This window comes from Phacochoerus africanus, chromosome 8 (genome assembly GCF_016906955.1).
Source record: "Phacochoerus africanus isolate WHEZ1 chromosome 8, ROS_Pafr_v1, whole genome shotgun sequence".
Lineage (NCBI taxonomy): Eukaryota > Metazoa > Chordata > Mammalia > Artiodactyla > Suidae > Phacochoerus > Phacochoerus africanus.
Window position 1 is genome coordinate 58,271,770 of NC_062551.1, and position 273,725 is coordinate 58,545,494.

The 273,725-nt window shown below is 52.3% G+C and overlaps 16 protein-coding genes and 1 long non-coding RNA gene across 42 annotated transcripts; 6 read left to right on the plus strand and 11 right to left on the minus strand.

Moving 5' to 3' along the window:
- Positions 1-20,318: 20,318 nt before the first annotated feature.
- Positions 20,319-39,729, minus strand: VSTM1 (V-set and transmembrane domain containing 1). Of its 5 annotated transcripts, none has more exons than XM_047792904.1 (9): positions 39,548-39,729; positions 33,729-33,764; positions 33,311-33,595; positions 29,141-29,179; positions 23,909-24,001; positions 23,779-23,806; positions 23,580-23,617; positions 23,443-23,474; positions 20,319-21,284 (listed from the first exon to the last, which is right to left on the minus strand). In XM_047792904.1, exons 1-9 carry the CDS (start codon positions 39,579-39,581, stop codon positions 21,165-21,167), a joined length of 705 nt encoding a protein of 234 aa, XP_047648860.1. In that variant the 5' UTR covers positions 39,582-39,729; the 3' UTR covers positions 20,319-21,164. The 5 variants fall into 5 exon arrangements, with proteins under 5 accessions (XP_047648860.1, XP_047648857.1, XP_047648862.1 ...); XM_047792906.1 differs by having other exon boundaries at positions 21,147-21,284; positions 23,909-24,041; XM_047792901.1 differs by having other exon boundaries at positions 23,580-23,806; positions 23,909-24,041.
- A 24,247-nt stretch (positions 39,730-63,976) lies between these two features.
- TARM1 (T cell-interacting, activating receptor on myeloid cells 1) lies at positions 63,977-69,849 on the minus strand. Its single transcript, XM_047791378.1, has 6 exons — positions 69,702-69,849; positions 69,273-69,569; positions 68,633-68,929; positions 65,660-65,801; positions 64,354-64,392; positions 63,977-64,209 (listed from the first exon to the last, which is right to left on the minus strand). The coding sequence occupies exons 1-6, from the start codon at positions 69,847-69,849 to the stop codon at positions 64,182-64,184; spliced, it is 951 nt and encodes a 316-aa protein (XP_047647334.1). The 3' UTR covers positions 63,977-64,181.
- A 16,391-nt stretch (positions 69,850-86,240) lies between these two features.
- OSCAR (osteoclast associated Ig-like receptor) lies at positions 86,241-93,273 on the minus strand. The gene is made up of 5 exons (XM_047793030.1): positions 93,120-93,273; positions 92,111-92,143; positions 88,901-89,200; positions 87,114-87,395; positions 86,241-86,817 (listed from the first exon to the last, which is right to left on the minus strand). Exons 1-5 carry the CDS (start codon positions 93,154-93,156, stop codon positions 86,687-86,689), a joined length of 783 nt encoding a protein of 260 aa, XP_047648986.1. The 5' UTR covers positions 93,157-93,273; the 3' UTR covers positions 86,241-86,686.
- A 951-nt stretch (positions 93,274-94,224) lies between these two features.
- On the plus strand, positions 94,225-97,265 carry NDUFA3 (NADH:ubiquinone oxidoreductase subunit A3). The gene is made up of 4 exons (XM_047790402.1): positions 94,225-94,315; positions 94,534-94,608; positions 96,592-96,669; positions 97,110-97,265. The coding sequence occupies exons 1-4, from the start codon at positions 94,306-94,308 to the stop codon at positions 97,199-97,201; spliced, it is 255 nt and encodes an 84-aa protein (XP_047646358.1). The 5' UTR covers positions 94,225-94,305; the 3' UTR covers positions 97,202-97,265.
- Positions 97,266-97,335: 70 nt separating this feature from the next.
- TFPT (TCF3 fusion partner) lies at positions 97,336-104,518 on the minus strand. 2 transcript variants are annotated; one of them, XM_047790400.1, is made up of 6 exons: positions 104,088-104,518; positions 103,283-103,541; positions 100,897-100,967; positions 98,082-98,151; positions 97,783-98,001; positions 97,336-97,488 (listed from the first exon to the last, which is right to left on the minus strand). In XM_047790400.1, the coding sequence occupies exons 1-6, from the start codon at positions 104,108-104,110 to the stop codon at positions 97,369-97,371; spliced, it is 762 nt and encodes a 253-aa protein (XP_047646356.1). In that variant the 5' UTR covers positions 104,111-104,518; the 3' UTR covers positions 97,336-97,368. The 2 variants fall into 2 exon arrangements, with proteins under 2 accessions (XP_047646356.1, XP_047646357.1); XM_047790401.1 differs by lacking the exon at positions 104,088-104,518 and adding an exon at positions 103,794-103,945.
- Positions 104,519-104,583: 65 nt separating this feature from the next.
- PRPF31 (pre-mRNA processing factor 31) lies at positions 104,584-120,681 on the plus strand. 2 transcript variants are annotated; one of them, XM_047790398.1, is made up of 14 exons: positions 104,584-104,665; positions 107,803-107,994; positions 108,085-108,145; positions 110,345-110,428; positions 110,971-111,068; positions 111,647-111,753; positions 113,063-113,232; positions 115,112-115,269; positions 116,498-116,587; positions 118,138-118,265; positions 118,343-118,415; positions 119,046-119,174; positions 119,266-119,364; positions 120,304-120,681. In XM_047790398.1, exons 2-14 carry the CDS (start codon positions 107,818-107,820, stop codon positions 120,427-120,429), a joined length of 1,500 nt encoding a protein of 499 aa, XP_047646354.1. In that variant the 5' UTR covers positions 104,584-104,665; positions 107,803-107,817; the 3' UTR covers positions 120,430-120,681. The 2 variants fall into 2 exon arrangements, with proteins under 2 accessions (XP_047646354.1, XP_047646355.1); XM_047790399.1 differs by lacking the exon at positions 104,584-104,665 and adding an exon at positions 104,697-104,853.
- Positions 120,682-124,442: 3,761 nt separating this feature from the next.
- Positions 124,443-140,150, plus strand: CNOT3 (CCR4-NOT transcription complex subunit 3). 4 transcript variants are annotated; one of them, XR_007136316.1, is made up of 18 exons: positions 124,443-124,698; positions 129,075-129,149; positions 129,262-129,329; positions 129,591-129,665; positions 129,798-129,887; positions 130,107-130,235; positions 130,334-130,429; positions 131,544-131,766; positions 131,851-131,984; positions 132,430-132,486; positions 133,671-134,061; positions 134,163-134,286; positions 135,032-135,230; positions 136,836-136,935; positions 137,029-137,227; positions 137,506-137,721; positions 138,316-138,441; positions 139,776-140,150. XR_007136316.1 is itself a non-coding variant. In XM_047790403.1 (18 exons), the coding sequence occupies exons 2-18, from the start codon at positions 129,125-129,127 to the stop codon at positions 139,872-139,874; spliced, it is 2,268 nt and encodes a 755-aa protein (XP_047646359.1). In that variant the 5' UTR covers positions 124,444-124,698; positions 129,075-129,124; the 3' UTR covers positions 139,875-140,150. The 4 variants fall into 4 exon arrangements, 2 of the variants coding, with proteins under 2 accessions (XP_047646359.1, XP_047646360.1); XR_007136317.1 differs by having other exon boundaries at positions 124,444-124,698; positions 131,547-131,766; XM_047790403.1 differs by having other exon boundaries at positions 124,444-124,698; positions 137,506-137,638.
- On the minus strand, positions 139,034-145,537 carry LENG1 (leukocyte receptor cluster member 1). Its single transcript, XM_047790407.1, has 4 exons — positions 145,081-145,537; positions 143,797-143,976; positions 141,239-141,501; positions 139,034-140,403 (listed from the first exon to the last, which is right to left on the minus strand). Exons 1-4 carry the CDS (start codon positions 145,210-145,212, stop codon positions 140,187-140,189), a joined length of 792 nt encoding a protein of 263 aa, XP_047646363.1. The 5' UTR covers positions 145,213-145,537; the 3' UTR covers positions 139,034-140,186.
- An 80-nt stretch (positions 145,538-145,617) lies between these two features.
- TMC4 (transmembrane channel like 4) lies at positions 145,618-160,291 on the minus strand. Of its 2 annotated transcripts, XM_047790405.1 has the most exons (15): positions 160,144-160,291; positions 159,360-159,573; positions 155,285-155,430; positions 154,849-155,081; positions 154,586-154,707; positions 149,929-150,076; positions 148,927-149,094; positions 148,531-148,694; positions 147,908-148,022; positions 147,542-147,639; positions 147,019-147,202; positions 146,530-146,660; positions 146,271-146,426; positions 145,963-146,041; positions 145,618-145,878 (listed from the first exon to the last, which is right to left on the minus strand). In XM_047790405.1, the coding sequence occupies exons 1-15, from the start codon at positions 160,220-160,222 to the stop codon at positions 145,810-145,812; spliced, it is 2,106 nt and encodes a 701-aa protein (XP_047646361.1). In that variant the 5' UTR covers positions 160,223-160,291; the 3' UTR covers positions 145,618-145,809. The 2 variants fall into 2 exon arrangements, with proteins under 2 accessions (XP_047646361.1, XP_047646362.1); XM_047790406.1 differs by lacking the exon at positions 160,144-160,291 and having other exon boundaries at positions 159,331-159,462.
- Positions 160,292-160,503: 212 nt separating this feature from the next.
- On the minus strand, positions 160,504-176,211 carry MBOAT7 (membrane bound O-acyltransferase domain containing 7). Of its 4 annotated transcripts, XM_047790711.1 has the most exons (8): positions 175,919-176,205; positions 175,189-175,267; positions 174,955-175,084; positions 174,221-174,347; positions 172,026-172,185; positions 168,905-169,265; positions 166,910-167,086; positions 160,504-161,479 (listed from the first exon to the last, which is right to left on the minus strand). In XM_047790711.1, exons 2-8 carry the CDS (start codon positions 175,262-175,264, stop codon positions 161,092-161,094), a joined length of 1,419 nt encoding a protein of 472 aa, XP_047646667.1. In that variant the 5' UTR covers positions 175,265-175,267; positions 175,919-176,205; the 3' UTR covers positions 160,504-161,091. The 4 variants fall into 4 exon arrangements, with proteins under 4 accessions (XP_047646667.1, XP_047646669.1, XP_047646668.1 ...); XM_047790713.1 differs by lacking the exon at positions 174,221-174,347 and having other exon boundaries at positions 175,919-176,211; XM_047790712.1 differs by lacking the exon at positions 175,919-176,205 and having other exon boundaries at positions 175,189-175,272.
- A 512-nt stretch (positions 176,212-176,723) lies between these two features.
- TSEN34 (tRNA splicing endonuclease subunit 34) lies at positions 176,724-185,208 on the plus strand. 6 transcript variants are annotated; one of them, XM_047791966.1, is made up of 5 exons: positions 176,724-176,902; positions 177,732-177,978; positions 178,226-178,475; positions 178,608-178,865; positions 184,727-185,208. In XM_047791966.1, the coding sequence occupies exons 2-5, from the start codon at positions 177,736-177,738 to the stop codon at positions 184,912-184,914; spliced, it is 939 nt and encodes a 312-aa protein (XP_047647922.1). In that variant the 5' UTR covers positions 176,724-176,902; positions 177,732-177,735; the 3' UTR covers positions 184,915-185,208. The 6 variants fall into 6 exon arrangements, with proteins under 6 accessions (XP_047647922.1, XP_047647927.1, XP_047647928.1 ...); XM_047791971.1 differs by having other exon boundaries at positions 176,769-176,902; positions 178,660-178,865; XM_047791972.1 differs by having other exon boundaries at positions 176,769-176,902; positions 178,226-178,469; positions 178,660-178,865.
- Positions 185,209-188,646: 3,438 nt separating this feature from the next.
- RPS9 (ribosomal protein S9) lies at positions 188,647-194,649 on the plus strand. 4 transcript variants are annotated; one of them, XM_047790413.1, is made up of 5 exons: positions 188,647-188,735; positions 188,986-189,107; positions 189,307-189,429; positions 192,994-193,180; positions 194,407-194,649. In XM_047790413.1, the coding sequence occupies exons 2-5, from the start codon at positions 189,011-189,013 to the stop codon at positions 194,582-194,584; spliced, it is 585 nt and encodes a 194-aa protein (XP_047646369.1). In that variant the 5' UTR covers positions 188,647-188,735; positions 188,986-189,010; the 3' UTR covers positions 194,585-194,649. The 4 variants fall into 4 exon arrangements, with proteins under 4 accessions (XP_047646369.1, XP_047646370.1, XP_047646368.1 ...); XM_047790414.1 differs by having other exon boundaries at positions 188,664-188,730; XM_047790412.1 differs by having other exon boundaries at positions 188,666-188,761.
- Positions 194,100-201,310, minus strand: LOC125132750 (leukocyte immunoglobulin-like receptor subfamily B member 3). Of its 3 annotated transcripts, none has more exons than XM_047790410.1 (12): positions 200,898-201,310; positions 200,654-200,689; positions 200,196-200,480; positions 199,766-200,071; positions 199,263-199,544; positions 198,696-198,995; positions 198,112-198,153; positions 197,047-197,175; positions 196,646-196,685; positions 196,523-196,560; positions 196,243-196,295; positions 194,100-195,611 (listed from the first exon to the last, which is right to left on the minus strand). In XM_047790410.1, the coding sequence occupies exons 1-12, from the start codon at positions 200,944-200,946 to the stop codon at positions 195,435-195,437; spliced, it is 1,737 nt and encodes a 578-aa protein (XP_047646366.1). In that variant the 5' UTR covers positions 200,947-201,310; the 3' UTR covers positions 194,100-195,434. The 3 variants fall into 3 exon arrangements, with proteins under 3 accessions (XP_047646366.1, XP_047646365.1, XP_047646367.1); XM_047790409.1 differs by having other exon boundaries at positions 196,646-196,688; positions 200,898-201,309; XM_047790411.1 differs by lacking the exon at positions 199,766-200,071 and having other exon boundaries at positions 196,646-196,688; positions 200,898-201,304.
- Positions 201,311-210,262: 8,952 nt separating this feature from the next.
- Positions 210,263-216,879, minus strand: LOC125132755 (leukocyte immunoglobulin-like receptor subfamily B member 3). Its single transcript, XM_047790418.1, is given in 14 exon segments — positions 210,263-211,104; positions 211,179-211,331; positions 212,092-212,144; positions 212,345-212,382; positions 212,460-212,502; positions 212,844-212,963; positions 213,932-213,982; positions 214,534-214,641; positions 214,644-214,838; positions 215,089-215,385; positions 215,600-215,902; positions 216,047-216,331; positions 216,508-216,543; positions 216,701-216,879. Coding segments are annotated over 14 exon segments (1,863 nt in total). The 5' UTR covers positions 216,735-216,879; the 3' UTR covers positions 210,263-210,957.
- Positions 211,225-220,630, plus strand: LOC125132758 (uncharacterized). Its single transcript, XR_007136318.1, has 3 exons — positions 211,225-212,949; positions 218,709-219,018; positions 219,637-220,630. It is a non-coding gene; the product is annotated as an uncharacterized LOC125132758 (long non-coding RNA).
- Positions 220,631-232,565: 11,935 nt separating this feature from the next.
- LOC125132756 (leukocyte immunoglobulin-like receptor subfamily A member 6) lies at positions 232,566-236,682 on the minus strand. 3 transcript variants are annotated; one of them, XM_047790420.1, is made up of 8 exons: positions 236,388-236,682; positions 236,195-236,230; positions 235,733-236,017; positions 235,286-235,588; positions 234,797-235,093; positions 234,244-234,546; positions 233,324-233,374; positions 232,569-233,189 (listed from the first exon to the last, which is right to left on the minus strand). In XM_047790420.1, the coding sequence occupies exons 1-8, from the start codon at positions 236,419-236,421 to the stop codon at positions 233,053-233,055; spliced, it is 1,446 nt and encodes a 481-aa protein (XP_047646376.1). In that variant the 5' UTR covers positions 236,422-236,682; the 3' UTR covers positions 232,569-233,052. The 3 variants fall into 3 exon arrangements, with proteins under 3 accessions (XP_047646377.1, XP_047646375.1, XP_047646376.1); XM_047790419.1 differs by lacking the exon at positions 234,244-234,546 and having other exon boundaries at positions 232,567-233,189; positions 236,388-236,482; XM_047790421.1 differs by lacking the exons at positions 233,324-233,374; positions 234,244-234,546 and having other exon boundaries at positions 232,566-233,189; positions 236,388-236,482.
- Positions 236,683-265,791: 29,109 nt separating this feature from the next.
- Positions 265,792-270,346, minus strand: LOC125132757 (leukocyte immunoglobulin-like receptor subfamily A member 6). The gene is made up of 8 exons (XM_047790423.1): positions 270,196-270,346; positions 269,902-270,034; positions 269,709-269,744; positions 269,240-269,524; positions 268,793-269,095; positions 268,282-268,578; positions 267,729-268,031; positions 265,792-266,671 (listed from the first exon to the last, which is right to left on the minus strand). The coding sequence occupies exons 2-8, from the start codon at positions 269,933-269,935 to the stop codon at positions 266,535-266,537; spliced, it is 1,395 nt and encodes a 464-aa protein (XP_047646379.1). The 5' UTR covers positions 269,936-270,034; positions 270,196-270,346; the 3' UTR covers positions 265,792-266,534.
- Positions 270,347-273,725: the final 3,379 nt, after the last annotated feature.

Below are 273,725 nucleotides of genomic sequence, written 5' to 3' on the forward strand. Positions count from 1 at the left end.
AAAAATTCAAATGTCTTCTCATGGCTTGCAAAGTTCTGCCTGGCCTGGCCTCTCCTCCAGTGCTGAGTTCTGACCAGCCTGCTCTGCTCCAGCCACCCTGGCTGAGTGTCCCTTTTTTCGGTTTTGTTTTGTTTTGTTTCGTTTTGTTTTTTAGTCTTTTTAGAGCCACACCCAAGGCATACAGAGATTCCCAGGCTAGGAGTCAAATTGAAGCGACAGCTGCCTGCCTACACCACCGCCACAGCAACACAGAATCTGAGCCGCATCTGTGACCTACACCACAGCTCACGGCAACGCCAGATCCTTAACCCACTGAGCGAGGCCAGGGATCGAACCTGCGTCCTCATGGATACTGGTCTGGTTCTGAGCCCACTGAGCCACGACGGGAACACCTGAGTGTCCCTTTTTAGAACTGGGACACGCCACGCTCCCTCCAGTCCCAGGGCCTTTGCACTGGCTGTAATGTCTGCCCGAAATGTCATCTCCGTCGCATTTCCCCTGTCTGGACCCTTCACAGCCTTGAATTCTCAGCTTGAACGCACTGCCTTCCAAGCCCTTCTTGATCCACTTCCTAAAGCTAAGGCCGCCCCCTGCCCCCCACAATTACATTGACTTGTATTACCCTGTTTATATCTAGCATAACGCTCATCACAATCCATACATATTATTTACTTGCTGGAGTTCCTGCTGTGGTGCAACGGGATCGGCAGCCTCTTGGGAGTGCTGGGACGCAGGTTCGATCCCCAGCCCGGCGGCTTTGACTTAGGTCACAATGGCGGCTGAGATCTGATCCCTGGCCCCAGAACTATGTGCCTTGGAGTGGCCAAAAACGCCAAAAGTGTATATTATTTGCTTGTTTTTGCCCACTTTTCCAAGTAGACTATAACTTCACGAAGATAGGGATCTTGCCTTCTTCCCCCAAAATGCCTGGCACAGGATAGATGCTCAATAAATATTTGTAAAATAACGGATGAATGAACTAGTTCCAGTGATGGGCAGGACTTGCTTGAGATATAGAAAGTCTGGGAGTCCTTCTGTGGCACAGCTGATTATGGATCTGGTATGGTCGCTCTAGTGGCTTAGGTCGCTGCTGTGGCATAGGTTCCATCCCTGGCCTGGGAACATCCACATGCCGTGGGCACAGCCAAAAGGAAAAAAAAAAGATAGGGAGTCTGCACCAGGATTCTGTATTCTGATGCCCACCCAGGGTCCATCCGCTACAGATTCAATCCTCATGAAGGGCAATGAAAGCCCCAAAGCTGGGGGTTACCCAGGGCGGTTGTTCAAGGGGCCTTGGCCGACCACCTCATTTGGTTAGAAGTTTTGCTCTCCTGCAGATTCACTTTGCAATTTTCAATAGTCACATCACCAGGGTGCCCATAATTTCGCTACTTTAAAAAAAAAAAAATCAGACCAAAAAAGAAAGAAACCATTGACAGGGGAACTCCTGTTGTGGCGCAGTGGAAACGAATCTGACTAGCATCCATGAGGATGCAGGTCCGATCCCTGGCCTCGCTCAGTGGGTTAGGGATCCGGCATTGCCATGAGCTGTGGTGTAGGTCACAGGCACGGCTTGGATCTGATGTTGCTGTGGCTGTGGTGTAGGCTGGCAGCGACAGCTCCAATTCAACCCCTAACATGGGAACCTCCATATGCTGCAGGTCTTTGGCCCTACAAAGACAAAAAAAAAAAAAAAAAAATTCTTTTCTTTTCTTTTGGCCATGCATGTAGTGTCTTGATTTGGGATCTCAGTTCCCAGACCAAGGATTGAACCCGGCCGCCGTAGTGAAAGCACTGACTCCTAACCACTAGACCACCAGGGAACTCCCCACTTCTCCATCTTATTCCATTGGCTGTGGTGCCTGGGAATTTGTGGTTAATCAGTAAGAGTTATATATTTTTTTAAACCATGTGAATCATTTTAAGGGTTCATTTCAGTGACCTGAAGTTCACTCATGTTGATGTCCATCTCTAGAAATGTTTTTACCTTCCCAAACTGAAACTCTGTATCAACTAAACAATAACCCCCCACACCCCCTCTCCCTCTGGCCCCTGGCAACTATTTTCTGTACAAATTTCACTACTCTGGGTACTTCATATAAGTGGAATCAGGCATTACCTGTCTGTCTGGGACTGGCCTATGTCACTGAGCCTGACGTCGTCAGGGTTCACCTGTGTTGCAGCCTGTGCCAGGATTGCCTTCTTTTTTCAGGCTGACAATGACAGTTCCCTGTGCAGCTTATGGACTGAGCGGTATCTCCCCAAACTCACATGTTGGAGCCCTAACCTCCGATGTGACTCTATTTGGAGATAATGCCTTTAAGGAGGAAATTAAGATGTAATGAGGTCATAAGGACAGACCCTAATCCCGTAGGAATGGTGTCCTTAAAAGATGAGAAGCCAGAGAGCCGTATCTCCCTCCCTCTCTCTCCCTTCCTCGCCCCCACCGCCCCCTCTGCTCACACACAGAAAAGGCCACATGAGGACACGGTTCGAAAGCAGCCAATGGGAGTTCCCGATGTGGAGCAGTGGGTTATGAATCCAACGGCAGCGGCTGGGATTGCTGCAGAGGTGCAGGTTCAATCCCCGGCCCGGCACGGTGGATTCAAGGATCGAGGGGGTTAAAGTGAAGGACATAAGCCTGGGCCCTGTTCACATTCCCCAGGGCCAGTGTAAGGAAATCAGCCCGGTACTGAAGTCTCCGGCCACAGCCCCTTTTCTTAGAACAAAGTTAGCTGATAAGGGGGACGGCACATGATACGAGGTTACCCATCTAATTTCCTCTCTCATGCTGACATAAGCTGCTCGCTTGAAGTTAGAAGATATGAGCCGGAGTTCCCGTCGTGGCGCAGTGGTTAACGAATCCGACTAGGAACCATGAGGTTGCGGGTTCAGTCCCTGCCCTTGCTCAGTGCGTTAAGGATCCGGCGTTGCTGTGAGCTGTGGTATAGGTTGCAGACGCAGCTCGGATCCCGCGCTGCTGTGGCTCTGGCATAGGCCGGTGGCTACAGCTCCGATTCGACCCCTAGCCTGGGAACCTCCATATGCCGCAGGAGCGGCCCAAGAAATAGCAACAACAACAACAACAACAAAAGACAAAAAAGACAAAAGACAAAAAAAAAAAAAGAAGATATGAACCTTACTGTAAATCATTATTGCAAACCTAAACACGCTTCCTAGTTAAGATGTAAAGTATTTTCACCGCCACTTTGTTTTTTCACCCCTTCTTGTGCATGCACACCCCCTCCCAACCTGGACGTAAGTTTGCCTTTACAAACACGGTCCGTTTCTTTGTTCGGGGCTTCACACTCAAGCTGCTTTTAGGCAGTGTGTGGCCCTGGCCAGTTTCTTCTCGGTTGGAGTGGTCTCAGTTCTTTCACAGCACAACAAAAGGATCCAGTGTTGCTGCAGCTTCCATGTAGGTTGCTCAGATTCAGTCCCTGGCCCAGGAACTTCCATACACCATGGGAGTGGTCATCACATTTAAAAGAGAGAAAAAAAAAAGCAACCATATGTAAACCAGGAAGATTGCTCTGATCAGAAACCAACCCTACCTTGGAGTTCCTGTCGTGGCTCAGTGGTTGACGAATCCAACTAGGAACCATGAGGTTGCAGGTTTGATCCCTGGCCTTGCTCAGTGGGTTGAGGATCCGGCATTGCCGTGAGCTGTGGTGTAGGTTGCAGATGCGGCTCGGATCCCGTGTTGCTGTGGCTCTGGCGTAGGCCGGTGGCTACAGCTCCAATTCGACCCCTAGCCTGGGAACCTCCATATGCCACGTGAGCGGCCCAAGAAATGGCAAAAAAAGAAAAGAAAGAAACCAACCCTACCAGCACCTTGATCTTGAACTTCTAGCCTCCAGAACTATAGGAAAATCTATTTCTGTTGTTTAAGCTACAGCTGCCCAGCCTGTGATAGTCTAACAGGAGTCTGGGCTGACTAATATGTGCATATGTGCCACCTTCTGCTTATCCATTCCTCTCTCTCTCTCTCTCTCTTTTTTTTTTTTTTTTTTTTTGCTTTTTAGAGCTGCACTTGTGGCATATGGAGATTCCCAGGCTAGGGGTGGAATCAGAACTGTAGCTGCCAGCCTACACCACAGCCACAGCAATGCCGATCCAGAGCTGTGCCTGCAACCTACACCACAACTCATGGCAACGCCGGATCGTTAACCCACAGAGCAAGGCTAGGGATCAAACCCGCAACCTCATGTTTCCTAGTCAGATTCATTTCCACTGCACCACAACAGGAACTCCTCCATTCCTCTCTTGACGGAGACTTGGGTTTCATCTACCTGTTGGTTATTGTGAATGATGCTGCTACGAACACAGGTCGGCAGATACCTGATGCAAATATACACGTCCAATCCCTGCTTCTGATTCTTTTGGGTAGAGATCCAAAAGTGGAGTCGCTGGATCGTATAGTAATTCTATTTTATGACTTTCCATCTGATGGTCAGAACTTTTGTTATGTCACAGCAAGAGACCTGCCTGGAAAGTGGTCAGAAAAACAGACTCTTGGATCCTACGTGGACCTACTGAATCAGAAACCGAGGCTGAGGTCCAGCGGTCTATGCTGTAACCAGCCCTCCAGATGATTCTGACACACAGGAAAGTTTGAACGCTCTTCTTAGTGCCTCGCGGTAATTCCACACCCGCTGCTGGTGGTTAAGGGAGGAATGAGCTGGTTGTGACTGTGCTTTTTGAGATGCGAACGGAGATCGTGTGATGACGTCTGCACGTTGGAAAGGGTTGCAGTGGAGCGAGGTGCTCCTCTTCAGCTTCTTCATTTCATCCTTTAAAAAAATTTTTTTTAATTTAACAGAGTTCCCTGGAGACTCAGCAGGTTAAGGATCAGGCGTTGTCACTGCAGTGGCTGGAGTTGCTGCTATGGTGTGAGTTCGATCCATGGCCCAGGAAATTCTACCTGCCACTGGTACAGCCAAAAAAAAAAAAAAACCTTTAAACTTTAGAATAATTGTAGATTTATGGAAGATTGCAAAGATAGAAAGAGAATCCTATGTACTTTTATTATCTTCTATGACCAATGTCCCCAATTAACAGCTCGTGTTAGTATGATACATTTCCAGGATACATTACATATTTTTAAAAAGTTTTTAATGATTTTTGGAGTTCCCATCGTGGCTCAGTGGTTAATGAATTCGACTAGGAACCATGAGTTTGCAGGTTCGATCCTGGCCTTGCTCAGTGGGTTAAGGATCTGGCATTGCCATGAGCTGTGCTGTAGGTTACAGACGCGGCTTGGATCTTGTGCTGCTGTGGCTCTGCTGTAGGCTGGTGGCTACAGCTCTGATTCCACCCCTAGCCTGGGAACCTCCACATGCCACGGGAGCGGCCCTAGAAATGGCAAAAAGACAAAAAAAAAATTTTTTTTTCTTAAAGATTTTTATTTTTTCCATTATGGTTGGTTTACAGTGTTCTGTCACTTTCTTCTGTACATTATACATTCTTTTTCTCACACTCTCCTCCATCATGTTCCATCGTAAGTGACTAGACAGAGTTGCCTGTGCTGTACAGCAGGATCTCATTGCTTATCCCTTCCAAAGGCAATAGTCTGCATCTATTAACTCCAGACTCCCCGTCCATCCCACTCCCTCCCCCTACCCCTCGGCAACCACAAGTCTGCTCCCCAAGTCCAGGACTTTCTTTTCTGTGGCACAATTCCTTTGTGCCATAGGATATATTACTTTTATACAGCGTGTCTCCCTCTCTTTTTTGTGTGTGTGTCATCTCTCAGCCAAGATGGAGTCCAGCGCAAAGGATCCTGGGAGGTTGGTCCTCTCCTCCCTCCTGCGGGCCCCTCTTAAATCCTCCTGCTTAGGCTTCAGGGCAGCACCTGTTCCTTATCAGGGCTTCCTGTTGTGAGTCAGCTGGTGCAGGCGGCTATTATTGTGCTTGGCCAGGGTGGGCGGTTTCAGTCAGTGGTCCCCTAACAACTGCCCCCTGAAAGCAGGTACTCCTTGGGCATCAGGGCGGAGGTCTCTCTCTTCCGTAACTGCTTCCTGGTGGGAGTGGTTGCTGCCCTGCCTACCCGAGTAGACGTCTCTTTCCACCTGATCTAAATGCAACCCACACCCGAAACCAGCTTCTACCCTGGGAACAACCGTTCAGCCTGTAACTGTTGGGAGATAAACCTTGTAAGCTGTTTGGAACCGACAGGGGCCCAACAGGAGGCTTTCCAGGATGGGGGCCCGCAGGACCCGGACAAAGAAGGCAAAATGTGGGGAGAGGGCTGGGGGGTGTGTGTGTGTGACTTTCTTCTGATTGGCTGGTGATGCGCTAACTGGGCGGGGCTCCAGGAACCTCGTGCTCAGCCAGACGCCGCTACCTTCCAGCGGGTGCTGGGGGTCCCAGTTCCCCTCTGACCGCTACTCAACCTCTGTCCCCTGGTGCCAAATAGAGATACAGAGACAGAGTTTGGGGTGACGTGGAAAGGAGTAGCATTTATTGCTTTGCCAGGCAGAGGAGGCCACAGCAGGCTATGTCCTCAAGACGCTGCCCCCCTAGGGGAGAGAATAGGAGGGGGGTTTATGGTTTGGGAGTGGAAAACGGCTGCAGATAAGGATCCGGGTAGATGCAAGCTTGCAGTCTTCTTCGAGCTGCCTTCTGCGCTTCCCGGACTGGTTCTGGAGGTCGGTCGTTGAGTTATCATACTGCCATCTTCTTTCTGGAAGGAAGCCGCTTCCATCAGGTAGTGAACGACTTCCATTTGTTGGTGAGTTTAGCTCTGCAGAAGAGCTCAAAGCTATCGTTATGTACTTTCCTTGAGGAGGAACCAGGACCCTGGTTATACTATGGTTTCTTCACGACTCCTCCTGTTCTCTGCATCCCCTTCCTTCCCTGATTATCTAGTGTTTGAACCTGGCCTTTGGAACTCAGGGAAGGGCATGAAGGCTGAAGCTAATTCCCCTAAAAACAGGAAGTGGGGGACACAGAAAGGCTTGTGTGCCCAGGAGCCTCATAGGGCCCTGCTTGGTTTCTTTTTTTTTTCTTTTTTGTCTATTGTCTTTTTAGGGTCACACCCACGTCATATGGAGGTTCCAGGCTAGGGGTCGAATCGGAGCTGTAGCCGCCGCCTAGGCCACAGCCACAGCAACGCCAGAGCCAAGCCTCATCTGTGACCTACACCACAGCTCACAGCAATACAGGCTCCTTAACCCACTGAGGAAGGCCAGGGATCGAACCCGCAACCTTATGGTTCCTAGTCGGATTGGTTTCCACTGCACCATGACGGGAACTCCTTGGTTTCATTTGGAATGACCTGGATGATTCTGAGGATCACTGGTCAGGTCCCTCAATGGGGCACTCACTTGGGCATGCAGTTTTTGAAAAAATGTCATCCTTCTTGGAGTTCCTTGGTGGTCTAGTGGTTAAAGGATCTGGAGCTGTCACTGCTTTGGTGCGGGTCCCTTCCACGGAGGTATAGGGAAGCCCTCCGGCATCTCCTCTTGGTCGTGGTTGGGAGAGACTGGCTCTGCCGCACGCCAGGCTCCCTCCCAAACCCCACAGCCCTAGCCTCCAAGTTTCAATTCCTTTTCTAAAGGAAGCTTAACTGAGGTTCAAGCAATAAAATGGATACAGAAAAGATTCAGCTGTTGCCATGCCTGGTCCCGAGGCCATGAATCAATATAAAAAGAACCAAGGCAAAGGAAACCTTTAAGGCATGAACTGTATGCAGGTCAGATACACACATCACCACCAACTCTTAATTGCAGCGAATTTTATTATATAGTTACTATTTTCATGTAAGTAACAGCATACCCCCCCAAAAAGAAAGAAATAGCACACCCACATACTTAAAAGAATTACACAAGTTTCTAACCCTTGTTAACGTTTTGGTGGATATTCTGACATTTTTGTGTGCGTGTGTTCATGAACTCTTGGCAGGGGTTGTTTTGTTTGGCCATGCCCGCAGCATGTGGAAGTTTCCAGGCCAGGGATGGAACCCTCACCACAGCAGCACCGAACTGAACTCTTAATCACTAGGCGACCAGGGACCTCCCTAGTGGGGTTTTGTTTGTTTGCTTTTGCTTTTTTTGGTGAAAATGGACTCCTACCAGCCATTGGTCTTCAAAACTGGCTCTCGAGTGACTTTTTTTGCAAGATGTTTTCACACGTGTATAACAGAACATTCAAGAAGAATCATTGCAATCTGTTTCTGCTCAAGCCCCAAAGCTATAGGTGCCAGTGAAGGCAGAATCCGAAGTGGGACCATCCGTGCATGACTTAGAGAAGCCAGAAACCCAACCTTCCCTTCCGTGGTCCATTCTCCCCCCCCCCCACCCCCGTTGCTGAAATCAGAAGTGTTTTGTTTTCATGGGTGTATTTGCAAGAGCTCTTGGCTTGAGGCGGGTCCATCTGCTCTTCACCGCAGGAGTGGAGAGGGTGATGGTTTCTCACTTCGAGCCTCAAGGGGAAAAGCTCCAACTGGACCCCTCACAGCTCTTAACATGGGGAGAAGGGCAGGACCCAGAGAGGGATGGGATCTCACTCATGTGTGAAATGTCTCAAGGGCTCAGGATTGGGCTAACAGCTCCGAGATGTTCTGGGACAGCCTGGAGGGGGGAGAGGAGGGAAAGAATGAAGAAGGGGAGGGAAGGGGGAGGGAGAGTGGAAGAGAGTCTGAATCAGGTGTCTTATAGCCTTTCCACGAGCGCCACCTGGAGGTGGGAGGTGAACCCTGCGGCGAGGAGCTGGACAGGATGGACGCACCCCGCAAAGACAGAGCATTTCCTTCCCAGACCTCCTGGAGGAGATGCCAACTTCAGGTGAGAAAAGAGCAGCCTGGGGGCTGGGCGGGGATGAGGAGCAGTAGCTCTGGGTGGGGATGTGAATAAAAAGCTGACAGTGCCCAGTGCAGCTGCAGGCGACTTGCCAAAAGCATTGCAATTACTGAATTGAATTTTTCCCCCTTGCAAGTGATTAAAAAAAAAAAATAGTACTGAGTCTTAATTAAAATGACTATAAACGTCATGAGAGGCGGTCCGGCTGTGGTGCAGCTGGTTATGGACGGCATTGTCTCTGTGGGAGCCTGGGTTTGATTCCCAGCACAGTGGGTTAAGGGTCTGGCATTGCCATGGTGGTGGCTTAGGTTGCACCTAGTTCCAAGATTCATTTCTTGGCCTGGGAATGTCCTCATATGCCAGGGGGTACAGCCAAGAAAAAGAAAAAGTCATGAGATTTGCCTTAGAGGTCCCCCAAGGGCACAGGTCAAAAATGAGACCTGTTAAGGTGGATATGGGAGTGGCTCGGGGGGGTGAGAAAAAAAACTTGTTTTCTAAATCAGTGTAATTATCACCCCTTTACAATGCACATGCTTAAACTCTAGTTTGGGGGACTGGTTTGGGGACTTTCTCAGTTTTAGCCCTGAAATATTCCTGTCCTGGGAAATTCCTCATTCCCATATCCTGAGAACCTCCCCTCATCCCCCCATCCCAGGAAAACAGGGATGGTTCGGGATGGTTTGTACCGCCTACAACAACCTCTGAAACATCTGTCTCTCCATGATGTGGACACAGCCCTGGAAGTTTTTTTTGGGTTTTTTTTTTTCATTCTTACTCAGCTTTTTTTTTTTTTTTAAGTGAAGTATAGTTGATTTACAATATCGTGTTAGTTTCAGGTGTACAGCAAAGTGATTCAGTTATTTTTTTCAGACTATATTCCGCTATGACTTATTATAAGATACTAAATATAATTCCCTGTGCTCTATAGGAAATCCTTGTTGCTTATCTCGTTTATGTATAGTAGTTTTAATCTATTCATTGCATTCTCCTAACTATTCCCTCTCTCCTTCTCCCCTTTGATAACCATGAGTTTGTTTTCCATGTCTGTGAGTCTGTTACTGTTTTATAGATAGATTCATTTGTATTCTTTCTAGATTCTACATATAAGTCATATCATATGATACTGGTCTTCCTCTGACTTCACTTAGTATGACAATCTCTAGGTCCATGCATGTTGCTTCAATGGCAATATTTCAATCTTTTTTAGGACAGTAATATTCCTATACATATAGGAATATATAGGAAAATTGCTATATATAGATATAGATATTAAGCCAGTCATCTGTTGATGGGCAGTTGGGTTGCTTCCTTGTCTTGGCTATTATAAATAGTGCTGCTGTGAGCATTGGGGTGCATATATCTTTTTTTTTTTTTAGGGCCACACCTGCATCATATGGAAGTTCCCAGGCTAGGGGTCCAGTCAGAGCTACATCTGCCAGCCTACACCACAGCCACAGCAATGCCAGATCCGAGCCATATCTGCGACCTACGCCGCAGCTCATGGCAACGCCAGATCCTTAACCCACTGAGCAAGGCCAGGAATTGAACTCACAACCTCATGGTTCCTAGTTGGATTCATTTCCGCTGCCCCACGACAGGAACTCCTGCGTGTGTCTTTTTGAATGAGCGTTTTCATTTCTTTCAGATACATGCCCAGAATGGGATTGCTGAATCATGGTAGCTCTGTTTTTAGTTTTTTCAGGAAACTCCATACTGTTTTCCATAGTGGCTGTGCACGATTTAAATTTCCAAGAGTATCCAAAGGTTCCCTTTTCTCCACACCCTTTCCAGCACTTATTATTTGTAGACTTTTTTGATGGTGGCCATTCTGACGTGTGAAGTGGTACCTCACTGTGGTTTTGATTTGTGTTTCTCTAGTGATGAGCCACGTTGAGCATCCTTTCCTGTGTCTTCTCTAGAAAAATGTCTGTTTAGGTCTTCCGCCCATTTTTTGATTGGATTGTTTGTTTTTCAATATTTTTTTCTTTTTGTAGCCCCACCTGCAGCATATGGAAATTCCCAGGCTAGGGGTCAAGTCAGAGCTGCACTGCTGGCCTGCGCCACAGCCACAGCAATGCAGAATCCGAGCCGAGTGCCTGTCACCTGCACCACAGCTCATGGCAATGCCAGATCCCTAACCCACCAAGGGAGGCCAGGAATTGAACCCTCATCCTCATGGATGCTAGTCAGGTGCGTGACTCACAGAGCCACAATGGGAACTCCCATTTTTTCAATATTAAGTTGTATGAGCTATTTGTCTATTTTGGAGATTAACCTCCTGTTGGTCTCATTGTTTGCAAATATTCTCCCTTATCTGTAGGTTGTCTTTTAATTTTGTTGATGTGCAAAAGCTTTGAAGTTTCTCTAGGTCCCATTTGTTTATTTTTGCTTTGGTGTCTTTCGCCTTGGGAGACAAATCTAAGAAAATATTGCTACAATTTGTGTTTTGCCTATGTTCTCTTCTAGAAGGTTCAGGGTGTCATGTCTTATGTTTGGGGCTATAAACCAAATTGAATTTATTTTTGGGAATGGTGTAAGGTTTTTTTTATTTTTTATTTATTATTATTATTATTATTATTATTATTTTGTCTTTTTGCCATTTTCTTGGGCCGCTCCCGCGGCATATGGAGGTTCCCAGGGTAGGGGTCAAATCAGAGCCGTAGCCACTGGCCTACACCAGAGCCACAGCAACGCGGGATCCGAGCCACGTCTGTGACCTACACCACAGCTCATGGCAACTCCGGATCCTTAACCCACTGAGCAAGGCCAGGGATCGAACCCGCAACCTCATGGTTCCTAGTCGGATTCGTTAACCCCTGCGCCACGACGGGAACTCCAGGGGTTGTTCTAACTTCACTGATTGACATGCAGCTCTCCATCTTTCCCAAAACCACTTCTTGAAGAGAGTATCTTTTCTATATTGTATATTCTTGCCTCCTTTGTCAAAGATTAATTGACCATAGGTGTGTGGGCCTGTTTCTGGGCTCTCTGTCTGTTCCGCTGATCTGTTATGTCTGTTCTTGTGCCAGCACCATGCTGTTTTGTTTTGCTTTGTTTTGTTTCTGAAGAAAAAGTAGTTTATTTTTTTTAATTGTTATTTCCACAATACAATTTTTTTCCCACTGTACAGCATGGTAACCCAGTTACACATACATGTACACATTCTTTTTTCTCGCATTATCATGCTCTGTCATAAGTGATGAGACATAGTTCCCAGTGCTACAGAGCAGGACATGCTGTTTTGATAACTGTAGCTTTGTAGTATATTCTCATGTCTGGGAGGGTTATGCCTCTGGCTTTGTTCTTTTTCCTCAGGACTGCGTGGGTGCCCTCCATATCCTCCTACTTTGCAGTCTTCATCCCTCCCCTCATCCCAAGTCCTGAAGATTTTTAACAAAACTTTTGTAGCTCCCGTAACCCCAAACTTATATCCGACCCTGTCTGAAAACAAAGGACTGTCCTTACCCTGCCGTTCTGGGGCTCTCCCCTGGCATGTGCCATGTGGAAGACACAAGTTAAGAAAGCAACGTGACCAGAGTTCCCATTGTGGCAAAGTGGAAATGAATCTGACTAGGAACCGTGAGGTTGTGGGTTCGATCCCTGGCCTCGCTTAGTGGGTTAAGGATCCAGTGTTGCCATGAGCTGTGGTGTAGGTCACAGACATATCCTGGATATGGGGTGGCTGGGGCTGTGGCATGTGCCGGCAGCTACAGCTCCAGTTCAACCCCTAGCCTGGGAACCTCCATATGCTACGGGTGCAACCCTAAAAAGCAAAAAGAAAGAAAGAAAGAAAGAAAACAATTTGATGGACTACACTTGCTACCACATTCGTGATTTTAGAAGATAAAGTCAGGAAATCATTAAAATTGGTGACTTAACTATAGTACTTTAAGGAGGATAAATGCTGAGAAATTGTCCATAAATGATATCTTAAATTAGGGTCATTGATTTTAATACTATTCATCAAGACTCTTGGATCAGAACAAAATGCCTTCTCAGACTAGCTTAGAGGCAAAGGACTTTGCTGGGTTGTTTGGGGCTTTGGGGTTTTTTTTTGCTTTGGCTCAGAAGATCCCCAGCAGGGCTGAATAAGAGATCTGCAAGAAGGGAAGGGATGCTGTGTTTTGGAAGCAATTAGGAGCCAAAAACACAAGCTGGAGGCACACTCCGTCTCCTTTTCCCGATGCTCTGAGTCATCTTCGTGTTTTTCACTGAAGACGGGCTTCCTCCACATGGTGAGGCAGATGGGCCCCAAGCTCAAAGGAGAGTGGCTTCTGAGGCAAGAGGAGCAGAGGGGCACGGATGTGCCCGCTGTGACTTCAGTGCTTTGTCCACCAGGGGCAGGGCAGCTCAGGAAGGGAAGCAAAGTGAGTTCCCCTGCAGAGGCCCCAGTCCAAGGGGCTTCTGCTTGCAGCTGGGATGCAAGCAGGGCCAGCTTTGTGGGCATGCAGCTTGGGCACAGCGGACCTCACGGTTCTTGGGGTCCGTGCTCTGCAGTCACCATCTCGAAGTTCCTAATGGGGACTCTGTGTTTTGTTGGTAAATTCTGATGGGAGAGCGGAGCGGATGCTGAGGGCTTGGAGGCGAGGCTCCTGCACCTCCTGGCCTCCTGCTGCCTCCCTAGGTCCCTGTATTAATCTGTTCAGGCTGCTTTAACCAAACCCCACAGACTGGGCGGCTGACACAGCAGAAAGCTGTGCTGTCCCAGTTCTGGAGGACAGATGGCCAAAGTCGACATTTGTTATGGGGGGGGGGGGTGTTGGTTCCTTGCGTTTCACACCTCTCTCCTGACTTCTGGTCGTTCTCTGGGAAGCTTTGGCAGTTCTCAGCTTGTAACCACAGCACCCCAACTTCTGCCTTCATCTTTTTTTTTTTTTTGTCTTTTTGCCATTTCTAGGGCCACTCCCACAGCACATGGAAGTTCCCAGCCTAGGGGTCTAATCGGAGCTATAGTCACCGGCCTACACTAGAGCCTCAGCAACAGGGGATCCGAGCCGCATCTGCGACCTACACCACAGCTCACGGCAACGCTGGATCCTCAACCCACTGAGCAAGGCCAGGGATCGAACCCGCAACCTCATGGTTCCCAGTTGGATTCGTTAACCACTGCGCCACGACGGGAACTCCTGCCTTCATCTTCAGACGATGCAGCGCCCTCCCTGTATGTGTCTCTGTGTCCACATTCCCCCGTTTCCCAAGGACCCAGCCATATGGGATGCAAGCTTGTCTTGCTCCACAATGACCTCATCCTTTTAATGAATGTGCAGTGACCCCTCTGCATCTAAGGCCACGTTCTGGGATACTAGGGGGTTTGGGACTTAAAGGTATGGATTTGGGCGGGGGGGGGGGGACAAAACACAGCCCATGGGAATGTGTGTTGTGTGTGATTGCATGTGTGTAGAGGCTCTGGGTAGTTCTTTTGGTGGATGTCTTACAGGATCACGTGTGTGTGTGTGTGTGTGATGGACAGAATGTTGGTGTCCTCCTGAAATTCATGGTGTTGAAGCTCTAACCTCCAGCGCGGTCGTATGTGGAGGCGGGACCTCCAAGGAAGTTGGTAGCGCTAAGTGAGGTCGTAAGGGTGGGGTCTTGATCCACAGGATGAGTGTCCTGTGGACGAAAGGTCACGTGAGGACACAGGGATCAGGGGGCCATCTGCAAGCCAGGGGGACGGCTCTCAACCAGAGACTGAACTGGCCACCGCCTTGCTCTTGGGCTTCTAGCCTCCAGAGCTGAGAAAACACCCATCTGTGGTTTAAAGCATCCAGTCCTTGGAGTTCCCGTCGTGGCACAGTGGTTAACGAATCCGACTAGGAACCATGAGGTTGCAGGTTCGATCCCTGGCCTCACTCAGTGGGTTGAGGATCCTGTGTTACCATGAGCCGTGGTGTAGGTCGAAGGCAGCTCGGATCCCAAGTTGCTGTGGCTGTGGTGTAGACCAGCGGCTACAGCTCCCATTAGACCCCTAGCCTGGGAACCTCCACATGCACCAGAAGCAGCCCTAGAAAAGACAAAAAATAAATAAATAAATAAAGCATCCAGTCCTTGGTATTGTATTGCAGCAGGTGAAGGAGACTAATACACTGTGTGTGTGTGTGTGTGTGTGTGTGTGTGTGTGTGTGTGACTTCAGAGAGCCGAGCCCCCACTCCAATTTATCATGTTTGCCGTCCGTGTAAATCCAGCACCCGGCTCCTCTTTCCCTTCCTCCAAGCATCCCGACCACTCACTGTCCTTTCCTTTCCGTCTTCCCCTTGAGTCCCCCAGCCCAACACACACGCGTGTGCACGCACACACAAACACAGTTATATTTGTAGATGCAAACGCACACACAGACTGAGGGCAGAGAGACAGACACACCTGAGGGAGAAAGAGAGGACGTGGGAGAATCAGGGATGGGCCAGGGCCCCGAGGGTCAGGAAGCCTCTCGACTTTTGCCCCCCCGCCACCGGCTCCATTCACTGTCCTTCACTGTATTTAATATTGATGCGACTCAGTCAGCAAAGGCAAAGCCATAAGCTGCAGAGCTTGCTAGGAAACAGGCCCCCTCCAACATGCAGAACTCTTTCCAAAGAGATGCTGGCTGGGCCCCTCCCTTGGGCAAACCCATGCCAGCTGGAGGATGTATGGCTTAGCAGGTCAAAGATGGAGAGGACCCCATTAACCATCCCATCTTTCTTGTTTCCCACTTTTCCAGATCCGAAAGCTGTGAAAGTGGTTTTAAAAAAAGTCCCGGAGTTCCCTTTGTGGCTCAGTGGAAACAAATCTGACTAGCATCCATGAGGACACAGGTTCAATGCCTGGCCTTGCTCAGTGGGTTAAGGATCCGGCGTTGCCATGAGCCGCAGTATAGGTCACAGACGTGGCTCGGATCCCGAGTTGCTGTGGCTGTGGTGTAGGCTGGCAGCTACAGCTCCGACCCCTAGCCTGGACCCTCCATATGCCACAGATGTGGCTCTAAAAACATAACAACAACAAAGTCCCCTCTTGCACTCTAGAACATGATGTATTTCCTGGTGTAATTCAATTCTTATTCAGGTGATTCATTCAGATTTCAAAAAATATGAGTCTAGGACAGGGGTTGGCAAACTATGGCCCACGGCTTCTGTTTGTAAATAAAGTTTTATTAGAACACAGCTGCACCTGTTTGTGGATTAGCCATAGCTGCCCTCAGGTTGCAAAAGCAGAGACGCATAGTCTTGACAGAGATCCTACGGCTCACAAAGGCTGAAAATATTGCCCTCTGGTCCTTTTGAGAAAGTTTGCTGACCTCTGGCCTGGATTTTAGATCAGATCCACTGCTGTTATCTGTTCTTCTTTGAAAAAAAAAATCCCTTTGATTCTATCTGATATCCTTCTGCTTTGTCTCTGGATGTTCTGTTTATCATGTAGATATGGTTTTTGGATGGAAAAGGTGCTAAACCATATCCTCTGTTTTTATTCCTGATAGCGCGGGCATGCATTAATCAAAGATAAGACTTGGAGGTTTTCTTCTTTATGTATTAGTTGTGATTGTTGTATGAGTAGAAACTTGGCTTCTCCAACTATTTGGTTGTCCTGAGGTACAGGTTATATGTGAAACGCAGTCCCACTCTTGGGCAGATATCGGGACCAAACTTTCCTTGAAAAATGTACATGCACCTATCATTCACTGCAGCACTATTCACAATAGCCAAGACATGGAAACAACCTAAATGTCCATTGACAGATGAATGGATTAAGAAGATGTGGTATATATAATGGAATACTACTCAGCCATGAAAAAGAGCAAAATAATGCCATTTGCAGCAACATGGATGGAACTAGAGACCCTCTAACTGAGTGAAGTAAGTCAGAAAGAGAAAGACAAATATCATATGATATCACTTATATCTAGACTCTGATATATGGTACAAATGACCCTTCCACAGAAAAGAAACTCATGGACTTGGAGAACAGACTTGTGGTTGCCGAGGGGGAGGGAAGGGAGTGGGATGGACTGGGATTGTGGGGTTAATAGATGTAAACTCTTACATTTGGACTGGATAAGCAATGAGATCCTGCTGTATAGCACAGGGAACTATGTCTAGTCACTTGTGATGGAGCCTGATGGAGGATAGTGTGTGAAAAAGAATGTACATATGTGTGTGACTGGGTCACTTTGTTGTACAGTAGAAATTGACAGAACACTGTAAACCAAATATAATGGAAAAAATTAAAATCTTTTTTTTTTTTGTCTTTTTGCTATTTCTTTGGGCCGCTCCCGCGGCATATGGAGGCTCCCAGGCTAGGGGTTGAATCGGAGCTGTAGCCACCGGCCTACACCAGAGCCACAGCAACACGGGATCCGAGCCGCATCTGCGACCTACACCACAGCTCACGGCAACGCCAGATCGTTAACCCACTGAGCAAGGCCAGGGATCGAACCCTAAACCTCATGGTTCCTAGTCGGATTCGTTAACCACTGCACCACGATGGGAACTCCAAAATCATTTTTAAAATTAAAAAAAAAAAAAAAAGAAGTGAAAGGCAGGAGAAATGCTTGCATTATTTCCTCTGCATTTAAAATGTGAGCTTCTGCATTGCTGTGGCTGTGGTGTAGGCTGGCAGCTGTAGCTCCTATTGGACCCCTAGCCTGGGCACCTCCATATGCTGCAGGTGTAGCCCTAAGTAGCAAAAAAAAAGGAGAATAAGAAAAATTAAAGGAGCTACCATCCTAACGGCACAATGGAAAAGAATCCGACTAGGAACCATGAGGTTGCAGGTTTGATCCCTGGCCTTGCTCAGTGGGTTAAGGATCTGGTGTTGCTGTGGCTGTAGTATAGGTTGGCAGCTGTAGCTCCGATTGAACCCCTAGCCTGGGAACCTCCATATGCCGTGGGTACGGCCCTAAAGAGCCAAAAAAAAAAAAAAGCAAGAATAAAATGTGAGCTGTATTTCTAGCATCTTCCAAAAGTGGTCAATAATATCTTTTTCTAAATTGATCCAGTAAAGAGAACCCTCCCCCCCCTTACCTCTTTGGCAGATAGTCTGCGACGCTGTGAGCCTAGACTTGTCACTATCAGCCCCAGACTCAAAGATACAGCTGGTCTGAATAATAATGATAGCACGGAAATAGAAATAGACAAAAGATGCAAAGAAAAAATGGCATTTGAGTATGTGGATATAGTTGAGGACGTCTCTAGCTGGTTTTTTTTTTTTTCCTTAGTTTGGCTACGTGATTCCGTTTCATCCTCCCTCCCTCCCCTCCCCCCTTCTTCCCTCCCCCCTTCTCTTCTTCTGGTTTTTAAGACTTTTCAGGATAGGTTTTTCCTTTTGTCATTTCCATCCAAGTGTCTGAACACGCCAGCAATGGGAGGTGGTGCAGGTGAAACAGACATTATCATATTTCATCCAATTGAAGGCACAACTCAAGTGAGGAAAGAACAAGCCTTTCCGGAACCAGAACCGGAACTGGGACGATTGATGATCCAGATGGAAAAATGAGATCTTTACCCTCCTCCTTGAGAGAAATTAACTTCAGATGGATCAAATATGAAAAGCAAAACTTTTTAAACTTATAATTTAGAAGAACATATGCAGGGCACATTTCTCGTATGAAGCTTCGAGACACAAAGACATTTCTCAAAATAGAAACAAAAAGATGAATTACTTAGAGTAGCTAATATTAAAAGATGCAAAGAAGAATTAATATGAGTCATAGATTTTTTTGTTGGTTGTGGTCTTTTCGTCTCTTTAGAGGCAGCACCCGTAGCATATGGAGGTTCCCCAGCTAGGGGTCAAGCCAGAGCTATAGCCACCAGTCTACACCATAGCCACAGCAATGCAGGATCTGAGTCACATCTGCAACCGACACCACAGTTCACGGCAATGCCGGATCCTTAATCCACTGGATTGAGGCCAGGGATTGAACCCTTGTCCTCATGGCTGCTAGTCAGGGTCATTAACTGCTGAGCCACAGCGGGAACTCCCTGAGTCACAGATTTATAGGAGATATTTGCCATATATGGCTTACAAAGGAAAAGTGTGCCTACTATTTAATTAGGCCCTTTAAATCAGTAAGGAAGCAATTCAGAAAAAAAGCAAACAATGGCTAGATACCATCAGTCCACAGATATGAAACCACCAGTGCTCTTTGAGGAAGCCCCGGACTGACCACTCCTGTTCCTGACTCACGGCTGTTTGCTTTCTTCAAGGAGGAACAAGTCGGTCGGGAAGCCACGCTGTAGCCAAGGCTTTTAAAAATACCAAAAGACTGGCGGAGCCAGAGGGCACGACTCACCAGATGAGAAACAGCCTCACCAGCCGCAAGGTGAAGTCTTTGGAGAAGGTATATGTTGACCTGATCAGAGGCTCAAAGGGAAAGAATCTCAGAGTGAAAAGATTCAGATGCCCGCCAAGACGATGAGAACAACTCAAAGAAAAACTCCCTGTGGTGAAGGTACTAAGACAGGATCGTTTCCAGGTGAGGCTCCACAAGCAACGCAGTGACCTGTGCAGCCCTTGCGAGGCTGTTTCGGCACATCACGTCCATCGGTACGGAACCAGGGGTCGAGGCTGAAGTCACCACTGCAGATGCTCAAGTCCAACTTTTTAGTAAATTGATACCAGTTGTGACAGAAAGAGAAGGCAGGCAGGCAGAGAGAGAGAGAGAGAGAGAGAAACCCGCCATGGCCAATAATCCTCATTCATAATCAGGAAAACACAAATTAAAGACAATGTGATATCTTGATTTCATCAGCACAAATTTCGAAGTTGAACACATCTGCGAATTGGCAAGGACACAGGGCACTTGGCAAGGCAGGGAACTGGAAACTCACACGTCCCTGGTGGAAGTAGAAACAGATGAAACCACCTTGGTTAGCAATTTGCCCCTTTAGTGGGATGAAAGTCGCGGATAGTCTAGAAGACGGATTTGACTGCTAAATATAAAGCCTCGAGAGATCACATAATGTGAGCAAGAAGGCAGGTTCAAAGGTGTTTATTGCAGCGTTTTGCTGACAGCGCAGCGCTGGAAACTAGCCAAACCTCCAGCAGTGCAGGAAGAACTAAGAGAAGCTGTGGGGTGTGCATACAGCCAAGTTCTTGTTTTGCTTTGTTTTTTATTGAACTAAAATTCACACACCGTAAACACGCTTTTAAAGTGTACAATTCAGTGGCCTTTAGTCTGTTCACAAGACTGCACCTCACCACCACCTGCTTCCACCACATGGTCATCACCCCCAAAAGAAACCCAAACCTGGAGTTCCCTTCGTGGCTCAGTGGTTAACGACCCCAACCAATATCTATGAAGACGCAGGTTCGATCCCTGGTGTCCCTCAGTGGGTTAAGGATCTGCTGTTGCTGTGAGCTGTGGTGTAGGTGGAAGACACAGCTCAGGTCCTCTGTGGCTGTGGCTGCAGTGTAGACCAGCAGCTGCAGTTCTGATTCGACCACGAACCTGGGAACCTCCATATGCTGCAGGTGCCACCCTAAAAAGACAAAAGATCAAAAAAAAACCAAAAAACAAAAACCGAAACCCAATACATATTAGCAGTCACTCTTCACCCCTCCCTCCCTACTCCCCCCAGAAACTCTGCTTTCTGTCTCTAAGCCTTTGTCCATTCTAGATATTTCATATAAATGGAATCCTACAATATGCAGGTTTTTGTGTCCGGCTCCTTTCCCATAGTATAGCATTTCCTAGGTTCATCCAGGTTATTGGCATGTAACAGTGGGGGTTTTTTTGTGTGTGTGGCTGAATAATATTCCGTGGTATGCTTGAAAGCGCAGCTTGAAGGAGTCATGAACCGAATTTTGGCTGCACTTGCAGGGTGTGGAAGGTCCTGGGCCAGGCATCGAACCCACCTCCCCAGCAGCTACCCAATCCGTTGCAATGACAATGTGGGATCCTTAACCCGCTTCGCCGCAGGAGAACTCCACGAACCCAATACTTTGAGCTGCTTGCCTTGGTGCATGCCACTTAGGGATGCTTTTTGTTAATTCACATTGAGTCTCTCTCGTGGCTTGTATTTTCTGTTCCTTTCTGAAATCCCTGTGTCTATGGGGTGACTCACCAGACAGCGATCACGCAGGCTTCTCGGAGGAACCGGTTTCTGTTTACATGGCGCCGTGCTGAACTCCCTAAGCGGATATGATGCATCCCGCCAGCCCACATACACACGATGTGTTCTTAGTCTATGTGTTGAGACAAGCCATGCTAAGATCACACTCCAAAAGTCATGGAAATCCACACAGGAACTTTCGAGAGGAAGGGAAGCGAGAAGGGAAAAACCTCGATTTCCTGAGACTGGACTATGAGCTGAGGACACAGAGTCACCTGGATTTTCATATGTCCAGTCACCCCAGTCATCTTAATCCACATTCTCCTTCCCAGGGTTCCAGTTCTACACCTTCAGTGTTGCATAGTCATGAGCTTCCGGGGGGTCCTCGGCGGGCACCGAAGCTGCCTCCGACAGTGCGTTGGTGTTTAGCTGGGCATAGGTCACTCCCAGGGGGTCTTCATTCTTTAGGGAAAAGAGATGGGCATGCAGAGCCGAGCTGACCAATATGGCAGCCACGAGCCACATGTGGCTGTTGACATTCGAGTGAATTTAAATGAAAATTTGAGGTCCTCCAAGGACTGACATAAGTAACTGGGCAAAGCCAATGGGAGAAACACCACATCTTTCTGGACCCCATGTTGGTACCCCCATCTTTAAGGGATAAAACCCTCTAAGGACAATAGAGAGAAGGGGTTCTTCTCCCCCCTCCCAACTGTCCTGGAAGCTGTTTGCTTTCCTATAATAAAGACTTGGGTTGCAAAAAAAAAAAAAAAAGAAAAAGAAATTTGAGGTTCTCAGTCTCATCAGATGGCATTTCAAATGTGCAGGAGCCACATGTGGCTGGTGGCTGTGTTATTAGACAGTACAGCTGTGCAGTATTTCCCTCCCTGCAGAAGTTGTGTGGGACAGGGCCCTTCTAGAGTGGCTATGCTTCAGGAAAGATGGGGCTTTTGACTCTCACAGTAGTAACACGAGACCATCCATCCGTGGTAACTGGAGCTTACAAAAATCAGGGCAAGTGTATGGTTCTGAGAATAAGAACCACCCTCCTGTATGCATCCCGACTGGTGAAATTATATTTTTTAAATGATTTTATTGAGATGGAATGTGTATATTATAAGCACACGATTCTGTGACTTTTTGTGACTTTGCTAAATGAGGAAGTCATCCCTACAATACAGTTTTAGAATATCCATTACTCCCCCACATTTCCCTTGCGCCGGTTTGCAGTTAAGTCTTGCTCTTTATCTGCTCTGTCTTCCCCCCTGCACTCTCCCCAGCCATAGGCAACTATAACTTGCCTTTTTCTGGAGATTTTATATAAATGGAATAGTTCTCTATACAGTTTTTTTGTATCTGGCTTTTTTTGCTTAGCAAACCATTTCGAAGTGCAGTCATTGATCACATGTATTAGTACCTTCTTCCTTTTTATTGCTGCATAGTATTCCATTGTATGGAGATAGCACATCATAATAGTACATTATTGTAATATTGTTATCAACCATTTGCTAATAATCAAGGCCATTAAGCCGACATTTAAAATAGCCCAGATTTGTTCACTGGTGCTTAATTTGTAACAAACTATGCATATATATGTGTGTGTGTGTGTGTGTATTTATGAACACAATGTGCTTAAATATTTTTTATAAACACAGCACCAAACCACTCAAGTCTCTTTCTAATGCTTCTCTTTACTTCCTTTGGCATGAAGACTAAACCAGTGACCCTCCGTATCCTATGGAGAAACATGTCAATCTTATCTGCTATTATTCTTAGAGGTAAAGCTTCTTAGTATTATATCACAAATAAGCAGGTTTTTTTAAGTAGGAACAAATGGATGGGTGTAAATTGTTCACATTCGCTAACTGGTGCTCTCATGCCATTCATCTGACATTTAAATTTTGTCGGAAACTTCAGGAAACCCCTTTATGATGTCCCTGGATTCTCACAAGCCTTTCTGTTGGGGATTTTGATTCCCATTAGATCTGGGAGACGAGAGGTCCACATCATGGGGACTTCCTGGTTTGTCTCAGACCACACAGGCGACAAATAGCAGACGTTTGGGAGCTGGACCCCAGCGACTCTGGAATTCAGAGCATATGCGGGGTTTTTTGTTTCTTTGAGATGTAATTGACATGCAACATTGTGCAGGTTTAAGGTGTACACGTGTTGATTGGATACATTGACATATTGCAATAGGGCTACCATCTTGCCGACCCCTCTCTCCGGTCACTGATTATCATTCCTTTTTTCCCTGGTGAGAACAATTACAGTCTAGTCTCCTGGCAACTGTGAAGTGTATGATACGGCATCATTGCCTCTGAGCCCCCTGCCGTGCTGTAGATCTCTAGGATTTATTCCTCTACAGGTTGTAAGCTTGTTCCCTTAAATGCCACATCCCCAATGCCCCCACCCCTCAGAATGGCCGCTGCCATTCTACTCTCTGTTTTTATGGGTTCCATCAAAGCACGTGTTTTTAAACTCCATGTGAAAAACATGTTAAACTCTATTGGCCTCATGTCCGTAACCATCCTATGAGCGAATCCAGGAGGTGGCGGGGGAGGGAACCAGCCTCTGGGGCTAAGGGAGCTCTGGGGTTATTCCAAAGGGAAGAACTCACCGATTCTGATATCCTTTCCGGCTTGCATAAACCTGCATGTGAGTTAAAGGGCAGGAAAAATCAGTTCTCAGGTGGCAAGAGTCAGATTTTAGCCTTGCTATGCGGAGATGCCTCGTGCTGTCTTCCCCACCACTTACCTGCAGCCTCCTGCTTGGGAAGTTTGGGATGGATGGTTCTGAGAGAGAGAAACATGTTCACGTGTGGGATCTGAAGACTTGGGGGTGAGCACAGGGCTGAGAGAGGTGGGGTTGGGCGGGGGAGGTACCGTTTTGAGACCAGGCTCTGAAGGATGGAGTGGGAGTTACACAGGGCAGGAGATCTGTTGAGTATACCTACCTCTGGGGGGATTCTTCTTGTGCTGAACCTACAAAAAAAAAAAAATGCAGGAAGGAATTTATCGCCTGAGAGACACCTTCGCTTTTCTCCCCTTCCTGGGAGTTTGGAACCTGTGCTTCCCTGAACTCACCATCCTGAGAGCATCTGTAGATGAAAAAGATGGCAAAGAAGAGGAGAAGGAGGGACAGGCAGCTGAAGGTGGCGACGAAGATGGCCTTGGTGTCTGGGGGGAGAAGAGCAGGACCACAGAGTCAAATCGGCTCCTGGAACACACCGAGAGCATGGACAACCCTTAACAAGGAGCTGGACACCTGGCTTCGAAACTTGGAGCTGCCTTTTCAGAGCTGGAACATCCAGCTGCTTTAGGGAATTTGCTTTCGTCTCCCATGCCTTTGTTCTCCCCTCCAAAGTGGGGGGAGCATTCGTGGCTTATCTCCTCTCCTGGATGGTGGGGAGATGGGTGGGTCAAGCAGGGACAGAGAGCCCTCACCTGATGCCCTGCAGATAGGAAATAGCCAGCAAAGCCTTCATCCCCAGCAATCGTATTCATCATTCCCTCCCCACTCCCTTGGGTTCTTTCTGGTCTGCTGCCCCCACTGTATTCATATGTAAACCAAGTACCAGGAAGTAAATGGAGTCCCCTCAATTCACACGGACAGGATGGGCTTTGGGACGCTGGTATGTCTAACTATGGAGGCTAGTCTGCCACCAGGTCAGGGTAGCTCCGTGCTGACCACGGGTATGGACATTCAAGAGAAGGGATGTTGGGAAACTCAAAATCTGTTAAGAAACAGTTACCCAAACCGGCTATGACGCCACAGAGGTGATAACAAGTCCAACAAACAGAGGAATCAAAGTCCAAGAATCATCTGCTCAAGATATGGAAGCAGGATTTCCCGCTGTGGTGCAGCGGAAATGAATCCGACTAGGAACCATGAGGTTGCGGGTTCGATCCCTGGCCTCGCTCTGTGGGTGAAGGATCCGGCATTGACATGAGTTGTGGTGTAGGTCGCAGACGCGGCTCAGATCTGGCGTTGCTGTGGCTCTGGCGTAGGCTGGTGGCTACAGCTCCAATTCGACCCCTAGCCTGGGAACCTTCATATGCCATAGGTACTGCCCTCAAAAGACCAAAAAAATAAAAATCAAAAATAAAAAGATAGGGAAGCAGCCTAAGTGTTCCATCGATAGATGATGAATAAAGAAGATGTAAAATATATATTACATATATGTGTGTATATGTATGTATGTGTATATATACATACACACAAGGAAAAAAAAAGAAGGAAAAATTGCCTTTTGCAGAAACATGAATGGACCTGGAGGGTATTATCCATAGTGGAGTAAGTCAGACAAAGACAGATACTATATGATTTCACTTACATGTGGAATCTGAAAGACAAAACAAATGAACCAATAGAACAAAAGGAAGACCATCGCAGATACAGAGAGCAAACTAAACTGGTGGTTGCCGCAGGGCAGGGGTTGTGGTCATGGATGAAATAGGTGAAAAGGTTTAAGAGGGGAGTTCCTGTCGTGGCGAAGCGGAAATGGATCTGACTAGGAACCATGAGGTTGTGGGTTCGATCCCTGGCCTCGCGCAGTGGGTGAAGGATCCAGCGTTGCTGTGAGCCGTGGTGTAGGTTGCAGACTCGGCTGGGACCCCACATTGCTGTGGCTGTGGTGTAGGCTGGTGGCTACAGCTCCGATTCAACCCCTAGCCTGGGAATCTCCATATGCCATGGGCATGGCCATAAAAAACAAATGAAAAAAAGATTTAAGAGGTACAAAGTTCCAATCGTGGAATAAATGTGTGGGGGGAATGTAATATACACGTAGGGGATATCATCACCAGTAATGTAGTAACTTTGAATGTGACAGATGGTTACGAAACTTATTGTGGCGATCATTTTATGATGTATATAAAATAATGAATCACTGTTTTATACACCTGAAACTAATACAATATTATATAGCAACTCTACTTCAATTTTAAAAATACCACAAAATGATGAATAAATCTTAGGGCATTCTAAAAAAAAGAATTTATATATATTATATATAAATATAACATATATTATAAATATATAATAAATATGTGTAAATTCTTATATAAGTAAATGTATAATATAAATATACATGTATAATAAATATATAGATATTTGATAAATATACATATATAATAAATATATTTCTAATATATATTTATATTATACATTCTATACATATAATAAACATACACCTGTATAATAAATATGTGTGTATTATATATAAATATATATTATACATGTATATAATAAATATATACATAAATTCTTTTTTTAGCATGCCCTAAGATTTATTCATAATTTTGGGGGTTTTTTTTTAATTTATTTTTATTTCTATTTTTTTGCTTTTTAGGGCCATACCCACAGTATATGGAGGTTCCCTGGCTAGGGGTCCAATCAGAGCTACAGCTGCTGGCCTACACCACAGCCACAGCAAAGCCAGATCCAAACTGCGTCTGTGACCTACACCACAGATCATGGCAATGCTGGATCCTTAACCCACTGAGCGAGGCCAGGGATCGAACCTGCAACCTCATGGTTCCTAGTCAGATTTGTTTCCGCTGCGCCACAATGGGAACTCCTGGTATTTTTAAAAATTGAAGTAGAGTTGATATACAATGTTATATTAGTTTTAGGTGTATAACACAGCGATCCAATATTTATATACATAAAACATTTATATATAACATGTATATGATGTGTGTGTGTGTGTGTTATACAAGTGTCAAATGATCACATTGGATACCCTCTGAATATCTTACCAGTTGTCAGTTACACCCCAAAGAAGCTGGGGTGGAAAGGAGGTGGGGGGCGAGGGAGTTAAGAAGACCTAACTTGGAGAGAGAGGTGAGGATGAAAAACACTGGCTCCTGGAGTTCCCATCGTGGTGCAGTGGTTAACGAATCCGACTAGGAACCATGAGGTTGCAGGTTCGATCCCTGGCCTTGCTCAGTGGGTCAACGATCCGGCATTGTCCTGAGCTGTGGTGTAGGTTGCAGACGTGGCTAGGATCCCAGCGTTGCTGTGGCTCTGGCGTAGGCCGGTGGCTACAGCTCCGATTCAACCCCTAGCCTGGGAACCTCCATATGCCGAGGGAGCAGCCCTAGAAAAGGCAAAAAGACAAAAAAAAAAAAATACTGACTCCTAAGCCCTCCACCTAGGAGTTCCCCCTGTGGTGCAGTGGAAACAAATCCAACTAGGAACCATGAGGTTGTGGGTTCCATCTCTGGCCTCAGTGGGTTGAGGATCCAGCGTGGCTGTGGTGTAGGTCACACATGCGGCTCGGATCCTGCTTGCTAGGGCTGTGGTGTAGGCTGGCTGCTGCAGCACCCATATTCAACCCTGAGCTCAATTCAACCTCCGATTCAACTTCCATATGCTGCAGGTGTCCTCAGAAGCAAAAAAAAAAAAAAGCACCCTGTCTAGACTCTGACTCACTGTGTAGGATAATGACAGGGCAGTGATCATGATTATTTTTCAGCCCCAATATGCCACCCACACCCATCTCCCTCTGTAGCAGTTGCTATCAGTGTTCCTCCACCCATGTGCCCCCGCAGTGGGGGCATTTGCCGTTTTTCAGCATGCTTGGTCGTGGCCTCTTCCCCTTTCCAACATGAGCGCCTTGATGTATTTGTCAGTGGGAGGGTTCACAATGCCTTGGGGGAGTTCCCGTCGTGGCACAGTGGTTAACGAATCCGACTAGGAACCATGAGGTCGAGGGTTCTATCCCTGGCCTCGCTCAGTGAGTTAGGGATCTGGCGTTGCCATGAGCTGTGGTGTAGGTGGCAGATGCGGCTCGGATCCCGAGTTGCTGTGGCTCTGGCGTAGGCGGGTGGCTACAGCTCCGGTTAGACCCCTAGCCTGGGAACCTCCATATGCTGCAGGAGCAGCCATAGAAAAGGCAAAAAGACAAAAAAAAAAAAAAAGCCTTGGGATCCATGTGGCCCTTTACCAACAACTGCATTTGTACGCACAGTGCCCCTCCACTGGAGTGTGAAAAGGGGGCAGGAACAGCCATTCTGGATGGAAGTAGCAAAATAAGCCGCCTCACCTCATGCTTTCAGTTCTCCCTTTGCCTACCCTCCAGTTTCCCTCACCTGCCAATTCAGTAGAAAGGAGAAGTAAATTATTGCAAAACTGCCCACCACCCACTGAACTGGGCTGCCCTTGAGATGGCCACATATCCTGGTCAATTTCACATCACTGTTTGCAAAATGCCAAAATGAATTTTAAAAGCTCTACGCAATTGGCGAAAGGCATCTGACTGTGCCGTGGGATGCAGCTTGACACAGGGCATCGGTGACGTCACAGACACCAGAAGGAAAGCCTGACCTTGGGGCAAAGTTAGGTGATGAAATTCATCATTGGTCTCTGCACAGAACTGGAGAAGAGGGTCCCTTTCTGTTCAGCTCTACTAGCACAGACTCTAACGACAACCTTGAACCATTTTGGCCCTTTGCAACAGACAGAGGCAGGTTATAAGCTGCTGAAAGAAAAAAAGGATGAAGCATCTAGAATGCTGATCTGCTTGGTATGTTTATCCATTCGAGTCTGGATGAGCCTATTTCAGTCTAAGCCGAGAAAAGCCCCAATTTGTATGAGAATCCCTGAGGGCAGACTCTTCATCAAGTCTTCCCAGGAAAGCACCATCAGAGACAAACAATTTATTTATTATTTTTTCTTGTCTTATTGCCTTTTCTAGGGCTGCTCCCGTGGCATATGGAGGTTCCCAGGCTAGGGGTCTAATTGGAGCTGTAGCCACCACAGGCCTACACCAGAGCCACAACAACTTGAGATCCGAGCCATGTCTGCAACCTACACCACAGATCATGGCAACGCCGTATCTTAACCCACTGATCGAGGCCAGGAATCGAACCCGCAGCCTCATGGTTCCTGGTCAGATTCATTTCTGCTGTGCCACGATGGGAACTCCAGGAGACAAACAATTTAATAGTCACCTCTTTCCCAGGACTTCAACGGTTTAGCAAGCCCTTGATCATACATATTCCCGAAGTCCCTGGACTCCACAGATCCTGGTCTTAGTCCCCAAACCAATCTCACAAGCTCACCCTTCACAGAACCCCCACCAAAGTTTTTCATGGTGTAACATGCCAGATAATGCACCTTGTGCTGTTTTAGTTACCAGTGTTGGCAGAACCCAGGAGTTAGAGGGCATCTCCCTCCACAATAAAGCAGGCGTTCACTCAATACGATGGAGAAAATGGGCATTAAGTTTCTCCTTGTGCCTTTTCATCAAAGAGGGTCGCCTGCCTCATGAAGTGGGCATAATTGGGGAAAAATGTGTCTAATCATATTACCTGTTTTTGCTGGGGGTGGTCCACGTCCGCCATGGTCATCTAGGAAACAGGATGCAAGAAAAGGAATCACAATACTTAGAGGGGGACCTTGGGGACATAAATCCTCGTGTTCTATGTATGATGCTATGCCCTCTTTGGGAAGCAGAGGAGAGAATGCCTTTTCCGTTCTGCAGGTGTTCACTGGGTTCCCACGCCAAAGCCAGAGCATTGGGTTATGCTTCTTAATATTGCTGCAGTTTGGTATTATTTTAATGACAAAAATACTTAGGAATGACAGCATCTTTCTTATCCCAGGAAGGAGCACTGACATTGTGCAAATATTTTCTCCCATTTGGTAGGTTGCCTTTTCATTTCGTTGTTCTTTCTTTTGCTGTGCAGAAGCTTTTTTAGTTGGATGTAGTCCTACTTATTTATGTTCTGCTTTTACTTCCTGTGCTTTTGGTGTCATAGCCAAAAACCTGTTGCCAAGACCAGTGTTCAGGAGCTTCTTCCCTATGTTTTCTTCTAGGAGTTTTATTGGGTTTTTGGTTTGTTTGTTTTTGTCTTTTGTCTCTTGAGGGCTGCACTCACAGCATATGGAGGTTCCTGGGCTAGGGGTGGAGTAGGAGCTGCACCTGTCGGTGTACACCACAGCCACAGCAACGCCCGATCTGAGCCGCGTCTGCAACCTATATCACAGCTCACAGCAATGCCAGATCCTTAACCCACTGAGTGAGGCCAGGGATGGAACCTGCAACCTCATGGTTCCTAGTCAGATTCGTTTCCATTGCACCGTGACGGGAACTCTGGAGTTTTATTGGTTGTGGTCTTCTGTTTAAAGCTTTTCTCCATTTCAAGTTAAATGTTTGTACGTGGTTTGAGATAGGGGTCCAATTTCATTCTTTCACCTGTGGTTATCTAGTTTTTCCCACACCACTGGTTGAAGGGACTACCTTTTCTCCATTGAGTATTCTTGGCTTTCCTTGTCACATTTAGGTGGTTGTATTTCTGGGCTCTGAGTTCTGTTCCTTCCGTATGTATGTCTATTTTTTATGCCAGTACCATACCGTTTTGATTACTATAGCCTTGTAGTATAGTTGGAAAATCAAGAAATGTGATGCCTCTGGCTTTGTTCTTCTTTCTTAGGATGGCTTTGGCTATTTGGGGTCTTTTGTGGTTCCCTACAAATTGCAGGATTATTTGTTCTGTTTCTGTGAAAAATGTCATTGGAACTTGGATAGATATTGGAAGCAAATCCGTGTAAAGCTTTGGGTAATATGGACATTTTAACAATATTCTTCTGGTCCATGAACATGGGCTAGCTTTCCATTTTCATTGTCTTCTCCAATTTCTTTTCATCAGAGTCCTGTAGTTTTCAGTGTACAGATCTTTCACCTGCTTTGTTGTATTTATTCTTAAGTATTTTATTGTTTTTAATGCTATTATGAGTGAGATTTTTTCTTTATTTTTCAGATATCTTGTTAGTAGAAAGAAACAACTGATATGTATATGTCAATTTTTATAATCTACAACTTTACTGAATTTGTTGATTAGTTCTACTGGTTTGGGGATTGAGAGGTTAGGGTTTTCTACATATAAGACCATATCATCTGCAAATGAAAACAGTTTTACCTCTTCTATCCATTTGGGTGCCTTATAGTTTTCTGTCTTCCCTGATTGCTCTAGGTAGGTCTTCCAATATTATGTTGAATTGAAGTGGTGAGAGTGGGCATCCTTATCTTGTTGCTGATATTAGAGGAAAAGCTTTCAACGTTTCACCATTGAACTAAGATGTGCCTTGTTGTACGGACCTTTCTAGTGCTGCAATATGTTCCTTCTACACTCAATTTATTGAGAGTTTTACTCAAAAGGATGTCGTATTTTGTCAGCTTTTTTCCTGCTTCTATTGAGATGATAATATGGTTTTTTATCCTACATTATATTAATGTCTATCACACTTATTAGTTTGTACATGATGAAACATCCTTGCATCTGAGGGATAAATCTCACTTGATCATAGTGTATGATCCTTTTAATGTACTATTAAAATTGGTTTACTAACGTCACATCTATATTCATCAGGGATATTGGTCTGTAGTTTTCTTTTAGTGTCCTTACCTGGTTTTGAGATCAGGGTTGTACTGGATTTATAAAATGATAGTGGGAGGAGTTACCTGGTTGCTCAGTGGGTTAAGATCCAGTGTTGCCCCTGCTGTGGCATGGGTTCAGTTCCTGGCCCAGGAACTTTTGCATGCTGTGGGTGCAGCAAAAAAAAAAAAAAAAAAAGCACTAAAGTGATTGTGGAAATGATTGTAGAAATGTTATTTCCTCTTCAATTTTTGGAAGAGTTTGAGGGGAAAAAAATGGCATTATTTCTTCTTTAAGCATTTGGTAGAATTTGCCATAGAAACCATCTCATCCTGGGCTTTGCTTTGTTGGGAGGTTTTTTTGATTACTGATTAACTCTCTTTAGTGATTATTGCTCTGTCAGTTTTCTATTTCTTCATAATTCAGTCTTGGTTCACAAACTTCCACAAAGGTTCTCTTGTCTTCTCTTCACCCTCACTGCCTTGTCCTCTTCAGGATCGGTCCTAAAACCTTACCTCTCAGGCAACAGAGACCCTGAGATGACTCCAGGTCACAGTATGACACTCCAGGGTCTGATTCCTCACAACAGAACCGAATGTGTCATTATTGCTCTGCTGAAAATGGGGATCCCAGAACCATTACAAGTTGAGGAAGTAGGAAGAGACCAAACTGAGCATGAGGGTGGCATAAGATGTCTCTTGTTTTTTTCCTCCCATTTCAACAACTAAAACTTGGCATCCATCCATGAACAAAACCACCTTCATCATGGAAGTTGGATTCAGCACCATACACCAGTGGCCTCAGGTGTACATTGGGTACCAGGCAGACAGACCTCACTACCAGCTGTGGAACCTGCAGGAGAACTGTGACCTGGTTCCAATCCCTCTTGGCCATGGGTCTCTGTTGCCTGAGAGGTAAGGTTTTAGGACTGATCCTGAAGAGGGCAAGGCAGTGAGGGTGACGAGAAGAAAGAGGGTTTCCCATTTTCCACTGCCCCCAGGGACATTCTCACCCATCTCTCTGTTTTAGTCATGTCTTTTATTTTCTGCATTCAATGCTTTGACATCTTGGGAGCTTGCTGAACCCTTTAGGGATCCTCCCCTTAGAGTTATCCAATTCCTAGAGATAGGGGGGAACCTTCCCTCCAGCACACCTCTCAAATGCAAAGCAACCCATCCAGAGCCCACACTCCCAACCACCTTCTTTATGCCCTTCCTCTGCCCTAATCACCCCAGGGCCAAGTCACAGACAACCAGGGACAGCCTCTGTGCCCCCGAGACAAGCCTCAACCTGGTCCTCCCCACAGAAACTGCAGGAAAGGCTCTTTCCCACACCCCTCCCCTTGTCCCTGCATCCTGACTCACCCTGGTGCTTCCCCATGTGGCCCTACATGGCATGGCATAACCCCTCTTCTTGGGAACTGGAACAAACTATCTTTTCATGGAACCACTTAGACCCTTTCTGTCCCCTGTAGGTAGGTTATCTAAGCTTGAAATGGTCTTTTTTGTTTAGGACTTGCTTGCTTGTCTAAAAACCTCTCCTTTCCATGGTCCTTTGGCAGTCCTGTCTACTTGCTAGAAAGGATGCTTCCGGATTCACGAATCATTAGATCAAACCAATTAGATCTTTAAAACGTACTTTGTTGAATTTTGTATTTTACCAACCTCTATTCCTTTTTTTTTTTTTCTTTTTAATTGTCTTTTTAAGGCATACCTACAGCATATGGAAGTCCCTAGGCCAGGGGTCAGATCAGAGCTGCAGTTGCCAGCCTACTCAACAGCCACAGCAATGCCAGATCCAAGCCATATCTGGGACCTACACCACAGCTCATGGCAATACCACATTCTTAACCCATGGATCGAGGCCAGGAATACTAATCGGGTCCATTTCCACTGAGCCACGATGGAGACTCCCAACCTCTATTCTAAAATGCTCACCCACATCTGTATCCTTGAGACCCGCTCAGAATCCCTGATAAGAGCCTCATTCCCACATGAAGTTCCCTGTCTTATTGTTTCCTGGATTCCTGCTTCCCCAGCCAGGTGCCATCACAGAAAAAGGAGCACATACCTCAAAGGGCAAACCCAAGGCTTCCCTTCTCACCTGTGACCGTCAGTTGCAGGTGATCACTCTCTTCTGACCACTCCTGGGAAACAGTTGTCCTGTAGGCACAAAAGTACTGTCCAGCATCTTCAGAGTCCAGGTTGACAAGGGAGAATTCAGCATCCTGTCCTCCTGTGTTCTGCTCTCGCCTGTACCCAGAGTCCTGCAGCTTCCCCAGCATGAAAGTCACGTTCTGGACCTCAGACTGGCACCGGAAGGTCACATTGCTGTGACGTTTGATCTCTGAGCTGGGCAAGGCATGGAGCTGGGGTTTGGGAAGTTTCTCTGGAAAGAACTCGGAGTTAGTCTGACTCTTCCTGCTGGTGACCACCGCAACCCTCCTCACAGTCAAAGGATTCAAGGAAAAAGGTCATGAAAACGTGGGTCACAGAACAGAGTTAAGGGGGAGACCACTCACCGTGCTTTTTCTCATCTTCGTAGCCCAGACAAAGCCCTGGAAGAGAAACCCTCATGAGAGATGCATCATAGGCTTGTCTTTGAGTAAAAATCAGGCAGAGACCATGTGACTCATTTTTTTAAAGCTCTGTCCTTTTCCTTCCAGGCACTTCCCTGGATTTATTTTTTTATATCTTTTCCTTTTGACCCATTGTTTGTCATTCGGAACTTATGTTTATGGAGGCTGTCATTTTGTAATGTATAAAAATATCAAGGAGTTCCCTGGTGGCTCAGGGGGTTAAGGATCCAGCATGGCTCCTGCTGTGGCATGGGTTCGATCCCTGGCCCAGGAACTTCTGTATGCCATGGGTGTAGCATATATATGTATATATATATATATATATATATAACCACTATGTTGTACACCTAAAACTACTACAATATTGTAAGTCAATTATATTTCAATTAAATTCAATCCAGATCCTCCCCGTTTGAATGTAAATGTACTATTACATTTTTTTTTCTTTTGTTGTTGTTATTGTTGTTGTTGCTGCTATTTCTTGGGCCGTTCCAGCGGCATATGGAGGTTCCCAGGCTAGGGGTTGAATCGGAGCTGTAGCCACCGGCCTACGCCAGAGCCACAGCAACGCGGGATCCGAGCTGCGTCTGCGACCTACACCACAGCTCACGGCAACGCCGGATCGTTAACCCTCTGAGCAAGGCCAGGGACCGAACCCACAACCTCATGGTTCCTAGTCGGATTCGTTAACCACTGCACCACGATGGGAACTCCCGCTATTACATTTTTAAATCAAAAGCATAAAAACAGTCACAGAAAAATGAGATGGGAATACAGGTATATGTCCCGTGATTTTATCAATTTTTTCTTTTTCTTTTTTTGTCTTTTTTTTTTGTCTTTTTGCCATTTCTTGGGCCACTCCCGCAGCATATGGAGGTTCCCAGGCTAGGGGTCGAATTGGAGCTGTAGCCACCAGCCTACACCAGAGCCACAGCAACTCGGGATCCGAACCGTGTCTGCAACCTACACCACAGCTCACGGCAACGCCGGATCCTTAACCCACTAGAGCGAGGCCAGGGATCAAACTTGCAACCTCGTGGTTCCTAGTCAGATTCGTTAACCACTGAGCCGCAAAGGGAACTCCCACAAGTGTCCTATCTTAATAAATCTATTTCTTGCCTATCACTTTGTCTCTCACTGAATTTCTTCTGTGCAGAGGCAGGAAGACCCTGAACCTCGGTGAGTCCAGACATTGGATGAGTGGAGTTCCCGTCGTGGCGCAGCAGAAACGAATCCGACTGGGAACCATGAGGTTGTGGGTTTGATCCCTGGCCTTGTTCAGTGGGTTAAGGATCTGGCATTGCCTTGAGCTGTGGTGTAGGCCGCAGACGTGGCTCGGATCCTGTGTTGCTATGACTCTGGTGTAGGCCGGCAGCTAAAGCTCCGATTAGACCCCTAGCCTGGGAACCTCCATATGCCGAGGGAGCGGACTTAAAAAGATTAAAAAAAAAAAAAAAAAAAAAAAGACACGGGGTGAGTGATTCTAATTTAAAACCATGGGTTTACATCCCAATCTGGGTTTAGGCCGGGTTCGAGTCCCAGCGCGTGGGTACCAGTCCCACTCTGTGTTCTGAATGGGTTCAGGCCGTTGATACTGTCAGTTTCACCTTCATGATTTAGCGTTTCCTGTGCAGACAGCACTGTGCACACAGCCCGCTCTCTGCCTGTCTCCCCCACACGTCACACATGTAACATTTAGCGTGGCCTTTCTATACATCAGATGGAGGGCTGAACAATTTCCCTGCTAGAGAGGGAGGAGGGGGTGGCACTCGAAACCACAGATCCCTAGGAAAGATGACATTGTGACCTTTAATAAAAAATATGGGAGTTCTCGTCGTGACTCAGCAGAAACAGATCTGACAAGTATCCATGAGGATGCAGGTTCCATCCCTGGCCTCGCTCAGTGGGTTAAGGATCCGGTGTTGCCATGAGCTGTGGTGTAAGTTGCAGACAAGGCTCAGATCCCCAGTTGCTGGGGCTGTGGTGTAGGCTGGCGGCTACAGCTGCGATTCGACCCCTAGCCTGGGAACTTCCATATGCCGTGGGTGAGGCCCTAAAAAGACCAAAAAATATATATATGTATTGGGGCTTTGTCCCTGGTCCTGGCAGAGCTCCTAAAACACTGGAATTTCCTAGCTGTTGGAGAGACAGAAAAGGAGTCTTTTGTCATGTGAATGATAACTTTTGGAAAGCCTCCCAGGAACCTTTGCTTGGGGGCTGGTTGCCAGGGAAACCAACCGCCTGATTGGAAGAGTCAGTCCCACCCTCCCTCACTTGGACCTCCGAGGAGGGAAGTGGGGTGGAGATGCCATTCAATCACCAACTGCCAAGGATGTAGTCATTCGTGCCTTTGTGATGAAGCCTCCATAAAAAGCCCAGAGAACAAGGTTCAGGGAGTTTCCATGTTGGACACGTGCCCTCAGGAGCCCTTTCGCCACACCATGCCCTGTGCCTATCTACCATTGGGCTGTTCCAGAGTTAAACTCTTTTCTTATGCATCCCTAGTCCAAGAGTTCCCACTGTGACTCTGCAGTAACAAACCCCATTCGTATCCTTGAGGACACGGGTTCAATCCCTGGCCTTGCTCAGTGGGTTAAGGATCCCGTGTTGCTGTGGCTGTGGTGGTGCAAGCCAGCAGCTGTAGCTCTGATTCAACCCCTAGCCTGGGAACTTCCATATGCCACAAGTGCAGCCCTAAAAAGACAAAAAAAAAAAAATCAGTAGTCTATTGAGTAAAATGCTTCTCTGAGTTCTGTGAGCCTTTCCACCAAATTGATGGAATGCAAGGATGAATTGGGGTTGTTGAAACCTTCAGTCCCTACATAGTTGGTCAGCCCGAAGCACAGGTGACCCCCAGGGCTTGTGACTGGGATCTGGAGTGGGAGGGAGGCTGTCCTGTAGGACTGACCCCTCGATCTGTGGGCTCTGATGCTATCTCCAGGTAGAGAGTGTCACAACGGAGTTGGACTGATCCAGCTGGTGTCAGAGAGGTGCTTCATGGTATGGGAAATCCCCCCACCCCCAAAAAATGTATACATCAGACTTGGATGCAGAATCCTAATTGGTGTCAGAATCAGAGCTACCAATGACTGGTAGAGGGGAGCCAAAACTGCCACCCCACCAAATGGGTCCGGCACGATTTATTTCAGCTGATTCTTTTTACAAAACAGTAGACACTGGAGTTCCCATTGTGGCTCAGTGGAAACGAATCTGACTAGCATCCGCAAGGACACAGGTTCGATCCCTGACCTTGCTCAGAGGGTTAAGGATCTGGCCTTGCCATGAACTGTGGTGTAGGTCACAGGCATAGCTCGGATCCTGTGTGGCTGTGGCTGTGGCTGTGGCGTAGGCCGGCTCTATCTCTGATTCGACCTCTAGCCTGGGAATCTCCATATGCTGCTGTGCAGCCCTAAAAAGTCAAAAATAAATAAAAATAAAAAAGAATCGGAAGACACTGACAGTGGAGTGGTAATAGTATGAGCTGGCTCCTTACATGAGTTGAGGGTAGGGGTAGGTCCAGGGGTCCGGTCGCAGGGGTGGCTTAGCTGGGGTTGTGTGCAGGGGGCATGCGTAGTATCCCGCTGTGGCTCTTGGCCCTTCAGAAGTGGCAGTGGGTTTATTTAGGGTTTTTTTTGGTATCTTCTTGTCCATAATTTGCGCCAACTGCACAGGGCTCACCGTTATTTTTAGTCCCTTGGAGTTTCTTTCTATTTGGTTGCTTCAGGGAATGTTTGTCCAGGTGCCAGCACTGTGGCCACTGCAGCCAAGAGTCCCAGGTCCCAGGTCCCAACCTATCTCAGCTGGAGGTTTGGGGTGCAGTGGCTTTAGCTCAGATGTGTGCATGGGGAGAGCATGACCCCAAGGGAGAGGGCTGTCCCCAGGAGAAGGAGGAAGCAACTGGAGCAAATGCAGAGTCCTGAGGTCCGTCACACTGTCCGTCCGTGCCTCCCCCCTCCCCCCCCCCGCCCTCGCCACCAATCCCACCCCATCACGAACGAGGATCTGGAGCTGCTGTTTCCAAAGCCTGGAGCTCCCATGAGACCAAGATGCTAACCCAGCTCTTCTTTCCCACAGACTAGGGTCTGTTTGATTACTTTACGTTCAAACTGAGGATGCTTAAAATCAGGCTAAGGATAGGGCTCGTCATGATTTTTCCGTCCTATCCATTATTCCCAGCCATAGTGTTATATTCGACCTGTTTCTCTTACTTTAACGTTTGTATTCTTTTTTTTTTTTTTTGTCTTTTTAGGGCCACACCCGCAGCATATGGAGGTTCCCAGGCTTGGGGTCCAATCAGAGCTATAGCCTCCAGCCACAGCCATAGCAACACGGGATCCAAGACGCATCTACGACCTATACCATAGCTCATGGCAACACTGGATCCTTAACCCACTGAGTGAGGCCAGGGATCAAACCTGCGTCCTCCTGGATCCTGGTCGGGTCCATTAACCACCGAGCCATGACGGGAACTACCTGTATTCTTTTTTTTCTGCACTTGCAGCATGCAGAAGTTCCCAAGCCAGGGGTTGAACCCACACCACAGCAGTAACCAGAGCCGCAGCAGTGATGATGCCAGATCCCCTACCTGCTCAGCCACCAGGGAGCTCCTTCACTTTTGAATTCTGTTGCTTTTGCTACAAGTTATTTGCTAAAGGGGTGTTGCCTGTAGCTAAAAGGATACATAATGGCCCCTCTCCAGGAACCCTGCCTCCCCTGCCTGAGCCCTGAACAAAAACACCTTTTTTAGCTCCAAGGACGCATCCTGACCAGGCTCATGTGAACGGCTGCAGGAAACAAGAAATGAACTATTCCCTTCAGGATTCTCGGTGGAAACAGGAAATATGTGCAACAACTTACTTTGCTTTTTTTTTATGTTTTTCTGGTCTTTGTTTTTTATTTTATAACTTTTTTTTTTTTGTCTTTTTGCCATTTCTTGGGCCGCTCCCACGGCATATGGAGGTTCCCAGGCTAGGGGTCTAATCTGAGCTGTAGCCACCAGCCTACACCAGAGCCACAGCAATGCAGGATCTGAGCCGCGTCTGCAACCTACACCATAGCTCACAGCAACACCGGATCCTTAACCCACAGAGCAAGGCCAGGCATTGATCCCGCAACCTCATGGTTCCTAGTCGGATTCGTTAACCACTGCGCCACGACGGGAACTCCTACTTTGCTTTTTACTTTGCTTTTTAAAACTCGACCTCCTCCCGTCCCCCTCTTTGTTCTGTAAAAGAAACTAGCAGCCAGACCCCAATGAGAGGGTTCTTTGGGACACTTGTCCCCGATCTTGGTCTGCTGGCTTTCTAAATAAAGTCACTATTTCCTGCCCCAACCACTTATCTCAGGGCAGTGAGCAGTGTGAGCTTGGAATCATCGGTAACAATCGGGTCTTTTCTGTGTTTCTGGTTTGTAAGTCGCAGCCCTTCACACCGTGTAGACCCCGCCCTTCTCTGCCTGTTTAACAGATGGGATCCAGGTAGGACGACTTGGCTGTCCCATCTGCTGTGCATTTCTCATCCTGGTAAACTAAGGACACTCCCCATGTCTCTGCACCTCTGCTTCCTCTTTCCTTAAGCACAAGCACCAAAGCCAGGCCATGTGGATTCCACAGCCCACCAAGCTCTAAGGGGACTCGGTTGGTGTCCCCGGTCCACTGATGCCACCATTTTTGTCCATGCCACCACGTTCCGCGCGTTAACCGCCCCCTCCACCGTGCGCATTCCCACTGCACAGACCCAGCTGTCCCAGACCTGGAGACTCACCGAGGCAAAGCAGGGGAAAGATTTTTGAGACCATAGCGTCCCTCTGCCAGAACCAAGATCCTGTTTCAAAGGAAGAAGTGGGGCTGGCCGATGGCAGCTCCCTCCTGCCCACCTTGTCCAGAGGATGCGTGGCAAGAGGTTTGCCCTGATGCTTGGCTTCTGCACCACCTGGCTGGCGCAGTTTCCTTCTTACAACTGACTCAGGAAACCAGAAGCTGCCCGGACAACATCTTCCTCTTAAAATCTGGTGTGTGTGGCTCCACCCACCCGAGACCTCTCCAGTCTTATCTGAAGCCCTGCCCAAGACAATTTCCTTGAAAATTGTCTTGTCCTTCTTTCTTTCTTTCTTTCTTCCTTCCTTCCGTCCTTTCTTTCTTTCTTTTTTTTTTTTTTGCTTTCCAGAGCCACACCCTCGGCATATGGAGGTTCCCAGGCTAGGGTTGGAATCGGAGCTATGGCTGCCAGCCTACGCCACAGTCACTGCAGCTCGGGATCTGAGCCACACCTGTGACCTACACCACAGTTCAGGGCAATGCTGGATCCTGAACCCACTGAGGGAGGCCCGGGATCGCACCTGCATCCTCACGGATACTAGTCGGGTTCGTTACCAGTAAGCCACAATGGGAACTCCGAAAATTGTCTTCTAAACAGTCTTATTTGGCAGAGTGGCAGGTGGAAGTTCCCAGGCTAGGGATCAAACCTGTGCCACAGCAGTAACCTGGGCTCCTGCAGTGACAATGCTGGATCCTTAACCCACTGCACCACCAGGGAACTTAAAAAGTCTTATGTTTATTTTTAAATTGAAGTATAATTGACTTATAATATTGTACTATAATAGTTTCAGGTGTACAGCATAGCGATTCAATTTTTTTTTTTTTTTTTTGCCACACCAGCAGCACTAGGAAGTTTCCTGGCCAGGGACTGAACCTACATCACAGCAGTGACAGCGTTGGATCCTTGAACTGCTAAGCTACCAGGTAATTCTGTGATTCAATATTCTTTTAGGTTACACTCCATTAAAAGTTATTGCAAGATAGTGGCTATAACTCCCTGTGCTATACGGTATATCTTTGTTGAGTACCTGTTTTATACATAGCAGTCTGTGTCTCTTCATACCGTACCCCTATAATTTCCCTCCCCCACTTCCCTCGCTCCACGGGAAACCACTCGTTTGTTTTCTATGTCTGTGAATCTGTTTCTGGTTTGCTATATACATTCATTTATATGATTTTTCAGATGTCACATGTAAGTGATACCATGGAGTATCTGTCTGTCTTAAAGCGTTTTATTTATTTATCTTTCTTTTATTTATTTATTTTGTCTTTTCGCCTTTTCTGGGGCTGCTCCCGTGGCATATGGAGGTTCCCAGGCTAGGGGTCGAATCGGAGCTGTAGCCGCCAGCCTATGCCAGATTGTATTTCCCCAATACAATCTTTTGTTTCTACTGTACAGCATGGTGACCCAGTCACACATACATGTATACATTTTTTTCTCACATGATCATGCTCCATCATAAGTGACCAGACATAGTTTCCAGTGCTACATAGCAGGATCTCATTGCTAATCCATTCCAAAGGCAATAGTCTGCATCTATTAATCCCAAGCTCCCAATCCACCCCACTCCCTCCCCCTTGGCGACCACAAGTCTGTTCTCCCATGATTTTCTTTTCTGTGGAAAGGTTCCTTTGTGCCATATATTAGATTCCAGATAGAGGTGATATCATACGATATTTGTCGTTCCCCTTCTGACTTACTTCACTTAGAATGAGAGTCTCTAGTTGCATCCATGTTGCTGCAAATGGCTTTATTTTGTTCTTTTTTATGGCTGAGTAATATTCCATTGTGTATGCATACCACATGTCTTTATCCATTCTTCTATCAGTGGACATTTAGGTTGCTTTCATGTCTTGGCTAGTCTGAATAGTGCTGCAATGAACATTGCGGTGCATGTATCTTTTTGAATGAGAGTTTTTTCCATATAGATGCCCCCAGGGAACTCCAAAGGGTCTTCACTTTAAAAGGCTCACCTTCTTTAGAAATATTTGGGGATTGGAGTTTCCAGTGTGGTACAGTGGATTAAGAATCCACTGCAGGAGTTCCTGCCATGGCTCAGTGGTTAACAAATCTAACTAGCATCCATGAAGATGCAGGTTTGATCCCTGGCCTCGCTCAGTGGGTTAAGGATCCGGCGTTGCCGTGAGCTGTGGTGTGGGTCACAGACAAGGCTCACATCCTGCGTTGCTGTGGCTGTGGTGTAGGCCGGCAGCTATAGCTCCAATTGGACCCCTAGCCTGGGAACCTCCATATGCCATGGGTGGGGCCCTAAAAAGAAAAAAAGAAAAAAAAAAAGAATCCAGCTGCAGCGGCTCAGGGCACTGTGGAGGTGTGGGTTTGATCTTTGTTCCCGAGCAGTGGGTTAAAGGATCCAGCATTGCCACAGCCGTGGCATAGGTTGCAGCTGCGTCTTGGATTCAATCCCTGGCCTAAGGGAACTTCCATCTGCTGTGGGTGCAGCCCTAAATTTAAAAAAATTTTAAAAAGAGAAAAAGAACTATTTGGGAGTGATAAGAAAACAATTCCTGAGATATATATCTATATTTATCTATGTCTATACCCTATACTGTTATCTTACTTTATCCCAAACCTATAAAATTTAAAATGTGTTTCATGCCAATGAGAACTTTCGCACAACGTGCTTATAAATTGCTCCTGCAACATGATTTTTTTAAAAGTTTAATTGGAGTATAGTTGATTTACAATGTTGTATTAGTTTCAGGTATACGGCACAATGATTCAGTCACGTATATACAAATAGCCTTTTTTAAAATTCAGATTCTTTTCCATATAGGTCATTACAGAATATTGAGTAGCGTACCTTATGCTGTACAGTAAGTCCTTGTTGGTTACATGATTTATTTTATATTTTGGCTCTTTTATGAGTTCATATATTATCATGTCTTCTTGCAACACTGAAATTTCATTTTTATGCTTTTTAAAAAAAACATATGAAACTTCCCAGGCCAGGGATTGAATCTGAGCCACAGGTGCAACCTCTGCCTATGCTGCAGCTGTGGCAATGCCACATCCCTCATCCTACTGCTTCGGGTCAGGTATAGAAACCACACCTCCTCAGTGACTTGAGCCACTGTAGTCAGATTCTTTTTTTTTTTTAAGTGCCACACCCATGACATACGGAAATTTCCAGGCTAGGGGTAGAATCAGAGCTGCAGTTGCCAGCCTGTGCCACAGCCACAGCAATGCTAGATCCAAGCAGAGTCTGCGACCTACACCACATCTCAGGGCAACACCGGATCTTTTAACCCACTGAATGAGGCCAGGGATCCCTCTGGCATCCTCATGGATACTCGTCCTATTCTTACCTGCTGAGCCCCAGTGGGAACTCCTCACAGCATGATTTAAATTGTTGTGATGTCCTCTACTCTGCAGAAGTAAACAACTTGTAACTGACCAACCTCCTGCTCCTGCACGTTAACAGTACTTCCCATTCATTAGCTACTATCATCAAAATTAAAATGAACAACTTGCAGATCTTTTGGACAACCTTAATTATTCCCTAGGGTAAACGCCTTGAACTTGAACTATAAATTTATAGGCAGTGGAAGGCTATAATTTTTGTTTGTTTTTTTGCCATTTCTAGGGCCGCTCCTGTGGCATATGGAGGTTCCCAGGCTAGGGGTCTAATTGGAGCTGTAGCCACCGGCCTCCGCCACAGCCATAGCAATGCAGGATCTGAGCCGCGTCTGCAACCTACACCACAGCTCGCGGCAACGCCGGACCCTTAACCCACTGAGCAAGGGCAGGGACCGAACCCACAACCTCATGGTTCCTAGTTGGATTCGTTAACCACTGAGACACGATGGGAACTCCAAGCTATAAATGTTGAGGGGAGGGGTGAGCTTCATAACCTAGCTGCCATTCATAACCATATTGATGTATCATTCTAAAAAGTGATGATGTGTCATTTTTCCAAATTCTATTTAACGTTAGATTTAGCATGGAAAACTTGTCAAGCCAATAGGGTAAAATGACATTTTATTTACGTTTTCTGGGTTTGATTTCTTGGAATAGCAAATGTCTTCTTTTTTTTTTTTAACTTTTTTCATGTGGAATGCAGTTACTGAGAGAGGTGTGTTAAAAAGCAACATATAATGATAAGTTTAGGTCCTTTAAATTGTCCACAGTTCTTTTGTAACTTCTGTATCTATATGATTAGCTGTATACAAAGTTGGGGTTATTATATGTTTGTCTTGAATTGGCTTTTTTATCATTACGAAATTTTTCATATCTAAAATTATTCTTGCCTTAAAATCTACTTTACGTGATTTTTTTTTTCTTTTTGCCTTTTTCTTCAGCTGCTCCCGTGGCATATGGAGGTTCCCAGGCTAGGGGTCTAATCGGGGTCTAATCTAGCTGCCAGCCTACACCAGAGCCACAGCAACACGGGATACGAGGCGCGTCTGCAACCTACACCACAGCTCGCGGCAACGCCGGATCCTTAACCCACTGAGCAAGGCCAGGGATCGAACCTGCAACCTCGTGATTCCTGGTCGGATTCATTAACCACTGAGCCATGATGGAAACTCCTGTGATTTTTTTTTTCCTTTGGTCTTTTTAGGGTCACACCAGAGGCATATGGAAGTTCCCAGGCTAGGGGTCCAATCAGAGCTACAGCTGCGGCCTATGCCACAGCCACAGCAATGCAGGATCCAAGCCACGTCTGCAACTTACACTGCAGCTCACAGCAATGCCGATCCTTAACCTGCTGAGCGAGGCCAGGAATTGAACCTGAATCCTCATGAATACTAGTTGGGTTCAGAACCGCTGAGCCACAGTGGGAACTCCTTGTAAATTTTTTTTTTTTTTTTTTGCTTTCAACTCATCTATGCATATACTTAAAGCGTTTTTCTCTTGGGGAAAAAAAACTATTTATTTATTTAGGTCTTTTTAAAGCATTAATTAGATCTTTTAATTTGGGGGCCCATTGATGTTCCATGTAATTATTTATAGAATGTAAGTTTATCACCTTGCTAATCTTTCTATTTGCCCATCTCTCTCTCTCTCTCTTTTTTTTTTTTTTTTGCCATTTTCTTGGGCCACTCCCGCGGCATATGGAGGTTCCTAGGCTAGGGGTCTAATCAGAGCTATAGCCACCAGCCTATGCCAGAGCCACAGAAACGCGAGATCCAAGCCACGTCTGTGACCTACACCACAGCTCATGGCAACGCCGGATCCTTAACCCACTGAGCGAGGCCAGGGATCAATCCCACAACCTCATGGTTCCTAGTCGGATTTGCCAACCACTGCGCCACAATCGGAAACTCCAGCCCATGTCTTTTATGTGTCTTCATTTCCAATTGCTTTGTTTTAAAAATTATTTAGAAGTTCCCTGGTGGCTCAGTAGATTAAGGATCTGGCATTGTCACTGCAGTGGCCTGGCTCGGGTTTGATCCCTGGCCTAGGAACTTCTAGTGTAAGCCCAGACTGAATTTGTTTTTAAATGCATCAACCATGATCTTACTCCCTCTCTGCACATAGACCTTAGAGAAACACCTCACATTCCATTAAAAAATATTCCCTAATAGGAAATCCTTTGGGTTAAGGATCTGGCATTGTCATTGCAGTGGCTTGGGGCACTGCTGTGGTGCAGGTTTGATCCCTGGCCTAGGAACTTATGTATGCTGCAGGTGCAAAGCCAAACCAACAACCAACAACAACAAAAACCTACTAACACTGACTCCTTCACTCACTTCTAAGGTCCAGTTGTTTTCCTCCTGGCCAAGAAATTCTCACCTTCTCTGTATCAACTTTTTCCATTTCCCCCACAGAATCCGGGCTTTCAGCATTTCTGGCTCATCTAGGTGTGTTAGAATTTGAGGCCTGAATTTGACCGTGTGCAGATAAAGATTCTGCACCAAGAGTGGTTCAGGGAGAAGGAGAAACTAGGAGGATTCATGGGATTTTGTGGAACCGAGAAAGGGCCTGACGGCTGGGAGCTGACCACAGCACAGGAGAGCCTCCGGGAGAAGGGATGCAGGAGCTGAGAGCAGAGCAGGAGCCTGAGTCCGGCGTGGGGAAGCGAGAACTTCCAAGTGCAGGAGCCCTGGATGCCCCTCAGGGACCAGGAGGGCGACCACGCGGGCTCCCACTGGCGCCTGGGTCTCAGGGACCATTCTTTGCAGGGCTGTGTCTTGGCCAGAGGGACACAGGGAGAGATGGTGAGTGTTTCTTCCTAAACTCCCCCACCCCGACCCTTCACTCCCCAGGCCCCACTTCCCTCTCCCTGCTACCTGGGTGTCCTGAGGGCAGGTGAGCCGGCACCTCCAGTCCTGAGCTCTGCCTCCTTCCAGGGCCCCTCCCCAAGCCCTCCCTCCGTGCCTGGCCCAGCTCCGCGGTCCCTGCCCTGAGCAACGTGAGCCTGCAGTGCTGGGCCCCGACCAAGGACGTCAACTTTGCTCTCAGAAAGGGGGGCGGTGTCTTGGGGCTCTTGCAGCCACCTGACTCCACGGAGGGCGAGGCCCGGGCTGAGTTTCTCCTGACTGCTGTGAGGAGCAGGGATGCTGGCGAGTATACCTGCGAATACCACAGGAAGGGCCACCCCCACCTGGCTTCACAGCCCAGCGAGGCCTTGCTTCTCCTGGTGACGGGTGAGGAGGGGGGGTGCCTCAGAATGACACAGGGTCTTCCTAGGGGTGGGGGACGAGGGAGGAAGCAGAAGAGGGGAGGGGCCGGGGGGCGGGGGCGGGGGGGATCTCACCTCGAGTGTAGTTGGGGAGGGGGCGCGGAGAAAGGCAGGAACAGCACAATCACGGTGGTTCTATCCAGGGCTTTTTTGGGGTGGGGGGGCAGCCTCCTTCCTGGAGTTGAGCAGAGAGGGTGAGAGCAGGTGTCTGTCACCCCACCCCCCACGAGAAGCCCCTGCCAGGAGATCAGGGCGAGAGGGGGACCCAAGGCTTCTCCTGCTGGCATCCTCTTTCTGTTACAGGAGATTGACCTAAACATGAGCCATGAGGTCCAGACACTGGACACAAGCAAATCCTGTGATGTTGCCTTTTGCTCAAAACTGAAGGTGAATCTCTGTGCCTGTACTTAGAAGTCTCGATTGGAGAGAAACGCAAAATGCAGGTCCTTTCCGAAAGCGTCCGCTTCCCCCTAAACCCTGCTCCCCTCTCTCCCACAGAAACCTTGGAGACGGCCCCATCAAACTCTCCTCTTTATTCCCTGCCATCTACCTCCTCTGGTTTTTGCACTTTTCACGTAATCTCCATCATTACAATTTAAAGCCTGCTTGAAGTCCCACGTCTTCCAAGAAGCTCTGACTCTGGCCCTTCTGTGACCTCCAACAGCACTATAATTGGTAATTTTTGTTTAGAAATTAATCTTTCTGCTTAACCTAGAGTGAGGAAGAAGCCTGGGGCATGAACTCATCCACCCTCCACCGATCCTAGCAAGGTGTTGGGCACACAGTAGGCACTCAGTGAATACTAGGCGTCTGCACTTGATGCATACCAAGCAGGGCTCTCAAAAGCGGTAAAATTCAGTGGTTCTTAATCCCATTCATTCCCAAAGGGGATGCGTAAGGGGTCGGCCAGGCCCAGGGCACTACAATTCCCAGCGGCCAGTGCGGGTCCAGCTCTGGTTACCCAGCGTTGCCGGGGTGGGACGGAGCGGGCTTTTCCTATCCAGCAGAGCTCCCACCAGGCTTTAATGGGCAATACGATTCATCTGGATGGACGGCGCTTTTGCTGTGTCTGGGCAGCGAAGGCAGGACGCACGATCTGCCGCGGAGCAGGAGGGATCACCGCTCCGGACGCGCGCCATTTGGCGCGGACTCCCTGGGTCTTGCGGGCAGGACGGTCCGGGAGCGCGCGCGAGGCGCCCCTCCGCCGCCGGGCGGGAGCGAGCGCTCAGGTGCGCTTTGGATAACCCGTGGGCTCAGCCGCTGCGGAGGTGGTGCCCCTGGCTGCAGCTGATCCGCGGTTTGTTCTCCAGGACGCCTGCGCCTGGGGTTCCTGGGAGGTAGGAGCCCCACATCCTTCGCGTCACGGTGAAGAAGCGCTGTATCCCCAGCGGGTAAGTCTTGGCCGCGAGTTCCCCGGCGACAACTAGAGTCGCCAGATGAGGGCACGTTCCGGGGGAGGGGGGGGCCTGGGGGGGGGGGCTCCCGAGTCCCGCGGTGGGAAGAGGCCGTCCGCGCTGTCTGGCTGCATCCCGTTGCCTCCAGCGGGCCTGGGCGCGGAGGGGCGAGCGGGCAGGGTGGGTGCCCGCGGGGCTGGCGGCGCGGGTGGCAGCGCTGCGGGGCAGGGTGGGGCCGGGAGACCTGCCTTCGTCCTGCCGGGAGGAGAGGGGGTTCCTTGCTTTCAGGCGCTTTGGCTGTGGCATCGCCGAGAAAGCCCTAAATATGCAAGGGGTTCTTTTTTCGCTCCAGAGCTTGCTGTTGGTGTAACCAGTTTAGTGCATTTTAAAGTCATAAAATAGGACCTGTTAGGCATGCTCGCTCCGTCCTGTAATTTTTAAAATTCAATTTCATGTGGAACATTGTGTCAATGTAAGGCATATGGCTGTGAGTTGATACGTTTACATACGGTAATATGCTTTGTGGCGGTATTTATCACTTTACATAATTATACTACAGTATTACTGTCTGTATTCATTATACCGTGCATTAGATCTCTGTGGCTTATTTACTGCTTCTTACAAATCTGTACCTTTAAACACCATCAGCCTTAACCCCTGGTAACCACAGTTTTCTTCCCGCTTTTCCACAAGTTTGAGTTTTTTAGATTCCGCACATAAGGGACACCGTAGAGTATTTGCTTTCTCTGTCTGATGTATCTCACTTTGCATCATGTGTTCAGGGTCCACCCATGTTGTCGCAAATGGCAGGATGTCCTCCTTTGTCATGGCTGAATAATATTCCATTCTGTATACGCACATCTCTTTTATCCTTCCACCTGTTGTCAATCAATTTGGGTTGTTTCCATATCCTGGCTACTCTAAGTAATGCTGTGATAAACACAGGAGTGCATATAGCTCCTCAGATTCCTGTTTTCATTTCCTTGGGTATATACCCAGGGGTAGAATTGCTGGCTCATATGGTAGAGCTATTTTTAATTTGGTGGAAACCTCCATATTGTTCTCCATAGTGATTGGACCAATTTAGATTCCCACCAACAATGCAAAGGGTTCCGTTTTCACCACAAGCTCACTAGCACCTGTTGTCTCTGAAAGGATAGCCCTTCCGACAGGTGTGCCTTTGAACGAGGTGGTTGTGGTTTGCACTTGATGTTTCCCTAGTAATGAGTGGTGTTGAGCGTCTTTTCATGTGCCTGTTGGCCATGTGGATGTCCTCTGGGGAAAAATGTCTGCCCAGTTCTTCTGCCCATTTTCAAATTAAATGTTTTGCTTTTTTGTCATTAAGTTCTATGTGTTCTTTGTATTTTTTGAATGTTAACCCCTTATATGATAGATGGCTTGCAAAAATGTGCTCCCATTTGGTAGGTTCTTTTCATTTTGTTAATTGTTTCTTTGGCTGAACTTGTAAGTTTGATGTAGTCCCCATTTGTTGACTTTTGGTTTTGTGGTTTGTGTTTTTGGTGTCGGGTCCAAAAAGTCATCACCGAAACCAGTATCAATGACTTCATATCAATGTATCAAATCAGTATCAATGACATTTTCTACTCTAGGAATCTTGTGGTATCAAGTCTTACATTTAAGTCTTTGATCGATTTTGAGGTAATTGTCATGAGTTGAGATAGGACTGTTATTGTTCTACATGTGTTTCTCCAGTTTTTCCAGCACCCTTTTCCCCATTGGGTGTTCTTGGCTCCCTTGTTGAATTTAGTTGACCACACTGCTGGAATTTAACTCTGAGCCCTCGGTTCTGTGTCATTGATCTATGTGTCTATTTTTGTGCCACGACCATACTGTTTTTGTTACTATGGCTTTGTAGAATAGTTTGTTTGGGTATTTTTGGTCTTTTTGCCTTTTCTAGGGCTGCTCCCACAGCATATGGAGGTTCCCAGGCTAGGGGTTGAATCGGAGCTGTAGCTGCCGGCCTACGCCACAGCCACAGCACCACAGTATCCTAGCCGAGCCTGCGACCTACACCACAGTTCACAGCAATGCCGGATCCTTAACCCACTGAGTGAGGCCAGGGATCGAACCCTCAACCTCTTGGTTCCTAGTCAGATTCATTAACCACTGAGCCATGATGGGAACTCCCTTTAGAATAGTTAGAAATCAGGACACAGGATACCTCTGGCTTAGTTCTTTTTTCCTCAGGATGACTTTGGATACTCAGATTCTTTGATGGTTTCACACAAAATTTAGGATTGTTTCTTCTGTTTCTGTGAAAAATGCCTTTGGTAGTTTTATGAATCTATAGATAGCTTTGGGTACTTTGGCCATTTTAACAGTGTTAATTCTTCTGGTGCATGAACTCGGGTGGACTTCCACCTGTTTGTGTCTTCTTTGAATTCCTTTAGCAAAGTCTTGCAGTTTTCCTTGTACAGATTTTTCACTTCCTTGGTTAAATTTATTCCTTGGTATTTTATTTTATTGTGATTATTTTTTTGTCTTTTCTAGGGCTGCACCCACGGCATATATAGATTCCCAGGCTAGGGATCCAATCAGAGCTGTGGCCACCGGCCTATGCCACAGCCATAGCAATGCCAGATCCTTAACCCACTGATGGAGGCCAGGGATCAAACCCACAACTTCATGGTTCGTAGTCAGATTCGTTAACCACTGAGCCACGACAGGAACTCCTATTTTATTATTTTTGATGCTATCATGAATGAATTGTTTATTTCTTTTTTAGATGCTTCATCATTAAAGGAATTCAGCTGATTTTTGTATGTTGATTTTGTATTCTGCCACATTACTGAAATTGTTATTTCCAGGGGTTTTCCAATTTACTTCTTCGGGTTTTTTTTTCTTTTCTTTTCTTTTTCTTTCTTTCTTTTTTTTTTTTTTGCTTGTGGCTTGTGGAAGTTCCTGGGCCAGGGACTGAACTGATTCCACAGCAGTGACCCAAGCCATGGCAATGATAACACCAGATCCTCAACCCACTGTGCCGCAAGAGAACACCTAGATTTTCTACATGTAAAATCATATCATCAGCAAATGGTGACAATTGTACTTCATCTTTTCTGATTTGGACCCTTTTTATTTTTGTCTTGCCTGATTGATTGCTCTAGCTAAACTTCCAGGACTGTACTGAATGGAAGAGTGGGAGTGGGCATCCTTATCTTATTCCCAATCTTAGAGGAAACAGTTTTTCCCCACTGAGGATAATGTTAGTTACGAGTTTGTTTGTTGTATGTCCTTTATTATGTTGAGCTCTGTTCCTTCTACACCCAATCTGTGAAGGGTTTTTATCATGAAAGGATGTACTTATCAAATGCTTTTCCCACATCTGTTGAGATGATCATGTGATTTTTTTCATTTTATTGATGTGATGTATTACATTTATAGATTTGTGTGTGTTGAACCATCCTTGCATTCCAAGGACAAACCCTACTTGGTCATGTGTATGTTCTTTTAATGTGTTCTTTTTTTTTTGTCTTTTCGCCTTTTTCTAGGGCCGCTTCCTGTGGCATATGGAGGTTCCCAGGCTAGGGGTCGAATCAGAGCTATAGCCACTAGCGTACTCCAGAACCACAGCAACGCAGGATCTGAGCTGCGTCTGCGACCCACACCACAGCTCCCAGCAACGCCGGGTCCTTAACCCACTGAGCGAGGCCAGGGATCGAACCTGCAACCTCATGGTTCCTAGTTGGATTCGTTAACCACTGCACCACGATGGGAACTCCTAATGTGTTCTTGAATTCACTTTGCTACTGTTTTGTTGAGAATGTCTGCATCTGTAGTCATCAGGGATGTTGGTTATTTTTCTTTTCTTTTAGTCCTTAATCTGGTTTTGATATCAGAGTAAAATTGTTGCCCTTGTAAGGTGAGTTAGAAAGGGTTCCCTCCTCTTTAATTTTTTGGAAGCGTTTGAGAAGAATAGGCGTTAAATCTTCTTTGAATATTTGGTAGCATTTGCCTGTGAAGCAGTCTGTTCCTGAACCTTTGTTCTTTGGGAACTTTTGAATTTACTACTTCAATCTCTGTCTTAGTGATTGGTCTATTCCTATTTTCTTTTTTTCCCTGATTTAGTCTTGGAAGGTTGTATGATTCTAAGAATTTATTCATTTCTTCCAGGTTGTCCAATTTGTTGGTGTAGCTTTTTGTAATAGTTTCTTATAATCCTTTGCATTTCTGTGATATCCATTGTAATTTCTCCTCTTTCACATTTGATTTTTTTTTGTCTTTTTGCCTTTTCTAGGGCTGCTCCCATGGCATATGGAGTTTCCCAGGCTAGGGGTCTAATCAGAACTGTAGCCACTGGCCTACACAACAGCCACAGCAATGCAGGATCCAAGCCGTGTCTGCAAACTACACCACAGCTCACGGCAACGCTGGATCCTTAACCCACTGAGCAAGACCAGGGATTAAACCTTCAACCTCATGGTTCCTAGTCGGATTCGTTAACCACTGAGCCACAACTGGAACTCCTCACATTTGATTTTATTTGTCTGAGCCTCCTTTCTTTTTTTCTTAGAGTTCAGCTAAAGAGTTGCCAATTTTTTTTTTTTTTATTTTATGGCCGCACCCATGGCATGTGGAAGTTCCCAGGCTAGGTGTTGAATCAGAGCTGCAGCTGCCAACCTACACCCCAGCCACAGCAACACTGAATCTGAGTGGCATCTGTGACCCACCCTGCACCTTGAGGCAATGCCGGATCCTTAACTCACTGAGCAAGGCCAGGCATTGAAACCCTATCCTCACAGAGACTACATTGGGTTCCTAACCCACTGAGCCACAGCGGGAACTCCTCTTTTCAAAGAACCAGCTCTTAGTTTCATTGATCTTTTCTGTTGTCTTTTTCATTTCTGTTTCATGTATTCCCCCTCTGATCTTTATTATTTCCTTCCTTCTACTGATTATGAACTTCATTCTTATTCTTCTAATTACTTTAGATATAAAATTAGACTCTTTTGAGATTTTTCTTGTTTCTTGAGGTAATCCTGCATTGCTATAAACTTCAGTTTTAGAAGTCTAGCTTTTGCTGTGTCCCATAGATTTCTATATGTCATGTTTTCATTTTCATTTGTCTTCACGTATTTTAAAATTTCTCCTTTGATTTCTTCACTGACCCAGTAGTTGCTCAGTGGCACGTTATTCAGTCTCCATATATTTGTGATTTTTCTAGCTTTCTTCTTGCTTTTGATTCCTAGTTTCATACTACTGTGGTCAACAAAGATGTATGATATGATTTCAGTCTTCTGAGATTTATCGAGTCTTCCTCGTGCCCAATATATGGACTGTCTTGAGAAAGTTCCATGTGCCTTTAAGAAGAATGTATATTCAGCTGCATTTGGATGAAATACTCTGTACAAATCTCTCAAATCCATCTGTTCTAATGTTTTATTTAAGGCCGTGGTTTCCTTGTTGACTTTCTGTCTGGATGATCCATGCATTGGTGTAGGTGGGGTGTTAGAGTTCCTGGCTATTTTGTTTGTTTGTTTTTTGGCCTCACCCATGGCATGTGGAAGTTCCCAGGCCAGGGATCGAACCTGCATCACAGCAGCAACCCAAGCCGCTACAGTGACAATACCGGATCCTTAACCTGCTGAGCCACCAGGGAACTCCTGTTATATCTTCTTGATGAATTGTCCCCTTTGTCATTATATAATGTCTATTATTATCTTTAAAAAAATTTATATAAGTATAGTTGATTTACAGTGTTGTGCCAATCATTATTATCTTTGGTTACCGCTTTTGGCCTGAAGTCTGTTTTGTCTGACGTGAGGGTGGCTGCACCCACTTTCTCTGGCTGACACTCGCTTGGAGTATCATCATTCCTTCCTTCGAACCACTGTTTTTCTTTAAAACCCAGAGATGAGGGAGTTCCCCTCGTGGCGCAGTGCAAATGAATGTGAGGTTGCAGGTTCAATCCCTGGCCTCGCTCAGTGAGTTAAGGATCTGAAATTGCCCGTGAGCTGCAGTGAAGGTCGCAGACGCAGCTCGGATCCTGTGTGGTTGTGGCTGTGGTGTAGGCTGGTGGCTGTAGCTCCTGTGGGACCCCTAGCCTGGGAACCTCCATATGCCACAGGTGTGGTGCTAAAAAGCAAAAAAATAAATAAGTTTAAAAAAACCAGAGATGAGTCTCCAGAGGCATATAGTTGGGTCTTGTTTATTTGTCCATCCATCTCGCCACTCTGTGTCTTTTGATGGGTGAATGTAATTCATTTATATCTAGTAACGACTGATAGAGGAGGGCTTAACCCTGCGACTGTATCTTTTGTTGCTTTCTGTCTCCATTGTTTCTTCTTATGTGGCTTCTGTCTGCCATCTCAATTTACTGCTTGTCTATGATATTTTTCGTAGTTTCCTTTTTTTTTTATGTTCCATGTCTCTGCTCTAAATTTATGTGTTGTGGTGACCATGAGATTTGTATAAAATGTCCCGTAGATACAATCATCCTTTTTCTGCTAATAGCATCTTATCTTCATTTGTGTATATCAGCGCTTCTTCCTCTTTCTCGTTTCTCTTTCCATTGTCTTAAATTATCCCTTTTTGTGTGGTGAGCTTGTTGCCAAATTGAAGCAGCTGTAGTTGTTTGTACTGCTTTTTCCTTTTTTAGCTTTTATGCTGTGTTTATTTGACAACTTGTCCTGGTATAGAGTTGCAGTTTTCTGATGTGTCTGTTTACCACCTTGCTCCAAGTTTTGTGTTCTTTTGCCTCTTCATTTCAGTTAGAAGGGCTCTTTTCTGGAGTTCCTGTCGTGGCGCAGTGGTTAATGAATCTGACTAGGAACCATGAGGTTGTGGGTTCAATCCCTGACCTCGCTCAGGGGGTTAAGGATCCAGCGTTGCCGTGAGCTGTGGTGTAGGTCTCAGACGCAGCTGGGATGCAGTACTACTGTGACTGTGGTGTAGGCTGGCAGCAACAGCTCCGATTAGACCCCTAGCCTGGGAGACTTGTTTATGTCACAGATGCAGCCCTAAAAATACCAAAAAGAAAAAGCTCTTTTCTGTTTGTTTGTTTTTTGTCCTTCAAGCTTTTATTGAAGGGTTACAGTCCACAATCTTTTTCAGTATTTCTTATAAGGCAGTTCTAGCATTGAATTCTGTCAGCTTTTTTCTGTCTGGGAAAGCTTTTATATCTAACTCATGTCACAAAGATAAATTTGCTGGATTCTTTGGTAAATACCCTTTTTTAATCTTTCATTATTTCTTTTTCTTTTTTGTCCGCCCAGAGGCCTATGGAGTTCCTGGGCCAGGGATCACATCTGAGCCACAGTTGCAACCTAGGCTGCAGCTACAGCAATGACGGATCCTTAACCCACTGTGCCTGGCTGGGATCGAACCTGCGTCCCAGCCCTCCAGGGATGCTGCTGATCCCATTGCACCACAGCTTGTGAATTCTCTCTTCCACGTGGGGGACCCAATTTCCAGTGTTTTCTGATGCATTCTTCATCCCATTTGTTGCATTATCCAGCTCCAGCATTTCTGTCTCCTTTTTTTAGAGTTTCAATCTCTATGATGAAGTAGTTCTTCTGTGCATCATTTTTTAGTTCTGAGCTCTTATCAGTTAGACCGTAATATTCCGTGACTCTAAGTTTTTTTCTGGAGAATTGTTATTTTCTTTTTCTCATACAGTGTTGCTGCGGTTTGGGGGGCTTGATAAATTGGCCCTCTACTGGTGCATTCGAAAGAGTCAACTCGGAGTTCTCTTTGTGGCTCAGCGGTTAATGAACCCGACTAGGATCTATGAGGATGTGAGTTCGATCCCAGGCCTCCCTCAGTGGGTTAAGGATCTGGCAGTGCCATGAGCTGTGGTGTAGGTCACAGATGCCGCATGGATCTGGTGTTGCTGTGGCTGTGGTGTAGGCCAGCAGCTGCAGCTCAAATTCTACCCCTAGCCTGGGAACCTCCATATGCCACGAGTGTGGCCCTAAAGAGCCAAAAAAAAAAAAAAAAAAGAAGAAGAAGAAAGAAAGAAAAGATAGTAAATGCCTTTCTTCTTAAGGTAAAGCTTTTTTTAAAATTTGGTTCTAGGGAGCTCCTTTCATGGCTCAGTGGTTAACGAATCTGACTAGGAACCATGAGGTTATGGGTTCGATCCCTGGCCTTGCTTAGTGGGTTAAGGATCTGGTGTTGCCATGAGCTGTGGTGTAGGTCACGGATGCAGCTCGGATCCCAAGTTGCTGTGGCTCTGGCTACAGCTACAATTAGACCCCTAGCCTAGGAACCTCCATATGCTGTGGGTGTGGCCCTAAAGAGCGAAAGAAAGAAAGAAAAGAAAGAAAGAAAGAAAGAAAGAAAGGAAGGAAGGAAGGAAGGAAGGAAGGAAGGAAGGAAGGAAGGAAGGAAACACCTTTCTTCTTAAGGGAAAGCTTTTTTTAAAATTTGATTCTAGCAGTTCAACAGGTTAGTGATTAGAGGTTTTTCTTTTCTTTTCTAGTAGGTGGTGCTATAGCTCATATTTGGGGTTTGTCTTACCTGAGCTGCCTGTGGCTGTATATGAGAATAGGTATTTTTCACCCACCTCAGCCTCTGCCAGAAGTGTCACCCAGGGCCCTTCTTGTCACTTGTGCCTGTGGGGTCACTGGTGCCTTCTACTGCTGATGTCCCTGCAGTCACTGGCATTACCACCTGAGGGTTGGGATGGCAGGTACCTCTGCTGTGTCCTGGGTCATGGGCACCACCTCCGTGTCCTCCTGGTTTCATCTCTGCGTGTTCCAGTCCATCACCTTTAGATGTGCAGATGGGCGGAACTCTCCAGCCTTCTGGTGTGTTACGCAGAGGATTCTTTGTCGAGTTAAGGATGTTTTACTGGTAGAGATTGAAGGGGAGAGACAGAGAGAGCACCCCAAACCACCATGATGCTGACAGCCCCTCCAAGGCTCTGTTACTTTGCAATAGTTCAGTACATTGGTAATTGGGACCCTTTCCTTTGTTTTCCAAGAGGTGGCGCTCTGGCACAAGTTTTCAGTTCTCTTAGCAGAGCAGACTTGCTGCTGAGGTTGGGTGCCTGTGCATGGAACAAGTTGGCAGAGGAGAAAAAGGGCGCCGAGGGAGGTATGTGCTTAGCACTTGGAGCTTAAATGTGTCCCAGCCCAGTAAGGAGGATTTTTGAGCTGAGGTGGTCCCAGACGTCCATGAGCAGATCTCTTGTCAGAATGCTGAGGCGGACAGCAGGAAATGCTTTCTTTTTTAAGAAAAAAAATTTTTTAATTAAAACATGGTTGATTTACAATGTACCTTCAATTTCTTTTGTACAGCACAGTGACTCAGGTATACATATACATACATTTTTTTCCTACTCTCTTCCATCCTGTTCTAACCCAAGAGACTGGACATAGTTCCCTGTGCTGTACAGTAGAACCCCATTGCTTATCCATTCCAGATGTCACAGTTTGCAGGAGTTCCTGTTGTGGCTCAGCGGTTAATGAACATGGACTGGTATCCATGAGGTTGCAGGTTCGATCCCTGGCCTCGCTCAATGGGTTAAGTATCTGGCATTGCCATGAGCTGTGGTGTAGGTCCCAGATGCAGCTCGGATCCTGCGTTTCTGTGGCCGTGGCATAGGCTGGCCGCTGCTACACTGATTTGTCCCTAGTCTGGGAACGTCCATCTGCCACATGTGTGGCCCTAAAAAAAGAAAAGAAAAAAGAAAAAAAACTAATTGTAATAGTTTGCATCCCAAACTCCCCATCCATCCCACTCCCTCCCCCCTCCCCCTTGGCAACCCCAAGTCTGTGATCTGTTTCTGTTTTGTGGATAGGATCACTTGTGCTATGTTTTAGATTCCACAATAAGTGATATCATATGGTAGTTGTCCTTCTCTTTCTGACTTCACTTGGTAAAACAATCTCTTGTTGCATCCAGGTTGCTGCAAATGGCATTCTTTCATTCTTTTTTATGGCTGAGTAGTATTCCATTGTGCATATGGACCACATTTTCTGTATGCAGTCCTCTGCTGCTGGACATTCAGTTGTTTCCATGTCTTGGCTGTTGTGAATAGTGCTGCAGTGAACATAGGGGTGCATGTGTCTTTTTGAGTGAGTGCTTTGTCTGGATAGATGCCCAGGAGTGGGACAGCTTGGATCCTATGGTAGTTCTATATATTTCGTTTGCTGAGGAACTCTCCATACTGTTTTGCACAGTGGCTGTACCAATTTACACTAGGAATTACTTTCCTTCCACTTTCTTTTTCTGCTTTCTTCTTCCTCCCCCACCTCCTGGTCACAGAAATGTCTCCTCAGAAATCGGAGGTGTTCCTGAAGAGCAGTGGGCGCCTCCAGCTGCACCTGCACAGCCAGGATGACTTTCCTTCCCTCCTTTCGCTTTCCACCTGCTCTATTAGAAAGGATGTCACCGCCTCCAGTGCTGCCACCACTCCCCTGGCTCCACATCGCCCTCCAAGGTCCTGTGCACCCACCTTCAGATGCACAGCCGGCTGGATCTCTCCGTGGTCCTGATGTGCTGGGCTGAGGTGCTTTCATGCAGTGATGGGTGTCCCGTTCATTGGAAATTAAAGGGGAGAAAGAAATGAATGACTCAGACCGTGACGCTGCTGTCACTCCGGTTGTACAATCTTAAGAGTCTCTAGAGGTGCATGTGCTTCTAGTCGGGTGACACAGCATGTCACAAGCCTGGAAGGCAAGGTCTCTGTACCATTCACTTCAGTGTCCTGGGACCACATGGGTCCTGGCCCATCATAGGATCTCAACACATGCATGTAGACTGATGAAATGCTCCAGGTGAAACACGACTTGCAAAGATCTTACCAAGGGTGTGAAAGGAGGTAGCTCACAATAACGTCCCATCTTCCGTCCCTCAAGTGACTCACTCCCAGTGCCACACTGTAGTCACCGCGTCCATTGGACAGGATCAAGTTTGGCTCAGAGATGGAGGCAACGCTGTCACTGGAAGGAACTGCCTGCGACCACCTTAGCTTTGGTCTTGAAAGGTTCCTGAACCAGTCTTTGCCTCACCGCTCCATTCCTTGATCCTCGAAACAGGACAAAGGCTCACTGCTTTGTCCCCAGAATCCAGTGAAAAGGAGAAAATACACCCCCCCCATCACAGTTAATAGCTGCATTTGTGTGTCTTTGTCAGCTCGGGGTTGTTCTAAAAAAATAGCCTAGGCTGCGCGGCTTAACCAACAGATAAGTGTCGCTCACAGGTCAGGGGTTGGAAGTCCAAGACCAGAGCCTGCGGGCATTCTGCGGGCGTTCCTTGCCCTTGCTCGACAGCTGCCTTTTCACTCTCTTTACACGGCAAAGGGAGAGGCCATCCCTCCTGTGGCTCTTCCCATGGCACTCATGGCATCTGTGGTTACCTAAGCATCTCCCAAGGGCCCCCCCACCCCGCACTGTCACATGGGGCATGAGACTTGCGTGTTGTTGGCTTCTTTTCCATTATGATTTATCGCACGATAGCAAACATCCTTCCCTATGCACTGCAGGAAGACCCTGTGGTTTTATCCATTCTCTGCAGAATAATTTGCATCTTCTCTACTCCACCTCCCGATGGGTCCCTCCCCAACCTCCCTCCTCCCTCTTGGCAACCACAAGTCTATTCTCATGTCTGTGAGTCTGTTTCTGTTGCATAGACAAGTTCATTTCTGTCTTTTTTTTTTTTTGTCTTTTTGCCATTTCTTGGGCTGCTCCCATGGCATGTGGAGGTTCCCAGGCTAGGGGTCCAATTGGAGCTGTAGCCGCCGGCCTACGCCAGAGCCACAGCAATGCAGGATCCGAGCCACATCTGCAACCTACACCACAGCTCACGGCAATGCTGGATCCTTAACCCACTGAGCAAGGGCAGGGATCGAACCCGCAACCTCATGGTTCCTAGTCGGATTCGTTAACCACTGAGCCACGACGGGAACTCCCATTTCTGTCATATTTTAGACTCCACATGTAAGTGACATCATTTGATATGTGTCTTTCTCTTTCTGACTGACTTCGCTGAGTATGATCCTTTCTAGGTCTCTCCATGGAACTGCAAATGGCATTATTTTTCTTTTTGTGGCTGAGGTGGGGGTAGGGCTTTCCCACATAAATTTCCAGGGAACACACGTATACTCGGTCCATCGCAGTGAGATACTCCAACTTCTTTGCTCTTCTTCTTGACTACTCATTTGGCTCCCCTGAAGTTTAAAAAAAAATTTTGTTTAGGAATTCCTGTGTGCTGCAGTGGCTTAAGGAGCCAGTGTTGTCCCTGTAGCTGTGGCAGGGGTTCTATCCCTGGCCCAGGATTTCCACATGCCATGGGCTTGGCAAAAAAAAAAAAAAAAAAGTTTAAAAATTCCAATGCAGAGAATTGACAAATCCAGCCCCAAAGACTTCTTTTGCAGGGTCTTTTATATTATGAATTGAATTTTTTTTAATTAGCTGTAGAACTAGTCAAATGATTTCATATTAGGTGAGTTTTGCTTGTATGTTTCCAAGAATTAGTCCATTTCATCTAACTTGAATGTTTGTGTGTAGAGTTGTTTGTAGTTTTCTCTTGGTTTTTCTTTTTCTGTTTTTGCTTTTTTTTTTTTCTTTTTGGGCCGTACTGGCAGCATATGGAGGTTCCCAGGCTAAGAATCGAATCAGAGCTGTAGCCGCCGGCCTACACCACGGCAACGCAGGATCTGAGCCGGGTTTGTGACCTGCACCAGAGCTCGCGGCAATGCCAGATCCTTAACCCACCAAGCAGGGCCAGGGATCCAACCCGTGTCCTCATGGATGCTAGTTGGGTTCATTAACCACTGAGCCACGATGGGAACTCCAAGTTCTCTCTTGTTATCTGTTGAATGGCTGTAGGATCTGTAGTGCTGTCCTTTGTTTTATGCCTGATTAATATTGGTAATCGGTGGTTTTCTTTCTATTTACTCTTCTCAGTCTTGCTAAAGGTTTATCAATGTTATTGGTCTTTTCAAAGTATCAGCTTTGTGTATAATTGATTTCTTCCATTGTTTTTGTTTCAATTTTATTGATTTTTTTTTTCTGTTGGGTTTACTGTTTTCTTCTTCTTTTTAATGGCTGCACCTGGGGCATATGAAGGTTCCCAGGCCAGGGATTGAATCTGAGCTGTCATTACAAGCTCTGCTCCAGCTGTGCCGATGCTGGATCCTTTAACCCACTGAGCCGGGCTGGGGATCAAACCCACGCCTCCACAGTGACTCGAGCTGCTATGGTCTGATCCTTAACTCACTGGACCATAGCAGGAACTCCTCTCAGGTTTGTTTTTATTTTAGTTTTTTCTTTCTTAAGATGTGAACTTAGGAGTTCCTGTCATAAGCAGAAATGAATCTGACCAGGAACCATGGAGGTTATGGATTTGATCCCTGGCCTTACTCAGTTAGGGATCCAGCATTGTCGTGAGCTGTGGTGTAGGCCACAGACGTGGCTTGAATCCAGCATTGCTATGGCTCCAGTGTAGGCCGGCAGCTGTAGCTCTGATTAGACCCCTAGCCTGGGAACCTTCATATGCTGCAGGAGCGGCCCTAGAAAAAGCAGAAAGACAAAAACAAACAAAAAAAAAACAGAAAAAAAAGAGATGAGAACTTAGAATTTCCCTTCTTTCCAACATAAACCATAGATGTTCAGCCCTGACGTATCTGTCTCCTATAAATTTTTATGTTGCATTTTCATTTTTACTCTGCTCAGCGCATTTTAAAGATTTTTATTGAGACTTCCTCTTTTGACTCAGGGATGATACAGTGGTATATTGTTTAATTTACAAGTGTTTAGAGATTTTCTGTTATTGAGGTTTCATTTGATTCATTATGGTCAGAGAACACAGTATTGGTGCAGTTGGTTTAAGTTTGTTGAGGTTGGCCTTATGACCCAGGATGTGGTCTGCCTTGGCGAAGATTTCATGGGAGCTTGAAAAGAATGGGTTCTCTGTTGGTTGCAGTTGTTTGGCACATGTCAGAGAGCCTGTTGAGTGGTCGTGTTATTCCGTTCTCTTTGCTGATTGTCTGCCTGGTAGTTCTAACCCTTCCTGAGAGAAGAGTGTCGAAGTTACTAAATGTGGATTTGTCTATTTCATTTTTTAAGTTCTTTTTTTTTCATTTCACATATTTTGAAACTTCCTCATGGTGTATTGAAATCAGAGATTGCTGTGTCTTCTGGGTGAATGGAACCTTTTATCGTTATGTCATGTCCCTGGTTATTTTCTTTGCTCTGAAGTCTAGTTTGTATGGTATCAGTATAGCCACACTTCCTTTTGCAATATCCCCTTCAGAAATGAAGGCAGGAGCTCCCTGGTGGCTCAGTGGCTTAAGGATCCAGTGTTGTCACTGCAGTGGCTCAGGTTGCTGCTGTGGTGCAGATTGGATCCCTGGCCCAGGGACTTCCGCAGGTCACAGGTGCAGCCAAAAAATAAAAGAGTGTTTATGAAAAAGAATTATTATTTTTCATAAATATCATTAACAAGAAACAACAACAACTCTTGTAAAGGAAAATATAACAGATGACATCTTACATCTGCGTTAGAAATACTGGTACAGCTCAAGAGTAGTTTGATGCCATGGAATAGAGTAGAATTCTCTCCAAATTGAGTAAAATATGGGGAATAAATGAAACAAAACTTAAAATACATGTGTGATAAATACAGAAATTTTTTTTTTATTTTTATGTCTGCACCCATGGCATATGGTAGTTCCCGGGCCAGAGATTGAATCTGAGCTGCAGCTGTGGCAATGCAGTGCTGAATCCCTTAACCTACTGTGCTGGGCTGGGGATCGAACCTGCACCTTCACAGGGACCCTAGCCACTCAGTTGGATTTTTTTTTTATCTTTTTAGGGCTATAACTGCAGCACATGGAAGTTCCCAGGGTAGGGTTCGAATCGGAGCTCCAGCTGCCGGCCTACACCACAGCCACAGGAACATGGGATCTGAGCCGTGTCTGCGACCTACACCACAGCTCAAGGCAATGCCAGATCCTTAACACTGAGTGAGGCTAGGGATCGATCCTGCATCCTCAGGGATGCTAGTCAGATTTGTTTCTGCTGAGCCACGATGGGAACTCCCTCAGTTGGGTTCTTAATCCACTGTGCCACAGCGGGAAGTCCGACACAGAAACTTTAATATTCAAGCATTGCTCGTGCAGAGGTATAACATACAGGGACTAGAGGGTAAGCAGGAATATCTGTTATACCATAAGCAATGTTTTTCTTACTTTTATTTTATTTTATTTTTTTGGTCTTTTCTCTTTTTAGGGCTGCACCCACAATATATGGAGGTTCCCAGGCTAGGGGTCTAATCGGAGCTGTAGCTGCCGGCCTACACCACAGCCACAGCAATGCCAGATCCGAGCCGCATCTGTGACCTACACCACAGCTCATGGCAATGCTGGATCCTTAACCCACTGAGCAAGGCCAGGTATCAAACTTGCAACCTCATGGTTCCTAGTCAGATTCGTTTCTGCTGTGCCACAATGGGAACTCCCTGGTTTTTTTTACTTTTCCATGGAAGAATAGTTCCTTATAGATGGAAATGCGTGGGCCACTGGTGTGATGCTGAAGTTTTAAGTGGTTTTTAAATTCATTCAGGTGTATCAGGTGAGTCCTTTTTTTTTGTATTTTTTAAAATTATTTTCACTGGAATATAGTCGACTTACAGTGTTGCATTAGTTTGAAGCAGACAGCAAAGTGAATCAGTCATACAGATACATATACCCATTCTTTTTTATTGTATTTTTTATTTTTTAAATTTATTTTTTTATTGTTATTTCCCCCAACACCCTTTTTTCCCCCCACTGTACAAGAACATATATCCATATAGGTGATTCTTTTTTTCCATATAGGTGATTACAAACTTTTGAGTAGATTTTCCTGTTCAGTACAGTCTTAAAAAAGAATGAAGTCATGCCATTTGCAGCAACATGGGTGGACCTAGAGGTGATCATACTGAGTGAAGTAAGTCAGAGAAGGACAAATATCATAGGATATCACTCAGATGTGGAATCTACTAAAAACAATAAAAAGCTTATTTAGGAGTTTCCATCGTGGCTCGGTGGTTAACGAATCCAACTGGGAACCATGAGGTTGTGGGTTCAATCCCTGGCCTCGCTCAGTGGGTTGAGGATCCGGCATTGCCGTGAGCTGTGGTGTGGGTCGCAGACGCACCTCGGATTCCTCTTTGCTGTGGCCCTGGCATAGGCTGGCAGCTGCATCTCTGATTGGACTCCTAGCCTGGGAACCTCCAAATGCCACCGGAGCAGCCCAAGAAATGGCAAAAAGGCAAAAAAAGAAAAAGAAAAGAACTTATTTATAAAACAAATTCACAGATTTCAAAACCAATCATACAGTTACCATAGGGGAAACTGGGGAGGGAGGAGGAAGAATTGGGAGGGTGGGGATATATATAGAGAGATAGAGATAGATAGATAGATATGGAAGTGTATCTCAGGTGAGTCTTCATGCTCATTCCTGTCCTCTTCCCTGGCAAAGAGGACAGGAAGAGAAAACCATCATCTTGTCCTGGAGGAGCTCTCAGTAGAGCTGAGAATACTGGTTCCCCAGAACAGTCAAGAAGCAGCAGGTCTGGCTTGATCAAGCAGTCATTGTTTTTGTGGGGACATGCAGGACCTGTGGGTAGAGAAAAATGGGGGGAGGGAGGAAGAGAAGGAACATTATTGTTCACAGGTCCAGACACAGGTTCTCAACCCACAGGAACAACACCCCATCTCCCCATCCTCTGTGTCTGGGGCTGTTTGAAAAGTATGATGGTACCTGCTTTTTTCTTCTTCCACAATGACTGGGGCTACAGTGCTGTTTAATGGGAAAGGAAAAAAAAGATGGCTCATTCTTCCTGCCATGGACAGAGTAGTCACACATGCTGAAGAAATACCTCCCCCAAGATGCCATCTGTGCTCATCGTAGAGTCTGGTCTTTAAAGAATCCTTTGTTGATGGCCAACAGGCACGTGAAAAGATGCTCAACGTTGCCAATTATCAGAGAAATGCACATCAAAACTCCCATGAGGTATCACCTCACACCAGGGAGAATGGCCATCAGCAAAAGGTCTATAAACAATAAATGCTGGCGAGGGTATGGAGAAAAGGGAACCCTCCTACACTGTTGGTGGGAATGTAAATTGGTACAACCACTATGGAGAACAGAATGGAAGTTCCTTAAAAAACTAAATATAGAACTACCATGTGATCCAGTATTCCCATGCCTGGGCATATGTCTGGACAAAACTTACATTGAAAAAGATACATGCATCCCAGGAGTTCCCATCGTGGCTCAGTAATTAACGAATCCAACTAGGAACCATGAAGTTGCAGGTTCGATCCCTGGCCTTGCTCAGTAGGTTAAGGATCCAGCGTTGACATGAGCTGTGGTGTAGGTGGTAGACGCAGCTTGGATCTTGCATTGCTGTGGCTCTGGCGTAGGCCAGTGGCTACAGCTCCGACTCGATGCCTAGCCTGGGAACCTCCATATGCCATGGGAGTGGCCCCAGAAATGGCAAAAAGCCAAAAAAAAAAAGATACATGCACCCCTACGTTCACTGAAGCACTATTTACTATAGTCAGGCATGGAAGCAACCTAAATGTCCATCGATGGAGAAATGGATAAAGAAGTTGTGGTACATCTACAAAATGGAACATTAGTCAGCCATAAAAAAGAATGAAATGACATCATTTGCAGCAACAGGGATAGACCTAGAGATGATCACACTAAGTGAAATAAGTCAGAGGAAAACAAATATATGCTATCACTCATGTGGGACCTAAAATATGATACGAATGAACTTACTTACAAAACAGAAACGGACTCACAGACACAGAAAACAAACTTAGGGTTACCAAGGGGAAAGGAGGTGGGGAAGGATAAATTAGGAGTGAGGTATTAACAGATACACACGACTGTATATCCAGCAGATAAACAACAAAGACCTCCTGTAGAGCACAGAGAACTATACTCAGCATCTTTTAATAAACCATAGGGGAAAAGAAAAAAAAAAAAACTGTATCGCTACGCCAGCCCATGAAAAGAAGTGCTTAGGTTTTTTTGTTTGTTTGTTTGTTTTTACCTGACTCCTTGTAGAGACTTCTTTTGGCTACACCAGGCTTCGAGCAGCAAAGCCCCAACAGTAACCATAATTATGGCAGCTAGACCCAGGCGGATGAGGTTGCCCATGGTGTAATCCGGGGTTGTGGTATGGGGGGAGGAAGCTAAGAGAGAGACGGGATCAGAAATGACCATACCAGCTTATCCCTCGTTCCCAGAGGATCCACCAAGTGTGAATGTCATATGCCCACTTGGTTTTCCTGGCCAGTAGTCAACTGTACCTACCTTAAAGGTGTTTTGTTTTGTTTTGTTTGTCTTTGTCTTTTTTTTAAGGGCCATATCCACAGTGTATGGAAGTTCCCAGGGTAGGGGTCGAATCAGAGCTATAGCTGCCTGCCTACACCACAGCCACAGCATCATGAGATCTGAGCCGCATCTGTGACCTACACCACAGCTCACGTCAACGCTGGATCCTTAACCCACTGAGCAAGGATCGAACCCGCAACCTCATGGTTCCTAGCCAGAACCATTTATTTCCTTTTTATCGCATTTCCACCCTCCCACATTTTCCTTTTTCCTTTCTTCTGCATATTAAGAATTCATCTTAGGGGAGTTCTCGTCATGGTGCAGCGGGAAAGAATCCGACTGGGAACCATGAGGTTGCAGGTTCAATCCCTGGCCTGGCTCAGTGGGTTAAGGATCCAGCATTGCCGTGAGCTCTGGTGTAGGTCACAGACGTGGCTCGTATCTGGCGTTGCTGTGTCTGTGGTGTAGGCTGGCAGCTATAGCTCCGAGTAGACCCCTAGCCTGGGAACCTCCATATGCCTCGAGTGCGGCCTTAAAAAACAAAAAAGAAAAAAAAAAAGGAATTCATCTTAGGAACAACACTAAAACCCAAAGTTGCTCCACGAAGTGCTGAAATAATTCAGTAGCTTCATCCACAGCCCCCCCCACCCCGCCCCATTGCACAAGACTTTATGCAGGCAGCGAGCGTAAGGAAATTTGAGAGAGTTCCCATTGTGGTGCAATGAAAACGAATCTGACTAGGATCCATGAGGATATGGGTTCAATCCCTAGTCTTTTTCAGTGGGTCGGGGATCTGGCATTGCCGTGAACTGTGGTGTAGCTCAGATCCCGTGTTGCTGTGGCTCTGGTGCAGGCCAACAGCTACAGCTCTGATTTGACCCCTGGCCTGGGAACCTCCATATGCCGCAGGTGCAGCCCTAAGCAGCAAAAAATAAATGAATAAAAATTTTTGAAAAGAACAAAGAAAATTTGAGGTCAGTAGCTAAGCATCTGGACCATCGTGGATCTCAGCTTCAGCCAAGAGGGGCTCAAGCTTGCTGTTGGTCCTGCCTCCTGAAGAGAAGGCTGCATTTGCGTCATCCCCGCTCGCCCACCCCCTGCTGTCGCAAGGTTCATCTCTAACCCATCAACAGCCCGTTCCCCAAAGGCACTGGGAGAGGTTGGTAATGACACTGCCTTGCCCAGGAAGTCCTCTCTGCCTCTGAGCGCTGATCACACCCTGATTTCTCCTCATAAAACATTCACTATCACTTCTATGTGGACTCTAAAATAGGGCACAAGTGAACCTATCTACAACAGAAACAGACTCACAGACAGAGAGAACAGACTTGTGGTTGCCAGGGGGAGAGGGGAGGGAGTGGGATGGACGGGGAGTTTGGGCGAGTGATGCAAACGATGACATTTCGAATGGATAAGCAATGAGGTCCTACTGTCCAGCACAGGGAACTGCATCCAATCTCTTGGGATAGACCATGATGGCAGATAGTATAGAGATAGTATAGAAAAAAGTGTGTATACGTATATGTATGTATTTATATATTCTCCATAATTATATATATACGACTGAATCACTTTGTTGTACAGCAGAAATATCACAACCTTGTAAATCAGCTATACATCAATAAAACGTAAAAAATAATATTGTAAATTTAAAAAAAAATTCACTGACTGCATGGGAAGACTCAATAGCATAAGAGAGAATTTAGGAGTTCCCGTCATGGCTCAGTGGTTAATGAATCCGACTAGGAACCATGAGGTTGCGGGTTTGATCCCTGGCCTCATTCAGTGGGTTGAATATCTGACATTGCTGTAAGCTGTGGTGTAGGTCGCAGACGCAGCTCGGATCTCCAGTTGCTGTGGCTGTGGCATAGGCGGGCAGGTGCAGCTCCGAATGGACCCCTAGCCTGGGAACCTCCATATGCCATGGGTGCTGGCCCTAGAAAAGACAAAAAAAAAGACCAAAAAACAAACAAACAAACAAAAGAATTTACAAAGAAGAGTGCGGGAGTTCCCTGGTGACACAACCGGTTAAGGATCCAGCGTCACTGCAGCAGCTTGGGTTGCTACTGTGGTGCCAGTTCCATCCCTGGCCCTGGAACTTCCACATGCCACAACCCTGGGCAAAAAAAGAAAAACGAAAAGAAAAAGAAGCACATGTAGTATCCAGTAGAGCAAACTTCTGCCAGGAAACATCATCTCAGAATTCAGTCAGTGCCACGAGATGTGAGAAGACCCTGAATCCGCTACAGTACAGGAGAGGTGGTGGGAATACCACTTGCTGAGAACAAAAATTGTTATTGTTGATAAAATCATTATCATCAGGATAAACCAAAACCTTAAGGCACGCAGAGAATGGGAGAAAGGAATCCAATGATGGTGGGATTGATAATTTTGAAGAAAAGCCTGAGAAACTGACCACCAGTGCATAAGCACAAAACGAGCAGAGGATGGAGCTCCCTGGTGGCTCAGTGGGTTAAGGGTCCAGCATTGTCACTGCTATGGCTTGGGTCACATCCCTGGCCCTGGAATTCCCACATGCCACAGGAGGAAGAAAAAAAAAAAGAGTAGAAAGCAGAAAAGGAAAAAATATTAAAAAGAGGTTATACAAATGATTAGAAATGAGAATCCAAGGTTGATAAGTCTGTCACTGTTTTTTTTTTTAAAGTCTTCAACTTATGCAAAACCTTACCCGTCACCCAGATCTCCAGGCTATTACTGGGTTGTGAGGCCAGGAAAGGGGCCCTCCTCTGGTAGTAGACGCAGCTGTAGTTGCCCGTGTCTCTGACCTTGACATTCTGAAGGGAAAAGTCTGTCTCCCTCCCTGCTGGAATTCGGAGCTGGACGGGCGCCGAGGTGCCCGCCTTCAGCAGAGCAAACATCATAATCCCGGTCCCAGAGTCTGGCCTCTGGCACTGCAGGGTCACCTGTTCTCCTTCAGTGGCCACACCCCCTTGGTGGGCTTGGAGGGAGGGTTTAGGTAAATACCCTGAAAGAGAAGGAGGCTCAGGGGTCTCGGGGAGAAGCCTTGGGTCCCCCTCTCGCCCTGATCTCCTGGCAGGGGCTTCTCGTGGGGGGTGGGGTGACAGACACCTGCTCTCACCCTCTCTGCTCAACTCCAGGAAGGAGGCTGCCCCCCCACCCCAAAAAAGCCCTGGATAGAACCACCGTGATTGTGCTGTTCCTGCCTTTCTCCGCGCCCCCTCCCCAACTACACTCGAGGTGAGATCCCCCCCGCCCCCGCCCCCCGGCCCCTCCCCTCTTCTGCTTCCTCCCTCGTCCCCCACCCCTAGGAAGACCCTGTGTCATTCTGAGGCACCCCCCCTCCTCACCCGTCACCAGGAGAAGCAAGGCCTCGCTGGGCTGTGAAGCCAGGTGGGGGTGGCCCTTCCTGTGGTATTCGCAGGTATACTCGCCAGCATCCCTGCTCCTCACAGCAGTCAGGAGAAACTCAGCCCGGGCCTCGCCCTCCGTGGAGTCAGGTGGCTGCAAGAGCCCCAAGACACCGCCCCCCTTTCTGAGAGCAAAGTTGACGTCCTTGGTCGGGGCCCAGCACTGCAGGCTCACGTTGCTCAGGGCAGGGACCACGGAGCTGGGCCAGGCACGGAGGGAGGGCTTGGGGAGGGGCCCTGGAAGGAGGCAGAGCTCAGGACTGGAGGTGCCGGCTCACCTGCCCTCAGGACACCCAGGTAGCAGGGAGAGGGAAGTGGGGCCTGGGGAGTGAAGGGTCGGGGTGGGGGAGTTTAGGAAGAAACACTCACCATCTCTCCCTGTGTCCCTCTGGCCAAGACACAGCCCTGCAAAGAATGGTCCCTGAGACCCAGGCGCCAGTGGGAGCCCGCGTGGTCGCCCTCCTGGTCCCTGAGGGGCATCCAGGGCTCCTGCACTTGGAAGTTCTCGCTTCCCCATGCCGGACTCAGGCTCCTGCTCTGCTCTCAGCTCCTGCATCCCTTCTCCCGGAGGCTCTCCTGTGCTGTGGTCAGCTCCCAGCCGTCAGGCCCTTTCTCGGTTCCACAAAATCCCATGAATCCTCCTAGTTTCTCCTTCTCCCTGAACCACTCTTAGTCCTGCATTTTTCTTTTTCTTTCTTTCTGTCTTTCTGTCTTTTTGCCATTTCTTGGGCCGCTCCAACAGCATATGGAGATTCCCAGGCTAGGGGTCCAATCGGAGCTGTAGCCACCAGCCTACTCCAGAGCCACAGCAACATGGTATCCGAGCTGCGTCTGCAACCTACACCACAGCTCACGGCAATGCCGGATCGATCGTTAACCCACTGAGCGAGGCCAGGGATCGAATCCGCAACCTCATGGTTCCTAGTCGGATTCGTTAACCACTGAGCCACAATGGGGACTCCCAGTCCTGCATGTTCTAGTTTCTAGCTTCCCCTACCTGGCTTTGGAGGCAGGAACCGTGAGAGAGATGGGGGAAGGGTGGGTCATGGGAGTGACCTTGACCCACCTGTGATGTTATCTGAGGCTCTAGGCTGACCTTGCATCTGTGGACTGTCTGATCTGTGAGAGCAGGTCCACCGCCTAAAGCTTATTTGGTGCCTTGCATGATGTGAAGTAAGATAGAACCCGCTGGTTGTGATTGCTTTTTTTCTTTTTACTTTTTTTGGGGGGCCGCACCCACGGCATATGGAGATTTCCAGGCTAGGGGGTCTAATCAGAGCTACAGCTCCCAGCCTACACCACAGCCACAGCAACAAGGGATCTGAGCTGCATCTTCGACCTACACCCCATGGATATCAACAGCTCACGCCAACGTCAGATCCTTAACCCACTGAGCGAGGCCGGGGATCGAACCCGCAACTTCATGGTTGCTAGTTGGATTCGTTTCCACTGCACCATGACGAGAACGCTGCCTGGCTGTAATTTCTTAAGAGCATTTATAGAAGCTTCTCTCCCTTACACCATGGGAGACGCAAGGTGTCACCACCTGTGACACCTGGAGGGCGGGGCTCTGTGCAGTCCCCCTCAGCATCCCCTGTCTACACCATAGACCTCATCAAGGGCTCGTTGACTGTCTCATCCGTGCCCCAGTGTAAACATGACTCAGGGAGATTTTTACAAGGCTGTGAAAAGACACAACTTTGCCAAAACTCTCTCCACCTTTCTCCCACCCAGAAAAGCCCAGATCCAAGCCTCACCATAGTCACCACCACCCATTTGGTTGATACAGGTTGGCTCAAAGGTGGAGCAAACCCGTCAGTAGAAAGGGACTGTTAAGGCAGCCGTAGCCATTCATCTGAAAAGTTTCTGACCCTGTCTTGGCCATGATCTCTTTCATCTAGTGAAAGACAGGACAGGCTCGGAGCCCTGAAACAGTTCTCAAAAATTCCAGATGGCTCTTCCAGGAACGAGAAGACATCCATCCCAACCCTGTCCCACATATGGCTGCGTATGCCAGACACTCCAGCTCAGTTTTGCACTTAACTCTGCACGTCCCGCACCCTTGGGACCTGTTGGAAAGTCCAGTGTACAGACCCCACCACAAAAGCATTGAATCGCAATCACTCGGAATAGGGCTCCAACACCAGACGTTCAAAATCTCCCAGGTTACACACGTATGGAGCCAGGGTGGAGAACGCCTGCTTTCACTGAACCTGGAGAAACCTTTCTCAAGACTGTCACACAGGTGTTTAAAATCGCTTGGCTTAGGATCTCCCATCGTGGCGCAGTAGTTAACAAATCTGACTAGGAACCATGAGGTTGGGGGTTCGATCCCTGGCCTCGCTCAGTGGGTTAAGGATCTGGTGTTGCCGTGAGCTGTGGTGTAGGTGGCAGATGCGGCTCGGATCCCGCATTGCTGTGACTCTGGCGTAGGCCAGTGGCTACAGCTCCGATTGGACCCCTAGCCTGGGAACCTCCATATGCCGCGGGAAGCAGCCATAGAAAAGGCAAAAAGCCAAAAAATAAATAAAATAAAATCACTTGGCTTACCAAGATGTGGAAGCACCTAAGTGTCCATTGAAAGACGGGTGAATAAAGATGTGGGGTGTGTATACACACACACACACACACACCGGAATATTGTGCAGCCATAGAAAAGAATGAAATAATGCCATTTGCACCAATATGGTTGGACCTAAAGATGATCATACTAATTGAAGTCAGAAAAAGACAAATATGATATCCCTCACATGTGGCATCTAAAAAGATGATACAGACAAACTTATTTACAAAACAGAAACAGACATAGAAAACATGGTTTCCAGAGGACAGAGGGGAGGGAGGGATGAATTAGGAGTTTGGGATTAACAGATGCACACAACTATATATAAAATAGATAACCAACAAGGACCTCCTGAATAGCACAGGGAACTATATTCAATATCTTGCAATAACTTAGAATGGAAAATAATCTGAAAAAGAATATATATATATATACACACGCACACACACATATATACATATATACATACATATGTGTGTGTATATGTAGCAACTTAAAATTAAAAATATATTAAACATTAAATACATTAAAATAATATATATTAAATATATTTAAATATAAATTAAATATAAATGTTTCAGGTTATATAAATAATCTGAAAAAGATCACGTATACATATATATGCGCGTGTGTGTGTGTGTGTATATATAAACTGAATCGCTTGCTGTGCATCTGAAACTCACCCAGTGTTGTACAGCAATACTTAAGAAATCAATTGACTTAGAAACTTCCAAGTGAGAGTGATTACGTACATTTCTGAGTGCTGACATCTCTTTCAAATTAGTAGCAAGCCTGTTCACTAACATCATTGTAAGAAAGAATCTTTTTTTTGTCCACGGCATATGGAGGTTTCCAGGCTAGGGGTCCGATCGGAGCTGCACCTGCCAGCCTACACCACAGCCACAGCAATGTGGGATCTGAGCTGTGTCTGTGACTTACACCAGAGCTCACGGCGATGCGAGATCCTTAACCCACTGAGTGAAGCCGGGGATCAAACCTGCATCGTCATGGATACTAGTTGGGTTCATTACCTCTGAGCCACAATGGGGACTCCGTTTGAAAGAGATGGATTCACCTCAGCAGATATTGGTCAGGTCTGTGGTTTCTAAGAGGTTTCCTCTTTTTCCCCTTCATGGACTGAACCGTTTTGTGTCTTAGTAATGAAAGGAGGAAGTGACCAGGCCTTTGTGCTAAAATTGTGTGGGCCCATCAAAAATACCATATTTCATGGTTTGAAAGAGCAAAGAAATAAATAACCAAAAGGTGAAAATCCCAAGTGTCCATCAAAGGATTAATGGATAAACAAAATGTATACACATAATGGAATACTCTTTAGCCATAAAAAAGGAAGGAAGTTCTGATATATGTGACAGTGCGGATGGACCTTGAAAACATTAGGTGAATGTTGGGGGGTTCCCATCGTGGCTCAGTGGAAAAGAATCTGATAGCATTCATGGGGATGCAGGTTTCATCCTTGGCCCCACTCAGTGGGTTAAGGATCCGGCATTGCCACAGGCTGTCGTGTAGATTGCAGATGCGGCTCAGATCTGATGTGGCTGTGGCTATGCTGTAGGTCAGCGGCTACAGCTCCGATTGGACCCCTAGTCTTGGAACCTCCATACTGCCGGGGGGGGAGGCCCTAAAAAGCCAAAAAAAAAAAAAAAAAATATATATATATATATATATATATATATATATGTAGTGAGTTCCTGCTGTGGCACGGTGGGTTAAGGATCCAGCATTGCTGCAGTGTGTTGTAGGTTGCAGCTGTGGCTCAGATTTGATCCCAGCCTGGAACTTCCATATGCCGCAGGTATGGCCAAAAAAGAAAAACAAACCCAGGAATTCCCGTCGTGGCGCAGTGGTTAACGAATCCGACTAGGAACCATGAGGTTGCGGGTTCGGTCCCTGCCCTTGCTCAGTGGGTTAAGGATCCGGCGTTGCCGTGAGCTGTGGTGTAGGTTGCAGACGCGGCTCGGATCCTGCGTTGCTGTGGCTCTGGAGTAGGCTGATGGCTACAGCGCCGACTGGACCCCTAGCCTGGGAATCTCCATATGCCGCAGGAGCGGCCCAAGAAATAGCAAAAAGGAAAAAAAAAAAAAAAACCGAACAAATACTGTATGGTTCCACTTACATCGGGTACCTAGAACAGGCAAATTCATGGAGACAGAAAGTGGAGTAGAGGTCACCAGGGGCTGGGGAGAAAGAGGAAACGGGTTATTGGTTAACAAGTATGGGTTGTGTTGGGGATGCTGAAAAGGTTTCCGGTGATGGTTGCACAACGTTGCGAATGCCGCTGAAACACATACTTAAAGGTGGTTAAAAGGAGAAAGTTTTAAAAGGTGAGGAGTTCCCGTTATGGCTCATCGGTTAATGAACCCGACTAGGAACCATGAGGATTCAGGTTCCATCCCTGGCCTCACTCTGGGGGTTAAGGATCCGGCATTGCCATGAGCTGTGGTGTAGACCACAGACATGGCTCAGATCTGGCGTTGCTGTGGCTGTGGTGTAGGTCGGCAGCTGCAGCTCCCATTCGACCCCTAGCCTGGGAACCTCCATATGCTGCAGGAGCGGCCCTAAAAAGCAAAAAATCTAAAAATTAAATAAAAGTTAAAAGGTGAAAATTCTCTGGAAAGGGAGTTCCCATTTGGCCCAGCAGGTTGATAAGCCAACCAGGATCCATGAGGACGCAGGTGCGATCCCTGGCCTCGCTCCGTGGGTTGAGGATCTGGTGTTGATGCAAGCGGTGCTGTGGGATGAGGATGTGACTCGGATCTGGTGTTGCTGTGGCTGGGGTGTAGGCTGGCAGCTGCAGCTCTGAGTACAGCCGTGAGTACGGCCCTAAAAAGACCAAAAAAAAAAAAATGTTCTCTGGAAGGAATTGTTCATGGAACAAGCCTAACCAAGTCAGAGTGAGAAATGATAAAAGGAATAAGAAACATTTTTTAAAAAGCATTTATTGAGCATGGACTGTGTATATATATATGCCTCACGCTGTGCATACCTGAACTTAATAGAGACGCTAACCCTGAAAGCAGAGGAAACTTAAATATTTCCAAGGTCCCATAAATAGTGTGTGCAGGAGAAAAGTCTTTTTTTTTTTTTTTTTTGCTTTTTTTAGGGCAACACCCACAGCATATGGAGATTCCCTGGCTAGGGGTCCGATTGGAGTTGTAGCTGCCAGCCTGTGCCACAGCCACAGCAACACCAGATCCAAGCTGCGACCTACACCACAGCTCACAGCAATGCCAGATCCTTAACCCACTGAGCGAGGCCAGGGATCAAACCCACAACTTTGTGGTTCCTAGTCGGATTCATTTCCACTGCACCAGGATGGGAGCTCCAGGAGCTGAGTCTTTATAACGTGCTGTCTCCCAGCAGTTGCTTCTGAAAACATGACTGGATGGGACTTTCTAAAACAAGCCTCTGTGTTATCACCGATGTGGCTCGGGTTGCTGCTGTGACGCAGGTTGAGTCTCTGGCAAACAAACAGGGACTGTTTGGCCGCAGGCATGGCCAACAAACAAATAATCCAAAAAAAAAAAAAAACAGCCTCTAAAATCACTCAGTTGGTCAATCAAGCCTCTGAGTAAGAAACGCTCTGTGGAGCAGTTGGGTTTTGAGATCAGAGAATTCCGGGGACAGGAGAAAGCCAAGGGCAGAGGACCACACCGAGGCAAGCTCTCCTCTCCAGATGTCTTATGAACATCTAGCTTTCTTGGTTTCTGGAAACACTCATTTGGTGATGCATCCTCGCTCTATAGCCGGGAACCTTCTGAACCACTTCTCTTTGACCTCCTTGGGCTTTTTCCAACCCCAGGTCCCTTCAAACACACCCAGGATGCTTCCATACCCAAGACCCCACGCATGTGTCCCTCTTAATTTAGCATCATGGCTGAGCGGAAACCGCATTTTTGGAGCTAGACGGTTCCAGGTGGAACTGAGCTTCCCCGCCTATCACCTGTGTGGTCTGAAGTCATTTTGCAAGCTCAGATTTGGTTGCTAAGCTGCAAAAGTAGGCCTGATCGTCTCTTTTGTAGAGTTGTTGGTTGGTTGGCTGGTTGGTTTTGGGAGGATTGGGATGGTGTTTCCCAAACGTGGAGTATATCTCACTGGTGTTCCTGGTGATGGTTTTAGGTAGAAGGAAGGATGACTAAAGCAGTGCATGATGGGAGTTCCTCCTGTGGTGCATCAGGATGGGTGGCTCAGTAGTGCCAGGAGGCAGGTTCGATCCCCACCCCGGCACCATAGGTTAAAGGATCCAGCGTTGCCACAACGAGGCAAGGGTCACAACTGCAGCTTGGATCTGACCCCCAGCCCAGGAACTCCTTGTGTTCAGGGGCAGCCAAAAAAGGAAAAAAGGGGGGAAAAAAAAAGCATTTCATGACAGCGTGCACTAAGCACCCACACAGTATCTTTGATTATATCAGCAAGAAAACCTATTTGACATTCACTTTTTTTTTTCTTTTTTGTCTTTTTGCTTTTTCTAGGGCCACTTCCCATGGCATATGGAGGTTCCCAGGCTAGGGGTCGAATTGGAGCTGTAGCCAGGATCTGAGACACGTCTGCGACCTTACACCACAGCTCACGGCAACGACAGATCCTTAACCCACGGAGCGAGGCCAGGGATTGAACCTGCAACCTCGTGGTTCCTAGTCGGATTCATTCACCGCTGTGCCACGACGGGAACTCCCTTGGCACTCATTTCTGATATAGCTTGATCATGGCTTTACAGCAAAGAAAGAATAAGTTCTAGCGTAAATATTCTTCTTTAAGCCAGAAGTCTGAGTCGGATGATGAAAAGCATGAACCCAGTAAAGCCTTCGGCACAAATCACCCATTTGAACCCAGAGGAATTTGCAGTCAGCAAGATTTCTGAGATATAATGTGCACGCAGCAACCCAAACTGCTGTCCTTATCTCTCTTCCCAGTCCCAGTCCAAATGTCTCACCAACTGTGTTATTTTCCACAGTCTCAATGCACCACCCTGCCCTGCGACACTTACTGAAACAGAACAGGGACAGCAGTTCAGGAATCATCGTGGCATGTCAGTCCGTCCAGGGTCTTTCTGCAGTTTTGCAGCCACCGAAGGGAGACAAGCGGGTGTGATCACAGCCTCGCCCCTCTTGCACCGCAGTGTGGGCAGGAACACTTTCCCCTGGATGTTTCAGGTTCCTCTTCTGACCTTCCTTCTGGAAACACGTTGATTGCAACATGTTTCTCCCACAAGAAGCAGGCGGCTTGTGGAAAACCCTCATTTGTCTCAGATTTCAGGCATCAAGTAGGGAACCCTCCAATTGCCTAAGGCTTGAAAGCCTGGTGGATTCCTACCGAGATGAATGCACTTTGTGTGTTGAGGATATTGGAAATCCTGGGCAAACATCCAGGTTGGTAGATGGGCTAAGAATGAGGCACTCTTGCCCAATGGATCTTCCACTAAGTGAAGCAGAGAGAGTTCAGTTGTCAGAGTAGACTCATAGTACCCAGAGGGCAAGGTGTGTTGCAAGAAAATGATACAATGTAACAGCGATAGACTGTCATCTGTCAGTAAGGGGGGGGCGGTCGGAGTTGGGGGCTGGTTCCCAACCCCTGCGTGCCTACCAAAGTCCAAAGATGCTTAATTTCCATAGTTGCCCCCCTGCATCAGCGGGTTCTACATCCGCAGATTCAACCAACCACGGATCGTGTATTAAGTTTGTCATGCATGGTTGAATCTGCCAATAGGGACCCCTTAGGTAAGGCAAGCTGGAGTTCCCTGGTGGCTCAGCAGCTTAAGGATCTGGCATTGCCACTTCTGTGGCTCTGGTGTGATCCCTGGCCCTGGGAACTTCTGCATGCTGCAGGTGCAGCTGAAGGAGGGAAAAGAAAAAAGGGGGGGGGCTGATTGTATATTTTATTGAAAAAATATCCGTATACAAGTGGACCGCACAATTCAAACCTGTGCTGTTCAAGGGTCAACTGTATATAGTGTTAAAATGAGCATTAAATGCATCCCAGGCAGGAGTTCCCATTATGGTGCAGCGGAAATGAATCCGACTAAGAACCATGAGGTTGCGGGTTCGATCCCAGGCCTCGCTCAAGGGGTTAAGGATCCGGCGTTGCCATGAGCTGTGGTGTAGAGTATAGACTGCAGACAAATCTCGGAACTGGCGTTGCTGTGGCTGCGGTGCAGGCCAGCAGCTGCAGCTCCAATTCGACCCCTAGCCTGGGAACCTCCATATGCTGCAGGAACGGCCCTAAAAAGCAAAAAAAAAAAAAAAAAAAAAAAAAAAAATCCCAGGCATATGCCCCAATATTCGCCCCTTTGTAAGGGCTGCGTGGCTGGGCTTTTCTTTCTTGGGTCAGAAACCACAATCGTGTTCATGAAACACCTCAGAACCAGGAAACCCAAAATGAATGCTTGGCTGGGCTTTTTTTTTGCCCTGATGGTCATGTTTGTATATTCTTGCTACAGTGCCAGCCCTCTGGGGTCTCACAGGACCAAGTGTCAATCACTGCTTTTATGTTTACCAGTAAACAGTCATGGTGCAGTGGTTAATGAATCTGACTAGGAACCATGAGGTTGCAGGTTCGATCCCTGGCCTTGCTCAGTGGGTTAAGGATCCGGCATTGCTGTGAGCTGTAGTGTAGGTCGCAGACGCAGCTCAGATCCTGTGTTGCTGTGGCTCTGGCGTAGGCTGGTGGCTACAGCTCCGATTGGACCCCTAGCCTGGGAACCTCCACATGCCACGGGAGCGGCCCAAGAAATGTCAAAAAGACAAAAAATAAATAAATAAAAAATAACAGTGCTGATGAGTTGTTACAAACCTCTCCCAGTGCTCCTTGGACCAAGGGTAACAAACAATGCTGTTGATCTGTGTGTTTGATTCCATGACCGGGGGAGGTGCCATGGGGTACGTCTTATGTCAGCGAAATACCTTAGACCAGTTCCTGCTGGAATCAACCCTCCTAGCACACCCCTCAAATAATTATACACAGATAGCTCACAGGGTCTTTGGGATTTGCAGTGATTTTGTGAAGCCATGGTCTCTGCATTTAAAGCTATTTTTTCTCCTGGAAGTGTCCTAACAGGCTCTTACTTAGCCAGGGTGTCCTGAGAAAATGAAATTGTCAGCAGGTCCAAAACTGTAGCTTCTGTTTCCTTTTCCTCTATCTCGGTTTACTGAGTTGCCCTCGTGGATTCTTTTTTTTTTTTTTTTTGGTCTTTTGTCTTTTTAGGGCCACACCCAAAACAGATGGAGGTGGAGGTTCCCAGGCCAGGGATCCTTAACCCACTGAGTGAGGCCAGGGATTGAACCTGTGTCCTCATGGATCCTAGTCAGGTTTGTTAACCACTGAGCCACGATGGGAACTCCCACCCCTCACTGATTTTTGTCTCCAGGAAGGAAACTCTGACTTTGCGGTTAAAAGTATGTAAATCCCATGGCGTTCCCATTGCGACTCAGCAGTAATGAACCTGACTAGTATCCAAGAGGACACAGGTTCGATCCCTAGCCCCACTCAGTTAAGGATCCAGCGTTGCCGTGAGCTGCAGTGTAGGTCGCAAACGCAGCATGGATCCTGCATTGTTGTGGCTGTAGCGTAGTCGGCAGCTACAGCTCCAATTTGACCCCTAGCCTGGGAACGTCCATGTGCCATGGGCGTGGCCCTTAAAAAATGTAAATCTCTCTCTTTTTTTTTTTTTTTGGTCTTTTTGCCATTTCTTGGGCTGCTCCCGAGGGAACTCCAAAAATGTAAATCTCAATTTACCTACATTTCGACTGATGTGCCAGCTTCGCCATACAGGTGAGAACCCATGTGCTTGCTGCCAGATTGTATTTGACGAAATTTCTTTGGGCCGAATTAATAAGATATGGAAATTAAGGTGTAGGGAGGTAGGTTCCTTTGCTAAAAGACAAAGAAGTAGGAGAAGCAGGTACAAGAATTAGAACCCAGCTCTATCTGTCTCAAAAGCTTCATCTGTTTCCTTTCCAGAAAATCATTCGAAGCCCCCCCACCCCCCATCTCACCGCATGTGAAGATGTTTCTTTGGGCAGACAGAAGAGTCTGAATGATCCTTTTGCTGTGTGACGGTACCTATTGCTCTGTTACAATATCCGCACAAACTCAGTGGTTAAGCAACGTATATTTATTGCTGTGTAGTTTCTGTGGGCCGAGAATGTGGGCACAACCCAGCAGGGTTCTGTAGGAGCTGAAATCAAGGTATGATTATAGGATTCTCGTACAGAGAGATGGGACACCCAGGCTTTGTGCCAGGAAGCAGTGTTTATTTGTGTCGGCACTGGCTCAGCAGATTCATATCCAAAGGCTGAGCCCCAAATGCAGCAGGATGCTGTCTTATATACCCTGTTTTTCCTGTTGCACTTTGGTTCCTTTGTCCCCCTTATAAGAGAACATGCATTCTGTAAATTCTGGTTGCATGGGCTCCGTTACAAAGTTGCACACAGATGCTGGTTATGCCACGTTGCCTTCCCTTTGTTCTGGGAGGGCCCTTCCCACCGCATCAGCCAGGACTGTGGGCTAGTCTGAAAGCTCAGGAGGCGAGGGATCCACGTCTGAATTACAGTGTGAGTCTGACACTCACGACCCAGAATTGGCACAGGGTAAGGGCCCAGTTCCCATCATACTGCCCTCATTTAATTTTTAATTTTTATTTTCTTTTTTGTGTTTTTAGGGCCACACTAGCAGCATGTGGAGGTTCCCAGGCTCGGGGTCACATTGGAGCTGTAGCTGTTGGCCTACACCACAGCCATAGCAAACGCCAGATCTGAGCCGCATCTGCGACCTACACTACAGCTCACCGCAACGCCAGATCCTTAACCCACTGAGCGAGGCCAGGGATCAAACCCGCAACCTCCTGGTTCCTAGTTGGATTCGTTTCCTCTGTGCCATGACGGGAAGTCCAAAGATTTTTTTATTTTAAAATTAAGGTATAGGAGTTCCTGTTGTGGCGCAGTGGTTAACGAATCTGACTAGGAACCATGAGGTTGCGGGTTCGATCCCTGGCCTTGCTCAGTGGGTTAAGGATCCGGCATTGCTGTGAGCTGTGGGGTAGGTCGCAGACACGGCTCGGATCTGGTGTTGCTGTGGCTGTGGCGTAGGCCGGTTACTACAGCTCCAATTAGACCCCTAGCCTGGGAACTCCATATGCTGCGGGAGTGGCCCTATAAAAGGCAAAAAGACAAAAAAATTAAATTAAATTAAGGTATAGTTGAGGCGTTCCCATTGTGGCTCAGCAGCAACGAGCCCGACTAGTATCCATGAGACCACGGGTTCGATCCCTGGCCTCACTCAGTGGATTAAGGATTCTGGCATTGGCCTGGGCTGTGGTGTAGGTCTCAGATGTGATTGGGATCTGGCATGGCTGTGGCTGTGGTGTAGGCTAGCAACTGCAGCTCTGATTCGACCCCTAGCCCGGGAACCTCCATATGCCGCAGGTGTGGCCCTGAAAAACAAGTAAATAAATAAATATAGTTGATTAATGGCATTCTCGTTGTGGCTCAGCAGGTTACGAACCCGACTAGTATCCATGAGGATGCAGGTTTGATCCCTGGCCTCGATCAGTGGGTTAAGGATCTGGTGTTGCTATGAGCGGCGGTGTAGGTTGCACTCAGATAAGGCTCAGATCCTACATTGCTGTGGCTGCGGTGTAGGCTGGCAGCTGCAGCCTCAATTCGACCCCTAGCCTGGGAACTTCTACATGCTGCAGGTGCAGCCCTAAAAAGCAAAAAAAAAAAAAAAAAATTGTGTGTGTGTATACACAGTTGATTTACAATGTTGTCCCAATTTCTGCTGTACAGCAAAGTGACTCAGTTATACATATATACACACATTCTTTTTTTTTTTTTTGTCTTTTTGCCATTTTCTTGGGCTGATCTTGAGGCATATGGAGTTTCCCAGGCTAGGGGTTGAATCGAAGCTGTAGCCACCAGTCTACGCCAGAGCCACAGCAACGCTGGATCCGAGCCGCGTCTGCAACCTACACCACAGCTCACGGCAACGCCGGATCCTTAACCCACTGAGCAAGGGCAAGGATCGAACCCGCAACCTCATGGTTCCTAGTCGGGTTCGTTAACCACTGTGCCACGATGGGAACTCCCCTATACACACATTCTTTTTACATTCTTTTCCATCATAGTCCATCTTGGGAGATGGGATACAGTTCCCTGTGCTGTACAGCAGGACCTCATTGCTTATCCATTCTAAGTGTAACAGTTTGCATCTACCAACCCCAAACTCCCCATCTTTCCCACGCCACCTCCCCTCCCCCGTGGCAACCACAAGTCTGTTCTTTATGTCTGTGTGTCTGTTTCTGTTTCACGAATAGGTTCATTTGTGCCATAGTTTATTTTTTTAGAGAGGTGTGTGTGTGTGCGCATATATATATATATAGTTACTATAGTTGATTACAATGCTATGCCAGTTTCTGCTACACAGCAAAGTGACCCAGTCTTACATATATATACATTCCCTTTCTTATATTATCTTCCATCATGTTCTATCCCAAGAGACTGGATATAGTTCCCTGTGCTGTGCAGTAGGACCCCTTACCACCTCACACGGGTCAGAATGGCCATCATCAAAAAGCCTATAAATCCTGTGAAATTGGATTGTGATGATCATTATACAACTACAGATGTGCTAAATTCATTGAGTAATAAAAAAAAAAAGCCTATAAATAGCAAATACTGGAGAGGGTGTGGAGAAAAGGGAACCCTCCTCCACTAGTGGTAGGAATGTAGATTGGTGCAACCACTACGGAGACCACTATGGAGACTCCTTGAAATACTAAAAATAGAGCTACCATATCATCCTAAAAATCCCACTCCTGGGCATATACCCAGACAAACGCTAGTTTCAAAAGATGCATGCATCCCAGTGTTCCTGCAGCAAACTGTTTTCACAATAGCCGAGACATGGAAATGACCTAAATGTCCATGGACAGATGGATGGATGAAGAGGGTGTGGTACATATACGCAATAGAATACTAGTCATGAAAAAGAACAAAATAATGCCATTTGCAGCCACATGGCTGCAACTAGAGATTCTCATACTAAGTGAAGTCAGCCAGAAAGAGAAAAACAAATGCTACATGGCATCACTTTATGTGGAATCTAAACTATGGCACAAATGAACCTATCTACAGAACAGAAACAGACTCACAGACTTAGAAAACAATGGTTACCAAAGGAGAAATGGTGAGGGGAGGGATATATTAGAAGTTTGAGATTTAGCAGATACACACTACTATATATAAAATACTTAACCAACAAGGACCTGCCGTATAGCACAGGAACTATATTCAATGTCGTATGATAAGCCATTAATGCAAAATAATTTTTAAAAGAGTATATTTATAACTGAATCACGTTGCTGTATAGCAGAAATTAACACAACATTGTAGGTCAACTATACTGCAATTAAAAAACAAATAGCACCTCCCAGCAGCCCTGGGAGCTATTTGCTAAAGACTGCTTGCTTGCAAAAAAATAAAATAAAATAAATAGTACACATGAACATATTTATAAAACAGAAACAACTCAGACTTAAAAAGGAATTTATGGTTACCAAAGCAGAGGAATAATTTTTATTTTTAAAGACCCGGTAGTTTTAAGGTCTGGGATTTTGGTGCTGAAGGGAGAAAAGATATGACCACAAGGTGGCAGTAGCACACAAGGCATTTTCTCTGGAGGCTGTTTTGACAGGTTTGCATGTGGGAAAGACCCTTGCAGCTTGAACCCTGCCAAAGGCAAAGGGTTGGGGGGCTGCTACGCAGAAGGGGAGGGGGACCAGGGAACCAGGTGGGGGTGCTGTTGGAGAGGAGGCTTCTGGGTCCAACCCACACTTTGGGAGAACAGGGTTTATCTATGGCTAACAGAGATGGGGTGCAATTTTGCGGGGTATGCAAAGCAGGCAGACTCTAGTTAAAAACCCGCTTGCTGGGGTTGTGTTTTAAATAACTGAGTGTGTAAAAATTTGGCATCAGTGGGCTTTTGAGCTAACAGGTCTCAGCCTGCTGTGAAGTACCCAAGAACGGGGCAATCAATGTCCAGAGACTGTCTTTGGGTCATTTATATGCTAGTGCCTCACATGGGAGACATTTGGAGATCCTGGGTGTTAGATCACAGCTGCAACTCAGGTTCGATCCCTGGCCCAGAAACTTCCATATGAGGCAAATGCAGCCAAAAAAAGAAAAAAAAAAAAGAATATGTCAGTGCATCCTTGTAACAAGTAAATATTGCTGCATGGAACTTGAATTTTCACTTACAGGTGTAAAAAGTGATGTGTTTACAGGGCCAAGAGAGAAACTTTGCTTCATAATTTGTGTTCTCTCCCAAAAGGGGGTGGGGATGGGGGAGTTAAAACACCTGATCTAAAGTTTTTCCATCTTTCTCCATGTTTTGAAGACAAGTTTGTCGCTTTAATTCTCTGACATGGTAGGGTTTTTTGGTTTGGGTTTTTTGTTTGTTTGTTTTTTGTTTTTGCCATGCCTGCCCCATATGGAGGTTCCTGGGCCACGGATTGAACGTGCACCCCAGCAGCAACCTGCAGCGACAAAGCTGGATCTTTACACCTGCTGCACCACGAAGGAACCCCAGGATGGTAGATACTTTTAGTTTCTCTTTGATGGGAAAATGCAGAAGGATGTGTAGGTTGCTCAAGGCTACCTGCCTAATGAGTGGGGGGCTCGAAGTGCCCCAAAAAGTGGAAGTCATCTTCTTCTCTGTAAAGTGGGAAGAGGGGAGTGAGAAGTTGGGATTTTTGTGTGTGTCTTTTTGCCTTTTCTAGGGCCGCTCCCACGGCATATGGAGGTTCCCAGGCTGGGGTCTAATTGGAGCTGTAGCCGCCAGCCTACACCACAGCCACAGAAATGTGGGATCCTAGCTGCATCTGCGACCTACACCACAGCTCACAGCAACACCGGATCCTTAACCCACAGAGCAAGGCCAGGGATCGAACCCGCAACCTCATGGTTCCTAGTCGGATTTGTTAACCACTGAGCCACAATGGCAACTCCATGTTGGGAATTTTAATAACAGCAGAAGAGGATGTGTGTTCCACCAACATTAGGCATAAAATCAAGAACACACGAGTGAGTGGTGAGAATTGCTTAGAGAAGGAAACTGTGTTTATAGGCATGAGATTAGCCAGATAAAAAGAGACGTTAAATTAATACATTCAAGAGAGGAGTTCCGATCCTATAAAATTGGATTGTGATGATCATTGTACAACTATAAATGTAATAAATTCATTGAGAAATTTTAAAAAATAATAAAAAGAGAGGAGTTCCACCTGTGGCACAGTGGGTTACGAATCAGACTGCAGCGGCCCCCATGGCTCCCGAGGCATGGGTTTGATCCAGCCCTGTGCAGTGGGTTAAGGGATCCGGTGTTGCTGAAGCTGTGAGAACTTCTATATGCTGTGGGTGCAGCCAGAAAAATAAAAAATAAGTAAATTCAGGAGCAACTGTGAAAGTAGCCAGGTCTTCAGGAAGGAAGATTTCAGGGTCCAGGTCAGAGCCCTACTGTGCACCGTTCATTGGCTGTTGCCTTGGCAACAGATGAGGATACTGCTCAAGGAAAACAGACGTGGGTAAACAAAGCTGTAATTGGAGCAGAAATTGTTTGGTGTGATCTTGGGGAGGGTAGGAGGATTTTGTTTGTTTGTTTTTTCTCTTTTGGCTGCACCCACGGCTTAGGAAGTTTCTGGGCCAGGGATAGAATCTGAGCCACAGTTGCAACCTATGGAACAGCTGTGGCAACTTCAGATCCTGAACTCACTGCACTGGCCTGAGGATCAACCTCGTGCCACAGGGGCCACTGCAGTCTGATTCTGTTTTTTGTTTTTTGTCTTTTTGCCATTTCTTGGGCCACTCCTACGGCATATGGAGGTTCCCAGGCTAGGGGTCCAATTGGAGCTATAGCCACCGGCCTATGCCAGAGCCACAGCAACTCGGGATCCGAGCTGCATCTGCAACCTACACCACAGCTCCCGGCAACGCCGGATCCTTAACCCACAGAGCAAGGCCAGGGATCGAACCCGCAACCTCATGGTTCCTAGTCAGATCCGTTAACCACTGAGCCACGACGGGAACTCCTGCAGTCTGATTCTTAACCCACTGCAGCATCAAACCTAAGCCACCACAGAAACACCACCAGATCTTTACTCTCCTGCACCACAGCAGGAACTCCTGAGGAGGACTTTGAAAGAGGTTTGCCTGGTGACCGAGAGCGCTGTCATGAAGGGAATGACAGTGAGTTGTTTAAAGTATGAGCTGGAACATGAACAATGGGGAAAAACCTAGAACTTCATGTGGGTCCCGTGAGTCTGGTGGAAATAGCTGTTAGATGGTAGGTAACATTTATTGCGCATTAACTACGAGCCAGTTACTGACTGAAACCCTTCATGTGCACTGTCCACTTAATCCTACAACGATCCTAGGAAGTGGGCAATCCCAGTGGCCCCATTTTACAGCCAGAGCAACCGAGGCTGGGGAAGGGCCGCTTTCCTAATATCCCCCAGTGAGGGAGCAGCAGCACTGGGATTCGAACTCAGGTGTCGCTTAGCTAGGAAGGCTTAGCCACTGATCGCGCCTTCCACCCATCAATCAGAGTCCTGGGAAGTGACCCATAGGAAAATGGAGGGCGTGGTGCCAAGGTTGTCATTACCGGGGAAGCTGGGTTCAGCCGGTAGGGCTGTGGGGCTCCTGGAAGGGTCCGCCCAACCCAAGGCATCCGGGCTTCTTCTCCACCCCCTCCGGGAAGTCTTCTCTGTCCCCTGAACTCAGGCCTACATGCTGCCAGGGGCGCGACTCCGGCTGCGCCAGTCGAAAACGACCAGTGTGCCCAGGAAGGCGAGAACCAGACCGGCCAGCCCCAGGCGGACGACGTTGCCCTGGGTGTAGTCCGAGGAGCCTGAGCCTGCGGGGCGGCAAGGGAGAGGCGGTCAGCGGACAAACCTGCAGTCTCTGCCCACCCTCTGGGTCTCTAACCTCCAGGATGGGGTCGCGACACAAGTCACAGTCTTAGACTTAATTTGGGTCCGTGGGAGCAGGAGTATGGGACTTCAGGGGCTGAGGGAGGAGGGCCTGGGGGCCGGACCCCTGGGTCCGAGGGGGGAGGGGCTGGGGGCTGGACCCCTGGGTCCGGGGAAGGAGGGCCTGGGGGCTGGATCTCCGGTTCCGAGGGAGGAGGGGCTGGGGGACGGGTCCCCTCACCGTCCGCGCTGATGACCAGCGGCTCGCTGCGCTGGGACAGCACGTAGGGGGCGGAGGGCGTGTGGTAGTAGCAGCTGTAGGTGCCAGGCGCGCGGGCGCCGGGCAGCGGGAAGTCGGCCCAGGGCTGCGCCGAGCGGCGGTACTGCAGCGGGGCCGCCACGCCGACGCGGTACAGCGCGAAGCTCATGCCCCCCACGCGGCCGGCGCAGCGCAGGCTCACGTTGGCCCAGGGCGCCACCACCGGCCCGGGCAGCGCCACCAGCGACGGGCGCGGCAGCTCGTCTGCAAGGAAGGAGGTCGGGGGCCGCGGGTGGGGTGCTGCCCACCTTCTCTCTCTCCCTCTTCCTCCCAGTCGTCCTCGCCCCTTCTTCCCGCCTCCTTCCTCTTTTCCGCCCTCCCCCTCCCCCCTCCCTCTTCCCCTCTGCCCCCTCCCTCTCCCCCCTCCCTCTCCCCCTCCCTCTCCCCCCTCCCTCTCCCCTCTTCTTCCCTCCCTTTCCCCCCTCTCCCTCCTCCCTCTCCCCACTCCCCCCTCCCTCTCCTTCTTCCCTCTCCCCTTCCCCCTCCCTCTCCCCTCCCCTCACCTACCCCCTCCCCCTCCCTCTTCCCTCTCCCCCCTTCCTTTTCCCCTCCTCCCTCCCTTCCCTCCCTCTTCCCCTCTCCCCCCTCTCTTCCCTCATCCCCCCTCCCTTTCCCCCCTCCCCCCTCCCTTTTCCCCCTCCTCCCTCCCTCTCCCCCTCCTCCCTCTCCTCTCCCCTCCTCCCTCCCTCTCCCCTCTCTTTCCATCCCCTCTCTCCCCACTCCCCCCTCCCTCTCCCTCTTCCTCTCCCCCCTCCTCCCCCGTCATGCTCTCAACCCCATCACGCTCTGCCTTTCTCCCTCCTCCCGTCCAGACCAGAGTCCGGCCGCTGTCTCCGCTTTCTGTGTGTCCGTGTCCCGCTCTGTGCCCTGGAGCCCCATTGTCCCTGTCTCTCCCGGCACCTGCGTCCCCAAGGCGGCCTATCTCTGCGTGTCTGTCTCCCCATCGCTACCCGCCCGTTTGTCGCTTTTCCCCACGGTGCTCATGCTTCACTAAAATTCCGTGTTTTTACCCTCGTGTTTCACACCCGCTGGGTCTCAGGCTTCGTCTCTTCCAAGGTTTCCCAGTTTCAGTGCTAGTGACATTTTGGGTGAATCTGAATAATTCAGGGCGGGCTGGGGCGCGCGCGGGGGCGGGGGGGGGGGAGGCTGGAGTGGCCTGTGTGTTGCAGGACCTTTTGTAGCATTTCTGGCCTTTGCCCATGATATGCCAGGAACCCACCCTTCCCAGGTCGTGACAACCCAACATGTCTCCGGCTATTGACAGATTTGGGGGCTGCGGGTCACAATTGCCCTCGGTTGGGAATCCCCCCTGTTTCTTTGGTGTTTTCTCTCTCCCTCTCTCCTTATAGCTTTTTTTTCTTCTTTTAGGGCCACACCTGTGGCATATGGAGGTTCCCAGGCTAGGGGTCAAATCGGAGCTGTAGCCGCCCACCTACACCAGAGCCACACCAACACCAGATCTGAGCCTCGGCCGTGACCTACACCACAGCTCACGGCAACGCTGGATCCTCAACCCACTGAGTGAGGCCAGGGATCGAACCTGCAACCTCATGGTTCCTAGTCGGATTCGTTTCCACTGCGCCACGATGGGAACTCCTTGTAGCTCTTTTTTTTACATCATTGTGTAAGCTTGTCTCTCTCTCTCCCCCCTTCCTTCATCCCACCTCTGTCTTTTCTCCACATACCATACCCCCCTCCCCAGACCTCACCTGTCACCAGCAGTTCCAGGGTATCACTGGGGTGGGACCAGACCCCTGGCCCCCAGCTTAGTCTTCCGTAGCAGCAGCAGTAACTGCCCCCCTGGGCTGGGGTCACCTCCTCCAGGAAGAACTCCGCCAGCTCCGAAGCCACGTCCCGGTAAAGCACAGGAGCCGCGTCTCCGGATTTGAAGAGTGCAAACCTCCAGGCAGGCTGGGGGGCCCGGCACCTCAAGGTGATGTTGATTCCGGGGGTCACAATTGCAGCGGGCTGAGCCTCTAGCCACGGCTTGGGGTATGAGGCTGGGGGGACTGAAGAAATGGGGCTGCCTGGGTCCTCAGGCTTCCTGGGAGCCCAGGAGATGGGGGGTCAGCGGGGGTAGGAGGAAAATCTCCTTGCAAATCTGTGCGCCTTCCCCAGCCTTAGTTTCCTGCCTGTAAAAGAGGGGAGACGCTGGACCCCAACCCAGGTTTGTCCAAACGCTGCCCATCAGAGGACAGGGCATTGATGCCTGCCCTTTACTGCAGTTTTTAATTTTTTTTTTTTTTGGTCTTTTTAGGGCTGCTCCCATAGCATATGGAGGTTCTTGGGCTAGGGGTCTAATCGGAGCTGTAGCCACCTGCCTTAACCCACTGAGTGAGGCCAGGGATCAAACCCACAACCTCCTGGTTCCTAGTCCGATTTGTTAACCACTGAACCACGACGGGAACTCCCACAGTTTTTAATTTATTTATGGCACTCACCAGAGGCCTATGGAAGTTCCCAGGCCAGGGACTGAATCTGAGCCACAGCTGCAACCTACACAACAGCTGCAGCAACGCCAGGTCCTTAAACCCACCGCAGCAGGCTGTGGATTGAGCCCGAGTTTCTACAGCAACGTGAGTTGTTGCAGTCAGGTTCTTAACCCACTGTGCCACAGCGGGAACTCCTACGTCATGGTTTTTAAACATCATTTTAAGAGATTGGTAAGAAAGTATATATATGTATGTGTGACTGGGTCACCTTGCTGTGCAGTAACAAATTGACAGAACACTGTAAACCAACTGTGATGGAAAAATTAAAAATCATTTAAAAAAGAAGAGAGACTAGTCCCTGGAAACCTGTGATTTCAAATTGCCTTCCAGAATATTTGTAACATATTCACCATATTTCAGTAGGTGCCAAAACTTGCTATTTGAGGGGAAAAAATTGTTGAATTAAAAAAAAGCAAACTGGAGTTTTGGGGAGTTCCCGTCGTGGCTTATCAGAAATGAATCTGACTAGCATCCATGAGGATATGGGTTCAATCCTTGGCCTCACTCAGTGGGTTAAGGATCTGGTGTTGCCGTGAGCTGTGGTGAAGGTTGCAGACTCGGCTCGGATCCTGTGTTGCTGTGGCTGTGTGGTGTAGGCCGGCAGCTGCAGCTCCGATTAGACCCCTAACCTGGGAACCTCCATATGCCGCGAATGGGGCCCTAAAAATACAAAAACAAAAAACGAAGAATCCCTGGGGTTCTTTGGTAGCTCAGTGGGTTACGGATCTGGCCTTGTCACTGCTCTGGCTCGAGTTCAATCCCCGGCCCAGGAACTTGCATTTGCCGCGGGTAGAAGTAGCTCTAAGGACATGGGAATGTCTCCAAGAGAGATTGTAAAGTAAGATGCAGAACAGTGTGAGTCACGAAGGAGCAATTTTGCTTTGGGGAAAAAAGACAACGTACACAAATGCACATAGGTCTTTGAACGCATGGAAAATTTTTGTAAGGATACAGAAATTATTTAAGAAAGCTGAGGAAGGGGAAGAGGGAGGTTGTTATATGTCCTTAGATAATAACTCATTTCTAAAACCATGAAGTTATGTTAGCTTGAGCATTTAAAAATAATAATTTCAATAAATTGATAGCTTCGGTGTTAATGGCACTCCAGGTGATTCGGATTTGAAGTGGGAGCCATCGTGGGGGAAATTGAGAGGAAGAAGAGGGCTCACCCATCAGGGAGTTCCCGGTTTGGCTCAGTGGAAATGAACCCCGACTAGTATTCATGAGGTTGCAGGTTCGATCCCTGGCCTTGCTCAGTGGGTTAAGGATCCAGCATTGCCATGAGCTGTGATGTAGGTTGCAGACGTGGCTCAGATCCCAGATCCTGCGTTGCTGTGGCTGTGGTGTAGGCTGGCACCTACAGCTCTGATTAGACCCCTGGCCTGGGAACCTCCATATGCTGCATGTGCACCCTTTAAAATAAAAAAAGAGAGAGAGGTCTCGCCCATCAGAAACCCTGGAGAAAAACCCAGAGCTATCTCAAGGTAAAGGATCCTACTTTCCAAACAGGGAAATAATTGGTGTTGCCAGAGATCCTATTTCTTTTTTCTTTTTTTGGTGTTTTTAGGGCTGTACTCATGACATATGGAGGTTCCCAGGCTAGGGGTCGAATCCGAGCTGTAGCTGCAAGCCTACACCATAGCCACAGCAACACTGGATCCAAGCCACGTCTCCAACCTACACCACAGCTCACGGCAACCCTGGGTCTTTAAGCCACTGAGCGAGGCCAGGGATTCCAGCTGCGACCTCATGGATCCTAGTCAGAGTCGTTTCCACTGAGCCATGATGGGAACTCCAGAGATCCTATTTCTTTTTCTTTTCTTTCTTTCTGCCATTTCTTGAGCCGCTCCCATAGCATATGGAGGTTCCCAGGCTAGGGGTCTAATTGGAGCTGTAGCCACCGGCCTACACCAGAGCCACAGCAAGGCAGGATCTGAGCCGCGTCTGCGACCTACACCACAGCTCATGGCAACGCCGGATCCTTAATCCACTGAGCGAGGCCAGGGATCAAACCCACAACCTCATGGTTCCTAGTCGGATTCGTTAACCACTGAGCCATGACGGGAACCCCAGAGATCCTATTTCTTGAGCCCTGTGCTTTGCCAAGCTCTGAGCCAAGGGTTTTACACAAGGGATTTTATTAAGTGCTCAGCACAGCCCATTTTACAGAGCAGGAAACTGAGTCTTAGCTTGCAATGGTTTGTTCAAGGTCATGAGTGAATATGAAGGTGAAGATGGGGTCCATGACCTTCACGCCTTAACTACACTGGTCACTAAAAAGGATGAGGAAGGAAGGAGGGAAAGAAAGAAAGAAAGGAGGGAGGAGGAACATGAGGAAATCCTGGGCACCAAAATACAATCTTGAGTCAGTGGACGTGGGGTGTCAGCAACACGCAGAAGGGGAGGGGGAGGGGGATGGTTACTCACCAGTTGGAGTGATGTCTGCGCAACCTGCCGGCCCTATAAAAGGAGACAAGGCTTGTGCTCGTCAAAGCTTTGGCTGCTCCCGTTTCCTCCTTGCTGGGCACCCAGGAATCCAAGTCCCCAGGCCCTCTGTCCTCCGGGAAGCAAGAGTCTTGTTTGTACCTCCTCCTCTCCCAGTAGCCGTAAATCAAGATGTTGAATCCCCACCTATTTAAGAAGCTAAAAGTCTGGGAGTTCCTATCGTAGCGCAGTGGAAACGAATTCTGACTAGGAACCATGAGGTTGCGGGTTCGATCCCTAGCCTCGCTCAGTGGATTAAGGATCTGGCATTGCCATGAGCTGTGGTGTAGGTTGCAGACGCGGCTCGGAACTGGCGTTGCTGTGGCTCTGGCATAGGCTGGCAGCAACAGCTCTGGTTAGACCCCTAGCCTCGCCTGGGAACCTCCATATGCCACAGGTGTGGCCCTAGAAAAGACAAAAAGACCCCAAAAAAAAGCCAAAAGTCTTGACCCAAGCCCCTCTTGCGTCTACACCCCAGAGTTCAGGCCCTTGGCTTCACCTTTTCCCGGAGACCATAATCTGAGCCCACAGTTCCTTCCCCCTGGAGTGCAGGAGCCTGGGCCCCCAGTTTCCTCCTTTCCCAGGGCCCCTGGTGTCCTGGTTTCCATCTCCCTCCTGGTTTCCTCCTCCCTCCAGACCCTTTCACTCCCTGTCCTGGAGTTCGGGTCCCTAGCCCTCTCCTGCTTCATGATCTAGGAAATCCTGCCCCCACATTCTTCCTTTTCCCGGAACCCAGGAATTCCGGGCCCCTGTGTCCTCTTGCCTTAGGACCCAGGGGTCTGGGCCGCAGTCCTGTTATTCTGTCCGAGAGCTCCAAGCCCTTGGATGGTGTAGAGTCACCCTGCTCTGCCCTCAAGTAGACCCGAAGTCTCGATTACACTCCCTCCCCACTGCCAGTGTCGGGGTTCCCAGCCCCGACAGGGACCCAGGGAGAAGGGGGTGGGTGTCTTACAGACAGTCAGCAGTTGAAGGAGCAGCACCAAGGCCATGGTGGGCAGATCTCAGCTTGAGCAGGAACAGGAGCCAGGGCTCAGCTGCGCCCTCTCTCCTTCTGGGAAGTGACCCAACGTCAGAAAGGCTGAGGCTGGTTTACAGAAGGGAGGAGAGAAGTGGGGGCCCCTGGGTGACTGTGTCACAACCCCATGATGCAGTAGAAAAAGTTGGGAGGGGGAAGTGATAACTGTTGCGTTCATTCAACTTTAAAAAAATTAGGACTTCCTGTTGTGGCTAAGTGGGTTAGGATCCCGACATGGTGTCTATGAGGATGTAGGTTCTATCCCTGGCCTCGGTCAGTGGGTTAAGCATCCAGCGTTGCGGCAAGCTGTGTCCTAGGTCACAGATGCAGCTCAGATCCTATGTTGCTGTGTGAAGGCCTGCTGCTGTAGCCCTGATTCTGCCCCTAGCCCGGGAAGTTCCATATGCTGCAGGTTCGCCTCTTAAAAGGGGGAAAAAAATTAGCACCTATTATGTGCCAGATCCTGTCCTGCACAGTGGCCCGGCAGGGCACAGGTGGGAGTCAGACCTCATTATTAATTGCACTCAAGCAGTTCGCAATCTGATGGATCCCGACCACTGAGTTAAAACAAAGTGATGTGAGTTATAATGGAGGTCACTGTGAGAATCTCCAGAAGGCCGCTAATCTTTCTGGGATGAGAGGAACGAACGATTTTGAACTGCGACCTTTAATGACAGGTCGGTCATTCATCCTCTCCCAGCCTCGTTCTCCATAGGGAAAATGGGCTTTTAGAAATAAACCATAAAATGAAGACTGATGCATTCCGCCTTAGCTGGGCCTCAGCAGGAGGACTACAAATTACTCCTCCGGAACGACCTTCTAGACTGAGAGAAAAATGAGAGCAGGGGCAGGTGTGCCAAGGCAGATCTGCACGTAAACCTGCGTCGCCGCCTCCTCCAACGCAGCCTTGGCGCGTACCTCTGTTCTGCGCTAGTGCGCACGCGCAGACTGAGCATGCGGCTCGAGGGCAAGGACCACAGTTCCCAGAGTGCTCTGCGCCCTCGCCACTTTCTTGGAGGGCTGGTCTGCAGCACTGCGCACGCGCGGACTCGGACGGCAGCGGCCGTGCGCGAGGACCACAACTCCCAGAGCGCCCCGCGTCCACGCCGCCGCCGAGACCAAGATGGCCGGGAGTAAGTGCCGGCGCCACTGGCGCGCAGGGGTGCTTCTGGGAACCCGGCGTAGTGCAGGGGCTAGGGCACGGCGGAGCCCCAGTAGAGGACGTGGGGTCCGGGCAAGAGGGGGATGTAGAGGTCACGAAAGGGCTCCTCCAGGTTGGGGGTGGCGCGAGAGGGGTAGAGGTCACCGGGGGATCCTCTGCAGGGGTGACCCTCCTCACCCATCCTTCCAGGAATCGCCTCCTTCCTAAAGAATGCCTGGGCCAAGGAGCCGGTGCTGGTGGCGTCCTTCGCCATCGGGGGCCTCGGTGAGTGAGTGCCCCAGGCACGAACATGCAGCACCCCCAACCTGCGTCCCGGCTTCACCTCCTCCACTCCCTTGGAGGTCCCATCACCCCCTCACCCCCTCACCAGCGTTCCATCCTGTACTCCCGAGGTCCGACCCCACCTTCAAAGTTCTGTGTCCCCACTTGCGTGCCAGTATCCCCGCGACTTCCCTGGGCTACCCCCACTGTTATGGCTCCTCCACCACCCCGTCGCTCCCCACCCCGCACACGCCCACCCAAGAGATCCGTAATCCCTTCAGGGAAGAGGTTCTCAATCCTGGCCGTGCATGATTAACTCTTGAGTGCTAAGAAAAATAATAACAAATGAAAAGTATTGTTCTTATCCTCCTCTTTCGCCCTCACTCCCTACCAGATTCTGAGTTGAGTGGGGTGCGGTGGGGCTGGAGAATCTTGTGTTTGGTGGAAGTCCCCTGATTCTAATGTGCCTCCCCCATTGAGAACCTCAGTGCTAGAACAGGGCTACTCTTACTTTAAGGTGGCAGCGGAGGAAGTGGGGTTCTTGTTAGAATACAGCCCAGACCTGATTCAGAGGTCTGGGGTGGGGCCCGGGGTGCTGCATTTCTGACAAGTTCCCAGGTCTTATCAGTACTGTTGGTTGGCAGGCCACACACTGGGTGGAATTCTAGAACCCAGTTGTCTCCGCCCCCTGAGCACTGGAAATGGGGCTAGTGTGGACTGAGATGGTACATTTACTTTATTTTATTTTTTGTCTTTTTTTTTTTTCCTCAGGGCTGCACCCAAGGCATATGGAGGTTCCCAGGCTAGGGGTTGAATCAGAACTGCAGCCGCCGGCCTCCACCACAGCCACAACAACCAGATCCTAGCTGTATCTGCGACCTATACTACAGCTCATGGCAATGCTGGATCCTTAACCTACTGAGCCGGGCCAGGGATTGAACCTGTGTCCTCGTGGTTCCTAGTCGGATTCATTTCCACTGAGTCATGATGGGAACTCCTGAGATGGTACATTTATTTACTTACTTACTATTAAGTTCCTGGGCCAGGGATTGAATCTTAACTGCAGCTGCGGCAGCCAGATCCTTTAACCCACTCTGCTGGACTGGGGATCAAACCCATGCTGCCACAGCGACCTGAGCTGTTGGAGTCAGATTCTTAACCCACTGCGCCCCATGTTATGCTTGTGTTAAGTACACATCAGATTTCAAAGTCTTAATATAACAAAAAGTACATAGGAGTTCCTGCTGTGGCACAGTGGATTAATAATCCATCTTGTCTCTGGAGGCGCCAGTTTGATCCGATCCCCAGCCTGGCGAGGTGGGTTAAGGATCCAGCATTGCTGCAGATGTGGTGTAGGTCGGAGCTCTGGCTCAGATTCGATCCCCAGCCTGGGAACTAACACATGTCACTGGGGCAGCTGAAAAAGAAAAAAAAAGTGCGTGAAATATCGATTTTTTTTTTATGTTGATATGTTGAAATGTTTTGGATATAATAGGTTAAATGTGTTTTTCTAGATTAACTTGTACATTTTAACTTTTAACATGGCTGTCAGAAAATGTAGTCTTGATTACACATGTGGCTCTTTAAGCTTCTGTCGGACAGCATTGGCCTGGAACATTCCTTTCTGCACCCTGCCCCACCCCCTCAGTTTGTAACAGTTCGTGATTCCTTTGGAACATTCCCAAGACACCCACCAGTGTGCTCCATGACGACCCCTACGCGCAGAGGCATTCATTCCATTCCGGAACCACCCCCTTCTCTCCTGGGCCCTCTCGGTCCCATGTTTCTCTGGGGACCCTGCTGTGTTTATAAACCCTTCTGCTGATAGGTGGGGATCCCAGGGAGCCAGGGGACCTCCTGGAGGTGCTGGACTGCCTCGATCCCCTCCCCCCATGACCTTGACCCCCAAGTGCCCAGGCTCAGCCTCTGTCCCTGCCGCTGCCCCCTCCCCTGGGCCTCACCCCCCTGCCCCATGTCTCTCCACAGCTATAATTCTGCCCTCCCTCAGCCCCTACACCAACTACGCCATCAGGATCAACCGGGCCACACCCTACAACTACCCAGGTGAGTGGGAGCCAGGGCCCTGTCCTGGGCCTCCTGGTGCTGGGGGGATTAGCGCCAGGCGGGTCTCTCCTCTGCAGGGGTCTGAGACGCTGCAGCGCAGCCTGGACTCTGTCTGTAAGAGCTGTGATCCACCAGCCATACAAGTCACTTCCTGTCTGTGTCTGAGTTCCCGTCTCTGTTGCTCTCTGGAGCTTTGTCTCCTGGGGTCTCTTCTCCACCTCACAGGTCTCTGTCCTGCTGCCTCATCTCCGTCGGCTCTGTCTCTGAGTTTCCTTTCTGTATCCATCTCTCTGCCTTCCCACGTCTCCCAGTCTCTCCATGCTTCCCCGATTCTGATTCTCTCCCCTGGGGTCTCCCGTCGCTCTCTGAACATAAGCCCTCGGGCCAGCCCTTCCCTGTGGCCCCTGGTGTTCTCATTGGCCCACCCTCCTGTCCCACAGTGCCCCTCCGAGATGATGGGAACATGCCCGACGTGCCCAGCCACCCCCAGGACCCCCAGGGCCCCAGCCTGGAGTGGCTGAAGAACCTGTGAGCACCTCCGCTGGCAGGGAGAGAGGCCGCCTCCCCAGCGGCCCCCAATAAAAATATGAAAACCAGCCCAAGGGGTGTGTGTGTGTGTGTGTGTGTGTGTGGTTAGCGGTGGAAGCAGCAGACAGTGGCCATGGCAAGTGTAGGGGGTCATTTTATTGGGGGGCAGGGTCAGTCAAAGGGCGGGCTGGCCAGGGTGGGGTAGGGCAGCAGTTTGTCTGGCCCCCGAGAAACCCAGCTTGAGTCTAGGGCCTCGTCTGCTTCAAAGCCAAAGTCTTCCTCCACCTTAATCTGGGGAGAGCAGAGCGAGGTGTGAGGGCCCCGCCTGGCCCTTCCTGCTTTCCCAGGACAGCTTCCTCTGTGCTCCCCACACCAAGTCCCAGTGTCCCCAGGTCCACAGGGCCTCCTCCTCACCGCCTTCTCTCCCTCCTCTGCGCCCACCCTTCCCCAGAACCGCCTCCAGATCCTCCCCCGGCACCTGAGCCCTTCCCAGCATTGTCCAGTTCTTTCTCCGTCCCCAGCCCTGCAGGGCCCGGCCCCCCGCAGCACAGCAGGGAAGCCCTGGACGCTCCATGCCTCTCCTACCTGCACCGGGGCCAGTTCTGGGGTCAGTGCAGCTCCCACTCGGCGTCCGTCCCGGGGCGCTCGCCGCCTCTTCCGTCCACTGGGTCCCTCGCAGGGGGCCGGGCTGCCGGGTTCTGGAGGAGCGGGCGTCCTTCTAGGCGGGGACAGCCCCTCTTTCTCTGGGGGCTCGTTCTCGGCATTGCCCGGGGTGGGGGCGTCCGTGCCCTGGCTGCCCTCGTCCTGGGGGAGGAGGCAGGTGGGCAGGTGAGGGCTGTGTCCCGGGCTCTGGGCTCCTGGCCCGCCCACCAGCCTGGCCTCACCTCCAGCACGATGGTGAACTGGCTGGCGCGGTAGTCGTCGCCGTAGGAATCCAGCACTCTCATGAGGAACCTGCACGAGAAGCCCCAGGGCAACAGCGTTACCCAGACAGCCCAGCTGTGACTGTGAGGCCAAGGTCGTCCAGGACCCAGAAGAGCTGAGAAATGCTGGTGCCACGCACTCGAGCAGCCCGTGAGCCTCTGAGCAGGACAGGGCGCCCTCTGTGCCTCCGTTCCCCACTCTGTGACCCAGGGCTGACAACCGGGTTGGGGTGCCGACAACCCCCCTGCGGCTCGACAACACCGCTAGGGAGCTCAGGGGGATGTCGGCTTGGTATGCACTCAAATGTAAGTTATTCTTTTCCTTCAGGAGTAGGAGGCGGGTCCAGAACTCTTCCTGGTGATGCTGCCTTCTCTTCTCTCCCCATCCCTGCTTCTTAAAGCTTTTGATGGTGTTTTTTTTTTTGTTTCTTTGTTCTGAATCACTGGCCCCCCAGAGAGCCAGCCCCTGGGTGGAGCCTTTGACGCGTGCAGTCTCTCATTCTACAAATACATGTCAGTCACCTGCCCTGTGCCAGGCAGTGAGCTAGGCACCAGGGACCCATCTGGGAAAAATACAGAGATCCTGTGCTTACCCCCCTTAGGATTTTGCAAGGGAGACAGGCGACTGGTAAACGACGAACTAGGAGAGGTCAGAAAGCAGACAGCTGGAGGGACTGGGACTAGGGGAGGCCAGGATGGCAGAAGAACAGTTCTGGCAAAAGGAACAGCCAGTGCAAAGGCCCTGAGGCGGGGGCCCGGGGGTGGGGGGGGTGTTCTGGGCAGAGCAAAGAGGTGGGAGTGACGGGCATTCTGATGAGGGCCTCGCTGGCTGTTAGTGCCACAGGTGGAACCTCTGCAGGGTTTGGAGCAGAGGAATGACGTGGCCTTAGGTTTTATCAATTTTTTTTCTACTTTCAAAAAATTATTATTATTACTAATTTTTTTTGTCTTTTTGCTATTTCTTTTTCTTTTTTTTTTTTTTGGTCTTTTTGCCATTTCTTGGGCCGCACCCGTGGCATATGGAGGTTCCCAGGCTAGGGGTCGAATCGGAGCTGTAGCTGCCAGCCTACGCCAGAGCCACAGCAACGCAGGATCCAAGCCGCGTCTGCAACCTACACCACAGCTCATGGCAACGCTGGATCCTTAACTCACTGAGCAAGGGGCAGGGATTGAACCCGCAACCTCATGGTTCCTAGTCGGATTCGTTAACCACTGCGCCACGACGGGAACTCCTCTTTTTGCTATTTCTTGGGCCGCTCCCGCGGCATATGGAGGTTCCCAGGCTAGGGGTTGAATCGGAGCTGTAGCTGCCAGCCTACACCAGAGCCACAGCAACTCGGGATCCGAGCTGCGTCTGCAACCTACACCACAGCTCACGGCAACGCCGGATCGTTAACCCACTGAGCAAGGGCAGGGACCGAACCCGCAACCTCATGGTTCCTAGTCGGATTCGTTAACCACCGCGCCACGACGGGAACTCCCCAAAAAATTATTTTTAACATATCATGGTAAGATACACATACCATAAAGTGTACTGATTTACTCATTTTAAAACATGCGGTGCAGTGGCGGGAGGTGCCTTCACACTGTCCTGCGGCTGCCACCCTGCATCTCCAGAATGCTGTTCCATTTTCTGAAATGACACTCTGTTCCCATTAAACCACAGCTCGCAGGCTCCTGCTCCCAGCAACCGCCCTTCTCCTTTCCGCCTCTCTGAATCGGCTTAAGGGCCTCAGATGAGTGGAATCAGGGCGTGTCTCAGCCACAGACGGACACGAGGGGGCTTCCACCGTGTGGCTGTTGTGAGCAAGAGGCTACAAATGGCCGTCAGGGTCCCCGCTTTCGACACTTACGGGTCTACGTCTGAGGAACAGAATATTTAAATTTCACTTGATTTTAGGGAATGGAGACCAAAATTGGAAACAAGTGGCTGCCGAGCCGTGAAATGAGGCTCATGTGACGGAAGGGGTGAGTTGTTCACTTCCCTTGATCTTAACTGATGTGGCCTCTGGCTGTTTGAGCGCTTGTGTGGCCAGAACCACGGAGGGACTCGGTTTTCAACGTCATCTTAACGAATCAAAAGGTATCTCAGGGAGCATCAGATTTCCATTTCAACATAAAATGAAGGCCCGCTGCAGCCAGTCCTGGGCAGCACAGGTGGGGACGAGAGAAGGGTCCAGAAGCCAAGCCCTGGCCGCTGCCAGGAAAGGGTTCAGGGAGAGGAGGGTTAGCCGGCAAAGCTGCCAGACTGAACGGCCAGGAGGAGGGGACATCCAGGCGGCTGAGGGACCCGGACGCCAGGAATGGGCTTCCGAGAGGAGGATGTCTCCACGGGGTCAGGTAAGCGGAGGGCTGAGCACGCACGGGGCACTGGGCACCATGCAGCCTCGGTCGGACACAGCGGGTGGCGGCCGGCCCCACAGCTCACGCCTCCGGATCAGGGTGCCCGGGGCGGGTGGCCTGGGCTGAGCGCATCCCTCTTAACACTTGGCAGCCGCGTGATTTGGGCGTTACCCTTAGGTGACAGGGAACTGGGGCTCAGAGAGGGGATGTGGCTGGCTCAGCAGCGCACAGCAGAACAGCGTTTGTGGCACTCTGCTACCCTCCTTTCAGAGGGGGCACACCCACTCCCCGCAGGCCCTGGGCTCCGCTTGGTTGCAAGGCCCGATTCCACGCCTGGCACCTCGGCCCCGCCCCGACCCGGAACGCAGGGGAAACAAGGGTTGGGGAGCAGAGGCCGGAGCCGCGGGTTCCCTGCGGGTGTGCAAGGGGTTACCTCCGCTCCTGCTGGAGTCGCCGAGTTATCCTCTGTACCTGATGGAGCCTGTTCAGGACCCGCTCATTCACCTGTGGGGAGGTGGGAGAAAGCCCGAGTCAACGGATGGGTCCCTGGGAGACTGGCCGAGGACCACCCCCGGGCCTCCAGGGCGCCCTGCCTTCCCCCCTCCACCCCCCGCCTCTCTTGCCCCTCTCCCTCCTCCACGCCGCTCACATGGCTTCAGGCTCACACCTGGGACCCCTGCCACCTGCCTGGCCTGGGGGCTTCCCACATGCTCTTCCTGGGGCCCTCGCAGCTCATGTCCTCAAGTCCGTGCTCAAGGGCTCCCTGCTGCGGGGCAGGGGCTGCTCAGACCTACCGTTCACCCGCCCCACTTCCCGTGCCCACTCTTCTCAGCTCCACTTTTCCCATGACTTTATATCGCATCTCTACTCAGTGTCCTTACTGTCTGTCTCCCCCACCAGCACCCACCCTGCCAGGCCCTGCTCCAGGCACGGGGGACAGGGGCACAAACCCCAGTCCTCTGGAGCCTGGCGGAGTGGGTGCTCCTTAAATACTGTTAAACAAATGGCTTCACATAGTGACAAAGGACTCGAAGAAGGACCCCAATCAGGTAGATATGCTGGAGATGAGGGCAGGAGGTGGCTGCTTTAGTTAGGGCCATGGGAGAGGTGCGGCCAAGACATGAAAGGGTATTCTACCCATGGGTCAGGCGGAGCTGGGTTCGAATCCCAGCCTGCCACATCTAAGCTATGTAACATTGGGCAAGCTACTGAACCTCTCTGAGCCTTGGGTTTCTGCACTGGTAAAAGGTGAATGATAACCTATTCCTGGGGGGTGGAGGTAGGGGTAAGAGCGGAGGCTCAAATCCAGCTCCATTTGAGCAAATGGCTGAGCTTCATTGGACCCCAGGATCTATCTGTAAAAGGGGGCTCAGGACACCTGCTGCTTAGGGGAGTGGAGCGGGCGGGGCTCACAGGGTGAGAGTGGTTGTTCTAACAGCACCACCCTTGCACCAAAAAACAGTGCCAGGGATGAACTATTACTGCTAACAGTGGAACAGTGAGCAATCTTGAAAACGCTGGGAGAGAAGAGAAGAGAGAGAGGATGGGGTGAGCTGAGGGATGGAATGGAGGCCAAAACTCCCTGGTAAAAGATGCGGAGTATTAGCTTATGTGTACTGGGTGTGTTTACATTATCTATTTCCTGTCTCTGCCCGCATGCCAGTTTGTGGTTCTTGGAACAGCAGTCCTAGCAAAAGAATGCAACCAAACTCAGAGATTCTTTCTTTTTTTTTTTCTTTTTTTTGGTTTTGTTTAGGGCCACACCTGCAGCATATGGAAGTTCCCAGGCCAGGGGTCGAATAGGAGCTGTAGCCACTGGCCTATGCCACAGCCACAGCCACGCCAGATCCGAGCCGTGTCTGCGACGTACACCACAGCTCACGGCAACACTGGATCCTTAACCCATTGAGCGAGGCCAGGGATTGAACCTGCATCCTCATGGATACGACTCAGATTCGTTTCTGCTGAGCCACGACAGGAACTCCTTGGAGTCTTTCAAATATCCAGACCGGACCCTGTCCCTCCTCTGTGTGAAACCTTTTGATGGCTGCCCATCACTCTCAAAAACAAAAAAATGCCTAACTTCTTGCTCCGCTGTTCATGGCCTTTCAGGACCTGGGCCCTGCCTATGGCTCCATCCCTGTTCTCTCCAAGGAGACTAACTGAGTGATTCAGCGGGAAGAACCTGAATGTGGCAGAGGCTGTGGGGATGGGGGGGAAGAAGGATCTGAGAGAGATCTAAGAGGCAGAACCAATAGGACGTCAGGAGTGACGGGTGTCAGGGGTATGGGAGGTTTGGAGGTGGGGGATGTTGTTTGTTTAAGACCGCACCTGTGGCACATGTAAGGTCAAGGGCTAGGGGTCAAATGGGAGCTGCAGGCCTATTCCACAGCCACAACACCACTAGATCGGAGCCACATCTTGGACCTATGCTGCAACTTGGGGCAACACTGGATCCTTAACCAACAGAGCAAGGCCAGGGATCAAACTTGCATCCTCATGGACACTAGTCTTAATCCACTGAGCCATGATAGGAACTCCGGCAGGAGAGATGCATGGAGGTCTGACTAGTGGGGACCGTGAAAGGTACAACATTAGTGAGCTGATCGGGGTTGGCAGATAAAGCTCTAGAGGAGACAGCTCTCCAGGGTGCTTTGCACCGGTGCCTGACACATATTAGCTGTTCAGTGAATAAATAAATGGATGGAAGATTCATTCGGTTAGGCAAGAAAGGCTGGGCATCTAGACAGGCAGCGGCCCGGAGGGACTGGTAATTAAGGCCAGGGGACCTCAAAACGGGGGAATCCACACTCACCTACCTGCTCGATCTCCCGGCAGCGCCGACCTAGTGCCTGATACTTCCTGCGATTTAGTTCCCGCTGGCGGCGCCGGCGGCCCCGCGCTGCCTCTTCCTCTTCATCTCGCTCCCGGAGCCCGGAGCCGCCCAGACCCCCAGACACAAACTCCACTTCTGTTTCAAGCTCGCTCTCCAGGATGTGACCACCGAATAGCGGAGGCAGCGCCAACTCTGAGCCTGGCGGCGCCGAGAACTCTTCAAAGCCCACGGCTGCCATGGTCCTGTAGGGTAGAGGACTCAGGATCCCTGAACCTCCGCACCTAGTCCCTCCTCCCTCAGGCCAGGTGCCAAGCCGCCAGCCCCCTCCTCCCTCAGACGCAGGAGTCCGGAGCCCCCATCCCCCTCTTCCCAGGATCCACAAGAGTTCGAGCCCCAACCATTTTTTCCCCGGATCTAGGCGTCCAGGCTGCTAGATCCTCCTCCCTCAGGCCCTGGCCCCCAGCACACCCTTCCCAGGATCCAGGAATCCAGACCTCCAGACTCTTCCTCCTCCAGTATCACGGGGGCTTCAAGCCCCCCATCCCTCACTCAAATCCAGGAGTCCCGGCCCCCAACCTCGTCGTCTCTCCTATCAGGAGTCTAAACCCGTAGTTTCCCCACCCCCCACCCCCAACCCAGGAGGCTGGAATACGGACCCCAGTCCCTAAAAGAGTTCTAAGCTAAAGTGCTGCAGGAACTGCAATCCCCGTCAGTCCTCAACGCAGAAGACTGCCATTACGCAGCCGCAAGGTTTTTTGGGATTCGTAGTTTCCCCCAAAGCCACTCACCCCTCTCTCTGCTCCAGCTCCATCTCTCTCCGGCTCCGAGCGCCTCAGGCCTCAGAAGGTCCAATCTCTCAAACCGCTAGGTTAAATCGTTGGCAAAACTACCGGTCCCATCAGGCTTCACGGCCACCACATCCGGGACTTTGCCGCTACGCCTACTGGGAGCTGTAGTTTCCGATCTCCAGCTCCGCTCCCCAAACCGTCCAACCCCACGCCGACTCCCGGCATAAAGGCCTTGCTTTCTCGTCGAACGTCTCCACCAGTCGCCTGAGTTGCCGTCGCCTTTATTCTTGTCTTGAAACCCTGTGGTCAGACTACGGCGATTCTCCGCTGATCAGACTCAGTTCACAGAGGGCCACGAGCCGAACAAGCCCCCTCTACCGCCTGCTCACCCATTCTCTGCCTAGAGGGAAGTGTTAATAAAGTTGTTGTTCCAAACGCGGCCAGGAACGACGCGGGGCGTGGGCCAATCAGAGCGCAGCTTTGCCTCGACGACGGCGCAAGGATAAGACGTCATCAGTGAGCGTCGACCGCTGTTGGAACGCCTATTTCCTAGGAACGGTTCTGCGAGAGGGAAAGAGGTGAGTGTGATGGGGCCGAGAGGAGGGCGGGAGGTCGGGTTCCTGGGTCTAGAGGAGGAAGTGTGAAAGTGTCGACCGACTACCCAGAGGCCTCATATGCTCCTACAGTGTTACGGCTTTGGGGCCAAAAAAATTTTCTCAGCCCCCTTAGCGCTTTCCATGGTGCCTGGGGAGACAGGATTAAACAGGTAATTACTTAAAAAAATCACCAACGTGTGAAGCGCCTTAGGGTCCACACAGGGCGCGCGGGATGTTCACCAAGCAACCTAGGCACTCTGGAGTGGGGTGCAGAATGTAGAATGAGAACCGAAGGATGAGGAAGGTGTTGAGCCGGTTAAAGTGAGGGGAAGAAGTTGGTGAAAGAAAAAATGTGAGAAGGACTAGTGGCGGGGGCTGCGGCTGGAGAGGATGGCTGGAATCCAGCGAGGATGTGGTACCTGCTACGTACCAGGTGCTGCACGTGGTACCTGCTACGTGCCAGGTGCTGAGCTGGGCAGTGGGAGTAGCGCGCAATGAAGAGTACGGACTTAGTGCCTATTTTCATTGGAATTTTCTCTTGATGGGGAAGATGGGTATTAAACAAAATGTTAGACATTTAGAGCCTCCTAAGTGTTGAAGCGAACAAAGGGTTCATAAGATGTATAACAGCGGGTTAGGCTCTAGCCTTGGTGTCGGAGAAGATCCACGGTGCAGGAAATAGCATCTCTGTCCCTACTTTAGGGATGAAAAAGTTATATATTCAGAGACTCAGAGAGAGGAGACCATAATGAGGTAGGTATAAGGATTACATAAAGTTGTTCATTCACTTATTTACTGAATCTTTCTTACTTTCTCCTTCCTTCCTTTCTTTTCTTTCTTTCTTTTTTTTTTTGGCTGCACCGGTGACATAAGGCCAGGGATCGATCTGAGCCACGCAGTTGTGGCAACGCTGGTTACCTAACCTACTGCAACCAGAGGAAACTCCCTGCCGATTATTTCTTGAATACCTAGTATATGGTAGATATTCTGCTAGTTGGTGGAGATATAGAGACGTCCCTGGTTTTGCTTAGTTTAGTGAGGAAACAGGATAAGAAGAGATACTTGTGGAGTTCCCATCGTGGCTCAGCGGAAAGGAATCTGACTAGCATTCATGAGGATGCAGGTTCGATCCCTGGCCTCACTCAGTGGGTTAAGGATCCGGCATTGCCAGGAGCTGTAGTGTAGGTCGCAGATGCAGTTTGGATCTGGCGTTGCTTCGGTGCGGTGTAGGCTGGCAGCTGTAGCTCCAATTCGACCCTCAGCCTGGGAACCTTCATATGCCACACGTGCAGCCCTAAAAAAAGACACCCCCCCCCAAAAAAAAATAGAGAGAGATACTTGAGTCTTATATTCGGAGAGTGGATTATATTCTGTAAGGGAAGAGTTCCTCAACTGAAAGTGAGAGTTTTAGAAAAAGTTGTGTGTGAAATAACATAGGTGCGTTTACCAGGAAAATCTGTGTCCTATAACTAGAAGTGAGTATTAAGGGGACATTCCATCTTGGGGAGATGGGAGATTATGAGGGGAGACATCTCAGAGGCAACTGAACAGCCAGAGGTCCTAAACCAGCAGCTCAGCAGCCAAATCTTTCCTGTAATCATTTTGTTTGGGCTTGTACTGCGGTGATTTGTTTTTGTTTTGGGGTTTTTTTGCTCTTTAGTGCTGCACCCGAGGCATGTGGAGGTTTCCGGGCTAGGGGTTGAATAGCAGCTACAGCTGTACCACAACCACACCCACATGGGATATGAGCCAGGTCTGCGATCTACACCACAGCTCACAGCACCGCTGGATCCTGAACCCACTGGTAGAGGCCAGGAATCGAACCTGCATCCTCATGGATACTAGTCCGGTTTATTAACCACTGAGCCACAATGAGAACTCCTATTTGTTTTTTTGTTTTTAAGAGGAGTTCCCTTGTAGCTCAATAGGTTAAGTACCTGGTGTTGTCACTGCTATGGCTCTGGTTGGATCCCTGGCCCGGGAACTTTGCTATGCTGTGGGCATGGCCAAGTAAGTAAGTAAATAAATAATGAAAATGAAACTTTTCAGGAGTTGCCACTGTGGCGTTGTGGGGATCGGAAGCATCTCTGCAGCTCAGGATGAAGGTTCAATCCCTGGCCTGGCACAGTGGGTTAAAGGACCTGGTGTTGCTACAGCTGTGGCTTAGGTCAGAGCTGTGGCTCAGCTCTAATGCCTGGCCCAGGATCTCCATATGCCATGGGGCAGCCAAAAAAGAAAAGGAAGAAACTGTTCAAACTGGGAGGAATGAAGATCCAGAACTTCTTACTTTTCTTGAAAGAAATCAGAAAAGCTGGCAGCCTGGAGCCCACGTTGCCACTCGCTGGGCGTGTCTACAGCCTTTACACTGGACATAATCCCTGGTTCTCCAGGCTTCTCTCCTCCCTGGGCCCAGCCCCCAGCAGACCTCACTCACTTAGGTCACCCACTTCGCCTCTCTGGACATGGGTGTTTGCTGCCTGTTTGTCTTTTGGAAAGAGGAAAAATCCAGAAAGAGGGAGAGGTTTCTTATTAAAAAGAACAAAAGAAGCCTTGGGAGGCCAGATTGTGGTGGGGACTGTGCCTCATTGAGCAGTGCTTCCCAACCTTTTCCACTGCGTGGGGCTCACAGAAAACACGACGGATCGCGCAGCACCTGGGGTCAATGAAGAGCTGCCCGGGGCCCGAGGTGATCGGCTTGGGGGCTCTAGATATGGTAGGCCCCGCCGGTTTAGGACATCTGTCACCCGTTTGGGGCCCACACGTGGTGAGGAGGGGCACCCGCTACAGCCGGAGAGAAAAGGATGTGTGGAGAGGCGCACCCGCCAAGCGGAGGGAGTATCTTTCGTCCTAGCGAGGTGGCGGAGTGAGGCTGTGCCGTGTCCTGCCCGTGAAGTGAGGGTGAGGAGGGTGGGCAGAGGAAGTTGAGACCGGAGACCCTCTGGGTCTGGGAGGTATTTCCTGGGCACCTGCTGTGTGCCAGGCGCAGTTAGGAGCTGGAGAACAAAGCAAGTGAATGTCCCCGTTCTTGCGGAGCTTGCCGGCCAGCGGGGCCCATCAAGGACCCGGGCCTTCTGGCGGGGGAGGCCCTCGCCGTGATGAGGGGGAACCGTGCTCTCCAGCCCACAGGCCTCGGCATGTCGCTGGCGGACGAGCTCCTGGCTGACCTCGAGGAGGCGGCAGAGGAGGAGGAAGGAGGAAGCTATGGGGAGGAGGAGGAGGAGCCGGCGATCGAGGATGTGCAGGAGGAGACGCAGCTGGATCTCTCCGGGGACTCGGTCAAGAGCATCGCCAAGCTGTGGGACAGCAAGATGGTGAGAGGAGCTCCTGGGAGGGCGGGGTGACACGGCCAGTAGCTCCTTCCCGGCGAGTCCTGGCTTCTGACCCTCTTCCTCCCTGAGCAGTTTGCTGAGATCATGCTGAAGATTGAGGAGTACATCAGCAAGCAGGCTGACGCCGCGGAAGGTAACCCCCCTCCACAGCCCTCCCCGCTCTTCTCCAACACCCCCCACACACACTCTTCTCCAGCAGGGCCCCTCAGCCCTTTTGCTGCTCGTTGGCTCTCTCTCACCCGCTGCCAGAGCCCTCTTCTCCCAGCCGGACCCCTTCCCTCCCAAGAGTGAGTCGCATTATAAAGGCAGGTGACGCCTCTTCAGTACCTGCTCTGTGCTGAGCGCTGACTAATTGCGATAGGATTTAGCTCAAGGCTTCCCAGACTTTATGGACTCACATGCTCAGTTACAAGGTTTTACCACATCTCTTATTATTTACTTTGTTATTTTGTAAATTTTTTAAGTCAACGTACTTTTTTCTTTTTTTTCTTCTTTTATTTTTTTTAGGGCCCCACCCATGGCATGTGGAGGTTCCCAGGCTATGGGTCAAATCGGAGCTACAGTCGCAAGCCTACACCAGAGCCACAGCGACGCAGGATCTGAGCCGCATCTGCGACCTACACCACAGCTCACAGCAATGCTGGATCCTTCACCCACTGAGCAAGACCAGGGATCGAACCCACAACCTCATGGTTCCTAGTCAGATTCGATTCCACTGCGCTTATGACGGGAACTCTGTCAACATACTTTTTTCTTTAAGTTTACCTGAGGTGGGGGGACAGCGCTGCTGTGGATGGACAGTTGGTATCTTCTGGTAAATAGAAAGTGCCCACGAAAATGCAGAAAAGTAGCCCTAAAAACTATTAGAGCATCACGTAAAATCTCTCCTCGCTTCTGCTCGGGGCAGACGGGGTCGTCTCCTGCGGGTTCAGCTCTGAGGACAGTCCTGTTTCCCGTCAAGCCGGGGCTCCAGTGGAAGCCAAGGGAGGTTTTGGGTGCGGGCGCGCTGGGTCAGAGCAGAGTCTCAGGGCGATTCGCACTTGTTGCCTCCCTCCTTTAGCCTGGGGCCTGAGTGGGCTCAGCCCTTCGAATGCACAGGAGCTGACAGCTACCAGCACAAGGTGCCTGCTGGGATGAGGGGCGCTCAGGACACTTGGGAGCCGCCTCGGTCAGGGAGGACCTGGTGTCCGAACTGGGCTTTGAAGCATGAGTACGCAGGTCAGGCCAAAAACGGGGACGGGATCCCAGGGAAAGAGCTGCTCGTGCAAAACCTCGGGCATCCCTGGTGGTTGAGAGGCCGAAGAAGCACCAGACGCTGTGGGGTTGGAGTGCCTGGCGGGGGGCTTCTCCGTCCAGAGAGCCGTGGAGCATCATTTCCTGGATTCGGTCAGATCCGATCCCACACTCAGCGACATGAAGCATCTCGAAACTGGGTGGCTCATGACTGCTGGGTGTGGTGGAAGCACAGGGACACCTGACCCTCCTTGGGTGCCTTCTGAGTCTCGGCACAGAGGCCTTTGAGCGCCAGGGTCAAGAACGTGGACTCGGGTCAGACCCGAGCTCTGCCGTCTGCTGGCTCTGTCCTGCTGTGTCTCCTCTAATTTAGCACCACCCTCCCTGGGTGGCTGCGGCTCAGTCAATGCCTAGAAGATGCTTAGAGCCTTGTCACCCACACTGAAAGTCTCTGTAAGTCTTGTGTCAACTGCCGTCCCTCCTGCCCCTGATAAGCCTACCATCACCATCGTCGGAATTGTTAAGGTTTGGGTAGTGTTCTACAGACAGATGCGAGGAGGGGCTGTATCAGGCAGGAGGGACAGCATGTGCAAAGGCCCGGAGGAGAGGGAAGCAGCCCTGAGTGGTCCAGGCACTGTAGTCTGTCCTTAATGGCTGGGCTGGAAGAGTCCAGGGTGTGAGGAGAGGAGGCGGCGGGTAGGGTGCAGAGCCCAGACCGGAGTGAGGTGGCAGGTGCCCGTGGAGCAGCTCCAGTGTGGCCGGGCGCAGGGTGCGGCCAAGGGCGACAGCACAGCGCTTGTCCTCTCGGAGCTTCCAGTCTCGGGAGGCCTTGCACCTCTGGCTGGGGAGCTTGGCCGTTCGCCTCAGGGGTGTGGGAGCCCCCAGGGTTTTGTTCTAGGGCGAGATAGGGTCCCGTCTAGACGGGCCTGGGGGGAGAGATGAGAGGTTTGCAGCCACGCAAACCTGTCCCCTTGTTTCTGCCCTCACCCCCTCCTCCTGCTGTCCTCCAGCCCCACCCCCAATCTCCCGGCTGTGGGACCTATCGGGGAGGTGGGGGCTCAGACACTTAGCCGTCCTGGGCTCTTTCCCGTCCTCACAGTGATGGGACCGGTGGAGGCGGCCCCCGAGTACCCGGTCATCGTGGACGCCAACAACCTGACAGTGGAGATCGAGAACGAGCTGAGTGAGTGCCGGGAAGGGCAAGCAGAGCCAGCCCCATGCCGTGTCCCCCACGGCCCCTTCCCGTCCCCAAGGGAGGGGCACGTGGGATCCCAGGGCCCTGCTCCCAAGACCTCGAACCCAGGTTCAGCTGCTGTAACACTGAAGATGTGACGCGCATCTTCCTCTCGTGTGAAGGCTGGGTAGAGGCCAGGCTCTCTCTGTCTTGTTGATCTGCTGCCTACTTCCTGGCACCAGGTGACTGTCCACCTCCTGCTGTCGCCTCCCATCCCCGCCAGCAGAGCAGGAAGGGAGGGCTTGCTCTCTTTGCGGGAGTGGCTGGAAGTCGCACATGTGGCGTGAGCTCACATCTTGTGGACCAGCACTAAGTCCCGTGGCTGCATCCAGCAGGAAGGGCAGCAGGAAATGGGCCCTGTGTGCTGGGTGTCCCTGAGCCCAGCCGCAGCTGGGGGTCCTTTACTGAAGGAGGAAGGAGAGGTGGATGCTGGGAGAGCCTGCGGAGCCTGCGCGCCCCTCACGGGCCCCTCCCCTCCCTCTCCCCCTCAGACATCATCCATAAGTTCATCCGGGACAAATACTCAAAGCGATTCCCCGAGCTGGAGTCTCTGGTCCCCAATGCGCTGGATTACATCCGCACCGTCAAGGTGAGTGGGGGGGGCCTTGATGCCACCAGCATGAAGGGGAGGCAGGACCCTGCTCTTGGGCCCCCGGGTCTAGGGGAAAGGCTCCCCTCGCTCAGCTTTCAGCTGGAGGCAGGATGGGAGTGGGGGACAGAGACCTCGAGATGCCAGTGGCCCCCGAGCATTCGGGGAACGAGTGGGAGTGAGGGGGCGAGGTTGAAGGGGTCGGGTCCCCTCTGGCCTCTGAGGCCCTGGTCTTAGGGGAGAGCCACCAGGGGAAGCTCAGGCAGGTGGAGGCGGGGACCCCAGCAGAGGCTGCCCTGAGTCCGGGAGCGGAGAAGGGCGGTGGCAGGGATCTGCCTTCGGGGAAGTGTCTTGGTCAGACCAGCAATCTGAGTGGATGCGGGCAGCGGGGCCATTTCCGGGTCGGCCAGCCCAGGGCACACGCTGCTGAGCTGTGGGCAGTGAAGCCGTGGAGCTGGGGGGAGGCGGGGGGAGCGCCCCGCATGCAGACCTGGAAGAGGCCGGGCGAGAGCAGGGGCCTGAGAGGTTCCAGAGATCCCTGAGCCCCGGGCCTCCCCTCTCCTGCCTCTCGCCCCCAGGAGCTGGGCAACAGCCTGGACAAGTGCAAGAACAACGAGAACCTGCAGCAGATCCTGACCAACGCCACCATCATGGTGGTCAGCGTCACCGCCTCCACCACCCAGGGGTGCGTACACGGCGGGCCCGGCTGGCAGCAGCGACGGTCTCGGGGCCCCAGTGGCCCCAGTGTCCATCTCAGGAGGACCGTTCACTGCAGATCCACGTGTGTTTACGGAGCATCTCCTGCGAGCCAGGCCCCGCGCTGGGCTGGGGCTGGGGCTGGGGCGTCCCAGACAGGGAGAAGCCAGCCTGCCCCCGCGCCCGTAGGGCCGTGTGGCAGAGGGCAGACCCCAGAGTAGAAGTGCCCGTCTCTGCTATGCCGTCCCCTGAGCAGGACGAAAGCCGGGTCTCCCCCGCCCTGCTGGCATCTGTGCTTTAGCGCAGAGCCCCGTGGGGTGGAGACCCCTCGGGCTGTCTTGTTCGCAGAGCAGATGCTGACACAACACCAGGCACTGTTTTGAGCACTGGGGCCAGAGGACTTAGCAAAGCAGAGCTGGGAGGAAGCAGCTATGTGCACAGGTCAAGGGCAAAGGGTGCGGGGGGGAAGGGGTGCAGAGGGTGCTGAAGAAGGGCACCTTCCCCGACTGGGTTGGGGTGGCTTCCTGGAGGACTCGGCCTCAGGCAGGGACCACGCTCTCCTGGGGAAGAGGGGACAAGTGGGCCCATAGCTGACCACTCCAGTGGGTGACCTTGAGTATGGCAGCCCTCCTGAGCTCTACAGCCGCGCCCTGTGCACCTCACAGCATGGGTGGGGTAGCCGAGGGAGGGAAGGGATCCCGCTTGGCTTTGGGGGGCCAGGGCTGGGCTCCCTCACCGGCCATGTGGCCTTGGGCCTGTCCCCTTCTCCCTCTGGCCCTGGGTCCCCTCTGTGAGATGGCAGGGATGCGCTTCCATTCGCCCCTGCTCACCCAGCACCAGAGCTGGGCGGGGCCCTCCCCCAGGGCAGCTCTAGCGCAGGAAGTCGACGGGAAACGGAGAGGCCCTGAACAGGCAGGGTGATGGCAGCTGGTGGCCGTGCTCTGAGGGAGGCCCTGGGAGGGTGGGCCTGGCTGGTCAGCAAGGCCGAGACCTGCAGGATGAGGGCGAGCTCGGGGGAGGGTGTTTCAGGAAGAGGGAGCCCCGCAGAGGTTCTGCCTCTAGCATGGCCTTGGCCAGGTGGACCCGCATGGGCAGGACCAGGCCACCGCCCAGGCCGCGAGGCTGGTGCCCCTGAGAACTGATTCCCGGCAGCCCTTGCCTCCAGCCCTCGGGGCCAGTGGGACTTGTCCAGAAGCTGCACACCCCTGGGAGGCCGGGGCTCCCACACCAGGCAGACAGGACCCCCCAGGAGGTGTGTGTGGGGGGGTCTCAGCCACACCCCCATCCCCCCACCGCAGGCAGCAGCTGTCGGACGAGGAGCTGGAGCGGTTGGAGGAGGCCTGCGACATGGCGCTGGAGCTCAACGCCTCCAAGCACCGCATCTACGAGTACGTGGAGTCGCGGATGTCCTTCATCGCGCCCAACCTCTCCATCATCATCGGCGCCTCCACCGCCGCCAAGATCATGGGTGAGAGCCAGCCCTGGGCAGGGGCGGTCTCCCGGCTTGTGACCTTGCAGAAGCCACGCCCCTTTCTCTAAACTGGGCTCTGGCCCGGGGGCCCCCGCAGAGAGAGGAGGGCGGCCCTGAGCCAGGTGGCCCCTGAGTGCCCAGCAGAGCTGGGGCCAGACGGGCTGCCAAGGAGGGAGGCGGTGCAGCCGCTGGAAAGGCCAGGGCGTCCGGGCGGCTCCCAGCTGTGCCTTGGACCCACGGGGCCGCCGGCAGTAGTCAAGGCAGCTCTGAGCCTCGGTGTAGAAGCAGATGGTGGCGCTGGTCCCCGCAGTGTGTTGGGACTAACGAGCGGGTTCCCTTCATCCCTGGGGGCTCCGCAGTCTCAGCACCTGCTCGGGCTCCTGGCCCCGCAGCCAGGGGGTCAAGCCCCTGCACCGAGATTGCTCCCACCGTCTGGGGGCTGGGAGCCAGCTCAGGTGTCAGCAGCACTGCCTCCTCCCGCAGATGCCACCTCCTTGCTGCGTCCTCGCGTGGTCTGCCCTCCATGGGCGGCTCTGTCCTAGTCTCCTCCCGTAAGGGCATTAACCCTATTGGATCAGGGCCCGTCCTGTGACATCAGTTCACCTGCATCCTCTTCAAGGGCCCTCCCTCCAAACATAGTCACGTTCTGAAGTGTGGGGAGGGGAGGGTTGGGACTTCAGTAGGGGACTTGGTTCAGCCCACACAAGGGGGACAAATGCATGCAGAGTTGCAGCATAGAGAGAAGCAGTGGTTGGAGTTCCCTGGTGGCCTCACGGGTTAGGGATCTGGCTTTGTCACTGCTGTGGCTCGGGTTCCATCCCTGACCTGGGAGTTTCTGATGCTGCGGACACAGCCGAAAAAAGAAGAGGTAGTGATTTCAGGGCAGGACAAATTCAGGTGTGGATCCTGCTTCCCCCACACTGACCTCAATCTTTGGGTAAATGCTGTCACGTGCCTCAGTGTCCCCAGTGGTGACTGGAGGGTGTGCCAGCTTCCTGTTGCTGCTGTAACAGACGACCCCAGACCAAGAGGCTTAAACAGTGCAGTTTACCACCCGACCGTTGTGGAGGTCACACGTCCACCAGGGGCCTCACCGGGCTAAAATGAAGGGGTGGGGAGGGAGGGCTGGTCCCCGGGTGGGGGGTGGGGAGGGAGGAAGCCGCATCCCTGCCTTTTCCAGCGTCCAGAGGCACCTGCCCTCCTTGGCTGGGGGGGGGGGCTCCTCCATCCTGACCATCCCTTCTGACTCTGCCCTTCTCTCCTGCCGTCAAGGACCCTGTGGTGACACTGAGCCTCCCGGGTCCTGCAGGACAGTCTCCCCTTCTCAGGGCCCTGCCGAGTCCCCTTGGCTGTATTCAGGCACAGCTTCTGTGGCTTGCGGCGTCAGTGACCGTGGGGCGCTGTTCTGTTCCCGCACGGGCGTTGGAGGCTTATTTCGAGGATTCACGTGTTGGATGAGACAGTGGGCCGCATCCTCAGAAACCCCCAGCACAGGGCCCCGCCCACAGTGGTCCCCATCAGAGGGAGAACATGTTACCCACCGCTCCTCTTCCCATCCCCCATGCCTGCAGACGCTCCAGGGGACCCAGAGGCCGTGTCACACTGGGCCGTGTGGGCACGTGCTCCCGGTGTGGTGAAAACCGCTCTCAAGCACAGAGCGGGGTGGGGGGAGGCCCCCCCCCGCAGCTTTGCAGGCTCTGGGGTCAGGTTCCTGTTGGGCCAGTTGCTTCACTTCTCTGAGCCGCCTCCGAATGCCCCCTGGAGTGGGACACCTGGCCCTCCCTGGCGGGGCCGCCTAGGCTCCAATACAGTGACCCCCGCACGTGGCCCCCCCCCCCGCCCCCACCTGCCTTCTGACTCCCGCCCTCCTGCACAGGCGTGGCCGGTGGCCTGACCAACCTCTCCAAGATGCCCGCCTGCAACATCATGCTGCTCGGCGCCCAGCGCAAGACGCTGTCCGGCTTCTCGTCCACCTCGGTGCTGCCACACACCGGCTACATCTACCACAGCGACATCGTGCAGTCCCTGCCCCCGGTGAGCCCCCAGCCCCGCCGCACCTGCCGTGCCCCACAGGGCAGCTCCCCAGGGCTCGGGGCTCCCCGGTGCGTGGAACCCTGGAGGATGCCCCACATGGGTTAAGGATGCCACAGCTGATGTGCCAGTTTGGGATGCTGGCCGCGCCACTTTGCAGCTGGGCGAGAGGCCTGAGTGCTGAGCCTTGGCCTCCCCGTCTGGAAGCTGGGGGAGCGAACCTGCTTCAGGGGCCGCGATGTGGACTCAGTCATACGAGAAACACTCTGAGGTCAGGCCTCACACATCCAAAGTGATGGAAGCATGAGATCGGGGTTCCCAAGGCCATGGTCAGGTTCAGTGACCCCCAGAAGGGCTTGCAAAGCTCACCTCGAGCTGATCCAGGTTCATCACGGCGTGGGAACCCAGACGAACACCAGCCAGGGAGAAGCGTGAGGGCAGGGTCTGGAAGCACCGAACAGGCACCGCCTGAGACAGGACATAGTCGCCACCAGGACGCCCAGCGGGGCCTCGGGCCTCCGTCTCTACCTGGCTCAGGCAGAGATGGGGTTGCCTGGTGAGAGACCCCACCCTGAAACATAGGGCTGCACGCTAGCTTAGCCAGGGCCCCCACCAGGACGCCCAGGAGCCAGGGCCAAGGCCAGGCCTCTCCGGGTGGGGTTCATTTCTCCGCTGCACTGGCTGCTGGCTCCTATCATTGCTAACTGGGACTTGGGGGCTCGTGTACCATCTTGGTATTTCTCAGAGCTCCGGCCCCTGCCTTTCAGATACACTGATGGATTTTTTAAAAATATTTTAAAATACATTTTGGCTGCTCCTGCAGCATGCAGAAGTTCCTGGGCCAGGGATCAAACCCATGCCACAGCAGCTGCCCCAGGATTCTTAACCCACTGCACCACAGCAGCTACACTGGGTCCTGAACCCACTGCACCACAAGGCAACTCTTATTTGATTTTATTCATTTACTTATTTTAATTGTAACATGTTTTCTCAGTATTTCATCGTCTTGCCCCTGTGGTAATGCACCTCTGTCGTCTGGGCAGATGGGAAGGTGGCTGAGAGGAGACACCGACCGCGACATTTTGCTATTGTTACACGTTATTCCAGTAACGACAGCAGTGAAGACAAAAAGCTGGTGCGGGAAACGGAGCCCGTGGCGGCAGGAGTTCTGGAAACGGCTGTGATCTGATTGTATCTTCACGCTGACTCTGCCTCTCTGTCGTTGCTCCAGGATCTCCGGCGGAAAGCGGCCCGGTTGGTGGCTGCCAAGTGCACGCTGGCAGCCCGCGTGGACAGTTTCCACGAGAGCGCGGAGGGGAAGGTGAGGGGCAGCTGGTGTCTGTCTGCATGTCTGCGGTCTGGTGGGGGTGGGGGGAGCTGTGATGAGAGGACCCCCCCCCACCCACCCCCTCTGCGCTGTCCTGACGGTGGAGGTGGGAGTATTTGTGCCCTCACCCACCCCCAGGTCCACTTCCCCTGCCCCTGCTGTACTAGTTTCCCGTCACTGCTCGGCCTAGTGGCCTAAAGCGTCACAGGGCTACTGACTTAAAGTTCCGTGGGTCCGGAGTCCGTGGTGGTTCACTGGGCCGAGGTCACGGTGTCGGCAGAATTGTGTCCTCGGAGGGTTGCTCCGCCGCCTTTTCCAGCTTCCACAGGCCACCTGCACCCCTCGGCTCGTGGCACTTGCCTCCCTCTCCGAAGCCAGTGTGGCACCTTCCTGCCTCTGCCTGACTCTGCGTATGTCTTCACGCCTCCGACTCCTTTGAGGTCCCAGGGATTACACTGGGCCCCTGGGACCCCCCAGGATCGGGCCATCTAGGGCACCTCCCCATTTCAGGATCCTTAACTTAATCACATGGCCGCTCATAAAATCAAATGAGTTCCCTTGTAGTGCAGTGGGTTAAGGATCCTGGGGTGGCTGCTGTGGCTGGGGTTTGATCCCTGGCCCGGGCGAGGTGACAGTTCACAAGGACCAGAGAGTGGCTCACAGACACCTTTGGGGGCGGGGGAGGCATTGCTTGGCCTACGACATGGGGGTCCTTGCCCTCCACCAGCACTGTCACTCTTCAGTACCCATTCCAGCAACCTCGCCTCCTTGGCACACTTGTTCTGCGAGGGTAGGTGTTTCTGTCTTGTGCACCTTCGTCTCCCAGGCTCCCGGCCTGGCACAGCGTTCAGGGGTTTGGTCTCGCTCTCTCTGACCCCCGGTCTGGATGCCAGGGTCCAGCAGTGCACCCGCAGACAGAAGCTCTGCCCCGCGACGTTTCCATTCCCGTTGGAGGCGGGGCGAGGAGACGCAGGCCGATCTGCTGTGTGTCCAGTGGTGCTGAGCAGAGGCTGGGGAGGTTGGACTGACTAACCACACGTCAGGGAGGGCTTCTCCGAGGAGGCGAGGGTTTAGCCTAGACCTGAGTGCCGTCAGCTGGGAGTCCCGTGGAGCCTGGGGGAAGGGTGTCTCAAGTGGAGGGAACGGTCAGGCCCAGGCCCTGGGGCTGGAGCACGGTGGGCCCCGGGGAGCGGAGGCTGGCAGGATAGTGCGCTCTCGCGAGAGCCTGGCTTTGGCGAAGGCGCCGAGAGGGGGCCAACTTGGGGTCCCTCCTGCAGGAAGAGCCCGGTGGGATGCTCAGAGGTGGACGGAGGCCAGGGCATCGCTGCCTCTGGACCTGAGCAGAGCTGGCCGGAGGCTGGGGAGGGGGCGCGGCAGTTCTGCCTGGGCAGTTGCCTGTGGGCACAGCGCTGAGAGGAGAGGTCTGAGCACAAGACGCAGCCCCAGGGGCCAGGGCCTTCAGGGCTGGCTCCGGGTGGGGGTGGCCCCTGGAGGAGGGAGGGCGCCCCGGAACAGCCGCAGGACCCCCGCCTCGTCTTCCCCAGGTGGGCTACGAGCTCAAGGACGAGATCGAGCGCAAGTTCGACAAGTGGCAGGAGCCGCCGCCCGTGAAGCAGGTGAAGCCGCTGCCTGCGCCCCTGGACGGGCAGCGCAAGAAGCGAGGCGGCCGAAGGTGGGGCCCGGGGACTGGCAGGCCAGGGTGAGGGGACGGGCTCGCCCCCTCCCAGCTGACCTCCTGCCCCTCCACAGGTACCGCAAGATGAAGGAGCGGCTGGGGCTGACCGAGATCCGCAAGCAGGCCAACCGCATGAGCTTCGGGGAGGTCAGCCTGCGAGGCCCTCAGGGCCCCCCTCCCCCCGCATCCCTTCCCCTCAGATCGGGGCTACCCCCAGTCTCTGCCCTGGTTCCCCCTCCCTCCTCCCTCCACCCTCCTCCGCATCCCTTCTCCTCAGATCTGGGGCCACCCCCAGTCTCTGCCCTGGTCCCCTGGCCTCCAGTCTCCACCCTCCACTGCATCCCTTCCTCTCAGATCTGGGGCCACCCCTCAGTCTCTGCCCTGGTCCCCTGGCCTCCAGTCTCTTCCCACCCCATCCACCTGGCTTCACACAGATCTGCTTCTCTCTCAGCATCGGCCCCTCACCCTGGGGCTTCGCATCCACCTCCCAGGCTCGTTCCTCCCCTTCCTCCTTCCCCTGCCCTGCTGTCCGAAGGGCTTCCCTGCCAGGCTCTGTCACCCACGCGTCACGCTACTGATGCTGCAAGAACCAGCTAAAATGCTATTTGATCAGTGAAGCCTATTTTGGTTCTTGATAGACACTACACACACAGACACACACACACGGCCCCTCTCCCGGGTACCTGAGGAGGTGCCCAGGGGAGCAACTGCTGGGGTGAATGCCGGGGATCTAGCTGGCTGAGGAGCTGGCTGACCCCAGGATGCCCCCACCCCCAGATCGAGGAGGACGCCTACCAGGAGGACCTGGGCTTCAGCCTCGGCCACCTGGGCAAATCGGGCAGCGGGCGGGTGCGGCAGACGCAGGTGAACGAGGCCACCAAAGCCAGGATCTCCAAGACACTGCAGGTACGGTGGGGCCCCGAGGGGTCAGGGTGGGGCAGCCACCGGTGCTCGGGCCCTGACCCCAGCCGGCCCTGCTTTCCCTGCCCTCCCACAGCGGACCCTGCAGAAGCAGAGCGTGGTGTACGGCGGAAAGTCCACCATCCGAGACCGCTCCTCGGGGACCGCCTCCAGCGTGGCCTTCACCCCGCTCCAGGTACCGGCTCCACTCCCTTCTCCTCCTTGGCCTCAGCTTCCTTGCCTACAAAATGAGCATGCGCTGGGGCCCAGGGCACCACGGAAGCCCCCAAAGGGTGCAGCTCCCTTGCCGACACACAGCGAGGTCACCAGGGCCCAGTTAGTCTCTGACCTCGAGCAGGCTCAGCCCCTCCCTCAGGCCTGGGTCCTCACCTTCAGGGGACCGGGTGGTTGGGGCCACCTTGGCGCCGCACGTGAGAAGGGTCGGATCCCAGCCCAGCCGCCAGTGCACGTCCCTCACCTGTCCACACCTGGGTTTACTTGCCCAGCAGGCAGGGCCCCTGTGTCCCACGGAGCATGAGCGTGAGGAGTGACAGCTCATTCACTGCTGAGAGAGTGCCTGCTAAATTCCGAGCCCTACTGCAGGCGCTGGGATGGAGCCACAGGAGACAGGGAGTCTTGCCCTTATGGGGCTTATGGGGCAGCAGGGGACAGATAAATAAGATGCATAGTCTGTTGGAAGCGGAGATGTTCTGGGGAGAAAAAGGAGGGAGAGGGGACCCCCAGGGAAGGCCCCTAGGAGGATCATTCGGAGCCAAGCCTGCCACGTGTGGGGCCCCGAACCGGTGGCAGAATCCTCGGAGGGTTGGTGTGATCTGTGCTGGGAGTGCAGGCAGGCCATTTACTCCCAGGACTGTTTCCTCATTCAGGAACTGAACAGGACCGGCTTTTCTCAAATGGTGGTATTTTTAAAATCACCTGGGGAACTTGTTAGAAATTCAGATGCCCAGGCCCCCCCGCCCCTCACTGCGACCCACACAGTGTCAGTGTCGACCTGGGGACCTGGGGACTGTCCTCACGTTCACCCAGAGCCCAAGGACCAGTGAGAAGGGGTGGGGGGGACGTTGTCAGGGGCCAGGCCGTCTCCCCACCCCAGCCCATCTCCCTCACTGTCCAGGGCCTGGAGATCGTGAACCCACAGGCAGCGGAGAAGAAGGTGGCTGAGGCCAACCAGAAGTATTTCTCCAGCATGGCCGAGTTCCTCAAGGTCAAGAGCGAGAAAAGCGGCATCATGTCCACCTGAGGGGCGGCACCCTGGGTGGTTGCCCGCTGAAGGGACACAGAGCCCCCCCCTCCCTTTCTGAAGGGGTCAGGATGGGGCTGGGAGGTGGTGGCAGGGAGAGCCGCCAGGCCGTCGCCGGTGCTGGGATGTCAGGAGGCCCAGCCCCCAAGCACGGAGATCGCCGCCTCCCTCAGACACCAGAGCCAGGCTTCATCACGCGTCCTTTTTAACTGGGAAAGGGGGGAAAGTGCGATTAAAAGCACATCATCAGGACCTGTCCTTGGCGAGTGATCGTTTGTCAAACACCTGGGCCACTGAGGAGTCAGAGCTGCAGGGTTTGGGGGACAAAGCTCAGACCCCGTGGAGTCCCGGTCATGTGATCCCAGGAAGAGAACCACCCTCTCCACGTCCAGGCCCCGTTAGAGAACCTCAGTGGTTCTGGCACCAAAGCAGTGTGGCTGCTGAGAGCCCCAGCTTTCAACGCAGGCCCCCTGGGTGGTCGTGGCATCTTGGGCGGCTGGCCTCTGCCTTCCAGGCTTCCAGACTGACACCACCGGACGCACCCGCAAGCACTGGGGACTTGCGTATGCTGCATAGGACAGCACTTAGCACTGGGCGCACCGTCAGGGCCCTGTGACGGGGCACTGCTGTTATTTCTGTCTAATGTTTGCCAAGAACTCCCCCTCCCACCCTGGTGTGCCAGGCCGGGGCTGGGGTGGGGCAGACAGGCTCTCTGCCCTAAAAGCAGAGTGCTGCCGGGGGCGCCTGTCTACCTGTGCTGGAATCTGGGTTTCCCAGTGGGCTCTTACCTTGGAGGTTGGCACTTCTCTTTCTCATTTTTTTTTTTTTGGTTGCATCTATGGCACGTGGGAGTTCCTGGGCCTGGGATCGAACCTGTGCCATGAGCCACAGCAGTGAGAACACCAGATCCTTCACCCGCTGCGCCACCAGGGAACTCCCAGGACTTCTTTTAGTTGCCCAGGAGGTGGGCACACAGGCCAGAACCAGCCCTGTGGGGAGTGAGGCCTCTTGGGCTTCTCTGTGGGTCTCTTTCTGGCACACTGGGTCCTGAGACCTCTCTGGGACTCCCCTGTCATCACCTGGGATTCTGTGTATCTCTGGACCCCAGTCCCTCCCTCAGCCCAGGGCTTTGTCTCTGGACTGCAGTGGCCCTCTCTCAATTTCTCCCTTCCCTCACCTGAAAGAGTCTGCATACCTGGGAGTTTCATGCATTCTTTCTTTTTTTTTGGGGGGGGGAGGTTTCCAGGGCTGCACCCACAGCATATGGGAGTCCCCAGGCTAAGGGTCAAATCAGAGCTGCAGTTGCCAGCCTACACCATAGCCGCAGCAACCCACTGAATGGGACCAGGGATCAAACCCAAATCTTCATGGATACAGTCGGGTTCATTACCACTGAGCCACGACGGGAACTCCTAGGAGGTTCTTTCTAATGGCCAAATTACCCCAGGTCACACAGCTCATTCCCCAGGTTTATCCCTGAACTTTTAAATCAGCCTTGCTTAGAAGTGACCCACCTTTGGGAGTTCCCGTCATGGCTCAGTGCTTACTGAACCTGCCTAGCATGCATGAGGATGCAGGTTCGATCCCTGGCCTCACTCAGTGGGCTAAGGATCTGGTGTTGCCGTGAGCTGTGGTGTAGGTCGCAGATGCGGCTCAGATCTGGTGTGGCTGTGGTGTAGGCCGGCAGCTACAGCTCCGATTCGACCCCTAGCCTTAGAACCTCCATATGCTACAGGTGCGGCCCTAAAAGACAAAAAAAAAAAAAGTGACCACCTTTGCCGATCTCTGCCTATGCGTGTGCCAGGGAAGGGCAGTCTGTGCACAGCTCTTCAGAGTCCCCATCTCCCCTGGCCAGAAGGAATCTAACAGGAGGCCAGGGACAGGGAGGTGGGAGTTTCCAGAAGGAATCTGTCACCTGGCCCTACCGTTCTGCATACCCTTGGAGTTTTTCAAAGGTTAATATGCTTCAGAATTGCCTGGAAGGACTCTCGAACTGGGTTTCAGAGCCCAGAGTGTCTGACCAAGTTGGTCTATGGCGGGACTCAAAGCGGTGCATTTCTAACCACTTCCCCGGTGGTGGTGATGTTGCTGGATGCAGGGACCCCACTTTGAAAACCACTAGAAAATTCCCTATCAGATGAGCTGCGTGTTGGAATCAACTCCGGGGTCTTTAATCACTCATGTCTGGTTCCCTTCCCAAGAAACTCTGATGTAATCAGTCTAGGGCAAGGCCTGGGTATCTGGATTTTTTTTTCAGCCCTCAGGTGATTCTCGTGTGCAGCTAAGTTTGTGAACAACTGCCCTGGGCCCTTGCTACTTAAAAAATGTGAACTGTGGGTATCAGCGTCACCTGGGAATCTGTTAGAACCGCAGAATCTGCACTTGACAAATCTCCGAGCGACTCCTGAGACATCTAAAAAGCACTGCTCCATCCAGAGACCACACTTTGAGTAACAGGACTTTGCTGCATCATTAATAATCACCCAGGAAGTTTGTGAAAATGCAGATCCCTGGGCTTTATTCCCCAGGTCTGTGTGGGCCCAAGAACAATGCATTTTTACAAGGATGGTCTGCCTGCAGTGGGCGACTCTGATGCAGGACCGCCCATGCATCTCCCTGCGATTTACCTCACTTTCCTCCACCTAAAGGAGATGAGCATGTCTGACTTGCCGTCTTGACTGTGTGACCCAGGGCAAACGCCTCCCGGATAGTAAAGCACCAGTACTTTGCAAGCCTCAACCGCAAGTCATTCCCCGTGTTCATCCGTGTGTTCATTCAATGCAAACGGTTGCTAAGCGCTGGGCATTCAAAAATCCGGAGGGGGCGTCTCAAATAACCACGAAAATGACGGTATACTTGCAAAAGTAGATTCTCATGAACAGGGCTCGTGAGCCATCAGCAGGGGAGGCCAGGGAGAGAAAACCAGCGAGGTGAGGTCTGACCGGTGTTAGGAGACAACCGTGAAGGGGCACGGGGAATCTCATCTGTACCTTCTGCAGCGCCCTCACAGCGCCAAGCAAACGGAGGTGCAGAGAAGTTACTGTCCCACGGTCACGTCACCACTCAGGTGAAGAACAAAAACTATGCCTCCACAGCGCTTCCCAACCAGTTCAGCTATGAGTGGTGCCGGTGACTTGGGACATTGTCTTTGGCTTCCTTCCTTCTTTTTCTTCCTTCTGAATCTCAGAGGCATGCCAAATACAGGCACCTGGAGAAGACACTGCGGCTGATAGGGACAGGCCTGGCCCGCCAGGACACAAGCGAGGCGGAAGGATGCACCCAGGTCCCAAGCCTGCCTGCTATGCCTGGTTTCACACGCCTTAGGAGCGGGTGCCGCCCACTCGCCACACTATTGGGCACGTTGCGGTGAAAGATAACAGGGCCGTCGAAGGGGGAGGGGGTGGATCCTCTTGCCCGGCTCCTCCCTCTCGGCCCAGAGGCTGTCTCGATTGGCAGAAGACTTCAGCTTGGCCCCGGCTTTGAAAGCACCTGTCCGACTCCCATTAGGTACGCGGCCTTTAACGCCCACTCTCCATGCCTTCCTCCGCTTTCCTCACCCACTTCCCGGACCAGCCAATGGCTTCTGGGCAGAATATTCCCCCACGGCCAATTGAAAACAGCTCCAAACTTGACGGACGACTTCCCGCCCCTGATCAGCCTAGCTCCTCCCCCCGACCAATTGGCTTAGGAGAGGGGGGCGGGTGTATCCAATCAGCACGACACAGGCCTCCGGATTGACGCACGAGTCCTCGCGCTGGCGTGTTGTGCCCTGAGGCGGGAGGAGGAGGAGGAGCGGGGAAGAAAACCTGAGCCAATCCTAGCAGCCTGAGCGGGAGGCCAATCGAACGCCGCGCCTTGGAGCGATCACCCAATCGGCGAGAGGGGGCCGGCCGCATCTCCGCCAAGAACCAATAAAGCGCGCCCGAGGGACAAGAGCGACGTGCGACCGGAGCAATGATAGGCCTATATTCAGGGCCCGGGGGCGGGTCGGCGCCAGAGACGAGAAGAGAGGAGGGGAGGCCTCCTCCGCCGCCGCCATCTTGGACCGGGCCCGGTCAGCTTCCGCGGAGCCATCGGCAGACGCCGCGGCCTCCCTTGAGCCCCGACCCCGTCGTCAGAACAACCCCGGGCCCACTTCCCCCCACCCCACTTCCGCTCCGCGCCGCTATCGCGATAGCGCCCGGGCCCGGGGCGCGAGAAAAAGGCGGCGGGCGCTCGCCTCCCCCGCCTGTCGCGATAGGCTTCTCAGCGGCGGCGCCAGCTCCTGTGGTGAGAGCGTCAGGCCCGACTGGGCCGGACCCCTTCCCCTCCTCCCCCGGCGCCGTCGGCCGCCTCCCCCGCCGCCTCCCGCCCCTGCGACCCCGCCGCCTGTCGCGACATGGCCGCCCCCGCTCCCGCCCCGTGCGGCCCCGGCGCTCGCCGCCCGCCCGGCGGTGCGCGGCCCCCGCCGCCGCTCCCTCCTCCACGCCCCTCGGCGGCGCCCGGGGGTCGTCCCGCGACCCCGGCCCCGCGCGGCGTCCGTGTCGGGGCCCCCGTGGGGTGTGAGGGTGCGAGGTGCCCGCCCCTCTCCGCGTCGGTATTGGCGCCTCGCTGGAAGGACAGGGGCGCCTCCGGGCGAGGCTGCCCCTTCGTGTGGTGTGGGGACTGCGAGGACCCCTGCGAGGGCAGGGGCTCGCCCTTCCCGGGGCCAGGCTCCCCTCCCGCCGTGGCTGCCTCTCCCCTCTTTGGGGATGCGCTGGGGGACGAACTCCCTTGGAGTGAAGATGCCAGCTCCACGCGTCGGAGCCCCAGCCCAAGTTTCCGCCTCTGTGCTGACAAGTCCCACAGCCCAGGCTCTCGGCTCTGGGAGTCGGGACTGCCCTCGGCGTTACCTGCTTCTTCCGGCCTCCGTCTGACTCCCTGGGTCTGGGTATCCGCCTCTGGCTGGCTGCTTGTGAGCTGTCCTGGATCCAGACTCTGCCCGCTTTGGCTGTGGGTTTCCTCTCGATGTCACTCCCACCTCGAGGTCCCTGTGGTGCGGTTGTCGATGTCCCCTGGGTCTCAGGCACCTGGTCCTCTCTTGGTGGCATCTCCTAAGTTCCCGCTTTCTCCTCATTGTTAATCTGCTGGGGCAGCCGAGCGCCCCTGCCTCTCAGCTCAGGGGCTGTCACCTCCCCCAAGACGGATGCTCCTGTCCTTTTGGTACCGGTGTTTGGACACCCTCTGCCACTGCCTCACTGTGTAGGCTGTCACGTCCCTCAGGCTGAAGCTTCAGCCCCAGCGTGGGGGCGTCGTCTTTCCAGGGGGCAAGGGTCCCACCCCCTCGGTGTTGGTCTTGGGCTCCTCCCTGTGGATGTGTGAGCTTCCCAGCACTGAAGAACCCTTGTGGTGGGAGTGGTTGTAGAACCGGGGCTCAAGCCTCCCCGCACCCACCCAGCTGGAACCCCCTAGGAGGGTTAGGCTCGTTTGATCTGAGGTGCCCACGCTGTGAGGTGTGGCGTTTTGGGGACTGGAGTCGTGCATTTTTCCAGGGTAAGGAACCTTTCTCTGTGTCGCCTCCTCCAGGGGTAAGGTTCCTGCCTTCGTTGGTATGGGCATTGGTCACTCTTGGCTTTGAGGTGTCCATGCCTTTCTGTGTGCCCCCCACGGAGGAGCTAAGGACCCTCTCAGGTCTTAGTGCCCAAGGGCTCATACTTCAGCCTCCTGCTTGGGAGGCCCTACTGTGCGCGACCAGGCTTCTGCCCTCTTTCCTGAGGCACAGGTTTCTTGCTGGGGGCGAATTCCCCCGGTGTAACCTTCCCAAGGGGGGGTGTTCCCAGCCCCCCACCGTTGTACTGGGCCTTGCTGTGGGGAGATAATAGCCTTCACTTTCCAGAGTCTCAGATGCTCTGTGTGAAGCGACAGCTGCTTGCCAGGTTCGGGACGGCCTTCCGCCATCCCTTCCGGATAGGCCAGAGCCCTCGCCCCGCTCCAAGGCCCCGTCCAGGCAGGTGACAGCCCTGGATTAGGGACCGCCAGGACTAAGCTTTCTGCTCCTCCTCATCAGGCGTCCCTCCATGTGGCAGTATCATCTACTCCGAGGTGAAGTGGGGGGCTCTTTGTTAGTTTCGGCCCCTCTCTGGTGGTTGGCTCCTGCGGCCCTGGCGCGCTGCCCACCCTGCCCACCCCCTAGTAGAGCTTCCTGAGTAGAGGGCATGTGTCTTCGTCTTGGACAGTCGTGCGGTTAAGTCTCCTGGACCAAGGTTCCCAGATTCCGCGGTGCTATTCGAGACCCTGTGCAGTGAGAGCACCAGCTCCTCCCCCTGAGACGAGTGCCTGTCTCCTGGGGAGCCGGCCTGCCGTGGTTACCTTCCCTGGAGCATCTCGGACCCCCCCTGGAGCTGCGGGCTCCCAGCCCTTTACGCTTGGGGCTCTTCTGTGAGGACACCTCCACGTCAAGACTCAGGCTCCAGCTTCCTCTCTCCGCTACTCTTGCTGTGGGGTTTTCCTTTCGGGAGAGGGTGTTGCCTCTGCGGCTGAGTCTCCTAACTACTGGGGTCGCCAGGCTGTCTAGGGCTAGGAGTACCCTGGCCCAGGATACGTGCCCTTCTCTGGAGGAGCAGGCTTCCCTGCGTAGGTGGTGTCTTCTCCCACTTTGAGCTTCTGTCTGAAACGTCACTTCCTGGACCAGGTAGGGCTCTTGTTGCCCTGCGTCCAACTCCTTCAGGACTTTCTTTTGCCCCCTCTGGGGGATATCAGCTCCTCTCCTGGGGCGGGTGTTCTGCCCGCTCAGTATGGGGACTTGGAATGAGCGCCCCCTTCCTAAGGCGTGGAGTGTAAACTGGGCATCCTCTCCACCTGGGCTGGAGCCCCTGCCCCAGCATTGGCCTCCTGTCTAACGCTTCTGTACCCACCTCTCACCCTTGGGCTTTTCTATGTTAGGATGTTGGACCTGAGACGTCGCTGCACAGCTCAGTGTTGGGGACTGGGCCCTCGTGTGAGATCCTGTATCAAAGGCACTTGTCCCATCTCGCTTTGAGTCCCCTCGGCACACCTGTCTCTCGGATCCTTTTTCTGGCTGCTGCTCCTTCCTGGAGCTGGAATTTCCCCCGCTTGGGGTTGGGTCCTACCTTGGCATTTCAGCAAGTCCTGGGCTAAAGATGCTGCCACTGCTGCTTGGCCCTTTATGGAGGAGCTTCGTGCCCCCCTCAAGTCATAGGTCTGCACCATGCAAAGTGGGTCCCTGTGGAGGATGCTGCCAGGAGGCTGAGGGGACAGCCCTGTTGTCGCTGTGAGCCTCTGTTTCCAAGGCATGTTCTCTGATAGTCTGTCTCACCCGTAGCTACTGGCCATGTGTGATTTAAATTTTAACTAGTTAACATCAACGGTTTAAATTCCGTTCTTCTGCACTAGCCACGTTGTGAGCTTTCAGGCATTCAGTGGCACAGATGCGGGACAGGACAGGACTGTTCTTAAGATGTTCTCTTCCCCGTGGGTGGGGGTCCTCTCGGTAGGACTTCCCACTGGGTTGAGGGTCTTAGTCCTCCGTGGAGAGCTCTTTCTGCCTGGGCAGTTGGGGCTGCTCTGGGTGGGGCACCCTGCCCTAGGCCCTAGAGTGGGCACTGCCCAGATCTTGGGGAGCTTTCCAGCAGAGGCCACCTCTGTGAGGGGCAGTCTCCTATGGTGCAGGCCTAACCCTCCCTCCCCAAGGCTCTCCTGGTCTTGGTGTTGGGCCCTGAGGTGCAGCTTGCCCTGGGTGAGAGCTCCTGGTGACCTTTGATCTCGGTTCCCTCTGGGTCGCGTGTGACTTCCTTTAGGATGAAGATGCCCTCTCGAAGCATCGGGTGCTTATCCAGTGCATCTGGCACGTCATTCTTTTGTGCGCGCGGATGGCTCCCTCGCAGCTGAGGTCTGCTTTGACCCTCTCATCTTTGTGAGGTTCTCCTTTCTGGCCCTCTCTTGGGGATGCCTTCTGCTTTCACATCTCTAGCCCTTTTTGGTCGCAGCCTCTTTGGGTTAGGATTGGTATCAGCCTCCTTTGGTTTAAGGACTCATTTCTGGAATAAACTTCTTAGAGGTCAAGGCCCTCTTCCACTTGGGACCGAGCCCTATCTGCACGGGTGGGTTTAGCTTCCATCTCCTCCCATCGCACATGCCCTCTGTCCCTTACAGCTCATACACGCAGCATCAGGCTCTTCTTCATGGGGTGCAGAATGGTCTCTGTCTCCTGACTTGGCTGAGGAGTGACCCCTTCCTATGTTAGGATTCTAACCAGACTGGGTGCCTGACTCCTCTCTAGGAAGTGTGGTCTCTGGGTTTAATGCCTTCGTTCCTAGCAGTCGGCTGTGAGCTGGAGGACTTTTTCCTGCTCTGAAAAATCCTTGTGAGGGTCATCTGGGGACGTAGCGCCTCCTGCTCTAGGAACTTCCACTTCCTGGGTCAGAGGCATGCAGAAAGTGTATCAACTTCCTCCTTTGCGTAAACTTCCAGGGTCCTGCCGTGGGCCGGACCCCGGGCTGGTCCGTCGGGGCAGCAGCCGCAGAACCAAACCCCGTCTCCGTCATCAGATAGCAAACGCATCTTCCCTTCTCCGTCCCCTGTGCCCGGCTGTTCTGACCTCATTCACGTGCCTGGGTTTGGACCCCCCCGGGCGTAACTGTGTCTTCCTCCCTGACCTCTCCCGGCAGCGTCCGTCTCCAAGGGAGTATGAAGAGAGCGCGTCCGTAGGGCTGGGAAGATGGCGGATAAGCGCAAACTCCAAGGTACTGGCTTGACCACCTGCCGCCGCCCGGCTATGTGCCCAGTCTCCTCAGAACCCTCTGGGTGCCTGCTGCCTTGGCAGGACGCTGACGGCCTTGCTTCCTCCCTGGCCAGGTGAGATTGATCGCTGCCTCAAGAAGGTGTCCGAGGGCGTGGAGCAGTTTGAAGATATTTGGCAGAAGGTACGGGGCTGGGGCCCTCGGCATCTGAGTGGGTCTCCAGGGAGGAGCGGAAAGGACAGGGTTCAGGATGTCTGGAATGCCAGCCCCAGAGACGGCCTGCACGTCCAGATGCCCAGGACCTCAGAGAAGCAGCTCAGAGATGGGCCGGGGGAGGGGGTCGTCCCCAGGGTCCCCGGCCTGCGGAGAGAGGTGGGCTTCCTGCTGGAGTGGGCAGTGGGGCACCCAGAACCCCACTCAGGCCTGGATTCTCTCATCCCTCAGCTCCACAATGCAGCCAACGCAAACCAGAAGGAGAAGTACGAGGCTGACCTAAAGAAGGAGATTAAGAAGCTTCAAGTGAGGGCTGGGGCCTCGGCGCCCGTGTCCTGGGGGGCAGAAGGAAGGGAGAGGGTGGACTGCTGGGTCCCAGGGTGGGGGCGGGGCTTGGCATTGGGGTCGTGAGGCCATCTGACTTGTTCACACCTCTAGCGGCTGAGGGACCAGATCAAGACATGGGTGGCATCCAACGAGATCAAGGACAAGAGGCAGCTGATAGACAACCGCAAGCTCATTGAGACGGTAGGAGCCCAGAGCCTGGTCCTGAGAACTGGGGCGTGGCTGGATTCCCGGGTCCCCAGAGGTCCCCAAGAGGGTAAGGGCTCTGTACCTAGGGAGGGGAGCTGAAGGGCTGGGCGCCTGAGCGTGTGGCTCCCAGAGGCTCTGGTCTGAGTGTCTGCTGGCCCTGAGTCAGCTGCTCTCCCACCTACGGGAGCCCCCTGCCACCCTCGCTCCCCACAGCAAATGGAACGGTTCAAAGTTGTGGAGCGAGAGACCAAGACCAAAGCCTATAGCAAGGAGGGCCTGGGCCTGGCACAGAAGGTGGACCCTGCCCAGAAGGAGAAGGAGGAGGTTGGCCAGTGGCTCACAGTGAGTTGGGGTAGAGGAGGAGGTGACCTGGGGGCCCTGACCCCTAGGTGCGTGAGAGGACCCTGGCTGACTGCCTGCCTTTCCCCTTCCTCCCCCAGAATACCATCGACACCCTGAACATGCAGGTGGACCAGTTTGAAAGTGAGGTGGAGTCGCTGTCGGTACAGACACGCAAGAAGAAGGGCGACAAGGATGTGAGTGGGGGGACCCTGTGCCCAGAGGACAGCGATGGGCTGGCGAGCGGGAGAGGCCGGCAGCTGGGATCGGGGGTCAAGGGGCAGGATCGGGAGGGCTTAGCACCTGACTGAGGATGACACAGGGCGCAGGTGAAGCAGTCTCAGTGTCCAGCCCGGTTGTCTGGGTGAGTGGCAGGGCCTCCGAAGAGCAGTTTGGGGAAAGGTGCTGAGCTCTGCTTGCGTTGCAGAGGAAGAGAGACCCGAGCAACGCCCACCGGGGCAGGGAGGTTAGGGGCCGCAGCTGGGCTCTCACGGCACCCCCAGGGCCAGGCCCAAGGGGAACACAGCGGGTGTGGACACGACGGGACAGAGAGAAATGGGGTACGTGGTCTGAAGAGAAGAGTGGTCTGAGACAAAGCCAGGGGCCAGGGGCCCCGACTGCAGAAACCTGGGATCGTAGGGTCTGAGTTGACCGGGGTAGTGCCAGGGGCAGAGCTGGGTCCTGGGGAGGCTGGGGGTGGGCAGTGTGCCAGAGGTGGGCGTCAGAAACTGAGGGGTCTGGGAACCGTGGGCTTGGAAGATAAGTCCTGGCAGAGAGGGCTTTGCAGCTAGGGCTGAGATGTCAAATCCTAAAGGGCACTGGGGTCTTGGGCAGGAGCCGGGGAGCCGGGCCTCTGAATCTGGGCTCCTCCTCAGGGTGCTCGAGTGGGTGTGGAAGGTCATGGTGGTGATAGACGATCCAGACTGTCCGCAGGCTCCCCCCACGGGCGAGCTGCCGTTAGCACTGTCAGAGGCAAACGGGGGCGGGGGGGGGGGGGGGGGGGTCTGTGATCCAGACGGTGCTAGGTGTTGGGCGGTGGGCTCAGCAGAGCGGTGGGGGCTCCCGTCGAGAGGTGGGGGTGGTCAGGTGGGGGCCAGTAGGGCCGTGTTGCAGGGGAGGCACGGGGAGCCCTGGCTCTTCGAGAGGTTTCCAGGGATGGCGGGGGCGGGGGGGGGGGGGGAGCAGGCGCTGGGCGGGGCTGGAGAGGAGCCTCTGCGTCTCCCCAGGGTCAGGGACTGAGGATGGGTTCTGTGGGGGCAGGAGGGGCTGGGCAGGCCCTGCTGCCCCTGAGCCTGGCCCTGGGCTCGCCAGCAGAAGCAGGACCGGATCGAGGGCCTGAAGCGGCACATCGAGAAGCACCGCTACCACGTGCGCATGCTGGAGACCATCCTGCGCATGCTGGACAACGACTCCATCCTGGTGGACGCCATCCGCAAGATCAAGGACGACGTGGAGTACTACGTCGACTCGTCCCAGGACCCTGACTTCGAGGAGAACGAGTTCCTCTACGACGACCTGGACCTCGAGGACATTCGTGAGGCCTGGGGCTAGCCTGGGGGTGCCGAGGGCTGGCGCTGAGGGGGGTCCAGCCAGCTCACACCCCCTCCCGCCCCCACAGCACAGGCGCTGGTCGCCACCTCCCCACCCAGCCACAGTCACATGGAGGATGAGATCTTCAACCAGTCAAGCAGCACGCCCACCTCCACCACCTCCAGCTCGCCCATCCCACCCAGCCCGGCCAACTGCACCACGGTGAGGCCTGGGTCTGCGAGCCCGGGGAGGGCACAGAGGGCCGGGGCTGAGGGCTCTCGGAAACGCTCTGCAGGGAGGGATCCAGGCGTCGGGTCTGGGCCCCACGGGCTGAAGATCCAGCTGGTTTAGGGCATTCGTGGGTCTGGGTGTGGAGCGGGGAGGCTGGTGCTCGGACAGCCTGGGAAGGGATCACGGGTCGGATTCCCTAAGGAGAGCAGCTTCCTGCATCCTCCAGAGGCTGGCGGGTGGTGCTGGGCCCTGAAAGACAGCACCCTAGAGAGCAGGGCTCAGGTGGGTTCCCAGTGAGAGGAAGGTCGGAGGCACTTGCGCAGCGCTGGGGCCAGGAGTTTGGTCAGCCGAGTTCAGGTCTGGGAGGCCCAGAGATCTGCGTCTCGTCAGGGCCCTGGAGTCACCCGGGTTTCTGACTACACCTCTTGAACCTCAGGAAAACTCTGAAGATGACAAGAAGAGGGGACGCTCGACGGATAGTGAAGTCAGCCAGGTGGGTCCAGTGGGCGTCGGACACTGATGGGCACAGCGCTCACTCCTTTGCTGGCTCCCCAAGGCTGGGCTGTGAGGGGGCGCGGTGGGTCAGAAGGCAGTGCTGCCCTGGGTGTGGATGGGCACAGACAGGCGAGTGGCTGGTGCTGTGGTCAGGAGGTGCTCCGGGAGGGACGCCTGCACTGGGCAGTGGAGGAAGAGGCAGTGTGACACGGGCAAGTGGCGCTGGAGCTTGGAAGTGTGGGGAGGTGGGCCTGGCGTGAGCACAGGACCTCAGCTGTGGGGCTGTGGGACCCGTGGCTGATGGACCAGCTCTGAGAAGGGACGGGTCTCAGGCTTGGGAGGGCGCGCTGGGCTTTGGCTGCGCTGATGGTGTGCGATCTCGAGAAGGGAAGGGCCCCCCAGAGTTTCTTTTCCCCTAGTGAACCCCATGAATTCTGCCCTCTCCTGGGACGGGAGCACACCTGCTGCACAGGAACGCTGTCCTGAGACAGGAGGCACGTGGGCCTGAAACCCTGCTCTGGGCTCATAGGAGGGCTGGTCCCCAGGGGAACCCTGAGGCTGGTGTTGACGAGGTTGGTGTGGGACCGGGCTGAGTGGTGCCAGGAAGGAATCGGTCACAGGTCCCGCTTGGTGCGTAGTGAGCAAGGTGCTCGCAGGGCATCAGGATGCGTCCAGGAGGCGGGGGCACGGCAGCATGTGGTCTGGCTGAGAGGGACTGTCTGTCAGCAGTTCAGCCGCAGGGGTGTCATGGGCAGTGCTTTGTGGGGTGTTGCTCATCACCAGCCCCCTGAGTTGCTTCGATGACCCTTTAAGTGACATGCAGAATCGCTGTCTGGTTTTCAGCCGTTCTGCCTTCTTCTGGGCTCTTTGCTCCGCCCAGCTGATCACACTCCGAGGGCCTTTTCACGTTTCCCTCTGTTCTGCCTTCGGGCAGATGGGTTTCTCTTAGCCCCACGCTGGGTCTCAGTCCCTGTGGGACGTCGTGGGGAGATGTCCAGGCAGGGCGTGGAAAGCTGGCTGCAGGCTAGAAAGGGCTGTGTTGTAAGCCTGAGGGGGCGGGAGAGCCTCAGGCAGCCAGGCCAGCGCTGAGGGTGGAGCCTCGTTCCCAGGAGGGGTGTACAGGAGGCCGGCTACACCTGCTGACCCACTGGCTTCTCACGCTTGTCTCTCCTCCACTTGCAGTCTCCAGCCAAAAACGGCTCCAAGCCTGTCCACAGCAACCAGCACCCTCAGTCTCCAGCCGTGCCGCCAAGCTACCCCTCTGGCCCCCCACCTGCCGCCTCTGCCCTGAGCACCACCCCTGGCAACAATGGGGCCCCTGCCCCAGCAGCACCCGCAAGTGCCCTGGGCCCCAAGGCCAGCCCAGCTCCCAGCCACAACTCGGGCACCCCTGCCCCCTATGCCCAGGCTGTGGCCCCGCCAGCCCCTAGTGGGCCCAGCACCGCCCAGCCACGACCCCCCAGCGTCCAGCCTGGTGGGGGAGGTGGAGGTGGCAGTGGAGGTGGCGGAGGCGGCGGCAGTAGTAGTAACAGCAGTGGAGGTGGAGGTGCTGGCAAGCAGAATGGTGCCACCAGTAAGTCGGGAGCGGGGGTGGGGTGGGGTGCGGGCAGCGGGGCGGGGGAGGGGTCCCCGTTGCGGGTGAAAGCCCCTTTGACTCCTTCCTCCTCCTCCCAGGTTACAGCTCAGTGGTGGCAGACAGTCCGGCAGAGGTGGCTCTCAGCAGCAGTGGGGGCAACACCACCAGTAGCCAGGCTCTGGGCCCCCCATCTGGCCCCCACAACCCACCTCCCAGCACCTCGTGAGTACCCGGCTTCAGCGGGGTTGGGGACACGGAGCCTCGCGCAGTGTCACCACATCTTGCAGATATAGGCCCTCCCTTGCCAGTTGGGACTTGCCCACCTGCTTAGGTGATGTGACCCCACTTCTTTCCAGTTGAGGTCCTGGACGCAGCTGCCCTCTGTTTTGCCCTAAAATGCTCCTTGTCTAAGTGGGATTGCCCCTCACCCCCACCCATCAGGGACCTGTTGGAATGCTCTCTAGCCTGCCCTTTCCTGCAGTCCTCTCTGCCCTCCCACCTCCCCTTCCTGCGTCCTGCCCCAGGCCTTCCTGCCACCTTCTGAAGGCTCAGTGTCCACTTTGCAAAATGAAGGGTCCCAGTCGTCCTTCCCCAGTCGCCTCTCCAGGTCCCAGATCAGACCATCCTGTTTCCAGGAGCAGAGTCCCGAGAGAGCCTAACCTCCTGTGCAGGACATGGGCACTGCCCCTCCCACACCCTCCTCTGCGGGCCCCTCCAGAGGCCTGCTGTTTCCCAGGGCCATTCAGCCGTGCGGCCTCAGGGGCACCCGGAGAAGGCTCACCCCACCCTCATGGGGGTGTGTCTCAAAGAGCAGGTCCGCCTTCGCCCAGAGGGCTTCTCTCCGGGCTGTGTCCCTCAGCCGCCCCACTCCTGTGCCTTCTCCCTCCCCAACCACCTAGACCTGCCTGTCGTCCATCCTGCCCCTGGGGCCCCTCCTGAGCAGCCACCCCTGTGTACCCCTCCCCAGGAAGGAGCCCAGTGCAGCAGCTCCAACAGGTGCTGGGGGCGTGGCCCCAGGCTCAGGGAACAACTCCGGGGGGCCCAGCCTCCTGGTGCCACTACCTGTGAACCCCCCCAGCTCCCCGACGCCCAGCTTCAGCGAGGCCAAGGCAGCCAGCGCCCTGCTCAATGGACCTCCACAGTTCAGCGCCGCCCCGGAGATCAAGGTGGGCCCCTGGCGTCCGGGCATGCCCTTCGTGTCTCCGTGTCCTGGCCCTGTGCCTTCACTGAACCCCTTTGCTGTCCCCTCCCTCCGGGTCTCTCCCTGCCATCTCCCCCTCTAGCCCTCGCTCTCTGTTGCTTTGGCGTCTCTCTGCTAGGCACACCTGCACCCTCACCCCATTTCTGGGCTCCTTGCCACCCCCTCCCCAGGCCCCTGTCTCTGTCCCCCCAGTTCTCTCCTTGCTTCTGACCGTTCTTGCCTGCTCACTCTCCTGGTGTCCACTCTCAGCCCCCTCCGTCCAGCACAGCCTCTGTCCCCATTTCTCCTCGAGGGCGTTTCTTGACCCAACCCACTGTCCAGCTCACTGCCTGCATCCTTCCAAAAAACTGCTTAACTCAAGGAGACACTTGACCTCTACTCTGAGCCCCTTTGTGCCAGGTTAAGGTACTCACTTGCCACCCTCCACGCCAGGAGCAGAGCTGGGCCTGGACAGGGAGGGCAGGGAGTACACAGAGGTGCACCTGACTTCACCGGGGGAGGCCGCCCAGCTAGGGCGCCGGGCGGGCTGGGCAGGTATCTAAGCCGGGACCTGAGCCAGGTTAGGTGGGGTCTCAGCGGCGGGAAGGGTGACAGGAGCGGCTGTCTTGCGCTGGAGCCTGGGAGGGCCGACGGCCACGCTCTACATAGAGGCGGAGAGGAGGGCCCCGGCTGTGGGCTGGCTGTGAGGCCCGTCTCCAAGGGCAGCAGCCCTGCAGGCCAGTGTGTCTTACACTCAGTGCCCCGGGAGGGGTGAGAGGGCCCCTGGCAGGGTCCCAGCCTGCACAGCTGCCTCATGAGCCTTCCTTCATCTGGAACACGCAGGGCATGGGCATGGGTCCCTCCCCCCACGTGGTGGGCTCTTGACCGTCATCCTCACAGAGTGCTCAGAACCGCCCCAGCCCCGGGGGCGCCCTCAGCCACAGAGGTAGACAGGCCGCAGGGGACGCGGGGGCGCTTCTCCGGAGAAAGGGGGCAGTCACCTGGCGTGCCTCAGGGCAGGTCCCTTACGCCACCGCTCCACGGACTGGGCGAGTGGTGCTGGGCAGCCATGGGAAGGTTTGGAGTAGAGAAATGAAGGAACAGCTGAGTTTGGCAAGGCACCTCTGAAGACAGGACAGGGGAGAGGAGGCCTGGCCGTGGAGGGCCCTCCGAGGGCGCTTTAGCGGCAGGACCAAGAGGCCGCTGCCTGAAGGACGAGGGCGCGGGGTGGAGAGGAGGTAAGGCCAGGGCTGGCGGCCCCCATCAGCCAAGGCCGCGGGGCTGCGTCCTAGTGGCCCACATCGAGCAGCTGGCGGCAGGCGGGACCCCGGCGTGCGGGCATGGAGAAGCAGGGCTGCCGCGGGGCCCTCCTCTATGCATTCCCGAGTGCAGCGTGTCTTCCGGGTCGTGCCGCGGGCTCGGCGCCCCTCCGCTGGGGCCCGGTTGCCTCCTTACTGTTAGGGCGCTGCTGTGGACGTTCTCTTGCACTAGGGGCCTCAGCTCCGCTGGAGCAGGCGAGGGCCAGGGCCGGTGAGGACCCAATGCCAGTCCTCTGCCCTGACCTTAGGCCAGACACCTCTTCCCTCCCCAGGCTCCTGAGCCTCTGAGCTCCCTGAAGTCCATGGCCGAGCGGGCAGCCATCAGCTCCGGAATTGAGGACCCTGTGCCCACACTGCACCTGACGGAGCGAGGTGAGTGTCCGGGCGGTGGGCGGGCCAGTAAGGCGGGCTGCACAGACCAGCCTGACACTTGCCAGCCCCATCTCTGCCTTCTGCCCTCTGCAGACATCATCCTGAGCAGCACGTCGGCTCCCCCAGCCTCAGCCCAGCCGCCCCTGCAGCTCTCCGAGGTGAACATACCGCTGTCACTGGGCGTGTGTCCACTGGGGCCTGTGCCCCTCACCAAGGAGCAGCTCTACCAGCAGGCCATGGAAGAGGCCGCCTGGCACCACATGCCCCACCCCTCAGACTCTGAGCGTATCCGGTGAGGGGCCACAGAGGGGGCTGGGAGCCGGGACCCGAGTCTGAGGGAGGAGGCTGCAGTTGGAGGTCTCATCCCCGTCCCAGAGACTAGGTGAAGCTTCTGGGCCCTGCTCTGGGGCTCTGCACAGGCGGCGGGGACCGAGGTTTTAAATGCCTGGTGACTCGGGGCCAAGATGCTCCCTTGGACCCGCGAGGGGACGCAAGGAGGCCGGGTCCTGCTTGCCTGTGTGACAGCAGGGGCCGCCAGGCACTGGCACTGAGCTTCCTGTTCCCCCACAGGCAGTACCTCCCCCGGAACCCCTGCCCAACACCCCCCTACCACCACCAGATGCCACCCCCACACTCGGACACTGTGGAGTTCTACCAGCGCCTGTCGACCGAGACGCTCTTCTTCATCTTCTACTATCTGGAGGTACAGCAGGGCCCCCGGGGCAGCCTCGGGCCCCCCGGCTTCGCCGCCACCGCCGCCGTCCCCCCTCGGGCTGGAGGGGTGAGGTGGGTGCCCCACTGCGGCCGCCGGGACCGCACCCCCTCCCCATCCCCCAGTCCTGGGCCCCTCCGACCCCACCCTGCCCCTGCCCCCCCTCAGGTGTCAGGCCTGCTGAGGCCGAGGGCTGGGCCGAGCAGCCGGGGAGCTCAGCACTGCTCGTGCTTGCTGCTGGCACAGCCCACAGTGCCTGCCCTCTCAGTCTCGGCTGTGCAGGCCCACTGTTCACGGGCACGTTCTCAGGCCTCCCTGGAGACCCCTAGGGAACAGTCCAACCTCTGCGTGACCCCTGCAAGTCACGACTGACCCCCACCCTCAGCCCACTTTGGGAAAGTTTCTAAACCGCTTCCTCTCAACTCATCACGATTAGTTTCTCTTTCTTCTCAAAGCTTCTCTGGAAGCAATTTCCACCTCCTGTCTCATTTTCCTTCTCCTGACCAGCATTGGTATGTCTTGTGCCCCAGCCCATCTCCACTCGGATTGTCCAGCCCAACCTCGGTCTGTGGCGGGGCCTGGGGTCAGCCCTGTTGCCCTGCCCTGTCCCCCTGGCCCCTTCCAGTTTGGAGACACCCCTGACCCCCGGGTCCCCCTTCCTTCCCCAGGGCACGAAGGCTCAGTACCTGGCAGCCAAGGCCCTGAAGAAGCAGTCATGGCGATTCCACACCAAGTACATGATGTGGTTCCAGAGGCATGAGGAGCCCAAGACCATCACTGACGAGTTCGAGCAGGTGAGGGCCCCTGCCTGTGCCCCGTCCACTCTGCTCCCCGCTCCACACGCAGGCTAGCAGCCCCACCTCCCTCCGCTGCCACCTCCTTCTACCAGCGCCGGCCCTCAGGCCGTGTGCGCTGCCTGGGATGCTGCTCTCTTCCTTCCCTGCCCGGCCGCCTCCTGGGCAGCCCAGAGGGCCTCGCCTCCATGTCCCCTCAGAGGAGCCTGCCCCCCGCTGCACACAGCCCGCACCTCCACCTGGCCCCCGGCACGGTGCGGGGGGCTGGTGTCTCCCACCCAAGATGGTGGGCTGCCCTGCACGGGGACCTTGACTGGCCCTGGCCCCCAGCAGAACAGGGGCTAGGCATACCCGGAGGAGGAAGCTCTCTAAAATGTCCTTCTCGTAATTGATGGGAACCTCCCCTCCTTCCTGCAAAACCCTGGAGCCAGACTCCTTGGGCTTGAACCCAGCTCTAGCTGGCGACTGGGAACCACTCACTTGAACACCTGTCTCCTTTTCCTTATCTGTAAAAACGGGGTAACAGGACCTACCTTTACACGGTTGTGATTAAATGAGTTGCTAACATGTAAGTACTTCACGGTGCCTGCTATGTAGTGTCGTGGGCGTTTGGTACTTTATTTCACCCGGGCCTGGTGGCGGTCCACAGTGGCGTTCCCTCCACACCTCTCCCCGCTGCCAAGCACTGGCCAAGGCCCCTGTCCTCAGAGGACTCGGTCCCCTCCTCGCGGCGCTTTCAGGTTCTTGGAAGTGTTTCCACCACCCACTCAGAACCAGCCCCTTCCCACTGTGTCTTCTCCCCCACTAACCACAGCCCTCCTGCCCCCTCCTCGTTTGGTCCAAAGTAATCCTCTCAGTTAGCGTGTCTCCAGGCATCAGTCCTTCAGAAGCTCCCGCGCCACCACCGTCCCCAGTAAAACCTCGGTCCTGGCCGCGTGCCTGGATGAAGGCTCCAGCCGGGCCTGTTGGTCCTCGAGGCCAGGGCAGTGGTCTGAGGCTTCTGTGAAGACCAAACCCCAGGACACACAGCACACACGCAGCGCCTGTCAGGCCTCCAAAGCCACAGCCATCGCGAGGCGCACACGTGCCCAGGGCCGAGGCCCGGCTCTGGCCCCTGACCTCCGTGCCTCCCTCCGTTTCCTCTGAAGCAGGCGTGATAACGTTTCCTACCTGCCAAGAGCCCTGAGAGGGTGGAGTGAGACGGCGTGTGCATGCGGGCAGGCGGCCTGCTGCCTGGCACGTCCATGGCCCTGAGACCTGTCCCCCATGTCGGTCCGACCCAGATCCCCGAGCACCTCCTGGGCCACTCACTGACCGCCTTCTCCCCCGGCCAGGGCACCTACATCTACTTTGACTACGAGAAGTGGGGCCAGCGGAAGAAGGAAGGCTTCACCTTTGAGTACCGCTACCTGGAGGACCGGGACCTCCAGTGACACCGGCCCCTCCCTCCACCCCCTCCCCCAGCATGCTGATCCCCCTGCCCAGGTGAGGGCCCTGCCCTGGAAGACTGGGGGGGAGGCCCCAGGCCCCGGGGCAGCCCCCTCCCCCAGGAAGCAGGGAGGGGGCCAGGAGGTGTTGTCTTCCTCTCAGCCCCACCCTGGGGGCCCGGGGGCGAGGGCTGCCCCCTCCTCCCCTCCCCAGTGAGGGACATTTTTTGGTAAACCTATTTTCATTTTGGAAAATATTTATGAATAAATAGTTTTATATGACGGCTGGCAGCAGCGGCCTCTCCTCTACCCCCTCAGTCAGTGAGCAGGGGGGGGTTCCTGCCTGCGGGGCTGCCGGGCCAGCTGGGGGTTGAACTGGGAGTTGTACCGCCTCTGCCGCTCGTCCACCTCTTCTTCCGGCCGATGCTCCTGGGCTGCTGTGCCTCTGACCCGGGCCAGCAGGGCCTCTGCCCGCGCCCTCTCAGCTGCTTCACGCCGGAGACGTTCAGCTCGAAGCCGGTCCAGGGATGGGGGCCTGGGAGGAGAGGAGAGTTGGTTCAGGAAGCCGGAGGTCCTGGAAGGCCCCACCCTCCCCCAGCTGCCTCTGTGAGGGAACTGCCACTCGGGAGCTCCTGCAGCTGTTCCCAGTGTCAGGTCATGAGGCAGAGAGAGGAGGCAGCTCCTGCAGCTGTTCCCAGTGTCAGGTCATGAGGCAGAGAGAGGAGGCGGGTGCTAGGAGCAGGGAGCTGCCCTGGCCACCCTCCAGGCGACTGCTCCACCCTAGCAAGCTCTGCGACCCTGAGCACCCGCCCTCCACCTCTTCCTCCATAGAGCAGAGGTCCCAGTACCTGATCTACCTGAGGGTCTGGCAGCCGAAAGACACAAACCTGCTTTGACTCTAGCACCATGGTTCTCAAACCCCGGTCTCAACTCTGTTACGATCATGTAACACGTAATGGAAACAAGAATGTCCAGTTTCGGCCACACGCATAGACATCCTGGGCCAGGGCTCAAACCCAAGCCACAGCAGTGACCCGAGCCACTGCAGGGACAACACTGGGTCCTCAACCCACTGAGCCACAAGGGAACTCCAAAACTAAAAAGTTAACACAAGCATCTATTCCACTAGCCATCAGAGAGCAGTGGCATCTTCTCGTGTCACGTAGCCTTTAGAAACCCCAAGAACAAGAGTGAAAATGTGAAAAATGGGCTTGATTTTGCAGACCCCCTGAAGGGGTGTCAAGACTCCCAATAGTCCTGGACCACATGTTGAGAACACCTCACTAGCCCCAGCCCGAGACTGAGGATGGCAGCACCCTCCTGTCCCAACCATGTGGCCACGGCCAAGCCTCAGGGCCCAAGCTCCTTACTCTGTGGGCCGTTGTTTCACAGGAAGCTCCTTCTCCTTTCCGCTGTGACTGCTGTCGTCACGACTCTGCTTTCTCTTCTTCCCCAAGTGCTTCTGCATCTCCCTCAGAGGGTCCAGGCGGTTCTTGATCTTCTCATCTCGTCCGGCACCAGGCGATGGGGTCCCCTGCCCTGGGGGGAGCTGGTACCAAGGGGGCTGGGTCTGGGCTTCTGCTGCACTCTGGCCCAGGTATGTCAAGATGCCCAGAGCTTTCTCTTGCCTCTCCTGAGGGGGACAGGAAATACGGAAATGAGAATGCCCAGTATATCTCCTCTTGGGGAGCCCTGGAGAGGACAGACACCCAAGGCTCCTGAGAAGGCAGAACCCGACAGTCAGGCAGCAGGGCCTGTCGAGGTGCTGGAGACACAACCAGCCAGTATGTGTGGGGCTCCTGCACTCGAGCACCGTGACAGCTTCATCACCAAGAAGCCCAGGAAACGGGGGCACAGGGTGGAGCTGCTTTAGGTTAGGGCAGCAACTTTGGGGACCTAACTGAAGAAAAATCTGGGAAAAGCAAGCAAGGCAGAGGCGGGTGGCGGGGGCAGCAGGCTCAGAATCCGACAGGAGATCCCTGAGGGCTGGCGACGGAGGATGCGGTTTACACTTAAATCTCCTTACCCAGACACCTGTGGCCAGTTAATCTTTGACAGGAGGCAAGACTATAAAATGGGAAGAAGACAGTGTCTTCAGCAAGTGCTGCTGGGAAAACTGGACGGCTGCATGTAAATCAATGAAACAGAAACACCCTCACACCAGGCACAAAAATAAATTCAAAATGGCTTAAGGACTTAAAAGTCACCATCAAACTCCTAGGAGAGAACACAGGCAAGACAGTCTCTGACATCAACCGCACAAATGTTTTCTTAGGTCCGTCTCCAAAAGCAATAAAGACAAAAACCAATGGGACCTAATCAAACTTAAAGGCTTTGCACAGCAAAGGAAACCATAAAAAAAAAAAAAAAAGAAAGACAACCTACAGAATGGGAGGAAGCAGTTTCAAACAATGCAACTGACAAGGGCTTGATCTCTAAAATAATTCGAACAATTCATACAACTCTAGAGCAAAAAAACCAACCCATTTGAAAAATGGGCAGAAGACCTGAATAGAAACTTCTCCAAGGGAGACACACAGATGGCCAACAGGCACATGAAAAAATGCTCAGCATCACTAATTATTAGGAAAACGCAAATCAAAACTACTCTGAGGGGCCACCTCACACTGTTCAGAATGGCCATAATTAGGAAGTCTACAAACAAATGCTGGAGAGGGTGTGGAGAAAGGGGTACCCTCCTACACATAAATCAGTCCAACCACTGTGGAAAACAGTAGGGAGGTACCTCAGAAAACCAGATACAGTAGTACGGTATGACCCAGCAATCCCACTCTTGGTCATATAATCCAGACAAACTTTCACTGAAAAAGACACACGCACCTGTATGTTCACTGCACCACTATTCACAACAGCCAAGACGTGGAAACAATCTAAATGTCCATCCACAGACAATGGATGAAGACATAGCACATATGCACAATGGAATACTACTCAGCCATAAAAAAGAACAAAATAATGCTATTTGCAGCAACATGGATGGAACAAGAGACTCTCACACTAAGTGAAGTAAATCAAAGAGAAAAACAAATGCCACACAATATCACTTATATCTGGAATCTAATACGTGGCACAAATGAACCTTTCTACAGAAAAGAAACTCACTCATGGACTTGGAGAACAGACTTGTTGCCAAGGGAGTGGGAGTGGGATGGCCTGGGAGTTTGGGGTTAATAGATGCAAACCATATAGCATTTGGAGTGGAGGGACAATGAGATCCTGCCGCACAGCACAGGGAACTATGTCTAGTCACTTGTGCTGGAACATGATGGAGGATAATGTGAGAAAAAGAATGTATATATATATATATATATATATATATGTACACACATATGTATATATGTATAACTGGGTCACTTTACTGAAAAGCAGAAATTGACAGAACATTGTAAATCAACTATAATTTTAAAAGTTTAAAAAACAAAAATAAAATCAAAGCTCCTTAACACTCCCCAGATATCTATACGTCTGGACACCAGGTTAGAGACCTGACAGGTTTGTACTTAGCACCCGACAGTAACCAACTTCTCTTGACTGCTATGTTTCAGTACTCTTCTTTTTTATTTTAAGGCCGCACCCTTAGCATATGGAAGTTCCCAGGCTAGGGGGTCTTCCCACATTGCCTACGCCACAGCCGCAGCAATGGGGGATCCAAGCCACAGCTCACAGCAACAACAGACCCTTAACCCACTGAGCGAGGCAAGGATCGAACCCACATCCTCATGGATCCTGGTCGGGTTCGTTAACTGATGAGCCACAAAGGGACTTCCTCATTACTCTTAAGAGTTCTCTAAATTAGCTATTTGATTCCTTCTGTGTCCCTAAATACCCCTCAGTCACACCTGAAAGCAAGGTGCTCCCCCAGCCCCAGCTCCATCCATGACTGATGGAGAGGGCAGGACCAACTTACTTTCTCTTGTCGCTTCTCTTCTTCATACTCTTTATTGCCTCTGCTCAAGCCTTTCCCTTCCTCTAGCAGCTCCCGAAACAGATCCACAGGGCCAGACCTTGGGGCTCCTGCTTCTGCTGCTTCAAGCACAGGCAGTGAGTTCTGATGCCTAGCTTTCTTCCGCAGGAATTCCGTGCGGGCCTGGGGGAAAAGAAAGTTACAGGCAGAACATTCAGAACCTAGATGTGATTCAAGGAACAGTGAATCTAGTGCTAACCACAGACGGGGGCTGTAAGGAAGGGAGCAGAGGCACTCGGAGCCAGGAAAGGCACCTGCCCCAGCTTCGAGAAAGGGTGGAGAAATAAGGCAATATCTGGGTTTGCAAGCTACCTTTCAAACAGAAAACCAGAGGGATTCCGAATTTCCAGTGACACAATAAAAACAGCTATTAATGGAGTTCCCTTGTGACGCAGCGGGTTAAGGACCCCGCCTTGTCACTGCAGCAGCTCAAGTCGCTGCTAAGGCTCAGGTTCAGTCCCTGGCCTGGGAACTCCCACATGCGGTGGGCACTGCCAAAAAAACATACAGAAAAACCGCTATGAAGGCAACCAAAACATGTATTAGAACAGGTGATCTGAATTCTAGGTTGGGCCTTCGAGTCACTATCCCCGGTTGGTTTGCAATTTCTAGTGATAAATGAGAATTTTAAAAGCCCTAACTATCCCCCAGCCAGTGCTGACCACCAAATTAGCTAAAGGACTGGAAGTGAGGTGTAAATCAAACAGGTGAGGAGTTACAAAGACTGCCTCTGGTGTTTGTGTGTGGCCGGCAGTGCAGGCAAAGGGCTAGCCCGATAAAACTGAATTGCCTTGTTCCACTGTCATTTCGCTGTGGCCTCCTCTCTGAAGCCATCTCACCTCTCTGCAAAATAGAAATGATAGCGCCCCCTCTAAGAATGAACGGTGCTTGAGATATTTTGCAAGTCAAGCGTTCTGCAGCAGGCGCTCACTAAATGGGAACTTTGCGCAGGCAAACTGAAAAGTAGCCCGGGTTTCCTTGAACTACTCAGGGCTTCGTTTTTTCATGAGCTCCTACTATGGCCTCGAGAAGTACAGGAGCGGGGGAAGAGCATGACCGGCGAGAGTTCAAGGAGAGCTAATCAAAGCACTAGGAGGAGATACTGCCAAAGCACCCAGCCCCAAATTCCGCACGGTGTGCCCTGCGCCTGCGCGCCGCACCACTTCCGGTCCCTCCCGAGGCGCCTGCGCGCTCAGCCCCGGAGCCCCGGCCGGGATCGGTGCTTACCTCTTGCTGAGCGAGAAGCACCCTCCGCTCACGCTCTTTCTCTTCCTCCCGGGCTTGGGCCTCGTCACGCCGCACGCGGGCCACATTGTCCTTGTTCCGGACGTGCCAGCTCTTCTTGGGTAGGATATTCATGGCGCCGTAGCTGTCCGCGAACTGACAGACCCGCCTCCTAGCACTTCCGATTGGCAAGAGGCTGGCCCCTCCCTGTTGTTTCTGCCTCGGTCACGGATTGGTCCTAGACTACTTGGCACGCCCCTCCGGGTCCGTAGCAAAATCCGATTGGCTGAGACCCCCACCTCCCATCGCGGAGCATCGCGCTTGCGGTCGCCCAGCGACGGCCTCTCCTGAAGATCCTGAGTCCATCACAAGTGTCCCCGCCCTGACGCTGCCGAACGCAGCCGCTGATTGGCTGACACGCCCACCAGGTGTTCGCGAGAAAATGCCCTCTACACGAACCCTCCCCGGCCAACACATTTGATTGGCTTCTGTCTCGCTGAAGTCTTGCCCCCGGCTTCCGGACACAAGTTTCAAAAAGCGTTCAGCAGCCTCCGCTGTGTTTATTGATACAAGAAAGGGGTTCACTGGAGAGGCAGCGACTCCCAGGGCTGGAAAGGCATGGGGTGTTCTCCAGTTCTTTCATTTTCCAAACGACGCGGCCGAGACTTTCAAAGGATCTGGGGGTGGGTCTCTGAAAGTGAGGCGTCGTCACCCTGAACCAGGCTGGGGAGGTCAAAGAGCTCCGTTGGCCGAGCTCAGTGCCACAGCGCGCTGTGCCAGGAAGACTTTATTCTGTGCCTCCTGGGTAAAGGGTAAAGAGAGGTGGAGGTGAGACAGATCTCTAGATTCCCCGGGACCCCTTGCCAAGGACCCGGCCTGACTCACCGTCTCTATCTGGCGTTTGAGCTCAGAGATGAGGCGTCCATATGAGTTAGCCAGGGCCACAGTATATGCCATCAGGATGCTAGAGGAGACGGGATGAAAGCCACTCCCCAAACACGCTTAGTATATCTTCGACGTAAGACTCTTTTAGAAACCAGGGGCCCGGACCTCCTTCAGACTCAAGAAGTCTAGTATCCCAGCCCCCTTCTTCCCGCAGACCCAGAAGTTTGGGCCCCCAGCCCCCTCCGTTCTCGGAAGTAGGACCCCAGATCACACATTCAAACCCGGATGAAGGAGTCCGGGGCCCTCACCTGGACAACAGCAGAAGGGGCACAGCAAACGCCTGGGTCCCCAAGAAGAAGAGAAAATTCTGGGCAGTCTCGGGGAGGCTTCCGATAGACTTAGGGATCTCGGACCAGATGGACAACTGCCCCCGGAATGGACCACACAGCTTAGAAGGTGGGATCCTGAAGTCAGAGACAGGCAGAGCTCCAGGATGGCCACAAGTCAGAACCTTGGAGGGAAGTGGGAAGAAGGAGGGAAAGAGAGGCAGGTGCCTCTCACACTTACACGAAGATTCCATATAGCACAGGAACGGCGGAGATGGCCAGACCCAGGAGAAGCACCAGGGGGAAAAAGAAATTCACAGTAGAGGCCCGAAATGTGCGGGAGGCCGGGGAGCAGGTGGAGAAGAGGGTGAGCTGGCGCAGGAAGAAGAGAATGTGAGACACAGGCGTCTGAGCCCCAGACTCTCCTTCTCCACCGGGAACCCTGGCCCCTTCTTCTCAGTCAGGATCCTGGAGTCCCAGTTCTTTTAACACCATCGGACACAGTAGTCCGGGTCCCCTCTTCCCTCAGACCTGAAAGTTGGGGTGCCCTGGCCTCCTCCTCCTCCTCCCACAGCCGGGAGCCTCATCCAGATCCGTCCTCTCAGGATCTAGTGTTCCCTCACGCCAGGACCCAGGTGTCGCATCCCTCAGTCCCCTCCTTCGCCAGGACCCAGGAGCCCCAGCTCCATTACCTCCCGCATCAGACCCAAGGGTGCTGCCCACCCCTCACCTTCTTCAAATAGAAAAGCAGCAGGAACTTGGCCGTGTTGAGCAAAGGCAGTAAGGGGCAGAAAAAACTCCCAACCCAGACCACCGTCTGTGCGTAGATGAGTCCCAGCACTTCGTCAGGCACCTGGAACTCCTGGGTCCGCGCGAAACGACCCAGCGCCCCCGGACAGAGGCCACAGAGCAGCCTGAGGGTCGGAGCGGGGGGGGGGGGGGGGCGGGCTGAATCTGAGGCGGGCCACCGGTTTCCTCACCTCTCCACCTTCCCGCCCACCAGTTGGAAGTGATGGATTCTGAGAAGGGGGCAGCTTTCAAGGTTCCGGAGAGGGTGTGTCTAGAGGGCGGGGCTTGAGGGGTAGAGGCGATCTGGGTAGGAGAGGCGGAGCCAGAAGGAGGGGACCACCAAACTCGGGAAGGGGGCGGGGTCTGCAGACGGCGGGCTGGCGGGGGCGGGACTATGAAGGGGCGGGGCTATGAAGGGGCGGGGTGACCCGTAAGGTGCTCGGGCCACGGCAGAGGACTCTCACTTCCGAGGGAACTGGATGAGCAGCATGACGGCCAGACCCGACAGCAGATCAAACAGCAGCAATTTGTACATCTCCTGCCCCAGCCGAGTCTCCCAGCACTGAGGAAGGAAAAATGGGTCAGAAAGACTTCAGGACCCAGACACTTGCAGACCCAAACGTCGGAATCTCCGAATCGCAAGCATGTAAGGCTCCATCAATACTTTCTCTGGAAATCTTTCGGTTTCTTTAAACATCCCTGTCCTGAAGGGGAGAGTATTCTAGCATCCTAAGCTCCTCTTTCCTCCCAAGCCAGAAGTCTGGAACCACCAGGCCCCTCCTTTCCTTCAACGACCCAGGAGTCCCCCACCCCGACCCCGACCGCCTCACCGGAAGTTCTTTGTAATTGTAGCCACAGGCTTTGCACTCAGCCTCCCCGCAAGAGATCTGATTCCAGAGAGTACCAAGCAGGACCAGCAGGGAGGCCAGGCGGAGAAACACAGTCCTGGCAGGGGAAGGGAGAGAGGGGGAATCCTCACTGACCGAGTGCACACAAGCCCGGACCCTCTTGTGGGGAACGTGCTCACAATTCTCCCCATTTCACAGATGGAGAAATGGACCGGAAAAGTCGGGATTTGAATCCAGATCCCACTGGATCCTATTGAGGATTTTCGTGGGTTCTTCTTTGGTTGTCTTTTTAGGGCTGCACCTGCGGCAGATGGAGGTTCCCAGGCTAGAGGTCCAACCAGAGCTGTTGCTGCCGGCATACGCCAGAGCCAGGGCAACGCGGGATCCAAGCCGCCTCTGTGACCTACACCACAGCTCTCGGCAATGCCGGATCCTTAACCCACTGAGCAACGCCAGGGATCGAACCCGAGTCCTCATGGATATTGGTCGAGTTTGTTAACCGCTGAGCCACGACCGAACTCCAGATTTCAGTGTCTTATCTACTAGAACCAATGCTCCTCGACCAGCCCCACCACCATCCCCAGCCTGCCCCAGGAGTCTGGAACCTGAGCAGGATAAAAACGATCTGGCGGCTCCTGGTGTAGCCTTCCAGCGGGGCAATGAGCTTGAACAACACTGGTAGTATGAAGTTGACCACGGAGATGAAGATGGATGGAAGGTAATTGACCCCAAGCTTTAGCAGTGGCATCTCCTGGAGAGGAGGCATATCCTGGGAGGGATGGTGGGCCAAGAGAAGAGGCTCTGGGCTCCTGGAGGCTTAACACCCTCGCCCAGCCTCTTTATCCTTCCGCACCCTCAAGTCCAAGATCCAAATGTAACCCCCCCCCCAACCTCTCGCCCCAAACCCTCCTCCTCTCAGGTTCAGGACTCATAGGTCTCCGTCTCCCCTACCCTTGGAAATATAGGTTCCGGGACCCTTCCTCCCCCAGGGCCCTCCACACCTGCAGGTCCACAGTGGCCTTTGTGGCCCAGTAGACTCCGTAGAAGGCTGCTCCCAGGAGCGCCAACACCACCAGGTTGATCAGCACCCGCACCAGCCACACCCTGGCTTGCTGGCCCAGGGTCCGCACCGCAGCCTGGTGCCGCACCGCTGCTTCCTCCAGCTCCACCTAAGGCCAGAAGAGACGTCCGCCTGGGGTCCAGTGGTCCAGGGCCACGAATCAGAGGGGACCGATGCAGCACTGCCCCTTTAAGAACGTCTCTCAGCGTTCCTGTCGTGGCTCAGTGGGTAACGAATCCGACTAGCAACCATAAGGTTGCGGGTTCGATCCCTGGCCTTGCTCCCTGGGTTAAGGATCCAGCGTTGCCATGAACTGTGGTGTAGGTTGCAGATGCGGCTCGGATCCCGCGTTGCTGTGGCTCTGGCGTAGGCCGGCGGCTACAGCTCCGATTAGACCCCTAGCCTGGGAACCTCCATATGCCGCGGGAGCGGCCCAGGAAATGGCAAAAAGACAAAAAGACAAAAAAAGAAAGAACGTCTCTCATCCTTATCCCAGCAAGTCTAGGGTCCTCCAGCTGACAATTGGATCTGCAGCCGCCCCTCCAGGCCCCGCCCAGCAACCAGGCCACGCCCTTATGGGCCCCGCCCAACACTCAGTAGAGCTCCTCCTTGGGCCCCGCCCAGCACTCATCCCTGGCACTTGGAGTTTCAGTTCTACTTTATCCCCTTTCTGGCCACACCCTTCTCTTAACTTTGAACCCCGGAACTTTAGGCCCCTCCCCTTTCCTGATGCCGGCTTTCTCCTTTACCCTTTGACCCTCAGGCATCCCTAGAGTGGCCTTCCAGCCCTTCCCCCCATCCCCTCCGGAAAGCCCCGCTTCCGTGAGAAGGAAGCTCCTCTCAGCATCCATCCGAGGCCCGGTCCCGTTCTAGGCCCCGCCCATTCTCTCAACCCCGCCCCCTCGGGTCCCATCTCTTCGCGGGCGCCCACCCCTAAGCGCACCTGCAACTCAAAGAGGATGTTGCGCTGGCGCAGCCGCACGTGGACCTCCCCGCTGAGGCCAAAGTCCCAGGCAGAGAACACCCGGTGGCTGTAGCTGGTCAGGACCCCTGACTCAGCCAACAACGTCTGCTTCAGGCCAGACACCGAGCTAAGGGAGGGGAGACAGAGGAGACGGGGTGTGGCAGGACAGCCGCGAGCCGAGGGACCCCCCCGCCTCCACGAGGCAAACAGGGAAAACGAACCCTAAGACCTTGGGCCTTTGGAGAGATGAGACCTGGGGGAGACACATACAGTCTCTGGAGCCAAAGACCAAGAAATTCAGAAATGGAGCCAGAGGAGGTCAGACACCAAAAAGGGAGAGAAAGAAACCTAAGAGGGGGGAACAGAGACCCTGGGGAGAGGGAGTCCCCCAAAGTGGGGGCAGAGATTCAGAGAAAAGAGGACAAAGACTCAGAAGGACGAAAGGAGAGGGGGACAAAGACCCAGGGAGGGGACAGAAAACCAGACAAAAGGAAAGAAACAGAAAACTGGGCAGAGACTCCACATCCACCTGGTTGCCCTGATGCCAGCCTCCATCACCTCCTGAGTGGACCCAGAGGATTCCCTGCTGCTCTATCTGCTTCCACCTGTGCCCTCTTGGCCGTTCTCGGCTCCCAAGCCAGTAGAGCCTTTTATGCGCATCACGCATTCCCACTGAAAACCAATTCTGCAGCCCCTGCTCGTTCTTAAATCCTAGGCTACCTCGCAGCATAGCTGGCCAGGGCCATCTGATGTGCCCCCACGTACTTCTCCTCCTCCTCCTCCTGGCCTTGGATTTCCTAGAACACGCCACAGCTCTTTCCACCACAGGGCCTTTGCACTTGCAGCCCCTCTGTCTGCAATGCTCACGTCTTGGCTGCTCACCTGGCTGGCTCCTTCCCACTTTTCCAGTCTTCCTCTACAGGTCACCTCCATAACGAGTCTTTTTTCTGACCATTCCATCTAAGGAGGAGCCCCACCCATTATTCTCTATCACAGGAGGCAGCAAACTATGGCCCAGGGACCAAATCCTGTGTTTGTGAAGTTTCATTGGAACATAGCCAGGCTCACTTGTTTTCCTGCAGTCCACAGCTGCTTCTGCCCTCCAACAGTGGACTCTAGTTGAGGCAGAGACCACATGGCCTGCAGAGATGAAAATCTTAACTACCTGGCCTTTAATTTTTTTTTTTTTTTATAGCCACATCTGTGGCATGCGTAAGTTCTCAGTCCAGGGATCAGACCTATGCCACAGCAGTGACAGTGCTGGATCTTTAACCCACTAAGTCACCAGAGAACTCCTAATTTTTTTTCTTTTCTGCCTTTCAATTTTTGTTTTCATTTTAAAAGATTTAATTGAAGTACAGTTGATGGCCTTTAATTTTATTATTGCCTTTTTTTTTTTTTTTTTTTTGCTTTTCAGGGCTGTATCCACAATATACAGGGGTTCCCAGGCCAGGGGTCGAATCGGCGCTACAGTCTGATTCTATCTAAAATTCTGGAGTTCCCGTCGTGGCGCAGTGGTTAACGAATCCGACTAGGAACCATGAGGTTTCGGGTTCGGTCCCTGCCCTTGCCAGTGGGTTAACGATCCGGCGTTGCCGTGAGCTGTGGTGTAAGTTGCAGACGCGGCTCGGATCCTGCGTTGCTGTGGCTCTGGCGTAGGCCGGTGGCTACAGCTCCGATTCAACCCCTAGCCTGGGAACCTCCATATGCCGCGGGAGCGGCCCAAAGAAATAGCAAAAAGACAAAAAAAAAATTCTGTCTCCCATTTTATCTCCCCTACTTTACTATAAGATGTACAAAGGTAGAGGGACCCCCAAAGGGAGGCATTCTCTTTTTTTGTTTGTTTGCTTTTTTTTTTTTTTGGACCACACCTGCGGCATATAGAAGTTCCCAGGCTAGGGGTCGAATCGGAGCTTTTCCCGCTGGCTCATACCACAGCCACGGCAACGCCAGATCTGAGCCACGTCTGCCACCTACACTACAGCTCATGGCAACGCCGGATCCTTAACCCACTGAGCAAGGCCAGGGATCGAACCTGTGTCCTCATGGATGCTAATCAGATACGTTTCTGCTGAGCCACAACGGGAACTCCCATGCTCTGTTTTTTTTGTTTTTGTTTTTATGGCCACACCTGTGGCATATGGAAGTTCCTGAGCAAGGGGTCTAATCATAGCTACAGCCTGGGTCTACACCACGGCCACAGTAACATCGGATCCGAGATGCCCCTGCAACTTATGCTGCAGTTTACAGCAATGCAGTATCTTTAACCCACTGAGCGAGGTCAGGGGTGGAACCCGCATCCTCATGGATCCTAGTCAGATTCATTTCCACTGCGCCACAATTGGAACTCTGTTTTTCTTTTCTTTTCCTTCTTTTCTTTCTTCTTCCTCTTCCTTCCTTTCTTTCTCTTTCTTTCTTTCTGCCATGCCCACCATATTTATAAGTTCCTGAGCCAGAGATTGAACCTGTGCCCCAGCAGTCACCAGAGCCACCGCAGTGACAACACTGGATCCTTAACCCGCTGAGCCACCAGAGAACTGCTACCGTGTTCTATTTCTTGGTGTGAATGGGAAATGTACGAAGACCAACCCTTTGGTTTGTGCATTTTTCTGAATGGGTGTCTTATTTTTAAAAGGAGAAATATGTAGAGTCAACTAATAGTTGACAGGGATGCTCACATACTCAGTGGGGGCAAAGAGTCTCCTCAATAAATGGCGTTGGGGAGTTCCTGTCGTGGCACAGTGGTTAACGAAGCCGACTAGGAACCATGAGGTTGCGGGTTCGATCCCTGGCCTTGCTCAGTGGGTTGAGGATCCGGCGTTGCTGTGAGCCGTAGTGTAGGCCGGTGGCTACAGCTCCGATTCGACCCCTAGCCTGGGAACCTCCATATACCACGGGAAGTGGCCCTAGAAAAGGCAAAAAGACAAAAAATAAATAAATAAATAAATAAACTAAAAAATAAATGGCGTTGGGAAAACTGGATATCCACAGGCAGAAGAATGAATTCAACTCCAATCTATACACCACTCACAAAAATTAACTCTAAATGGATTCAGTGCTTAAGGATAAGACCTGAACTTGAAAAACTCCTAGAAGACAACAAAGGAAAAGTTCTTTGACGTGGGTCTTGGCAACGCTTTTTTGGATGTGACGCCAAAGCACACAAATAACCGAAGCCAAAATTAATAGATGGGATGACAGGACTACATCCAACTAAAAAGCTTCTACACAGCAAAAGAAACAATCCAAAAAATACAAAAATAAAAAGGAAGCGTCAACCTACAGAATGAGAGACAATACTTGTAAATCACATACCTCGTAAAAGGTTAATATCCAAAATATACAAAGAACTCACAGAACTCAACAGCCCAAAAAACCTCCCAACAACCCAGCTAAAAAATGGGCAGAGGGGAGTTCCCATCATGGCTCAGTGGAAACGAATCTAACTAGTGTCCATGAAGACACAGGTTTGATCCCGGGCCTCACTCAGTGGGTTAAGGATCTGGCATTGCTGTGGCTGTGGTGTAGGCCAGCAAAGCTCTGATTCAACCCCTAGCCTGGGAACCTCCATAAGTCAAGGAAATGAACAGTTTTCCAAAGAAGAAATAAAGATAGCCAACATATATGAAAAGGTGCTTTAAAAAAAATTCTGTGGCACAGGAGGTTGAGGATCCAGCATTGTGACTGCAGTGGCTTGCGTGGCTGCTCTAGCGCAGCAGATTCCACTCCTGGCCCGGGGACTCCCGAATGCCATGGGTGTGGCCAAAAAAAAAAAATCCCCCCAAAAACTCCCAACAGCCTGGCCCAGTATCACTGTCAATCCCCCCACCTGTTCTGCTTATACCCAGAGTCCCCATCACCCTGTTACATGCCAGGCAATCCACTCATTACAGCTTACTGCTTGCCACCTGTCTCCTCTGTTAAAACATCTGCTCCACCTGGACCAGATTCTATTGGGTTCTGGTTTGTTCTGTTTTGCCAACCGGCTAGAACAATGCCCGGCGGGCGGCACACAGTATCTGCTCAACAAATATGCGTTGCATGAATGAATGAGTCACCCATTTGTTTCTTAAATGGCCAGTGCCTTCCAGAAACAATGTAATTAATTGTCTTGTTTGTTTAATAGCTTACCTTTCTGGCTAGACTCTGAGCCACAGGGAGGAGAAACTTCCCATCTTTATCCCTGGCCTTGAACACTCATGAAGCATTTGGTTTTTTTTGTTTGGTTTTTTTTTTTTTGGTTGCTTGGTTTGTTTGTTTTTTAGGGCCACACCCTCAGCACATGGAAGTTCCCAGGCTAGGGGTTGACTCGGAGCTACAGCTGCTGATCTACATCACAGCCACAGCAATGCGGGATCTGAGCCACATCTGCGACCTACACTACAGCTCACGGCAACACCAGATCCTTAACCCACTGAGCGAGGCCAGGGATCGAACCTGCGTCCTCATGGATACGAGTCGGATTTGTTTCCACTGCGCCATGACCTGAACGCCCATAAAGTATTTTCAAATTCGACTTCAACTCAAACAGAGAGAAAGGGACACAGAGCAAGACTTAGGATTCTTGGGGAGGGGGCTTCTACCGCTGCTACTGCCCGCTATGTCCAGGGAATTTGGGTGTGAGGGTGTCACTGACCGGTGCAGGATGAGCAGCAGGTAGAGGAGGCCAATGGCAAAGACGGAGCACAGGTAGGTGATGGCCAGGTGTGGGCGGGGTGGGTAGAACCCGTAGAAGAGTGGAGACCATTCTAGAAAACCCTGGGGAGAGAAAGGCCAGGCAGGGGGTCACCGTGGGGCCGGGTGGAGGTGGCTGGGGTTCGGGGAGCTGGGTGGTCAGGGTCAGGGGTCACGGAGGGCTTCGGAGCCCAGGGGGTGTCTCCCGGGGACCCAGGCACGCACCTCTCCGGAGAGCAAGTTGAAGAGCTGGGTGGGGAATGTGACCAGGCCGTGGGGGCGGGGGTTGTAGGAGCCGCAGGGCGAGGAGGCGTTAGCGGCAGGGGGACCAGGCGGGGTCCCTTCCAGCCAGGTGGGCAGCAGAATCATGCAGGCCTTAAGCACGGAGGCCAGCACGTTGAGAAGCAGCAGGAAGCGTAGCAGGGAGAAGTAGGACTCGGTGCCGGCGCCGAATTGGCCTGAAGGGGGCAGCAGAGAAGCCTCGGGCTCCCTTCTGAGTCGGGTCCCAGGACCCTCCTCCCTCAGACCCGGGGCAAGGGAGGGGGGCGGAGTCCAGCCCCAGCCCCTCCTCCCTGAGACCCAGAGGTCCAGGCCTCGCCCCCCTCCTCCAGACTCAGGGACCCTGCCCCACCCCAAGATGCCAGCCCCAAACCCATCGTACCCCCAATCCTTTTCAGCGTCCACGCCCAGGGCTTCAAGGTTTTCAGGCCTTCTCGCACCTTCTCCTTGGACCTCCGAAGCAGCAGAGCCCAGTGGGCCACCCTGGACCCTGAGTTAAGAGCCACTTGGTCCCTGGCAAGGTTCTGTCTGGGAAGGAAACAGAAATGAAAGGAACCAGGAGTTCCCCTCGTGGCTCAGTGGAAACGAATCTGACTAGTATCCATGAGGACGCAGGTTCGATCCCTGGCCTCGCTCAGTGGGTTAAGGATCCAGTGTTGCTGTGGGCTGTGGTGAAGGCCGGCAGCTCCAGCTCCGATTCGACCCCTAGCCTGGGAAACTCCACATGCCCTGCTTAGGGCCATTAAAAGACGAAAGACAAAAAAAAAAAAAAAAAAAAAAAAAGAAGCAGCCCCAAATGGAAACCATCCAAACATAGAAACAACTCAATAGTTGAACGGGGAAGAACGGTTGCCCATATTGCTGACACGGGCTACTCCATAGCAATAAATAGAAACAAAACTAAGGCTAAGCAGAGAGAGGCAGAAAATACAGAGTAAAGGATTCTATTTATGCAAAAGCCCAGAGCAAACACATGCTTGCTCTCAAGCACCAGTTCTGCTCTTTAGGGAGGCATGAACAGGTGGCCAACTAGGAGGAAAAGCAAGGACGTGATTCTCTGTAAAAGTCTGGGAAGGAGTTACTGTGGGGAGGAAGGGGGCTGCCGGGGAGGGGCGGAGGGGTCCCCTAAGTGGAGTTTACCTGGACCCTCACTTGGGGAATAATTTTTAAGTCGGCACATGATGTTTCATGCACTTTGCTGTCAGCAAATATCATCATAAAAAATGAAAGCAAAAATAAAGATGCAGAGAATAAAGAAGTAGGTGTGAAATTTTGACTTATAATAAGATATATGTATATAATATATGTTTTTTGTGGGGTTTGTTGTTGTTGTTTTTGGCTGCACCTGGGGCATACAGAAGTTCCTGGGGTCAGGAATTGAATCTGAGCCTCACCTGTGACTTACACTACAGCTGCAGCAACGCTGGATCCCACCTGTGCTGGGCTGGGGATCGAACCCACACCAAGGAGGTAGCACCCGATCCCTAACCTACCGCACCACAGCAGGAACTCCGATAAACATATTTTTGATATCACTTATATGTGGAATCTAAAAAAATGCATGAGTCTCCTGGTGGCCTGATGAGGGATCCAGAGTAGGTTGCAGCTGTGGCTCACATTTTATCCCTGGCCCCAGAACGTCCATATGCCACAGGTGCAGCCAAGAAAGAAAGAAAGAAAGAGAAAGAAAGAAAGAAAGAAAGAAAGAAAGAAAGAAAGAAAGAAAGAAAGAAAGAAAGAAAGAAAGAAAGAAAGAAAGAAAGGGGAGTTCCCGTTGTGGCTCAGTGGATTAAGAACCTGACTAGTATTCTTGAGGACGCGGTTTTGATCCCTGGCCTCACTCTGTGGGTTGGGGATCTGGCATTACCATGAGCTGTGGTGTATGTCACAGAGTCAGCTTGGATCCCGAGTTGCTGTTGGCTGTGGCGTAGGCCAGCAGCTACAGCTCGGATTCGACCCCTAGCCTGGGAACTTCCAAGTGCTGCTGGTGCAGCCATAAAAAACAAAACAAAACAAAACAAAAAACACAAAACCTGAAAAAGAGGGTAGGATGGTGGTTACCTGGGGGTGGGGGTAGGAAATGGAGATGTTGATCATAGGGTACAAACTTCCACTTATGAATAAATTCTGGGGCTCCAATGTACAGTGTGGTGATTATAGCTCATAATACTGTATTGTATACTTGAAAGTTGCAAGAGTAGATCTTAAATGTTCTTACCACATATATATACAGAGTGGAATACTACTCAGCCATAAAAAAGAACAAAATAATGCCATTTGCAGCAACACGGAACTAGAGACTCTCGTACTAAGTGAAGTAAGTCAGAAAGAGAAAGACAAATACATATGATATCACTTATATCTGGAATATAATATATGGCACAAATGAACCTTTCTACAGAAAAGAAACTCATGGACTTGGAGAACAGACTTGTGGTTGCCAAGGAAGAGGGGGAGAGAGAGGGATGGACTGGAAATCTGGGGTTGGTAGATAGAAACTATTGCATTTGGAGTGGATAGGCAATGAGATCCCGCTGTGTAGCACTGGGAACTGTATCTGGGCACTTAGGATGGAGCGTGACGGAGGATAATGTGAGAAAAAGAATGTATATGCCTGTGTGACTGGGTCACTTTGTTGTACAGGAGAAATTGACAGAACACTGTACACCAACTATAATGGGAAAAAATCATTTAAACATGAAAAAAATGTTCTCACCACAAAAAAGAAAGCGTGGGGAGTTCCCGTCGTGGCGCAGTGGTTAACGAATCCAACTAGGAACCATGAGGTTGTGGGTTCGATCCCTGCCCTTGCTCAGTGGGTTAACGATCTGGCGTTGCGGTGAGCTGTGGTGTAGGTCACAGACGCAGCTTAGATCCCGCGTTGCTGTGGCTCTGGTGTAGGCCGGTGGCTACAGCTCCGATTCGACCCCTAGCCTGGGAACCTCCATATGCTGCGGGAGCGGCCCAAGACATAGCAAAAAAAGACAAAAAAAAAAGCAAGCGTGATTATGTGATATGATGGAGATAGCAGCTGGCACTCCTGCAGCCATCATTCTGCCATAGATAAGTGTTATCAAATCAATGCATTGAATACCTTTAACTGCCAGGATGCTGTGTGTCAACTATACCTAAATAAAGCAGGGGGGATGGAGGGAAGAGAAAAAGAAAAAAAAGAAGAGTATATTTGCTCTTCTTCCTGTTTCTGGCACACAGCTCCTAAACCTTCGTATTTCCTAAGGGGTGAGCGGATAGCGGTGTCTTTGTTATGTCAGTGAGGTTATATCTGCAGGTAGACAGTGTCAGAATCGCGCTGAATCACTGTAACCCAGGTAACATCAGAGAGTTGTTTGTGTGGGGAAAGTTTCTTATACACTGGAATCAGTGTCAAGATTATAGAAGGAGGAGTTCCCGTCGTGGCTCAGTGGTTAACGAAGCCGACTGGGAACCATGAGGTTGTGGGTTCGATCCCTGGCCTTGCTCCGTGGGTGAAGGATCTGGAGTTGCCGAGAGCTGGGGTGTGAGTTGCAGAAGCGGCTCGGATCCCGCGTTGCTGTGGCTCTGGCGTAGGCAGGTGGCTACAGCTCCGATTTGACCCCTAGCCTGTGGACCTCCATATGCTGCAGGAGCAGCCCTAGAAATGGCAAGAAAAACAAAAAAACAAACAACAAAAAAAAAGATTATAGAAGGAAACAAGTGTCAATTTCCCTTTTTTTTTTTTGGTCTTTTTAGGGCCGCACCTGCCGCATATGGAGGTTCCCAGGCAAGGGTCAAATAGGAGCTGCAGCTGCCCGCCTACGCCTACGCCACAGCAACGCCAGATCTGAGCCGCGTCTGCATCCTACACTGCAGCTTGTGGCGATGCTGGATTCTTAACCCACTGAGAGAGGCCAGAGGTTGAACCTGCTTCCTCACAGATCCTAGTTGGGTTCTTAACCCACTGAGCCACACCAGGAACTCCAAGGAGGATGCATTTCAAGGGCTCCCTGAACAGTCACAGGCCCTTGGAAGGGCTTTCCACTTTCTTTTAAGGCTCTGCTGCTGCCATAGAAAAATGTGCAGAAATCATTGAACAGGAGACACAGCATCTTCGCCTTTTTGTAGTGGGAGAGAAGAAAGAAAAAAACGAGTGTTGGGCTTTGAAGGGAAGGAGGCAGGGACAGAGAGAGGGGGGAAAGGCAGAGAGGAAAAACACTAACAGACTTGAGACACCCAGAGAAAAGGAGGGAGAGGCAGATAGGCTTGGAGGGAGAGGAGACCAGAGCCTAGGACCTGGGAGAGGAGAAACCAGTCCTGGAGACCGGAATCCCTGGAGACAGAGAAGCACCAACACAGACAGGGGAAAAGGAAAGCCAGCCAGGCAGGGACAGGCCGAAGGACAGAGTGAGATGGAGACAGAGCCACTTGCACCTGTGGGAGGCTGGCCCTCACCTGGCTGGGAGGTGGCAGGTGGGCCTCACCTGTGTACCCGTCTGGCCTGCATGGGCCAGGGCAGCTCCCGGGAAGGGCGGGGCTCCTGCAGTTCCTTCCACGCAGCTTCTGTGAAGGCCTGGATGCTCCTCTCCTCCTCCTCCTCCTCCTCCTCCAGGGCCCCCCAGGGCAGGACCCCAGGGCCTCGGTACCGAAGGGTAGCAGCACTGGGGAGCTCATTGAGCACAGAGGACAGCGAAGGGCCTGGGGCAGGGGGACAGACAGTTGGGAGGGCCCAGGAGGCCAGCTCCCAGCCCCTCTGCCCTCAGACCCAGGGGTCCAGCCCCCAGCCCCTCCTCCCCCAGACCCAGGGGTCCAGCCCCTCCTTCTCAGTTCCAAGGGTCCAGGCCCATCGCTCTTCTTCCCAGAGACCTAGTCCAGGCCCATCTTCCCTCAGATCCAGGAGTTTAACACCCCAGACCCAGACCCTGCCACCACCCAGCCCTGCAAAGCACCCAGATGTGGACCCACAGGCCCCTCCTAGCCCAGGGCAGGGGAGTCCTCAGCTTCTGTCTCTCTCTCAGTTTGTGACCTGGCACCTCCCACCCCCCAGACCCCCCAGCCCTTAGCTCCCTCCTCCTCCGGGACTCCAGACTCCTACCCGGGACCCAGAAGTCCCCACCTCTGGTTCCCTTCCCCCTCCCCAGAGACCCAGGAACCAAAGCCCCTCTGCCTTCTGCCCCAGGGAGGCAGAGTCAGAGCTCCGTTCTCCGCCTCTCCCTAGACTCCTGCCAACCCGAGGGGTTGGACCAGCCCTTCCTTCGGCTCCCCCACCTGTGCTGGCCTCCCTGGGTGCTGGCCACCCCCCAGAGGAGCCCCAGGCCTCTGGTTCCCATTCCCAGCTCTCTTCCATGGCCTCAGGCACAGGTGTACTTCCGTGTCTGGCGGCCAGGTGGGCAGGGACTGCCCCAGGTGAGGGAAGGGCCTGAGGCAGGGGCGTACCTGGCCGCTAGGTGGCCCGGAGGAAATACCTGGCACTTCCCGTTGCTCCGAAAGGTCTCCTGGGAGCTGAAGTCCGCAGGTGCCCGTGTGGCGCCGGGAGCTGTGCTCTGGCGCATCACATCAGGATTCTGTGGTCCAAGCCCCTTCACCCCCGACCCCCCGGTGATCACCCACAGACACGCTCACGTGCAATCTTTGTGCCACACTTTTATTGGGAGAGATTTACACATTCTGCGCCTGTCCAAGGCCAAAGGATGACAAGAGGGTGACAGGAGCGCTGGGACCCTGAGGTGGCTCGGATGGAGCATGTCTGAGCCTGACTTTCTCTTTCGTTTCCTTGAATGAGCCAAAAGCAGAGCCAGAGCCACCAGAAAGGCCCCCACCCCCAAGCCCGAACCTGTCCTGAACGCCCTACCCTCACCCGGTGGAGCCAAAGAAAAGTGATTTGCCCAAGAAACCACGCTGGGGGCAAGTGCTGCTCTCTGGATACCCGGAGCTGGGCAGGAACGAAGAGAGATTCTTGTCTGGATGTTTTCTTGACTTTACGGGGAAAACGGACCTCCTGGGGGTCTCAGGGCGGAGGCTGAGGAAGCAGGCGAGCCCCCAGCCTGGCTTTGGCACAGCACAGGCAGAGTCCGGAGCCGGGGAAGCGGGACTCCTCGCCAGACCCTGATGCAAATGAAGGGCCCTTTCCAGGAAAGGAGGCGGCCGTGGAGTTCACAGAATTTCCAGGCAGGAGCTTGGAGGCTGCACCCACTGGCAGAGGGCGCGTTGTGACAGCTACTCCTCCCGAAGCTTTCCCGAGGAGAGGCTGGGGGTGGGGGTGGCCGCCTTCCGCCGGCTGGGGCTGCCCCCCCCCAAAACCAGGCCCAGTCCCAGGGCCCCCAGGGCCAGGATGTGGATGCAGAAGTAGATGGAGGCCCAGTACCGGAGGGTGTCGCCCAGCGAGAGCAGCACGAAGCCCATGCACATGTAGTCGTAGGCCCGCATCTTCAGGAACCAGTGCACCCAGTCCCAGGCCTTCTGGCCCCCGGGACTGAGCCGCCCCCGCAGGGCCGACTCCAAGCAGCCCTCAGCTGCCAGGCACAGCGGGATGGTCAGGAAGCTCAGGTAGTAGCCAGGGTGCAGGCCGTGCCAGTAGGCGCTCAGTAGCATGGTCCACGCGCTCCTGGGGCGGGGGTGGGGGGGGGGAGGAAGGGGCGAGTAAGGAATCAGGACCCAGACCAGGCTCCCCGCCCTCCTACCTGAGACTCTGGGGTCCCCACCCCAGCCCCTCCTCCCTGAGACCCAGGGTCCAGCCCCCAGCCCCTCCTCCCTGAGACCCAGGGGTCCCGCCCCCAGCCCCTCCTCCCTGAGACCCAGGGTCCAGCCCCCAGCCCGTCCTCCCTCAGATCCAGGGTCTATCTCTTCTCAGAAACCCCCTCCCAACACTCTTTTCCCTCAGGACCCAGGAATTAAATCCCCAGCCACTCCCTCTTTGGGGGTCCAGGAGTAAAATTCCTCATCCACGAGGGCTCAGAAATCTGCAGCCACGGTCCCTTGTCCTTATGGACATTCCAAAGTGCTATCCCTTGAACACCCAGCAAATTCAGACTCTGACCTCCACTTACACTGAGAACACAGAACTCACAGCAGGTTTTGCCAAGGACTGCGGCATGAGTTCCCACCCAGGGGTATCTGATTTTCTCTCTGGCAACCAGGGTGCTTAAAGTACAAAAATGACCTAACGAATAATCCTCTCTGGCTCAGCAGGCTAAGGATCCGGTGTTGTTACTGCCCTGGCTCTGGTTACAGCTGTGGCGCGGATTCCATCCCTGGCCAGGGAATGTTCACACGCCACAGGCTCAGCCAAAAACACAACACAACACAACACAACAAAACAAAATCCCTAATGACAGGCAGAGTAATGCTGACCATCTGTGCTGTTGGGCAGAAGGTCCATAAAAAGGTTGAATGTTTCCTGCTGCTAACAGGGGAGAGCTTCTCCTCCTCTCTCTCGCTTTTTTTTCTTTTTTGGTCTCTTTAGGGCCGCACTCGAGGCACATGGAAGCCCCCAGGCTAGGGGTCAAATTGGAGCTGTAGCCGCTGGCCCACGTCATAGCTCACAGCAATGCCAGATCCTTAACCCACGGAGTGAGGCCAGGGATTGAACCCACATCCATCACGGGTTGATGGATGCTAGTCAGGTTCTTTACCACTAAGCCACAATGGGAACTCCTCCTTCTCTCTTCTTGAGAAAGCTAGTATCTGAACATCTCTCCTTTGTCAGATGTCAATCTCTGAAGAGGGGAAACAGGCCTCGAGAAAGCTTTACAAGCTAGGAGATGCTTTTCCTGGGCCTCGGAGCCATCTCTTTGAAAAGTCTAGGAAGTGCAGGACGATAGCGCTCGTCTCCCTGAGGCTACGGGGTTCTTCCTGGGAGTTGGCTCTGAGTCGTAAGCACCTGCTCCTGCTAGAGATAGTTGTTGTATCAGATACAACTTCCTTCAGATAAAAACACTTCACCAGCACAGGTGGCTACCCCGATTACCAGATGAGCTTGGGATGAACAAGAAGGCAGGCAGAGTGCTGGGCTTGGCCTCGAACCTGAGGACAAGTTCTGGTGTCTCTGTCTTTGTGGGGCCGCAGCCACGGCATATGGAGGTTCCCAGGCTAGGGGTTGAATCAGAGTCGAATCTGCTGGGCCTATACCACAGCCACAGCAACGCCAGATCTAAGCCACACCTGCAACCTACTCCACAGCTCACGGCAACGGCGGATCCTTAACCCACCGAGGGAGGCCAGGGATCGAATCTGCATCCTCATGGATACTAGCTGGGTTCCTAACCTGCTGAGCCACAGTGGGAACTCCACACTTTGGTGTCTCTTGACAACACGCTCCGTAAAGGCCTGTAATTATGATGGATGATACAACAAGTGGGAAGTTTCTTTCCATCTCTGTAGTCTCAGCTGTGGGTGATTTGCGCGGTACCTTGAAATCTAGTTTAACGCTTATTCAATCACATAACGGCGATTTTCTTTCTTTTCTACCTATGGTGGGGAGGGAACGCTCTGGGTTGGGCACAATTTAAAGAACTTACAGCAGGACCCTTGTCGTCGGAGCCTCCCCTGCATCTCTAACTCCACGCGTGCACAACTGAGCTGGGCGCCCTTCCCCCATCTGACCTGCTTCCTTCCATCCTACGCTTCTCTCCCCATTTTGCTGCCCTCCCTCGCCCCACCCCATGCAATGAACGCTCCTGCAAGAATTGTCTACGCTCCCCCTGCTTTTTTTTTTTTTGGCCTCAGCCATAGCACGCAGAAGTTCCGCCAGAGCTCAAACCTTGCATCACAGCAGTGACTACACCAGAGCCTTAACCACTAGGCTACCAGGGAACTCCGATGCTCCACCTTCTGCTCCCTCTGGGACCCATTCCAATCTGGCTCTTGCATCAGCCCTCCCTCCCATCACACCCAAGCCACGGGTCATTCTGCTCTCCTCGCCCCAAAGCTCCTGGCACAGGTAGATGCAGCCTCTCCTTCCTTCTTCCTTGAAACGCTTGGTTCTCTCGGCTTCCTTCTGGGAACAAACACTTGGCTGACTGTCCTGCTATCTGCTGGGCTGGCTCCTGCTCCTTGTCCCTGGTCTACACCAGGGTTTCCCAATCCTGACACTACCTGGGGCTGGATCATCCTTTGCAGAGCTTGCTGTGTGTGCTGTCCTGTGCATCGCAGGGTGCTGGTCCCACCCACTAGACCCAGTAGCGCCTCCCCAGCCTTCCCATCATGACAAAAGGGTCTCCAGATATGGTCACGGGCCCGCTGGGGGTGTAGCGCAATTGCGCCCCCCCCCCACTGGAAATCCCTGGGCTAAACAGGAGAGCACTCTGATTTGATTTGACGCTCAGCCTCAGAGCTTTAAGTATCATCTGTATCTGCTTACGCTTAAGTGTCTGCTTTTTTTTTGGCCACCCTGAGGCATATGGAGTTCCCAAGACAAGGATCAGATCTGAGCTGTGGCTATTACCTATGCTGCAGCTGAGGCAATACCGGATCCTTAACCCACTGTGCCAGACCAGGATCGAACCTGCGTCCCAGTGCTCCAGAGATGCCCCCAATCCTGTTTCACCACAGTGGGAACTCCAAGAATCCACTTTTTTTTTTGCTTGTTTGTTTAAGGGCCGCACCTGCGGCATATGTAGGTTCCCAGGCTAGGGGTCCAATGGGAGCTACAGCTGCCAGCTTACGCCACAGCCACAGCAACACAGGATGGAAGCCACATCTGTGACCTACACCACACCTCATGGCAACACCAGGTCCTTAACCCACTGAGCGAGGCCAGGGATCAAACCCACATCCTCAGGGTTCCTAATCGGGTTCCTTAACCACTGAGCCAGGAAGGGAACTCCCAGAGTCCTCTTCTTACCCCAGCCCTTCCCTGAGGCACCAGAATCACATAACTAACTGCCTCGCCAATAACCCCAGCTGGAAATCTCACAGTCATCTCAAAGTCAGTGAGACCAACCCCAAGTCTAACTTCCTCATTGTACCCACTTCTGCAACTTCCTCCTGGTCAGTGTAACCCTTCTCAGGAAATGGCCCTTCCATGCCCTCCGCTGCTCACAGCCCTCACCTTGGCAGCAGGCTCCACTTCCTCTCTCTCAGGCCCTGCATCCAAGTGGGGTGGAACCCTGACTCCACCTCTCAAATGCATCCTCCTCTAGGCCACAGCTCCCTGCTCTACGACCACCCCCGCAGCCCTCCTGCTCCCCCCCCCCAATTCCATTCCCCACACAAGGCCAGAGAAGATCTTTACATCATAAATTGGGTCACGCACTCAGGTAAGTCTAGATCCAGAGGTGCCACTATAACTGCTTCATTCTGAAACCATGTCATGGTGTCTCCTGACCTCATCTGGTGGCATGGGGAGGGGTGAGTGACACGGGCAGGTTGCCCCACCTCTCTGAGCCTGGGTCTCTGCATCTTTAAAACGGGAAGGATAAGAGCTCTTACTTCCTAAGGTTGTAAAGATAAAGGTGGCAGAAAGTCTCTACTCAAGAAATATCAGATGGGAGTTCCCCTCGTGGCTCAGTGGAAACGAATCTGACTAGTATCCGTGAGGACGCAGGTTCGATCCCTGGCCTTGCTTAGTGGGTTAAAGATCCAGCGTGTCTGTGGCTGCGGTGTAGGCTGGCAGCTGTGGCTCGGATTCGACTCCTAGATTGGGAACCTCCGTGTGCCGCAGGTGCAGCCCTAAAAAGACAAAAAAAAAACAAACAAAAGAAATTTCAAATGAGTAAAGCTTAATAAAAGACAGTCAGGCCTCACATTAAGTGCATTTCACACTTTATCTCACTTACTCCTCACATCAACCTATGAAACAGGTAAGAGCATCAGCCCCCTTTAAGAGGAGGAACCTGGGGTGGGGGAAGGATAAATCAGGAGCTTAGGATTAACATACACACACTACTGAATTTAAAACCTATAACCGGAGCTCCCGTCGTGGCTCAGCAGAAGCAAATCTGACTGGCATCCCTGAGGATGCAGCTTTGATCCCTGACCTCGCTCAGCGGGTTAAGGATCTGGCGTTGCCATGAGCTGTGGTGTGGGTCACAGACGCAGCTCAGACCTGGTGTTGCTGTGAGTGTGGTGTAGGCTACATCTCCAATTCGACCCCCTAGCCTGGGAACCTACATATGCTGTGGGTGTGGCCCTAAAAAAAAAAAAAGGACCAAATAGAAAGATATGTATATATATAAAATCAACAGGGACCTACTGTACAGCACAGGGAACTATACTCAATGTTTTGTATAACCTCTCTGAATCACTTTGCACTGCCTGAAACTAACACAACATTGTAAATCAACTATACTCCGATTAAAAAATATATATGTATATGCAGGACTTTTTTCTTTTCTTTTTTTTTGACTTTTCTAGGGCCGCTCCCACGGCATATGGAGGTTCCGAGGCTAGGGGTCCAATTGGAGCTGTAGCCGCCAGACTACACCAGGGCCACAGCACCTCGGGATCCGAGCCGCGTCTGTGACCTACACCACAGCTCACGGCAACGCCGGATTCTTAACCCACTGAGTGAGGCCAGGGATCGAGCCCAAAACCTCATGGTTCCTAGTCGGATTCGTTAACAGCTGAGCCATGACCGGAACTCCAGGAATTTTTGAAACAAACAACCAAGAAGAAAGCTATGGCGCAAGGGGATTGGTGGTGTCTCTGCAGCACCAGTACACAGGTTTGATTTCTGGCAAGCACAATGGGTTAAAGAATCCAGTGCAGATTCCTGGCCCAGGAACTCCCCTCCAAAAAAGGTTTCTTATCAATCAACAGGGTCAAGATTCTTAAAAGTTTAGCTATTGAGTCCACAGGATTCAGTACACTACTTCTCTGGAATGAGGCTGACTTTGCAGAGGTAGAAACGGAGGCCCAGAGTAGAGGAACAATTTACCTTGGAGCAGTGAAAATCAGAGCCAGGTCAACAGGCTCAAGAAACTACAACTCCCATGATCCCCGGGAGGGGCGTGGGGGAGAGTGTGGAGGGCACAGGCAGCCCCAGGGGCATCTGGGAGATGGAGTTCCGTGTGTCCTCTGAGACAGGCGGGCTCACCTGAGGACGTAGGAGCGGGTAGGCGCGCTCTTGTAGATGTACTGTGCCAGCCACCACTGCACCGTCATGTTCCAGTACCGCATGCCATCCCGCACGCGCACGCAGAAGTCTGTGCCGTAGCAATCGATGTTGCGGACGGTCTCATAGTCGTACTCCAGGGAAGCCGCCTTCTCCGGACTGGGGGAGTGGAGGATCAGGGTGGGGGACAGACATGCAGCTCAGCCAGGCCCCCTCCCAACGCTGGCTACTGTCCCAGCCCCGGATGCTAAGGAGAGGATCCTGGCTGGTCACCAGCCTTCTCTGGCTGCCGCATTTGCTAGGGCAATAGGGGAAGGTAGCCCAGAGGGAGCATTTGGGGGAGGAAGGTGCACAGTTCCTCCACAACAGAGTTCTCCTTCTGTTGGTAAGGGGGCCAGCAACAGCCAGGAAAAGTGTGGAAGGGCTACAGTTGCTAAGCTATGAGTCCTTAGCAATCTGACCCGCCATGGGTCTCGGTCTCGGATGCTAGAGAATGGCGGTTCCTTAGCAACCGTGCTCAGCAAATTCAGAGAAGCCTCCAAGGAGTCCTTTCTAAGTTGCTGGACGCTTCGGTTGTTAGGGAAGTAGCATCCGTAACAGTGAGGTGGCCCGTGGTTGCTAGGGAAACGTTCTGGGCCACCCTGACACCGGGATGATCTCTGTTGCTAGGGAGAGGGCATTCCTTAGCAACAAGGCCCAGGATGTTTAGAAAAGCTTCTGAAAGGGCCTTTCCTGGCTCTTGGTCCCTATAATTGCCCTCCGAGGGTCATCTTCAGCAAGACAGTGGTTCCTGGGTCACTGGTGCCAACACTCCCAGCAGTGGGGGATATCCTTGGCTCATCTGAACCATTGACAGCTTCTGATAACGGACGGGAGGGGCCAGAATGTTTAGAAATGCCTTCAATTCCTGCTTGACGTCTTCTGGGGGACTCCCTTTAGAGACTCTCCAGTTGTCTACTGTTACTATGGCAGTGGCAAGAAATTTACAGGGGGGTGCCACATCCCCCACAATGGAATGGCAGTTCGAGACTACTAGGGGATGGGCCAACCCTAGCAAGAAGGAGTAGTTCATAATTTACATCAAAGGGCTGCTTTCCTAGCCCCAGTCAGAGTAGGCCGTGGTTGCTGGGAACAGAGGGAGAGTCCATTCCTGGTTGCTAGGGGCGCCATTTCCCTAGCAACACAGGAGTAATATACCCTTAGCAACAAGGGAGACCATGGTACTAGCAGTGTGTTTTAGCGAGCGATAAAGGAGCTGGGGGTGGGGTCGGGGTGGGGAGCTTCACCGGCAACACAGCAATGCACAGTTACCAGGACGTTTTCTGGGCAACAGGAGGAAGGCAGCCTGTGGTTGCTAGGAACGGGGTCCCCTCTGCTAAAGGACAGCACCGTCAAGGATGCCATTTCCTTAGAAACAGAGGATGAGAGCAGGTGGTTATGCGATGACATTTCATGGGAAGAGCCATGCTGGCTTCGAGCAAGGAAGGGGCCCTTCAGGAGGGCCTGGTTGGGTGGCAACAAAGAGCAGCCTGCTGGCAGGAAAGGGCAGCCCTGTTGCCAGGGAATGGTTTCCCTAGCAACAAAGGGCTACTCATCACTGCCCAAGGAGGGAATCCCGAGCAACCAGGAACAACTGGGTTACTGGGGTGACACTTCCATGGTACCAGAGGGACAGCAGGTGGTTGCTATAAGCCTTCCTTCTGCTAGCAACAGAGAGCGATTCGCCATCCCCAGGGGTGACAAGCACTAGAAAGAGGGGGCAAACCCTAGGTATCAGGACTACTGTTTCCCTAGGAGGGGGGAAGGTAGGCCGTGGTGGCGGAGGATGGCACTCTGCTGACAGCAGGTGGGGGGCCTGTTCCCCCCCCCCACCCCCGCCTCCCCCGCTCCCCCTATCCTCCCTGCTAGGGGCAGGGCCAGCCCGTGGCGGTGATGGGGCCTGCCGGGTCTTGGGAGACCTCCCTCCCGCCGCCTGACCTGCTAGGGGGTGGGCATTGGAGGGTGGGGCCGCCCCCGGCCCGGGCTTTGGCGGCCACGGGGTAGGCCCCGAAGCCGGCGGCAATGCAGCCGCACTCGGCCGCAATCCAGGCCACGTAGAAGCGCATGCGGAAGGCGAAGAAGACCGGGATCATGTAGAAGAGGCGGGCGGGCAGCGGGCGGGCGTAGAAGGCGTCCTCGCGCACAGCCTCCAGCGGGAAGAGGTGGGAGGACAGCAGGAAGAGCAGGCCGAAGAGCGGCGCCGGCCAGGCTCGGCGCAGCAGGGGCCGCAGGCTGGGCACGGCCCCTGGGAAGGGCTGCTCCAACCAGTCCAGGTACGTGCGGTAGCGGAAGAACGGGCCTGTGGCGGGAGGGAGGGCGGCGGGTCAGAGCTCGAGTCCGGGGGCGGGGGGGGGGGGAGGATGTGGGACCGGACGGGGGAGCGAGGGGGCCACGGGCCAGAGATTCGGGAGCTGAGGGGACCCAGGAGAGAGAAGGAAGAGACGAGAGAGGGAGAAGCAGAGAGAGGTGGGGACAGGAGACCTAGAGAGACGGGGACAGGGAACCAGAGAAAGGGGAGGACAAAGGACTCATCAAGAAAGAAAGAGAAGGAGTTCCCATCGTGGCGCCGCAGAAGCGAATCCGACCAGAAACCATGAGGTTGCAGGTTCTATCCCTGGTCTTGCCCTGTGGGTTAAGGATCCGGCATTGCCGTGAGCAGTGGTGTAGGTTGCACATGCGGCTCAGATTCTGCGTGGCTGTGGTGGAGGCCGGCAGGTGCAGCTCCGATTCGACCCCTAGCCTGGGAACCTCCATATGCTGCGGGAAGCGGCCCTAGAAAAGACAAAAAAAAAAAAAAAGAACAGAAAAGAAGGGGAAAAAGAAAAAGAAAGTAGGAGAGGGAGTTCCCTGGTAGCCTAGTGGTGAGGACTCAGTGCTTTCACTGCCGCTGTGGCCCAGGTTCAATCCCCGTTCTGGGAACTGAGATTCCATATCAAGCTGCTGGAGGCCACGGTCAAAAAGAAAAAAGAAAGAGGGACAGACACTTATGGAGAAGAATGCAGAGCCCGAGAATGAGGGGTGTTAAGACCCTGAGACAGACGGAGACATAGACCAGACCTGGAGGGATGGGGGTGACCTGGCCTAAAGGGGTCCCAGGAGGTGGAGCAGTGCCTCTGGAGAGGAAGAGAGCGATGTGAGAACAAATGAGAAGGCGGGAGGGCTGGACCCTGGGGGATCTGAGGAGGTCTCTGGGTTTTGGGTTTTTTGGAGCGGGGGAGCTTTGTTTTTGGCCACATCTGCAGCATGTGGAAGTTCCCCAGCCAGGGATGGAACCTGGGCCACAGCAGTGACAATGCTGGTCCTTGGCCACTAGGCCACAAGGGAATTCCAACGTTTTTTGTTTTTTGTGTGTGTTTTTTTGGTCTTTTTAGGGCCGCCCTTGTGGCATATTTAATTTCCCAGGCTGGGGACCAATGGGAGTGCCAGCTGCTGGCCTGCACCACAGCTGCTGGCAACGCTGGATCCTTAACCCACTGAGCAAAGCCAGGGGTTGAACCTGGGTCCTCATGGGTATTAGGTTCATTACGGCTGAGCCACAACAGAAACTCCCAAATAAATGTTGGTTTTTATAAAAAAAAATTTTTTTGGAAGGGAGGTTTTGTTCTAAGTGCTAGGAAACCACTGTATGTCTTCCACCAGGGAAGTGCTGAACTATCATTTGCCTTTTCACAAGACCCCTCTGGCTGTGGAGCAGAGAGGGGCTGCAGAGGGCCAGGGATGGAAAAAAGGAGACTGCTGCAGCACTTTATTTTTTTTGCTTTTTTTTTTTTTTCCATATGCCACGGGGCTGCCCCGTGGCATATGGAAGTTCCCAGGCTTGGGGTTGAATCAGAGCTACAGCTGCTGGCCTACACCACAGCCCCAGCAACTCAGGATCCAAGCCGTGTCTACAACCTACACCACAGCTCACGGCAAGGCCAGGTCCTTAACTCGGGGCCAAGGATCAAACCTGTGTCTTCACGGACACTAGCGGGATTTGTTTCCGCTCAGATATGATGGGAACTCCCTGCTGGAGCACTTTAGATCAAATTTCTGCCCTGGCGTAGGAAGGGAGCAGAGGAGATTAACAGATGTGGCAGGTGTTACACGTCACAAAAGACCATACACTGTGATTCCATTTACAAATATTTAAGACAGGAAAATCTGCAGATATAGAACGTCTATTACTTGGGAGTTCCTGTCATGGCTCAGTGGTTAACAAATCCGACAAGGAACCATGAGGTTGCGGGTTCGATCCCTGGCCTCTCTCAGTGGGTTACATGGTGGTGACGATGGCACAACTCTATGAATATATAAAACCTAACAAACTGGATGTGGTTATGAGTGGGTGAGTACATCAGTCATAGCTCAATAAAGTTATAAAAAAGAAACGCTTGGAGTTACTGTCGTGGCTCGGCGATTACGGAACCTCACTAGGATCCACGAGGATGTGGGTTTGATCCCTGGCCTCGCTCAGTGGGTTAAGGATCCTGCATTGCCATGAGCTGTGGTGTAGGTTGCTGATGAGGCTGCTGGGGCTGTGGCATAGGCCAGTGGCTACAGCGCCAATTCAACCCCTAGCCTGCAAATCTCCATATTCTGTGGGTGCACCCCCCCCCAAAAAAAGACAAAAAAGAAAACCTTCTATGAGGTCAAGAATAACGAAAAATATTTTCTGAAACTAAAATGTGATTGCGGAGTTACCTGGTAGCCTAGCAGTTAAGGATCTGGCACTGTCACTGCTGTGGTGCAGGTGCAGTCCCTGGCCCAGGAACTTCCGCAGGCCTTGGACACAGCCAAAAAAGGGGGGGGGTTGTAAACTGTAAATATTGATTGCCCAGGCAGCAGAAACGTTCGGGTTACCTAGATCTTTCTTCTCTATCTCATGTTTGCTCCCAGTAAGTGACAAGGAATCATTTAAGCTGGGAAGGGTCTGTCTCTACTCCACAGGAGCCCCGGGGCCAGCGGAAGAGCGCTCACCCTCAGATGCTGGAAGGGAGCAGGCACCAGACTTGGGGTAGAGAAAGGAGACAGGGGCTGGGCGATGGGGAGACGCGGGCCTGGGGGCAGGCACACTCACCGGTCATGATCCCCACGTAGCAGTAGCTGTAGCTGAGGGTCTCCATCAGTGAGGGGACTTCGGGCAGCAGCCCCAGGCTGGGCCCCTTGACGAAGCCCGAGGCCATTTCCTTCCTCTGGGCCATGTGTAGGTCCTGGACTTCACTGGCCAGACTCACCAGCTGCGGGGAAGGGGCGTGGGGTGGGGACAGGTCAGAGCCGGGCCGCCTCACACCTGCCTCCCTTTCACCATCCCTCTGGGCAGCCCGGGGCTGCAGTTCTGGGGATCTGGGCACAGAGGTGCTACTCCATGGGCAGCTCTGAGTCTCTAGTCATAAGGGCTTCTTGGTGGCCTTGGCCGGGCACACTCCTGGGCCCCCATCTTTTTCCTCTGGGATCTTCTGCAGTCCACAGCCTTAGATACCTCCCCTGGGCAGGACTTCTCCAAGCCCCAAGCCCATTCAGCAAGCTGCCTCTTTCTTTCTTTTCTTTTCTTTCTTTTTTTTTTTTGGTCGTTCTGTCTTTTCAGGGCTGCACCCTGCAGCATGTGGAGGTTCCCAGGTTAGGGGTAATGGGAGCTGTAGCCGCTGGTCTACACCACAGCCACAGCAACTTGGGATCCGAGCTGTCTGCAACCTACACCACAGCTCACAGCAAGGCCGGACCCTTAACCCACTGAGCGAGGCCAGGGATCGAACTGGCAACCTCATGGTTCCTAGTCGGATTCGTTAACCACTGAGCTACGATGGGAACTCCCAAGCTGCCTCTTGTCACTCACACTTGGTTGTCTACTGGGCACCTCAAATTTAACATAGGCAAAGTGGAAGACGGTATTAGCTATGCCCCATAGGGGGGGCTCTTCTGGTCTCTCCCCTCAGCCGATGGCCCCATCCAATCAATTGCTTAGGATGGGAAACCTTCCTTGCTCCCCAGATCTGATCCCTGGATTCTCTGGACCCTGTCCCTTTGGCTTTGCCTCCAGCCCAGGGCTGAGTAAGCTCGGCCTGCCCTCCAGATCAGCTCTCTAGCCTTCTCCGTGCACACCCGAGGCCGGCCCGACACCTGCAGGTCTGTGTCTTCTAGTTTTCTCTTGGGTTCCATCGACAGAGAGCCCCATGCAGAGAGGGAGGAAGGCAGGAGGGAGGCCCAGGTTTTTATTTCTTTGTGAGGTCACCTTTAGTGGCTCTCCAACTGGGTGGCTCAAGCCCTTCTGGCTTCCACGACCTGCCCCTCCTCTTGTCCCCTCGGGCCCAGGACTCCTCCTCATCCTGCCTTTCTTGTGGTAAATACTAAGTCCTCAATTTCCCCTAAAGGCTGTGCTTCCCATGGGGGCCCGAGGACCTGCCCACAGGCCTGCATGGAGCCGCTGCTGTTCAGCAGCTGGACTTGGACAAAGGACCCAGTGACATCCGTCTTGCCGTTTCTGTTTTAACTCTCTCAACATCTGGAGCATGTCTTTTTGAGCATGTAAATCTGATCCCATCACCTCTTCTGGCCACAAACCCCAAACACCTCCTGCGAAGGATCCTGGGCTCCTGCAGGAAGAAGTCCCCACGCCACATCTTGGCCAGCAAGGCCCTGCGTGGTTTGGCCAGAGCCGCCTGTGCTCCTCTCCCTGCGGGGTGAACAGCCCACGTGGGTGGCACGCGGCTGATGGGACTCAGCCTGCTCCCTTCCACACCCGAAAGGCTCTTCCGCCACCTTGTCTCTGGGATACCCAACTTCTGCCTGTTTCTCAGCACCCCTCCCACTGGGGACAGGGGCTGATGCTCAGGGGACCTGCCTCAACACCTGTCAGAGGGACTGTTCGGGTCACTGATACATAGTGCAAAGGAGGGACGCATGACTTGTGTTCTGGGGTGGGGGCCCAGGACTCTGTTTTCACTCATCTTCCTGGGTCACGTGGAGCCAGATGTGGTGCCCCGAGCAACGTGCCATGTCCCCAAAGCTGTTTTTTCTCTTCTGCGATGCGGCTGGCTACAAAGGTGCACTCAGCTCAGCCTCTGGCACACGACGCACGCCAAATGGCACCCACCGGGACCTAACTTTGGGGACTTCTTTAGCCCAGGGAAGGGTGGAGGGGTGACGTCCCCACCCCTGCAGTGTGTGGAAGCCACCCGCCCGCTTCCTCTGCCTCCCGTGGGAGTGGCTGGGAGAAGGAGGTAAAAGTTGGGGTGGTTCGCCTGGCACACAGGGAGGGGTGAAGGGGAGTCTGACCTTCAGTGTCAGCAGCAGCTGCACGGCATTGGTGAAAGGCGTGGGGGTGGGCAGGCCCAGCAGGCTGAGGGCGCGGAAGAACAGCAGATAGGAGAAGGTCCAGGCCAGGGCCAGGGCGTGGCAGGAGCTGGATAAAGGCAGGAGGCGTGCTGTGCTGGGTGCTAGGGCATCTTGCTTCTGCCTCCCTTAGATTTCAGCTACAGATCCTCCCCCACCACCCCACCTTCAGAGACAGAAAAGGGGGTGGGGTGGGGGGGTGGAATGAGCAGGACTGAAATAGCCATACAGACATGTGCAGCCACGGAGAAGAGAATGGGGGGAGTTAAGAGAGGCTTCAGGGTGAAGCCCTTTCAAGCAGTCCATCCTTTTTTTGGGAGGGAGAGAGAGGGAGAGAGGGAAAGGGGGTGGGAGGAGAGAGAGAGAGAAACAGGGAGAGGGAAGAGGGAGAGAGGACACCAATCTGATGGGTGGCAGGGCCAGCACACTATGAATATCGTCCTCTCGCCTGAATCCATGACATGGATGCAAAGGACCGGGACACACACACAGGGACAAGACCCAGAAAAAGGCAGGAGTGGAAGAAAACCAGACCTGACAAACGACACAGAGCATCTAGAGATAAACAAGAGACATTCAGAGATGGAGGCAAAAACAGAGAAAGACCCAAAGAGGAAACAGGTTGCTTCTTCCGCCCCCCTCGGTTCTCCCTCTCCTGCCCACCCCCAAATCCTCACCAGGGCTGCGCCTGAATGAGTGCCCAGGTCCCCAGGATGGTGATCAGAGAATGCAGAGTGTGGGGGCCACAGGTGAACAAGGTGAGCCCCAGGCCCACAGCTGCTGCCCCCCATCTCTTCAGCCCGGGTCCTGCAGGGAGAAGGCACAGCATAAGCATGGAACTTTCCAGGGGTCCCCCCCAACCCAGGCCGCCCCCCCCCCTTATTTTCCACTGGGGAGGGAAACTGACTCACCAGCTTTCTTAAAGAGGAAGCCGATGGGGATGGAGATAAGAAGAACCACTAGATATGTCCATTCTTCGGGTGACATGTTCTGGGGGAGGGGTGGAGGTTCACAGTGAGAACCCGGGAGTCTGGGCCCCAGCCGCTCCCCCTTGGAGGATTCAGGAATCCGCTCTCCTGGTTCCCAGTTGTAGAGGATCACGGAGTCCTACCCTCAGCTCCTCTTCCCTGAGAACACAGGAATCCCGACCTCCAGGTCCTTCCTCCCAGGATAAAGGAAGCCACTCCCAGAAGTTCTCTTTTGAGAACCCGGGGTCCCAGTCCTCTTCTCCTTTGAGAACCCACAAATTCAAATCTCCCATTCCTCTCCGGCTTCGAGGATCCAGGAACCGAGTCCCTCTCTTATTCCCCCTCCCCCAGTGAGAACCCAGCTCTCCAGACCTCCAGCCCTTCCTTCTTCGAGGCAGGCCTCCAGCCTCCACCTCTTTCGGAGGTCGGGTTCCTTCTCCCATCTAAAGCCCCGAGAGCGCGCCCCGCTCCCTAGCCCCAACCCCGCGCCGGCTGCGTGCACCAAGCGCGTGTCAGATGGGCCCAGGCAAAGCCACAGGCGGTTACGCCACTCCAGAGCTCCGCCGCACTCCAGGCACCGCCCCCGCAGCCCATCGACCCACCGATCCGCAGCGAACCCACGCACTGTCCAGACCCCTCCCGGTCTCCGGGGCGCCTCTACACCCCAGCTCACCTGGGCCCGCGGCTCCGCGCCGCCAGCAGGGGAGGAGGCGGTCAAGCAGTCCCAGCGCGCGGGCCCGGCGGGTCCAGCCACGCCTACCCCGCCCTGCACGCCTCCGCTACCCCCGCCTCTTTGGGGGGCCGGTTCGGCTGCGCCGTGTCGGGCCGGGTGCGCAGCACCGGGTAGGTTCCCGGCTGCGCAGAGAAGAAGCCTGGACTAAGTGCAGGCAGCAGGAGTCAGCTGCTGGACCAGGACTCTTGGTCAAGAGTCGCTGGCACGCAAAAGGGCGGGGTTTCGGGCTCGGAAAGGGGAGGGGCCAGAAGCTTCCGCCTCCTAGGGACGCGACCAGACATGAGAAGGAGGGCGGAGCCTGGAGCTCAGCGCTCGGAATGAGGCGGGGCCTCCACTTCAGGTTCCTCGGGGCAGAGAGGGGAGGCGGTTTGGAGGCGGGGCCACAAGCCGAAAGTCTCTGTACGGATGTGGGCGGGGCCAAAGCTTCGGCCGGATGTAGGCGGAGCCACCGCGTCGGTTTCCTTCGGAGGTAGTCGTGTACAAGTGACAGTCCCACCCCAATCGGTTTGCTGATAGGCAAAGTCTCCTGTGTAGGAGGGAGGCCGAGCCACGGACTTGGCCAACAGGAAAGAGGCAGGGCTCAGAAGAACTCTGAGGGGGTGGGGCAAACAGCGCCCCTCGGTCCAAAGGGGGCGGGGCCTCGGGCCAAGGGGGCGGGGCCAGCGCACGGAGCCTCCCATTTCTAAGTCGCGGAACCGAATCGGTGGAGGGAGGTGGGCTTCGAGGGGCTGGCCGGAGGTGGGGCTCCGCTTTAGGGCAAGGCGGGGCTACGGCCCTGTGGGGCGGGTCCCAGACTTCCCGCTCCGCTGAGGTGGCGACGTGACGAAATCGACGCAGGGGGTCGACATGGGGGGTGGAGGAAGTAGCGCGTGGCGCGCGACGTAGGGGGTGGCTCCGCCGGGACAGCGAGCTGGTGTTTACGAGGTGACTAGCTGGTTTTATCAGAGGACGGGGCCACATTCTGAAGGGAGCGCTCGCCAGTGGGGTGAGCCCGCCCGAGCGGAGAACGAACAGCATATGCTCAGGGGACTGGGCCGCCGGCTGTGGGGTTCGATCGCGGGGCGGGAACTCCCTAAACTAGGGGAGCGCTGGCGGCCAGAGGGGGCCGGGCCTCAGGCTGTGGGATTGACGGGAGCCGAAGACACTCGAACGCAGTACCCCTTAGGTTCGGAGGGGCGGGGCTGCAGGTTCGGCTGAGCCGAGGACGGCCGAACACTCGGGCAGGGGCGGGGCTTCGTATTTGGAGAGCGCGACTCAGCGGGAAGGACCCGAGGCCGAACCTCGGGAGTTGGCTCGGAAAGAGGAGGGGCCAGGTCCCGAGCCACCGGAGGAGGGCGGGGCTTTGGCCTCCGAGGTCCCGGCACCTGACGGGAACACCCGAAGGGCGGTGCCGATATGAACCTTTCGAAGAGGGCGTGGTCTGCGCTAGGGCAGGTTTTCCGTCGAGGCGCGGAGGCCGGGACGGCAGTACTAGCCCAGACCCGAAGGCTGGCCGCGGGGTCCGAGGGACCCAGCGGACCCGGCGGCGCCGTCAGGCCCGGGGCCTGGCGGGCTCGCCAGGGGTGGAGCCTGGTGCCCAGGGGGCGGGGTCCGCTCCGCAGGTGGCGAACGCGGCCCGAGCGAGGCTCCACCCCCTGAAACTCGAGGGAGGGGCTTTGTCCAGACCCACCGCCCCCTCCCCGGGAGGTGGGAACGCTGGGTGTCGAGAGCTTGCAGCTCTTGGCGTGACTACTGTGCCCCTGGCCTCCCGCAGGAGGATGCTGGTGGTGGAGGTGGCGAATGGCCGCTCCCTGGTGTGGGGGGCCGAGGCCGTGCAGGCGCTACGCGAACGCCTAGGAGTAGGGGGCCGCACGGTGGGCGCCCTGCCCCGCGGGCCCCGCCAAAACTCGCGCCTGGGCCTCCCGCTGCTGCTGATGCCTGAAGAGGCGCGTCTCCTGGCTGAGATCGGCGCAGTGACCCTGGTCAGCGCCCCGCGCCCGGATCCCCGCCAACACAGCCTGGTAAGGAGGCAGGCTGGGAGCGCGAACTCCCTGGGACCTGAGGAAGAAGCGGCTGGAGACTCGGACCACGAGTCCTTGAGCTGGGAGGGGTCTGGGAGTCCTGGATTCTGGAATACCGTGAGCCTATGACACCAGGTTCCCCGGATTCCTGCCCTGAGGTTGAGAGGGGCCAGGGAGTCAGGATTCCTAGCTACCAAAGGGAGAGCCTGCCTGGATCCCTGAGTTTACAGCTAAGTTTACTTCTCAGGCTTTGGCATCCTTCAAGCGCCAGCAAGAGCAGGGCTTCCAGGAGCAAAGTGCTCTGGCAGCTGAGGCCCGTGAGACTCGTCGTCAGGAGCTCCTAGAGAAGATTGCAGAGGGCCAGGCTGCGAAGAAGCAGAAGCTGGAACAGGAATCAGGGACCAGTGGAGGCCAGGATGCCCCTGGGCACCCAGCTGCTGAAGAGAATGAGGCCAGTGCTAGCCAGACTGCTGGAGAACAGGAGGAAGCAGGTGAAGGTGGGAGTTGGCGTCCAGGGACCAGGGGGAGGAGGGAATTGGGGTTAGAGTCTGGGGCTGGGTCTCCCGGGGGCTCTTGGATTCACCGAACTCTCTTGGATTCACCCCCCCCCCCCCCCCCCCCCCCGCCAGGCTCTTCCTCTCCCCAGCCGGGGCCTTCAAATGAGGTCACCCCTTTGCCCAGGTCTGCCCTGCTCGTCCAGCTGGCCACTGCTAGACCTCGGCCCATCAAGGCTAGGCCCCTGGACTGGCGTGTCCAGTCCAAAGACTGGCCCCATGCTGGCCGTCCTGCCCACGAGCTTCGCTACAGCATCTACAGAGACCTGTGGGAGCGGGGCTTCTTCCTCAGTGCTGCTGGCAAGTTTGGGGGAGACTTCCTGGTGTATCCTGGTGAGTTTGTGTTGGGCCCTCTAGTTGCTACTCTGTTCTTCACGAATCCCACTACGTTCTGCATTTTCCCTTTATTTGGTCTTATTTTCTCAGCGTCTGAAACTAGGGAAGGACAGGAAACACTTGGGAACCCAAGCTCATTCGCCGGGCTGTTTAGTACATGAGCAAAGGTGGGGGGAAAAAGAATGGCTTGGAGAAATCATGGGTAGTAAGAAGTAAACCATATTTTATACTGTCAAACTGTTATATGCGCTATTTAAGTAGCCTTAAAAATTGTGGCTCTTAAAAAAAAAATTGTGGCTCTTGGAGTTCTTTTGCGGTGCAACAGATTAAGGATCCAGCAGTGTCACTCCCATTCTGCATGCTGAGGGTGTGGCCAAAAAAACCCTATGACTTGGAGTTCCCGTCGTGGCGCAGTGGTTAACAAATCCGACTAGGAACTGTGAGGTTGCAGGTTTGGTCCCTGGCCTTGCTCAGTGGGTTAACGATCCGGCGTTGCCGTGAGCTGTGGTGTAGGTTGCAGATGCAGCTCAGATCCCACGTTGCTGTGGCTCTGGCGTAGGCTGGTGGCTACGGCTCCGATTAGACCCCTAGTCTGGAAACCTCCACTCCCCCTGCTGCGGGAGTGGCCCAAGAAATAGCAAAAAGACAAAAAAAAAAAAAAAAGCCCCGTGGCTCTAGTAAGTCAACTATACTTCAATCAAATTTTTTTTTGTCATTGTTCTTTTGTCTTTTTGAGGGCCGCACCCGCAGCACATGGAGGGTCCCAGGCTAGGGGTCTAATGGGAGTTGTAGCCACCGGCCTACACCAGAGCCACAGCAACTTGGGATCTGAGCCACGTCTGCTACCTACACCACAGCTTGTGGCAACGTTGGATCCTTAACCCACTGAGCGATGCCAGGGATCGAACCTGCAACCTCATGGTTCCTAGTCGGATTCATTTCTGCTGTGCCACGAAGGGAACTCCTACTTCAATAAAATTTTTGAGATTCAAAAAGAAAAAAAAATAGGAGTTCCCAATGAAGTGCAATGGAATCGGAGGTGTCTCTGCAACACCAGGATGCAGGTTTGATCCCCAGCCCAGCACAGTGGATTAAAGGACCTGTGGTGTAGATTGCAACTGTGCCTCAGATGTGATCCCTAGCCCGGGAAGTCCGTATGCTGCAGGACTGCCAAAAAAAGAAAAAAATAAAAATAAAAATTTTTTGAAAGAAAAAATATTGAGGCTCTAGTGAAAGAATATGAGAAAAACTTAAAGTGGAGTACTAAGTAGCTTGAGAGAATCCCATCAAGCAAATGGAAAACCACATGCGAGGTTTTACTGGAGCCCAGTGACAGTAATTAAGAGTTCTGGGAGGGAATTTGCATCAGGAATAGGTAAAGGAGACTTTTGATGAATCAGTTAATGGTTAAATTAAATAGTAAGGCTGCCTTGATTGTGTAACTAAAAGGTTAAAAAAAAAAAGTACAGGAGTTCCCTGGTGGCGCAGCAGGTTAAGGATCCAGCATTGTCACTGCTGTGGCTCAGATTCCATCCCTGGCCCAGGAACTTCCAAATGCTGTAGGCACAGCTGAAAAAAAGAAAAAACTACAGAATAATCACCCTTTTTGTTCCCCCTAAGAGCACAGAAATGGAACTGCCTGATAAATAATCAGATCTTAGCCTTTCATTGGAGACTATCCATTAAGTTTTCTGCAGGTGAGCTGAGAGCCTTGGTCTCTGCTCAGACTAAAATTTAACTGACTGATTTAGGAGGTGAGAACATTCTACCCCACCGCATTCTCCATAGATAACCATGGTTTAGTTACTTTGCTACTGGGTTGTTTTTTGTGTGTGTCTCTGACTCTTGCATGTAAAAATGATTATTTTGGTTTTGAAAGGGAATATTCAACTTCCTAAACATACAGATGCTTATATCTAGTTCTCTTCTAAACTTTCACCTTAATTTACAAAACTGAAGTTCTTCCAACCTAGCAGATTGTAAGGGAACCATTCATTCATATTTGATCCCATGTACAAGAGGAGTTAAGTAATTTCAAACATTCTAAGTTGCATTTTTTTTTGTCTTTTTGCTATTTCTTTGGGCTGCTTCTGCGGCATATGGAGGTTCCCAGGATAGGGGTCGAATCGGAGCTGTAGCCACGGGCCTACGCCAGAGCCACAGCAACACGGGATCCGAGCCGCGTCTGCAACCTACACCACAGCTCACGGCAACGCCGGATCGTTAACCCACTGAGCAAGGGCAGGGATCCAACCCGCAACCTCATGGTTCTTAGTCGGATTCGTTAACCACTGCACCACGACGGGAACTCTCTAAGTTGCATTTAAAAATTTAATATAGGGGAGTTCCCCTTGTGGCTCAGCAGAAACGAATCCAGTTAGTATCCATGAGGATACCAGTTCGATCCCTGGCTCAGTGCGTTAAGGACCTGGCGTTGCCGTGAGCTATGGTGAGGTTTGCAGACACAGCTTGGATCTCGTGTTGCTGTGGCTGTGGTGCAGGCCAGCACCTGTAACTCCAGTTCATCCCCTATCCTGGAAACTTCCATATGCCGTGGGTGCAGCCCTAAAAAGACAAAATAATAATAATAATAATAAAAACAAAAAAAATTTAATGTAGGAGTTGCCTTTGTGGTTCAGTGGAAACCAACCTGACTAGTATCTGTGAGGATTCAGGTTTGATCCCTTGTCTCACTCAATGGGTTAAGAATCTTGCTTCAGCTCCAACTCAACCCTTAGCTGGGAACTTCCATATGCCATAGGTGTGGCCCAAAAAAACAGAACAAAACAAAACAAATTAATGTATTTTCCCCTTTTTTTTTGGCTGAGCCTGTGGCAAGTGGAAGTTCCTGGTCCTGGGCCAGCAGTCCAAGCTGCTGCAGTGACAATGCCGGATCCTTAACCTGCTGTGCCTCAAAGGAACCCCTATTTTCCTTTCTAAGTTCTGCAGTTTTCTGGTTATGGATCTTGCTAATATTAAATCAATAAGTTATAAGTGAGGTGATCTTAAAATTTATATTCTTGGAGTTCCCACAGTGGCGCCAAGGTATCGGCAGCGTCTTAGGAGAGCTGGGATGCAGGTTCAATTCTAGTCCCAACAGAGTAGGTTAAGGATCCAGCCTTGCCACAGCTGCAGCTTGGGTGGCAACTATGGTTTGAATCTTATCCCTGGCCCGAGTCCCTGGCCCGAGAACTCCGTATGTCTCGGGGTGGCCAAAAAATAAAAAAATAAAATAAAGTTTATATTCTTACACTGTTAATAGACTTACTAAATCTTCAGATTAAGGCAAATTTAAATCACTCAGTTGCACATTAGAAACAAACACAAGGCTGACCTGTTGGTTCTAATCGGTCAACATTTCAAAACAAGAAATACTCAATGTCTCATGGGAGTTCCCGTCGTGGCTCAGTGGTTAACGAATCCGACTAGGAACCATGAGGTTGCGGGTTCCATCCCTGGCCTTGCTCAGTGGGTTAAGGATCCAGTGTTGCCGTGAACTGTGGTGTAGGTCGAAGACGCGGCTAGGATCCTGCGTTGCTGTGTCTCTGGTGTAGGCTGGTGGCTGCAGCTCCGATTGGACCCCTAGCCTGGGAACCTCCATATGCTGTGGGAGCGGCCCTAGAAAAGGCAAAAGGACAAAAAAAAAGAGAAAGAAATACTCAATGTATCAGATAGACACAGAATCTCTGTCCCCTGAAGATGAATATTCAAGGACTGAGTCTCTTAAATATATGTTTCTAACTCTAATTATAAATTTTCCTGAGGTTAAAAGATGCTGTTTTTTTTTTTCTTTTTTTTGTCTTTTTGTCTTTGTAGGGCCACACCTGCAGCCTGTGGAAGTTCCCAGGCCAGGGACTGAACCTGCACCACAGAGGTGACAGTGTTGGATCTTTAACCCACTGATCCACAGGGAGCCCCTGTTTTGTTTTTTAGATGTCACACATAAATGAAATCATACAGTATTTGTCTTTCTAACTTATTTCACTTAAGATAATACTCTCTATTATGCTACTAGAGGTTCATAACAAGATTTGTCTTTTTCTTTTAGTGAGAATTGCAATGATTTTTTTAATTTCTATTTTTTTAATTATACTTTATTTATTTATTTTGCTTTTTAGGGCCGCACCCGTGGCATATGGAGGTTCTCAGGCTAGGGGTCCAATCGGAACTACAGCTACTGGCCTACACCACAGCCATAGAGCCACGATGGGAACTCCAAGATTTTATTCTTTTTTATGGCCAAGCAATACTGTGTGTGTGTGTGTGTGTGTGTGTGTGCTACATCTTCATCCATCTATTGATCTATTGATGGGCATTTAGGTTGCTTCCACATCTTGGCTATTGTAAATAATGCTTTGGTGAATACAGGGGTGTATTTATCTTTTCAAATTAGTGTTTTCATTTTCTTCAGGTAAATACCCGGGAGTAGAATTGCTGGAAGCCTTACCCTTTCTCCTTTTTTTTTTGGTCTTTTTGCCTTTTCTAGGGCTGCTCCCGTGGCATATGGAGGTTCCCAGGCTAGGGGTCCAATTGGCGCTATGGCTGCCGGGCTACGCCAGAGCCACAGCAAGGCCAGGGATCTAACCTGCAACCTCATGGTTCCTAGTCAGACTCATTAACCACTGCACCATGACGGGAACTCTTGGAAGCCTTACTCTTTTAGGTTTATATTACAGGTTACTTAATCTTCCTGAGAGTTCCCTACTCAGGGCCTGATTCTCCTTGATCAGGTTCACCTAGTCTTGGGGCAAACTACAGCCCCAGGTCAGATCCAGCCCACTGGCTGTTTTTTTAAATAAAGTTTTATTGGAACACAGCCTTGTCCATTTGTTTACATGTGGTCTGTGGCTGCTGTTGTGCTACGCTGAGAGAGTTGAGTATTTGTGACATGGCCCCCCCAAATTGAAAGTGTTTACTCTCTGGCCCTTTTCAGAAAAATTTCGTGGACTTCCTTATTCCATCTATTTATTATGCCATCCTGTTGTAAATTGTTTTGGGGAGTTCACCAGGGTTTCAGCAGGTCAAGGATCCAGCAATGTCACTGCTGTGGCTTGGGTCGCTCCTGTGGCGTGGGTTCATCCCTGGCCTGGGAACTCCCACGTGCTGTGGGTACAGCCAAAAAAGAAAAATTGTTTTCTTCTTTTAGTCTGTTAGAGTTCCTTCTTACTGGATATTTATGTGATACCCTTTTTGAGTTCCTCCTGGCTTTGACTGACTTTGTGGTCCTGGATTTTAGATCATGACAATGATATGTTCAGTTATTTGTTTGTTTGTTTGTTTTTTAGGTAAGATTATGCTATACATATGTGATGATTTGCTCCCACCCCCAGGGGTATCTTTTATTTTTCTTTTCTTTCTTTTTAGGGCCGCACCTGCAGCATATGGAGATTCCCAGGCTAGGGGTCGAATCAGAGCTACAGCTGCCAGCCTACACCACAGCCACGGCAACACCAGATCCGAACCACGTCTGTGACCTACACCCCAACTCACGGCAATGCCGGATCCTTAACCCACTGAGCAAGGCCAGAAATCGAACGCACAACCTCATGGTTCCTAGTTGGGTTCATTTCTGCTGCGCCACGACGGGAACTCCGGGAACCACGTTTTTGACCTACACTGCAGCTTGTAGCAACGCCAGATCCTTAACGCAGTGAGTGAGGCCAGGGATCAAACCCACATCCTCACGGACCCTATGTTGGGTTCTTAACCCAATGAGCTACAGCAAGAACTCGAAGGGGTATCTTTTAAAATACAGGCAGTGATGGCTGGAACCATCCCCAGCTCCTATGTGAGGATGTCCCCGTCCCTTCCAGCTCTCTGCCATTGGAAACTGCTACCTGCCTCTTTCCTTCACTCAGGTGACCCGCTCCGTTTCCACGCCCACTACATCGCTCAGTGCTGGGCTCCCGGGGACCCCATCCCCCTCCAGGACCTCGTTTCTGCCGGCCGCCTCGGCACCAGCGTCAGAAAGACGCTGCTCCTTTGCTCTCCGCAGCCCGATGGTAAGGTAGTCTACACATCCCTGCAGTGGGCCAGCCTGCAGTGAACTCCAGAGACCTATGGGCATGGGGCCGTGTCCCTGGCAAGAGCCTTTCCAGATGGTGCCCGGCTCATCTCCACGTGGGAGGCTAGACCACCCTCCTGCCTCTCTTGGTGGTTAGCGTTTGAGTCCAGATGTATCAACACTATAGCCTTCGGATGTCCCTCCCTGTTTCAAAGCACTTAGCGGCTGTGTTGTTTTTATAGTTAGCGATTTCCAAATGTGACCTTCTTGAGTCATCTCTGTTTTCTACGGAGCTTAGGTCCCAAGAGGTCTCAATAAACTTGTTGGATAAAAATGGAGGTTGTGTGGTTTGAATCCTAACGACAGTCCTGGATGTTTGCATCTGTTTGTACAGATGAGGAAAAGGCCTGGAGGAGGGGAGATGTCTTGCCCCATATCACACATGGCGTAGGAAGCAGGGCTGGGATTTATTGATTGATTTATATTTCTATTTAGGGCCCCACCTGCAGCGTATAGAAATTCCTAGGCTCGAGGTTGAATTGGAGCTGTAGCTGCCGGCCTACACCACAGCCCCAGCGATGCCGGATCCGAGCCGCCTCTGTGACCTACACCACAGCAATGCAGGATCCTTAACCCACTGAGCGAGGCCAGGGATTGATCCTGCATCCCCAAGGATACTAATTGGGTTCTTAACCCACTGAGCCACAACAGGAACTCCAGGGTGGGGATTTAAAATCTGGCCTTTGAGACTCCGAAGAACTCCGAAGAACTTAGCCCACTGCACTAAACTTCCTTTTGAAAAAGACGTACAAGGTATCATATTTGGCCGTGGCATGTGGTGGCTTGATGTGGGATCTCAGTTGCCTTGAACCCAAGGCACACTGGTGAAAGTGCCAAGGTCCTAACTGCTCGGCCACCAGGGAACTCCCCTGCGAGCGAGACCTTTCAGATGCAAACAAAGGCATAAATGAAAATAGCGCCTGAAGAAAAGAGGAAAGCGAGTGTTGGGAGTTTTAGGAAAGGAGTTTGGAGTCGGGCGGGGAATGTCAGGTGTTCTTTTCCTTGGTCTGAGTGGTGTTTATTCAGCTGTTTACAGAATTACTTTTTTTAGAGCTTCCTTTCCGCTGAGCCACCATGGAAACTCCAATTGCTGAATTTCAACCCAGGCATCTGGATAGAGCAGGGTGACGTGATAAGGGAATGGCTTGAGTGGCACTGCTGCTCTGAGGAGGTAATAACTGAACACTGAGTCTACAAGACAGATGAGTCTCGGATCCTGTGTTGCTGTGCCTGTGGCACCAGCCAGCAGCTGCAGCTTCCGTTCGACCCCTATCCTGGAACTTCCATATGCAGCAAGTTCGGCCCTAAAAAGAAAAAAGAAAGAAAAAGATCACAGGGCTGATCCCTGGCCTGGGAACCTCCATGTGCTATGGGCATGGACAAAATGAAAAAAAAAAAAAAGTAGGATTGAGAATAATATTTAGTACTCCTTAATTGGATATTGGTGATAGTGCTATTCTGATGGAGGGAACTTCTCTGAGAGTTCTCCTTAAATAAGTATTGATAAGCAAATTAACATCGGTAAATTTCTTAGAATAGTGCCTGATACAGAATGACATGTTACTATTTTTAGTGATAGAAATGGGTCACATAGAAAACAAACACAGAGTGTGTAGCCCAAAGTCTAGCACTTTTTTTTTTGGCTGTACCCATGGCATGTGGAAGTTCCTGGGCCAGGGATTGAAACTGCGCCACGTTAGTGACCCAAGCTACAGCAGTGACAACTCTGGATCTGTAACCCACTAAGCCAGCAGGGAACTCCCAAAGCCTAGCACCTGTAAAGTGCTCATTAAACATTATCTAACAATGCTAAAGTCGTTGGTGTGAATGGAATTATTCCAGAGAGAAAGGAGTAGAGGAAATATTCCCAGGGGTTGTCTGAGAGGAAGAAATTGACAATGGAGATCAAGAAACGGTGGCTAAGTTCCCCCAGGTGATGAAAGGCACATACGGGGAGCAGAATATATAGTGAGAACGTTCACAACATTTTCTGTGTTCTGGAAACCCAAAAGAAACATCGGGATATAAACTGCTGCCTTTGAAAAAGAGACACGAGGCGTTCCCGACATGGCACCGTGGAAATGAGTCCAACTGGGAACCATGAGGTTGCAGGTTCGATCCCTGGCCTCACTCTGTGGGTTAGGGATCCAGCGCTGTCGTGAGCTGTGGTGTAGGTTACAGACGATGCTTGGATCCCGAGTTTTTGAGGCTCTGTCGTAGGCGGCAGCTACAGCTCTGATTAGACCCCTAGCCTGGGTGCAGCCCTGGAAAAAGACCAAAAAAAAAGACAAAAAAAAATTAAATGATGGTCACAACATCTAAACAAAACAAACAAAAAATAAAGTACCATCTTCCCTCAGTCATTATCAGTCATTTACTTTCTTCACAGCACCACTCTGAAATGACCTACTGTATTTTTTCCCCTGTTCCCCTAAGACTCAAAGCTTTGTAAGGGTTGTTTTATTGGTGGCTATGCGCCATCATGTGAAACAGTTCCTTACACTGCTTAATCAGTATCTGTTACAGAAATGAATTAATGAGGCCCATGCTGAGGGAGGCATGTAGCCAGAGACACTAGCTGCTAAATATTCCAGGTATGGCCCAATTTCTACCAAGATCGTTTCCCCCATTGTCCCTAAAAAGCAAAGAGGGCAAAAGCGGAATCCTATCAGGATGTAAAAGTGTATCCTTTGCCTATCAGAACTGCGTATCCCTAGGCAACTGCGACTTCTCTGAATCCTCAATTTCTTTTTTTTTTGCTTCTTTTTTAAGGGTTGCACCTTGCAGCATATGGAAGTTCCCAAGCTAGGGGTCCAGTCGGAGCTGCAGCTGCTGGCTACGCCACAGCCACAGCAATGGGGGATTCAAGCCGTTTCTGCGACCTACACCACAGCTCACTACAACTCAGGATCCTTAACCCACTGAGCGAGGCCAGGGATTGAACACGCATCCTCATGGATACTAGTTGGGTTCATTTCACCTGAGCCACAACAGGAACTCCCTGAATCCTCAATTTCTGCCTTCAATCCTCAGACAGGTTTGTAGCCAGAGTTCAAAAGGGCAGGCTGGTTTCTGGCTATGCTTCGGGTTGACAGTATTCTGATATGAAGCGATTTTTTTTTTTCCTTTTTTACCGGCGCACTAGCGGCGTGTGTAAGTTCCCGGGCTAAAGGTCCCATCAGAACAGCGGGTGCCGGCCTACCCCTCAGCCAGACTGAGTCCTCAAGCCGCATCAGCCACCTACCCGGGGGCTTGCGGCAACGCGCGATTCTTAACCCCCTGATCGAGGCCCGGGTGGAACCCGCATCCTCACGAAGCATAGTCGGGTTCTTAACCCGCTGAGCCACGTTGGGAACTCTGACAAGACTGTTTTCATCATTCATGGATGTGAGAGCGGTTTCTTGGCAGGAGCTTTTGCTTCGCGCAGCTCTCTGTGGATCTTTTCACAGAGTTAGAGCTGGCTGTAGTTTAATGGTGGTGGCGGTAACGTCTCCAACTTTATACAGCGACTCGTTGGCTAGCTGACAGGATTTAAATCACCCCCCCAGGGGCGGAGAGGAGCTTTCATTTCTCAAGGGACGGTACACCCACCTCCCGTCAGAGACAAGGTCCTCCCAGTTCAGTGTGCCGCTCTGGCACAACCTTTCGTTTCGACTGCTTTTTTCCGCTCGCCAACGCCTTTTCTGATTGGTGCAGGCTTACGCTGTGCGCGCTGACATCAGCAGACGGCAGCGTTGCTATAAGACCGTGGCCGGAGAGCGCGTGCGCCTCTTTTTCCGTCCGGGAGTCTGTCTGTGGGTGAGGTGTGCTGCGGTGCTCTTTACTCCAGGTGTGGGTTGTAAGGTCTCGTGGGCCATTCGAGTTCTAATGAGTACGCTAAAGAAGTTGGAGATGAAATGAGGGTGGTTGAAAAGTAATGGCGATGATACTGCTTGTAAAAGCTTCAGGGGAGAGTCTCGCGATATCTTCCGTGGCCGCCATGAGGTCTTAGCGTGGTTGTGGGACTGCGCAGGCGCTGCGCGGAGGCCTCACGAGCCACTCTTTCCCGCACAGGCGCAGACGGGCGAGCAGCGCCAGCATGCCGGTTGCTCGGAGTTGGGTTTGTCGCAAGACTTATGTGACCCCGCGGAGACCCTTCGAGAAGTCTCGCCTCGACCAAGAGCTGAAGCTGATCGGTTAGTACGTAAGGCAAGGTTTCTGCTTTCCGGGCCTGAGAAGGCTAACACGTGGGGGAGGCTACCCACTCGTTCATTATTTTCAAGTCCTGTGGTGTGTCCCCTTCCCCAGATGGACCAGTCTTGTGATCCTGAAGCCACCAGGCTTAACGTTTTCACCAGTCCGTGGGACTGAGCCCATTTGCCCTTTTTTTTGCAGGCGAGTATGGGCTCCGGAACAAACGTGAGGTCTGGAGGGTCAAATTTACTCTGGCCAAGATCCGCAAGGCTGCCCGGGAACTCCTGACGCTGGATGAGAAAGACCCGCGGCGTCTTTTTGAAGGTGTGTATGTGATCCCGCAGGGGTAGGATGAGGTGCGGAGCTCTGCTCTTGTAGGCTAGCTCAACGACCGGAGGTGGTATATGGAGCAATTGAGCCAGCCTTTAGTTGGAGTCCTGGGCTAGGAAGATGGGCTTGGATCCAAATTCAGGCCCTTAGATGTGACTGGTTTATCCTTGCATTGGGTTTCAATTTTCTCTTAATTGGAACCTACAGTGCCAAGCAAGTGTGGGCACTTGGCTGTAGTGAAACAGTACTCTTCCGTGTGTATCTTGTTCGCTCCTGGTGGGAATAGACTGCGGAGTATCTCAAATGTTGGATACTTTAGCAGGAAGAGTCTGATGTGTCTGCTTTAGCACTGATCAAGGACATGTAGCCAAGGCCTGGACAGGAGAGGACCTGTGGATGTCACAGGGAAGAACTTGCAGGAGTTCCCGTTGTGGCTCAATGGAAACCAACCGCCCTAGTATCCAAGAAGATGTGAATTTGATCCCTGGCCTTGCTCAGTGGGTTAAGGATCTGGCATTGCCGTGAGCGCTGGTTTAGGTCGCAGATGTGGCTTGGATCCTGCGTTGCTGCGGCCGGCAGAGTCGTGAATGTAGCCCGGATTCAACTCCTAGCCTGAGAACTTACATCCTTAAGTCTCAGGTTCAGCCTTAAAAAGTAAAAAACAAACAAAAAACTCCCAAAACGTTTCAGGTAATGTTTTTGGAGGGGAAACATATAGATCACATTGTAACTTGAAGGTAAAAATAAGTAAATTCTGGTAAAGTATATGGAACAAAATGAACTTTTTTTTTTTGGCCATTTCTTGGGCCACTCCCTCGGCATACGGAGATTCCCACGCTAGGAGTCTAATTGAAACTACGGCTGCCGACCTACACCACAGCCACAGCAACGCCGGATCTGAGCTTCATCTGCAGCCTACACCACAGCTCATAGCAACGCTGGATCCCTAACCCACTGAGCAAGGCCAGGGATGGAACCCACAGCCTCATGGTTCCTAGTCGGATCCGTTAACCACTGAGCCACGACGGAAACTCCTGAACTGTCTTTTAGATTCTGAAGGACTTAAATTTCTACTATGAGACGGGGTTAATGGAGTGCTTTCAAAAGCAGCAGTTGACATGATAATTCAAATTTTAGTAGTTTTTCTTAGATTGTCAGCAAAAGTAATCAGTAAATTGGGTTATTATACCCTACTTTGTACATTGTATTTTGGATGTGCAAGAGATAACACAGTATAGTTCCTGATCTTAACAGATGGGATTCTGGCTGTAAATAGTTTTGTTGTATCTTGTTTGCTTTTTTGTAACAGCTTTTATTGAGATGAGATTTACTTAAAAGTGTTTATTTTTAGTTATCGCTAAAATTGGCTACCTTATAGGTGTCATCCTGATAATGCTTTTGGCCTGAGCCTAGGAAATCTTGACTTCTCATGAGAAGCAGGAGGGGCTGGGAATCCAACTGGGCTTTCTTGGGCATCTGGGGTTGCTAGTCGGAATTTTCTCCTAATGTGCAAGGAAGGAAGTGCGTTTACACTCCTCACTATCAAATGTGAGTGTTCATCGACATCAGAGGTTGAGGAAGGCTTGGAGTGTCTATACATAGACCAGAGTCTCTGCAGTCTCTTCCTAACTTCCTGTGCCACATTGGTAACTCCCCCATGGTTCTTTTTTAAGGACGTTGGTGTCTAAAAGATTTTGAATTATGGTGAAGTTTCCATTTTCAAACAGTAAAGACAGGGGGTGCCTGTTCTGGCTCAGTGTTACCAAGCCTGACTGGTAACCATGAGGACGCAGGTTCCATGCCTGCCCTGGATCAGAGAGTTAAAGATCTGGTGTTGCTTTGGCATAGGCCAGCAGCTGCAGCTCTGATTCTGCTCCAGCCTGCGAAGTTCTTTATGCCTTGAGTATGGTCCTAAAAAGCAAAAAAGTAAGTAGTAAGAACAAAAAGGCATTAAGTGTCCAAATTGTTAGATGATCCTGAACTCACTTGTTTACTGCTGGATGTTCTATATTCCTTTTTTTTTTTTTTTTGCTGCACCAGTGGCATATGGGAGTTCTCAGGCCAGGGATCAGACCCTCATGGCTCTGCAGAGATAGCACCAGATTCTGCACCACAGCGGGAACTCCTTGTGTTACTTTTTGAATATCATGCATTTTAAAAAATTGAGGTATAATTTACAACTGACTGAAAAAGTGTATTAGTTTCATGTGCAACAGAATCATCTGGTATTTATTGTGAAAGGACTTCTACAGTAAATCCTAGTAAACATGTAGCCAATACATAGTTACAAACAAGACTTTCTTGTGATGAGAACTTTTAGGGTTTCTCATTTACTTTTCCCTGATTAGTGATGTTGAGCAACTTGTCATGTACCCGTGGGCCACCTGTATGTCTACTCAGGCTCCCATTTTTAAATTGAGCCTGCTTTTTGTGGGTGGTTTTTTTGTTTTGTTTCTTTCTTTTGGCTGTTGTAGGAGTTCTATATATTTTAGGTATTAACTTTTCGTTAGGTACATGATTTGCAAATTCATGTGTTCTGTAGGTTATCTCTTCATTTTGTTGATTTCCTTTGCTTTGTGAAGCTTTTTAGTTTGGTGTACTCCTGCTTGTTCGTTTTTGCTTCTGTTGCCTTTGCTTTAGTGTCAAACCAAAAAAATTATCCCCTAGACTTAAGTCAAGGAGCTTATTGCTTGTTTCAGGTCTTACATTTAAGTCTATTCTGAGGAGGGGTCCAGTTTCACTATTTAATTGTTCTAGTCGATGAGCACAGACTATCTTTCCATTTATTTTTGTCTTCAATTTCTTCGATCAGTGTATTTGAGTTTTCAGGCTTCTTACCTCTTTGGTCAGATTTATTCCTGGGATGTTTTTATGCAGTTGTATATGGAAGAATATCCTTATGTCTGTTGTTACATTCAGCATTTATTCAGCGCATGTTATGATGTGGGGTTTGGGAAAGATAGTATGAATACATAGCAAAATCAGCCAGCTTTGCTCAAGCTTTGCCTGGGGGTGAGGGACACTGCTTTTACCCCAGTGTCACGGCGGGAGCAGTGATTCTTGTGATGAGCACCCCAGTGATCGCTTGGGAGCCTGGGAGACAGGTTGCCTCTTTTTTTTTGTTTGTTTCTTGTTTTGGTTTGTGGTGTTTGGCACACAACCATGGTATATGGAAGTTTCCTGGCCAGGTGTCAACCCCCCACCCCATTTGCACCCTGTGCCGCACCTGCAGCAGTGCTGCATCCTTAACCCACTCTGACACTGGGAACTTCCAAGGGCCTTGGGCTTTGGATGCCCATGGGCAGGTGGCAAGACCTCCTGACCCTGGAGTTGGGGAAAGGTAGACGCTGACACCTGCTGGGTTAGATGGGTGTAGTCAGGGTAACTCGCCTTAGGGGAGTGAGGATTTCGTCAGTTACGGTGGCTCATGCATTAGTTCACTGAACCTTGTATCAGAATTAGCCCTTCCTACCTTGTCCCACCTCCATGATGAGACCTGAGGAGTCTGAGGTCAACCAGAAAGAACACTGGGTCAGTGCTTCCTTTCCCCCTTTTCAGGGAATGCTCTGCTGCGGCGACTCGTCCGCATTGGGGTGTTAGACGAGGGCAAAATGAAGCTGGATTATATCCTGGGCCTGAAGATCGAGGATTTCTTGGAGAGACGCCTGCAGACCCAGGTCTTCAAGCTGGGCTTGGCCAAGTCCATCCACCACGCCCGAGTGCTGATCCGCCAGCGCCATATCAGGTACCACCTCTGGCTCCAGGCCTCCCCGCCCCAGACCCTCTGATGGTTACCCTTGCTGAGCCTGCTGTCCCTGTCTCCTGTGCAGCCCTTGGAGGTGATGAAGCTGTGAGCTCACCTTGAGGGTGCAGATTGACCCCTACACACTGCTCATGGGGGAGCTGGGGGGTAGCCTCACCCCCATGGCCCAGCGCAAGGGTCACTGCGGCGGGAGCCGTACACCTTGCGAAAGCTTATACCAGGCCTACAGGTAGCTGGACAGGTAACAGCTCTTGGTGTCACTGGTTGAGAGAAGTCATTAGGCCTCGCCTGGCCTGGGTGGGTTCTGCTGTCTGGTGGGCCCTTGTGAAGCCATTCCGGGCCCTGCTCACCACAGCTAATTGTGAGTTCACCCAATTCAAGGTCTGTGCCCATGGTGGTTCTGGTGTGATGAAAAGGGCATTTCAGAGGGCAGGTGTCATCGGGGTAGGCAAATCTACCATTTTTCTGTGAAATGGGCACCTTTCACCAGGAGCTGTGTGGTATGTGGGCAGGATACACACATAGTGATTTCTGTCTCAGCCTTTGATCAGTCCTGAGACCCAGGGCCTAGAGCCTCATTTTGTTGTTCTTTTTTTCCCCCTTATTAGAGCCACATTCAGGGCATGTGGAAGTTCCTGGGCTAGGGGTTGAATCAGCTGGGGGTCCGTCTGCACCCTCATGGTGAGCTCACAGCCACAGCAATGCTGGATCCTTAACCCCCTGCGCAAGGCCAGGGATCGAACCTGCATCCTCGTGGATACTAGTTGGGTTTGTTACTGCTGAGCCACAACGGGAGCTCCTACACCTCATCTCTTGTCTGAAATGACTTCATAGAAGCTATTCTCCTGGGGTGCTTGTATCAGGACAGTGAAACCACACCTTATACAGACAACTCAGCGTCTGGCATGGGTCAGAGTGTTTATTTGAAAAGCACACCTTGTGTTTGTGTTCTGCCACCTCACCTCCCTCACCCTCTGGTCTTAGGGATTCATCTGAGTTTCTCTCCCTTTCTTAAAATGTGAGCGTGAAGGCAGGCGCTTTGTGAGCTGGCTGCCCCAGAGCTCTCCAGAACACACGGCCGGCCTTGGGAGCAGGACTTGCTGTTTATTGCTTCAGAGGCAGTGCAGCTGTAGCACCAGCCCTGCCCCTGCAGAGCCCGGGCGGAGCGCGCGGCCTCTTCCAGCTCCTCACCCGCTCCCCCTCCCCAGGGTCCGCAAGCAGGTGGTGAACATCCCATCCTTCATTGTCCGCCTGGACTCCCAGAAGCACATCGACTTCTCCCTCCGCTCCCCGTACGGGGGTGGCCGCCCAGGCCGCGTCAAGAGGAAGAACGCCAAGAAGGGCCAGGGTGGGGCTGGCGCTGGAGATGACGAGGAGGAGGATTAAGCCCACCAGCTCCGGGCTGGTGGAGTGCTTTCCAGTCAGATAATAAAACACGGTCAACTCTGGAACTGATGTGTGTTGGTGTCTCCTTGCTCTGAACATGGGATCTTACGTAATAGAGGTGCCAGCTGGGTCCCCAGCTAATTGCCAGGTTGCAGGAGGCGTAGAGGGGCTTGTTTAGCTTTGTTCAGATAGTGGGGTCCACCTGTTAGATGCTGGTCCTTGTCTTCTTAGGACTGGGCTGCTATGTCCTAACACATGTCTGCACCCCTGTTGTGGGGAAAGTCCTTTAAAATAGCCAGAAGGAAATGCAGCAAGCTTTGCGTGAGGAGTGGGGAGGAATCTGGGCAGAGACGGGGCAGGAGGGGAACCTTGTCTCCCTCACTTGCATTTGAAGTTTGAGAACATTCAGTGTCACCGGGAAGGCAGGCTTCCCTTTTCTCTGCTTTGTGAGGCCACCCTGCTGGTAAGGAAGGGGCTGGGTCTCTGGGAAAATGAGAAGCCCTTGGAGTTGAGCAACCTCTGGGTGGCTGCTGTGGCTTGCACACTTGGGGCTCTAGCATCCGTCCAGTGGCCAGCCTCATGGAGGGAGCCTAGGCAGGGTCCTTTGCTTAAGTGGCTTGGAAGCCTGCAGCAGAATCCAAGTCCTTGCGGCTTTAGGCTGCGTGGTGGGCCCTCCCTTACCTCACCCCAAGGTGGTGATGGCAGTTCCGAGGGCCCTGGCGGTCAGCTGTGTTAGGTCCATGGGGTTCCTGGGTGGCCCACATCAGGACTCCAGGCTGCCTGGATGGAGTTGGCTAGCTCAGCATTCGTGGGGGCAGGCAGCTCCTGTGCTTCTTGGGGCCCCTGAGGTTCAGTCCCTGGGGTCTGGGTCCTTTGTGGGCTGGCGGATGGCGAGAGTAGCATACACGCTGGGCTCTGCTGGGGGCTCCCCTGCCTGGGAGGGAGGGGGCGCCGTTGTCCCCTGTCTGAGGGTCACGTGGTTCAGCTGGGCATAGGTCACATCCTGGGGGCCATCTGACTCTGCTGCCTGCAGTGGGGGAGAGAGGCATGGGCTTGGGGAGGGGAGGGGCCTGGGGTCTGGGACGAAAGACGTCCTCCCCGAAGTTCTTAGTCATCAGGGCTCGGCTAGAGGGGTGAGGGGTCCCCTTCTCTAGTCAGAGAGGAGGGCTGTGAGGTTGAAATCCCTGTGAGTTGGTGGCTTCGGGGGGATGGGGACTGGGGGTAGGAATGGGGCAACCACGAGAGTGTTAGGTGCATTCACCGGGGTGTGTACAGGAGCTGATCCTCACCCAAGCTAACAGGGTCGAGGTACATTGCTGGGGTTCACGCAAACAGAATAGACAGCTGAGGGCTGCACGAGGGTCCTGTCAGACCCTTGGTGGGTTTTAGGAGCTGCCCCCTCGGGCCTCTCTCCAGGTCCAGGACTTGGATTGAGCCTCTTGATGGGGGGCACAGACTAGACCTGCCAGCTCACATTCAACGACTTGAAGTGGGAGGAGGCCAGCGTAGGAGTCTGGTCGTGGGGTTGTAGCGGCTCAGAGAATAGCTTCCAGAGGGGAGAGGCTGCAACTGTTGAGTAGCCCGAGGGTGCAGTGTCCCCGGATTAAGTGCCTGAACGAGGAGGTGTGGGCGCGCTGGTCAGGACCACGGGAACTCACCTGACTGTCGCGCGGGTTGCCGTCCTTCAGCCATGTGTGTTTCATGACAGCATCTAGTGGGGACAAAAGGAGGGGGTCCCATCTATTGCCAAGATTTCCTGAGACCTCACCCAGCAGAGGCCCAGATAGGGGGAGCGACGTGGTTGACGCCACACTGTATCCCACATTCCTGCTCTCACCCAGAAGCCCAGAACCGTCTCCAGCCAATCCCCAGTCTCCAGTGCCCACCCCCATTCTCTGGCCCCGTCTCTCCCCCCGGGACAGCCTCTCCTCCCCTTACACAACTTCTCCTCCTGGATGTCAGCAGCTGGGCTGGAGCTGGGGGGAGGACAGAGGCAGAGTGTTAGGGGGCAGTGAGGGGGCTGCAGGCGGGTGGGGTGCGGGTCTTTGGGAGAGGTCTTACCTCTTCTGCTGGCCTCGGTCCTTGGCCACTGATGCTGCAGCTGCTGTGGGGAGTTAGAAATCAGTCTCCAACCCGCCCTAGAACCCTTCCAAAGATTAAGATCTGCGGGGGTCTGCGAACTAAAAAGACCATAATCCCCTCCCTCCATCCTATAGAATTAAAGATCGAAACCATAAAATACAAAACTTGCATATGTTTTCAAAAGTTGTAGAAGTTTGGAAAAGCCAAGACGACACTCTAAAATACTTACATTTGCACTGGTATTTAATGTCTTTTTTAGGTTTTTTACTGGGAGAGGATGAAGTTTTCTAAGCTGACCTCACCCATCTCTTTGGTTCCCTTTGGCTGGTGCCCTAAGCCCACCGCCTCCAGGGGCCTGGGTCCCCTTGTTCCCTACTCACCTGACTTCCTGTGTGTGTCCTGACCCCGCTGTTGCTGTCGCTGTCGGATGAGGAGGAAGAGGAGGAGGAGCAACAGCAGGACGAAGGCCACCGAGACCCCGATCAGAAGGCTCAGGTACCATGGGAGGCCTGGGGCACCAGTGACATCATGAACCATTTAATTGAGCACCTACTGTGTGACCAGACTCCTGCTGGGCTCCGTGCATTCATCTCCCCTACCCACATACCCATTTTACAGACCAGGAAACCAAGGCACAGAGAGAAAGTCACCAGCCCCAGGTCACCCAGGCTGGATGGCAGAGCTGGATTTGGAACCCAGGGATGTATTTTTTTTTTTTTTCCCCTGCTGTCCCCTCAGCACGTGGAAGTTCCCGGGCTAGGGAGGGAAACCATGCCATAGCAGCGACCCCAGCCACAACAGTGACAGTGCTGGATCCTTAACCTGCTGCATCACAAGGGAACTCCTCTCGTATTTTTCTAAATTATTTTTTTGGTGCCTTGGCCTCCAGGCTGAAACCAGTGCAGAGACCTGTGCGTCAGACCCAATCCCTGCTCCTCTCCTAGCCCAGCCCAGATCTCCTCTGCAGAGGCCTGGCACCTCCCATGGGGTTTGTGTGGAAATGGAGTGTGTGTATCCTGGAGGGGCAGAAGGGAGGGCTCTGGCCTTCCCTAGCTCTAAGCAGGGCTGGGCTCTGTGCTGTGGGCTTTCCTGTTGAGCGAGGTAGGGGAGGCCTCCTCTGTGGAGGGTAACCTCAGAGTCTTCGAGGAACCCGTCCTGTCCACGACTCCAAGGTTGGGAAATAGCAGGACAGTGTGACTTCCAAGCCCTGTTCTTTCCCAAACCCACAGCTGCTCCTTGGGAGGCTGAGTGCCGCTGAGTTTATGGAGGAGGGCGCAGATGTGGCCTGTCCCCCACAGTGTTGGAGCAGCCTTCTTGTGCTTTGCAGTCAGAGAGGTTGGTGCCAGTGAGAAGGGACTTTTCTTAGGCTGTTAGCTCAGCAAGTGGCTGAGCTACGACTGGTCTCAGCTACTCCCACCACCACCTCCCCAGAGACAGACACTTACCCCTCTGCAGGCCTGACTCCATGAGCCCGTCCTTGGAGCCTCCTGGGGGTCAGGACAGGGGAGGTGAGGGGGGCTGCTTCCACCTGGCTGAGCCCCTTACACTCCCTCACCGTGACCCCCCATCCCATCACCTACCCACCCTTGAGCCCCTGGAGTCCTGTGGTCTCCCTGCATCTCGGCCCAAATCCCAGCCCTCCTGAGAGACCAGCCATGCTGGAGCCTGTGATCTTGGTCCGTTGGGGATGGAGGCCTCTGCTCACCACCCGCTTTGTGTTGATCTCCCCAAGTGAGGGGCTGCAAGGACTGCAGACTAGGGGATTGAGAGGGGTGGCTCTGCCATCTCCCCCTTTTGGTCAGCCCTGCGTCCTCTCTAGCCTTCTTCTACACTCCAGCAGCATGGCTGGACCCCAGGAATGAGGATGAGGATGGTGGGGGAAGGGGAATTGCTCTGGCATTTTCCATTCCTCTGAGAGTTGCTCCCCCTCCTTCTGTGACCCCCTCACGCCCACCCAAGCCCAGAGCTGTCCTGAGGTCAGCACCCTGAACTGACCAGGACCCAGAGGACCAGGTCTGGGGTTCCTTACCTGAGATCAAGAGCTGCAGGGGGTCACTGGGGTTTGACAGCACATAGGGGGAGGTGCTCTGTGAGGTGTAGCACCTGTAGGTCTCATTGTGGGCTGAGGTCATAGGACTCAAGGTGAAGTTGGCCTGAACGGGTGCAACCATGTCCTGCAGACGCAGGCTCTGGGCAGGAGCCAGCGACCCCTCCTTGAACAAGTGGAAGGTGTCCAACACTATCTCAGAGCGACACTGCAGGGTCACATTCTCTCCCCAGGACACTGAGGTCCTTGGATGGGCTGAGAGGGAGGGTTTCTGGTACATTCCTGGAGGAGAGGAGGGGGGATAGAGAGCTGCCTCCTGCCACACAGCCTTGACCCTGAGCTGAGGGATACTGTCCTCTCTCTAGGGACCCTGTCTGGGACCCCTTCTCAGGCCCTATGTGTGGGTCTCTTACTTCCACACTCCCACCCCCCTTCCCTTAGACCACTGCCCCTTCTCAGCCTCTGCTCCAGGCCCCTCTCTTGGGACCCCATCACCACTGTCTGTCTCCTGGGCAGGGAGTCAGGCCATGGGCAGGACGGGCTCCTTACCCGCGATCAGGACGTCCAGGGGGGCACTGGGGGCCGACCACGCATCGGAGAGGTTGTGTGCAGTGTAGCATCTGTACCGGCCCCCTCGGGTGTGGCTCACACGACCCAGGGGGAAGTCGGGGCTGTGCTGGCTGTTAAGCCGGAGGGGAGGTGTGCTTCCCTCGTCCTTGGTCAGAGCGAATCTGCCAAAGCCGGCGTCTGAACGACACTGGAGGGTCAGTCTGTCTCCGAGGAGCACGAGGGAGCCCGGCTGGGCCGAGAGGGAGGGCTCCCTGTACACACCTGGGGAGGCAGGGATGGTGGCCCTGAGGGACGTGCCCCCCACATTGCTCCCTGGGGCTGCAGGGAGAGTTCTCTCTGGTCCTCCTCAAGCTTCCTGCCTGTTGTTCCCCCTGGAAGGCCCGTGTCAGTCCCTTCCCTGATGCTCCTTTAGCCCCGGGGCTCCACTGGGCGCTGAGCTTAGGTCAAGGGTCCAGGAAATAGCTGGTGCTGGTGGCCCTCACCTGTGACCTGGAGATGCAGAGGGTCACTGGGCTGAGACCATAGGTAGGGATCGGAGCTGGGAGAATCATAGCATCTGTAGGTGCCCCCGTGGGAGGCGTTCACGGGGCCCACAGGGAAGAGGGCCTCCCTCCTTCCCGAGTTCCCAAATTTCCTCCACGCGCTACGTCGGGGTGGTTCAGCACCTCCCTCCTTCAGCAGGTACAGCGTGCCCAACCAGAACTGTGAGCTACAGGAGAGGGACACGTTCCCTCCTGATGCCACCACGGGGCTCGGGTGGGCTGAGAGGGAGGGCGCTGTGTACTGTCCTGAGGGAGCAGGAGGACGGTGTTAAAGGGGGGCCTTCACCCCACTCCCCCTGAGCCCACAGTCTGCTCCCCCTGCCTGTGAGGAGGAGCCCCGGGTGGGAGGGACCCGGGTCCTCCCTCTTACCTGTCACCACAAGGGCCAGGGGGTCACTCCGCCTGGACCAGCCCTTCCAGCTGTAATAAGCACACTGGTACTGCCCTGCATGGTGGGAGCTCAAGGATTCAAAGTGGAACCGGGCTGTGTTCCTGGGGTCCTGTGGGGCTTCATCCTTCCAGAGTCTAGAGTCCCCCACTTTATACAGACGGTAGACATCAGCCTGCAGGGACCCCTGACACCAGAGGGTCACAGGGCTCCCCTTGGGGACAATGGGTGCCGGGTCAGCCCAGATGAAGGGTTTGGGAAGGACCCCTGGAAAGGAATCAGACCTGGAGTGTCAGAGAGCACATCTCCCTCGGCCTGTCTCCCCAGGAGTCACCCCAGGGCCCTCCCAGCCTGGTCACCATCAGCCCCACCAGCTGTGCCCCCCTCCCCCAGGACAGAAGGCTGGTTGGGTGGAAGCAGGGGGTGTTGGGGGGACTCACCTGCCTGGACCTGGTCCCATGGGTGCCAGCACAGCCCTGGAAGAGAGTCCCTGTGAGCCCCACCCCTCCCCACACAGATGCTCCAGGTCTGGTCTGGGGCCCTGGGTGCTGGGGTCAGATCTGGGGCTGAGCCCGTCCCCCCGCCCCAGATGTCCTCCCCCGACTGAGGCTCCTGTGTCCCCGGGTCTCTCAGGGCCCAGCCCTGGGGGGAGAGCGGCCCAATCCCTCCTTCCCCACGGCTCACCGAGGCAGAGAAGGGCCGTAAGGCCCGGGGTCGTGCTGCCGCCTCCCATGGTCCCCAGCCGTTGAGGTGACTCGCCCAGTCCTCAGAGGCAGTGGGACAGAGAGACGCAGAGCGTGTGACGAGGCCCAGGCTCCGAGTTGCTCAGCACGGGTTCCTCCTCAGCCGGACTCCGCTCTCCCTAGAGGATGTGGCCGAGGGCCCTGCCGTCTCTGAGCACCTCTGAGGCCACCACATCCCCTCCCAGGGTCTGCCCTCCGGCTTCCACCTCCTGCCAAATCCCCATCCAGAGAGCGCCGTTGTCCCAGACCCGGGGGCCGGAGGCAGCGGCAGGGCCCAGGGCTGCCCCGAGCTGTCTGGTTCTCCCTCTGCCTCTGACATGGGCCGTGGGATCTTCGGCAAGAACTTCCCTTTCCTGCGCTTCCGCAAATGCACGCCTTGTTCCTGCCTTTCATCAGCGCGTCCTTTCGGTCGCTGTCTGTTGAGCAATGAGCACGTTTGGTCAGGATGGCTGACACTGGGCTTTCCCTGGACTTGCGGGGCTGAGATGAATGAAGCCAGGCATCACCACTGCTTCCGTGGCAACAATTCGGTGTAGTCTTAGGAGACTGTTCCAAGGTGGGAGAAAACAGGAAAGCAAGACCCTGAGCCTCATGACCAGGTGAGTGTCTTGAAGCCTGGGTTCGGGTTGGGAAGGCTCCTCCTGGTGGCTGGATGCGGGGGGTGCGCTCTGGGCGGTCCTGGTTGAGGGGGGGGTCGCCTGGACCAGACAGGTCTTGAGTGGTTCTCAGGAGGGATCGCAGTCAGGCCCTGGGTCACGCAGGGTCTTGAGCACCATGTAAGTATTTTGGATTTTCTCTTTAAAGCAATGGGAAGGTCTTAGGCAGTAGAGAGTGCGGACAGATTTCTTTTTTAAAAAGACTGCCACCGAGTTCCCGTGTGGCTCAGTGGAAATGAATCTGACTAATATCCACAAGGATATGGGTTTGATCCCTGGCCTTGCTCAGTGGGGGAATGATCCGGCATGGCTGTGAGTTCTGGCATAATTTGCAGACACGGCTCAGATCCCTTGTGGCTGTGGCTGTGGCTGTGGCTGTGTTGTTGGCCAGTGGTTGCAGCTGCCATTTGAACCCTAATCTGGGAACCTCCATATGCCGTGGGTGCAACACCAAAAAGCAAATAAATAATAACAAAAGTCTGCCACCATGGAGGGGATGTAATGCAGGAGGGCTCCAGTGATAATTAACTTCTTAAGAGGCAACCCCCAGCGTCATGCTGGCTCCCGGATCGTGTGTTGCTCGGTGATTTAGGTTGTTCCCCGTGGTTTTCTCATATGACCCTTCCCAGGAACCTGTGGCACAGAACATGTTCTCAGTGGAGTGGAAAGCAAAAGGCAGGCTTCCTGGTGCGGCAGACAGGCATGGCCATGGCCCATTCAGACTGGCCGAAGATGCCGTGTGCGGGGGCGCAGTGCCCAGGGAGCTCTGGGGGCATGTGTGTTCGTGGGGAAGGGTTTCCCTGGGATGGGCTTGGCTGAGGAGGGGGCGCTGTGCTCACAGGGGTGGGTGAGGTCGGGCTCTAGGAAGAGGCCTTTGGAGGTGGGAGAGGAATGAGCCTGAGGGAGCAGGGACCCCCTTTGGAGGACCAGGAAGGAGGCAGATGCGCCGGCATAGACGGGAGGTCTCGAGTCTCCCAGGGGTCAGGGACCTTGTGGACCAGGGCCCAGGGGCCCAGCGGTGTGGATTTGGGGGTTGAGTGTGAGGTGGGGGAGAGCGGGGCGCTGCCGGTGCTTCCAGTGTGGGCCTTGGTTTTCTGGAGGAGCCAACGGGGCCGCCAGCAGTGGGAGGAGGATGCCCACAGGAGCGGGGTCTGGCGGGAGGACTAGCTCCGGCTGTTAGAGGAGGGCACAGCCCTGCCTCCTGACCTCGGGTTGTGGGTATGCTTTCCTCAAGCACTTCCCTCCACTGAGGTTCTCTCTCTTTTTTATTTTTTCCTTTTTGTGTCCACACCCACGGCATATGGAGGTTCCCACAGTAAGAGTTGAACTGGAGCTGGAGCTGCCAGCCTACACCACAGCCCCAACAACCAGGATCCGAGCTGTGTCTGCGACCTTCACCACAGCTCAGGGCAACACCAGATCCTTAACCCACTGAGGGAGGCCGGGGATGGAAGCTGTGTCCTCCTGGATGCTGGTTAGATTCGTCATCCGCTGAGCCCCAGTGGGAACTCCTTCCCTGACATCCTTGTTTCTGCAGTTCAGCACCCGCTGTTCTCATCGCCCTTCTTCATGACCTCTGAGTCCTTTCTGCCCTCTTGCTGCCCCTTCCTCCCCTGGGCACAACGCCCTCCTCATCTCAGACCCGAATGCTGTCTCCAGGCACTGGGTAAAAACGCAGGCTGCAGGAAGAGCCGGTTTTAACAAAGGAGCCCAGATCAGGCCTCTGTGAGAGCCTGGACTGTCCATCTCCCCGCAAAAAGAGAGTGACGTCAGTGAAGACAAATAATATCTGAGGAAAGAAAGAGCCAATCATCTTGTAGGTTTGTTTAAAGCCATGAATTTGCAGGTCCCAGAAACTTTACGAATGAAAACCAGCACAGGCTTTATGAAGTCCGCTCACCCATCACAGTCGTAATGAAACCAGTGGAAACGATGAAAAGCATCCAGAGACGACGTCATGTTCCATCTGGAGGAGAAGCGGTTCGGCCAAGTCGAGCTTCCACCTCCAAAACCAGTGCTGTCAGCAGAGGGGGCATTCTGGAGAGACGGGCCGGGCCGGCCTGGGAGTCTTCAGGCCACGCCGGGCCGGCCTGGGAGTCTTCAGGCGACATTCTTGGCGCGTGAAGGCAAGACAGGCATCGTCAGAGGGAGGAATGTGGAGAGACTTGGTGCCCGCAGACCTGCTCTAAGGGAAATGGTGAGGGGGAGTCTTCAGGCGGAAAGGAAGCCATTCTCGGGGGCACGTGCACGGTCTCCAGTGAAGGGAGACCCCCAGGTGGGCAGTAGCAGGTAAAGGCAGCGGGCGTGGCCTCCCCTCAGGTCTTTGAAACACGTGGGGCTGTTGAAAGCAAACATCGTGTGTGGTTGGGAGTTTGGTGCATGCAGACGAAGACAGAGCAGCTGCAGCGAGAGGGCGGGGGGTGCAGGGGTCTTAAGATGGTGCGGGTTCTGTGTTTCTTTGAGGCGCTGAGAACATTCGGTCTGACGTTGGGCGCGTGTATTATACTGCCTGGCACAGCCACTTGCACAGCCCAGCAAGAGTCACAGTTGGAACACCAGTGGATACAGTGGATACTAAGAAATACTCCCAAAGCCAGAAGGAGGCAAGAGAGGGACACTCGAAGAGCAAACGAGCGGGGACAAGGAGCGGACCGAAGGGCGAGCCTAGAAACAGCCTCGTTGGTCATTCCATGACCTGTAAGTGGTGACAGCACCACTAACCGGTGGACATCGTCAGACTGGACCAAGAATCAAAGGGCCCCATTTGGGAATTTGGAAATTAAAGGGCACCCTTCTGCCTAATGCACGAGGCAAAGAAGACCTCAGGGAAAACTGGAAACTATTTTGAACTGGATGGAAATGAAAGTACAGCCCCCTCGTCTTCGGGGGATGCAGCCAAAGCCGTGTTTAGGGGGAACGGAGACCAGCACGTGCTGGTGGAAGTCCCGGCGTCCACACAGGGGGCAGAGGCTGGAGAGCAGCCCCTAAACCAGCGGCCTCATCCCCGGGTTACCAAGGGCCCTGTGTGTGGTGGGGCTCTGGGGGGATGGTGACACCGCAGCCAAAGCCCCAAGGGCTGAAGTTCCTGTTGTTGCTCAGTGGTTAACGAATCCGACGAGGAACGATGAGGTTGCGGGCTCAATCCCTGGCTTTGCTCACTGGGTTAAGGATCCAGCGTTGCCCTGAGCTGTGCTGTAGGATGCAGTCGCAGCTCGGATCCCGCGTTGCAGTGGCTCTGGTGTAGGCCGGTGCCTACAGCTCCGATTAGACCCCTAGCCTGGGAACCTCCATGTGCCATGGGAGCGGCCCTAGAAAAGGCAAAAAAAAAAAGACAGGAAAAAAGCCCCAAGGGCTTTGTGCCCACCCCTGTGCACATGTCTCCTTCCTGGAGAGCCTCTTCTCCTGCCCGAGTCCGGGGACATCTCTCTGTCTAGCCTGTTCTCCTGCCCACGAGTGTAGTATCCTGTTCAGCCCCAAGATGTGTTCGCATTGGAAGCATTTTCTAAATTTATTCATTAAGTTTTTTTTTTTTGGTCTTTTTGCCATTTCTTGGGCCACTCCCATGGCATATGGGGGTTCCCACGCTAGGGGTCTAATCGGAGCTGTAGCCGCCGGCCTACACCAGAGCCACAGCAACGCAGGATCCAAGCCGCATCTGCAACCTACACCACAGCTCAAGGCAATGCCAGATCCTTAATCCACTGAGCAAGGGCAGGGATTGAATCCGCAACCTCATGGTTCCTATTTGGATTCGTTAACCACTGCGCCACGGCGGGAACTCCTTTTAAAATGTTTTACTATAGGCAACTTAACCGTGTTCTGTGGCACAGCACAGTGACCCGTTCATATGCATTAGTTCTTTCCTTCACATCCTCCTCCAGCATATTCCATCAACAAGTGCTCAGATTCCGTTCCCTGGGTGATCCAGCAGGATCCCACTGCTTACCCACCCGCATGCAGCAGCTGGCATCCAGCAAGGGTTGAATGCCTCTGGTCTCCTTAGCATCTTGCAGAGCCCCCAAGTGGGGCTGTAGAGCACCGCTCCCCCCAAATCTGACACTGCCCAGCGCTGACCCAGGCTGTGACGCCGTAGACGACAGCTGAGGGTGTCACTTTGTTGGGGAGGGCGGTATCGTGGGCCTCCTAGCCCTGTCTTTGGGGGGCTCTCCTTCTCTTATGGTCCTCTTCCGGCCCAGGACAGTGGGTTGCAGCCTTGTGACTTGGTGGGGATGGCAGTGCCCAGGTCGTCACGGGAAGCTCCATCCGCACAGACGCCCAATGTCTCTTTCCGTCAGTGTCTGTCGGGCACTGGGGGCCTGTCAGGAGCCGTGTTGCGATGGGACCTGGCTTTCCGCTGCAGGTGATGCATGAGATGACCTGAACCTGCAGGGACCAAACCTCCCCTCAGCCCCTGGGCTCCGCGAGAATCGCCAGGCCTCCCAGTGCCCACGGGTTCGTCGGGCCCTGGACGGTAGCCCGAGGCTCTGGCAGAGCCCCGTTTTTAAAACCGTGGGCTCCCCTCAGACCCTCACGGGTCTCAGTCCCTTGAGAAGTCCCTTGTCCTCTCAGGTATGACACCTGCTGCTTCCACAGTCCAAGGATGCGGACCCAGAGCTGTGCCGCTCTCTGTGCCGGGTGTTGCCAGGTGCGGTGGCATGTGCCTTGCTGGAGGGGCTGTGTCTTGGCGGGTCTCAGAGAACAGGCCCTCTGCCAGGATCTCTGCTTTGGCAGGCTCTGAATCCTTGAATTTCTTTTTTTCTTAAAAAAAGAGTTGGGGCTCATTGGGTTAAGACCCCGACTAGTATCCATGAGGACGTGGGTTCGATCCCTGGTCTCACTCAGCGAGCTAAGGATGTGGTGTGGCTGTGGTGTAGGCTGGCAGCTGCAGCTCTGATTGGACCCCTGGCCTGGGAACCTCCATATGCTGCATGTGTGGTCCTATAAAAAAAGGAAAATTAAAAAAAAAAAAAAAAGACCTGCCAGCACTCCCAGCACATGGAGTCTGTCTCAGAGCAACGCGAACACCCCCACCCTCTCCTCCTCAGGCCCCGTTCACAAGATGCTATCAGCCTGGTGGACCAGTGCTCAGGGTCCCTGGGCTGTGCTGTGACCGAGGGCAGGTGGATTTGTCCCAAGGGTGAATGTGTACTGTCCCCCCTCCCAGGTGAAGAGGAGGGGCTGCTTACTTCCCGGGGGCACAGCCGCAGTCACGTGACCAAAGGCTGCCCAGTTCTCTCCTGGGGACGGTATCCATGCGGCACAGCAGCTGTGACAGGGGTGGGCGCTGGGTGAAGTCATGGCACTCCACCATCCAACACCCCCCTTTCTTGGCCACGCTCATGGCCTGTGGAGGTCCTGGGGCCAGGGATGGCATCTGTGCCACAGCAGTGACCTGAGGCACAGCAGTGATAAAACCAGACCCTGACCTTGCTGGGCCCCTCGGGAACTCCCATCCTCGGGTACCCTTGACCTGTTCTGTTTCTCAGGGGCCAGGCTGCTGTCGTAAGCAGGGCTCTGTGGGGCCCCCCCACCACCTCTCTTGGGTGTGTGAGGGGGGCCCTGGTCCCTGCTAGTCCACCCGAGTGAGGGCTGGTTTGGCTTCACCGTGCAGGGCCTGTCGGAGTTACCTTGTTAGGGAGGAGATTCGCTTTCCTGTCTTTCGAGACTGACTCTGCTTTGGAAGCTGATTCCGTGACTTTGTGGGTCAGTGTATCCTTTGAAGGCTTAAAAAAAAAGTCTGTGTTACATCTGTGTGTGGGCACATCCTAGGGTTTGTTTGGCCTCCCAAGGAGGGCACGGCTCTGGATGCTTCTTGGTTGTCCCAAGGGCTCAGCCTGAACTTGAAACACCTGTCGTCACTGTGCAGGCTCTGGGAACTGAAGCCAAACTCTCATTTACTCTGTTTCTTAAAATGATCGTAGAGGAACCAAAGACGCTGGAGTTCCTGTGGCGCAGTGGGTTACGAATCCGACCATAGGAGTTCCCGCCGGGGCTCAGGGCTTAAGGAACCCAACTCGTCTCCATGAGGACTCGAGTTTGATCCCTGGCCTTGCTCAGTGGGTTAAGGATCCAGCATGGCCATGGGCTGTGGTGTGGGTGGCAGACGTGGCTCGGATCCTGTGTTACTGTGGTGTAGGTGGGTGGCTACAGCTCCGATTTGACCCCTAGCATGGGAACCTCCGTGTGCTTCAGGTATGGCCCTAAAACGACAAATGACAAAAAAAAAAAAAAAAAACGAAAAACCAAACCAAACCAACAACAACAAAACCAAACCAATCAACTCCCCCCACAAAACCAGTGTATACCCTTCAATTAAACAATAACGCTCTTGGAAAACTGTCGCTAATAGACTTGCTCAATCTATCAACTGCCACAACCCTTCAATTAAAAAAAAAAACAAAAGAAAAAACTTCATTTCTAGGAGGTGCAGTGGTATAGAACACAATAAAAGGCGATATGCCTGTTTCTACCTTGTCCATGTCACACCAGGAGTGTAGCTGTGCTTGATGGGGGCAAGGTGGGGAGACACGCTTCTGTTTCCTCCTGGTCCTCGCCTGCAAGTCTGAGGTGCAGCTGATTTGTATGCATCGAGGAGGCACTTGGGGACATGAGGTAAATATTTTCAAATGAGAGGGAGAGATGCTTAATCTTATTTTTGATTTTCTGTGCATGCAGCGTGGTAATCGTGAGCCATAGAGTTTTCCATCCCTCAGCACTTATCACCTTTGGCAAACTTTATTTAATGGCTTGGTTCTTCCAGTGTCCTGCCGAATAAAAGAGTAAGAGGGGACATTCTTGACTCAGCCTTAACTGCAAAGACAGATTTCACATTATTTACCTTTAAGACATGATCTCTGGTGTTCCTGCTGTGGCACAGTGGAAAGGAATCTGACAAGGAACCATGAGGTTGCAGGTTCGATCCCTGACCTGGCTCATGGGTTAAGGATCTGGCCTTGCCGTGAACTGTGGTGTAGGTCCCAGACGCGGCTCGGATCATGTGTCACTGTGGCTGTGCAGTAGGCTGGCCGCTGTAGCTCCGATTCAACCCCTAGCCTGGGAACCTCCATATGCTGCCGTTGTGGCTCCCTCCCCAAAAGAAGCCAAGAAAACCCCAATAGAAAATGATTTCCGAGGAGTGATTTTCTCAGGGTTACTTGTGCTGCTGCTTCCTGGCTTAAGTCCTCATTTTCTCTCCAATAAAACTTAAGTCTCAAGAAAAAAAAAAGAAAGATTTTTGGGGTTGGTTCCCTGGTGGCTCAGTGGATTAAGGATCTGGCGTTGTCACTTCTGTGCCTCAGATGACATTCGTGGCCGGGAAATATCCATGTGCTACAGGCATGACAAAAAGTAATATTTTATTTTAGATTTTTACAGATACTTTGATAAATGATAGTTTATGTTCTTTTATTTCTGTGTTTTTAAGTTATAGATTGGTGACATATTTAATCAAAAGCTTTTCATCTTTTGGTATATATGTATATTTTTGGCCACACTCATGGCATACCCAGATTCCAGGACCAGGGATTGAACCCATCATCAGAGCCACAGCAGTGACAATGCTGGATCCTTCACCTACTAGAGCTACCAGGGAACTCCATCAGTATTTTTTTTCTATTTAATCTTTTTCTTCTTTGGCCACACCCATGGCATATGAAGTCACTGGGCCAGGGACAGACTCCAAGCCACAGCTGTGACGGTAGCAGCTGCGACAACAGCGGACCCTGAAGCCGGCCGCCGTGCTGGTCTGGGGTTGGAACCCACGCTGCTGCAGAGACAATGCCTGGATGCTTAAGCTGCTGCACCATAGTGGGACTCCCTCTGTCATCTTTCAGTGTTTGGCTTGTGTTGGTTGGCTTTGGAGGATGAAACCCAGAACAGAAAAGCAGAGCTCCCTGCGTGTTCCCTGTCTTCGAGCTCCCTGGCCAGGTGTTGGTATCAGTTTGGCTTTGCTGTGGCCGAGTCAGATGTGCTGGGGAGAGCAGTCCGGTCCTTCCCTGTTCTCTGGAGCAGCCGGGATAAGTCCGCTGTGTGTCTGCGCGTGTGTGTGTTTCATAAGGACGTGCTTGTTCAGAAGCACGTGAAATCCAGACACATTTCCAGACGCAGAGGCCACTTGGGGGTCAAATTTTAAACCACAGCTTCAACATATTTAACACAGACCACAATTCAGATCTGTTTTTGGCCTTTTTTTTTTTTTTTTTTTTTTCCCGTTTCAGGGCCACACCCGTGGCCTATGGAAGTTCCCAGGCTAGGGTTCGAACCAGAGCTGCAGCTGGCAGCCTAGACCACAGCCACAGCAACACATCTGCGACCTAGAGCACAGCTCATGGCAACGCCGGATCCTTCACCCACTGAGCGAGGCCAGGGATCCAGCCTGCATCCTCATGGATGCTAGTTGGGTTCATTACCGCTGAGCTGTGACGGGAACTCCAAGGTTTGTTATCTCCGTTTATCTCCATCATTTTGGTAAATTGTATTTTTGAGGATTTTTGTCCCTTTCATCTACATTTTCTTGTGGCATAAAATTGTTCACACAGTTCTATTTATTTGTGTATTTAGTTTTTCTTTTTTGGCCTCCCTGGAGCATGCGGAATTCCGAGGCCAGGGATCAGGTCTGAGTCATATGCAGTGTCTGCGGCAATGCTGGACCCTTAACACCTGGTGCCAGGCCGGGGATCGAACCTGCATCCTAGTGGTCAGAGATCCTGCTAATTCCGTGAGCCACGGTGGGAACTCCATAAAGTTCTTTACTTAAGACTGCAGGGGAGTTCCCTTGTGGCTCAGTGGGTTAAGGATCTGGCGTTGTCATTGTTGTGGTGAGGGTTTGATCCCTGGTCCAGGACCTTCTGCATGATGCAGGCGTGGCCAGAAAAGAAACCCCCCCAGAAAACCCCATCTGTAGGGTCTGCGTAGTGTCCCGACAAGGGTGACGTGTGCCTTCGTCCCTTGACCCTTGGTTCCCGTGCCTGGGGTTTGAGCGTGTGATCAGTGTTGGCAAGAATGGCATGTTGGCTCTCTAGATTTTCCTCCAGTTTTTGCTTGTCCTCCTTGGTAGTGATTCTTGTCATTCTAATTTCCCTCCTTCTACCTTCGTTTGGAATACTTTACGATTCTCTTTCCGAATCCCTGGTAGTTGAGAGGTCTGTTGCTTTATTTCCAACATGTGGGGTTGTTAGTTCCTTTGGGTGGAAGGTGACCCCAGAGGGCCCCCGGAGCTCCTGGACTCGTGTGAGGAGTCCCGGCTGGCGGGTGGTCCTTAGGGGGTGTCCACGGCCAGCAGCTCCCGTGCCTGCTGGGGTGCCTGCAATCCAGTCCCTGGAATGCGGGGTCTGGGTCCTTGGGGGGCTAGCGGATGGCAAGAGCAGCATACACGCTGGGCTCTGCTGGGGGCTCCCCAGACTGGGAGGGAGGCGGTGCCGTTGTCCCCCGACTGAGGGTCCCGTGGCTCAGCTGGGCATAGGTCACGTCCTGGGCATCTGCAGATACAGCAGCCTGCAGTGGGGGAGAGAGAGTCCAGCTGTACCTCTGGGGTGAGGGGCAGCCTGGGGGCCCGGAGAGGCACCCACCTGACCGTCCCCCTGCCTGTCGTCTTCGGCTGGTCTGTCCAGCAGTGCCCCCGATGGGGAGGAAGGAGAGAGGGCCACCCCCCGCCTCACTCTCGATCTGGAGTGGTTGACCTGGGCATAGGTCTGCTCCTGGGGGGCTCCATGCTGCCCGTTCTGCTGGAGGGAGACGGTGAGGCAGAAACAGCACCTCCCGGGTCCCGCTCCCCTCCTGCAGTCAGTGTTCCCCTCCGTGGTCCGCTGGGGGCCCTTTCCTGATGGAATCGCCAGAGCTCCCTCACACCTCGGGGCCTCTGGACGCTTTCCGCGGTCCTGATTCTGTCTCAGCACCTGTCCTTGCTCATGTGGCTCCAGCCACACCGCCCACCTTCCTGCCACAGCCCGTCTCGGCCTCAGCCAGGAGCTTTGGACATGCGCCCCCCCCCCCCCACCGCCAGCACCCGGTCCCCTTCTCTTGCTTTATCTCCCTGCCTCCGAGGACCCTGCCTGCCCCTTTGCATAGCGCCTCTCTCCCCGCTGCAGGGGAGCTCAGGGAGTGTCAGCCGTACTCCTTCTGCAGCTGCAGCACCTACAGGGAGCCGGGCAAGGTGCTCCCCTGGCCCCGTCTGTTGGGAGCAGGAAGGACGGGAGCCTGGGCACTTGCGGGCCATTCCCTTATCCACGCATCCTCCTGAGCCACGGGGCTGCATCCAGCACCAGAGGGTCAGACAGAGGACGAGGAGTCGGGAGAGGGGACCCCGAAGGTGGGGCCACGAGGAGACAGGAGGGGGAGCCACAGCGGGACGACCCGGGGGCCCAGGGGAGAGTCCATTGTGGGTGCTGCTGGAGCTGGGGTGTGGGCACTGAGATGGCTGCCCTGGGTGAAGTTGGGCCACGAGAAGGTCTTTGGTGGCCTGGCCAGGAGCAGGGGTCTCACCAGATGGTCCAGCTCTGTCCCCTCCTCAGACTGTGTGTCCTTCACGGCAGCATCTGCTGGGGCAGAACCGGGGAGACGGGGGCCTTCCTGGGCAGGACTCCCTGAGATTGCTCAGGGCTGGGCCCCCTGCACCCAGAAGGCGGGCGTTGGGTGCTGCATGAGTCTCTCTCTCGCCGCATCCGGCCTCCCGTTCCCCCCGCCTCTGCAGAGCTCTCCACACCCACCCGCAGGGCTGCCCTCCTCTTCTGCTCACAGAGGTTCTGGTCCTGGGCGTCGGCGGCTGGGCTGGAGCTGGGAGGAGACGGGGGTGTTAGGGGTGGACGGGGCTGCGGGCAGCTGGGAGCCTGGGGTCTTGGGGCAGGAGTCACCTGTTCTGCAGGCCTCTGTCCTCGGGCTCCCGGTCTGCAGCCCCTGCAGGAAGTCGGAGGTCAGCGTTGCCCTGGGTGGTGTCAGCGGGCACACCTCAGCCTGGACCTGTTATGCCCCCTGCTTCACGGGGCTCCAGGGCAAGAAGGAAACCCTGACTCCTTCCCGCACGTGGGTTTCAGTGTTTCAGGAGATGAGACCCGAGAAACCCCCTGCATGTCTGCCTGTGACCTGACGTTAAGAGTTTTCGTTCCAGATTTTCAGACCTGAGACTCTGGACCATCTCCTTCTAAGCTGACCTCACCCACCTCTTTCTTTGGTTCCCGTTGGCTCGTGCCCTCAACCCGGCGCCTCTGGGGGCCTGGGTCCCCCTGTTCCCTGCTCACCTGACTTCCTGCGTCTGTCCTGACCCCGGTGTCGGTGTCGGTGTCGGAGGAGGAGGAGGAGCAGCAGCAGGACGAAGGCCACCAAGACCCCGATCAGAAGGCTCAGGTACCATGGGAGGCCTGGGGCACCAGTGAGGTCATGAGCCATTTAATCGTGCACCTACTGTGTGCCAGACTCTTGCTGGGGTCTGTGCATTCACCTCCCCTACCCACTCGCCCATTTTACAGATGGGGAAATAGGCCCAGACGGGGAAATCAGGACCCTGGGCGACCAGGCCTGCACGACAGCCCTGGGACTGGCACCCAGGACTCTGGGCTCCCTGAGCTCTCCTCATGCTGCCCCCCAGGCGGACACCCGCTTCCTGCTCGGGGGCTCCTCCTGTGCAGGGAGCCCTGTCCCAGGGTCTCATCTGGGGCTGAGGGTCCTTCCTTGTCACCCTGCCCACCCCAGACCAGCAGGACTGGGGGAGGGGGGTGCCTGGGGTGGAGTGTGTCCCCCACCACCAGGTGCACCCCCTGCAGGCCCTGGTGCCATGGGAAGATCCATGCTGGGGCTGTGTCCCCTGGAGCTCTGTGAAGCTGGGCGTCACAGTGTCTCACCTGATGGCAGCCCTGTGAGCCCAGGGCAGGGGACCAGGGAGCCCGTCAATCTCGGACCCGAGACTCTGAGGAGGGAGGCCCCTGGCTGGTTCGACAGCGGGAGCTGGGACTGCAGCCAGGAGTCTGAGCCCAGCCCTTGTGCTTCCCCCTGGAGCTGAGCTCCCCAAGCTGAAGGGGAAGCGCCCGGACACCGGGACCCCTGTCCTGCCCCCTCCCCCCACCACCCACAGTGTCACCATCATGCTGAGAGGGGACAGGCCCCCATCCAGTCCCTCCTGGGGGCCTGCCTGTGAGGCCTCCTGTCCTGGGGGGGTCCCGGCAGAATCAGACCTGGAAGGACCCCTGAGCTCTGGGCCTCGACTCTCTCTTTGACACGTGGACAGGCAGGGGGTGGGGGGCATCCAAATCCATGTGTCCAGAGGTGCCTGACCCGGGGGCACAGCCCCACCCTGCCCCCTGTAGACCCCCCTCCACAGACCCGCACTCACCCCTGTGGGGGCCTGGGTCCGTGGGGGGGAGGGGCTGATCCTGGGAGCCTCCTGGGGGTCAGGATGGGAGGTGAGGGGGCTGGCCCCAACATCTCCCTCCCCATGACCCCCTCCACCCCCCCCTCAGAGCCCGTGGAGCCCTTGGGTCCCCCCACATCTCTGCCCAACCCCACCCCGCCCCAGGACACATGCTGAGCTGGGATTGGAGCAGGAGTTAGGTCAGCTGAGAGCTCAAGGGACAGGCCTGGGGCCAGTGGTGCACTCGCTGGACAGAGGCCCCTGTGACTCCCCAGCTTGGAGTTGGGCCTGTGAGTGGGGATGGTGCCCCAGAGGATCATGGGAAAGGGCTGTGGGTGGGTGAGGGGTTGCAGCTCCTCGGGGCTCCCCACCTCCGCTCACGCTCCTCCCCGAATCTGCCCTGGGGCTGCCCCATGGCCTTCTCCCTCCTCCCCCGAGCATCCTGGAGACGAGACGGGGGAAGGGGGCAGGTTCCCTCCATCCCCCTGGAGGGTGACCCTCCCTTGAGTCCCCTTCACTGCACCCTAGAAAGGGGGTCCCCCTAGAGCTGACCATGGGGACACACAGAGGACAGGTCCCCTCACCTGAGACCACGAGCTCCAGGGGGTGACTGGGCTGTGACAGCAGGTAGGGGTCCCTGCTGCGTGAGCCGTAGCACCTGTAGGTGCCCCCGTGGGCCGAGGTCACAGGACCATGGAGAACTGGGCCTGGCTCTGCCCAGCTCTGCCCGGCTGTGACCTAAGACGCAGCGGGGGGTGGGCCGCCCCCTCCTTGGACAGAAGGAAAGTGTCCATGGGAACCCATGGCCGACACAACAGGGTCATGTTCTGTCCTGCGGCCACCGAGGGGCCCGGTTGCACCGAGATGTAGGCTGTGCCAATGAGCCGTCCTGGAGAGAGGGAAGGGGTGAGGGGCTGCCGGCCGCCCTGGTTCTGAACAGAGGCTCGGCAGGGCCTCTCTGAGGACCCTCCTCTGTGTATGTCTGTGTTTCTCTGAGCCTCTCCATTGCCCCCGGCCCCCTGTCTTCCTGTCCCTCCCTCCCTGGGGACCCCTCCCCCTGGTCCCAGCATCCCCCCTGGGGCTCCCCCAGCAGGGCCTGTGCAGAGTGTGGGTCCCCGCCTGACCCGCTGGCTCCTCACCTGCCACCAGGATGTCCAGGGGGTCACTGGGAGCCGACCACAGGGAGGAGAGGTTGTGTCCACCGTAGTACCTGTACCGGCCCCCAGGGTGGCTGCTCACCTGGCCCAGGGGGAAGTGGGCCTGAGAGAGCCCAGCCTGAGGCTGCCAGGCAGGGCGCTGGGGGAGGTCCTGTGCCCCCTCCTTGGCCAGAGCGAACCTGTCATAGCTGATGGCAGAGCGACACTGGAGGGTCAGGCTCTGTCCAGAGACCATGACAGGGCCCTGCGGGGTCAGGAGGGAGGGCTTCCCAGAGCCCCCTGGGGAGAGAGAGCCCTGGGTTAGGGGCTGCTTCCCCCATGACCCCCTTGTCCCCCCTGGCCCCCAGGTCTCACTGTCTCTCACACTCTGGGTTCTTGTCCAGGAGCCCCACCCCCTGTGCCACCCCCTCACATGGGGCTCTGCTCTGAGCCAGGCCCCCAGGGACCTGCCTGGGGCCCCAAAGCCTCTGGGACCAGGCTGGGCCCCCCTCACCTGACACCAGGAGCTCCAGGGGGTCACTGGGGTGTGACCACACCTGGGGTTTGTCTCTGAAAGAGCCATAGCATCTGAATGTCCCCCTGTGGCTGGGGGTCACGGGGCCCATAGGAAACAGGGCCCGGGTCTGCCTATTAGGGTATCTCTGTGTGTCCAGAGTCCAGGAGGACTTGTGTTCTCCTTCCTTAGTCAGAATGAACCTCTCATATCCGTGCCCTGAGCCACACTGGAGGGTCACATTCCCTCCTGAGGCCACCACAGGGCTGGGCAGGGCTGAGAGGGCGGGTTTCTCATAGGCTCCTAGGAGAGAAGGGGGCAGCTTGTTACATGGGGCTCACGGCCCCTGAGCTCCCCCAGGGCTGGGCTGTGAGAGGGACCCACCCTGAGAGCAGACCCCTGCCTGAGGGCAGTGCCTGAGGCTGGGCCCCCTGAGTGTCCTCTCACCTGTCACCACCAGCTCCAGAGTGCCACTGGGCTCTGACAAGGCAGTGTGGTTAATGTAGTAACAGCGGTATCTCCCTGCATACTCCTCGTTCATGTCCGGGATGGAGAACTTGGCCTTGTCCCCAGCCTCCAGTGGGGTCTGTCTGTCCCAGGGAGTTGGGCTTCCCTCTTTAACCAGCTGGAACTCCTGGGCCCACAGAGCCCCCTGACACCAGATGGTCACAGGGCTGTTCCAGGTGACCAGAGGGCCCGGCTCAGCCCAGAGGGTGGGTTTGGGGAGGGTCCCTGGAAGGACATGAGAGACCAGGTCACAAGACCTCCCCACCCCCAGGCCCCCAGCTCTCAGCCCAACCCTGCCTGGCTCCCCACCCTTCAGCCCCTCCCTGCCATCTCCATGCCCAGTGCCTGGGGGTGGCCCCTTGTCCCCACTGAGGCGCTGGGACCCCTGGGCACTGACTCACCTGCCTGCACCTGGGTCCCCAGGCCCACACTCAGCCCTGGAAGAAAGCACCTGTGAGGACTCGCCCTGGACTCTGAGCAGAACCTCTCGTGCCCGGGCGCCCCCTGCGTGCTGGGTGTCCCGAGAGCAGAGGCCGGTGTGGGGAGGGGGCGGGTCCCTCCCGGAGCAGGGCTTCCCCTCGCCCTGCATCTCACCAAGGCAGAGCAGGCCCGGGAGCGTGGGGGTCATGGCGTCTCCTCCCCGTGGTCCAGGCTGTGCAGCTGGAGGAGAGCCCGGCGCCCTCAGGACAGACAGGGCCCAGGGTGTGGCCCCTCGGAGGCCGGTCCTCCCTGTCACGGGGTTGTTACCTCAGCAGCCCCATAGGAAGGGGAACTGCCTCTTCTCGGGAGCCTGGCTCTATTTTTGTGGGTTTTTTTTTTGTTTTTGTTTTTGTTTGGTCTTTTTAGGGTCCCTGTTGCTGCATATGGAATTTCCCAGGCTGTGGTGGCATCAGAGCTTGCAGGTGCCAGCCTGCAAGACAGCCATGGCAATAGGGCATCCGAGCCGCATCTGTGACCTACACCGCAGCTTATGGCCACATCGGTGTCTTAACCCACTAAGCAAGGCCCGTGTTTCTTACTGCTGAGCCATGCCCACAACTCACCTGGTTCTTGTTTTGGGGACAGCCTTGGTGCCTTCCTGGCATCCCTGTCCAGTGATGGGGACCAGGGCCCGTCCTTCCTCTGAGAGGCTCCCCCTGGGGTCTGCTCCCTCCCCAGCCTGCCCACCAGCACATCCCTGTGGGTGCTGGGAGTGGACGGGGCCACAGACCCTGGCGATGCTTCAGGGAAGATGCAGGTGCCCGCCACAGCCAGGGCTCAGAGCAGCACGGACCTGTGTGTGGCATCCAAGTCCAGCTCAGGCAAGTGGCAGTGAGCTGGGAGGGGAAGAAGGAAGATGTGGGAAGGAGACATGCCTCTGCTTCTGGCCCGGAGGGCGGGCTTCTGTCTGTCCCAGCCCCTCCAGGGGCTTCTCTGTCTCTCTCCTGCAACAGCGTCCCCCCCACCTGCGTGGGCTCAGGCCCTGAGCTCTTCCTGCCTCTTCCCGACCCTTGGTCCTTGGCGGGGCCTCCACCTCCTCCCGAGGTCCTGCCTTGAAGCTTTAGAGGACCCTGATGTGGGTGAGGGCTTCCTTTGAAGGAAACCACTTCCTTCAAGTGTCGCCTCTGCTCCTGGAGCCTCGAGAGCAGTGCCCTTTCTCTGAGCCTGAGTTTCCTCCTCCGCCTGTTGTCAGGAACCCCACTCCTGGGAGGGGCTGTGGGCTGAGCGGTGACTGGATCCCCTGGAGGACCGGTCATGTTACCTTCCCGACTGAGTGACAGAAGGACCGGGTTGGGATATGAAAGGGCCGTGGGCTCAGACTCCCTGGCAAAGTGGATGCTCTCTGTGCCCCCCCCCCCCCCCCCATGGAGCTGGGCTCTGCTGTGAACTCTGAGAAAGGCCCCTCAGACTGTTTGTGACCCAGGTGGCCACAGGCACAGGCAGAAGGAGAGGAAGAAAGTTCCCAGAGTGGAGAGGGGCCCAGGGAAGGAGCGGAGAGGCCCCGGGGGGTCCGGGTCATCTGGGGGCCTCGGGGAGGGGGACCCCAGCTGCTCACAGTGGGGAGGGGTCAGGGCTCCGGGTGAGGGTGGACGCTGTGCCCCTGTGTCCCCCGTGTTTCTGGGCGGGCCCTGGGTGAGGTCGCTCTGCTTGCGGACCCAGACCCATGGCAGCGCTGAGCCGTGGCCCCCGTGGGCCTGAAACTGGGCGCAGCCAGTGTGGGTGGCTGTGCGCCTCTGTGGGGCGCGGGCGCGAGGCTCGCCTGGGCATCGTGCTGGCAGCCCCTTGGACCCCGCGGGGCCCGAGCAGCTACCGGCCTGCCCTGGTCAGCTGGACTCGGAGGAGCGCCCTGGGAGAAGCCTGCTCTGCAGGCTGGGTGTGCGCCCCAGCGGGCGTCCAGGGCCCCTCCAGAGGGGGACCGGGCCGCGGACCACAGGCTGCCGAGGAAGGGGCGTCAGTGGGGGAAAACCGGGGCCCCCTCCTGCATGGAGTGCGTCCCCATCTCTGCAAAGGAAGTGGCAGCAAGCGTGTGGGTTATGTGCTAGAAGCCCCGGCAGTTTCCAAAAACAGAAGTGTTAGCAATGACAAATGCAGTGGCATCAACACATGAGACCCTTGATCGCAGGAGGAGCTCGCGAGCGAGGCCCGTCATGCAAGAGGAAAGCGAATCTCAGAGCGGTTCCAGAAGGCTGCGCAGAGAGGTGAGAAGTGGAAGTTCCAGATCCTGGAGAAGATGCGGGGGTCCCCCTTGGTGTCTGCTGTGGGTGTCAGAAGGAAAGAAGCTCCTGCTCAGGACACAAGTACCCGGATTTCGCACTGTGTGGCCATGAGTTCAGGATCTGACTGCAGTGGCTCGGGTGTCTGTGGAGGCCGGCGTTGGATCCCCCCAGCCCAGTGCAGAAACTTACAGGATCTGGTGTTGCGGCAGCTGCCTGGTAGGTCGCAGCTGTGGTTTGGATTTGCTCCCTGGCCCCCAAAACTTCCATATGCCGTGGGAGGAACGAGAGAGAGAAGGAACTGAGTATTTTGGAGAGGTGAAGACAGACCAGCCCGGTGCTAAAATGCTTAGATTTAAAAGGACATCTGGGAGTTCCTGTTGTGGCGCAGTGGAAAGGAATCCGACTAGGAACCTTGAGGTTGTGTGTGGATCCCTGGCCTCGCTCAGTGTGTTAAGGATCCAGCATTGCTTCAGCTGTAGTGGTCACAGATGCGGCTCGGATCTGGTGTGGCTGTGGCTGTGGTTGGGGTGTAGGCCAGCAGCTGTGGCTCCCGTTCGACCTCGAGCCTGGGAACCTCCATATGCGTGGGTGGGGCCCTAAAAAGCAAAACAAAAACAAACAAACAAAAAAAAGCAAAAAAAAGACTTCTGTATCTTGAGCCTTCCTGGTAAATGAAGAGAAGGAAGGGCAAATTAGAAAAACCGTTTCCTGCCCTGAACTGTATGCTTTAAAATGGCTAATTCTATTTTATGGCCATTTCTACTTAAAAAATTCAAGGAGGACTGGCGAGGGGCCCTGAAAATGTCCTAACTGTCTTCCTCTGGAAACTGAAAGGTACCACCGAGAGAATGACGAGCTAATATTGGGCTGCGACGCCACCGTACCGGAAAGTGATGCCCAAAGATACTAGAGAAGCACATCAAGGAATGAATGGTGAGAGACTGTACTGGGAGCCCACGTGTTTGTAAGGGTCAACAGGGCCCGGGTCATCAGGGGAGAAATCCCTGAACACAGAGAGATCCTGGCACCTCGGACCCTGTTGAGCTGGGTCTCCCCCACTCCTCAGGCTGCATGTGTTGTGGCCAGACCCAGGCCTGTGGCTGTTCCCAGGGCGGGGGTGGAAGCCAGACCCCAGCAGTGACAAGGCCGGGTCCTTCCCGGGCTGCGCCGCCAGGGGGCGCCCCAGGCTGCGTCTTCACCAGAGAGAAGGAGGGCTTGGGGCAGGGATCCCGTCACCAGCCCTGTCCTTGCCTCTCCTTTCCCCCGCGTGACACACGTTCTTTGAAGGAAGCAAACTTTTTCCGCTGACCTGATGGACTGAGAGCGAAAGAAGGCGAGTTCCCGGTGAGGGTTTCCCGCTCGTGAGAGGAGCACGAGGTGATGTCGTGGAGAGAGTGAGATGCGACAGGGAGGGAGACACGGCCCCGAAGCTGTGGGACGTGCCGCAGACACACTCGCGCCCACACAGACACGCCTGCACACGTGCCCGAGGCGTGCACACGCGCGCGCGCACACACACACACACACACACACACTCGTGTGTACGAGTGCTCAGCATCCAGGGACGCGATGCCTGGAACCGAGTCCCCTCTGAAGCGGGAGGGGAAGGCGTGCTTGTTCCGAAAGAGCAGCGTGGGAGCGACCGGCGCCAATCAGAGCGGGGACCTTCCCACGTACTTGGTCAAATTAAACGAAACCAGAGTCTTCAGCTTTACTGAGATGCAATTGGTGGAAATTGTACATGCGGAAGAGGTACCAGTGGATTCTTTATTGTTTCTGGTTTAGGGCCGCACCCGAGTCATTTGGAGGTTCCCAGGCTAGGGGTGGAATCGGGGTGCAGCTGCCAGTCTGGGCCACAGCCACAGCACCTCTGGATCGGAGCCACATGTGTGACCCACAGCACAGCTCATGTCAAGGCCGGACCCTTAACCCACTGAGGGAGGCCAGGGATGGAACACGAAGCCTCATAGATGCTCGTCAGGTTGGTTTCCGTTGATCCCTGATGGGAACTTCACCAGGTGATGCTTTGATTCATTTTTCATTGTGAAATAGTCACCACAGTCAAAGAGTTCACGTCTGTGTGTGTATGTGAGTGTGAGTGATGTTTTCTGACCCATTCATCTGCCGACAGCCGTCGAGGTGCTTTCCGTGGCTCGGCTCCGGCTGTCGTGAGGGATGCAGCAGTGGACAGGGACGTGCAGGTGTCTCTCTGCGACGCTGATGTCACCTGCTGGGGACATAGATCAAGACGGGAAATAGCTGCATGTGGCAGGTCTGTCTCTCTCCTTCTCTTTGACAGACGTTTGCGTTCCCACCAACCATGCCCAAGGCCCTCTTTTCTGCACGTGTTTGTCACCCTTGCTGCCCTGGGTCTTTTCCCACCAGCTGTTGTAACAGGTGCGAGGGGGTCTCTCCCCGTGTGTGTTTCATGATTTGCCCCGAGAGGAACGAGGCCCCCATTTAACACCTGTATTTATATATGCATGGCGACTACAGTTTGAGGTGGGATCTCCGTTCCCAGAGCAGGGATTGAACCCGGGGTCAGCGGGGAGAGCGCCGGGTCCTAAGCCCTAGACCGTCAGGGAACTCCCTCCCTCCCTGTGGTTTGGACCAGGGTTTCCCTGCTGGTCGGTGAGGGGCCGCAGCTTTTCAGGGACTGTTTGGCCGTTTGGATCTTCTTTTGAGAAACGTCTCTTCGGGTGCTTTGCCCCATGAAAAGCGGCTTGTTACTGCTTTGCATGGAGTTGTGTGCGCTCCCCCTGTGTCTGGGGAGGTGACGGCTTGTCAGAGAGATGGTTTGCAGGGATCTTCTCGCTTCTGCTCCACGCTGTTGCCTGTTTCTTTTGTGTGCAGTCGCTTTCATTTGACGGGCTCCTTGTCTCTTCACGTATTTGTTGCTTGTGCTTTTGCGGTCGTAACCGAAAAGCCGTGTCCAAACGCGTGTCAGGAAGCTTTGCCAGGAGCGGGTTGAGGATCCGGCGGTGTCCGCGCAGCTGCTCAAGCCGTTGCTGTGGCGCAGCAGGTTCCATCCCTGGCTGGGGAACGTCCATGTGTCATGGGTGTCGCAAAAAAAAAAAAAAAAAAAGGATAAGAAGCAGCAGCATTTCCAGTGTTTTGTTCTTGCACTTTTATGGTGTCAGTCCTGTGTTTAAATTTTTAAACCTTTTTTTTTTTTTTTTGGCCAAGCCGAGGGCCTGCAGAAGCTCTGGGGCCAGGGAGCCAGTCCTTCCCCTGCCGGACCACCAGGGCGCTCGCCATGGTTAAGTCCTGAACCCATTCTGAGTGGGTTTTGTGTGTGGGCGTGAGTCTCGGGCCCAGTGCCGTCCTGCGTGTGGATGTCTCGTGTCCCCACCATCATTTATTTATGGAAGGGCTGTCCTGCCCCAGTCATGTGTTCTCGGCACCCTGTCAAGGATTAGCTCACGGCTTCTCGAAGACAATTCTTTCGCCTCATCCGTCAGGCAAGTCACAGGTGTCTGATGTGCTTTGGTCTGTTGATGGGGATTTATCCTGTGGCGTTGGCAGTGTCCCATTTCCCTGAGTCTTCGTGTTCCTCATTGCTTTGCTCTGGTGTCTGTGGGTTTCTCCATCAGCCCGTTAGAGATTCTGGAAGCTCTGAAAGATTTTCTGTGGATGTGCCAACTCTGCTTTCCTCCCTCCTGGGGAGAAGATGCCATGTTGCTTGCCTTGGCCCCGCCCTCAGCCCTGCACCCCGTTTCCCTGAGGGATGATGGGGGAGGCTGAGGCAGGGGGCAAGCTCCCTCTTCCTCCTACAGATGAGGGCCCCTCCCCTCCATCCCGCAGTGCGGCTGTGCCCCTGCTGAGAGTCCTGTCCCTTTTCTGAGTTCTTTGCTGCCGCCACGTGTGCCTGGAGCCCCAGCGCTCCCCATGCTGTGAGTGGAGTGGCAGGCAGGTCTCTCAGGTGGCACCTGAAGCCTGGGGATGTCACCTGCAGCCTCACTCACTGTCCTCAGAGGGAGGGGGAAGCCTGGGCAGAGGGCGGGGGCCTCTCAGTGTGGAGCTGTGCCAGCCTCAGGGAGGGATGCCAGGGCTAAAGAGAAGCTGCCCTTATTCTCCATTTCAAAGTGGTTTTTCTTGGGCTTTTGCTTATCCGCGGTGTTGCAACTCATCTGGACACTGGAGTTTGCAGGAAAGTTAATTGGCCAAATATCATTGTTTTATCAGCCTCTCTAACCGAAGGGTCTTTAAAAAGACCCTGTGCTGGCCCAGCTGGGCACATAGTCTTTGAGGTATTCACTCGGGGTTTCCCGAGGGCAGACTCTTCATTTGAGGGAAATAATGCCCCCTGTTACACTGGAAGTTGTACAGTGTGTCTCATTGTGGGTTTTTTTTTCTGTTTTTTTTTTTTTAATCATTTCTAGGGCCGCTCCCGTGGCACATGGAGTTTCCCAGGCTAGGGGTCTAATTGGAGCTGCAGCCGTCGGCCTAGGCCAGAGCCCCAGCAACGCGAGATCCGAGGCGCGTCTGCGACCCACACCACAGCTCAGGGCAATGACGGATCATGAACCCGTGATCAAAGCCAGGGACTGAACCCGCAACCTCATGGTTCCTAGTGGATTCGTTAAGCTCTGAGCCACGATGGGAACTCCTCATTCTAGGTTTTTTAAAAATACATTTTTAGAGTTTAAAGTACAGTGTGTCCCATTCTGAACATTGTCTTGGTCCAAGGACAGACTCTGCTGCGTCTCTCTTGCGCCCTCTGATGGCCACCAGGACGATGGCTCTAAGCTGGGAGAAGAGGGCCTTTCACAACCAGAAACACTGTACAGTAAATCCATCTGTCCCAGAGTCACTAACACTTTTCTTGCCCAGAGGGGACCTTTTTCCTGAGCTCCAGGTCCTTGTATACCCCTGCCTCCTCTATATTTTCCACCTCAGTTCATTGTTCACCATTAAATATGTTCTTCTCTGCAGGCTCGTGGCACTGTCTTCTGTCTGACTGAGGAAGCTCCTTTAGGACTAGAGCGCCAGGGGTTCTGCTGTGTTGTGTGGTTCCTCATGAGTGGAGGCTGATTGGGCCCCACTCTGATTTGAGCGGGTGGTTTGTCTTTCCTGGATTGTCAGTGTGGTGGTTTGATTTCTGCATATCAAACCAGCCTTGCATTCCTGGGATATGCTCCGCTTGGATGTGGTGTAGGGCTTTGAAAAGACAGTGTAAAATTTGATTTGAAGGTCACATTTATGCTCTCGGGGGAGACTGGCCTGCAGGTTTTTGTTGTGTGTCTTGTGTTGTCTTTGTTTAGTTTTGTCATTAGAGTGTGGCCTCATAAAGTACAAAGCATTTCCTCCTCATCTGGTGTCTGGGAGAGATTGTGCAGAATTGGTGTTATGGTTCTTACCTGTTTTCTAGAATTTCAGGTCAAGGCTCTGAGGCCTGGCGTTCTCTTTGGGGAGAGTTTTATTAAACGGTGAATTTAATTTCTTGAATGAGAGCTTAGCAAATGCTTTTAAAAAGTCTGACAAGAAAAGTGTTAGTGACTCTGGGACAGATGGGTTTACTGTACAGTGTTTCTGGTTGTGTAAATTGCTGGGAGCCACAAATTGGCTAAGAAGAATAATCCTGCGTGAGGCCTAACTGTAAGCAAAGCTACAGCAGAGGCTGAAGAAACTGAAGCTGCAAAGCAGTTTCGAAGAATCCCCCAGCTGATCCTGTTTAGTAAAAATTCCTGAAATATGATTTCCTCTTCTATTCTTGCGCTTCTTTTCTGTCTGACGTTTATGTGTGCTGTGAGTCATTCTTGGCTCATAATATGGGAACCTTCTCAAATTCCTGAGCTTCCACTCAAGTATGGGCCATTACCTACTTATAAACCTAAGCCCTTGTCAAATAGCTTGAAAACAATTGAACTATGCATAAAGAACTTTCCTAAGAATGGGAAGTTTCCCTTCAGAGGAGTAATAGTAAATATTATGCAGAACTGCCATGTAGGCCTGGAGATCTTTGTTGGACTCTGGTTCTTCCCCACGGAGACAGATTAGGGGGTGGTTTGGGTGTTGCCCATGGCCCAACAATTGTGGATACTATAAGACAAGATTTTTTTTTCCTACAATAAATGCTACCTGTTGGGACCCAACAGGTGGAAATTATTATTATAATTGGCAAGATTCTTTTGATATATAGATTTTATAATTAATAAAGATTTTTATAATAGATAAGGTTTATTTAAGACAGTTTATATTCGCACAACCTGCTAATGGTCTGAGGTCAGCCTGACCTCGAAAGCAAGCCACGTGTGAATACCCCACTCCCCATCAATGGCTATTCATGCCTGCTAGAGGAGCACAATAGGTAGCTTGAGGCAAGAATATCTATCACCTTATGCCAAATCATTGTTAAAGTAAAAATTAGACACCTATTATTCTGCTTGCTATTTACTTATTTTCTAAGAATAAAAGTACAGTTTGTATATAATCTTCATTTAAAATCTAAAACTAAAAGAATAGGTTGGAATAATAAATTAACATATATTGTTAGTATAATCATGCATAAGAGTAAAATGTATAAAAGCTGATGCTCTCCTTTCAATAAACGGGTCATCTGCAGCACTTGCTGAGGGAGTTGGCTCCAATTCTTTCCGCGCCTGTTTGTAGCCCCTCCTCCTGTTTGTCGTCTCCTGGCTGCTGGGGCTGGACCCCGGCAGTAAATTAAGACATTAAGTGAGAACTGTGTCATCACCCATTAGATTTTCAGGTATGTCTGTGCTAACCAGCAGTTCCTTGCCATGTCAAACCTAGAAAAACTTGCATGTATAGAGAATAAAATACTTCAAGGGAGTTTATAGTAGCAATATTTATAAGCACAAGAGCTGTGGCGTAGGTCACAGATGCAGCTTGGATCAGTCATTGTTGTGGCTGTGGCGGAGGCTGGCAGCTGAAGCTCTGATCTTAACCTCCATATGATGTGGGTTCAGCCCTAAAATGAAAAATAAATAAATACTAAGCAAGAAACTGAAGACACATTGAATTTCTTTTACAAAAAGGGATTGTAGGAGTTCCCGTCATGGCTCAGGGGTTGACGAATCCGACTAGGAACCATGAGGTTTCGGGTTCGATCCCAGGCCTCGCTCAGTCGGTTCAGGATGCGGCATTGCTGGGAGCTGTGGTGTAGGTTGCAGACGGGGCTCGGATCCCTCTTTGCTGTGGCTCTGGTGTAGGCCAGTGGCTACAGCTCCAAATAGACCCCTAGCCTGGGAACCTCCATATGCCATGGGTGCGGCCCTAGAAAAGGAAAAAGACAAATAAAAAAAAAAGGGATTGTAGGCTAAAGCAAAGTTTGGCGTATTCATAAAATGTCGTAAAGCAGGTCAGCTTCACCAGCTGCTGTTGCTTCAAACTTCAGTTCGAGGATGAATGAATCGGGGTCTAACGCTCAGCATCGTGTTTATAATGAGCAGTGACGTGGAGTTCCCGCTGAGGCACAGGGGTTTAATGCTCTGGCTTGTCTCTGTGGAGGGGCCTGTTTGATCCAAGGCTTGGAGCAGGGGGCTGCACACCAGATTTTGTGTGTTGGTTTGCTTTTGAGGGCCGCACCCATGGCATGTGGAGGTTCCCAGGCTAGGGGTCAAATTGGAGCTGTAGCCGCCGGGCTATGCCAGAGCCACAGCAATGCCAGATGCAAGACAGGTCTGTGACCTACCCCACAGCTCATGGCAATGCCAGATCCTTAACTCATGGAGGGAGGCCAGGGATCAAACCCACAACCTCATGGTTCCTAGTGGGATTGGTTTCCACTGAGCCACAACAGGAAGTCCTCGACACCAGATCTTAAGCCATGGTCTGTTGCTGGCCACTTGGGTTGCTCCTGTATCTTTCTGTTATAAATAAGTGCTGCAGGAATTCTCATTGTGGCTCCGTGGAAAAGAATCCAACTAGTAGAGTTCCTGTTGTGGCTTGGTGGTTAACGAATCTGACTAGCATCTGTGAGGACGCAGGTTCGATCCTTGGCTTTGCTCGTTGGGTTAAGTATCTGGCATTGTGGTGAGCTGTGGTGTAGGTCACAGTCATGGCTTGGATCCTGCGTTGGTGTGGCTGTGGGGTAGTCCAGCAGCTACAGGTCCAGTTCTACCCCTAGCCTGGGCACCTCCATATGCCCAGGGTGTGACCCTAAAAAGCAACAAGCAAAGCAAAACAAAACAAAACAAAAAACACCATCCGACTAGTATCCATGAGGATGCAGGTTCGATCCCTGGCCTCACTTAGTGGGTCAGGGATCCGGCATTCCCATGCACTGTGGTGTAGGTTGCAGATGTGTCTTCAATTCTGCACTGCCATGGTTGTGGCATAGGCCAGCAGCGGTAGCTCCAGGTCAGCCCTTAGCCTGGCAACACTCATATGCCGCAGGTGAGGCCCTGTCCGAGTCTCACCAGGCCCCACACACCCTCATTGCCAAAGCCACATCCAGGGAGAGAGACGGGTCCAGGGCAGGCAGGTGAGGATGCAGGGCAGGGCCAGGAGCAGCCCCGTCTAATTCCAGTTCCTTTTTCTGCCATAATGTATTTGTTTCCCTTTGGTTCACGGCTGGGGTGAAGGGTCCAGGGTGGTTCCAGAGCTGCCTCGTGCCTGCAGAGAGATTTGAGGCAGAAGCCCAGGCTCGGGCTGGGCTCCAGAGGCTTCTGGGGGCACCTGAGGGGGAGGCTTTGCAGGAGAAAGTGGCCCAGCCCAGCCTGGGGGCGGGCAGCCTACAGAGGGCAGTCAGGTGGTGGCCCATCTTCCTGGGGAGTTTCACCTGCACCCCAGGCAGCAGCTCCACAGGAAGTCAGGGAGGTGGGCGTGTGTGTGGGGAGAACCCAGGGCCTGCGGGTCCAGAGGGCCCGGTTCAGGTCTTCTCCAGCAGCTCAGCAGCTTCCATGGCGTCCTGGGTTTTCGCCCCCGCTGCTGAGGCGGCTTCTGCTCGTCCTGGAAGAGGCTGCAGCCCCCTCTGCACCTTTGCATTTTCCAGAGAGCTCGGCACCCTCGTGCTTCTGCTCAGCAATTCATGGAAGAATTTTCCACGCCCTCCCGAGCTGTGCCCTCACAGTGGACAAAGAAGGCCAGCGAAAGGTAGGTGAGAGATGTGGGCAGGTGCCTGTTGACCAGGCGGTCGATGGTGGCCTCCACCTCGGTGGAATGATTCTGACGCATCTGGGCGCTCCTGGTGGGTCAGCAATACGGAGTGAAGCTCAGAAGATGATGTGGGCTGGTCCTGGAGGCAGAGGATGGGGGAGCAGTTTGTTCCAAGGCTGGGACTGGGAAACGCTTGGAGGGAGGTCGGAGGCTGGAGGGAGGGCGTCCCTGGGTCTGTTCCGTCCAGACACAGCTGGAGCCGAAGACCCAGCTGAGGGGCCAGTGAGAGCACTGCTTTGGTTCCAATTCTGACTCTGCTCTTCCTTGACCCTGTGGGCCTTGGGGAGGTCACTTGCCTTCCTGAGACTTGTCAATGCAGCATTTCTTCCTCCCACCACCCAGGCCGTCAGCCAACGATTATGGAGCAGGTGCTATATCCAGACATGAGCTTCCTTGTGTAGGTGGCCAGGTCCTTCCCTGGACATGGAGCTCTGATGGTGTCAATGGGCAGTGCATGTGTTGGTGATGGCTCTGGTGTGGTGACTTGTGTAGGCAGAGAAGGACAGAGGACAGCGAGACAGGAGCAGGTGAACATCCAGTCGCCTTGTGATTGCGTGAGTGTGGGGACCTTTAGCAGAGGGACAGACCCAGATGGACAGAGGTGAGCACAGGTGCGGTGAGGGCTGGCATTGTGGACCAGGGAGAGGGGGGCTGTGCCAAGGGCTGGAGCCATCAGGGCTCCTGCCCCCCATCCCACAGGGTCTGGGGCCCCCTGTAAATGTTCCTGGAGTCTGTCCTTAAGGCCACAGCCTTGAGGAAGGAAGGTATGGACACGTGGCTGTTGGGACGGGAGGGCAGCAGGATGTGGGAATACAGAGTGAGATGGCTCTAGCATCAGTCTGACCATGAAGTGATGCCTGGGTCAGTACCTGAGTGGTGTGTGTGCATTTCTCAGGAAACCCTTAAATGAATCCTACAACAGGCATGTTCCCTGTGGAACGGAGTTCTTTGTTGTCTTCATGGTCCGGGAGGTTTGGGCAGGAGCCTGTGATGTGAAAACCAGGCTCAAGGGTCGGCCCTTGAGAAGAACCACACGTGATACCTCTGGTTGTGTGTGTCTGGGGAGAGGAGATGACTCCTGGGTGAGTTGGGCCTGAGGAGGGCGTTAGCTTGGCTGGTCCTGGAGAGGTCAGCTCATTCTGATCACCAGCCTCGTGGGATGTCAGGTGGGGGCCCTTGGAGTTTCCTGAGGGCAGGTGGAGACCCTGGAAGGATGCTTTGCAGGGGCGGGTCCTGCGGTAGAGGAGGTTGGGGCCGTGGGAAGCAAATCCCGCAGCTGGGCGTGAGGTCCTGGGGCAGGAACGCCAGGAAGGAGGCTGCTGGGGTCGCACCAGCACGTCCTCCTGCGTCTTGCCCTGAGCTCGACTGTGGTGTGGGACCAGGTCAGGGATGGGACGGGCTCAGGGCCAGGTCTGTGGGCTGGTTCGTCGTCTGTGGGCTGGGAGAGGGCGAAGACTCGAGGGCCCCTGCAGTGTCCCCTTGCTGGTCTAGAGGACAAGTGGGGCCATTGGAGGATGGAGGAGCCCGGGGCAGAAGGGGCTCAGGGAGGTGTTGATGCTCCTGTCCTCTGGCCCCCGGAGGCCCCCCCTCCCTCCTGGGCTGGGTGTGTGGTTGTGTTTCTCCCAAACCCTCGCCCTCTCCCACGTCCTCGTTGCTCTCAGCAGCAGCCCCCCCTCGTCATCCCTCTGCATCCAGACCTAGAGTCATTTCCTGCCCACCGCTTGCCCCCAGTCAGTCACTCCTCCTCTGATGCTGTCAGCTCCGTTTCCGTGCTGCGGGCAGAGCACCAAGTGGCGACCGGGAGCGGTGGTTTCTCTGTGTGTGTCTTCATCAGTGTCGGGCTTCTGGGTGGTTGTCCTGTTGTGTTTCCTGTGAATTCCCCGGTGAGCCCACCTGCAGACGGGCTGGAAGATGCTGGCTGCGTTTTCTTGTCCTTTCTCTTTGTGGCAGGCAGAGCTCTTCCCCTGAGACCCAGCTCCTGTACTCATGGGGGGGTCACATCCGGCTGTTGGAAACTCTGGGCTCACACTTGGACAGCAGCTCTCTAGCGCTCAGGACGCTGCACGACGGAGGCCACAGCTAGAGGTGGAATGTCTAGGTCATCTGGTCCTCCCGGGTTCCAGCTTTTCAGGAAGTGCCCACCGGCTGTGGACAGAGGCTGAAGCAGTTCACGTTCCCAGGAGCCATGTATGTGGGTTCAAATCTCCCCACCTGCTCCTTGCCACTGGTTAATCAGTATTTTCACGTTTTGGTCGATGTGGTTGGTTTCAGCTGGTGTTTCTCTGTGGTGTTCGTTGCATTTCTCTAATGGCCAGTGTGCTGAACCCCCTTTTCTGTGCTCGCTGTCCCCCTGGGTATCTTCTGTGTGGAAATGTCTATTCAAGCCTCTTGATAGTTTTTTAACATATTGGGTCATTTCTTATGATTGAGTTACAGATGTTCTTTCTCTCTCAGGATCCTCTACTCCGATGAGACAGGGGGTGTGCAGGCATTTTTTTTTTTTAAATTTTTACTGTGTCCTTTATCCTCTTTATTGTTTTTGATGCTTGTATACTTTATATTTTGATGAGGTTCAATTCATCTATGCTTCCTTTTCTCCTTGTCCTTGTTAGTGTCCTTTCTAAGAAATGCTGTCAAGTTCACAGTTACAGTGACTTACTTCTGTTTTCTCTAAAAGCCTTTCCACTCTTCCACTGATCCATCGGAGCTGATTTGTGGGTATGATGAACGCAAGGCTCCAGCATTGTTCTTCTGCAGGTGGAGACCCCGATTTCCCCGCTCCGCTGGTTGAAGAGAGTGTCCTTTCCTCACGTGGGAGTCTTGGCAGCTTTGTAAAAACTCAGCCGATCCTTCGTGTGGGTTTGCGTGTTGTCCTTCGGTTTTATTGCGAGCATGCATCCTGATGCCGGCACCATGGTGATGAGATCCTGTGACTCTGTTGTAAAGTTTGACATGAGGACGTATGCGGTGTCCAACTCCATTGTTCTTTGTCAAGATGTTTCGGCTCTTGTGGGTCTTTTGCCATTACTTTGTCTTAGAGAAATGGCTTTTGTTTTATTTGATTTTTAAAAAAGTTTATCCGAGTATGGTTGAGTATGTCGTGTTAGTTTCAGGTGTACAATGAAGTGAATTGGATCTGCATGTACATATATACACCCTCGCTCAGATCTTTTTTCTTTGGTTTGCCTTTTAGAGCCACACTTGCGAAATATGGAAGTTCCCAGGCTGGGGTTGAATCAGAGCTGTTGCGCCAGACGCCTCCGCACCCACAGCCACGCCAGATCGGAGCCGTGTCTGTGACCTACAGCACAGCTTCCGGCAATGCCGGGTAGTTAACCCACTGAGCGAGGCCAGGGATCCAACCCACATCCTCATGGAGACGAGTCGGGCCCTTCACTCGCTGTGGGTGCCACCAGAGGAAACTCCTCCGGTTCTTTAGTATACAGTTTATTCCAGATGATTGAGTAGATGGCCCTGTGCCTTTCAGGCTCCCTGATGGTTGTTATTTTCTGTGGAATAGTGCATGTGGGTTAGTCCCAAATGCCTGATTCCTCTCCCAACGTTTCTCCATTGGAAACCTGAAGTTTGATTTCTATTGTGTCCATCTGTGTCTGTTTTGTTAATGCATTCTTGATATCATGTTAAAACCGAGATTCCCCGTGTCCAGGCTGTCTGTCACATGCTCTCTGTCTGAGTCACTGACCTCCGTGTGCGCGTCCCGAGGTCCATGTGTGTTGCTGCAAACAGCACTCTTCCATTCGGCTTCCCTCCCTGAGCCTCACCCGTCGTATCCACGTACCTCGTCTTCTTCTCCCTCCTCTGCCGACGGCCACGAGGTTGGCTGTTGTAAATGGGGCTGCGCTGGTTACGGGGGTGCGTGGATCTTTTCAAATGATGGTTTTCCCTGGATAGATGCCCAGGAGTGGGATTGCTGGGTCCTGTGGTGGTTCTGCGTTTAGTTTTCTGAGGAACCCCCATAGTGTTCTCCATGGTGGCTGCACCAAGTTACATTCCCACCAGCACCGTAGGGGGGTTCCATTTTCTCCACAGCCTCCCCAGTGTTTATTTTTTGTGAACTTGAAAAAATTTTTAATTAATTTATATATGTATATATATATGTTTGCTTTTTATGGCCGCACCCATGGCACATGGACATTCTCAGGCTAGGGGTCGAATTGGATCTTCAGCTGCCTGCCTACACCACAGGTCACAGCCACACCAGAACCTTCACGCACTGAGCAAGGCCAGGGATGGAACCTGCGTCCTCATGGATACTCATGAGATTCACTTCCCCTGAGCCCTGACGGGAACTCCCATCATACAACTCTCTTCCCTGCTTCCCACCTCTGCCTTCAGTGCATTTGCATGGGCACCCTGACGGTGGCCAGGAAGAGACAGTCTAAAGACAGACAAAGGCCACGAGGATGGGCTTTTGACAAATGACATATTCTTAAGGTCCGTTTATCAGCACAGCACCTGGCTGTCACCTCAAACACCAGGGTGTCCCTGCAAAGTGCAGGTGTTTCTGGAAGAACTGCACTGGGTGACATGTGATGAGGAGGGGAGGGCTGGAGATTCCACAAAGGACTTAAGGGAATCGTTTTGGATTCATCCATTCCAAAGTGTACCTGATTTTTCGTCACTTGTTCAGTTTTTTATTTATTTTTATTTATTCGTTTTTTTTTCTCTCTCAATCATTTTTTCTCTAGTTCAGTTCTTTAAACCATCTTCTGCTTCTGGCTGCAGAGGTGGAGGTCAGTAGTACACGTCAGGGAATGTGGAATTAAATTAAAAGACAAATATCCCCCATGAAATTGAACCAGAGCACGCAGGTGTTTCAGGTTTGGGCACACACCTGCCATATGGGCTGCACCTCATGTCCCAGGTGAGAGAAGACAGGCCATCAGGGAGAGGCATCCGTGGAGGAGGAGAGCACCTCGGTTTAACAGAGGCAGAGCCCTGTACGGGGACTCCCCAGTCCTCCCCCCACACCCACACCCCGTTTCTCCCTCCATGGTCTCAGCAGGCAGTTTTCACAACACTGCGGATTCTCTTCCAGAACCTCCTGGGCCCATCAGGTCATTGCCAAGGCTGTGCCCTCCGGATGGTGCCCTGTGGCCTCTGTGCTCAGCTCCTGGCTGCATCCTGGGTTCCTCCATGGCCGTGTCGAGCCTGGAAGAGCAGAATCCCGAGGCCCAGCAGGATCAGGGCAGCCGCGGCCATCCGGACGAGGTTCCCCACTGTGTAGTCTTGTGGGGGAGAGGCTAGGGGTTGCGGACAGAGAGGTCGCAGAGGTGAGGGCAGACCCCAGTCCCCCCAGAACCCTGGGCAGCACCTCCCCTTTATAGCACATGCACCCCAGAACCCAGCCCCATAATTGAGGATTTCTCCTCCTCACCACTCGTGGGATCTGGCTGGTTTTGTGGTGGGTGGATGGTGTCTGCTGGTCCTGAGAATCATGAAGTGGGGTTTGGGTGAGGAGTTGGGGACACGCAGCCCTTCCCTGGGTTCTGTGTCCCCCTCTGTGGAGTCTTCCCTGTGTCCCCTCTTGTATGACTGTCTTAGATGTTTCTGGGGTCAGGACCCTGTGCTGACTGAGCTCCAACAGGGCAGACTCAGGACCCGTCCCCTGAGAACGGGAAGCTCAGCTGGTCAGTGGGGTGTGACCCAGCCGTGTCCCCCAAGTACCCCCCTCCACAGACCTGCACTCACCCCTGTGGGGGCCTGAGTCTGTGGGAGGGAGGGGTTGATCCTGGGAGCCTCCTGGGGGTCAGGATGGGAGGTGAGGGGGCTGGTCCCAACATCTCCCTCCCGTGACCCCCTTTACCCACCCACCTCAGAGCCCCTGGAGCCCTGGGGTCCCCATCTCTGCCTTACCCCTCCCCCCAGACGACCAGCCTCTCCTTGAGCCTCTGAGCAGCATTAGTTCCTCCGAGACTCAAAACTGCCCTGTGGTGGCCTGTGCTCCCCATCAGCAAGTGGGCCCTGAGACTCCCCCATTGTTGAACTGGGGCCTGGGGGTGGGGGCTGGGGGCTCCCAGGGCTCCTGGGAATGACGCCAGGAAGGGGCTGGGGGCTGGGGGCTGGGGCTGCCCCTGGAGTCCCCGCCTCACTGAACTCTCCCTGCATCTGCCCTGTCTCCTCCTCAAGACCCTCCTGGTGCCCGCCTGGCACCTTCCAGACCAGGGGAGGGGAGGGATGGGCAGAGGCAGAAGGGCCTCTGAGGGGCAGGTCCCCTCACTCCCACCCCAGCCAGGAGCTCTCAGGGCACAGGGTCCTGGGCTGCCTGAGCTCAGGACAAGGTCATGGTGCCCTCACCTGAGATCACGAGCTCCAGGGGGTGACTGGGCTGTGACAGTAGGTAGGGGTCCCTGCTGCGTGAGCCGTAGCACCTGTAGGTGCCCCCGTGGGCCGAGGTCACAGGACCCATGGAGAATTGGGCCTGGTTCTGCCCAGCTCGATGCTGTGACCTAAGACGCAGCGGGGGGTGGGCCGCCCCCTCCTTGGACAGAAGGAAAGTGTCCATCGGACTCCATGACCGACACAGCAGTGTCATGTTCTGTCCTGCGGCCACCGAGGGGCCCGGCTGCACCGAGAGGGAGGGTGTGGCAGGGAACCATCCTAGAGAGAAGGAGGTGGTGAGGGGCTGCCGGCCGCCCTGGTTCTGAACAGAGACTTGGCAGGGCCTCTCTGAGGACCCTCATCTGTGTGTGTCTGTGTTTCTCTGAGCCTCTCCATCCCCCCCGACCCCCTGTCTGTCTGTCCCTCCCTCCCTGGGGACCCCTCCCCCTGGTCCCAGCATCCCTCCTGGGGCTCCCCCAGCGGGGCCTGTGCAGAGTGTGGGTCCCAGCCTGACCCGCTGGCTCCTCACCTGCCACCAGGATGTCCAGGGGGTCACTGGGGGCCGACCACAGGGAGGAGAGGTTGTGTCCACCGTAGCATCTGTACCGGCCCCCATGGAGGCCGCTCACCTGGCCCAGGGGGAAGTGGGCCTGAGAGAGCCCAGCCTGGGGCTGCCGGGCAGGGCGCTGGCTGAGGTACTGTTCCCCCTCCTTGGCCAGAGCGAACCTGTCATAGCTGATGGCAGAGCGACACTGGAGGGTCAGGCTCTGTCCAGAGACCATGACAGGGCCCTGCGGGGTTAGGAGGGAGGGCTTCCCAGAGCCCCCTGGGGAGAGAGAGCCCTGGGTTAGGGGCTGCTTCCCCCATGACCCCCTTGTCCCCCCTGGCCCCCAGGTCTCACTGTCTCTCACACTCTGGGTTCTTGTCCAGGAGCCCCACCCCCTGTGCCACCCCCTCACATGGGGCTCTGCTCTGAGCCAAAGCCAAAGCCTCTGGGACCAGGCTGGGCCCCCCTCACCTGACACCAGGAGCTCCAGGGGGTCACTGGGTTCTGACCACACCTGGGGTTTGTCTCTGAAAGAGCCATAGCATCTGAATGTCCCCCTGTGGCTGGGGGTCACAGGGCCCATAGGGAACAGGGCCCGGGTCTGCCTATTAGGGTGTTGCTGTGTGTCCAGAGTCCAGGAGGACTTGTGTTCTCCTTCCTTAGTCAGGATGAACCTGTCATATCTGTCCTGTGAGCCACACTGGAGGGTCACGTTCCCTCCTGAGGCCACCACAGGGCTGGGCAGGGCTGAGAGGGCGGGTTTGCTGTGGGCTCCTAGGAGAGAAGGGGGCAGCTGGTTACATGGGGCTCACGGCCCCTGAGCTCCCCCAGGGCTGGGCTGTGAGAGGGACCCACCCTGAGAGCAGACCCCTGCCTGAGGGCAGCGCCTGAGGCTGGGCCCCCTGAGTGTCCTCTCACCTGTCACCACCAGCTCCAGGGTGTCACTGGGCTCTGACCTGCCAGTGGGGCTGATATAGTAACAGCGGTACCTCCCTGCGTAGGCCTGGGTCATGTGTTGAATGGAGAACTTGGCCTTGTCCCCAGCCTCCATAGGGCTCAGTCGGTACCAGAGAGTTTGGCTTCCCTCTTTATCCAGATGGAACTCCTGGGCCCCCAGGGTCCCCTGACACCAGATGGTTACAGGGCTATACCACGGGACCACAGGGCCCGGCTCAGCCCAGAGGGTGGGTTTGGGGAGGGCCCCTGGAAGGACATGAGAGACCAGGTCACAAGACCTCCCCACCCCCAGGCCCCCAGCTCTCAGCCCAACCCTGCCTGACTCCCCCCCCCTTCAGCCCCTCCCTGCCGTCTCCATGCCCAGTGCCTGGGGGTGGCCCCTTGTCCCCACTGAGGTGCTGGGACCTCTGGGCACAGACTCACCTGCCTGCACCTGGGTCCCCAGGCTCACACTCAGCCCTGGAAGAAAGCACCTGTGAGGACTCGCTCTGGACTCTGAGCAGAACTTCTCGTCCCCGGGCGTCCCCTGAGTGCTGGGTTTCCCGAGAGCAGAGGCCGGTGTGGGGAGGGGGCGGGTGCCCCCCGGAGCAGGACTTCCCCTTGCCCTGCATCTCACCAAGGCAGAGCAGGGCTGGGAGCGTGGGGGTCATGGCGTCTCCTCCCCGTGGTCCAGGCTGTGCAGCTGGAGGAGAGCCCGGCGCCCTCAGGACAGACAGGGCCCAGGGTGTGGCCCCTCGGAGGCTGGTCCCTGTCACTGGGCTGTCACGTCCGCAGCCCCACAGAAAGGGGAACTGCCTCTTCCTGGGAGCCTGGTGCTTGTGTCCATGACAAACCTGGTGCCCCCCCAGGTACAGGTGACCTGGGTGTGTCCTCCCTCTCAGAGCCTCCCCTTGGGGTCTCCTTCCTCCTCCGCCCGTCCATCAGCACATCCCTGTGGCTCCTCCGTGTGGACAGGGGTCACCAGTCCTGGAGATGCTTCAGATAAATGCAGGTTCCCCCTGCCCTGCAGAGCTCAGGTCATTAGAGACGCACATCTAGCATCTAAGTGCAGCTCAGTTCAGGTCAGCGTGGCCGTGAGCACAGAGGAGAAGTCAAGGGCATGAGGGAAGGAAACAGGACTCCCAGCTCAGTCTGTGGCTTTTTTTTTTTTTCCACACCCTCCTCTGACTTCTCCTTTCCTGCAACAGCATCTACACCCCCCTCCTGAGGACAAGCCCCTCAGTCATTCACGCTTCGTCGGTGCTCCTGCTTCCTTGGACAGAACTGCTTCCTCCTCCTGTGATTCGTCCTCAGACTTAGGGGACAGTGAGTCACGTTACTGAAAAACCTGGCCTCCATTTAAGTATTTGTCCCTCACCCACGGCCTTTCGAACTGAGCAGTGACATTGTGAAAGGGTTTTCTTCCCCATTTTCAAAAGTTCCTTTGAAACATCCATTTACTAGAGAGACTGAAGTGTGGTTTTTCCACTCTCGAGATACCCTTGTCCTGTTTTCACGGTAGCCGATGAAGACGGTGGAGATGGAGAGTGGCTCTAAGTCATGAACTTCATTAATATCTCATGAACACTTGACATTGAGTCTAAGCTGTAAAAATAGTGAATCACCATGTTGTTTATCTGAAACGACTCCTATGTTCTCAATCAGCTGGACCTCAGGAAAAACCAACAGACACATGCACACATAATACAAAACTCCATCCATCCATCCGTGACTCTAGACATTGGCGTGAGAACACGGGGAAGGGAAGCACAGAACAGCTGTGGGATGTTTTGGAGGCAAGAACATTGAGAGAACAGCAGCTCTATGGGAGAGATTGAGGATGGGTCCAGGTGACACTGACATGCCTCCTGGTTGGACAGGTAGAAATGCTCGCAGGTCCTTGGTTATGTGAGGCTGGTCCTCAGGAAAAAAGCAAGGCTGGAAATAATTGTGAATCGTGAGCATAGAGATGATAGATCTGACAACATAAAATACAGTACGGAGGTGTCTCCCCCTGAGGTTCACACAGTGGCTGGGGTGGGCTTCCTGTGAGAGGGGGACCCAATGCCAGTGGTTCCACCCAAGACCCGTGGTTGTGTGGTTCCACTGCATCTAAATCCAGGGACCAGAGGAACGCATGACCAGAGCCAAGGAAGGCAGGGGTTATAGTGCAGGCATGGGCTCATCTCTAGGGCCCTTTGTGTGAATAAAAAGGGGTCTGCCTCTTAGACCCCACTTTCAGGATCTTCAGCCTCAGGAGCTCTGTTGTCCAGTATGCACTGTTTGTTCCCTCCCGTACGAGACATGGAGGCGCCAACAACGAAGAGTAAGTGTTGCGTGGCACTTCTAGTTTTCTAAATAGATGATGCTCCTTTGGACCTGGTGGAATACCAGCTATGTTCCCTGTGCTGGACAATCCGTTCTCATATTTGTTTGCATATATTAGTTTGTATCTCTTAATATCCTACCGCTATCTTGCCTCTCCCATCCCCCTTCCTCTCCCCACTGGGAACTACTAGTTTGTTCTATTTCTTCTCATTCATTTTATTTTTCAGTTTCCACATATAGGTTATTTTTTCAAGATGAAATTACACTTCCATTTCCAAATCCAGTGGAACACCTCAGAGTTTATCCTCGTCAAATCCCTTTGCACATCTATAAATCCCATCATAGACATTGAGTAACTTGGCTCCCTTTATTCCTAATATATTGACTCAAGGCATCTCCTCTCCCAACCCCTTCCACACCCTCCTCGGTCCTCACCCCTGCGCTCACTCCCCACGGTTCCTGGCTCCTTGTTGACAAGAACACCTTCGGGAGGCTCCCCCTCCTCCTCTCCAGCATGGTCTCTCCTCGGGTGCTGGGTGCCCCTTGCGACCTTGATGCAGGACACCCTCCCCACCCCCGCCACAATCCATCTTCCTGAGAATCCCAGATCTCTGTCCGAGATAACGGAGCGAGAGACGGGATGACAAGAACGTTCTGGGAGTGTCAGAGGCTTTGATCTGCGGGATTCTCAAAACCGAACACGGTCATCTTTTCAGTGTCCTACTTTGGGTGGTGTCCTAAGAAGCCCCTTCGTGTGTCTTTGGAGTGAAGTCTCCCCTCTCAGGGAGAGCTGATCCCTGCATCGTCCACTCCCCTGACCTGGGCCATTTGTTCTGGTGCTTGTGTGGGACGAGGAGGAGGAGGAGGGAGAGCAGCAGGATGCAGGTCACAGAGACCCTATCAGGAAGTCTGGTGCTTTTCAGGACGTTGGGCAGAGTGATGTAATGAATGAACCAAGAATGCGGTTTCGTGAGCCCCGCCTGGGTGGAGGCACGTGCTGGGGTCTGTGCAAGCATCTCCTCTAAGCCTCACAGCTGACGTGCAGCCTGCGAGTGCTGCCTCAACACCCCTCCCCCCAGTTGTGCAGAGGAGTAAACTGAGGCTCAGAGAGGTCAATCATGGGTCTCAGGTCACCCAACCTGGAAGTGGAATCCAGAATGGTGGGCTCCCTTGTGCTGTCTTTGAGCAGAGCCCCAGGCAGACCCCAGCTTTGGGCTTGGGGGCTCCTTATTGATTGGAGTCACCTGTCCCTTGTCCCTCTGTGCCCCAGCCTCTCCTAAGCTGGAGCTGAATGCACCTCCTCACTGTGACTCCACTTCACCAACAATCTATGGCTTCGGGAACTTAACCGTAGTGCATGGAATGTGCATGTGCTTAGATAAACCGCCTGAGCTGAGTTTCCCCCATGAACTGGGGCTGGCGAGTGTCCCCTTGCCCACTCTCCACACGTGAGCGATGCAGAGAAAAGCAGAGAGGATGGAAATCATTGCTCTCGATCTGAATGCCTTCCCTTGGGCCAATGGGGAGGCCATGGGTCCCTGGAGGACAGACAGAGGCCCAGGGTGTGGTACAGAGGCTGCAGCTGCCCACCTGGGTTCCCACAGCTGGGGACCCACAGCAAGGGGACTGCAAGCCCTCTGGCGGTATCTCAGCCCAGATCTGAGGTCTCATCTGATTCCTGACTCTTTCTTCCTGGCCTGAGCTCCTGCTCAGAGAGGGCAGGGACTCAGCTTCCCATCCCGAGTCGGCCCCTGAGGGGCTGGCTCTAAATAGGACTCAGAACCTACTTTCCCTTTAGCCCCCAAATGGAATGTACTTCTTGTTTTTGGTCAGTTCACCCACAGATTATTACAAAGCACCTACTATGTGCGAGGCACCGGTGCCACACACCAGAAATGCATCTGTGATCCAGACAAACCCGTATCTTGTGTTGTGAGAACTCAGATGAGCAGTATATGGGCAGTGAAAGGTTAAATGTTGCAATCAGTTTATTTACCAAGAGCAATAAGAGGAAGTCGGAGAACAGTGGGGGACCCTGGTAGACTATGGTTTAAGGAAAGGTTTTCTGCGGGGAAGGAGACCTAAGGGGTGAGAAGGAGATCCTTCTAGGGAAGAAAGGGCATTCCATAGATCCCTAGAGTCTCGGGCACTGTCCGAAAAGGAGGAAAGAGGGGAGGTGGTAGCTGGTCCCATGACGCTGTCCGTCATGAAAGGCCACTGGATTTTGGCTTTAAGACCTAAGGACTCCAGAAGAGATGGACTGTTAGGGCCAGATTGTGTCATGAAGATCACATGTCTCACTGCATCACAAATCGCCGAGATAAATGCAGTATATATAGACCAATGAACCCTGCTTGGACTCCGCTCGTATGTGTCAGAAAATGTTAGACAGATGGTTCTATGGATTTATCCTGTGGCCCTGGCAGAGCCCTTCACATTCACAGGACTGTTTAGAGAAGCGAAATACAAAGAAGTAGTCTGAGGTTTACTCTCATGCTGGGTGCTTAGCTGTTGGGAGGTTGGGAATGGATTTGCTAGGACTCAATGGTTCTTGAAAAGCAGATCTGGGAAAGGACAAATGTGTTAAATTGCTCACCATGTGAAATTGTGTGAGTTTGTGTGTGTGTGCGCACATGCCTGTGTGTGCACGTGCGTGTGTGTGTGTATTTGTACTATAAGTATTGCAGTCTGGTTGGAGGGAAGCAGAAGTTAGCCCTGAGGTTGGAGTGTCATGTCTACATGGTCATGAACAGCCTTGGTAGGGTTGGGAATTTACCCTGAAGCCAGGGAGCGGGATGGAAAGGTTTTGAGCAGGAACAGACAGATGCTGAAATGGACATTGGAAAGATGCTACGTGGAAGGGGAACTGGAGACAGGCGTGTGGCCTGGAGCTCAGAAGCCAGGAGACTGGTGATGTTCCGTGGTGGGTGTGAAGGGTGCCCTTCACGCGCAGCCTTGGTTGGGTGTAGACGCCGTGATGCCCTCAGAGATACGGTGAAGCAAGGGGTGGGGTGGGGTTCAGGCCTGGGATGCTGGGAGCGGGGGTCGTGCAGTGGTCTTCTGCTCTTCCTCCAGCCCTGGAAGGCAGGCTTTATTCTCACACAGTTTCTGCCTTACTTTCAGTGTCTGTGCACGGCTGGAGCACCTCCCTCTCCTGGAGAATCGTTTCAGGGGTTTCTGACACTAATGCTGGGTATCACTTTCCACTTCAAACTACAGAGATTCTTCATGTTTTAAACAAGAGTGGCCCTCACGAGAGCGCCTATGTGAAAGCATTAAAACACACACACGCACGGGTCCATGCACACCCACCACCAGCAGCCACACACACAATCAGCACATACACACCCACCACCAGCAGACACACACACACACACACACACCAGCACGCGCACACACACACACATCAGTCCCCCACCACACACATGGCCCACATACCAGCACATCCACACAGCAGCAAAAACACCCACACACCCCAGCACACACATACACCAGCGCGCACGCACACACACACACACACACACTTTAAATATAAATTCTGGTGCTATCACTTCCAGAACAGTTGAAGGCTACTTGACTCTGGCCTCCCTTTCCTCATTTGTCGCCTTGAGATGACAACTCCCACCTCCAAAAATGTCATAAAAATTCACTTTGCCTGTATTGTGGAGGAACAAACCCAGTTGTTTCACAGAGCCAGAGGAGACACTTGGAGTTTATAAATATTAAGTGGAGGGTCCTATTGTCCAGGGAAGCAGAAGGAGGCATCAACACACAAGCTCGGAGATCCCTTGTGGCTCCGTGGGTTAAGGATCAGGCATTGCCACTGCTGTGGCACAGGTTTGATCCCTGGCCCCAGGAACTTCGGCATGCCCTGGGCAGGGCCAAAACAAACAAAGAAACCCAAACAAAACAAAAACCTGTATGTAAAGAATCACCAGTGTAATGACGAAAGGTTGTTACAGTACAGTGGGGGAGATTATGGTCTTTTCAAAAGCAATTGGATAATTCCATGGAAAAATACTACCTTTGACAGCTGCTTCACCCCACCTGCAATCGTGATGTCAGGTGGGCATAAATCAGAGGGTGGAGCGTGAGGTCGGCATTCTGGTGGATGGAGACACCCCCTTCGTCCCTCCCCTGCAGTCTGCAGCCACTGAGACAGCCAGTCTGCATCCACTAAGGTGCTTCTGTCCACCACACCAGGGGGCCAGAGGACTCTCCGTATCTGTACATCAGCAGGCGGGAGGATGGGACACGTAGAGGGCAGACCCGACGGAGCAGCTGAGCAGGCGCCTGCAATCCCAGGCCTCTGGCCCCAGCAGCTGATCTGCCAAGCTTGAGAACCCGGTCACAGCAGGGCGCTAGGGCACCAAAGTTTGGCCTCCTGACTGCAGCCGTGCCCTTGATCACAGGTAACTGGGATCATGTCCCACCAGCCATGAAGACTCCTGTAATTCCTACCGTTCCCCATCCATAGTGTGGATCCCACAAATGTTCCAGCACTGGAGACAGCAGAGGCCTCTGTGCACACCCAGATCCTGCTGCTCCCCCTCCACCGTAGTGGAGCCTGCAACTCAAGAGATCTCAGATAGGGTGAGAGGGCCCACCCTCCTGGGGACCTGGAATTAGCAGGGCACAAGTGATCTCAGAGGAACAATCATTAATAGTGAGGGCGCAGAGAGAAACCTTTGAGAGAGACAGTGGAGGGTGTGATGTGCCCCCTCTCACATAAAATCAAGGACAGCTCTGGCAAGAGAAACCAAAAATGTGTGCCACGTTGCTGCCACATATTGGAAAACAAAAGCAAGTCCTCTAATTTCTAAGCTGTTGAATACTTAGAATCAAGTCGGAAAGGTGTTTGCTACGTAAACTGTCCCTGGACAGTGACAACTCGGCAGGAACCTCAAAGAACTGCAGTCACTGTGTACCATAAACAGAAAATGACAGCCCTCCCGAAGCAACCTAAAGTCATGGAGCATTGTGATGTAACCATTAGAGAAGTCAGAAGAGCTCTCAGGAAACTCAAATGAGCTACAAAAACCCTCAGAAGGTAGCTCAGTGAACTCAGGCATATAATGCATGAACAGAAAGGATACTTTACAGAGAGCTTGCAACTCTAAAAAGGAACCAATCATCAATTTTGGAGCTGAAGAGGTCAATACACAAGATGAAGGATACACCAGAAAGCCTTGGAAACTGAGCAAACTACATGGAAGAGAGAATTAGCAAGCTTCAAGTTAGAAGTCTGGCAATGACACAAGCACAGAGCATTAAGGTATTTAAAATGAGGAAGAAGAGGAGATCAAGATGCTGAAGGAGGAGGAAGCTGAGCTCACCTCACCAACACATCCAAACTACAGCTACCTGTGGAGTGACTCTCACTGAACTCCACCTGGGGATGGCAGAACAGCTCTGCAAGGCTGCAAAGGTCCACATGGGATCTAGCAGGAAGGAAGGAATGATCGTAGTTTTTAACTGAAATAGAAAAGGCTCCCACAAGAATGAGAAGTTAAAGAAGGTAAATCATGCTGGTAAAGACAAATATATAGTGAATGCTGTGGATCAAGCCTTAAATAAGATAGTATGAGGCTTAGCAGACAAAAACCACAAATCAACTATAACCACAATACATAATTACTTAATGGATAGACATGAAGATGTAAAATATATCAAAATCATGGAGTTCCCACTGTGGCTCAATGGTGGACACAGGTTTGATTCCTGGCTTTGCTCAGTGGATTAAGGATCTGGCGTTGCCATGAGCTGTAGTGTAGGTCACAGACGTGGCTTGGATCCCACCTTGCTGTGGCTGTGGAGTAGGTTGGCAGTTACAGCTCCGGTTTGACCCCTAGCCTGTGAACCTCCATGTGCCACAAGTGCGGCCCTAAAAAGACAAAATAAAAATAAAATATGTCAAAATGACAACATGTTGGGGGTAGTAAATAAGACAGAGCTTTGAGAATATGTTTAAACTTAAGTGATTCCATTTAAAACAAGTAGGTGTAGGAGTTCCCATAGTGGCTCAGAGGTAACGAACATGACTAGTATCCATGAGGATGTGGGTTTGATCCTTGGCCTCACTTAGTGGGTTAAGGATCCAGCATCGCTGCGAGCTATGGTATAAGTCGAAGATGTGGCTCGGATATGGCATTGCTGTTGCTGTGGTGCAGATTAGCAGCTATAGCTCCAATTCAGACCCTGGCCTGAGAACTTCCATATGCTGGGCCTATGGCCCTAAAAAGACCAGAAAAGTAGATATTTATAGGTCTATATATATGAACTCCATGGTACCCCCAAATCAAAAACATACCTATATACACAAAAACTAGAGAGAAAAGAACACAAACATAAAGAAAATCATCCAGTCACAAGGAAAGAAACAAAAAGTATAAGTGAACAGAGACGAACTAAAAAACCAGAAAATTAGAAATAAAATGGCAATAAGTATATACCTATCAATAAATACTTTAAATGCCAATGGATTAAGTGCTCCAGTCAAAAGACATGGGGTGGCTGAATGGATGAAAATGCAGGACCCATCTACGTACTGCCCATAAGAGACTCACTAGACCTAATGACACACATGGACTGAAAGTGAGAGGATGGAAAAAAAGATATTTTTCACCACCAGAAATTGACAAGAAAGCAGGGGTTGCAATATTCATATCAGATAAAGCAGATGTTAAAATCTATAAGAGAAGACAAGGTTTTTACACAATGTTCAAAGGCTCAAGTAAAGGATACTTCACTCATTAACATGTATGCATTGATCCATATATACAATGATATATATATATATGCCATGATAACATATACATCAATAAAGGGATCATGAAAAGGATTTTACACTTATAAACATATATGCAGCCAATAAGGAGCACCTAAATATAAGCAGCAAATAGTAGCAGGCATTAAGGGAGAATTTGACAACAACACAATAATAGTAGGGGACATTAACAAGCCTACTATGGACAAATCAGAGAGAAAATCAATAAGGCAGCAGGGTTTTAAATGACGCAATAGATCAATTGGTCATAGTAGATATGTAGAGGACATTATATCGAAAACAACAGAATATGATATTTTTTCAAGTGCACGTGGTATGTTCTCCAGGATAGAACACACTCTGGGACACAAAACAAGTCTCAGCACACTGAATAGAGACGTCATATCAAGAAGTGTTCTGACCACAGTGGTATGAAATGAGCAATCAAATCCAAAAAGAAAAGCTGGATCTAACAAGCATCCCACAGCTTGTGAGAATGCCAGATCCTTAACCCACTGAGCCAGACCAGGGATCAAACCCACATCCTCACAGAGACAATGTCAGGTCTTTAACCCACTGAACCACAGTGGAAATACCTATATATTCTTTTTTATGTTCTTTTTCATCACAGTCTATGCCAGGAGATTGGGTACAGGTCCCTGTGTTATACAGTAGGACTTTGTTGTCTATCCATTCTAAATGTCATAGTTTGCATCTTCTAACCCCAAACTCCCAATCCACCTCACTTCCTCCCCATCCCCCTTGGCAACGACAAGCCTCTTCTCTAGATCTGTGAGTCTGTTTCTGTTTTGTGGCTAGGTTCATTTGTGCCATATTTTAGATTGCACATGTAAGTGATATCATAGGATATTTGTCTTTCTGTTTCTTAGTTCACTAAGTATGACAATCTCTAGTTGCATCTGTGTTGCTGCAAATGACATTATTTCATTCCATTTTTATGGCTTAGTAGTATTCCATTGTATATATGTACCACATCTTCTTAATGCATTCATCTGTCAATGGACACTTAGGTTGCTTCCATGTCTTGGCTATTTTGAATAGTTCTTCTGTGAACATTGGTATGTCTGTTCCCTTTTGAATTGTGGTTTTGTCTGGATATATGCCAAGGAGTGAGATTTCTGGATCATATGGGGATTCTACAGTGTACCATTTTCACTGACTTGAAAAAAAAAGTATAGTTGATTTACAGTATTATATTAGTTTCAGGTGTACAACATAGTGGTTCAATATTTTAATAGATTACATTCAACTCAAAACTATTACAAAATAATGGCTGTATTTCCCTATGGTGTAAAATAGACGTTTATTGCCCACCTGTTCTATACGTAGTAGTTTGTATCCCTTAATCCCCTCCCCCTATCTTGCCCCTACTTTCTCTCTCCCCATTGGTAACCACTAGTTTCCTAGATCTGTGTGGTCATTTCTATTTTGTTATATTCATTCGTTTTATTTTTTAGATTTCATATGCAAGTGATCTCATTGAGTATGTATCTTTATCTGCCTTCTTTCACTGAGCATAAAACTCTTCAGGTCCATCCATGTTGTTGCAGATGGCAACATTTCATTATTTTCCGTGTCTGGGGATGATTCCATGGTATATGTATATGCTATGTCTTCTATATCCATTCATTTGTGGATGGTTGCTTACATTGTCTCCATATCTTGGCCATTGTAATGACGCTACAGTGAACATTGCAATCCATATATCTTTTCTAATTCGTGGGGTTTTTGGCAGTGCCCACTGCATGTGGAAGTTCCCAGGCCAGGGACCAAATCTGCACCACCGCAGCGACAAAAGCCACTTCAGTGTCAATGCAGGGTCTTAATCCATTTGGCCACAAGAAAATTCCTAGTGTGTTTGTATTTTAAGGGTATGTACCCAGGAGTATAATTGCTGGGTTTTCTGAGGAACCTCCATACTGTTTTCCACAGTGGCTGTACCAGTTTATATTCCCACCTACAGTGCACAGAATTTCCCTTTTCTTCACGACATTTGTCACTTGAGGGCTTTTGATGATATCCATTAGGACAAGAGTGAACTGATAATCGCACTGCGATTTTGATTTGCATTTCCCTGATGATTAGTGTTGTTGAGCATCTTTTCATGTGCCTGTTGGCAAGCCATCCATCTACAGTGTTTGCAGCCATTACCGAGGTGGAAATATTAGTGCTTACAATGTGGAAAATTGCTCTGGAAAATGGTTTCTAAGTATTTGAATACTGTACAATCTTGGAAGTGTTTTAATGTCAGGTTTCTCGCTCCCCATGTTCTCTTGACCAGAAGCAGTTACAACATCTTTTCTCTGCAGATCCATTGAACAGTGACCAATTTTATTGGAAATTCCACATGGTTATCAAAGTAAAGTAGGAACATTGTGGCTGTGGACCTTTACCTGAACTCCACGCCTGCATCGAAACAAAGCTGTCTTTCTGTTCCTAACACTAAGGTGCACATTAGCTTTATGTCCCAAAGGCCTAAGGTAATTGCAGATACTATGAAGAAATAACAGGCCTAAGAACAAAAGAGAGGCTTGAGTCAACGGCAAGAAAAGGGACCATGTTATCGATGGCCTCGAGGGACACGATGGTTATGAAAAGATAAAATTCAAGCAATGCATCCCCCATTTATCAAAAATCCACTATTGTTTCAATATCGATGGTTTTTTTCAGAATGATTTGTTCCAGATACGGTACATTTGCCTTAAAAGACAGGCGTTTCAAAGCATTGACTCAGACAGAGGCATGGAGGCTTTCACACTTATTTTAAAGGGTCGATGTTGAGGTTTTCTCTGTGTTGACATTTTCACTGGCCACAGAAGGAAAAATTAAGGTTAGCATAGTCATCTGGGATCCATATATCATAGAACATAGACTAAAAGAGCATCGTGAGAAAAAACTTTAGAAGGAAAGTGGAAAGGGATAGAGGAGTGGGAAGAGGAGGAGCAGTGGGACGCGGAGGAGGAACAGAGAAGAAAACAAATAGGAAGAAAGAGAAGGGGGGAGGGGAGGAGAAGAGGAAGAGAGAGAAAAGCCCATGAGGTGGAATATTAGAGGCAATGGGCAGAAGGAAGGAAGCAAACGCTCTAAGACCCGGTAGAGACCTGAAAACAGTCTCATGCGTGCTGTCCATCAGTGGAACCGAGCTTGCCCGGCTCCTTCTCCTCGGGTCCTGGAAGTAGCTTTCTTGTGTACAGGAGGTGAGGTCAGCCTTGTCAGATTCACTCAGCCCCGTTCAGTCCACGTTCCTCAGTTTCCAACTCTTGTCCCTTCACATTTCCACCAGGGCAGGGCCCACACTGCCAGCAGAGCCAGAAAGACCAGCCCTCCCACGCCCATCCTGAAGGAATTCCCCACAGTGTGGTCCTGGAGAATGGGGGCTAGGGGAGAACCAGACATCTTTATATGTGAGCCAGGCCCACCCCCGCCAGGAACTCTGAAACGGAGCCCATTTCCCTCCCACTTTGCCACGGTTCCTTCTGCCTAGATTCTCTCCCATTGTCCTCAGAGCATCAGGAACCCCTGGAGCTGCACACAGGTAGGAAGGACTCTCATTTAGCCCTCCCTCATCTTGGCATATTTCCTTTGAGCCTACTGGGTACCTTCCTCATGCATGTCCTTTAATATTTCTGCCAAGTGAACAATGTCAGAAACCTCCACCTTCCCTCTGCACCGACTTCACCCCTCGTAACTAAAGTGCGTTCGTTTCTTACCTCCTGAAGAGGGAGCCCTCGTGTGGCCCACAAACAGGTGAGGAGAGGAAATTCAGAAGTAATCCAGTCCACCTACACTGAGTTCCATGAAAATAGACCTCGTCCCCTGTGTGTCCTGCTGACTGTGCCTTACGTGAATCCGGTGGCCTGCATCCTTCTCTAGTTGTCACGGGGATGAATTGGGACGTGCGGTTCAACCTCAGTTCATTCCCCTTGGTAATGACCAGGGCCCTGATCCCTGAAACTCCCACAGATGAGCCCCAAGTAAGCCCCTCCTTCAGAGACAGGGTGTTTGGATGACCCAGAAGCTCAGGAATTTTCCTCTCTGGGCGACACTCGAGAGAGGGAGTGACCCTCGGAGTGAGTCTAGCTAATGATAGGAGAAAAGCCTCATGGACGTGTGGCTAAGCCCAGAGCTCCCCAACAGGACCTGAGATGATGTTTTAGTTCCTCACCAACGCTGTGAGTTTCCAAACCAGGAGTGCCCCCTCCCCGTGGGCTGTGGGGGGTTCTTACTCTCTTACCTGTCTTGAGGTCTGGCTTGGGGGCTCCTGCAATAAGAAACACAGCAGGGTGAGGGGTGGGGTCCAGTGGAAGTTCTAGCCGAGCTCTTCCTCCTGAGTTCTGCACTGTGAGCCCTGTATTCCTTCTTCAAAACAGCCAGGATTTTGGCCTCACTTGAACGTGCTATGACGTAATTGGATTTTCTTTTCTCCCGGGCGTGGCTGCATAGGCACCTCGCAGACTGAGAGATTATACATCCTTCTTACTGTGAGCCTTTCCACGGCTGGCTTTGTCGATTTCCTACTTGTCTAAGTCACCTGCCTCACCTGGGCAGAGAGTCTTCAACGCATCAAGAGCTGTGAGCACAGTGCCAGTTGAGGCTATGGGATGGTCCTATTTGCTGAGAATTAGGGAAACGTACATTCTTGTGACTGTCATGCGGATGGGCCATCACTTTAGCAACTCAGACCACTTATCTCTGGGGACTGGGCTTCAGGAGGACCTTGGCTTCAGCCCAGGTGTCCTGGAAGACAGATAGAGGATCCCTGAATATTCACAGGAGAACCTTCGGGATATGTTCTGACCATCTCTTTTGTTCTTTGTCACTAAACTTCATGCTCCAGAAGAGGGACCCAGGGTGGCTGCGGGGTCTGAGAGGCAGTAGGATGGGGTTGGCTGGGGCGACACTGAGGTGACAGAACACATGAGCATCGAGGCCAGAGGAAGAAGCTGGGGTTTTCTTCTGAGTCTACTGGGGAGCCACTGAGGGAATCAGCTTCAGCTGTTGAGTGGATTCAAGATTGGGAATGATCACTGCAAAGAACCCAACTCCATGAGGCAAAGCAGGAAGCATATAGGGCTTACAGTGAGGTCCACTGCATTTTGATGGAGATGCCAGCTCCGTGTGCACTTATATCTGTGTGAGCTAGGCAAGCTAGGAGAATTCAGGTGCGCGCACACACACACACAGCCCTAACATAAGGGTGGGCCAGCCAGGAGCTCTGTGAATTCTTCCACCAGAATCCACTGAACGACCCCTCCCTCCCCTAGGCTAAGGTCGCAGAGTTGGAGCAAGATGGTTCTGGATGAAGATGCTCATTCTTCCCCAGGTGCAGGTGTCTCTCCTGCCACCTGGAAATCCCTCTGTGCAGGAGAGGCCAGGAGAGGTTTCTAGCAAATAGATAAGGTGATGGGCTGGTGCAGCCTGTGATCTCCCATCACGGGCTGTTGTCTCCCTCTCCTGGGTCTGTCTTGCCCCTCTCTGCATCTTCCTGGATGTCGCATGGATCCTGAAGTGGACCTCGCACGAGACAAGGAGGGGGGTTGGAGGCCCCCCTCTGACTCCATCATGGGAGAAGCTAGGACACCCTAGAGTCTTACATGTGGTCACTTCTGAGGACTGCTTCTGGGGCTTGTTCTTGTCCCCTGTGCCCACAGTCCCTGTGCTCCCCATCACCACCTGGGGCTCCTCTCAGACATGCCTTACAAGTTAATCTGAGTCACAAGACACGGGATGTGCTCACCTATGCCAGAAAGGTACAGTGGGTCACTCGATTCCAACCACCTGTAGGGAGAGGGATTGAAGGAGCCATAGCAGCTGTAGATCCCACTGTGGGCTGGGGTCCCAGGACCCAGGAGAAGTCTGCCTGGGCTGTGCTCTTGTGGCTCTGCCCTCTGCTCTGCTAGGATCCTGGGGCCTCCCCCTCCCTTAGCAGATGGTACACCTCAAAGGAGCTCTGGGAACCGCAGGACAAGGTCACGTTGTCTCCTGACCTCACCTGGACTGAGAGAGAGGGTTTATGGTGTAGACCTGGAAGAAAGAGCAGCAGTTTAGATAGAAGGGCTCTTCCTTACTCACACTGTCCTTCATGCTGCACCTTCTTCTTACAGTCTTTTTTTCTCGGAATTCTTCTCTATAAGTGGTTGGTTTTCTGCCTGTTTCTTCTATCTGAATCACTTTTTTTTGTCTTGTTCCCATCTTTCTGCATCCATCTATCTATCCATCCATCCATCCACCTAGCTACCTACCTATATTTATTTTTTATCTAGCTACTTATCTATTTATCAATTATATCAATTTGTATCTATTACTTGTTCACCTCCATACCTATTATATATCTACCTACTTACCAACCTGTCTATTTATCTATCATCTATCTGCCTGTATGTGTTACTTATGTACCTATCACCTACCCACCTACCTATTGTCTATCTATATATCTACCTACTATTTATCTATCCTTTATCTCTTATCTTTCTACTTATCTATCTATCATCTGTTCTCTATCTGCCTGTATCAATTACTTGCCTACCCATCATCAACCTACCTACCTACCATCTACCCATCTACTTACCTATCCTCTGTGGTCAATCTATTATCCATCCACCTATCGTCTCTTATCTGTCAATCAGTCTGTCGATGACCCGTCTATCATCTCTATGGCTATGCTGTGTCTCTACCGTCTCTCCATCTCCACATCTCTCTCTGCTTCTCTGACTCTGCTTCTCTCTGGGGAGCTATCATCCACCTCCACACGACCATCCTTCTCTATCTTTGTGGGCCCCTCATGGCTCTGAATTTGAGGACTTCCCTGACCTCCCACCTTTCTCTCTATTTCTCTACCCTTTTCTTCCTCACCCTCTCTGTGTCTCTGAATTGCTCTCTCATTCTTCTTTCTGTGTCTCTCTGCTATCACCTTTGTACAAGCACATGGGGGCTCTGTCCCTCTCACGTCCTACAATTCATTCTCTGCCCTTAGGTGCATGCCTTTTTCATGAATCTGCATGTCTTTGACTCTGCCTTCTCCCTCACTGTATCTCTGTGGGTTTGTAGCTCAGTAATCCTGTAATAGCTGGGCGGCTTGGAACATGAGCCTGAGAATCCAGAATGGGGCCCCAGAGACACACAGCAGACAGGAGCTGGTATTCAGATCCTTAACTCTGAATGAGTGAGGTTTCCCCGTGTGTGCCTTTCTCCTTCCTGTCTGCGTCTCCATGTCCTTTTCTGTCTGAATGTCCCCCTCTGTCTACACCTCCTCCACCTCTCTCCCTCCCTTGTCTCTGATTCTCTGTCTCCAGCAGCACCAGACTCCATCCCCACTGTGCTGGTCCTTGGCACTTTTGCTGTTGTATCTGATCCCCACAGGCCCCTTTCCTGATTTCTGTGCCAGGGGTTGGGAGGGTGACCCCTCCAGGATGCATTTCCAGGCTTTATTACCAGCCATGTTCATGCTCTTTTTGACAAACTGGAATCCCTGGTAGGAGGTAAAAATGGAGCAGTAAGGCAGGGACTACAGTACCTCTCAAAGTCCACCGAACCCACGCCTGTGGATGTGGGGACAGCACATCTCCTTCCATGTCTGTGTCTTCTCCAATGTCTCACCTTCTGCAGGGCACCCTGAGACCAGCGCCACGAACATAGACCCTGCCCAATGTCACTCCAGCCTAGCGGTGGCACCAGCATCCTGCCCTTACCTGTTGCTGGGTAGTCTCATGTCCCCTCGTTGCAGTGCTAACTTGTCCTTCACCTGGATACCTCTCTTGTAACCTAGTGCTGCTATAATACTTTGCCACAAACATAGTTGCTGAAAAGAACACAAATTGGTTTTCTTGTAGTTCTGGGGTTAGAAGTCTGACACAGGTCTCATGGGGTCAAAATCAAGGTGTTGGCAGGGCAGTGTTCCTTTTGGAACTCTAGGGGAGCATCTATTCCTGTGCTGTTCAAGCGTCTAGAAGCTGCCTAAATTCCTTTTCTCGTGACCCCTTTCTCCATCTTCACAGCCGGCAGGGGGTGGTGGAGTCCTTCTCGTACTGCCTGACTCTAAAGTTCACTCCACGTTTCCATCTACCCTGGTGACTATGCTGAGCCTGCCTGGATAATCCAGGGTCCTCCTAATCTCCAGGTCACCAGAGGGAAGAGTTGGGAAAGGGGGAAGGCAATTTAGAGGGAAGGGATTCAGAGATACAGAGTAAAATGTATAGGTAGACAAGCTGCAGGAATATATTGTATGGGAGTTTCCACTGCAGCAGAACGGCATCAGCGGGATCCACAGTACCAGCTTCAGGTTCCGTTTTCTAGCCCTGCACTGTAGGTTCAAGGATCCGGCACTGCTGAAGCTTCAGCATAGGTTGCGACTGTGGCTCATATCTTATTCCTGACTGGGGAACTCATTATGCCACGGGGTGGAAATATATATATATATATATATATATATATATATATATATATACTATATAGCACAGGGAATTGTAGTCAGTGTCTTGTAATAGCTTTTAATGGAGTACAATCTGTAAAAATACGGAGTCACTATGCTCTGCACTTGAAGCTAATATAACACCTGAATAGTCTATAGTCAAAATTTCAAAAAAGGAATTCTGCTTTCAAATTGTGACATCAGGAGTTCCTGTTTTGGCTCAGTGGGTTAAGAACCCAGCAATCAAGACGGTGGAGGAGTAAGATGTGGCGCTCATCTTCTTCCATAAACACATTAAAAAAAAACCCATCTACATGTAGAACAATTCATACAGAGCATCTACTGAACACCAGTAGAAGACCTTAAACCTCCCAAAAGGCAAGAAACCCTCCTCATAAATGGGTAGAACAAAAGGGAGAACAGAGAGAGAGAATTGGATGGAACTGGCACTCCTGAGAGGGGAGCTGTTAAACAGGAAAGGAACCCACATCCTGAAAAGCCACCTAACTGGCAGGAGATCATCCGAGACGGAGGGACCTCAGTCGCAGAGAAAAGCACAGCAGCTGGACTGAGGAGGGCAAGTCAGAGAGAGCTGCACAGACCATCTACACCACCGTCCCCTGGACACCACAGCCTGAGATGCTCGGGGAGGGGCAGGCACTGAGACCCAGGCTTCAGAGGTCGGTTCCAGGGAAAGGACTAGGGTTGGCTGTGTGGAGACATCCTAAGGGGCCAGGCAGTGGTGTGCCACCAGCTGGGGAGTGGAGTGCCACAGCCAAGGGAGCCCGGGAAGAGGTCTGTGCCTGCAGGAGAAGCAAGGTGCCATTGTTGGGGAGGGCAAGAGGAGGAGGGGCAGGCCACCATAGGAATGTCTCTCCCTGCACATGCACCAACTCTCAGAGCACAGGCGCCTCCAGTGCAGGCCTCGGGTGTCAAGGAGCCACTTGCATGGGCTGTGGGCGATGGGGCACTTCTTCTTTGGGCTGCAGTTGGCTGGACACCTCTTGTGGGGCTTACAGCAGTGCGGGGGGGGGGAGGTACCAAGTGCAATGTGTTGGCTCTTGTGTGGTCTACAGGCAGCAGGGACAAACCACAGCAGTCATCTCAGGCACCAGAGGTGGGCGTGGCCTGCTACCACTAGGGGTCTGTGAACAGGCACCACTTGCAGCCTCAGTCACCTCAGAGGTCAGCAAAGAAGAAGGCACTGCAACCAATCATCAGTGGTTGTTGCTTTCACTCCCCTGGGAACTCACCTGCCCTGCTTCTGCCACTGCCAAACACTCTGGATGCCACCTACACCTGTCTGATCCATGTCACTTCCCAGGGCCCTGTCACTTCCTTGTGCCACCTTCCCTCGGGTCCTTGTCACTGTCAAGGGCCCAGCAACCAGGCACTAGCTACCAGCCCTGCCCATTGCCTCCGCCTCCCTGGAAGCACGTATGGCACCCTAAAAATAAAAAGTAAGTTATCACAAAATACCCAGGGGCATGCATTCATATCAATAATCCTCCGAGACTACGTACTTGTTTCCCCTAAACTCACAGAATAAGAAAAATGTAAGCAAAATGAAGAAGCTCAGGAACCATTCCCAGTTAAAAGAATAGGAGAATTCACCTGAAAGAGCAAACAATGAAACAGACTTCTGTGGCCTAACAGACACCAAGTTCAAAAAGGAGACAGTGAAAATCCTGAAGGAATTAAGCACAAATATGAAAGAATTAAGAGTGGACATGAACAGTAATGCAGATTACCTTAGAAAGGAACTAGAAACTATAAGGAGGAGCCAAGAAAAAGTAGAAAATTCATTTGCAGAGACACAAGCTGAGTTAAAGGCCTCAAAGAGAAGAATGGATAATGAATTAGCACCTTGGAAGATAGAAAAATGGCAATCACCCAATCAGGACAGCAGACAGAAAACCAAATGAAACAACATAAAAGCAACCAAAGGGCTCTATGAGATAATAGAAGGCAGGCCAATCTGTGCATAATAGGGATTCCAGAAGGAAAAGAAATGGAAATGAAGCTTGAAAGTGTAATTTGAAGAAATCATGACTGGAAACTTTGCAAATCTAAAGGGAAAAGTTATCAAGATACAGGAAGCACAAGGGCCCCGAACAAGTTGAACCCAAACAGGCCCACACCAAGACATAATAAAAATGGCAAAAGTGAAAGAGAAAGAGAGGATTCTGAAGGCAGCAAGAGAAAAACAACGCGTTCATTGTAAGGGAACACCCATAAGGCTGTCAGCTGATTTTTCTACAGAAACACTATAGGCCAGAAGAGAGTGGCAAGATATCTTCAAAATTCTAAAAGGGAAAAATGTGCAGCCTAGAATACTCTACCCAGCAAGAATATCATTTAAAATAGAAGGAGAAATAAAGAATTTCTCCAACAAAAATTGTTGACAGAACAATGTAAACCAGCTGTAATGGAGAAGAAATCATTAATAAAGAAACTAAAATAAAATATAAGGAGAGGTAATTTCTCCAAGAAGCAAAAACTTACAGAGTACAGCAATACTTGTTACTGCAAATGGCATTATTTTCTTCTTTATTATGGCTGAGTTGCACCAGCATGGATGGAACTAGAGACACTCTGAGTGAAGTAAATCAGAAAGAGAAAGACAAATACCATATGATATCACTTATACCCGGAATCTAATATCTGGCACAAATGAACCTTTCTACAGAAAAGAAACTCATGGACTTGAGGAACAGGGGGCAGGGGAGGGAGTGGGGTGGGTTAGGAGTTTGGGGTGAGTAGATGCAAACTATTGCATTGGGAGTGGAGAAGCAATGAGCTCCTGCTGTATAGCACGGGGAACTATGTCCAGTCACTTGTGATGGCACACGATGGAGGATACTGTGAGAAAAAGAATGTATATGTTTGTATGACTCGGTCACTTTGCTGTACGGCAGGAATTGACAGAACACTATAAATCAAGTATAACACACACAAAAAAATAAAAACCTTAAAAACAGCACAAATAGCTCTCAGAAGGTTTAAAAAATTTTTTAAAATAATGTGGAAGAACACAACATAGTGTCCATGAGGATGCAGGTTCAACAACTGGTCTCACTCAGTGGGTTAAGGATCTGGCGTTGCCACAGTCTGTGGTGTAGGCTGTAGATCAGGCTTGCATCCCACGTGGCTATGGCTGTGGCACAGGCCAGCACCTGCAGCTCTGATTCGACCCCTAACCTGGGAACTTCCATATGCTGTGGGTGCAGCCCAAAAAGAAAAAAAACCCAAAAACCTGTATCATCAAGTCTGGCATGCGTGCTCAGGCTGCCAGCCTGCCCTGAGGATTTCAGATGTGCCAGCCAATCCTTCCAATAATCCTCTGTACACATAACTAAGAAGATGTACTGTCTCCTCTTAGTTAGGTTTCTCTGGAGAACACCGGTGAGCACCGTGATCCTCAGCTCTCTTTCTTCATGTTGAGCCCATAACTCTATCACCGAGCCCCAGTCCTCCAGACAATAGACTGACACGTACTTTTCTAGGAAAGCTGACCAACATCAAAGGGAAATCCTAAGACACGAATACACAGGTTTGTCACAGGTTCCCAAATTCCAAAGCTCAGCACATGTCCCCAGAGCGAATTGTACATCCACAAAACCCACCCAAACCTCAGATCTTTCCGTCTGACCCTTAAGTCTGTGACTACCTGATCGTCTTCCCCTCTGATGTAGAAGACAGAGACCCACACGGAGAGCAGACAGCCCTGTGGAGGTAACAGGGGCCCTTCCGTTAGAAGGAAACTTCCTAAGTATTATCACGAGCATCCTCAGAGACAGGGGGACATGTCTTCACTACGAACAAGATAGGATTCTTCTAACAGTAAAGGAACACTCCAGTATTCAAATCTGATAGCAAAACACGAAATCCAGTGGAAGAATGAGAAGGTAAAAGGGGGGGGGGCACATATCCCGAAAATAGATTTTTAAAAATATGGAAGAGCAGAGAGAAGAGACAGGAGAGCAGGGAGTAACTCCAGGTGGCCTCATATCTGAAAGGGAAATGCAAACACTGTTTCTAAGAGAAGAAATCGGCAAAGAAGTGAACGTCCTAGAAGTGAAGGACCTGGGTTTTCTTTTCCTCTTTCTGGCTGCACCCACAGCATATGGAAGTTCCAAGGCCAGCGCCCGAATCCAAGCCGCTGCTGCACATGGAGCTATGCCCCAGCTGTGGCAATGCTGCAATCTTTAACTCACCGCTTCAGACCAGGGATTGAACCTTGTCTCCACAGAGACAGGAGCTGCTGCAGTTGGATTCTTAACCCTCGGTGCCAGGGAACTCCAGGACCTGTGTTTTCTGACTAGAAAAATCCAACCCAGTAGATACAAGTTCACCGGATTGAGAAATTTCAGAAAACCAGAGGCAAAAAACACATCCTGCAAAAAATGGCCCGAAAGAAAAGAAATAGGTGACATGCAAATGAAGAAGAATCAGAAAATCTTCCTTACTCAACAGCCGAAATGAGAAGGCAAATCTCCATGTCCTGAAGAAAAAAAAAAAAAAATTCCAGTTAGAAGTCTGTGTTCAGCCAAACTGTCAACCATGCGTCTGAAAGCTCAAAGGCATTTCATGCACACGAGGTCCCAAATAAATTAACTCCCGTGCTCCCTTTCTCAGAGAGCTACTGGAGAATGTGCTCCCGCAAGCCAAGAAAGAGAGGAGGGATGCAGGAAGCAAGACATCAGGCAGAGAAAGGTGATGGCAAGATGCCCTGAGATGGTGAAGGACCGTCCCTGATGCCACCTGGTCACTCAGCCCAAGGGCAGCCGTCAGAGCAGAGCAGGGCAGAGGGGTCTCAGAGACACATGCTCCAGAAAATGAGATGATACATCTTGATGTCTTGAGAGGAGATGTGGCCGCCTGGATGGCAGTTGGAGAGTGACTTCATGATCAAAACGTGAAAATGAAGCACACACAAGGTGAAGTTCAGAAAAAAATCTTGTATAGCCAGTATCTCCTGGCTCACTGGCAAATGGTCTTTAGTCATAATAATGAAATTAGTAAACACTGACCTAAACAAACAGGCAAACCAAAAATGCACCAAGAAATGAATACACTAGAAAAGAAAAAAACAGATACGGAGAACAAACCCACAGTTACCAGTGGAGTGAGGAAAGGGGAGGGGAAAGACGGTGTGGGACATGAGGACATGCAAACTCTTATGTATCGATTAAGCAAACACCAAGTGTACATCAGAGGGAATACAGCCAATATTTTATAGCTACGAAGGGGGCGTAATCTATAAAAATTGTGAATTACTGTGTTGTATACCCGAAACGAATATAATATTGGGAGTCAACTATACTTCAGTACAAAATTATGTAAGAAACAAAATACTTGGGGAGTTCCCGTCGTGGCTCAGCGGTCAATGAACCCGACTAGGAACCACGAGGTTGCAGGTTCGATCCCTGGCCTCGCTCAGTGGGTTAAGGATCCAGCGTTGCTGTGAGCTGTGGCGTAGGTCACAGATGCAGCTCAGATCCAGCCTTGCTGGGGCTATGGTGTAGGCTGGTGGCTACAACTCCGATTCGACCCCTAGCCTGGGAACCTCCATATGCCGCAGGTGTGGCCCTAAAAAGACAAAAATAAATAAATAAAATGAATTCTAATGTATAAATCAAAGTGATTTTCCAAGCTAATATTTCCAGTAATGTGTCAGTCCTCATTAAAATTTATTGATTTCCCTGTAGCAGGATTATTTAGAATCCTAGGATTCCACTACTAGCAAGGAGCAAGAAATGTTACTTCTGGATCTTTTAGTCTTCCTGCCTCCCTCCCTCCGTCTCTCTTTCTTTCTCCCCCCTTTTTTTCTCTCTCTCCCTCCTTCCCTCCCTCTCTCCCTCCTTTCCTTCCTTCTTTCTCCCTTTTTCTCTCTCACTTTTGTTCCCACACCCACAGCGTATGGAAGTTTGCAGGTTGGGGGTGGCATCACAGCTGCAGCGGCCGGACCACACCACAGCCACAGCAACACCAGATCCGAGCCAGGTCTGTGATCTGCAGCACAGCTCACAGTAACACTGGATTCCCAATCCACTGAGCAGAGCCAGGGATCAAACCCGTGACCTCATGGGTACGAGTCGGGTTCGTTACCGCTGAGCCACAACAGGAATACCTGTATCTTTCAGTCTTATCTGAAATTCATCTGATTGCTCAGAGATCCAGACTCAGAGATTCATCACCCTCGTTCTCTCTCTCTGTCTCTGTGTTTTATTTAAATACAATAATCTATTAACATAAATTTGTAGAAAGTCACCTTTTTTACAGCCAATTAAGAAGGCAGGAAAAAACGCACCCCAGCATATTTCTTAAAAAAAAAACGCCCCAAAATATTAACAGCTTCCATCTTGAATTCAACAACCATATCACCTAATCCTCCTGCATATTTTGACCATATCCTTTTCTCTCTTTCAACTGCATATCTTAAAATTTGAGATAACTTTTCTATTAAGCATTGTAAATGCAGTTTTATATCAATTATATCTCCTCATAAAATAGGTGTTTTTATAAATGTAAACATGGATATTTATATACACATACATAATGTACACACATATAAAGTTACAAAATTAAAAACTGATAAACATTTGCTTCTTCTTTTTTGTACCTAGGTTAATTTTGCTATTGTACACACAAATTTTTTTTATAGCTCTGTTTCATTCTTTTGGATTGCAATATAATACATCTTGCATGATTATATCAATTTGCATTTATCCTTTCTTGTTATTATAGACAGTTGGCTCATCTGAATATCTGGGTAACATAGGTCATAAGTCATTTTTAACAATAGTATTCTTCTAATACACGAACATTGGATATCTTTCTGCTTGTGTGTTCTTCAGTCGATACATCAGCCTTTTTTTTTTGTCCCCAGAGTCTATTTATTGTCTCTTTTTATTGATTTTTATTTTTTCCATCACAGTTGGTTTACAGCGTTCTGTCAATTTTCCGCTGCACAGAAAATCGACCCAGTCACACAAATATACATACATGCTTTTTCTCACATTATCGTCCCTCATGTTGTATCACAAGTGACTAGATAGAGTTCCCTGGGCTATACAGCAGGATCTCATTGCTGATCCACTCCAAAGGCGATAGTTTGCATCTGTTAACCCCAGATTCCCAGTAGGAGAGTCTCTAGTTCCATCCATGTTGCTGCAAATGGCATTATGTCATTCTTTTTATGGCTGAGTAGTATTCCATTGTGTATATATACACCACATCTTCCTAATCCAATCATCTGTCGATGGACATTTGGGTTGTTTCCATGTCTTGGCTGTTGTGAATAGTGCTGCAATGAACATGCGGGTGCACGTGTCTCTTTTAAGTAGAGTTTTATCCGGATAGATGCCCAAGAGTGGGATTGTGGGGTCCTACGGAAGTTCTTTGTATAGATTTCTAAGGTATCTCCAAACTGTTCTCCACAGTGGTTGTACCAGTTGACATTCCCACCAACAGTGCAGGAGGGTTCCCTTTTCTCCACACCCCCTCCAGCACTTGTTATTTGTGGACTTCTTAATGATGGCCATTCTGACTGCTGTCAGGTCGTATCTCATGGGAGTTTTGATTTGCATTTCTCTTATAATCAGCGATGTTGAGCGTTTTATCATGTGTTTTCTGGCCATCTGTATATCTTCCTTGGAGAACATTCTATTCAGGTTTTCTGCCCATTTTTCCATTGGGTGATTGGCTTTTTTGCTGTTGGGTTGTATAAGTTGCTTATATATTCTAGAGATTAAGCCCTTGTCAGTTGCATCATTTGAAACTATTTTCTCCCGTTCTGTACGTTGTCTTTTTGTTTTCTTTTGGGTTTCTTTTGCTGTGCAAAAGTTTTTCAGTTTGATGAGGTCCCATGGGTTTATTTTTGCTCTAATTTCTATTGCTTTGGGAGACTGACCTGAGAAAATATTCATGATGTTGATGTCAGAGAGTGTTTTGCCTATGTTCTTTTCTAGGAGTTTGATGGTGTCTTGTCTTATATTTAAGTCTTTCAGCCATTTTGAGTTTATTTTTGTGCATGGTGTGAGGGTGTGTTCTAGTTTCATTGCTTTGCATGCAGCTGTCCAGGTTTCCCAGCAATGCTTGCTGAATAGACTTTCTTTTTCCCATTTTATGTTCTTGCCTCCCTGGTCAAAGATTAATTGACCATAGGTGTCAGGGTTTATTTCCGGGTTCTCTATTCTGTTCCATTGGTCTGTCTGTCTGTTTTGATACCAGTACCACACTGTTTGATGACTGTGGCTTTGTAGTATTTCTTGAAGTCTGGGAGAGTTATGCCCCTTGCTTGGTTTTTATTTCTCAGGATTGCTTTGGCAATTCTGGGTCTTTTGCTGTTCCATGTAGATTTTTGGATTGTTTGTTCCAGTTCTGTGAAAAATGTCATGGGTCATTGGATAGGGATTGCATTGAATCTGTAGATTGCTTTGGGTAGTATGGCCATTTTTACAATATTGATTTTTCCAATCCACGAACATGGACTATCTTTCCATTTCTTTACATCTTCTTTGATTTCTTTGATTAAAGTTTTATAGTTTTTGGCATATAAGTCCATTATCTCCTTGGTCAGGTGTATTCCAAGGTATTTGATTTTGTGAGGTGCAATTTTAAAAGGTATCGTATTTTTGTATTCCTTCTCTAATGTTTCATTGTTGGTATACAGAAATGCGACTGATTTCTGAATGTTAGTCTTATATCCTGCTACCTTGCTGAATTTATGAATCAGTTCAAGTAGTTTTGGGGTTGAGTCCTTAGGGTTTTCTATGTATAGTATCATGTCATCTGCATACAGTGACAGTTTGATCTCTTCTCTTCCTATATGGATGCCTTTTATTTCTTTTGTTTGTCTAATTGCTGTGGCTAGGACTTCCAAAACGATGTTGAAGAGCAGTGGTGAGAGTGGGCATCCCTGTCTTGTTCCAGATTTGAGTGAGAAGGCTTTCAGTTTTTCCCCATTGAGTATTATATTTGCTGTGGGTTTAGCATAAATGGCTTTGATTATGTTCAGGAATGTCCCCTCTATACCCACTTTGGCGAGGGTCTTGATCATGAATGGATGTTGGACTTTGTCAAAAGCTTTTTCTGCATCTATTGAGATGACCATATGGTCTTTTACTTTTCTTTCGTTAATGTGGTGTATGACATTGATTGATTTGCCTATGTTGAACCATCCTTGTGAACCTGGGATGAACCCTACCTGGTCATGGTGTATGATCTTTTCGATATGTTGTTGGATTCGGTTGGCTAAGATTTTGTTGAGAATTTTTGCATCTATATTCATCAAAGATATTGGCTGATAGTTTTCTTTTTTGGTGGTATCTTTGTCTGGTTTTGGAATTCGGGTGATGGTGACATCATAGAATGTCTTTGGGAGTGTTCCTTCTTCTGCAACCTTTAGGAAAAGTTTAAGGAGGATGGGTCTAAGTTCCTCTTTGTATGTTTGGTAGAATTCACCTGTGAAGCTCTCTGGGCCTGGACTTTTTTTAGTAGGGAGTGTTTTCATTACCTATTCCATTTCATTTATAGGGATCGGTCTGTTCAGTTGATCTCTTTCTTCTTGATTCAGTTTTGGCAGGCTGTAAGTTTCTAGAAAATTGTCCATTTCTTCCTGATTGTCAAATTTCATGGCATATAGTTGTTCATAGTATTCTCTTATGGTATTTTGTATTTCTGCAGTATTTGTTGTGATTTCTCCTTTTTCCTTTCTAATTTTGTTTATTTGGGTTCTTTCTCTCCTCTTCTTAGTAAGTCTGGCCAGGGGTTTGTTGATTTTGTTTACCTTTTCAAAGAACCAGCTCTTGGTTTTATTAATTTTCTCTATTGTTTTTTGAATCTCTATTTTATTGATTTCTTCTTTGATCTTTATAATTTCCTTCCTTCTGCTGACTTTAGGTCTTGTTTGTTCTTTTTCTAATTCGTTAAGGTGGAGGGTTAAGTTGTCAATTTGGGATCTTTCTTCTTTTTTGAGGAAGGCCTGTATCGCTATGAATTTCCCTCTGAGCACTGCTTTTGCAGAATCCCATAGATTTTGAGAGGTTGTATCTTCATTATCGTTTGTCTCAAGGTATTTTTTAATTTCCTTCTTGGTTTCCTCATTGACCCATTGGTTTTTTTAGTAGCATCTTGTTTAGTCTCCATGTAGTAGGTTTTTTCTCATTTCTTCTCTTGTGGTTGATTTCTAGTTTCATGCCACTGTGGTCAGAGAAGATACTTGAAATAATTTCTATGCTCCTAAATTTGTTGAGGTTAGCTTGGTGTCCCAATATGTGGTCGATTCTTGAGAATGTTCCATGTGCACTTGAGAAGAATGTGTATTCCGATGTTTTTGGATGTAGTGTCCTGAAGATGTCAATTAAGTCTAACTTTTCTATTGTTTCCTTTAAGATCTCTGTTGCTTTATTGGTTTTCTGTCTAGAGGATCTGTCCACTGATGTGAATGGGGTATTAAAATCTCCTACTATGATTGTATTCCCATCAATTCCTCCCTTTATGTCTGTTAATATTTGTTGTATGTATCTGGGTGCTCCTGTATTTGGGGCACATATGTTGATGGTAGTAATACCCTCTTCTTGAATGGATCCCTTAATCATTAAATAGTGTCCTTCTTTGTCTTTCTTTATGTCTTTTGTTTTAAAGTCTATTTTGTCTGATATGAGTATTGCAACTCCTGCTTTCCTGTCATGTCTATTGGCATGAAATATTTTTTCCCACCCCTTCACTTTCAATCTATATGTGTCCTTTGTCCTAAGGTGAGTTTCTTGTAGGCAGCAGATTGAAGGTTTTTGCTTTTTTTGTCCACTCTGAATCTTTTGATTGGAGCATTCAGTCCATTGACATTTAAGGTGATAATTGATAGATCATTATTTATTGCCATTTTAAACCTCGTGTTCCAGTTCATTCTATGATTCTCCATTCTTCCTTTCTTTTTTTGTTTGGATGGTCTCCAATTGTCTTCTGCTTGAGTGTTTTTCTTTTCATTTTTTTGCGAATGCAATGTTTGGCTTTGATTTGTGGTTGCCCTGTTTTTTAAGTATGCTAACACCTTCCTATGACTGTGTGTTTTAGCCTGATGGTCCTGTAGTTCAAACACTTCATTACTATACTAAAATTATGAAGAGAAACAAAAAAAGAAAGAAAGAAAGAAAGAAAAAGAGAGAGAAAAGAAAAAAAATTTAAAAAAAAGAGTCTATTTATTTCCTTACTTCCCTTGCCCACATTTTATGATTTTGATGCCTTTTTTTTCTTTTTAATTTTATTTTGTTTGAAATATGTTCATGATTAAATCTGTATACTGGCTTATTTGAGTGACTGCTCTCTGATTGTTGTTTTCTCAATCCTAGTTCTTCCTCTTTTTTTTCCCTTTCTTTCCTTCCTTTCTTTTTGGTTTAGAGAAGCCCTTTCAGTATTTCTTTTAGCCTGGGTTTTGTATTGCTCTATTCTTTTACCTTTTGTTTGTTGGAAAAAATTTTAATTTCCCCTTCTATTTTAAATGATGTTCTTGCTGGATAGTGTTCTAGGTTGCATATTTTTTTCCTTTTAGCACTTTAAATATCTCTTGCCATTCTTTGTTTCTTTTTCTGATGTTTTGTTATTTGTGTATAGAAACATAACAGATTTTTGTATGTTGTTTTGTATGCTGCAACACTCCTGAATTCTTTGATTAGTTCTAGAGTTTGGGGTGGCGTCTTGAGGGGTTTTTTGTATATAGAATATCATATCTTCTACAAACAAAGACAATTTTAGTCCTTCCTTTCCTGTTTGGGTGCCTTGTTTCTTGACTTGTCTGCTTGCTGTGGCTGGGACTTTGAGGACTCTGCTGAGTAGAAGTGGCGAGAGTGGGCATTGCAGCCTTGTTCCTGATCTTGAAGGAAAGGCTTTTAGTGATTCATCACTGAGTGTGAGGTGCACTCTGGCCTTGTCATGTATGTGTTTAGCTGTGGCTCCAGGTTCAGCAGCTAGGAACCATGGCAGGCTGTGATTGGAGCTGGTGATGTGCACACACTCCCAGCAGGGGCCTGTGTACGTGTTCAGGACAGTTGCAGACGTGCCTGTAGTGATGGGGACCAAGGCAGGGGCAGGAACTGGGTGAACTCAGGGCTCACTGGCAGCTGCAGAGGCCCCGGCTGCACATTCTCCGCCCAGGCGTGCACACTGCAGTGGAAGCCAGCGATAGTTGTGCGGTTGGGACGGGCAAGTGAACAGTTATGGGGAAGTTAAGGCAGGTGCAGTGATGTTGAGGAGTGACAAAAGGCAGAGGTGGGGGTAAAGCTCTCAGGGTGCTCTCCTGTGGCTGCCCTCTCTCTGCATCAGCATGCACATTGCACTGAGGTCGGTGACCTGAGTCAGGTCGATGACGTGCAGGTGCACAGCTGGAGGGGCCTGACAGGCATGTGGGAATATGCCATGGCGCTGTGGCTGTGTCCTGCACTCACACAGTCACAGAAGTTTGCGGTGGCTGCTAGTGTGATTGAGAAGCTGGATGGTCCTCACTTGGGAAACATGATTTATTCCTTATTTCTCCACTCCGATTTGGTACATCCACAAGGCACCCTCAGATTGGCCAGGAAGGGAATGTTTTCACCAGAGAAATAGACAAAGGAGGTAAGTCTTGGAGTTTTAAACAATGACTTAATCCTAAAGCCCATTTACCACCACACCACCTGAATGACACTTGAAACTCGGGGTTCATTCACCTGATGGTGTTTCTGAAAAATCCACACCAGGTGTCCTCGGATGAGGAGAGAAGACCTTTTGGAGTCTAGAGAAGTATTAAGGAAATAGTTTTTGATTGATCTGTCCCAAACTAGATGTGATTTTTCCTAGTGTGTTCTGTAATTTAAAGCATATTCGGTGTTCTGAGATGAGGGTATGGCAGTCAGTATCACACACCAGAGAATGTCAAAATTAAAAATAAAGGAAACTACATTGCAAGAAACTGAACCGGAGCACGCAGGTGTGTAAGGTCTGGGCACACACCTGCTATGTGGGCTGCGCCTCAAGTCCCAGGTGAGAGAAGACAGGCCATCAGGGAGAGGAGTCCAAGGAGGAGGAGAACACCTCGGTTTAACAGAGGCAGAGCCCTGCACAGGGACGCCCCAGTCCTCACCCTGCACCCACATCCCTTCTCCCCCTCCATGGCTCAGCAGGCAGTTCTCACAACACTGCAGATTCTCTTCCAGAACCTCCTGGGCCCATCAGGTCATTTCCAAGGCTCTGCCACTCTGGGCGGTGCCCTATGGCCTCTGTGCTCAGCTCCTGGCCGCGTCTTGTGTTCCTCCATGGCCGTGTCGAGCCTGGAAGAGCAGAATCCCGAGGCCCAGCAGGATCAGGGCAGCCGCGGCCATCCGGACGAGGTTCCCCACTGTGTAGTCTTGTGGGGGAGAAGCTAGGGGTTGCGGACAGAGAGGTCACAGAGGTGAGGGCAGGTCCCAGTGCCCCCAGAATCCTGGGCACAGCCTCCCCTTTATAGGACCTGCACCCCAGAACCCAGCCCCATAACTGAGGATTTCTCCTCTTCACCACTTGTGGGATCTGGCTGGTTTTGAGATGGGCGGATGGTGTCTGCTTGTCCTGAGAATCATGAAGTGGGGATGTGAGTGAGGAGCTGGGGACACACAGCCCTATCCTGGGTTCTGTGCCCCCTCAGTGGAGTCTTCCCTGTGTCCCCTCTTGTATGACTGTCTCAGACTTTTCTGGGATTCAGGACACTGTGCTGAGCGAGCTCCAACAGGACAGACTCGGGACACCCCCCGAACAGGAAGCTCAGCTGGTCAGTGGGGTGTGACCCAGCCGTGTCCCCCGGGGACCCCCCCGCCTCCACAGACCCACGCTAACCCCTGTGGGGGACTGAGTCCATGGCGGGGAGGGGAGCCTCCCATCGGTGGAGAGGCTCCTGTGGGTCTGATGGGAGGTGAGGGGGCTGGTCCCAACATCTCCCTCCCGTGACCCCCTTTACCCACCCACCTCAGAGCCCCTGGAGCCCTGGGGTCGCCCCCCATCTCTGCCTTACCCCTCCCCCCAGACGACCAGCCTATCCTCGAGCCTCTGAGCAGCATTAGCTCCTCCGAGACTCAAAACTGCCCTGGGGTGGCCTGTGCTCCCTGTGAACAAATGGGCTCTGAGACATCCCCGTTGTTGCACTGGGGCCTGGGGTGGTGACCAGGGCTCCCAGGGCTCCTGGGAATGAGGCCAGGAAGGGGCCAGGGGCTGAGACTGCCCCTGGAGTCCTCGCCTCACTAAACTCTCCCTGCACCTGCCCTGTGTCCTCCCGAAGACCCGCCCATTGCCCACCTGGCAGCTTCCAGACCCGGGGGAGGGGAGGGGTGGGCGGGGGCGGCAGGGCCTCTGAGGGGCAGGTCCCCTCACTCCCACCCCAGCCAGGAGCTCTCAGGGCACAGGGTCCTGGGCTGCCTGAGCTCAGGACAAGGTCAGGGTGCCCTCACCTGAGACCATGAGCTCCAGGGGGTCACTGGGCTGTGACAGCAGGTAGGGGTCCCTGCTGCGTGAGCCGTAGCACCTGTAGGTGCCCCCGTGGGCCGAGGTCACAGGACCCATGGAGAATTGGGCCTGGTTCTGCCCAGCTCGATGCTGTGATCCAATTCGCAGTGGGGGATGGGCCACCCCCTCCTTGGACAGAAGGAAAGTGTCCATCGGACTCCATGACTGACACAGCAGGGTCACGTTCTGTCCTGCGGCCACTGAGGGGCCCGGCTGCACCGAGAGGGAGGGTGTGGCAGGGAACCATCCTAGAGAGAAGGAGGTGGTGAGGGGCTGCCGGCTGCCCTGGTTCTGAACAGAGACTCGGCAGGGCCTCTCTGAGGACCCTCATCTGTGTGTGTCTGTGTTTCTATGAGCCTCTCCATCCCCCCCGACCCCCTGTCTGTCTGTCCCTCCCTCCCTGGGGACCCCTCCCCCTGGTCCCAGCATCCCTCCTGGGGCTCCCCCAGCAGGGCCTGTGCAGAGTGTGGGTCCCAGCCTGACCCGCTGGCTCCTCACCTGCCACCAGGATGTCCAGGGGGTCACTGGGGGCCGGCCACAGGGAGGAGAGGTTGTGTCCACCGTAGCATCTGTACCGGCCCCCAGGGTGGCTGCTCACCTGGCCCAGGGGGAAGTGGGCCTGAGAGAGCCCAGCCTGGGGCTGCCGGGCAGGGCGCTGGCTGAGGTACTGTTCCCCCTCCTTGGCCAGAGTGAACCTGTCATAGCTGATGGCAGAGCGACACTGGAGGGTCAGGCTCTGTCCAGAGACCATGACAGGGCCCTGCGGGGTTAGGAGGGAGGGCTTCCCAGAGCCCCCTGGGGAGAGAGAGCCCTGGGTTAGGGGCTGCTTCCCCCATGACCCCCTTGTCCCCCCTGGCCCCCAGGTCTCACTGTCTCTCACACTCTGGGTTCTTGTCCAGGAGCCCCACCCCCTGTGCCACCCCCTCACATGGGGCTCTGCTCTGAGCCAGGCCCCCAGGGACCTGCCTGGGGCCCCAAAGCCTCTGGGACCAGGCTGGGCCCCCCTCACCTGACACCAGGAGCTCCAGGGGGTCACTGGGTTCTGACCACACCTGGGGTTTGTCTCTGAAAGAGCCATAGCATCTGAATGTCCCCCTGTGGCTGGGGGTCACGGGGCCCACAGGGAACAGGGCCCGGGTCTGCCTATTAGGGTGTTGCTGTGTGTCCAGAGTCCAGGAGGACTTGTGTTCTCCTTCCTTAGTCAGGATGAACCTGTCATATCTGTCCTGTGAGCCACACTGGAGGGTCACGTTCCCTCCTGAGGCCACCACAGGGCTGGGCAGGGCTGAGAGGGCGGGTTTGCTGTGGGCTCCTAGGAGAGAAGGGGGCAGCTGGTTACATGGGGCTCACGGCCCCTGAGCTCCCCCAGGGCTGGGCTGTGAGAGGGACCCACCCTGAGAGCAGACCCCTGCCTGAGGGCAGCGCCTGAGGCTGGGCCCCCTGAGTGTCCTCTCACCTGTCACCACCAGCTCCAGGGCGTCACTGGGCTCTGACCTGCCAGTGGGGCTGATATAGTAACAGCGGTACCTCCCTGCGTAGGCCTGGGTCATGTGTTGAATGGAGAACTTGGCCTTGTCCCCAGCCTCCATAGGGCTCAGTCGGTACCAGAGAGTTTGGCTTCCCTCTTTATCCAGATGGAACTCCTGGGCCCCCAGGGTCCCCTGACACCAGATGGTTACAGGGCTATACCACGGGACCACAGGGCCCGGCTCAGCCCAGAGGGTGGGTTTGGGGAGGGTCCCTGGAAGGACATGAGAGACCAGGTCACAAGACCTCCCCACCCCCAGGCCCCCAGCTCTCAGCCCAACCCTACCTGGCTCCCCCCCCTTCAGCCCCTCCCTGCCGTCTCCATGCCCAGTGCCTGGGGGTGGCCCCTTATCCCCACGGAGGAGAGGAGGCACTGGGACCCCTGGGCACCGACTCACCTGCCCGCACCTGGGTCCCCAGGCCCATACTCAGCCCTGGAAGAGAGTACCCATGAGGACTCGCCCTGGACTCTGAGCAGAACCTCTCGTGCCCGGGCGCCCCCTGCGTGCTGGGTGTCCCGAGAGCACAGGCTGGTGTGGGGAGGGGACGGGTCCCTCCCAGAGCAGGGCTTCCCTCCCCCCTGCATCTCACCGAGACAGAGCAGGGCTGGGAGCGTGGGGGTCATGGCGTCTCCTCCCAGTGGTCCAGGCTGTGCAGATGGGGAACTCGGTGCCCTCAGGACAGACAGGGCCCAGGGTGTGGCCCCTCAGAGGCTGGTCCCTCCCTGTCATGGAGTTGTCACTTCAGCAGCCCCACAGGGTGGAGGACACCTCCTCCCCAGTGACTTGCTCTTGTTTCTATTACACATCAGCAACAAATATGGTGCCTTCTGGAGATGCCCCTTCCAGGTAAATGTGACCAAGGCATGTCCCCTCTCAGAGTTACCCATGGCATGTCCTTCCTCTTCAGCCTGTCCCTCAGCACATCCCCGTCGGTTCTCAGGATAATTAGGCAGGGTCCACCAAGGTTTTTCAGAGCTCAGGTCATTAGAGATGCACATCTAGCATCTAAATGCAGCTCAGTGCAGGTCAGCGCAGCTGTGAGAGCAGAGGAGAAATACAAAACATAAGGGAAGGAAACAGGAGTCCTTCCCCAGCCCAGAGTGTCGGGTTTCTCTCCATCACAGCCCCTCCCACGACTTCTCTTTTTTCTTTCAACAGCCTCCACCCCACCTTCCTGGGAACAAGCCCCTGATTCTTCCTTCCTCCTTGGTATCCTCAATCACTTGAGCAGAGTCTCCTCCTCATGCTGTGGTTCTGTCTTTAGAATTGTGGGACAGAGAGTGGGTTAGTGCTCTGACTCGAGGGACAGAGCTGATATTATTTAAATATTCCTCATCATGCTTTGCCCATGCACCTTGAGCTGTGAAGTCCTCTCTCTGAGCCTCTGTTTCCTTGTCTGCAGCTTGTGGTCTTGACCCTACTCCTCAGAGAGTTTGTAGGCTCAGTGGTGCCAGGACGTGAAGGGACCTGATATTGGTGCATTTGCAGACCTGATGAAGATGTGTGGGGTGTGATGTGAGAGGATCCGGGTGTCAGTCACCAGAGTCACAGTGGATGCTTAATGTGACCGCTCACCACCATTACCTCCCTCTGACCTTGCTTCTTCAGTTTTTATGAAATATGTAGGTAGAGGCTATTGTGGGAAAAGAGAAATGAAATTCCCCCAAATAGAGAAGGAAGCACAGCAAAAGAATGAGGAATATGAAGGAACAAAGAAGGGTCTACTTTTCAGTTCCTCTACATCAGCCAATTCTTGTTTTGTTCTGATATATTTTCCATGTCAATTTCCTTTCTTCCTAGTAATGATCTATTATTTTTTTAAAATATGTGATAGCATATCTATAACACACGAGGCAATGTCTCTACAAGCAAAGATTACTAGAATTTACATAACTTCTAAGAATTCACTGATTTCTGTCCATAATGGTATTGACTAGAAACAAACAAATGAAGTGAACTGTTTCCCCAGAAGTCGCTCCAAGGCTCTCCCCAGACTGGTCATCATCAGCCCTGACCCACTGTGCTCCCCCCAGATGAGCAGGGGGCTGTTGGCTGAAGCAGGAGGTCTGGGGAGGACTCACCCACCAGAATCCAGCCCCACAGTCCTTGACACAGCCCAGGAAGTGTATGTAGATACGACACATAAAACGACTGAAATGTAGATCGGTGAGGATGAAGGGACCTCTGTGTTCCTAAGGTTTCTCCATTTCCTTGAAGAGTTAAATACCAGCTTTCACTTGGCTGTCAAGTCAGGTATATACATGATCATCTGAGAACAGCCACGCAAACAGCATCCTAAGAGGACTAGTTACAGCACCCATGGAGAAGTTAAAGTGGAATGCTAAAAATATTTTTAAAATCCAAGAAAAGGCAAGAAAGGGAGTTCCCATCGTGGCGCAGTGGTTAACGAATCCGACTAGGAACCATGAGGTTGTGCGTTCGGTCCCTGCCCTCGCTCAGTGGGTTAAGGATCCGGCGTTGCCGTGAGCTGTGGTGTAGGTTGCAGACGTGGCTCGGATCCCGAGTTGCTGTGGCTCTGGCGTAGGCCAGTGGCTACAGCTCCGATTCGACCCCTAGTCTGGGAACCTCCATATGCCGCAGGAGTGGCCCAAGAAATGGCAAAAAAAAAAAGGCAAGAAAGAGTAAACAGAAGAACAAGAAAGAGGGGATACACAGAGTAAAATAAAACGGCAAACCTACATAACAGTCTTAGCCGTCATTACATTATATGTAAATGGGCTAAACACAGCAATTGAAAGACAGAGATTGGCCTTAGAAAAGACAACCACAAACAAGACTCTACCCAATGTAGCCTAGAAGAAATTCACTTCTAATATTATGATGTAAATAGCTTGAAAGTATAGAATGAACAATGTGGATGAACCTTGGAAACATTTGAAGGGAAATAAACTGGCCACAGAATGTCACATATTGTATGATTTTACTTACATGCACTGCCTAGAAGAGCCCGATTCCTTAAGGCAGGAATTAGAATGAAGTGAACCCCAGGGGCTGGTGGAAAGGGGCATGAGCCGTTGTTGTTTAGCGGGCATAGAGTTTCCATTTGGGATAATGAGAATGTTCTGGAAAATGGGCAGTGGTCATTATTGCCTAACATGGTAAATGTACTTAAGGCTACTGAACTGTGCACTGTGATAATGTTTAAGTAATGGTAAAGTTATGGTGTATATATTTTACCACACTAAAAAAGTAGAAGGATGAAGAATGTACCATACAAGGATTAATCCATAGAAAACATAAGCATTTGTATTAGTTTCCATTTACCATAAATTACCACAACTTAGTGGATTAAAACGACACACATCTAATATCTTACAGTTCTAGGAGATGAGGAGTATACAATCAGACTCCCAGGCATAAAGTCAAGGAACAGCGAGACATACATTTATTTCATCTCAGTCCAGAACCAAAAATCTGGAAGCCATCTGAACTCTACATATTGACCAGGTATCCAGTGACATTGGAAAACTCCTGTTTAATTTGAATAGAACATCTTTCTCTTATTTTGTATTTTCTGGACACAACACTGTGTAGTCTCTGAGTCATACAATATTATTCTTATCCACTTCAGAGCTTACAGCTTGGTTTTGTTTTCCTACTGATTTGGTCCCGCCAGTGCCATAGTGAATAGACATGGCCATAGGGCACATGCTTGGATCATTCCCACTCATAAAGGAAAGGATGATGCCCAGTGTGGATTCTTACATATGCCTTCATAAATGACAGGGAATTCCCTTTTGTTTCTGATGAGTTTTTAATTTTCATTAAGCGTTCTTGTTGTGTTTTTTGAAGGGCTTTACATCTGTTGAAATAATTGTATTTTATCTGTTCTATTAACATGTTGGATTATGTGATTCCTCCTTCAGACCATGCAAAAGGCTCCATGTTGCACTTAGCCCCCAACTGCCCTTAGCCCGCTCAAGAGGTGCCCAGCCACCCGTAGCCTGTACAAGTGGTGCCCTGTTGCTCTGAGCCCATGCAAGTGGCATCTCACCACCAGGAGCCTGCACCAGAGATGCCCTGCCCTCTGAGACTCCTCAGGTGTGCAGGGTAAGATATTCCTATAGCAGTCTGCTCCCCTCCTCTCACCATTTCCAACAATAGCACCTTGCTTCTCCTGTAGGTCCAGACCTTCTCCTGGGTTCTCTCAGCTGTGATGCTCTGCATCCCAGGCCCTCAGGCTGTCTCCACATAGCCAACACCAGTCCTCTCCCTGGAACTGACAGCAGGAGCCTGAGTTGCAGCACCCAACACCTCGCCCCTCCCCAGTATCTCAGGCTGTGGTGTCCAGGAATGGTGGCTCACATGGTCTGTGCAGCTCTGACTCTGTTTTTCCCTCCTCAGTCCAGCTGCTGCATCTTTCTCAGAGATGTTGAAGTCCCTCTGTCTCAG

Coding starts and splice junctions, on each gene's coding strand:
- VSTM1 (XM_047792901.1), bottom strand. CDS start 39,581: ATGGTCTCAAAAATCTTTCCCCTGCTTTGCCTCG. Junction 33,765..39,547: donor CTTTCCCCTGCTTTGCCTCG/GTGAGTCTCCAG, acceptor TTTCTCTTCCAG/GGCTTTGTCTGGGCTACGAA. Junction 21,285..23,442: donor CGGAAAGGATATCAGAATCG/GTGAGTTCTTCC, acceptor TTTTCCCTAAAG/AATGAAGACCCCCTGGGAGT.
- TARM1 (XM_047791378.1), bottom strand. CDS start 69,849: ATGGGGAAGCGAGAACTTCCAAGTGCAGGAGCCCTGGATGCCCCTCAG. Junction 69,570..69,701: donor GAGGGACACAGGGAGAGATG/GTGAGTGTTTCT, acceptor GCCTCCTTCCAG/GGCCCCTCCCCAAGCCCTCC. Junction 64,393..65,659: donor AAGTCTCTACAAGGAGTCAG/GTAAAAACAAAC, acceptor CCCATTAAACAG/CACTGTAGCCCCAGTCATTG.
- OSCAR (XM_047793030.1), bottom strand. CDS start 93,156: ATGGCCTTGGTGCTGCTCCTTCAACTGCTGACTGTCT. Junction 92,144..93,119: donor CCTTCAACTGCTGACTGTCT/GTAAGACACCCA, acceptor CTCCTTTTATAG/GGCCGGCAGGTTGCGCAGAC. Junction 86,818..87,113: donor GCTGGTCATCAGCGCGGACG/GTGAGGGGACCC, acceptor GCCGCCCCGCAG/GCTCAGGCTCCTCGGACTAC.
- NDUFA3 (XM_047790402.1), top strand. Junction 94,609..96,591: donor CTTCGCCATCGGGGGCCTCG/GTGAGTGAGTGC, acceptor GTCTCTCCACAG/CTATAATTCTGCCCTCCCTC. Junction 96,670..97,109: donor CACACCCTACAACTACCCAG/GTGAGTGGGAGC, acceptor CCTGTCCCACAG/TGCCCCTCCGAGATGATGGG.
- TFPT (XM_047790400.1), bottom strand. CDS start 104,110: ATGGAGCTGGAGCAGAGAGAGGG. Junction 100,968..103,282: donor GCTGCCGGGAGATCGAGCAG/GTAGGTGAGTGT, acceptor ACCTCCCCACAG/GTGAATGAGCGGGTCCTGAA. Junction 98,152..100,896: donor CGACTCCAGCAGGAGCGGAG/GTAACCCCTTGC, acceptor CTTCTCGTGCAG/GTTCCTCATGAGAGTGCTGG.
- PRPF31 (XM_047790398.1), top strand. CDS start 107,818: ATGTCGCTGGCGGACGAGCTCCTGGCTGACCTCGAGGAGGCGGCAGAG. Junction 110,429..110,970: donor GGAGATCGAGAACGAGCTGA/GTGAGTGCCGGG, acceptor TCTCCCCCTCAG/ACATCATCCATAAGTTCATC. Junction 113,233..115,111: donor CACCGCCGCCAAGATCATGG/GTGAGAGCCAGC, acceptor CCTCCTGCACAG/GCGTGGCCGGTGGCCTGACC.
- CNOT3 (XM_047790403.1), top strand. CDS start 129,125: ATGGCGGATAAGCGCAAACTCCAAG. Junction 131,985..132,429: donor GCCCGGCCAACTGCACCACG/GTGAGGCCTGGG, acceptor CTTGAACCTCAG/GAAAACTCTGAAGATGACAA. Junction 132,487..133,670: donor CGGATAGTGAAGTCAGCCAG/GTGGGTCCAGTG, acceptor CTCCACTTGCAG/TCTCCAGCCAAAAACGGCTC.
- LENG1 (XM_047790407.1), bottom strand. CDS start 145,212: ATGAATATCCTACCCAAGAAGAGCTGGCACGTCCGGAACAAGGACAAT. Junction 143,977..145,080: donor TGCTTCTCGCTCAGCAAGAG/GTAAGCACCGAT, acceptor CTTTTCCCCCAG/GCCCGCACGGAATTCCTGCG. Junction 140,404..141,238: donor GTGAAACAACGGCCCACAGA/GTAAGGAGCTTG, acceptor CTCTCCTCCCAG/GCCCCCATCCCTGGACCGGC.
- TMC4 (XM_047790405.1), bottom strand. CDS start 160,222: ATGGAAGAGAGCTGGGAATGGGAACCAGAGGCCTGGGGCTCCTCTGGG. Junction 154,708..154,848: donor TCAACTTGCTCTCCGGAGAG/GTGCGTGCCTGG, acceptor TTCTCTCCCCAG/GGTTTTCTAGAATGGTCTCC. Junction 148,695..148,926: donor AGGCCACTGTGGACCTGCAG/GTGTGGAGGGCC, acceptor CATCCCTCCCAG/GATATGCCTCCTCTCCAGGA.
- MBOAT7 (XM_047790711.1), bottom strand. CDS start 175,264: ATGTCACCCGAAGAATGGACATATCTAGTGGTTCTTCTTATCTCCATC. Junction 172,186..174,220: donor AGCTGCTGCTGACACTGAAG/GTCAGACTCCCC, acceptor CCTTCCCCGCAG/CTGGTGAGTCTGGCCAGTGA. Junction 161,480..166,909: donor ACCCGCTCCTACGTCCTCAG/GTGAGCCCGCCT, acceptor CCCCCGCCCCAG/GAGCGCGTGGACCATGCTAC.
- TSEN34 (XM_047791966.1), top strand. CDS start 177,736: ATGCTGGTGGTGGAGGTGGCGAATGGCCGCTCCCTGGTGTGGGGGGCC. Junction 178,476..178,607: donor ACAGGAGGAAGCAGGTGAAG/GTGGGAGTTGGC, acceptor CCCCCCCGCCAG/GCTCTTCCTCTCCCCAGCCG. Junction 178,866..184,726: donor AGACTTCCTGGTGTATCCTG/GTGAGTTTGTGT, acceptor TCCTTCACTCAG/GTGACCCGCTCCGTTTCCAC.
- RPS9 (XM_047790413.1), top strand. CDS start 189,011: ATGCCGGTTGCTCGGAGTTGGGTTTGTCGCAAGACTTATGTGACCCCG. Junction 189,108..189,306: donor CCAAGAGCTGAAGCTGATCG/GTTAGTACGTAA, acceptor TTTTTTTTGCAG/GCGAGTATGGGCTCCGGAAC. Junction 193,181..194,406: donor ATCCGCCAGCGCCATATCAG/GTACCACCTCTG, acceptor CCCCCTCCCCAG/GGTCCGCAAGCAGGTGGTGA.
- LOC125132750 (XM_047790409.1), bottom strand. CDS start 200,946: ATGGGAGGCGGCAGCACGACCCCGGGCCTTACGGCCCTTCTCTGCCTC. Junction 198,996..199,262: donor CCTGGACGTCCTGATCGCGG/GTAAGGAGCCCG, acceptor CCTCTCCTCCAG/GAATGTACCAGAAACCCTCC. Junction 196,296..196,522: donor CATCCAGGAGGAGAAGTTGT/GTAAGGGGAGGA, acceptor TGTCCCCACTAG/ATGCTGTCATGAAACACACA.
- LOC125132756 (XM_047790420.1), bottom strand. CDS start 236,421: ATGACCCCCACGCTCCCAGCCCTGCTCTGCCTTG. Junction 235,589..235,732: donor CCTGGAGCTGGTGGTGACAG/GTGAGAGGACAC, acceptor CTTCTCTCCTAG/GAGCCCACAGCAAACCCGCC. Junction 234,547..234,796: donor CCTGGACATCCTGGTGGCAG/GTGAGGAGCCAG, acceptor CCTTCTCTCTAG/GATGGTTCCCTGCCACACCC.
- LOC125132757 (XM_047790423.1), bottom strand. CDS start 269,935: ATGACCCCCACGCTCCCAGCCCTGCTCTGTCTCG. Junction 269,525..269,708: donor GGGGACCCAGGTGCGGGCAG/GTGAGTCGGTGC, acceptor ATGTCCTTCCAG/GGACCCTCCCCAAACCCACC. Junction 268,032..268,281: donor CCTGGACATCCTGGTGGCAG/GTGAGGAGCCAG, acceptor CCTTCTCTCTAG/GATGGTTCCCTGCCACACCC.